The sequence below is a fragment of the Mastigoproctus giganteus genome, chromosome 6 (genome assembly GCF_048544385.1).
Source record: "Mastigoproctus giganteus isolate SK-2022 chromosome 6, ASM4854438v1, whole genome shotgun sequence".
NCBI classification, from domain to species: Eukaryota; Metazoa; Arthropoda; class Arachnida; order Uropygi; family Thelyphonidae; genus Mastigoproctus; species Mastigoproctus giganteus.
Window position 1 is genome coordinate 23,147,113 of NC_143580.1, and position 235,381 is coordinate 23,382,493.

Here is a 235,381-nt window from a genome sequence, read left to right on the forward strand (position 1 = left end):
GAAATATAGGTGCTGTTAGGTAAACTTAAAATAATATAGATAGGTAGTGCAGATTTAGAAAAGGCAGGCACTATAATATAGTTTCAAAATACTTAATGTAGGTACGTGACATTGTGTCCAAAATAGGTGTTTAAGGTACATCCAAAATACAGGTACTGTAATCTAAGGTTCAATAAATACCTAGTTCATTCATTGGAGATGCAACGAGATATTTTTAGAGCGGTGGCAGAAGATAATTTCATTGTGACAGCAGCGGTATTGGAGAAGCAGTACTGCATTTATTAGTGCGGTGCGTAATATGGGTTTTATTCGAAAATGATGTGCCATTGCATGGTAACGCCATCTGTCGGGTGCATGTCACACTAAGCTTTATCCGTGCTACGAATTTTTAATTATGCCAAAATCAGTAGTGTCGATGTGTTTCAAAGTATATTTGTTGGAATGGTCCAGAGCAGTGATGATGAACTCGTAGAAGAGGATGGATCTCATTAATATTTTACCAGTATTCTAAGAACTACAAATTAGATGAAAGGGGTAGACGAATCAGCGCAGAAGGCGGCTAATAAGTGTAAACTTAGGGAAGCAGATATCTGGTACATATCTCTCGTTCCTACCTTGCCGCTCGAAATGATGTAGCGGATGTACTTACGGCCGTGTTTACTGTCACATCGGAGATGCGTTGCTATAGCAACGAGATCGTTTAATTCATTACTGTTGATTTAGGAAGGCTGCTTTATTTATCAGCATCCTTGTGAGTGTAACTCGCTAGGAGTGTCTCCATTTAAGGCGATCGTGTGGTTTAGAGTAGTCTTCAGTCCGATTAATGGAAGCAGAACTTGAAGGGAAGATGGAGAGCAAAAGATGCTCTACATCTTCCTTCTTAATGGAGAAATTAAAATGTGTTGGGAGAGTGAAAAGAGAGACTGAAACATTTATTGCTTTCAGTTTTCGGTCAGGAATCCTTCTGAGGGGAAGAGGGCACCCTCTGTGAGAATTTCAATTTTATTATTTTTTACAAAACCTTGAGGGATGATTTAAAAAGCGCAGCACGTTGGACTTCCGACTGGAGTAGCCTCCAATGGCGACATTAATAAATTTTATATTTACGATGTTTTTCAACACTTATTGAACGTGACGTGATCTCTTACTATCATACCTCGATGTAAGTTCACGTGTGAGAAAAGCCTTTCAGATGACAGCTAGAAGGCGGTAGTATCGCAGCGTTTATCGATGCGTTTGTCAAGGAGGAAGAAATGAAACTTTCTATCACCAAAACCGGGGCCCCGATGAACTTATTCTTACCTCCGTACAAGACAAACGATATTTGACAATTTTACCAATTTTCTTTTGTGCGTGTGTGCGTATTCTCTGATCATCTGATAAAAGCTACTCCTCACTCCATGACAGCATCCGAAGTCCCTTCCGTGCACTTTTCCCCGTTTATCGATTTTCCGGAGGTTTATCGGAATATCAAAGAAAAGAGCCGGGATTTTTAGACTTCGTACACACTCCGTAATGGATAAAGTATTTGATCTTCAAAATACTTAGGTTAACGGGCCAAGCTAGTATTTGCTTCTGTCTTGCCAAAAATGATTGATATTAGTGGGCATTCCATCTTGTTTTCCAGATACATCGCTCTAATAGTAGGAAAAGATCAAATCTGCAAAGAAAGAGGGCAAAAAAAAGGGGCGGGAACCTTTCCCTGGGGATAGACAACTCAAAAAATTATGTACATCACCCTGGGAGAAATAGATACAATTTTTTTTTAAAAGTTAAAAAGTCTAAAAAAATTAAGAATTTATTTTATGAAATTAAATCCAAGTTAAAAAGTAAAATAAAATTTATTTTAGTTTATTTTAAACGCTGTTTATGAAAATAATTTCAATATCTGCGAAACGAAAATATAAAATTGTTGTTTAATCTACGTTTGTCTTATGACGATGAAATTTTTACTTTGTTCTGTCCGTCCATCCGGTTTTCGGTATGCTTAATAGTGTACTGTTGGGGTTTTTCATATAATGCGTGGAAAAATCTCTACGAATTAATTCTAACGTTCGGTAAATCGGAGAGGGGCGTAATAATTGAATCTAGGGTTGACAAAGCCCTGTAATTCCCTGCTAATGCAATCATGGAGAGAGAGAGAGAGAGAGGTGTAGGGTGTAATTTGGTTAGTTTATTTCCTTTCGTCTTTCACAGAGGCAGTTAATCATCTTTCATTTGAGGGCGGCCAGAATGATCGAACGCGGAAAGGACGTGACGCAAGAGACACGTGACTTTGTACCAAACGATGTTAGCGTTAACAGAAGACAGCAGACTACCTCTTTGTAAAAACATTGATCAGATAAGAGGAGAAAGCTACGCACAATAACCACACTTCCCGTAAGATCCGTCTTGCATGTCTTCAGACAGAACCACGCATTTGCCAACTTCCTTAATCCATTGGACAGAGCACTTAGAAGTTTCGGAGTTGTCAGACTCTGTCAGAAGATTGGCGAACGCAACCGGAAGATGCGACTGGGTGAAGAGAAAAGAGGAAGGGTGGTGCCCCCAAGTGTCATGCATCGATGCAGACTACTGTCACTGGGTGTTGTCATACACCCTCCACCGCGCGCCCAACTTACACCCCTTGAACACCAAACCTTTGCCAGCACCACCTAACAGTAGACCGTGAGACGAATTTGATGAGACACACTCCGAAGCCGACCCTTTTTTTTTTGCGACACGTGGCGCCATCTGTCGCCCATAGTCAGCCTCTATATTCGTAATATCTGGCAGAATATGAAGAAAGTCTAGAAAATATTTACCCAGGACTGCAAAACTGATTTGTCATTTAAAATAATTGTTGATTTGGTAACCATGGTTACAGCAGCGTCACTCATCTTTCCAATTAACGAGTCACATTATGGATGGCGCCAGTTGAAATAAACAAAGTCCGCTTTCCTAGTGTTTTGTTTTTGCCGGCACTTTTTACGCCCCCTTCCCCCTTCCTCCCAATATATATTTTGTTAGGGAAAGTCTCGGATATAACGAAGTTCATTACGTCATTGGACCGATGCCAAAAACTCCCTTTTACTCGCTATCACTTTTAATAAGTAGGCTTAAGAGGGAGAAGACATTTTATGTGCAGTATGCACTTTTTCTTTTTTTCCTTTTTTTTTTCCACTTACACGTGTCCTGGAACATTATTAAAACTTTCTCCTACAAACAGCCTAACTCTAATTTTTTTTTATGAGCGTAAAATGGTTTCACCATTGACGTGAGCGCATTTCTTCCCTATTTCAACTCCACCTACACCACCCCCAACAAATGATTCCGAAACAAAGTCTGCGTGATGTATATAGACGATTAATTAATGGGCATCAATGAGCAAAAACATCTTTGGACAATGTTGTAGTAATGAGACGTGCTTGGTGGATAACCAACCACAGCCACGCCTTCAGTTTCATTGTCATACCCCCTTGTTAAGTAAAAAAAAAAAGAAAAAAAGTGGTTGTCTGTCTGTCTGTCTCGCGACCACTATATCTGCTGCTTTTCAGGACGGAGGGGCTTTAAAGAGGTCACGCTACTGATAGACACTTCTACTAAGCCTAATTCAAGTAATGATGGACGAATAAATTTTAAAATTTGAATAAATTCAAGTCTCGAGACACATGGAGGGTGGTTAGTAGACCGAATCTTATCCACTGATAAGAATGGTTGGATCATTTAACACATCAATTAACAGAGATCCAGGAAGTCATAAAGATCGAAACCATGATTAAGATCGAGGTTAGCAGGGGCGCTGTTTATGTAGAACTAGATCACTAGACCTAGTAAAAAAAAAGAAACAATCCCTGTTAATGAAAACAACCCTATTAGAGAAGGTAAACTCTAATAGGGTTGTTTTCATTCAGTATATACATACCGCAAAAAAGTATAGGTGTACCACCAATGTAAAATAAAATTTAACCTCAAACCGTATTGTCCATTCCTCTTTAAATCTGACTGGTTAATTTTTTACAACCTAAAATACTTCTTTCTTTCTTTTCTACTTTTTTTGCGTTTATTCTGTCGATTTTGCTGACTATCCAGAAATTTGGTAAAGGTCGGTCGAAAGAAAATGAAAAGATGAATTAATGATGTACGCAGTCTCCACAAAGAACCGATAGATGGCAGTGCTGCGCTATAATCTCATCTCTTCCCCCATCCCTCCTCCTCCTCCTCCTCCTTGGAAGTAAGAGGATTTAGAAATCGGCAGCAACCCCGCGAGAATTCATTAGCTATGGATCTCTGATGACGCCATGATTTTAATAGCCAGGATAAAGAAATCTGTCCCTATCGGTTTTAATGAGTTTATGGAGATTAAAATAAGGGATTTTTCAACAATTTTTTTTTTTTTTAATCAGCACAGGAAAACACGCTAGATGGCGCTGCTATAGTAAGACGATAACGAACAGTTAGAGTTCGCTAATCTCTCTTTAACAATCTTCCAGCGCGTTAATCTTGATGTGCGCTGTCAAGGATAAAGGGCACGGACGCCCCCTGGCGGATGCTGGGACAATCGGCATTAAAGGCGTGATAACTACCATTATTACTTAATAAAGGCGACTATAGATGGCCCCCTTCTTTCGTAATGGGGAGGGTGGGGGATTTATCTGCTACCAGATGTTGCGTTACTGTAAAGAATTATTGAACGTCTCCATGGTTACGCACACGTGGCTAATGTAAGAAAGGGCAGGGGGTAAGAGAGGGTGCAAAAGTAGGAGGAAAGAAAAAAAAAAAAAAAGAAGGCAACACGTGCCAAGTCGGTTCACTGAACATCCTTCTTCTATTCACGGTGGGATGTATGTGAATGCTGCACGCGACCAGCAGTTCGTCTGTTCTCCATTCTCCGGATGTGAGCTCCATGGAGACAGCTGGGATTTGGCAGCGATCTGGCAAAAAAATAAACCTCTCTTTCTCCCCCTATCTTTAAAGTAGAACCACGTGGGTCTTGAGTGTCCGGAGAGGGTTGAATGTCGTCGGCTCAGCGTTTGAAACCCAAGGGCCACTTGCAGAGTTAACGGATTCAATAAAATCCCACATGCATGGATGAGAGATAAACTTACTCATTGGAGAAATCATGCCAAGTCAATTATCAGTTAAATACAGATTAAAAAAATGTAAAAGGCGTTCCTTGGGGGATACAAGCTTAGGGGATGGCTGAGAATTCTGAATTCACTCTCAGAAAAGCGAAGATCCAGCCGTATTTTCAGTAAATAACTATTTTAGTGAAAGAGAGATGTGAGCTGGAGCATTGTCGTAGTGCAGAATCCATTCAGGTATACAGTATAATGGTTTGACCACTCACTCATTTAGGTTCGATTTTCGTATCGAATATGGTTAATTTAACATCTAAATTGATTGATATGCAATAATAATAATAATAAAATATTCACTAATCCAGTTCTTATGAGAAACTAATGCAGACGGAACATGTTTCTAGAGGTGACATGCCCAATACCCTTAGAAGTTATGAGATTATTATCACGACTGGTAAACATCATAATTAATTTAAAACATAAACGTGACGTCACTGATGGTTGCTAGGAAACAGCTTATACCACATCAATACAACAATAGAATACAGTAACTAATTATTAAGATTTCAATCCTACCAATAACGGCTTTCAGGCAGTTAAAGAGATTTTTGTTAAATATTTCTCAGGTACATTCTAGGCACACATTCTCTTGGGGATTTAGAAGGGAGATAGAGGGATGCTATTTACGAACAAGATAAGAGAGTACGATCTCTTAAGGTTAGGCAAACAGAGACTAATCGTGCGGCTTACCTGTTCAGCAAACAGATCTCAGGAGATGCGTTTCCATCACTATTGACCATCACTCTTCGCCAATTTGGCGCGCGTTTCTGCTACTCTTGCCTCGAGACAGACCCACTGCCATCATCCACCTCCTCCCTGACAACCAGCGCGTCTGCTACCAAGGCGGACATCTGCACACGACCGCTGATAAAGTCAGAACCTCCATAGCGTCCCTAGTCAACCTCCCTCCCCCAGTGGGTCGCCTCCCTCCCGCGGTCTCCTCCTCCCCTTTGCATCCTTCACAGCCCAGCTGTACTCAGAGCATTCAGCGCGTCTCCAAAAACCCCCAGCTGGCAAACCGTACAAAACAACCTTCTACTTCTCCATACTCACTTAACGGTTTTGACGGACAATAGACCACGCGGAGGCGGAGATCAGGGAGCTAACAAATCCCCCCCGTGTGCTTCCCCCATCCTCGAGTTCCTGCAGCTGACAGTTTTAAGGGTATCGACTTTCACGTCTTCAAACACTTTCGCCTTTGGTGAAGAAGACAAGAGTTGGATAGGCCTAGTTATTAAACATGTTATGATAAGAATCGGATAATGGCAATTTACATCTGTAATTTATCTCCTAGCAACCGAAATACACACATATAAGTTGTCAATTTCCATGTATTTCCATACATCCTCTATAAGGTCCATTGCCCATTTCCACCTGGCTGTCTCCTAAAAACAAATATACTTCTATAAGTTACTAATTTCTGTAGGTGTTAGGTGTTCCAGCTAGTCTCCTAGCAACCGAAATGTACACCTTCATAAGTTGTCAATTTTCATTGAGCTTGTCTCCTACCAACAAAAGTATACATCTTCCATAGGTTTTCAATTTCCAAACAACTCCATAAGTTGCTAATTTCTATAGGTGTCAATTTCCATCTGGCTGGTCTCCTAGTAACACAAATATATATCTACTATAAGTTGCCATTTTCTGTGGTGACAATTTTCGTGGAGTTGTCTCCTAGCAACCCAAATATATAATAATGTTGTCAATTTCAATTAAGATTCTCTCCAAGCCAGCAAAAATACATCTTCCTTAAGTTGTCAATTTCCATACATCCTCTATAAGTTGTCAATTTCCATCAGGCTGGTCGCCTAGCAACAAAATACATCTTCTATAAGTTGTCAATTTCCATCGAGCTTGTCTCCTATCAACTAAAGTTGGTAGGAGAGAAGCATCTTCCATAAGTTGTCAATTTTCATACATCTTGTATAAGTTGTCAATTTCCATCTGGATTTTTCTCCTAGCAACACAAATTACATCTTCTATAAGTTGCCAGTTTCTGAAGGTGTTAATTTCCCTCGGGCTGGCCTCCTAGCAACCGAAATATACACCTACATAAGTTGACAATTTTCATCAAGATCTTATCAACGCAAAAATATGCATATTTTTATAAATTCTCAATTTCTGTCAACTAGCAACCAAAATTACATTTTTATATAAGTTGCCAATTTCTGAAGGTGTTAATTTCCGTCTAGCTGGTCTCCTAGCAACCGAAATATAAATTTTCTGTAAATTGTCAATTTCCATTGAGCTTGTCTCCAAGCAAGCAACGGATGCATCTTCCATGAGTTGTCAATTTTCATACATCCTCTATAACTTGTCAATTTCCATCTGGCTGGTCTCCTAGTAACACAAATACACATCTTTAATAAGTTGTCAATATCCATTGAGCTTGTCTCCTACCAATCAAAGCATACATCTTCTATAAGTTGCCAATTTCTGAAGGTGTTAGTTTCCGTCGATCTAGTCTCCTAGCAACCGAAATATACAACTCCATGAGTTGTCAATTTTCATGAGATTATCTCCTAGCAACACAAAAATATACATCTTTTATAAGTTGTCAATTTCCATTGAGCTTGTCTCCTACCAACCAAAGTATACATCTTCCATAAGTTGTCAATTTTCATACATCCTCTATAAGTTGCCAATTTCTGTAGGTATCAATTTCCGTTGAGCTTGTTTCCTAGCAACCCAAACATAAATTTTCTGTAAGTTGTAAATTTCCATTAAGCTTGTTTCTAAGCAACAAAAGTATACATCTTCCATAGGTTGTCAATTTCAATACATCCTCTACAAAGTTGTCAATTTCCATGCAATTTTTCTCCTAGCAACCAAAATATACATCTTCCACAGTTGCCAATTCCCAACGAGCTTGCCCCCTACCAACCCGAATCGACACCACGTGTTTGTCTCCTACCAACCCGAATTGACACCTCAATCTCGTCTCCTAGCAACCGAAATATAGATAATTTGTGTAAAACTTATAAGAACCTTCTTCCTCATGCTCGCATCAAATATTTTTAAAGCGACTGTAATTAACCGAGAAACTCATTAAGCATCTAATTAGAATGAATCATGATATCTGCAGCTATTGGGTCGCACCCGGCCCTGCGCTCATCCATAATTAGCTTGAGCGTGCCCAGGTAACTGCCACAGGCCCACTATAGGCAATCGAAGACAGTTCGTAGTGTAGATTAATATCATCAGAAGGGTGGACAAGGGTTTGGTTACAGCACGCGCTTCACAACTGCTATCTCATTACATGACCAGTCTCGCGGGACATGACGTAAGCCACAGTACAAACTACTTTAATTAGAGAAACCAGTTTTTGTCACGTTCCAGGCTTCGTATAGGCCGTGGGGATTTATCTTCTTAGGGGAAGGGGGTGGGGGACTTGATCAGACATGAAAAACACGTGTTTATAAATGCAGGTACCTTTCGGTGATTTCTAACAAAAAAGAAAGTCTATATTCGAATAAAACGAACTTATCGCATGCGATTAGCAGCGCCATCTACCAGATGACTTTTAATTTAATGCGGGGTGACATTTATTAATTTGACAAGTGGTGATTAACGCTTTCCAATGAAAACCAGACGTAATTTCCATGGGAAAAGCGCCTGCAAAAAGAACGCTACTTATCAGCGTCTCTGCATTTGCCCTTTGCCCTATAACCACGACAGCGCATTAAGCTCGTTTTAAACAGACCAGGCAATTATCATATTTCAAGAAAGTCACAATAATGGTGTCCCAAAGACCCTATATTTGGACAACTAGTTCGAATTCGGGATCGAACATACCGAATTATAAGGACTATCGGTATCCCGGGTTCGAACGAGTTATCCTGTTTTCGTACCCATTCAAAATAAATATTTGAAAACTACTTCGAACCCGGGACACTGATAGTCATAATTTTATGAATTTATTTTATTATTATTTTTTTTTAATTAACGCTGAGGATGATGGGATGCTACAAATGAAATGTTATTGTTCGTGCACGTCCCTATAATTATCTTTTATTTAAAAATTTTTCTGGCGTGCGCATGCGCACACAGTAAGTGCGTTGTTTCGTGTTAAGGAAAAATTTTAATAAATCCTTAATCGTATTAAGAGCATTAAAAATGTAGCCAGCATCGCCTTCTACTAAATTACCCGGAACAAAACTTTACAAAACCCACGCACGTGCTTACACTGCTTCGGTAATTCCATGCAAAATACGGACAAGTAGCGCCATCTACGAAATAAAGAGATTCAATGAGAGATGACGTTTATTAATGCCGCGGTGGTGGTGATTAGCACGTTTAATGAAAGCCAGGAATAATTTTCCCCGCACTAATAACCAGCATGTTTGAAGTCCTCCTTTGTGAAAGGCGAATGATGATCCCAAAGTTCAGATAGGAGCCAAAAAGATTGTCCAAAGGGCTTCGAGAAATAAATTAATTACAATCGGATTTTCCTGTAACTCTTTATGAGTGAAATTACTAATGAAAGGCCTATTGTTCCGTGCTATTAACCACACTTTTGTCGATACCGGTCCTATTAAGAGAGGCAGAGGGGCGAAGAATTTAACTAGCGTTCGTTTTTGCGTAGGAGTAATCATATTTTGCAACTAACTTTGAGTTTCTCTTTCTGCCCTGGAAAATATCTTCAAAAATAGGATGAACTTCAGAGAGAGGCTTCAAGGAGACCAATTTTCGCGAAATATATACCAGAAGTAGCAAACAACCAAGCGAAATTCGGAGTCAGGCTAATAATACCCTCAGAAAAACCCATAAAAGTATAAACCTTAGGGTTCTAAAACTTAGCCTGGTATATTAGCAGATCCATAAAACTTTATAGGCTCCTTTGGGAAAAGATTTGAACATAAAAAGGAGCTTTATTTTACCACTAAAATATATTCTTATTAATGTACAAAAATATATAAATAAATGAACTAAAAAGTCTGCAAAAGTTCGAGAAAAAGGCGCGGAAATAAAATGAAAATATCAATAATTGAAAATATTCGCTCAAAAAAAAGCATTTAAATTCCTCAACTTTTTTTCCCTTTCAAAAAATGCTGAGCATAAAAAGAAGAAAAAAAAAACTTTCATATTGCATCAGTCACTCTTTGGTCGTCTGCTATCTTCAAACCACGTGATTCGACTTGGTCGCATTGTTGTGTACATTTCGCACGCAACAATAGATGATAAACTAATTCTTTTGGCCGGTAATGGTTGCTATGGGGAATCACTAAGGTGATTTCTCATAGCAACCATTGTTGCTTTACTGCGTGCTATGAAATGTCAATTTCTTGCTTTCGGCTGATTTGCATATTTTGTTTGTTGCCCGCGTTCTTATTTTACTAATGTCATTCCATCGTCTGCCACTAGGGGCATACGGAAATGCGTTCCTTCATTAGCCGAAAGGGTAAAAAAAATCGAATTTAATCTATTTTCCTCTTCCCGCTTTTATGCGCAAAGAACAAAGTGTGTAATGAGAAAAGGGGGGGGGGGACTTAACCACGTGATTTTTAATATGGCCGTGGCCTTCGTCGAGGGTCATTGACCTCCACCAGCCACCATTTGGGCGTCTTCCCAATGGCCAGACGTGCGCTATAGCATGACTGATAGGAAACATGTTACAAGCTGTAGAGGACCCTGTTATTCCAGTTTTGAGCATCTCAATAGGCCAGTTTTCTCTATTGGCATTCCACACGAGATATGGAGTTTGGGACAGATTAAACAGTAAGGCGTGATGCCTCAGGGTGGGATGCAAATTGAAGATGAGAGTGATCTCACTGAAGATAGATCCATCCGGAGTATCATCACATATTGTACAAATGACTCTCTATTGCAGGCTGATACTATCGCCACCTTGTGCCGGAGATAAGAACCTCTTCGGAGTTGCTCATAAAGGTAAACTCCTGTCTGTTGCATCGTTCGCTGTCTTCGGGTGTCCCAGTACTTTTGAGAGGGTAGTGTATACGCTAATCCTAATATATAATTTTATCGTATCTTTTCTGATTGGTACCATCCCAATTGTTTATCTTTTTTTTTTATAGCCTTCTAAGATATTGTTTTATCGCCGTGTATAACATTTGCCATACAGCAATGCATCAAATTTTTGTAAATCTTTCCAATGGTTTAAAGATGGATTTTTCTTTATAACAGCATAGGTCCACCCTTACCGGCAATAAATGTCTCTCTATTATAGGTGGGCACTACCCTCACGTGGTGGCACTATATGTGGGATGAAAATTCGGAATTGCCCAGAGAAAACACAAAACCCCTCCCCATCAGATCAAAAAATTCCTGCACTCTACGATGGAATTCGAACTCGGACCTCTCCAAATGAGAGAGAACTGGCTAACTCACAGAAGGAAATACGACTTCTATAATTGGTTGAAATCAATGGTTACTTCCTCCACCTAGTGGCAGGATTCCGAACTACGCCAAATTTCTGTCTTCGCATATTCAAGCGCACATAAAAACTACTGTCCGCTATTTTCAGGTACTCAAACTACTTAGACGTTTGATACGTTTCTATTTCAGCCACCTGGTGTGTAAATTGCGAACTATTCTATATCGTATTTCTCTCAGACGTTTAGAAATTTAATCCAGGTGAACGCATGAAACACGAGATTGTTTCCCTCCCTACTGAACTCGCAGATTATCATCGGATGAGCAATGAGAGATCTTACTGAGTCACTCCACGTGCCCGATACTGTACTCACTTCGCAGTGAGTTGATGTCACGCGAAATGGTCGTTTTATATCACTTTAGCGGCGTTCGTGGGAGTTTCATTGATTGTTTGGATGTGGTGACAAAGATCCGGTGAACTTTTTTTTTATCAACTACTGTAGTTGAAAAACAAAAATATTCGACGAAAATAATATAAAAAAAAAAAAAAACATCCGCACGCGCATTGCAGAAGAAAGCGTCGATTTCTTCGTCACCCAAACCATTGTTGCGTATTCCAAAAATTGTGTCCTGTTTAATTTTAAGTTAAATTTCACTCTGTAAAATCACCATAGCAACGATTAATTTGTGAAATTAATTTTAAAGTCAATTTCACTGAGTTAATTTTCCAGAGTGAAATTAACCTAAAACACCATAACAATCACTAACTTTTTAAATTAACTTAAAAGTTAATTGCACTCTGGGAAATCACCATAGGAACCATTAACTTTTTAAAACGTTAATTTCACTCTGGAAAATGACCATAGCAACCAATAACTTTCTAAAAGTTAATTTCACTCTGGAAAATCACCATAGCAACCATTAGCTTTTTAAATTAACTTAAAAGTTAATTTCACTCTGGGAAATCATCATAGCAACCAATAACTTTTGAAATTAACTTTTAAAAAGTTAATTTCATACTAGAAAATCGCCATAGCAACTAATAACTTTCCAAATTAACTGAAAAAAGTTAATTTCACTCTGGGCCACTAACTTTTAGGTTAATCACCATGGCAACCATTGTCGATCTTGAAAGTTACATTTTTTTTTTTTTTCGTTATTTAATTAAGCACAAGAATGTGGTCATAAAACAGACTGTGGTTAGAGTAGGGGGTACAGGGTTAGAAAGACTTACCTGTGCGTCTTCTCTCTTTTGTGTACTGGATTTTTCACACTTTCGTTCACGTACATTGTCTGTACAGCGTTTTGAAAGGTGTGCTGTCTCATTGCAAAGAGGAAACTAATGCTGAATGACTTGGAGGTCACAAAATCAAATTACAAGTGCTTGTGAAATGGCACCAGTACATTGTTGCCATCTCATTGTGCCTTGAGAGTCATCAGACCGAACCCGAGATCTACAAGAGAATTAACCTTTTCCTCCATATTTCTCAGTTAATGTATATTTGCTTGTTCAACGATTTTAACTTTATTAGCCAATTCTTCGATGAGTCAGCTCAATCTTTTCCATACGACTTTCTGAATGCGTTGTGAGCGCCATCTATGCGCGGTTAGGAGCAATTTTTGCACAACACCCGCATGAACTTATCAGTGCACAAACTGAATAGCATTTTTTGGTAATCTTCAAAGGGTACGTGAAAACTTGGGGGGTTTAAAGGTTCCCCCAACCCACATAAAAAATGTATGTAGAAGACTAGAAACTTCAATAGAACTCGCGTTTGTTGGATAACAAAAGCGATCAAATTACGAACGCATAATATAGAAGCTGCCTTCTATCGCTACCCACCCTCAGACATCTTTAAAATCGTTTTTTTTCTTTTTTATGCGCCTTCTTAAGAATGAATAGCGAATACTGCAGTCAGGAGAGTGGCCTCTGGAATACAGTTTATGCTTTAAAACTTAGTTCTCCCCCATTTAAAACGATTTCTTACTTTTAGCTGTTTCGCCTTGTTGATCGTCGTCAGGTGGATGTATTATTGCCGACAATAATAAATGTATTTGTCAGACGCTAATTATCGTAAACAATGAGGCGAGAAGAATAAATCACGATTTTATTATCGATAAGAAAAAATTTAAAATGGTACAAAAGGAGTACGTCATTTAGTGACGTAACAATAGAAAGAAATGAAATGTGGAGAATGCATTGTTGCGATAACAATGATATAGTCTGAAACCGTTACAGGTAACAATGACCTGAGGCAAGTAATGGGCATAAATGAATCATTTCCATAATCGAATGAAATAGTCGATATGTGAATTCATTTGAAGATTAATCTAATGAAATTATCGAATACTATTATTTCATTCGAATGATACAGTATAATCGAAATAATACTTATCATTCGAATTAATCGAATGAAATGAGCATAATCAAAATAATCGAATGATTTTCTATAATCGAAAGAATCATTAGAACGATACGAGTACAATCGAAATAATTGAATCGTATAAGTATAATCGAAATAATCGAATGATTTTCTATAATCGAAAGAATCATTAGAACGATACGAGTACAATCGAAATAATTGAATCGTATAAGTATAATCGAAATAATCGAATGATATGAGTATAAAATGTGTTCCAAATAGTGGAATGATTTGTCAGAATCGAATGAATCATTCTAATGATATGAGTATAATCGATTGATTTTCATAATTGTTATAACCGAACCGAATGATTTTCTATAATCGAAGGAATCATTCGAATGACATGAGGACAATCGAAATGATTTGAAAAAAACCGAATGATTTCCATAATCGGATGAATCATTCTAATGATATGAGTACAATCATAATGATCGAATGATATAAGTATAATCGAAATAGTCGACTGATTTTCCATAATCGAATGATATGAGTATAAAATGTGTTCCAAATAGTGGAATGATTTGTCAGAATTGAATGAATCATTCTAATGATATGAGTATAATCAAAATAATCGAATGATTTTCGTAATTGTCTTAATGATTGTCATAGCGGAAAGATTTTCTATAATTGAAGGAAACATTCGGATGACACGAGGACAATGGAAATCATTTGACAAAACCGAATGATTTCCATAATCGAAAGAATCATTCTTATGATATGAGTATAATCGATTGATTTTCTTAATTGTTATAACCGAACCGAATGATTTTCTATAATCGAAGGAATCATTCGAATGACATGAGGACAATCGAAATGATTTGAAAAAAACCGAATGATTTCCATAATCGGATGAATCATTCTAATGATATGAGTACAATCATAATGATCGAATGATATAAGTATAATCGAAATAGTCGACTGATTTTCCATAATCGAATGATATGAGTATAAAATGTGTTCCAAATAGTGGAATGATTTGTCAGAATCGAATGAATCATTCTAATGATATGAGTATAATCAAAATAATCGAATGATTTTCGTAATTGTCTTAATGATTGTCATAGCGGAAAGATTTTCTATAATTGAAGGAAACATTCGGATGACACGAGGACAATGGAAATCATTTGACAAAACCGAATGATTTCCATAATCGAAAGAATCATTCTTATGATATGAGTATAATCGATTGATTTTCATAATTGTTATAACCGAACCGAATAATCGAAGGAATCATTCGAATGACATGAGGACAATTGAAATGATTTGACAAAACCGATTCATACGATGATTTCCATACGATTCATTTCAAATGATTCATACGATTATGATTTCCATAATCGTATGAATCATTCTAATGATATGAGTACAATCATAATAATCGAATGATATAAGTATAATCGAAATAGTCGACTGATTTTCCATAATCGAATGATATCAGTATAAAATGTGTTCCAAATAATGGAATGATTTGTCAGAATCGAATGATTTTCCATAATCGAACGAATCATTTTAATGATGTGAGTATAATCAAATGATTTGCCGAAAGCGAATGATTTTCCATAATCGTATGAATCATTCTAATGATATGAGTACAATCATAATAATCGAATGATATAAGTATAATCGAAATAGTCGAATGATTTTCCATAATCGAATGAATCATTCAAATGATATGCGTATAATTGAAATAAGAGAATGATTTGCTAAAACCGAATGATTTTACATAATGGAACAAATCATTCGCGTGATATGATCGAATAAAATAATCAAATTATTTACTATGATCGACTGAAATAATCGATTATGATGTCTAGAGTATGCCCATCAGTACCTGTGACATCAGAAGGTGAAGAACAATAAGAGAGAAAGTATATATTGTTTCTGATGGCGTATGAATGAAAGCGACAGACGTAAATAAATAATTCTATTGTTTCAATGAATAGATCAGTGAAGTAACAACAGAACACGGATAATTGAGGACAGTGCCTCACCAAAATATTATGATAACAATGATGTGTTTGGGAACTTAAAAATGTATGGAGGGTTCAATTATAACAATAATCTCTGCCGTCATCTTGTGATGCAACAATAGAATGAAGAGGAGAAATGTACAGAATTGGGGTAACAATATTAGGAATTTGTCACTAAGGAAATAAATCAGGGATAACCATAATGACGTAACAATGACTCAAAAAGGGGAGGAAATGCAACCGATACATCGATCGGAATAACAATGGAATTTTCCCCATTTAAGAACGCAGCTAAAGAAAAATACACGAATAAATTAGCGTTCGCGATAAGAACATCGCGTGACGTCATCGGATGACGTCACAATAGGACGAAAACGACAATAAAAAGAGCCGAGATAACGGTTAGTGCATTGTTGTAATTTTCATCTTTTGGGAGGAAACCATCTTCTTTTAAACCTTTTAGGCATTCAACTAGTTAATATTCGTTTAAAACCCCATTAGGGGGCAGAACGAAAAGGGGGGAACCTCATTAAATGGATTTATTCTGTTTAATAATGTCCCCGGCGATGCAGCTAAATCGGAGGTCCTTTATTAAAAGAGAATACAATTACTGGCGATTAGAAATGAAGCCAAAGGGGGAATGAGCGAGATGGAATCTTTGCTACCCCCCCCATCCTTGATGAAAGGGGGCCTTTATTAAATCTATGCGTATTACAAACTGGGGACTGGGTGTTAATGAGAAATTTATAAGGGCATGTTCGAGAGAGAGTTATCGGCAAGTTTGGGAAGTCGTCTGATAGGGTGGCGAAACTCATTATTGGAGGAGACGCAACTGGCTACAATTAGCCAGGAGCATTGTTGCGCCATGCGTCGGGAGGAAACGCAATAATACCGATAGGAAGATACCACTAGAGCCGAAGTCGGTTCGGAGCTGAAGACGGAAGTAGGGAGGTTACTATTCGGAAATACATCGTTAGCTCGCGGAAGAAAACTAAGTTTTAATTAAGATTTTTCAGATTTGAAAAATACATAAAAAAATAGCTGATGCTTTCGCGTCTCCTGTGGATGCTATATGACATCTAGAGCGCGACTTTTCTGCAACCCTTCTGGTATCTCTCCAGTCGAACGGAATTGATCTCTATGTACACTGACGCCACCTGGTGGTCTGCGTGAATTCTAATTCATAAGATAATTAACCTGCCCACATTAAGGTTTGATGCTAGAAATGCATTCCCGTACCTGTGGGTGTACTAACAACTTTTTCATACGGGAACCAACTTTTGTAACACCCTGTACATATTGAGAAAAATTACAAATCTTTGAACGTTCATAAATACAAAATTTTTATGCATGAGACTACACAACCTAAAAATCTACGTAAGATATATTTAAATCATCCCACTAGGTGGCACTGGTGTGCTAATTAGGATGAGGTACTTAGTGGATGGTTGATGCCGAAACCCGAAGATGAACAGACAAAATGGGAGATGAGAGCAAGGAAAAAACAGAAGAAACTCTCACTGACCTACAGGGAGAAGTGATCCCAGTCACCGCGTCTACAGTAGGCATTTCGAGAGCAGTTCCCATTGGCTGGCGCATCATTAGATCTTTAACCCAAGCAGAGTTGCACAGCTGGTGTCAAGTTAGGTCAACCCTCCAACAGTTTCCTGTGGCCTCTATTTAAAAGTCATTTCTCGATCTGTCTCACTGCGTTCACTGCAATTTATTTTGAATTTTTGAAAACTAATTTTGTAAATTGAGCATTGAAAAATTAGAACTGCAGAAGCAGACAGGCCTTTACCACGAGTTGCCTCAGTATTGCACGCTATGTCCTTTAAATAAAAAACACTACTCCAATGGACAAATATATTGTCATTTATTCATTCACTTACAGCGTCTACTGCCCGATGAGACCTGAAAAACGATCGAAACCCGGCTATTGATTCGCCTCTATTTTGGGTCTCATCGGTGGAGAAGTATTTAAAATGTACGCTTTTTGGATGTACATTTTAAACTGTGAAACCGAACACGAAATTTAAACACACAACTGCCCCTCGTATCCTTAGCTGCCTTGACACTGATTTAAGACGACCATGATCGTTACTCAGTTGAATTCCATCAACCTGCCTAATATCTCTTCATGTGATTGGATATCCGTTTTTTTTTTTTTTTTTCATTTTCTTGAAAGTGCCCAACTTCCTCGCAATCATCAGGAGGAGGAGGGTGGAGGGAGGGGGGGAATGGGAAGATATTTTGTAGTAAAGAGAGGGCCCTTGCAATGTTTTTTGATGAATGGAAATAAAAAAAAAAAAAAAGCGTGGTGTAGGTAAATACAGAGACGAATCTACTTTTGTTGTAATGTCGTATAAGTTTGATTACTACAATTTTTCAGAGAGAGAGAGAGAGAGAAGAGAAAAGCGTTATAGGGGATCGATTTTGCCCTAGTAAATTGTTCTGTTACCAGCAAAAATGAGTTGCAACGAATTACTATCGAGAGAAGGAACGTTCACAACCAGCTCATTTTATTCCAATAATGCACGTTGTGCGCATGCGCAAAAAACCCCCCTTTCCATTTCATCCTGAGGGATAAAAAACTTACAATACAGACATCGAAATAATTGTAGATTTTTAATAACTCAGAAAAGCAGCTTCTGGGCATGCGCAATGGGCAGCAGAAAGATTTAACTCATTTAGGATACGTTAATAGGCTTAAGGTGCGAATGTAGGTGCCGCCCTCTGTTGTCAATGAAAGAAAACAAAGGGGAAAGCGATTTTTTTTTAGCAATCGAAGGATAATTTAGATGATTTGGTTTTTTAGGCGGGGGGGGGGGTAGAGAAAAATGAGCATTTTCTAAAAATTAATTCCATTTCTTAGTGTAGTTGAGACCCACGCTTGCAGGGTGATTCAAAGTTGTTATACAAATATTGAAAGACTGAAAACGAACTTTTCCTCGTTTTTTTTTTTTTTTTTCTTTCCGTGGATGGAATCTAAAATGAAGATCGATCAACGTGCACTTTCGCTCTCCTAAATACGTGCCAAGCCTACAAGTTAGCGAAAGAAGCATCTACTTCCCCATTTTTTTTTTTTTTTTCTCTTCAAGTGCGCATTTTTTTTATTTTGTTATAAATTACTTTTTGATGGGTTGGTTGTTTCTCCGAGGTCCTGATTTCCTTTCAAATATTGTAGAAATGGGGATTGATTGCCATTTCCTTTCATCGAAAAATGAAGAAAGTTGTGTAGAATACTCGGGCTCTTTCGTCTTCCCCCTTCTCCAAACCACCCCCACTTGAAAACTGCGGTAAATTCGTCCCATGAAAACTGTTAAAATGACACTTTTATAGATCTCCAGACAAAAGGGAATGTTACATCTTTAAAAAGATTCTTTGTATTCTTAGGAATATAAAAGTGTTTAATTTCTTATGATAAATCCACTTCTCAATTATTAACAGCAAAGGAACATTACGTACCACTAGAGGACGCTCGGTTTCCTCATCAAAATTAGTCAATTTCAAAAAAACAGCAAAAACATAATAATAAATAATAACACTAATTTGTTCACCACTAGAGGTCGCTCGGTTTCCTCGTCAAAATTAGTCAATTTCAAAAAAACAGCAAAAATAAATAATAACACTAATTTGTTCACCACTAGAGGTCGCTCGGTTTTCTCATCAAAATTAGTCAATTTCAAAAAAACAGCAAAGAGATAATAAAAAATAAGAAGACTAATATGTTCACCACTAGAGGTCGTGGGTTTCATCATCAAAATTAGTCAATTTCAAAAAAACAGCAAAAACATAATAAATAATAACACTAATTTGTTCACCACTAGAGGTCGCTCGGTTTCCTCATCCATAGTGAATTTCTAAAAAAACATTAAAAAAATTATTTGTTCAACTCTAGAGGATTCTCGGTTTCCTCATCAAAATTAGTCAATTTCAAAAAACAGCAAAGAGATAATAAATAAAAAGACTAATTTGTTCACCACTAGAGGTCGCTCGGTTTCATTAAAATTAGTTGGCTTCAAAATTAGTCAAAATATAATAAATAATAACAGTAATGATTTGTTCAACACTAGAGGTCGCTCAGTTTCCTCATCAAAATTAGTGAATTTCTATAAAAACATTAAAAAAATTATTTGTTCAACTCTAGAGGATGCTCGGTTTCCTCATCAAAATTAGTCAATTTCAAAAAAACAGCAAAGAGAATAATAAATAAGAAGACTAATTTGTTCGCCACTAGAGGTCGCTCGGTTTCCTCATTAAAATTAGTCGGTTTCAAAATTAGTCAAAATGTAATAAATAATAACAGTAATGATTTGTTCAGCACTAGAGGTCGCTCGGTTTCCTCATTAGTGTGTTTCTGAAAAAACAATAATAACAGTAATGATTTGTTCAACACTAGAGGTCGCTCAGTCTCCTTATCAAAATTAGTCAATTTCTAAAAAACAGCAAAAGCATAATAAATAATAACACAAATTATTTGTTCACCACTAGGGGTCGTTCGGTTTTCTCATTAGTCTGTTTCTGAAAAAACAAAAAAAACAATAACAACACTAATTTGTTCGACACTAGAGGTCGCTCGGTTTCCTCATCAAAATTAGTGAATTTCTGATAAACATCAAAATTAGTGAATTTCTAAAAAAACATTAAAAAAAATTATTTGTTCAATTATTTGGTCGCTCGGTTTCCCCATCAAAATTAGTCAGCTTCTAAAAAACATCAAAAACATAATAAATAATTACAGTAATGATTTGTTCACCACTAGAGGTCGCTCGGTTTTCTCATCAAAATTAGTCAGTTTCTAAAAAAACAATAAATAATAATGCTAATGAACTAATGATTTGTTGGCCACTAGAGGTCGTTCAGTTTCCTCATGAGTCTGTTTTTGAAAACATAATAAATAATCGCACTAATGATTTGTTCAACACTAGAGGTCTCTCAGTTTCCTTATCAAAATTAGTCAATTTCTAAAAAACAGCAAAAACCTAATAAATAATAACACTAATTATTTGTTCACGACTAGAGGTCGTTCGGTTTCCTCATTACTCTGTTTCTGAAAAAAACAATAATAATACTAATTTGTTCGCCACTAGAGATCTCTCGGTTTCTTCATTAGTCTGTTTCTGAAAAAACAATAACACTAATTTGTTCACCACTAGAGGTCGCTCGGTTTCCCTCAAAATTAGTCAGTTTCTAAAAACATCAAAAACAAAATAATGAATAATAACATTACTTAATTGTTCACCACTAGAGGACGTTCGGTTTCCTCATTAAAATTAGTCTACTTCTAAAAAACAGCAAAATCAAAATAAATAATAACACTAATTTGTTCACCACTAGGGATCGGTTTCCTCATCAAAATTAGTCTGAAAAACAGCAAAAGCGTAATAATAATAAATTGTTCATCACTAGGGGTCGCTCGATTCCTTCTTAAAAATTAGTCAATATCTAAAACATGGCAAAAGCATAATTAAAAATAACGACACTAATTATTTAGTGTCGCACAAATTTACAAACCAAAAGATGATTAGAAGTTATCAAGGAAAATTTATCAAATTTTCCTCGATAAATTTTCCTTGATAATTAGAGAAGGCTGTTGTAAATTAAGAATTAATTAATACGTTTCTGATTATATTATTTAAATTTTCTTAGACGTGCTCTTCATCTAGGATACTACATTTGCAATGTTAAAATAAACTGAATAATTTCTTAAAAATTTAAAGTAAAAGATCTGCTAGAGGTCGCGCTGATTGCTCATCAAAACTGGTCAATTTCAAAACAGCAGATTAAAAAAAAAAAATGCATTAATTAGTTCGCCGCTAGAGGTCGCACAACTTTCCTAACCAAAGTCACATCTTCGATGGTTCTTTATTTCATGCTATGCTATTTTTTCTATAAAAAATAACTTTTATGCAAAAATTTGTATAAAAAAATTTTAACCATTAATATATTTATAATTGAGTAAATACAAATCGGGTTCCATCGGTCTAAACTATAGATGACGTAAACTAATCAGAATTCAGAGACTTTTTCTTACGTTTCGAGTTCCCCTCGATCCCATTTTCTTTGGCAATAACGGTTGTAAGGGGAAAAGAAGCATAGGGCCGATTGGATCTAAATTTGTCAAAAATTCTCGTTAATTTTTGCAACCTGAAATCTAAATTTAAAATCCCTGTTTGCCAGATCCAGAGAAACAGAAGAGAATAAAAGAGTGAGCAGACCGAGTTGATTGGTCAGAGGTCAAAAGTTAAGGTCATAGAAAGAATATAAGAGTGTCCGAATTTTCTAAAATAAATCATAAAAAAAAAGCTTCTTTATTTCAAAATTAATAACCCAGACTAAAATCAAAAAACAAAAGAACTTACTGTTCTTCCTGATTGAACTCCTGAATGGGAAACGGGGCTTTGGGACATGAGGGTATTCCTGTGAACCGCAGTTTGGATGTACGGGAACCGATTGAAAGATATCGTCACTGAAAACAGCTGGACAGGACCGTGGCACACTGTCAAATAACGGGTAATGCACGTGTGTGGATGGTTCAGCCCCCCTGTTCTGCCCGGTACCATCTCGCCGGGTCCCGCGGCTGGACTTCGTCGTCTGTGGGTGCCGATTGGATGGTGAACACCCTCCCCCCCTTTCTCCCCAGCGTCACTTCGGTGTTCTGCTGTCAAACAAAGTCGGCGTTCATGACGTCGCGATATGTAACGGGAGTATTGGAAGCGTCGACAGATCTTCCTCGGTGACCTTTGACCCGCCGCTGATTGATGCGTGTCTGACAGAGGAAAGTGTTTGTGGGTGCGTGTGACCTCATTTCCGCTGTCAACAATTTACCTTGTGAGAATCAAGATGACACACTGAGGCTTAATTCGGAGAGTGAGAACACGACGCGCTCTTGCAATTAACAGCACATGGCCATGGTGAGAATTATCGACACGTACCCTCAACATATCGGAGCGGACACTAAGTAACTCGAACTATTCTCGTCCGCTTAATCTGTAATAGATCACATATCGGTAGTCATGGCAACAACGTTCGCGCGCATTTAGCTGAAATTTACAATTAGCCCCGGTTTTTCTGTTTTTGTTATCGCTTAATTAACAAATCAAACAATCGAAATTGATCACATCTGGGTAGTCACAACAATATTCACGCGCTTTTATTCGAAATTTACAATTAATCCCCCGAATCTTCTGTTTTCACTGAATTAGTAATAGATCACGTTTCAATAGAAATAGATCACCTATCGATTGCTATGGCAACAACATTCCCGCGCTTAAGCTGAAATTTACAATCAGGCCTCGATTTTTCTGTCTTTGTTATCCCTTAATTAACAATCAAATAATAATAAATAGATCACATTTCAGTAGTGATGACAACAATATTCACGCGCTTTTAGTCGAAATTTGCAATTTCAACTAAAAGCGCACGATTCTTCTGTTTTTTTTCCCTTCCCACTTAATTAGTAACAGATCATGTGTCATCAGAAATAGATCACCTATCTGTTGCTATGGCAACAACATTCCCGCACTTTTAGCTGAAATTTACAATTACATGTATTTCTCTCTTTTTCTGTTTTTTTATCGCTTAATTAACAAATCAAATAATCGAAATTGGTCACATCTCGGTAGTCATGGCAACAATATTCGCGTGCTTTCGGTCGAAATTTACAATTAATTCCGCGATTTTTCTGGGGGATTTTTTTTCACTTAATTAGTAATAGATCACGTGTCATGAGAAATAAATCACCTATCGGTTGCCATGGCAACAACATACCTGCGCGTTTAGCTGATTATTTACAATTATTTCTTGGTTTTTCTGTTTTTATTATCGCTTAATTAACAAATCTAATAACAACGGAAATTGGTCGCATCTCGGTAGTCATAACAACAATATCCACGCACTTTTAGTCGAAATTATAAATTTCGACTAAAAGCGTTCGATTTTTCTGTTTTTTTCTTTTCACTTAATTAGTAATAGATCACGTGTCATCAGAAATAGATCACCTATCGGTTGCCATGGCAGTAACATTCCCGCGCTTTTAGCTGAAATTTAAAATTAGTCCTAGATTTTTCTGTTTTTGTTTTGGCTTAATTAACAAATCAAATAACAATCGAAATTGATTACATCTCTGTAGTCATGGCAACAATATTCATGCACTTTTAGTCGAAATTTCCAATTATTCCCGCTATTCTTGTTTCTTTTGTTTTCACTTAATTAGTAATAGATTACGTGTCATCAGAAATAAATCACCAATCGGTTGCCATGGCAGCAACATACCTGCACTTTTAGCCAAATTTACAAATATTTCTCAGTTTCTCTGTTTTTATTATGGCTTAATTAACAGAGAGAGAGAAAGGGAAAAAAATTTATTGCAGCTAAATGAATACAATGTACATAGATGTAAGTTAAGTTGCAATTGTCCCGTCATGACCAAAGGGGCTATGCAATCAAAATTGGTCACATCTCAGTAGTCATGACAACAACATTCGCGTGCTTTTAGTCGAAATTTACAATTTAGACTAAAAGCGCGCGATTCTTCCTTTTTTTTTCTTTTCACTTAATTAGTAATCGTCACGTGTCATCAGAAATAGATCACCTATCGGTTGCTATGGAAATAACGTTCCCGCGCTTTTAGCTGAAATTTAAAATTAGCTCTACTTTTTTTGTTTTCATTATCGCAACAACAAATAACAACAAATAGATCACATTTCGGTAGTCATGACAACAATAATCACGCGCTTTTAGTCGAAATTTACAATTATTCCCGCTATTTCTTCTGTTTTTTATTTTCACTTAATTAATAATAGATCACGTGTCATCAGAAATAGATCACCTATCGGTTGTCATGACAGCAACATTCCCGCGCTTTTAGCCTAAATTTACGATTAATCTCCTGGTTCTTCTGCTTTTTTTTTTTAAATTCTTCTTTTCGCTTAATTAGTAACAAATAACTTAACGCTAGAAAGAGATCACTTATCGGTAGCCATGACAACAACATTCACTCGTTTTTTAGCTGATTTTTCTGTTCGCTCTGTTTACGTTTATGAGAAATTACATTTTACTTAAAAATAATGGGTGCATTAAAAATAGGGGAACATATTGGGGATATGTGAGCTGAAACTCTGTGACATACAGGGGTTTACCCACCCCCCTCCAGTCCCTTATTAGCGGTAAGACTTTTGTAGTTTTGTCTGTAAAATCACGTTTGGTGGGAAAGGATAGCAGAAGTCATAAACCTATCAATAGATTTAGTTTTAATATGGTTCATGTCACGTGTCTCGTTCTACATTGTTACGCCAGCTGTTTGGTGCTGCGGACCGTAGCTTGGGGGGGCTTTTAGTATTGTGAACAGCTATTAACACTAATAGCCTCTCTCCCCTCTATTTTTGGCAAACATATGCGAACTTCGCCCTTGTGGGTTTGGTTGCTAATAGCAGAAGAAAAGTATTACGGCAACCCCTAATGGCTCTTTTCGGTATTAACATAACAGGCTGAAGGAATAGACACGTTAATGCCACCCTCCCTTAAGACCCCCAGAATTCAGAGTTCCCCGAACTTACTATTTATAGCAACTGGAATTAACGATGTTGTGAAAGAAATAGATTTGAAATTTAAAAAAAAATAATAATATCAACATATTCGTTGTATTTGTCAGGGCCGGCGCTAGAGAATCGAGGAGAGACACTTGCCACAGGCGCTGTCTAAAATAGGTACCTATCCCATTGTATATATGCATGGTAAGATACGATATGAATTAGGCGCTGTTACAAAGTTTTGTCTCAGGCACCACAAACGCTAGTGTCGCCCCCTAGCATCTGTCTCCTGAAATTAGTGGCCAATTCGCAGTTCCCCCAAAGTTCTTTGAGGGGAAACTAGAAAATAATCTTCTTGGAAGGGAAACACCAGAAAGAATTCTGATTTTTTTCCTAACAGACGAAATCGGAATTGTGTTTTCAAACAAAAATCAGAATTCTTTGTTTTTTTTCCTTCCCAAGCAGTTTCAAACGAGGACGTCGATTATCCGAATACTAGATGATTGACCGATTATCCGAACTCACTGATGATTGCCCGATTATCCGAACTCACTGATGATAGACCGATTATCCGAACTAACCGGTGAGTGATGATTTTGATCCCTCATTTTTTTTTTTAAATGATTGGTTTTGAAACTGCTGGAAATGTTCAAAATGTATGATATTCCTGACAAGGTCTTAAGTCGTCTAATACAATCTGCCATACGCATTCTTTTCCCTAAGATGTAACAATAAAGAGATAATCATTAGAAGTGTTTCTTAAACCGAAAAAATCTTTTAAGGCACTGTATGAGATTAAAATAACAATAAATACCGAATGTAGAACGATTTATCTCGGGCCGGGATCCGTGCCAAGTGTTCTGCTCCTTGCATTCTATATATCGATAAATGCCAAAACCTCGAGCGCCGTCTGACAAATGATATCCATCTGGGGGACAGACAGCGTCACCTGGTAGTTGATGGCGGAAGTTGTCACAACAATGTCACTTCTGTTCATCAACAATAGAAAACATCAGCGAGTGGCTGATCGAAGAGCCAAACGAAATGACTGCAGTTTCATTAAAGGGGACGCTGTAAAGTCAATCGCTTGTAAAGATAATACACTCGGCGCGGGAACTTGTGAGAATAAGAAACAGCTCTTCTGATAAATACAGAGGGCGTGGTTGGTGCAGTGCGCATAAAGGAAAACCTTTAATCTCATCTTCTATCATTTACGAGTGCGCATCGAGTGATGGTGTGCGGATGGCAGGTGGAAGGGGCACGTTGTCTCGAGCTTTGATTCGGATACAATGCCAAGATAATACTCCGTAATTGTAAACACCAAACAGAACTCGAAATGGCGTCGGTAACTGAATCAACTTTTGTGTGTGTGAGAGAGAGCGGACAGGGTGGCTCCCAAAATCAGAGATTCTCTTGAATTAAAGACAAAATTCTGTTGAATTAACGCCAAAATCAAATTTGTGTGCTTTTCAACCTATGACCTTTGACTAATGACCCTTTGCGTTCCCTTTGACCTTTCCTGATGTGGCAGGAAAGGTCAAAGTAAAAAGAATTTTTGTTTTTTTTATAAATCTCAATTTCTTTCAAGATGCAGGTTAAGCCTAGAGACATTTAATGTGCTCTTACATTAAGTTGTAGTAAACTAATAAATTATTGAAAAAACTGAAGCCAAATTATTCCATCAAGGAAATGAAAAAATAATACATATTTATTCTTATATCATTCCTATATTAAAATGGTGTTTACTATTCATACTGTGAACTCCACACACATATAAGGGTTGCCTCGGTATTGCACAACTTCAGATAAACAACCAAGATTTGCGCAATATTAAAAAAATATAAAACCTTAATGGCAAAAAAGTATTTGTTTCTTCTTCAGACATCCATTTCAGTGTTTGCAATACATGTTTTGTAATGTTACTGAGTCTAAATTACAAATACGGTGCTGTTTGTCACATTCTCTGTATCTTGTAAACTCCTGTGACTGTGTTTGTGTGGTTGTCTGGGAGTATAAACAGAACATTTATTTATGGATGTTATCATATTAATTACGATAAATTAAACAGTAACTCAGGTTGGCTCGTTGGTCTAGGGGTATGATTCTCGCTTTGGGTGCGAGAGGTCCCGGGTTCAAATCCCGGACGAGCTCTTTTTTTTCTTTCATCAAAGATGACTTTTATAGAAGTTTTCAGGTGTCAGATCTGTTCACCAAATACTTAGTCCTTTAGGCACATAATTTAAGATATCCAGGAAAGATCTAGATTAAGCTATTGAGATGAATTAATAACAAATACACTGGTGCGTTTATTGATTAAAGGGCCGAATGAGGAACCTTGCGAGGCAACTTTGATAAAGGAAATGATTCTTGATGAGGCCATTGAATACGATGTGATAAGAACAAATAACTACACCGGTGATCGAAAGCTAAGTTGCAACCACAAATCTTCTCTTTTTGGGCCACTTTTTTTCCCCATTTTCTCGTGATATTTCAGACTTTAATGTTGTAAGTTAACTTTTGTACATTAGTGTATATAGTTATGTTTCCAATCCAAGAGTTAAGATTGAATCCCATCAGTTTTAAAGTCGATAATTTTTGTTATTTTGTTTGATTATTATTCAAAATAAGGCGTTCTTTAATAGGGGAAAAATTATAAAGAGGAAAAACCAGTAGACCTGCAGTAACTGAGTTGTCAACGCCATAATAGGAGAGTAGTACTGGTGTTTGATTTAACCATGGTTAGATATTAAAATTTAGATTTTTTTTTAATCTTGTTTTTGCTAATTTCAATGAAAATTATAACTGCAAATTATCTGGAGAGCCAATTAAGGGAAAGAAAGAAATCTTACCATCGCTGCTTCACAACTTCTCTTTGATTATCGAAATTCTATCTGCGCATGATCTTACATTAAAAACAAATCGAAAAATGGGCTCGTCCGGGATTTGAACCCGGGACCTCTCGCACCCTAAGCGAGAATCATACCCCTAGACCAACGATGAGTAGGTTCCAAACTTATCATAGTTAATGTAAATGACGTCATCAATATTTCGGCCAAATTTGCGCACAATCTGAAAAGTTTAAAATGGACCAATAAACTCACACCATTCATTATTCTCGTCACAGAAAAAAAAAAAAAAAAAATTAAATGAGCGTCATACACTGACACCTTCACTTTCTCTGGATGAAATACATATGAACAGTACAGTCATTGTTTGAAGGGCCTATCCAGGAATCCTCGAAAGCCGATAAGTACACTAGTGTCCAAAAGTTAAGTTACAATTATGATTTTAATTTATTTTTTAATCATTTTAATTAATTGCTTTTGTCTAATTATGAAACGCAAAATTTAATACAATAAATGCGAATGTGACTCAAGGATGATCATACTCCTTATTGAACTGCTGAATTACTTAGAACTTACTTACTCTTAGGCTTAGATTAAGTCCTAGCGACATCTACAGCACTCTTACATTAAGCTATTGAGATGAATTAATAACTGATCAGTGAACGAATATTTTAAAGAGGGGAAAAACTTTAAAATCAGTTGTATAGAGTGGTCGAGAAATTAAAGTGACTTCATTGGTGCGCTTTTTGATTAAAAGGCCGAATGAGGAACCTTGTGGGGCAAATTTGGAAAAGGAAATAATTATAGATGAGACCATTGGAACGATGTGATAAGAACAGATCAGTACACTGATGACGAAAAGCTAAGTTCCAACCACAAATCCTCTCTGTTTGGGGTTGTTTAATGGAGGTATATTTCTATTAGAGAGTTGTATAACTGAGTCTCCCATCAAGGTTTTTTAGTGCGGGATCTGTTAGAACTTAAGGAATAATCAAACGCCAGACCAAATAAAGATAATCAACTTCCATAAACATTTTGAAAATGATAATCTTTTAACACAGATTTAAAAAATTGTTTTAAATTTTGATTTTTTTTCTCTGGCTAATTTCAAACAAAATTGTAACTGCAAATTATCTTGAGATTAAGCAAATTAAGTGAAAGAATGAAATGTTACTATTATTGCTGCAAGACTTCCAGTTCAGTAAACTTCAATTATAGAAATTCTGTCTGCGCATGATCTAACATTTAAAAAATAAAAAAAAAAAAGAGAGAAAGAATTGCAAACGGGTTCGTCCGGGATTTGAACCCGGGACCTCTCGCACCCTAAGCGAGAATCATACCCCTAGACCAACGAACCATGCTATGATTTTCGTTGTATTTACTAAAATACATGTAAATGTAATATAGAATTAAAATCATGTTTATTTATATGAAGTGGCACATAAATATGGTCCGTCAAGACAAAAATAGCGCAGACTGGTTCGAAACGAAAATAGAGAAAAAAACATCTTCAGGAACCAATAGAGACAAACAATTTATCACCAAAAGACTAACCAACTTCTCCCAAGTTAGCATCAAAATTCTGATGACACCTTGTGGCGTAAGCCTACAAATATCCAATGCGCTCTTGCATTAAGCTATAATAAACTAATAAATTCTTGAAAAAACTGAAGCCAAATTATTCCATTGTAAAAATGAAAAAATAATACATATTTCATCTTGAATCATTTCTGTATTGAAATGGTCTTTACTATTCATACTGTGAGATCTACACGCATTCATGAGTTGCCTAGGTATTGCACAACTTCAGAAACACAACTAAGATTTATGCAATATTAATTCATTTATTTATGAATGTTATCATTTTAATTATGATAAATTAAAGACTAAAGCAGTGTGATTCGTTGGTCTAGAGCTATGATTCTCGCTTTGGGTACGCGAGGTCACCGGTTCAAATCCCGAACAAGCCTTTTTTTTTTTTTTTTTTTTTTTTTCTTTCATAGAAGTTTTCAGGTGTCAGATCTGTTCACCAAATACTTAGTCCTTAGGCACATAATTTAAAATATCCAGGAAAGATGTAGATCCTAATCCAAATCTTTAAAAGATCTAGATTAAGCTATTGAGATGAATTAATAACAAATACATTGGTGCGTTTATTGATTAAAGGGCCGAATGAGGAACCTTGCGGGGCAACTTTGATAAAGGAAATGATTCTTGATGAGGCCATTGAATACGATGCGATAAGAACAAATAACCACACTGGTGACCGAAAACTAAGTTGCAACCACAAATCTTCTCTTTTTGGGCCACTTTTTTTCCCCATTTTCTCATGATATTTCAGACTTTAATGTTGTAAGTTAACTTTTGTACATTAGTGTATATAGTCATGTTTCCAATCGAAGAGTTAAGATTGAATCCCATCAGTTTTAAAGTCGATAATTTTTGTTATTTTGTTTGATTATTATTCAAAATAAAGCGTTCTTAGGGGAAAAATTATAAAGAGGAAAAACCAGTAGACCTGCAGTAACTGAGTTGTCAACGCCATAATAGGAGAGTAGGGGGAGATGTACTGCTTCGCCGACTACACTCACTCCTCAAAACCATCTGGTGCACTGAACAAATTCCGCTAACATGGAGGAAAGTCATTATCGTACCGATCTACAAGAAAGGTGATAACCGGGATTGCAAGAACTACCGTGGCATCAGCCTCCTTTCCATCATCGGAAAGGTCTTTATGAAGATCATCCAGTCAAGGCTGCAAAAACATCGCGAGCAAACCAGTCGAGAAGAACAGGCGGGATTTAGACCCGGGCGAGGATGGATGCTGTGATCAAATCTTTGCCATCCGTCACTTGATGGAGGAGAGGATCCGGTGTGGACAGCGAACCGTCATTGTTTTCATTGACTTTAAGTCTGCTTTCGACTGTGTCCATCGGCCTGCCTTATGGAAACTACTAGAGGTCAAACATGTACCTCGAAAAGTCATCATACTCCTCCAAACTGCATACAACGGTTTAACCAGCCAGGTGCGCATCCAGAACGATTTATCTGAGGAATTTACCATCCAAACTGGACTTAATAACAAATACATTGGTGCGTTTATTGATTAAAGGGCCTCCCCGTTGCTTTTCAACATCGTGGTCGACGCCATTATGAGGCAAGCATTCAGAAACAGACGGGGCATACAATATGACAAGGATCACTACGTGACTGACCTGATGTTTGCGGGTGATAGTGCTATCTTTGCTGGTAACGACTCTGAAGCCACGGACATCCTCTACGACATTGCCCGGCCATACGGTTTGAAGATCAATGCTGATAAGACAAAGGCCCTGACAACAGATGGGTCGCAAGCCACCATCTATCTCGAAGGCGTCGAGATCGAGCAAGTGCAGGACTTTAAATACCTTGGGTCGCTGGTCCAGGAGAAGAAAGTTGCATCCACCATGGAAATCCACAGCAGAATTGGACAGGCGGCCACTGCGTTCGCCTCGCTCAAATGGTGTCTGTGGAAGAGGACCGACGTAGCCTAGTGGTCAGGCGCGCGGGTGCATAAGTACACGTGCCTTGAGTGACCGGGGTTCAAGCCCGTGACTGCTGAATACGGTGCTGTTTCTTGTATTCTGTCTATCTTGTTAACTCCTCTGACCGTTTGGTCGTCCCGGAGTATAAACAGAAAATTTATTTTATTTTATTTATTTCCTCAAAGTCTAAAATCCGACTCTTCCGGACTTTGATCCTGCCCATTCTCCTTTACGGATCAGAAACATGGATTTGTCTCAAGCTAGATTTAAACAAACTTGAGGTATTCCAAATGCGATGCCTGCGGCAGATTTTGGTCATCTCACTTCGTGACCGCATCACTAATGATACCATCCGCGCCAGATGCCAACAGCAACCAACCATTGCCGACCAAATCCAGAAGCGAAGGCTTAGATGGTTTGGCCACGTATGTAGAATGGGCACGATCAGAATACCATCCACACTCCTTTGGAGACAACGACCCACCCAATGGAGCATCCAACGGACCGCGCCTAGGAAAACGTGGGCCAAGCAAGTGGAAGATGACTTGAAGAGCCGACGCCTCGACCTTAACCAGGCCAGGACTGAAGCCATGGATCGTAAGGTATGGAAGAACATCACAGAGCAAGTCCGAAACCCTGGGGCACCTACAGCAGCATACTGGTTGCGTGGCCAACCGCCTCCTCCAGCTGCCAGCTAAGGACCAAGAAGAAGGAGAGTAGGACTGGTGTTTGATTTAACCAAGGTTAGATATTAAAATTTCGATTTTTTTTATCTTGTTTTTGCTAATTTCAATGAAAATTATAACTGCAAATTATCTGCAGAGCCAACTAAGGGAAAGAAAGAAATCTTACCATCGCTGCTTCACAACTTCTCTTTGATTATCGAAATTCTATCTGCGCATGATCTAACATTAAAAACAAAAAAAAAAAAAATGGGCTCGTCCGGGATTTGAACCCGGGACCTCTCGCACCCTAAGCGAAAATCATACCCCTAGACCAACGAGCCACGATGAGTAGGTTCCAAACTTATCATAGTTAATTTGAATGATTTCATCAATATTTAGACCAAATTTAGGCCAAATTATCGGCCTTCCAGGATTACAAATCCAGGAACCCTGGAAAGCCGATAAGTACACTAGTGTCCAAAAGTTAATTTACAATTATAATTTTAATTTGTTTTTTAATCATTTTAATTAATTACTTTTAACTATTGTCTAATTATGAAACGCGAAATTTAATACGATAAATACTCAAGCATGATCATACTCCTTATTGATCTGCTGAATTACTTAGAATCCTCTTAGGCTTAGATTAAGTCCTAGCGACATCTACAGCACTCTTACATTAAGCTATTGAGATGAATTAATAACTGATCAGTGAACGAATATTTTAAAGAGGAAAAAACTTTAAAATCAGCTGCATAGAGTGGTCGAGAAATTAAGGTGACTTCATTGGTGCGCTTTTTGATTAAAGGGCCGAATGAGGAACCTTGTGGGGCAAATTTGGCAAAGGAAATAATTATAGATGAGACCACTGAATACGATGTGATAAGAATAGATAAGTACACTGGTGACCAAAAGCTAAGTTCCAACCACAAATCCTCTCTGTTTGGGGTTGTTTAATGGAGGTATATTTCTTTTAGAAAGTTGTATAACTGAATCTCCCATCAAGGTTTTTTAGTGCGGAATCTGTTAGAACTTAAGGAATAATCAAACGCCAGACCAAATAAAGATAATCAATTCCATAAACATTTTGAAAATGATAATCGTTTAACATAGATAAATTGACTGTTTTTTTAAAATTTTAAAATTTCGATTTTTTTTTTCTCTGGCTAATTTCAAACAAAATTGTAACTGCAAATTATCTGGAGAGCCAATTAAGTGAAAGGAAGAAATCTTATTATCGTTGCTGCAAGACTTCCAGTTGAGTAAACTTTGATTATAGAAATTCTATCTGCGCATGATCTAACATAAAAAAAAAAAGAGAGAAAAAAGAAACTACGAACGGGCTCGTCCGGGATTTGAACCCGGGACCTCTCGCACCCTAAGCGAGAATCATACCCCTAGACCAACGAGCCACACTGTCATGTGTCTACTATTTCCTAAAACGTAATATTGAATGAAAATCATGTTTATTTATGTGAAGTGGCAAGTAAATATGGCCCATCAACACAAAAATAGCGCAGACTGGTTCGAAACGGAAATGTGGCCCTGGAATAATGAATCATAGATGCGGCCTCCAAAAAACATCTTCGGAAACCAATAGAGATAAACAATTTATCTCTTAAAGACCAGCCAACTTCTCCCATGTTACCAGCAAAATTCTGATGAAACTTTGCGATGTAGTGTAAGCCTACAGATATCCAATGCGCTCTTGCATTAAGCTGTAATAAACTAATAAATTCTTGAAAAAACTGAAGCCAAATTATTCCATTGTAAAAATGAAAAAATAATACATGTATGTCATCTTAAATCATTCCTATATTAAAATGGTGTTGACTCTTCATACTGTGAGCTCTACACCCATGCATGAGTTGCCTAGGTATTGCACAATTTCAGATAAACAACTAAGATTTGAGCAATATTGTCGTTTATGGATGTTAGAATATTAACTATGATAAATTAAACACTAACCCAGTGTGGCTTGTTGGTCTAGAGGTATGATTCTCGCTTGGGGTGCGAGAGGTCCAGGGTTCAAATTTCGCAAGACCTCGTTCTTTTTTTTTTTTTTTTTATTTCATCAAAGATGACTTTCATAGAAGTATTTTAAAGAGCAAAAATTTTAAAATCAGCAGCGAACAGTGGTCGAGAAATTAAGGTGACTTCATTTGTACGTTTACTGATTAAAGGGCCGAATGAGGAACCTTGCGGGGCGACTTTGGTAAAGGAAATGATTCTTGATGATACCATTGAGTACGATGTGATAAGGACAGATAACTACACTGGTGACCGAAAGCTAAGTTGCAACCACAAACCTTCTCTGTTTGGGGTAGTTTTTTTTTTGGGCCATTTTTTTTTTTTTTTTTTAATTTTTTCGTGATATTTCAGACTAATGTTGTAAGTTAACTTTTGTACATTAGTGTATATAGTCATGTTTACAATCCAAGAGTTAAGATTGAATCCCATCAGTTTTAAAGCGGATAATTTTTGTTATTTTGTTTGATTATTATTCAAAACAAGGCGTTCTTTAATAGGAGAAAATTATAAAGAGGCAAAACTAGCAGATCTGCAGTAACTGAGTTGTCAACGCCATAATAGGAGAGTAGTACTGGTATTTGATTTAACCATGGTTAGATTTTAAAATTTCGATTTTTTTTTCTTCTAGTTTTTGCTAATTCAAATGAAAATTATCTGGAGATCCAATTAAGGGAAAGAAAGAAATCTTACCATCGCTGCTTCACAACTTCTCTTTGATTATCGAAATTCCATCTGCGCATGATCTTGCAGTAAAAACAAATAGAAAAATGGGCTCGTCCGGGATTTGAACCCGGGACCTCTCGCACCCTAAGCGAGAATCATACCCCTAGACCAACGAGCCACGTTATCTTATTCTTTCTATTTCCCAAAATACATTTGAATATAATATTCTTTCTAGCACTTTCACGTTTAAAATCATGTTAAAATCTCACGTTAATATATATCAAAATCATGTTAAAGCATGATCAAAATCATGATTTAACGTTAATATATATCAAAATCATGATCCTACAGTTAAACTATATGAAGTAGAGCGTAAATATGGCCCGCAGACATGGGGAAAAAATGGTTTGACTGGTTCTAAACGAAAAATGCGGCCCGAGAAAATCAAATCATTGACTAATCGTAGAAATCAGAAAGTAAAAAAAAAATAGGGCTCGTCCGGGATTTGAACCCGGGACCTCTCGCACCCTAAGCGAGAATCATACCCCTAGACCAACGAGCCACCTGCTTTTAAAATTGAACAGAACCTACAAATTATTATTAATGTAGGGATGCTGGACAGTTTCTTCCTCGTTCGTACTCTTCACTCTTTCCATTAAACTGAGCAGATTTTTACCTTGTTGACTGAGACTTTACGACTGCTTCACTTATCTCCACCACACACACACACACACACACACAAGATAAGCAGCCACTTCATTTCTCCTACGTGCTGATATTCTTATCACTTCCGTGTGGGCCGTGCTTAGCCAGTTTCTATAAACTGTACACAAATTCCGGTTGCGTCCCCTTTAGGATGCAGGGGCTGATCTCGTTAAGCCTAAAGGCAAAATGCAGAACGAAGTTTACAAAACGTAAACGTGCGTTGTTAATAGAAATATACTAATGAATTATTTTCGGCCCGCAGAAAACAATGGTTGTACTACTTTCGTTTTTGAGATTATTTGGGCCTCAAAGGTGGATTCTTAAAATGAAAGCTTAATAGAAAATTTAAGTGATTAGAGGTAGAGGGTTGTACTATAGGAAGACAACACGAAAATATAATTAAAATAAATATGGCCTGCAGATATCGTGCAGAAAAATGACTCCGACTGCTTCGAAACAGGCAATGTGGCTCAAGAATAATATATCATAGATGTGGCAGAAGCCGAAACAACAAACCAGAAATGCGACCTAGGGATAATAAATCATAGATATGGCCCCAGGGATAAAGAACGTAGATATGGCCCGGATAATAATAATGGATACAATATCATAGATGTGACTCTAGGATAATAAATCGTAGATGAACCCATGGATAAAAATCATAGATGTGGCCTCGGGAATAATAAGTCATAGATGTGCACTATACATCGCTGGTGTTACCCCAGGGATAAAAATGATAGATATGACTCGATGAAATAAATCATAGATGAAATCATGGATAAATATCATAGATAGAAAAAATCAGTATAACCCACAGATTAAAAAATCATAGATTTGGCTGGATATAACAATTCATAGATGTGCCCCATAGATGTAACTTGAGGATAATATATCATACATGTTGCCCCAGGGATAAAAATTGTAGATAGATGTGACTCGAAAATAATCATAGATGTGCTTTATGGATAATCATAAATGTGGCATTAGAGATAATCATAGATACGGCTTTAGGGATAAACATAGATGTGGCTGGCCTTAGGGATAATCATAGATGTTGCCGTAGGGATAATAAATCATAGTTGTGGTTTGGAGATAACAAATCATAGATATGATTTGGAGATAACAAATCATAGATGTGCTCCATATATGAAATAAATCATATATGTTGCCTCAAGGATAAAAATTGGGAGATGTGACTCTAGGATAAAAATTGGCAGATGTGACTCTAGGATAAAAAATCATAGATGTGACACCATGATAATAAATCATAACTGTGACTCCAGAATAATAGTCGATAATGAATCATAGATGTAACTTGGGGATAATAAATCATAGATGTTGCCACACGAATTAAAATCGTAGATGTTACTCGAGAATAATAAATCATAGATATGGCTTAGGGATAATAAATCATAGATATGGCTTAGGGATAATAAATCATGCAGGAACTCATGGATAAAAAATCATAGTGTGACCCACTATGATTTTTTAACAAATCAAACATGGGATAACAAATCAAACATGTGTTCTCTGGGGATAAAAATTGTTGATGTGTCTCAGAGATAATAAATCATAGATATGGCTTAGGGATAATAAATCATAGATGTAGCTAGGTGATAATAAATCATAGATGATCCATGGAATAAAAATCATATGTGGTGCAGAGATAACAAATCATAGATGGTACCTCATACATGTAACTTGGGGATAATAAATCATAGATGTCACTCGAGGATAATAATCATAGTGTAACACACGAATTAAAAAATCATAGATGTGGCTTGGAGATAACAAATCATAGATGTGCTTCATAGATGAAATAAATCATATATGTTGCCCCAGGGATAAAAATGATAGATGTGACTCTAGGATAATAAATCGTAGATCTGATTCCAGGATAATAAATCATAGATGTGATTTATCTATGATTTATTAGGAGGACTAATTAGGACTCCAGGATAATAAATCATAGGCGATAATGAATCATAGATGTAGCCACATAGACGTAACTTGGGGATAATAAATCATAGATGTTGCCACAAGAATTAAAATCGTAGATGCCACTCGAGGATAATAAATCATACAGGAACTCATGGATAATAAATCATAGATATGGCTTAGGGGTAATAAATCATAGATGAAGCTAAGTGATAATAAATCATGGATGTAGCTAGGTGATAATAAATCATAAATTAAGCTAGGTGATAATAAATCATAGATGATCCACGGAATAAAAATAATATATGTGGCTCAGAGATAACAAATCATAGATGGGGGCCCATACATGAAACTTGGAGATAATAAATCAGAGATGTTGGCCCAAAGATAAAAATCGTAGATGTGATTTGAGGATACTAAATCATAAGTGAACTCATGGATAAAAAATCATCATCACTGGAGATAAAAATTTTAGATGTTTCAGAGATAAAAAATAATAGATATGGACTAGGGATAAGAAATCGTAAATGTGGCTCTGTGGATAAAAAATCATATATGTAGCGAGGTGATAATAAATCATAGATGTAACTTGAGAATAATCTTATTATCAATTAGTAACATCTTGATAGATGTAGCTAATTGATAATAAATCATAGATGTAGATAGGTGATACTAAATCATAGCTGTAGGTAAAAAAAAAAAAAAAAAGGTAAGCAGCAGCAGCCATTATCAATCCACTGCAGTATGGAAGCCTCAACAATTCATGTTGAGGGAAATGGACCATAATCTGCCACGCTGGTCCAGTGCGGGTTGGCAGATCGACCGTATTTAGCAGTCAGGGGCTTGAATCCCAGTCTATCCAAGAACGGTGTTACTGCACTCCCGGCCCTGACCACTCGACTAAGAATGCCTAGGTAGGTAATACTAAATCATAGATGTAGCTTGATGATAGAAAATCATAGATGTGTCAACGAGGATAAAAATCAGAGTGACTCGATAATAATAAATAATGGACATGACTCGAGGATAATAAATAATAGATTAACTCATGAATAAAAAATCATAGATATGGCCCAGGGATAATAAATCATACATGTGTTACCCGGGTATAAAAATTGTAGATGTGTCTCGGACATAACAAATCATAGGTATGGCCTAGGGATAATAAATCATACATGTGGCCCCAGGGATGAAAAACACGAATGTAGCTAGGTGATAATAAATCCTAGATGTTCAAGGAACAAAAGTCATGGATGTGGCCCGTTTACTTATAAAAACGGCCCTGCTGACTGGCATGAGTTTGATGTCTCCCATATAAAACAATTTGAAATTGTTTCACCGACTCAGATGGGCATTTGGAATCCACAACAGACAAATCAGTTCCAGGCGCGTTTTCAAACTGTTTGCAGCCGGCAATAAAATTATGAAATTCCACTTCAGTCGGTATCTCTTTGGATGCCGCTTGTACAGCTTAGACACGCTACTCTCCTTCTTACTCTTGGGAGGCGTTACCATGACTACCAACAATCTAGCCCGATGTAACGCGAAATAGAATAATTTGTCAATATTTATACTAGCCCCGAGGAGCTGATGCTGTCTGCGCGCCTGACGACAAGAAAACTTGTTGATTGAGGCACTATATCACGCTTAACTAGAAGGGAAGGGGGGGGCCTTTGAGCATGTTCCTAACGCTGTACATTTATTAAACGAACAATTTTTCTTCTTTTATTATTTATCTGTTTCTTTCAAAGCTTATTGGGGTGGTTATTGTTTTTCAGACGATGTGCTTTGTTTTCTTTTTTTAAATCCCAGTTCTTGTATACAAACATAATTGTTGGAGGCTAACGCGGTAAATGAGATTATGCACAAAAAAAAAAAATAAATAAATAAAAATAGAGGCTACTTTTGTTCGAAAACACAAAAAACGAATGCATTACTTAGGCCTAACAAAAGACACAAAACAAGCCAAAGCTTGTCTGCCTGTAGATTTCACTGTCATGTCGTATGCAGTCATTAATGGCTGGTTGCTAGGAGATCACGCGCGCTATTGTTGGCCACTGTACATTGCAGATGTTCCCGGATCATATAACTCCCGCTGTTACTATTGTCTTGCTCGTGACTCATTTGAAGTTAACAAACCGCGCCATGTTTCTGGAGATATAAATTAGGAGAGAGAGAACGTAGATCAGTGACGCAAGGAGGGCGCGAGGTTCTAGGAGCTCGCTTCTGTGAAGGCAGTTAAAAGCATTTTTTAATTAGGTCAGTCACTCTGAAGAAGACATATTAAAAATCACTTCGAAACGTTTCAAGCCGATTATTTTTTCTAATCCCTCCAGCAAATACATATCATAGTTAATAAATAATCTGAAGAAAGATAATCTTAAAAGACGACACGTTTCTAAACATTTACAGCAAAATCGATGAGGTGGTGGAAAAAAGTAGGCTTAAAAAGGAAGTGACATCGTGAGAAAGGTTTTTGCACAAATCTGACAGTATCGTTTGGTAATTACGTGCTGTGTAGTAGATAGTATCCGTCCACCTTTACTGCATCATTCTGTCATCTCCCGCTGCCATGGCAATCATCACTGATGCCGACACGCTTACATATGGCTGTTTAAAAATAGGCCCGACATGCCTGTCGCGCGGTGGTAATGTAAAACCACCGTCTGAATATAAGATTCGGTCATCAGTCAGCTTCGCCTCTTGATTAGCCGGGATTGCTTTCTCCTCTCCTTCTCGGAAGTTGAAAATTGCATCATCCCCCCCCCTCTCCCCCTACAACGACATCTTTATAGTGGCATTCTGAAGCCCGTGATTTTTTATTATGGCATACTCATCTTTCCGCGTCTGCCACCAGGCCAGTGTTCTAATAAAGAGGCAAAAAAAAAAAAAAAAAAAAATCAGTTACTAGTTTCTTTTCTCTTTCCTTGGTACAGTATAAGATTCCTAGAAAGCGATAATAATAGGCACATTAGTTCGCTTTTCTTTCTTTTTCTTTTATTTATTTTTAAAATTTAATAGTTTTGATGAACAGCAGAAGATTACATAAAAAAAAAAGCAGACGATCTAATTACTTATGCGCGGTATTACGTGTCTATTTCAAAGAAATATCATTGCACGCGCAGACACGTGACAACCATCGGTGTCTATTTCGCGAGAATATGCAGTCGATCTTCATTGTTGTCAGCAAAGTTGATTCAGCGTGGTCGCGTGAAGCAGCTGATGTACATTTCATACACGTTTTGAATGTTAGCCTATTAACGTCACCAAGTGCTTGTGACGTCATTTAATTCTTGTACAGTTCGTCTGATTATACATAGCTGTTGACTGTGAATAAAAGTTTGTTTTTTTTCTTTTCTTTTTTTTTTTTTTGCCAACTTAATACATGCCACAAAGCATCTTTGTTACTCGTTTTTTTTTTTCCAACGTGATGATCAGACTTTAAGTTTAGCTCGCACGATTAAGAGCTCTTAAGCAGACGAGTGTCACGTTGTTAAATATATATAAGGAGCTTTTAAAACCCTATTTTTTATTCACAGTCGAATCCTTCTGTAAGTTGTGTGAATAGGATTTCCTCTTTTTTTTTTTTCCTTCGCTTTTTGCCAATACAAATCCATGTCATTCCGGTTAAGTAGAAGAATAGTTCTTCACTCCTGTGCAGAAAAGCTTTTAAATACAGAGCCCCCATATTTCCCCTAGCAGTACGTCACTCTACCCATCTACGACGTCTCGTTAATGGCCTCTTCAAGAAAGATGCTGCGTTTTCTCCTTGTGAATAGCCTCATTGTGAACTACTTCACTTTCTCTGCATTGAATGTGAGGTACGGGTGGGTGGGTGGATGGATGAGAATGCTGACTGGATTTTTTTTTTCTTTACGAGTGTCCAGACGGCAAGAAAGAAGGAGCCTCCAGTATTGGGATGCACAACAAATTACGCTTCAGACACCAAACATCCGCTCATGACCTCTGAGAGGTCGACCGCTGATCCTTGTCGGCCGGAAGATGGCACGACAGGCATTGATGTATAGAAGTCGCTTGTTTCTGAGAAAGTACGGAGATCGGGGGTCCGTGAAAGAAGTGCTCAAATTTGTCACCAGTAATATGCGGTGGTGTCACCAGAAATGAATGACATTCTGTCAGGGGTTTGGGGCGGCGAGAAATCGTTCTGGGGGTAATGTTCAGGAAAAAATGAATTACGACGGTGTCAATTTATACTCTTGATTGACTGTTTCAGTCAATCATCATTTTGTTTTTAAGGACATTTAAGAATAAAAAAGTGCGGCGTCAGCGATCAACCCCACATCCTTCCCCCACCCTCCGAACAAGAGTAACCTCTTTAAGAGTGAACAGATGGATCTGTAACTGTCAAAAACCTAAATTTATTGTTACGCTTATGGAATTATTTTATGGCTACCAGGGGGCGATAAAATGGGCACTTTGTAAGCCACTGTAGGCTTGGCAGTCGATAAAGTCCACTTCGTGTGGATGCAATATGTTTACCATATTGCGACCAGCGCCATCTGTATCACCTGTTGTTCACATTTCAACCATCTGTCAGAGTTGAGCGAAAAGTGGTGCCAAGTGTTAGATAATTATATCTAGCCCAGCCTGCCTCTCCCTCCCCACCCCAAATACTCCAACCAACCAACTTTCATGTTCCCGTAAGTGGAATTCCCTCCCTAGCCTTCTTCATTATGCTCATATTAACGCGCCATAGTGTCCCACTACTAAATAAAAAGCTCTTTGTGTTCTCCCCCTTTGGACGGCTGTGTAAACAGACGCGTAAATTGCATGCAGATGGTATTCGGTAGACATATGGTTGCGGAAAATTTTGGCTAATTCTGTCTCGGGGTTAATTTCAGGGTTAAGAAATCAATAACAAGATTAGTTCGGGTTAGGCCTAGTTCGAGTTACTGTGATTTAGACAGGAAGTATTTCTAGCAGTCGAAAACAACAATGCTTTGTGAAATAAACTCAAAATCAGCACGTGAGCATACGTCATACAAACAGTAAACAAAAACAACAGAGCACGTGGAAATGCCATTTATTTCAACCAATAACAAACACTAGTTTTATCTGTAAAACGCGAAATTATTGAAATCGACACATGTTGGCACGTGATTTAAATAATGGAACATTGCAACCGATAATAATAATCTTCAAATATTTAGCTAAATGCCTAAGAGCAGGAAGAAGTTAATTTATGTATGGTTACTGCATAAACCAACTCTCATATTGTGGAGTTATACTTCATAACTGGTTTGTCCCTATTGCAACAACAGGGTACCTGCCCACCTAACGCTGAGTAAGCCAACAAGCTTCGAAACGGTATCCGCCGAGAATAAGTAATATTAGTCTTCTCCACTTGTAAAGCGTTACTTATTTAAATCAGTGCAATACCTCGGCCATTCGTTGTGAAGGTATTTACAATATGAGATATAATTAAACTATGCATTCACCTTGGTAGTAGAAATGACGTATGTGCAGTAACCATGCATAAACCAACTCCTTCAATAATAATAGACTACGAGTTTTATCTACAGATAAAAATGTTTTGCAGATAAAACTGAGTTTATTATTATTATTATCGGTTGCAATGTTAGATTGTTTATATCACGCGCCAACACGTGTCGATTTCAATAATTTTGTTTTGTAGATAAATACGAGTTTTATCTACAAAACGCGAAATTATTGAAATCGACACGTGTTGGCGCGTGATATAAACAACCTAACAACCTAAACAACCAACCGATAATAAAAAATAATTAAAAACAATTTTTATCTGCAAAACTCGAAATTATTGAAATCGACATGCATTGGCTCGTGTTATAAAATGAAATCAATCGAGCACGTGCTTACCTGGAAATTGACATTTATTTCAACCAATAAAAAATACAGTTTTTAGCACGTGAGCACACGTCATACAAACAATGAACAACAACAACAACGACAGAGCACGTGGAAATGTCATTTATATCAATCAATAAAAAAAATACTAGTTTTATCCATAAAACTCGAAATTATTGAAATCCACACATGGTACCACGTGATATAAACAAGGAGCCATTGCTACCGATAAAAAAATAATAATTAAATAATAATATTTTTATCTCTAGATAAAACTCGTAGTTTTATAAAAACATTTTGTAGATAAAAACACGTCGTTTTTTTATTATTATTATTGTTGCCATGTTTCATTGTTTATATCACGCGCCAACACTTGTCCATTTCGATAATTTCCAGTTTCGTAATAAAACGAGCTTATCTACAAAACTCGAAATTATTGAAATTGACACGTGTTGGCGCGTGATATTAACAATGAAACATTGCAACCGATAAAAAAAAAAATAATTTTTATCTACAAAACCGGAAATTATTGAAATCGACATGCTTTGGCTCTGTTTATAAAACGAAAACAACCGGGTACGTGCTTTACTTGGAAATTGACATTTATTTCAGCGTCATACAAACAATGAACAAAAACAATAGATCACGTGAAATTAAAACTTATTTCGACCAATAAAAAAAAAATACTAGTTTTATTCATAAAACTAGAAATTATTGAAATCGATATGCAGTGGCTCGTCTTATAAACAATGATTGCAGCCGATAATAATAATAATATTATTATTAAAAAAAAACTATTTTTATCTACAAAACTGGAAATTATTGAAACCGACACGTGTTAGCGCCTGATATAAACAATCGAACATTACAATCGATAATTAAAAAAAAACAATTTTATCTGCAAAACTCGAAATTATTGAAATTGACATGCATTGGCTCGTGTTGTAACCGAAAACAACCGAGCACGTGCTTACCTGGAAATGGACATTTATTTCAACCAATAAAAAATACGGTTTTTAGCACACGTCATGCAAACAAACAATGAACAAAAACAACAGAGCACGCGAAATTGACATTTATTTCGACCAATAAAAAATTACTAGTTTTATCCATAAAACTCGAAATTATTGAAATCGACGATATTGTCACGTGATATAAACAAGGAAACATTGCTATCGATAAAAAAATAAAATAAAATAATATTTTTATCTGTAGATAAAACTACGGTTGCCATGTTTCATTGTTTATATCACGCGCCAACACTTGTCCATTTCAATAATTTTCAGTTTCGTAGGTAAAACGAGTTTATCTACAAAACTCGAAATTATTGAAATTGACACGTGTTGGCGCGTGATATGAACAATGAAATGCTTTGGCTCGTGTTATAAACGAAAACAACCGAGCACATGTTTACTTGGAAATTGACATTTATAAAAAATATGGCTTTTAGCACGTGAGGATACGTCATACAAACAATGAACAAAACAATAGAGCACGTGAAATTGACATTTATTTCGACCAATAAAGAAATACTGTTTTTATCTGTAAAACGCGAAGTTATTAAATAAATAAATAAATAAATTTTCTGTTTATACTCCGGGACGACCAAACGGTCAGAGGAGTTAACAAGATAGACAGAATACAAGAAACAGCACCGTATTTAGCAGTCACGGGCTTGAACCTCGGTCACTCAAGGCACGTGTACTTATGCACCCGCGCGCCTGACCACTAGGCTACGGCGGCCTGAAATCGACAGGTGTTGGCGCGTATATCTAAACAATGAAAACAACAAAGCAAGTGCTCACTTAGAAACTAACAATTTCATCCAGCTATTTAGCACAGCAGCCATATTTTTTTCCCTGATAAAATGATAAAAAGCGTGATTAAAACCATTTCTTCTTATGATTTAAAGTACGAAACATCTCTTAACGAAGTGAAGGCTTCAAGTACCATCGTTAGATTAAACAAAGTTTAATTAACGTCGACAATAAGAGAAAAAAATAAAAAATTACTCTTTTGCACGGACCTTCATTTCCTACAGAGAAATTACTTTTTTAAAATGTTATCACCACGATAAGAAACGCTCAGTCTGGAGAGGTCGGCTGGGGCATATTCATCCATTATTTGCGTCCGAAGCGTGAGACTCTTGTAAACACTACGCGTTAAAGGAGCGTATCCCCACGAAAGTGTGTACTTAATTTCCGACGAGCGACCCTCACCCAGTGGTTAATTGTGTACTTCAGTTAATTACTTCTTTGTGTATATCATTCACCCAATTTGGGGCAAAATTTAGTTAACGCTGTACCGGAAGTGACGTTTTGAATGAAGATATTTAAATTACATCTGTGCAACGCCTCTCGAAGAACCACAGAAGCGATTTAGCGGATAATTCTATGCGATAAGATTAATTATAGTTCCGGATCCGGGTTCGATACTGGTTTTGTATGAGGAGTGATATTATGTTTCAAAATAGTGTTTGGAAGAAATAAAATTTGAATTAATTACTTCCGTAGTATAAGATCCATCCAGTTTGGATCAAATTTAGTACAATACCGGAAGTGATGTATTGAAGAGGTTTGAAATCAAGGTATTTGAGTGCTACTGGTGCGGTGGATCTGAGACAACGCGAATTGCTGTGAAAATGATAACCTAGTGCGGATTCAATACCGATTCTACACCGGAAGTGATTAAACGTCTCAACAGTGATCCAGAAAAATTCGTTTCAGATGCTTAGATAATTGTAAAATACGAGACTAGGGGTACAATAAATAAAAACAATTTTATATATCATTTAAGGGGATATTTGACCCGGAAACTCTCCCATTGGAGAAATAAGGATCACGAATCCGAGGTATCTGCCAAGTATCCAAGTCACTATGTAATTGGAGTGATTATTTCGATTTTCTTGGATGTTCAGTAATGGTTTGTGTAGAACGTACCACAGCGAGTCCAATATCGTTTATCTTCAGCGATCAGTGACGAACTAATTGAAACATTATCTGTTTCTCTTTCTCTAGACATTCTCGAAAGAGAGAGAGAGAGAGAGAGAGAGAGAGAGAGAGAGAGAAAAAAGAACTATAACAAATGTGTTTGTTGATAGACGATCGGGCTTGTTTCGATAGCAGAGTAATCAGTTATCAAGGATCAGATCATCAGTTACCAGAACTAGCGCTTTCTCTTCAAAATAAACCATAAATAGTAGTTTACATTCTTCATTCTATCCTTTCTTAAGTGCTTTGCTTTCAAGAAATGGATGAAAAAACAACTACAACTCGATTATAATTATAGAGCCTTTTCAAAGATCGAATTTTCTTTTTTTTTTTTACAGTTTCTTTATATCTGTATAAGACAGCCTATCTCATATTAATTTTGTATATTTTAATTTCGAATAAAACCTGAATTTATTTTTGCATATATTAAATAAATTTTTACGAATATTAAACATAAATTTTAAAATATAATTTACGAATTGGAATAAGGATGAGACTAGTGCTGCCATCTAACTTTGACCTAATAAATTATAAATTATAAGCTAAATTTATGTTTAGGTATATTAAATTAATTTTTATGAACATTAAACAATTTTCACATATAATTTCGAATAACGGTGAGACTAGTGCTGCCATCTAACTTTGATCATAGGAATTATACGTGCAGTAATGTTAATCAAAAGAAAATCTTTATTTTCAAATTTATTTTTAATTTTTAAGGAGTCTTTTGGTAGTTTTGTTGAGCAGCAGACGATGCCGTAGTGGATGTTCTATAAGCTAAATTAGTCAGACGAGTACCTGCCAAGTGACTGTAATTTGATCTCTAGAACACCCGGGACTTAGCAGAGGGGTGTCGCTTATGTCAAAGTATCAGTTCCTGCCAGACGGTGCCACGAAAATTTCATTATGCAGTCTGTTTAGAAAACATTTCGTTTGGTTCAAATGTTTTCCTGTTTACCGTACTGAAATCGACATGTCGCAGACGTGATATAAATAATGAAAACAACTGGGTCACGTGCTTACTTGAGATTGACAGCTTTTACCGCCAATCAAAAAAAAAAAAAAAAATCAGAAAAAATCAGAAAAAAATCAGAAAAAATAGAACAGTTAGTCCATTCTTAAAAAAAAACTTTCCGCTAATTTAATAATAATAAACAAAAACAACAGCAGTTGTATTAGAAATTGCATTCAAAGTTTTAACTCCAAGAGAAACTATTGGGGCCCTTGAAGACAACCATGTAGGGTGACAATAATGAAGATTAATTGACTGGCAGAGAGATATTACAGTTGGATCCAATTCTTGGGTTTCTTCAAGGAGACGTGGCGAGTGAGTGAATCTTATCTCGCGCAGCTGCAGTATCTGATGCAACCAATCGGAAATGTTAATTACCGTAATTGTCTCGATGATTGCAATTGCAGTAACTTAATGATGAACATAATTGTTGGTCAGGGTCGGTAGAAGTTGCTAATAATATGGCATCGAATAGATGCTGAGAAACAAGATAATAATATCATACACTCAGTGAGCAGTGAATTATGGCTACCTCATTCGTAATGGACCGTGCGACATAGTTGGTAGTATAAAAAGCCAAACAGCTTCTTAGTAAAGGAGTTTCAAAAGGGCATGATTGTGGGAGCTCGTGCGTCGGGTGCTTCCATATTGGAAACGGCACGTCTTGTCAGTTGTTCATGGCCCATTGTGGTTAAAGTGTGACAATGAATGTGTCAAACGGATCAAACTACCTCCCGCCGACAGAACTGTAAAGGATTACGCAAAGTGGATGTTTATGGTGAGCGAAGGATGCAGCGTGTTGTATGGGATAAACGGCAGGTCACTGTGCGGCAGTTGACAAAACAATATGGGAGAACAATATCCCCATTGACATTGGCTACACACTCAGACATATGTGTGCCCATGTCATGGGTGGCTCCCAGGCACCCATGACGCCTATCTCCACCTGTATATAGTGTATTTGGGTAAAACCTCCAGAAAAATAAAGCGGAAAGGGCCTGAAAGTGTATCTTATCTTACTGTGCTAAAGCACAAAATCCTGCAACCACTAGAGGAAGTGCTATACTGGTGGGTGCCAACAGTCCCGCCCCAGGATATACAACCTGGGAGCCCGCAAAACAAAAAAATAAAATAAAATAAAAATATAATAATATAAAATAGAAATAGAAATAAATAAATAATCCCGCACCCACTGGAGAAAACACCATACCAGTGGGTGCAGCAAAAACATTCAGACGTATGGAGTTTCACAGCAGACAACCCAAGACACTCTCTCCTCACGGCTGATCATCGTGGTGTCAACAACTCGATAGTTGGACACTGGAGGATTGGAAACGAGGGTGCTCGAATGAGTTCAAATACCTAGGTGGAAAACACCCACGGACGTTTTCGTGTGTGGCGCAAGCAACAGGAGTCCATGGACCCATCGTGGATGGTGCCCAATGTCCAGGCAGGCGGCGGTGGTTGCTAAATATGGGGCATGTTTTGGTGGCAAGAACTAGGACCACTGGTGTGTATGAACCAACGTTTCACTGATGAGGTCTACTGGCAGCTCTGAACAACGGCAATCTTTGTACAACGTTATCCGGAGCTACCTCACTGACAGAACGATTATCGTCAATACCCCCTACAAGGCAACACAGAGACAAATCCACAGAGGCTGCCCACGAGGATCAGTGCTGGGACCAACTATGTGGAACTTACTGATAGACAATTTCCTGAACGAGTACCTGGAGGAAGTTCGTTCGCAGGCTTTCGTGGACGACCTTGTCTTGACAATTGCAGCCAACTCCAGACTACAGCTGGAGACCCAGGCAAACTGTGCCATACAAACCCTCCAAAACTGGGTTGGACTTCAATTGCACCAAATCTCACACACTAAAACTAACTCCACACTCCTCAAGGGAACTCTGGATATACGCAGACCTCCCACAGATAAAAATAAGCAATACAACCATCCGATTCAGCAAAGAACTGAAATATCTAGTCATACTCGACACGCAACTGTCGTTCAAACCACGCCTCAACCACCTGAGAAGAAAGATACGCTTTTGCACTGCCCTGGTTAAAAGAATCGCTCTGCGAGACTGGGGGATTAAACCAACGCACAATGAAGCTGTACTCTAAGGCAGCACTTCTGCCAATAGCAACATATGCAGCGGGTGCATGGTATAAAAAAGCCGGCACTGCTGTCAACCTAAGGATCCTGGATTCCACTCACAGAACTATGCTATTGTCCGTTACCCGTGCCTGCAGCACGGTGAGCACGCACACACTATAGGTTATCGCAGGAGCCCTCCTCCTCGATCTTGAGGTGGTCAAAAGAGGCATGATCTATGAGCTCACCACGGGTACAGCCTGCACACACCAGGATTTCAATGCAAACCCCGCAAACAACCACGCTGAAGAAAAAAGAAGGCTCCAGACTCACCTGCTGCAGGTGTGCCAGGCGCGCTGGGATGCCTCCTCTAAGGTACAAATCACCAAAAAATTCCTCCCCAAAGTTGACAGATTTCAGCCGAATACGCCGACCTGGTATTCACCAGGCTTATTCACGACCTACCTATTAACAGGACATGGTGCCATCAAGGCCAAGTTGACCTCACTCGGAATTACAAACGATCCGAACTGTACCTGCGGCGAGCAAGAAACTTGGCAGCACCTTATGTATGACTGCCACCAAAATGACGACCTCCGCTGCCAAATGGTCACAAGAATACAATGCTGTCCCAAAGATCAAGGACGTCTCTTAGAAGGCAAGGAGACATACATCGCCTTTTCTGAATATTCACAGGAACTATTCGCGAGACGCCGAACCTGCAACCCCAACAAGCGAACCAAACAACCTAACCAAGAGGAATAGGAGAAACCCGACACGGGGATCTGGATAACAACAACAAATCTGAGGCAAGGAACAACCACAAACAAAAGGCTCAACTGATTTAAGTACAAAATATAGCAGGTGGACTTAAGACTCACCCTTCCGGAGAACAGAATCCCAGCCACAACAAGAGACTGACTAACTGGACACTCTAAAACGACCCACAACTCTATACTTAACTGAAGACAACATGGACATGGAACCATGCCACATGAATGACCATAATCCTAGGACCGGACTGCTACGCACCAAGCCCGGACTACGCAGCTTGCTGCCAATAGCTTTATTGGCGACCTGAATCGAGCACTCTAGCCCGTTTCACTTTAAACGACACTCCCGGCGGAGAGGGGGAAGACAGCCTCCTGGCTCCCCTTCCCCCGCCGATCCTCTCTTCTCTTGGTGGGGCATGAGTATGCCACACTGATCATCTGGGGACATCTTCTCTATCGTCCCCATTCTTCTGCCTTTACCCCCAGTCTTCCGCCTCCCCCACTCAATCGATATTAAGTATTTGTTAATGCAGAAGGTAAATTTAAATAACTTCTTTTTTTTAATATCAATTATTTTTTCAGACGCTTTGGTTGGCATTCAGTTCTTTATTGATGAAAAACTACTTTAAAAGAAATAAGAACCAAAAGATGAACTGTCGTCTAGGATTTGAACGCGGGACCTCTCGCACCCAAAGCGAGAATCAGACCCCTACACCAACGAGCCACGTTTTGCTCGTTCTCTGATTTCAATTACATCTGAGCATTTAAAAAGATTAATATGGAAGAAAACAAAAGATTTCCAAATTTTTTTTTCAATTTTTCATCTGTCTAGGACTTGATTGTTATTGAGGTACACAGGTGTACCTTAATAACATTCTAGCCCATATCACACGGAGGAATGCCGTTCCTCTGTGTTACCAGGCAATACTAGGTGGTAGATGACTCTCATCAACCGGTGAAATACCACCACTTTGCTTATTGGAGGCTTGAAGTGATGGAACCCAAGTTTAGTCTCCAGAGCTAAGTTCCGATTAACCCTTCTCCATCTCTTCCATCATGTAGTATGACTGATGACTTTTGAAGTTATGATGGTCATCATGGCGAAATCCAAACTTCCTTATATTTCGAACAATCTTGATGCTACGAAAGCTCCAGTCCTGATGGATGGTATTTTTCCACTTATTCTCAAAACCTGTGCTCTTAAACTTACTCGAGTACTGTGTCGCCTTTCTTATTCCAAAGGTGTTTTCTCTTCTGCTTGGAAATTTGCTCCCAGCTTGTTCCTAAAAAGGGAGACAAGTCCCACCCATCCAATCATCGTCCCATTGCAATTACTTATACTCTTGCTAAAGTAATGGAGAAATCAATTAACCATCAACTCTCAAACTATCTAGAATCCTTCCATGTGATCAACGATTGCCAGTATGGATTCTGTCAGCATCGATCCACTGGTGATATTCTGGCTTATGTTATCCATTTAGGGACAAATGCAATGGAAAGGTTTGGCGAAACTCAAGCAGTTGCTCTTGACATCTCAAAGGCTTTCGATAGTGTTTGGCATAAAGGTCTTCTAAATAAGCTTCCATCTAATGGTTTGCCAACTGTTTTTTGTAATTGGTTATCCAGTTTCTCTCTGATTTCTCACTGATAGTGATGGTAGATGGTTTCAGGAACATGCAATGACTAACAGCTCCCTGATCTCAACTCAATTCAGCATGTTTGGGACTTGCTGGAAAAGAACATTCGATGCTACAATCACCTAATAATTTCGAGCATTACTGGAACACATTGTCCAGAATCTGTGGAATCCATGATAAAATGTATTTTATGGGTCCATTGTTCTGGATCAAGTCTTTCCATACATGGTGACCGTGTATGCAGATGGCATTGGATTCTTTCAACAAGACAATGTCACGTGTCACAAGGCCTGCATTGAGCAGCAATGGGTCGAGGATCATGTCTAAGCATTTTGTGTGCTCCTCTAATCTGCAAGGTTTTTCAGATATCAGTCCTATCGAACATTTGTGGGATGCAGTGTAATGCATCATTCCCTCAGCTGCTGAACTTCGGGAGGACCTTGTGTTCAGCTGGTCCAGGATACCTGGGGGACACCTTCCCGGGTCTCGTGGAAATGATGCCACGCTGGATGCAAGCAGTTTTCATGGCACAAAGAAACCCAACACGCTGTTAGCTAGGTGGTCATAATGTTTTGGTTCATGAGTGTATATATTGGATTATTTAATTGTTAAAAATGTATCTCAGTTTATATTCAAAGGATTTTCATAAAATTTTAGAAATTTATGTATTTAGAATGTGTATTAAAATAATTATAAAAAGTTATTTAATTAAGAAAAAAAAAAAACAACCAAAGGCATTATTTTGATTTGAACTTTTCTATTTTTTATTTAAGAAATGGAATATCGAAAAAAAAATCATAAAAATTGGCAAATTATCAGATATGAAAAATGATGCTATTTGTAATTGATAAATTAAATGAATTTTATTTCCTCTTATATTTTTTTGGTGGAAATTGTTCAGTACCTAGACCTTGTTCAGGACCTTGTTCAGTACATGTTTTTTGTTTTTTTTTCAAATAAAATATAGTGGGCTCGTCCGGGATTTGAATCCGTCCTGGGTTCAAATCCCACACTAAAAGTTAATTAGATTGGCTCGTCAGATAAAAAATGACAGAAAAAGAAAGTAATCAGAGGAAAAATCACAGAAAAAAGAAATTAGAGAAAAAATTAAATGGCGAGAAAAAAAAAATTAAATTAAAATGGCAGAGGAAAAAAATCATAGAAAAAATAATAAAATTGAGAAAAAAATCACAGAAAAACGAAAGAAATCAGAGAAAAAATTAAAAAGGCAGAGGGAAAAAACCATAGAAAAAAAATAAATTTGAGAAAAAGTCATAGAAAAACATCATATAAAAAAAGAAAAAAATCACAGGAAAATTCATAAAAAAAGAAATCAGATAAAAAATGACAAAAAAGAAAGAAATTAGAGAAAAAATGACAGAAAAAGAAAGAAATCAGAGGAAAAATGGCAGAAAAAAAGAAATCCAAGAAAATTCACAGAAAAAGAAAGAAATCAGAGAAAAAACAAAAATAGTCAGAGGAAAAAAACCATAGAAAAAATAAGAAATCAGATAAAATATCATAGAAAAAAAGAAAGAAATTAGAGAAAAAAATCATAGAAAAAAGTCAGTTTGTGGTACCACGAACAAGCATACGCGCCATACAAGGGTGCCGTAGCACCTAGGTTGCAAAGTCTTCATGAATGGCACGCAGACTATGGCCTATGAACACCGAGAGGGCTCCGCGGAAAGGTAGAGTTAATAATTAAATACTGATTTTATTTTCCGTATAACTATATACAGGGCTGCTGGTCTTACTTTGATAGTAATCTGATTTTGCTGAATGAAAAGCTGACGTTAAAGCAGTTTAAAAAAAAAATAAAGAAATCGGGCTCATCGGGGATTTGAACCCGGGACCTCTCGCACCCAAAGCGAGAATCATACCCCTAGACCAACGAGCCACGTTTAAGATGTGTTCGATATCTCTTAAAGTTGATTAGGTAAAACTTTATTTATACTAAACCATACGAAATGTTTTGCATACAGCATGAGTTAAAATCATAGAAATCATCGATGCGTAATAAGCTTCTGCGCATTCTTCACATGGCGAATAGTTCTTCGAATTTTGGACGGAATTGGCTGTCTTGTTGAAAGAGTCCAATGCCATCAGCATGCAGGGTCACCATTTAGGGCAAAACGTAGTCCGAAACAATTACGAAGTAGGATCTGGCGGTGAGGGTGTTCAATGAGGATGAGAGAACCCATTGATGTCCATGAAAATATCCCCAAAACCATAATACCACCATCACCACCGCCTGTGTTTGTCCAACTGCAGATTTTTCACCTGTTCGTTGTCGAATATGCACCTGTCAATGGCATGACGGAGCAGAACCTTGATTCATCAGACCACGTGACTCTTTTCCAGTCACCAAATGTCCAGGAAAGGTGTTCCCAAGCCCACTGCTGGCAAAGGCCTTGATCAGTTGTACTACATGCATACATGAACAGGTCACTTATCAGTAGGCCTATCTGCAAAAGTGTCCTTTGGATGGTGAGCCTGGAAAAGTTTTTGTCCACTCCAGTTGTGGTCTGTCATTAATTTATGGTGGATTGTAAGCCATCTGTTGTCCCAGACAGCACGTGGCAACCACTCCTCATCTCGGCCGTTAATCAGGTTGTGGACAGCTGGTGTCATTCGGGCGGTTGTATTCTTCTTCGGACCATTCCCACCACAGCTTCACTATGGCGGCCCTCGAACAGCCGACAATGCCTGCGGTTCATGAGATGCTGATCCTGCCTTCCTGGAGCCGCAAATCATTCTCCCATACAAACTCGTCCCATCGGGTCTTTCCCTTTCCCGATTGCATGGGCTTTGTACTGACGAAAAGACAACACTACCCATGCCGCCACTATATATGCTGCGCTGTCAGTGACATCACTCTTAGGTGCTGTGGGATGCGTACACTCGTGGAGACAGGGAGTGGTCATAATGGTTTGGCTCGTGTGTAAATTAAATACAGTATTTCTAATCTTTATTATCTAATCACATCTAAGCCTAGATGTGATTAGATTGGACTATTTTTTAAAATAAATTGATGCTATAGTGATTGGACTATTTTCTAAATAAAAATTGGATTGAAATTAGTGTTTTGAGAATCATTATATGAAAAATACTCCTCGGTTCCTTCTATAAGGGTCTATGTGTGGATATGTCTTAGCCCCAAAATTTATACACGCTATATGAGTTCCAAAGCTATTAAATCCCCAAAGTAATTAATATCAGTGCTGGAAAGGAAAATTGCATTATATTTTATGCAGATACCAAAATAGATGTTATCTTCTTCCTGTTGTTTTCGAAGTATCAATCATTAATGGATGTTTTTATCCTGTATTCGTAGATCAATGAATGAACAGTGAAATTGTAAACATTTCGTAAATAGTGAAACAGAGTTTATCTTGTAAACATTTACCAAACTTATTTTGAAGCAATGTCGCCTATGTGCGACATTTCAGCGGTGCTGTTGGCCCAGATTTTCTTTTCATGCACGACAACGTCCCAGCACATAGAGCACAATTGGCAGAGGAATATTTTGAAACTGAAGATATCCAACGACTGCCATGGCCAGTACGACCATCAGACTTAAATCCGATCGAACATGTGTGAGACACCCTTGGGCCTCAACATTGTACGCCGACAGCCAACTCCTCGATCACTTGCTGAGCTAAGGTCTGCCCTGGGGGAAGAATGGAATTTTGTAACAGAATCTTATAGATACCCTTATGTCGAGCATGATTCACCTCATCCTCAGGCCAGTATAGCCGTGGGAGGTTGGATTATTCATACAATTCACCGTACTGATTCATGGAACCATATTGTATCGACATCTGTAATGTGATCTTTTTTGTAATTTCTATACATCCTCTATAAATGTCCTTCATACCTGTCTGAAGTTTCTTGCTGTCTACTCATTTCATCATTATTCTATGATACACCACCATACCAAATTTTTTCCGCTTCATCGCAAGCTGCATGAGTTACACCACGTAGTAGTAGTAGTAGTAGTGGCATATGATGCAAGAAAGGAAGCTTGTGTAACTGACGCTATGCTGCTGCAACAGGATCTGGAAAGGTTGAGCAGATGGGCTGACAGGTGGCAAATGAAGTTTAACATTGACAAATGTAAAGTACTACATATGGGAAACAGCAACCCCAGAGCAACGTATCAACTCTGTGGTATTACACTGACAGTGGTAGAGAATGAAAGGGACTTGGGGGTGGTTGTGCAGGCAGATATGAAGTTCTCTGAGCAGTGCAGACGGGCTGCAAGAGTAGCTCATGGAGTATTGTCAATGATATACAGGAATTTTTCCAGCAGGGATAAGGAGGTGATTATTCCATTGTATAAGGCAATGGTCAGGCCACACCTAGAGTACTGTATACAGGTCTCGAGGCCTCATTTCAAGAAGGATGTAGGGATGCTGGAACGAGTACAGAGAAGGGCAACAAGATTAGTGAATGGAACAAAGGGTTGCTCTTAAGAAGAAAGGCTTAAGTTTTGCAAATTACAGTGTCTGGAGACTAGGCATCAGCGAGGTGATCTGATAGAGGTGTATAAAGCCTTGAATGGTTTGAGCATGCTCAATGCTGATGGGATTCTTCCTCTTGCTCAGAATAATCATCTGAGAGAGCATAAATTCAAATTGAGAAAAGACAGTTGTAGGATACATGTGCGGAAATTTGCCTTTAGCCAGACTTCCATCCCTTGTTGTGGAAGTTGATAGCCTAAATAAATTTAAGGCTCAGCTGGACAGGTATTTTTCGAACGAACAGAGGGGTGAAGTGGAAGTTTTTTTTTTTTGGTTGATACTTCATTAGCTTGCTTTCTTACATCATATGCCTCTACTAATGCTAATGCTAATGCTAATGCTAATGCTAATGCTAACAGCAGCCAAAAAAAAAAAAAAAAAAAAAAAAAACATTTCGCACATTCATACACCCTTTAAACGTTTGTCCAGTTCCTCCTTGAATTTTTTTAAGCTATTAACTTCCACAACGACAGATGGAAGTTTGTTCCAGCATTCAACTACCTGCTGGCTAAAGACAAATTTCCACATATCTGTTTTTTAACTGTCTTTCCTCAATTTGAATTTATGCCCGCTGAGATTCGTAATGTGAGCAAGAGAAAGAATCCCATTAAAATTGATCCTACTCAACCCATTCAAGGTATTATACACCTCAAACAGATCACCTCATAGGTGCCTAGTCTCCAGCCGCTGCAATTTGCAGAACTTAAGCCTTTCTTGGTAAGAGTACCCCTTCGTTCCCCTCACCTCTTGTTGCCCTTCTCTGTACTCGCTCAAGAAACTCTACATCCTTGCTAAAATCAGGCCTTCAGACCTGTACGCAGTACTCAAGGCGTGGCTCGACCATTGCCTTATACAAAGGGAAAATCACCTCCTTTTCTCTACTAGCAAAATTCCTGTATGTCATTGACAATACGCCATGACCTGCTCTGGCAGCCTGGCTGCACTGTTAGAAAAATTCATATCTGACTGTACAATTACTCTCAGGTTTTTTTCATTTTCTACCACCCTAAGTGTTGTATCACACAGTTCTGGTACGTTTCTCTGGGGTTACTTCTACCCATATGCAGTACTTTGCATTTGTCAATGTTAAATTTCAGTTGCCACGTCTCAGCCGATTTGCCCAAATTTTCTAGATCCTGTTGCAGTAGCATTAACAGCCCTGCCTACTTTTGTATCATCTGAAAATTTTGATATTAAGCCTAAAATACCTTCATCAATATCATTGATAAATATACAAAACAAGGTATATCAGGCTTGATATCGATGGTTCGACTGTTGATGATCCTGCTCAGATAGCAAATAAACTGAATGAGTATTTTGCATCTACATTCACACATGAGGCAGAAAGGTTATCAAATTGTAGCAGGGTGCTTAATGATTTTGTCATAACTGAGAGCAATGTGGAGGAGAAATTGTAGAAGTCAAACATAAGAAAGGCACCTGGGGTGGATGGGATCTATCCAGTTATATTAAAGGAGGCGGCAAAGCAACTAAGCAAACCCTTCGCCATAATTATGAGAGCATCCTTGGACTCAGGGGAGGTTCCCACGGACTGGAGATGTGCAAATGTATCCCCAATTCACAAAGGGTGATCGGAAGGTGACACAAGTAATTACAGACCAGTTAGTTTAACTTCTGTTCCGGGTAAAATAATGGAGTCACTGGCTAAAGATGCATTGCAGAATCATCTAGACAAGATTGCAACAATAATTTAGACACAGCATGGGTTTGTTAAGGGAACGTCTTGTCTGACAAATTTGATAGGATATTATGATGCGGTTACAAAGGAACTGGATGCGAAAAATAATTTTGATATCATATATTTGGATTTCAGGACAGCTTTTGACACTGTTGCGCATGGAAGACTATTGTACAAATTGGAGCAGAATGGTATTAAGGATAAGTTGCTACAATGGATAAAAGGATGGTTAAGTGAGAGAAGACAGAGGGTGGTAATCAATGGGTGCTGCTCTTCGTGGACTAATGTTATCAGTGGAGTCCCACAGGTTTCGTTGTTGGGTCCATTGTTGTTTTGTATATTTATAAATGATATTGATGAAGATATATCAGGCTTTGTGTCGAAGTTTGCAGATGATACAAAGGTTGTAAGGGTTGTTAATAACAGTAATGGCAGTGTGCTACTGCAACAGGATCTAGATAATTTGGGCAGATGGGCTAAGAAGTGGCAACTGAAGTTTAACCTTGATAAATGCAAAGTACTACATATGGGTAGAAGTAACCCCAGAGAAACGTACCAACTGTGTGGTACTACACTTAAGGTGGTAGAAAATGACAAAGACCCGGGAGTAATTGTGCAGTCAGATATGAAGTTTTCTGAGCAATGCAGACAGGCTGCCAGGGCAAGTCATGGGATTTTGTCAATGATATCCAAAATAATATCCAATGATCACTAATGATACCAAAAAGCATCCCTTGCCAAAAATTTCTCGTAATCTGCCTTCGCCTGCCTAACTTCCTTTGTAACTTGGTTACAGATTAGCTTGTATCTATCATAGGCTTCTGTGTCACGTGTTAATTTGTATGTGTCCCATGCATTTTTCTTCTCTGCCATATGTCTCATTAGTTCATCTGACATCCACTTAGGCCTAAACCTTGAACAATATTTCTTAGTTGGTATGTAAAGCCTAGTAGCTTCCAAGATAAGTTCTTTGAATGCTTCCCATTTTGAATTTGCTGTTGGTAACATCATCAGTTGATCCCACTGTATAGAATTTAAATACTGTCTCAATCCATCGTAGTCGCCTTTACGAAAGCAATAACCCTTCCCTTTACCCCTAATGGTAGTTACCTCTTTGAGTAAATCCCACTTCAGCACACTGAGATCACTGCCACCTAGTGGTTCATTTACCTGCAGATTCTTAATGCATGAAGAATCACTACTGATAATCAAATCAAGAGTATTACTCCCTCTAATTGCCTCCTGAACATGCTGATGTAGAAAACAATCATCCAATAAATCCACAAAAGCCTTGATAGTGTGTGAGTGACCAGCCCCCAAATTCCAGTCAATATCTGGGAAATTAAAATCCCCCATTATAAGACTCTCTGATTTACTGGCCCACTTTATTTCCCTATACAGTTTCTTATTATACTCATCAGAGTCATTAGGCCTATAGCACGCTCCTACTCTCAATTTTGATCTCCCAATGCTTATGTCACACCAAACTGACTCGACACTGCACTGTCCAGCGATGTCGACTGGCTTCACTCCTTGGATTTTATGTATTTCTTAACTAATAGCATAACCCCTCCTCCCTTACTATCCTGTCTATCCTTTCTGTAGACATTGTACTCCCCAAATTCCAGTTCTGCATTCCTTATATCTGTGTGACACCACGTCTCTGAAATCTCCACAATATCTACCTTTGATGTTTTGAGCAATACCTCAAATTCATGAAATTTATTTATTAAACTCCTACCATTGGTGTACATGCAAGTACACATGCACCTGTTCTTTTTCTTAGCTACCCTAACACAACCCATGTGTTTACTTGTACCCCAATGATTCCCAGTAGTCTCTGAAATATCCTGCATCTTATTTTCCAGGCTGCGTCTCATTCCAATAGAAGCAGTGCAAGAATCACTTTCACCTCTGCCAGGTACGTTTCTCTGGGGTTATTTCTACCCATATGCAGTACTTTGCATTTGTTAAGGTTAAACTTCAGTTGCCACTTCTTAGCCCATCTGCCCAAATTTTCTAGATCCTATTGCAGTAACACACTGCCATTACTGTCATTAACAACCCTTACAACCTTTGTATCATCTGCAAACTTCGACACTAAGTCTGACATTCCTTCATCAATACCATTGATAAATATACAAAACAACAGTGGACCCAAAACCAAACCCTGTGGGACTCCACTAATAACATCAGTCCACGAAGAGCAGCACCCATTGATTACCACCCTCTGTCTTATCCCACTCAACCAACCTTTTATCCATTGTAGCAACTTATCCTTAATACCATTCTGCTCCAATTTGTACAATAGTCTTCCATACGCAACAGTGTCAAAAGCTTTCCTGAAATTCAAATATATGATTTTAAAATTATTTTTTGCCTCCAGTTCCTTTGTAACCACATAATATCCTATCAAATTTGTGAGACAAGACTTTCCCTTAACAAACCCATGCTGTGTCTGAATTATTGCTGCAGTCTTGTCTAGATGATCCTGCAATGCAACTTGAACCAGAGACTCCATTATTTTACCCGGAACAGAAGTTAAAGAAACTGGTATGTAATTACTCGTTTCACTCTTCGATCAACTTTGTGAATTGCGGATACATTTGCACATCTCGAGTCCGTGGGGACCTCCCCTGAGTCCAAGGATGTTCTCATAATTATGGCTAAGGGTTTGCTTAGTTGCTTAGCCGCCTCCTTTAATATAACTGGATAGATCCCATCCACCCCAGGAGCCTTTCTTATGTTTGACTTCAACAATTTCTCCTCCACTTTGCTCTCAGTTATTACAAAACCATTAAGTACCCTGCTACAATTTGATAACCTTCTGCCATTTTCTAATTAATTTTAAGGAAAACGGAGTAATTCCCGTTTTTCTTAAAAATAGTTTCGTTCAAAATAATACATTTTAGTCGTTTGTATTTTAGTATTTCTTCACACTCTTGAACTCATTTCAAATTTATAAGTCGATAATAATGTTTCAATAATACCGGAGTAAACGAAAATTTACAAAAAAAAGTGTTTTTAAAATTTTTTAAGATGAATAAAAAGACATATTTACGTTATTTGAAATAATATTTCGTCGCCAGGTGGCTTAGTGTGCTCTCAAACTGCAGTTACATTGTGTATTGGTTTACGAGTGGATGTAGCAGTGTGACATGTGTAGGACGTTAATTTTTGTTGCAGCCCTTTTTAATGCAATCTGTGGTCTTCTAGATATATAGCATGTATGAAGGCATATATCCACTTTTGTATTTACTTTATGTGGTGCAATATTCATTGTCATTTCGCTGTTGAAAGTACAATACCGATTAGTTCTCTTTAAGGTAAAATATTGCAGTTTTACTCCTAAAGATTACATTACTAGATTTTTCTGTTGTTCATGTTAGCTTTCTTGTCTGTTTTTCTGTGTAATATTGGGTATAAATGAGTGCTGCCTAGCCAAAATTAGCTCACTATCATTTTACGAAGTTACATATGCTAACTATAATCCTGTGAAAATTATTAAATCTTTATAAAGTTGGTTCAGAATATGAGTGATGTCAATTTTTGTACGTATATTTATTAATTAAACTGTGAAAGATAGATATCAGAGGAATGCACTTTACATTAAAGTTTCTTTTGTAGTGTGCACTTATATGTATATTTAATATTTTGGCACGATACTACACACGTATATACGAGGTGTGGCACTAAAGTTCTGGACTCGTGCTGTAAAAAGAACAAAAAGTGAAGGAGCTCAAAAATGGTTTTATTTTTATTCAAAGTAATCATCAACTGATTGGCTGCACTTATTACACAATTCTAAAGTAGTAAGTGAAGGCAGGCATCCAAAGAGGTGATGTTCAGTTCTTCGGTTACATTTTTCGTTATGTCCACAACATCCTAAAATAAATTTCCTTTGAGGGTAGCTTTCCTCTTGGGAAAGAGAAAGTATACTGGTTCTAGACTGAGTAGGGTGAATGGTTGATCTGCACAATGCTGTTTCACTGGAAATGTCTTCAAATGCTGAATGGGGGGCATTTTGCAACAAGAACCAACCACCTCTCTCCCAAAATTGCAGCCTCGCTTGAGAAATGTTTCAATGGTCGTAGAAACACCTGTGCAAAGAATGCAGCATTGACTCTCTCTCCTTCAGGTAAAGATTCTTTGTAAATCATATCTGTTTGTCAAAAAACATGATTTTGAATTCTACTGCATGCTCTGATGCTTTGTCTCTGTGTCTTACTGAAACATGCAACAGCGATAATACAGTCAGTGATATTACGATGCAAGTCTGGATGAAGTCTTTGCATGATGACATTTGTCATTTCAAAAAAAAAAAAAAAAAACCGGTTATGATAGCTGTGTGGTAACGCTAAAGGGAGTTGTTTTTTCCTTCCTCAGTTCAAAGAGGCTGCCCTAGCCGAGTGGTTAGGCGCACGGGTGCATAAGTACACATGCCTTGAGTGACCAGGGTTCAAGCCCATGACTTCTGAATACGGTGCTGTTTCTTGTATTCTCTCTACTTGTGAACTCCTCTAACGGAGTGGTTGTCCCAGAGTATAAACAGAATATTTATTTATTTATTGCCTCTGCTCATTCATGAGGCTGTGTGGCACACAGACCTTCCTTTCCCCTAAATCATGCAAAATTTGACAAATCATCTTATTCATATCCACTCATCAGCCATTATTCTGAGGGCCATGACGATCTCTTGCCATAATTTTCTGAAATTTTGCGACTCTTCTCATTTTGAGAGGTCGAGGAACACCCACTTCTTGGGTAACCACGAACATCCCATCTTTTAACTTCTTATACCATTATGACTTAGCATTTCATCAGCATAAACAGTTTTTAACATCTCATATGTTTCTGTTACAGATTTTCCCAGTTTACAGCAAAATTTGATATCCGTTCATTGCTCCATTGCAAAAATCGTAACATGAAACGTCAAAGCTGTTTGTTACTTGCAACCTGTCAGCTTACTGGTTGCACAATCTCTGTACTACAGTGTGTCAGAGGAAGTTTGAACTACAACATACCACTTCTGCTTTACTTTCAAATTCATCAAACATGACTGCAACAGCATCAGTCCGGGAACTTTATTGGCACACCTCACACATGTGAATATTTAAATCAACAACAGTTCTGTCTCACCCTTACAGCACCATGAAATTTTTGATACTCTCTGAAATATTTGTACTGATAAATACATTTTTCATCTGACCTTTTCTGCTCCTATAGTATCCTTTTTTATATTAAATTAGTATCCTTTTGGACAGTGCTGCAGTCGTAAAATGAACAGGTGTATTCTATGAATGTTAAAAGCAGAGTATACTGTGCATTTTAATCGAATTCCAGAGGGTATATCCATGTGTGTGTGTGTGTGTGTGTGTGTGTGTGTACACACACACACGTGCGGCATATTTACCCACATATATATATATATAAAAAAAAAAGAGGAGCCTCCGTAGCCGAATGGTCAGGAGCGGGAGTGCAGTAGCATACGCTCTTTGAGTATACCGGGGTATACATAGAACATATATACTAAAAATAATAAAACTATAAAGATTGCCTAAGAATAAAATTCTAATAAATTTATTTTTTAATTTTCAATAAATATTTTAATAATATTTGTTTTTTAAAGTCTTTCAAAAACCAACACATATACGCTATTCACCTAAAAAAAAAAAAAATCCGGAGGGTATACAGTGTATACCCATGTATGCCCTTCACTATGGTCCTACCTTTGGAATGCTAATTTAATAATGTTAGTGTTTTGTAGGGATATATTAACTTAGTTTTGTATAGTACAACACCGATTTAGATTTTGTGGTTCTTATTTATTAATTTTTTTGTAATGGTTATTCATTTTAGGTTACTGCTGAAATTTTAGCTCTCTGAATTATTATTAATCAATGCCACAATGAGTACAAATCTGACCGTGGCAGAAACAGTAGAAAAAGCTAGAGAATACCATTTGGAATTGCAGAATCTCCTCTCAAAGCTGGATGAAGCAGAATCTCAAGTAGGACTGGTTCTTTGGATTTCTCATAAATAAAATGAATATTATTAGCAATTCATAAACTAGTTACCATTTAATTTTAATAAATATTGTAAATTTATAATAGTTATAAATGTATAAGTAGTGAACATGTATTTTTAAAATTACAGTGGATATTTATAGATTTTCCAAATAAGTCTTAAAAATTATGCAATAATGAATAAAATATATTAAATTAAATAGACAATATTGAATGAAACTTACTCTTTATTTGAATGACTTTATTTAAAAGTTTTTTCCCTCTAATTAGTTAATAGAAAAAAAAAGTCTATAATAAATCAATAATAGTAGATTGATATGTTTTTGAAAGTTGACTATTTTTTTATTTAGATCCAGCAGACTTCTGAGAAAGCTGAAGAGATGATTCGGGACCATTTTACTAGTCTGATCAAAATAATTGTCACAACCCTTGAGCACAGAAAGAACAAACTGCTAATGGATGTTGCTAATATACGTAGTTCATCAATGAACCCGCTAGCTGAGTGTAGACAGCTAGTGGAGGAGAAGCTATTAAATGCCATGTCTCTGCTTGAAGAAGGTTTGTTGCAATTCCACTAAACTGATCATTGAATTGTATCTTGTGCGAGTCTGTAACAGAATAGTAGTGTATTGCTTCCACCAGTATGTAGAGGTTCACAATTTTAATCCTATCAATAATACAAATATTTTTCAGGTTTAAACGCAGTTATCAGTTTTGAAATAGATTTTTACTTACTTTTACTTTCACTTTCACTTTTATGAAGTTTGTGTTTATTTTAAAAGAGAGTTTAACAACTCCCTCCCCCCCCCCCTGGAAAAAACTTGCTGTTATGGTATTGATTTTTTTTTTTTTTTTTGCCATTTTAGTGAAAAAATATAATACAGTACCAGAAAAATTGATTCATTACATTTTGATTGTAGGACTCGAGATATGATTTTTGTTTTTTAGGTTAGGTGCATGTAAAGGCTATGGAGCATCGGTACAAGGGTCGGTCCATAATGGCTCTTTGGCCATAAAAGTATAAAGACAACAGATACAAAGTTTAAATTTATATAATTTATTAAATAAATGGATTTTTGCACCAAGATGCATATATATATATTATTGATTGTATCCATTTGGTTTTATCAATAAATTTTTTCCATTGTTCTTTCAAACTCAGGCACTGTAGTAAAAGGAATGGACTATGCTGCTGTAGCCAGCCTGTCACTGTCTTTTTCCGGTCCTCGTCACTCAGCATTTTCCACGATGACATCAGATGTGGCCAAGTCCAGTCCATGTGCAGGATGAAGTAAATCCCCTCCATCCTAGGTCTGCACTTTACATCCGAGTCATATGGTCATTGTGTGATCTGAGGTTATCATGGTGTAATGTAATTTGGCGTTAGCACCTCCCTTTTTGTTTTATAGCCCTTTTAAACTTGTCAAGTGCTTGGCAATATCTTTCTTTATTTGTAGTGTAAACTTCCTATAAAAAATCAACCAAATTGGGCCTTCTCTGCCCCTAAACACTGCAGCCATAATTTTAATTTTTTTGAATGATCTGCCAATTTCAGTTTTTTTTCCCACTGGAGATGATGGATGTGACAATTCCATACACAGGCATTTAGGATAAGAGTCTTAATGGAAGATTTACATCTTATCACCTGTTATCAGACCTTTAAAAATCTCCTTGAAAGTTATTGTACTCCTGCAACAGGTCTTGGCCAATCTCCTGCCTAGAGAATTTCAGTTTTCTTGTTAACATCTTGGGTATCAGTTTGTAGGATATTTTCTTATTAATAATGTGTCTGAAATGGTTAATACTCTTCTCTTTGAACATCCTAGTGCTTGCATCATTGCATATGTGGTTATCATCCTGTATTTTTGAATCATTTCATCCAGAATCTTGCTTTCTGCAATGGACACAGACTATGATCTACTTCTTGGCCGATTACAGTGTCAGTGACTCCTCTTTGAAAATGTGCAAGCCTTCTACGAATATTGCTTATATCAGTAGAGTCTTGTTGGTATACTTCCATCAATTTTCGTGAATCCAGACAGCTGAGTTTTCTCCTGACTTGAAAAAGAACTCCATAACCAACCATTGGTGGAAACGGACGTCAGTTTGACTGGTCATAACTTCAGATCTGTAATAGACAGAAACTTTTACTTTAGTATGGCTATCATAATACCTGCACTTGCAATATATACCTTCATGATGTTAACTCAATTACAAAAATTTGTCACCAAAGTGACATTGTTTATGGGCCAAAAGTGGTATATTGTCTCTATAATTGCATGTAGTCTTTGGTTGGCTTGCTGGATGAAGAAACCCAAGCTTCCGGGAGAAAACCTTATAACCCTTATCTGAGACATTAACTAAGCCATGTCACGAACAGTCAATAAAATTCCTTTGCATCATAGGCAGGATTCAAACTCTGGACTTTTCTACCTGCTGCAGGATGGCGATTATAACCACTACTATCCATTGAGAGCGTTTAGTTTGTAATAAAATCACCACAGGTAACGTCTTAGTGCAGAAGATCTTGTGTATGCTTTTCAGTATTCATTGACTAGTATAAAAGGTACATTTGTGTGCCCTCTTTACTGCCGAATCTCCTTTGATCAGAATCCACAATGGATTTTTGCAATTTAAAGAGAGTGGTACTGAAAATAATATGAGCATGAAAATTCCAAGAATTGGAATAACTTCTTTATCTATCTGAACACGGCAATTGTACTTTCAATTTGGATAAATTTTCAAATGATTATGGCACTTCTGAGGATCTCCCAATTTAGGGAATGATCAGACTATCTGTAAAATTGTTTCATTTGTCCCCAAAGTAAAAATTATATAGGATAAATCCAGAGATAGTAATGTCTTGGAAAAGCTTTTATTCAACTTTTCTTTGTCTTCAAAGATTTGGTGGTCTCGAGGGGTGAAAAAATTTTATGCACACAAGCAATAAAATAAAATTTCTAAAAACATTAATTTTTACCGTGATAAAAGCCAGGAAAACACAAACTGAAAACATTAAAAATATACAGAATAAAATATACTATGATCAACTTTTGCTGTGTTGCAAGATTATTGTTGATAAAGGAGGCCACTGCTTCAAAAGCTCCACTGAATATTTACTATATTTTATTCAGTGTATTTTTAGTGCTTTTAATTTTTTGTGTTTTCCTGGTTTTTAATGTGGCATTTTTCCATTGTTAATTTTAATTAAAAACCTATATTTTAAAGAATTTAATTTAATCAAGAATCAGCATAAAAAATTTAAAAATTGTAAATTCTTGATTTTAATAAATCTGTCAATTGTTGAGTTTGTGTGTAAATTTTAAATTATGGGTGATTAGTTCCCCACCCATGTGGTTCTTCATTATCTTTATAAATAAAAAAAAGTAGTGTAATGAACTGTTGCTTGTAGCACTGACTGTTCACTGCTGCTGCAGAAGATTAGCAGGATTGTCTCAGAGTTGTTATGCTTCAAATAATCCACAAACAACTTTGCCCAAGGTCCTGATTCATGATGAGTCATGATTGCTTAAGTCATGTTTTTATGATAATATTACAAACATATATTGCAACTATGGTAGATGACAGAAGAGGAAACAATTTAGGGTAAATTCCCAGGCTGCTTTCAAGGTCACCTTGAAATATAGCATTCAACTTCGTGGTGATTTTTTACTGCAAATGAAAATATGTCTGAATTCTAGGTGGTATATTCCTAGATTTGTTTGGAATCCTCTCATTTCAGAATAATAACATGTATTGTTATAGTAGATTGGCTGATACGATGTTCTTTACACCAAAAACAAGCTTTGCTAAATATTTAATTCAGCCTCTTGTTCTTTTTAATTCAGCCTCTAAATTCAGAATTAAATATTTAATTCAGCCTCTGCTATCTCTGGTAAAAAAAAAAAAAAAAAAATCCTTTTGAAGTATATAATATTTTATATAACAATACAAAATTAATTTCTATTCTAAAATTATCTATTTATACACAGTATAATCATTTTATAAGAAATATAAATAAAAAATTATTTATAAAAAATTTAAATAAAATACTTTTTTTTAATAACTTTCTATTTCTTTTTCAGGAGATGGTATTCTGAAGAATAACTTCAGCAGCGAAGAAGACAAGGTTTGTTCCTTACTGGAAAAGACTTCTGTATTAGGAAGGTGAGGAAAATACAAAAATGTATTATAGTTTATCAGTTATTTGGCATCCTCACCATGATCCAGGTTTTATTTATGCAGTTAATTGATAATATTTTGATTGGTTTAATAAATTAAATTAATAAAATGTTTAATTTTTTTTTTTTTTAATTAGTGTGCCAGAAGTTCCAGATGTGACGCAGGTTCCAAACATCTCTGTGTACTTTGGTGGTAACCTGCTTTCTCATATAAATGTCTCGGCAGAATCACATGGCAAGGTTTCAGCTTATAGTCATGTACAAATTCTAGGGGCTGAAGAAAGGCCTGGAGGGCTTGTAGTCTCCTGGACAGAGGTAAGTAACTGTTTAATGTGAAATTAATGCAAATAATGTTTATTTTAACATTTCATTATTTTGTAATGTGTTCAGTAAACTTTATTGTATTAGGCTGAAGAAGATGATGGATGTCAGGAGGTTCAGCTATACAGACTCCAGGGTTGCCATGGTGATATCAAAAAAAATCCACACCTTGCTGCTTCCTTTGATGACATATATAAAGGACCTGAATGTAGTTTTCACATGCGTGACTTACGAGCAGATGCAGCTTATTCACTTCGTGTTTCGTGTTGCAATAGTGAGGATAGTGAATGGAAGCCATGGTCATTGCCTTATGTTGCTACAACGACCCTGCCTCACTATGGTGAGTGATGCTTAACCATTCCCAGTTTTAGTAGTATAAACGTTAGTCAATATTTAAACTAATGTGGCATGCAAATTTTGAAAATATAAAAATGCATATCACTTTTTAATCATAAATTTAAACTCAATTATGTGACTTAAACCATATTTATGTTTATATTATTTTTAGACAAGGTTATATTTTATGGATTATATAAAGTAGAATTCCAGTTGTATGAAGTTTCAATTATCTGATTTTTTCTTTAATTTTTTACCTTTATTTTACTCAAATAATACTTAATATTTAACTGTAGGAAACAGAGCTATTACAGGGATGTAATAAAATCACGATTCTACTTTTATAAAGCATTAGGAATGAAGCAAAGGATATTTCTCAGGGTTAGCGTAAGAGTATTTGGTACCCTATGTGAGCCCTCAGATGAGCACCTCTAATAAGTTTAGATAAGCTCATATACAGGGTGATTCACTACCAGTGCGACAAACTTGCAGGAGGTGTAGAGGGCACAAAGACGAATTGGAATCACATAGCATTGCAGGATCCGAAATGCCTTCGTCATGCGGTAGAAGACGTTGAACGGGAGGTCGCGTGAACAGCGATCCCGCCGGAAGTCAGCATTTGCGAACCAGTTCCCGAGGCAGTAGAATGGACGAGTATTCAAGCGTTGAACTGGCTGACATGTACCTCGCGTATGGAGCTGCGGACTGTAATGGGCGCGCTGCTCTGCGCTTGTACCAGGAACGTTTCCTTTTCACAGGCATGCTCCTCATCATATGATTTTCGCACGTGTGCACAGAATGTTACGTGAGACTGGTTGTTTCACGAGAGGTACCATGAATCGAGAGTGAACGACGAGGACGCCAGACAATGAGGAGAATGTCCTATGTCTTGCAGAAGGCAATCCGAGTACGAGTACTCGAGCGATAGGCGAGCGATTAGGTATTTCCCAATCCACTGTATGGAGAATACTGTCAACAAACCAAATGAGTTCATACCATCTGCAACACGTCCAATCATTGGAGCCTGTGGATTATCCACTCCGGAGGACTTTTGCTACTTGGTTTTTTCAACAGAGTGTGGCAGACAGTGCATTTGCTGCGTCCGTATTGTTCACGGATGAGGCAAGTTTCACAAGAGAGGGAACCTTCAATCAACATAACGCCCATTTGTGGGCTTTGGAGAACCCCCATGGTACACGAACACGTGCAACTCAACGCCGTTTCTCTGTCAATGTTTCAGCCGGCATTGTTGGAGACCACCTCATTGGACCGTACCTTCTGCCCCCTCGTCTGGACAGTAGGGCATACTTGATCTTTCTACAGCAAGTCCTGCCCGAACTTATTGAAGAAGCACATGTTCCTCAGTCGTTGTGCCGCTCAATGTAGTTCCAGTATGATGGGGCTCCCCCACATTACACCAATGATGTCTGCCAACACCTAAACGTTACATTTGGACAGCATTGGATAGGTCGTGGTGGTCCGGTTCATTGGCCTGCTAGATCGCCGGACCTATCATGCCTGGACTTCTTCTGCTGGGGTCAAATGAAGACATTGGTGTACGAGACCCCCGTTGATTCAGTTGAAGACCTTGTCGCTCGCATCTCTGTAGCTGCCGGGGAGATTCGAGACACGCCAGGAATCTACCAGAATGTTAGGGATTCCATGCGGCGGCGCTGTGAAGCGTGTGTGACTGCTTCTGGTCGAACTTTCGAACACCTTCTGTAGCATGGCTTTTTGCCAATGTAAAACTTGTCATTAAAATGATTTCTGTTACACTAACGAGTTGCTGTTTGTTCTTTTTCTTTGCTTCTTTGTTCATGCGACCTCCCGCATGACGAAGGCATTTCGGACCCTGCAATGCTATGTGATTCCTATTCGTCTTTGTGTCCCCTACACCTCCTGCAAGTTTGTCGCACTGGTAGTGAATCACTCTGTATATAGGAACACAATGTTGTTTTACTAAAACACTTCATATATCCCTTTACTAGGCACATTGGGGGCAAATGCCCACCAAAGCAACTTAAAAATGAAAATAAGAATATCTGTTAAAGTGATGTAAGTCTGAATTTTAGTATTCCTTCATTACTAGTTTGACTTTCAATCTGTATCATTTGTGCTTTTGTTATAGAAGTTTTGCCATAAAAAATAATAAAAGGAAAGTTTTTGTTAAGCTTTTTGGAGCCAGCTCTTGCATATAATCAGTTGCATATAATCATCAAGCACTCAAGAGCAAGAATCTAGAATTAGTAGCATCTGTAGGTCCAATTAAATGTGGGTGCAATTGTAACCTTGCTGAAGAAAGTGAACAGAAACACTTGCTAGCTTTGGAGGTTGTGTATGTCTGCAATAAGGTGCCAATCAGTGCAAATCAGTTTTTCAGTATTTGTTTCTTTCAAGTTTCACTCGCCAACAATGAAGATAATGGCCAAATGCAAGCATTAAAAGGACATGCTATGGAAAAGTGCATGTGTGAAGCCTATAGAGGAGAGTTTATTTTAAAAAATTAATTAAAAATATAAAGTTTCAATATAAAAAATGGATTTTTCATAGTTGTGTTCATTAAAAGATTGAAAATTAAAATGCCAACATAGAAGTGAACAATTATGAATTATTTCTTGCCTTTATTCCAAGCACAATAATGGTGGAAAAAGTCTGCCATGTGCCCAGTAAAAGTTAAATTAAGTTTTTGTATTTTTACTTATTATATTATTTGCTCCCACATTTTGGTGCCCTTGGCAACCTCCTAGTTTGCCTAGTATCAGGGTAGTTTTGGCACTGCTGCTTCTGTATATTACTAGCTACACTTTTGATAATTTAGAATTTTTGTCCCAGATCTTCAACTTGGAAGTCCTGCATCATTTCAAGGTCTATAACCAGGAGATATGATTTGAAAAAAAACTTTAAATGTAAATAATAGGCTACCAAATCATCATTACATAAATTACTGCAAATAAAAATATATGTAACAGTAGTTTGTAGATATTTTATTTAAGCAGAATGTTTGTGTCACATCATTGTGGTTGGTGTTTTATGGAGATGGTATGGATAGTCTACCAAGCTTGTTTGGTTTTTTTCACAGACATATCAGACTTCTTGGTTTATTTGCATAGTTCCTTGTAGTTTTCCACAAATATGGGTTTTCTTTGTGGTCCAACTGTATTAAGTAAAGTAATAAATACTTTGGACATTTTAACAGTGATGCACAAAATTAGAAAAAAAAAAGCATATAACTGTGCATTAGCTGTAGGCTGTTTTCATAATAATACAGGTTAAAATGGTTTTGTTTTGACAGTTAAGGAAACAGTTTTGTCATTAAATACTAATACAAATGAAACATTTAAAATGAAGATACATACCATGGAAACCAACAAAGTATATATCCTATCAATGATTTATTGAATGCTATCGTATAGGGATAGGGAGGTCATATTCCCACTGTATAGGGCGATTGTAAGACCACATTTGAAATATTATGCTGTGTTCAGTATGGAGACCTCATCTGAAAAAAGATATTGAGCTATGCCTTTTGTACAGATATTTTGTTGGGAACTGTTCATTTGAATTAGCATCTGTAATTCCACCTTCAGCATCAATAAATATCTTCTGTCTTCTCACCTTTTGTATTATACAGACCTGTTAGTTTAATTTCTGTTCTGGGAAAAATAATGGAGTCACTGGTTAAAGAAGCATTGCAGGATCATCTAGACAAGACTGCAGTAATAATAAAGTATGAAGTTTTCTGAGCAGTGCAGACAGGCCATGGAGTATTGTCAATGATATACAGGAATTTTGCTAGTAGGGAAAAGAAGGTGATTATCCCTTTGTATAAGGCAATGGTAAGGCCACACCTTGAGTACTGCATACAGGTCTGGAGGCCTCATTTTAGCAAGGATGTAGAGTTTCTTGAGTGAGTACAGAGAAGGGCAACAAGATTGGTGAGGGGAATGAAGGGGTACTCTTACCAAGAAAGGCTTAAGTTCTGCAAATTGCAGTGGCTGGAGACTAGGCACCTATGAGGTGATCTGATTTAGGTGTATAATGCCTTGAATGGGTTGAGCAGGATCAATTCTAATGGGATTCTTCCTCTTGCTCAGATTACGAACCTTAGGGGGCATAAATTCAAATTGAGGAAAGACAGTTGTAGAATAGATGTTCGGAAATTTGCCTTTAGCCAGCAAATAGTTGATTGCCAGAACAAACTTCCATCTGTTGTTGTGGAAGTTGATAGCTTAAATAAATTCAAGGAGGAACTGGACAAACTTTCCGAGGGAATGGATGTGTGAAATTGTGGGTTTTTTTTTTTTTGCTGATGCTACATAAGCTCATACACTTGCTTGCTTGCATCATATGTCTCCATTACTACTACATAGAGAGCCTATACAATCTGTATTAGAGAACTGATTTAAAAAATTATTGTAATGGTGCTGGTGTATGTCACTTATATCCATATTAGTATTAGTATTAGTATTAGTAACGGCCGTATGGTGCAAGAAAGCCTATGGCTTATGCTGCACCAGCCAGGGAAAAAAAAATCCGAACAAAACAATGATAAAAACAAAAATTAAATAATAATAATAATTAATAAATAAATAAAAATAATAAAATGAAATTAAAAATTAAATAAAAAGGAAATTAATCCTATCATCCTATGCGCTTCCCTTACCCGAAAGTACTATCCAGATGACCTTTGAATTTCCCCAAACTGTCGGCCTCTACTACCCATGAAGGCAACTTATTCCAGTAATTTATAACTCGCTGGCTAAAATAAAACTTCCTGCAGTCCAATCTAAACATTTCCCCGCGTAACTTGAATTTATGTCCCCTAGTTCTAGCATCATTTATAATCTTAAATTTTGTCCTCATTCATTTTACTGATGCCTCTCAGAGCCTTAAACACCTCAATCAAATCTCCTCTAAGGTGTCTAGTTTCCAAACTCTGCAACCCACATATTCGAAGTCTTTCTTCATAAGGACGCCCTTTTGCCGATCTCACCAGGCGAGTTACCCTTCTTTGCACCCTTTCAAGAAGCTCGATGTCTTTCTTTAGGTGTGGTCTCCATACTTTAACACAGTATTCCAAGTGTGGTCTAACATAGGCCTTATATAATGGGATTATCACGTCCCTATCTCTACTTGCAAAAGTTCGATAGATCATCGATAGGACACCATGGGCCTTCCTTGCAACCTGTTTACAATGCTCAGAGAATTTCATGTCTGACCGTATCGTAACACCCAAGTCCCTTTCCTCCAGTACTGGGTTTAGTTGAACTCCACCAAGTGAATAAGTTATTTTGGGATTACTGTTTCCCAGGTGTAATACCTTACACTTTGTTGGATTAAAGCACAGCTGCCATTTTTCTGACCATTCTTGAAGTCTATCTAGGTCTCTCTGAAGAAGCTCAGCTTGACAGTGATCATTAACTACTCTACCAATTTTAACATCATCTGCAAATTTAGACATCACGCCCTCTATCCCTTCATCAATGTCGTTTATGAAAATTAAAAACAACAGTGGTCCTAATACTGATCCTTGGGGAACCCCACTTCTTACATCAACCCAATCTGAGGAATAGCCATTTATCACAACCCTCTGCCTCCTGCCCTGAAGCCATCCTTCTATCCATCTAAGGATTTTCCCAGTGATTCCAACCTGTTCCAGCTTATAAAGCAACCGCTCATGTGGGACTGAGTCAAAAGCTTTGCTGAAATCTAAATAAACAATGTCGAAATTATTCCCTAAATCCAGCTCGTGAGTGACCCTTTCGAAATAGCGAACCAGATTTGTTAAACATGATTTTCCCTTTACAAAACCATGCTGAGTATCCTTGAGAATTTCAATTCGATCCAAATGATCCTGAATTCCACCCTTGATCAATGCCTCCATGATTTTCCCTACTACTGAAGTCAGACTGACAGGTCGATAATTTCCCACTTCACTTTTAGAGCCACCCTTATGTATGGGAGATACATTTGCACTTTTCCAATCCAAGGGAATCTCCCCAGAGTCTAGTGATGCTCGCATAACCAGCCTCAGTGGTTCAATGCACTCGCTTGCCGCCTCTCTCAAGATTATAGGGTATATTCCATCAACTCCAGGAGCCTTACTAGTCTGTAGGCTTGAAAGTTTTTTCATTAAATAATCTTGCGAAATTTCAATATCATTAATTACATATTTTTTAACTTCGCTCCCACAATTTCCCTTTGCCACAAAAGGCTTTTCATTTGTAAATATCGATGCAAAATAACTGTTGAGTTCATCTGCAATGGCAGCTGGTGTATTTATTACTATCCCCTTTCCCTTACGTAAAGGTCCGATCTGGTTTGTCCTATTGTGTAGTTGTTTGTAGAACTGTGTATTTGCATGTTGTGTGGAAAGAAAACATTGGAATAACTTGCAAGAAGAGAGGGTACCCTACTTCCTCCACCCGAGACCAGCTAACTACAGCTGGAACAATTTCTAAAGAGGACTTTAGAAATTTTTCCAGTTCTTGAGAGAAATTGAATCCAGACCTCTTCATATGTTACATCAGTAATGTATCATGTTGACCAAGCTGCCACAAAGGACAGTAGTAGAGAACTATAGGTTTCAGTAACCTTTTGTTTTTGAGGTTACCATAAAAAAAAAACAAGTCTTGTAAGTATTAAGGGATATCCCTATAACTTATAAAACAGTAATGACAGAGTTAAGAATTTTATTATTTTATCCCAGATACAAGCAGGCATTTGGGAGAAAATAAAATAAAAAGAGTATCGATTTCCAAACAGTTTGTTATTGGTATTAGCCATATAGTGCAAGGAAGTCGCAAGTTTTTGCTGCAACAGCTAAATAAAAAAAAATAATAGGAAAACTATCCATGTGTTTCTCTCTTCATATAGGCAGCTGTCCAGCTAACCTGGGATTTCTCCAAGCTGTCAGCCTCAAGCAAGTGAAGTTTTCTTTCACTCACTGGTTGAAAGAAAACTCCCTAGAATCTAAAGTCTAAACCTCTTTCCCTGTAATTTATGGATTTATAACAGCAAAAATTTTGCCCTTATTTTACCATCCTCCTCTCAGATCCTTCAAGTCCTAGATCAGGTCCCCTCTTAGTTGCCTGGTTGCCAAGCTCTGTGCCTGTCTTTGGACCCTTTCAAGAAGGTTGATGTCCTTTTTTGTTTTTGGTGTGTTCTCCATATAGCAGTCCAAGTAGTCCTACAATTGCCTTATACAGTGGGATTATGACCTCCCTAACTCTACAAGCAAATGCTTGTTAAATCATGAATAAATCATCAACAGGGAAGGAACCATGGACCTTTCCTGTTGCCTGTTAACATTTCTCAGAGAACTTCCTATCTGATCATATTATAACTTCATAAATCCTTTTTTCTTTTTTTAATTCAACCCCACTAAATATATAAGTTATTTTTGAGTTGCCATTTCCCAAATGTAAGACCATACATTTTGGTCTTACATTTGGGAAATGTAAGACCCAAAAAAAAAAAAAAAAAAATTTATATTTCTTAAAACTTCATTAATTCTTTCATTGATAGTTTGTGATATTGCTGTTTATCTTAATTGAGAAGAAGAAGAAACTCTTGGTGGCTACCTTGGGCAGTGTCTCTAAAATAATAAACAACTAATTTGCACTTGGAGCCAATAATGCCATGGATTACAGCATCAAATAAGATACAATGTGATATTTTATGTTACATAGCATTGGCTACAACAGTGTTAGTAAATGACAAAACATTTGAAACTTAAGAATTAAACAATCTTCATTGACCCATAACTGGCAGTGATTTTCTGTTCCCAACATGAACACTCGGTTAATGGGATAAAAAGTTGCCCCATTTATAAACTTAAAGATCGGCAAGAAATAATTCAGAATTAATGAAATTAACAATTCTGAAATAATTCAGAATTGTTAATTTCTTGATGACACCTTTATTTTTAATCTTTTAGAAACACAACTGTATCCTCTCTTATTCAGGAGATTTGAATATTTTCTCCCTTGTAATCTTTGACTGATAGTGAGTGAAATGTCAGTCAAAAAAAAACCTGCACACTTCAACTGCATGCCAGCCAGACTCTTCCACAATATGAAGAGAGGCATAGTGACTGGATATGCCACTGCAAAGTATAAAGAGCATGTACTCCAATAACTGGATACAAGAGGCATGTGCATATAATTACTGAGAATAGACTTAACTAATATAATAGGCTTAACTGAACTTTTTTGTGTGAAGATAACTTACAAAGATTTCTGGAACTTAAAATGCCAGAATTAAAGAAAACACTTATTGAAAGGTATTGAGAGTTTCAGCTGTTTGGATTGAATAGACAAAGAGTAGGACATTTTTGAAGGTCCTGGAGTCTCGACCCTCGTGGTTAGCAAAGTTGGTCGGATTACGATCCTCCCCACACTGGTGGAAAAGACCCGAGTTCAAGTTCCATCAGTGACATGAATGTTTACGGGCCTTTTTTCATAACATGGCTGAGTTATGGAGTTACTAGTCATTCTAAGGCAAGCGTAGTGGTTTTTTTCTCTAAACTCAGGTTTTTCATCCAGCAAACAGAAAATTGAACTCGGAACACATGCAATTTACTGACAGTATACATGAAGCAATATGGCCTTAGTCGCCAACAATTCTAAAATCCAACAACGACAACCTGGAGTCCCAAGACCCTGCTTGTATGTCTTGTGGTTAAAGTTTGAATTATTGTACTAGGAGTATTTTCATACAAATTTATCAGTATTTTATAATGAATCAGTGTTTAGTTTATCAATATTTTATAGTGAATTAGTTTTTAGTTTATTAATATTTTTATTGATTAGAATTTTTGAAATTTTGGTTGAACGTTTATCGGTCTATCAAATTGCAAAATATCACAGTAGCAAACAAATTACTATTTGGAATTTATATTTCCTAAAACATTTGAAGTATCATCAAAAGATATTCGATCAAATGGTGAAGTGCTTTTTAAGATCTAATACGATCTCTATGATATCATGGACTTTGATTTAAAGTTAGCGTGAAAGAGATATGACAATTGATTTTTAAAAATTTTCTGTTTATGTAATCTTTCTTTAATTATGTGTCATTTGATATAGAGGCAGTAACTAAAACACTATAAAAGCACGAATATCTTCTGATTTTCATTCATTCAGGAAGAATTAATATTTATCAGAAAATATTAATCATTTATATCATAAACCTGACTTATAAAATTGTTAAGTTTTGTTAAAGGATAATGTTTTCTTTTTACTTCCCAGAATGGGATTCTGCTAATCTGTGTTATATGCTAACCAATGAAGCAAAGATTGCTACAAGAAATAACAGACAGCCAGCTCTTGTGCTTTATTCCAAACTACCTCTACAAAGGTAATTAAAACAAAAAACATATGCACTATATACCAAAAAAATCTCCGATACCTTGGATGTTTTAGAAAATGGTCAGTTATTTTCAATCTCAGTAATGTGTATGTATGGTTATCTTTGATCTTAATTTAAGTGTTGCTCCTTCTGGCCTTACTTTCTACAAGTTTTCAGTAGCAGGGTGTAAGGATGGTGCAGCCAGGTACCACTCCTGCAAAGCCAACAGCAGCTGCATGGTGGAAATGAAAAAAAAAAAAAAAAAAAAAAAATTGGTGTACCTTGATCTGACATTTCATTTAATCCTAAAGAGTAGAGTAAAGGTCAAGTTGGCCAGTTTACTGTGTTGGAAGCTGCAAGAGCCATTTTTATAAATAGTGCATAATTGTCCAGAATGTCTAATTAAGTAGTGGTAGTGACAGTTCCAGACACAGTGATCAGTAGACAGAGTCAAAACCATGTTGAGCAACTACACCAAAACCTTGTCTTCTCCAAATTTCAGATTATGTTACTGGGACAATGTAGAATGGTGGATGTCACTCTCCTGGTATTTGCCACACCTACACCCAAACATCAAATATGAACATTCTGCAACATGATCCATCACTCCATAGAACCCGTTTCCATTGTTTCAGATCTTAGGAATGAACTTTGCACTATGTTAAGTAACAACTGGCATTCCATGGTGATGTCTGGCTTATGGGCCATGAAAACTAAGGCCATGCATTTCTCTATGAATAGTGAAGTACTTACTGTCGCACCTATGAATGTTGGCATGTCCAGTTGCAGTTTTTTTTTTTTTTTCATCTAAATGAGTGCTAATAGGCCATAACTGCTTTTGTCAGAGATGAACATCGCTCACACAACTTTTGCCTACTGGCGCATTTAGATACATTTCTATCACCAACATTCTTTCAGCAGTTCGCCACATAGCTCACAGTTGACTTTGAAATATTTTGAAGAACTGCTGTAGACCACACAGACAAGTGATAAGACATCTGGTTATATATGTTTCAAACTCTGTCTGCAATTACAACTCATGTTAGTTGTTAATGTATATATCAATGACAGCTGCTTAACACTTTTGCTGCCGGATTTTCCCACCTGGGATTGAGTCAATCTGGACTGCCTCGGTCCTGTGGTTTGAAACATTTTTGGGCTTTTTCTTTCTATGACTGAATTAATCAGCCTTCTGGTGAAGGTTGTGTGACAGAAACATCTGGTTTTCCTTCTGTTAAATTGTAAGAAAAAGTTCTAAAAGTAAGGTGGTTTTACCTCTAAGCAGATTAAAATCCGAAGCTGCATATTTGAGTTCAAGAAGCAGTGAATGCCTTAATACCTTTGCCATTTTATACCTGCTTTGAATTGGTATAAAATGGGACAGTCATTCTTACATCTAAAGGGGATATCTTGTGAATTTTGGTAATGTAGTGTATTATATGCATAATTCTGTCATGTCAATTGGAAAAAAAATATTATATACTAAGCTGAAATCATTATATATTCTCATATGTAGACACTTCCAGTTTCAGGATAGTAACTAGCAATTGAAAAAACATTTAATACCATGTATAATCATAAGAATTTATTGTACTAATCTCATACTGATCTCTCTTCTGACATATGACCATCCTGAATGATTTATGGTATAATCAAACTAAAACAAATGACTACTTTAATAATTTGCAACAAATTATTACAAACACTACTGTGATTTCAATTATTAGCTAATATCATTAGCCAATACCAGATAATACGCAGATTTTTAAAAAAATCTGGTACTTAAATTGTTAGAAGTTTAAAAAGTTTCAAATGAGGTGGAAAATGCCAAAAACATAAATTACTCATTACAATCATGCTTTAGCACCCAGCATTTTAAGTGAAAGGAAACTTTTATTTTGCCACATCCTTTACACATTTAAAGGTTTTAGAAATTCTTCTGGTATTGTTGCATTTATTTCTCTATAAATTATTAACCTTGGTGGGATAAATATTGATCTTTATTAGAAAGATGACACTTTACTGCATGGGATGCAACTGAAAATAAAATCTATAACAATTAGTTTAATTGCTCTGCCGAGCTTATAGTTTTACATGGAACCTGGAATTAACCAAGGTAAACATAAAATTTGGAATTTAGAACTAAGAACTGGACATATAGCCTGCTCTTCCATGTCCTCATGGCTTAAATAAAGAATATAAGGAAGTGACCCACTGATGTCCGTAAAAAATGCCTAGTACCACAGTATACTGGACCCATAATTCATAAGAATTAAGGAGAGGTGATAGTATTTCAGATGGCATGTATACACAGCTGATGTTGTATTTGTGAAAGTCAGAGGTACAAGAGGAAAACTGTTGATTACATGAAGTTTTGAACCCCACACCACCAGAAATTACCATTTACAGTAAGAAAAAAAGTTTATTTTATCCATATTGCAAAGAACAGTAATGCTCCTCAAAAAAGGAAGTATTGCTGTGTTTTATTTGTAATGTGGTGCCAACATCTGATAGCTGTTTCAATATTACTAATACCAAATACGGAGGATGCGGAAAGGTCAGGGAATGACCACCGCATATCCCCGGAGCAGTATGGCCTTAGTTGCTAATGCTCCTAAAAAAAACAAAAAAAAAACCCAACAATGATATTACTGTTATCAGAGGAAGCATTCTGTTATAAATACAATGTGTATTCTCATAACCATGTGTATTATGTTTGTAGGAGTATGTGTAGACTGAAAAACCTGGAATAACTTACAGGGAAAACCCAACTCCTCTGCCTGAGGTTGGCTAACTAGAGCCTTGATTGAAAAGGACTTGAGAAATTCCTTTAGTCATTGACATGAATCAAACCCAGACCTCTCCAAATGAGTGGCAGGCAATGATGTATTATAATGACTTAAGCTGCTGTGGAGAATACATTCTGTAGTTAAGTGGTTTTGGCACCCATAACAGATTTGGATTTGAATCCTGTTAAATAAAGTGCCTCACCAGTGTTCTAAAATTCAATACAGGAGTGTACATATTACTCCTGTGGATGGGTATGTGCTTCAGCCAGTTTGCTTGTGTCTGGGGTGATTATGGACATGATCAGACCTCAACACATTTGAGTTCTAGTTGCTGTTGCTGAAAATTATTTGGCAGCTGGGAAAGGAATGGCATACTAGGAGGGAAACTTCTGGACCAGCCATTGAATGCAAGTCATGTCATGAGGCAAAAATACCAATGTTTAACTTGCTTTTTTAGTGAATTTATATAACATCTTACAAAAACAGTAAGTCATGACATTGACTAATATCATCATATCAGCATGATATTAGTCAATGTATGCTCATATGGGATGGTTCGTTGTTAATTATTAAAAACCTTTGGGATTAACTTTATGTTAAATTAATTATAGATATTACTAGGTACTGAAGAAACATTTGATAAATTACCAGCTCACTCTGACTTATGACCATTGTGCAATCAAATGAGGCTCCAATAAGATAAAGGTGTATAATGTTTTTGTGAATGAAGAGTCTTCTAATTTTTTTTCTCCTCTGATCAGTCAAACAGAGATAAATCTTGTTCTAACAATGTCAAATACTACGAGACTAATTATGAAATGCTGTCTAGGTAACTTTAATATTCTAACAAAAGCTGGATGTGATTGGTTGTCTATATCACCTTCTTTAAAATAGACAAGTGTTTAGTGCTGATAGATAGTTTAGTTTGGCAGCCGGTGCCTCCGTAGCCAGGTGGGAAGGAGCAGCAGTGCGTAGCACATGCTTCTTGATTAGACCAGGGTTCGAGCCCGTCACCACCAAATATGGAGGATGTGGAAAGGTCAGGGAATGACTACCGCATATTCTCGGAGCAATATGGCCTTAGTTGCTAATGCTCCTAAAAACCAAATAACAACAGCAGCAGTTTGGCAGCCATACTAAAAGTATGGTTACTATATCTTTGTGAACAGTCATGTCAATCCTTGAAAGGTACAGATAATAGTGATTGTAAAACAAAGAACCAGCTCAATCTCACAGCTGGACTGTAAAATATTAGTTGCCAAATCAGATTTATTAGTTGCCATGTCTTTGCTGAGCCTGGATGGCACTCAGTGGCTCATGGCCAGCTCAACAGAGGGGGGGGGGCAATATTTCAATGGGGAGTTATTTTTATGCATACTCTCTAAATTGATCATTTATGAAGCTAAAAACTTAGAAACAGTTAAAGAATATTAATAATAGCAGGATACTTATGTCCTGCTATTATTAAACTGATTTTAGTAGCAAATTTTATTTAAAATTTTTTAGATCTGACGTTTTTTTATATTATAGATGTAAATCACTGCTCTTTTCCAAATATGCAGTATCACATTCCCCCCACCAATTTTTTTTTTTTTTTTTGGGTAGTTGTTGGCGTATAGGCTTCTGTGGCCATAATGCACCTCCCAAGGTTTTTGCACTACATTGATCCAAGCCCAAGGCGGGAATCAAACCCCCCGACCTTTGGGTTACCAGGCAGGCACTTTACCCACCCGGCTCCCACCAATATAATAATCAATTTCATTTGCAATATTGCAATATCATAAAAAAATAATTTTAAAAATAGTGACCCCCTATAATAAAAATAAGAGGAATTCTTATGATTACATAAAAATGTTTTTAGTCATGAGATGTTCAAGCTGGAAAGTTGTCTACTTATCCTTTTACTTACTCCTCCAGGTGTAATCATTCATTGATGTTTCATATCCTAGAAATTGGAAGGGAGCGAAGACAAGATGAAGGTCTGGCTGTGCTCGACAGACAAAGTATGGGAGAAGGAGATGGAGAATATATGCAGCCAGGGGTCATCTTTATTAATTTAGAAGGTAACAAGCATGCTGATAATAAATCTACATTTTATAGTGGAAAAGATTAATACAGGAGAGAATACCGAATCAGCCATAAAATTTCTAATGATTAATTTCAATATCTTATGAGATTTGACTTTTTTACTTAATTTTTAACTTTGATTTTAATTTCTTCCTGTCAGGTGTGGTATTTGTAGATGGAAAAGAAATGACCACAAGGCTTCCGCCCCTCCGCAGAGGCACTACTGTGGTTTTTGGTGTGGAGCCTCTACCATCTTTAGGTAAAATAAGAGTCACCATAGAAAGAGGAGACAAGCAGGTCACTTATGACTGGAAGGAACTCAACACAGAGAACTCAAATCTAGGTTTATTTTTTGCTCTGTTCTGCTGGCAAGAGGGATGGAAAGTCAGTGTTGAATAAGGTCTCTAGAAATATTTCCTATGTATTATACAATACAGGGTCCACAAGGTATTCATAAAAATCACAAAATTGCCATTTTAAGTGCTTTAACATGATTGTAGTTAATATTTTGGCTAAGCATAGGAATTTTAATTAAACCATGGTCAGTTTGTATCTGTGGCAATTTGAAGACTTCTATTTTCTCTCAGAATTTCCCGCTAATGAATATTCTTGCAGAAATTTTTGGGATTATCCTATAGGATATGAAAATCCTCTGGGATGGGATATTGTAGAGAAGTTTCAAAATAGGATACAGTGGATTGTGTGTAGTAGCAAACTTTTCCGTTGTCTGGTTCTAAATTTATTGCAAATCCTAAGTTCTAGCATGAAACGGTTTCAGTATTGTTGAAACTGTGAGGTGCCTGGCTATGATAATAGATGACTGACTCAATTATGCAAGTTCCAAAGTAGCAGTTGGAGATTTGCAAATGGATTGCCTTGGGCAGTAAACACTTTATTCCTTCATAAGGTGTTTGTATTTTTCTGAGGAGTCATGTATTTTTTTCTCCTTCCTAGACTTAAAATGCTTTCAGATTCTTCTTGTTTTTACTGTGAATGTTCTTAGGTATATTTTTTTTGGCTTGATTACTTTGCAAGCAATTGTGGTAACACTCAGTAGGTCTAGTGTCACTTTATTTGAGAGTAGGTAAATTTTATAAAAGTTGCTGATAATAGTGTTGCTAATATACTGCATTTTTTCAACATTTATAATTAGTTTTGTGGTTATTACTTTCCTTAAAAGAGGATATGGGGACTTCTAAACCAGATATAAGTACATTGGTAAGCAAAACTTAAGGACCAGTCAGGTTTTCACAGGAGTGGCCTGGATATGAGAAAAGCACCAAAGGAACCTCATGAGGTGCAGAAATGAAGGAAACAACACCGACACAACAGAAACAAAACTGTACAGAGGGACTTTATTCAAAAATGGCAACATAGCACTGGCTGCCACGATACAGATGCATCACTGCCAAAGATGGAACAAAGAGAAGAGATGGTCCTCAGTAGGAGATATGGCCACCCCTAATGTCGATGCAGGCTTTGCACTCTAAATCCGTGCTCAATGGGATTTAGATCGGTGGAAATGGGCAGGCCAATCCATATGAACAATGTCCTCACATTCCAAAAGCATATCAACAGCTGCAGTGCGATGGGGTGTGGCGTTATCATCCATAAACACAAACTCAGGGCCAATGGCACCTCGGAACAGATGCACGTGGAGGATTGCCTCAGTACAGTAGCGTGCACCGTTTACAGTACTGCCTTCTAGTATCTGGAGTTGTGTATGTCCATCCAAGATAACGCCTCACCAGACGAGAACACCTCAACCGCCATATCGATCCCTTCCAGTGATGTTTGTGGGGTGATACCGTGTGCCAACCTCTTGCCAGATTAGTTGACATCCAGAATTGCTGCTGAGACTGAATCTACTTTCATCAGTAAATCTCATCAGTACCTTACCCCATTGCACTGCTGTTCAGTCCTTGCGTTCAATGCACCACTGTAAATGGTGTCTCAGATGGGCAGGTGTTAAAGGCCCAGCATACTGGCCGTCGGGCAAACAGTTCACCTTTGTGGAGTCACCTGGCCACAGTAAACCGCAATATCCTGCATCCTGTGCAGCTGGTTTGCAGACGACCTTTTTTGTGGACGACCACCACTGGTCCTTCGAACAGCTGTACCTGCTGCTCTGAAGGCCGATATCGAACTCTGCAACTACACACCTTGCACTTCGACCTTCCCAATTATTCGGCTTCGGTAATGTCATCCAGATGTTGTCTACTGGCCATTTTGTTGTCTGTAGCACTGTATGAAACCAATCAAACATCTGTAACAATCGTGCTCACCATTCGGTAATTGGCACATAACTGCTGCTTTTATCTGTTTATGTGAGCCCTCTCATCATAATTCAAATTTTTGCATGTGCACCAGCTTTCTACTGAACGGCCACAGTTATGCTAATCGCCACAGGCTGTTTCGTTTGATTTTTGTAGTTGTAACCTTTAGAAATAGTGTTGGTCCTTAAGTTACACCAGTGTGTAACCTAATAAGTCCAACATGCTTGGAATCTAGCATATGCAGGTTTTTTTTAAAAAAAAAAAAAATCAGCCAAGGTTTTGGCTGATTTTTTTTTTTTTTTTGATTTTTTCTTGTGGGAAAGGTGCTCGTGGGATAGAAAGTATCCCACAAGCCCATGGAATGGTTACTTAAAAAAAAAAAAAAATCAAAAATCAATGGGTTAAGAAATTATTGGAATAAGAAAAAGTTTTAATGGCAGTTACAGTTGGCCATGCAGACATTGCTTTATGATGTTATTTATAGACCTTGTTAATAAACAAGTCAATCAATAACATTAATGTTATTGATTGACATGATTATTGATTTGAACATAAATGATTATTGTGCACAATCCAGCCATACACTCAGATCTTGCCTTTTTCACAAGGCGAAAAATGTATAACAAAGCTATGCCAGCATTCTGTGCATATACGTGATAATAAAATCATGCCCATTTTTTTTTTTTCTTTCATGAATTAAAAACAGAAATACTACACGTTAGTTTTCATGTAAGGCACTTAGGGTGCATGACATTCTATCCCAAATATCCAGGGTTTTTTTTTAATTCAGACAGTTCTATTCACAGTTGTATTTGGCCTTAACTGGCAGACTCTCAAACTTTATTATTTGCCTTAATCCTCATTCAACTGATTATGCCCATCACTAGCTTCAAGACGTTTGTCTGATAACAATATCCAAGCAGCAAGACAATGCTGCTTGCATATTGTTACTGGAGTCTTTGAAGTCCACAAGTAGATATAAAAAATTCTTAATAAAGAACTTTGCATTCTTTGAAAGTGGCTTTAATAATACTGAACCAATGATTCCCAACTTTTTTGCTGAGGACCTCCTTATTATTGCTTTTTGACCCTGTGCATCCTGTCTTTTTTCAAAAATTCTGTCTGACCAACAAACTGCTTTTAGTAAGTAATAATTAATTCATTTTTCACTATTGAAGTTCTGAATTTCAAGTAACTAAAATTAAAAGAATTTTAAAAATAATGCATAGATAATTGGCAAACTATATAATATACTTTTATTGAAAATAGCTTGGAGATTCCAAGTAGGGAATTGCTGTACTAGATGTCACATTTGTAGTTTATGCAATCCTGCTTTGTTGTGTTAGTGCCACCTATCTGAAACATTGATGTGATTAGGAGCCTGTTTCGATCCACATCTGTAATAGTTGAGGCACTTGCCATCGTGGCTGCTGATTTCTTTCTTTCGGCATAGAAATGATTTTCTACTTGAAGCATGAAAGGAGGAGATAATTTTCCTGTTGTTTTGGGAGATTAAAAATAAGTGAAGGAATCCTTGTAATAAATTTAGAACCTCAACAACAAAAATAGTATTTAAAAGAAAACGTGGGTGTAGACCTCATATTTTGTGCTTGCATTTTCTTAAGTATCTTATTGTGCTTCCAGATAATTCGCAGAATTTGAATTTGTAAATATTAGTACTTGAGCTGTGTCAAGCACAGTGTTAGAGGATTGCCTTTAATTTATAGTTAGCATTGAACAATATTTTTATAAGTTTTAATACAGATTACATTTTCAATATTTTTTAAGCTAATTTTTGGTTTGCTGGCCATCTAGTCCAGATATTTCTTTGTACATATAATGTAGACTTTTTATTTAGTAATTAAGTATTATGTAGCATTTTATTTTGTTTGTATATTTATATGCTTTGCTGAATATTTTTACAATTCAGGCATACAGCATGGGCAGTTCATGGTTTGATTTTCAAGAGGGAAACGAATTATTTCTTCATCAGGGTTGTATTGAATCGGTCTGAGATAGTGGTTTGCTTCTAATCGAATTTGTTATCAAATCCAACCAAAACAAATTTGTGCTCTGATTTCTGCAGTCACACCTTTTTTATCATTAACTAATGGGTATACACCTTTATTTAAATGGGTGCTCGGATGGTAAATATCTCTTAATATTCTGAACTAAATATCTCTTAAATTTTTTATTATTGTTTTATTTAGGAAGGATAGGGTAGATAGAAGGGGTGGTGGGGTAATGCTACTTATCAGAAGCAGCCTGAGTGCGACAATAGCTTTCCCGGATTCAGACGTTTCACATGCTAGTATAGAATCTGTATGGTGTGAGATAGTTGACCAGTTGATTGTGAAGATTATGACGAAAGCCTCTACATGCAAATGGAATGGGCAAGTAAGCGTCAATGTCTTATTATGGGTGATTTCAATTTGCCTCTAATTGATTGGAATAAATGGGAAGGAAACTCGACATGGGGAACAAAATTTTTAAATCAACTAGATGACTTATTTGTATCAACATGTTAGGGAAAGTACTAGAGAAAAGAATATCCTAGACCTCATCATCACCCATGAATCAGATGACATAACAGGGCTGACAGTAGAGGAACCGGTAGTAGGAAGTGATCACGGAGTTCTACGGTGGATGATGATGAGAGAGGTAGCAGCAGTAAAAGGCAAAGGAATGGGTTTTAATTTCAGAAAAGGAAATTACGATGCCTTGAGGTACTACATGGCCTCTATTAACTGAGTAGATATCGTGCATAGAATGAATACATTTGAACTGTGGTATGCTTTTAAAACATTAATCACAGATGCCTTAAATGCGTATTTACCATTAAAAAAATACTCCACAAGGAGGGTTCGAATAGTGAAGTTTCCACATTACTTGAGCAGAAAAAGGTGGCATGGAAAGGTTACAGAGCAATAAGAAATACTGAAGCCTATAACAGCTACAAGATGATCTATAATAGAGCCACAGAAAAGGTTCTACAGGCAAAGGCAGTTTATGAGAAATCACTAGCAAACAGAGCAAAGAGGGAGGATAAGGAATTCTTCACATATATAAATGCCAAGAAGAGCAGAACAAACCAGATCGGACCTTTATGTAAGGGAAAGGGGATAGTATTAAATACACCAGCTGCCGTTGCAGATGAACTCAACAGTTATTTTGCATCGATATTTACAAATGAAAAACCTTTTGTGGCAATGGGAAATTGTGGGAGCGAAGTTGAAAAATATGTAATTAATGATATTGAAATTTTGCAAGATTATTTAATGAAAAAACTTTCAAGCCTACAGGCCAGTAAGGCTCCTGGAGTTGATGGAATATACCCTAAAATCTTAAGGGGCAAGTGAGTGCATTGAACCATTGAGGCTAATTATGCGAGCATCACCAGACTCTGGGGAGATTCTGTTGGATTGGAAAAGTGCCAATGTATCTCCCATACATAAGGGTGGCTCTAAGAGTGAAGTGGGAAATTATTGACTTCAGTGGTAGGGAAAATCATGGAGGCAATGATCAAGGGTGGAATTCAGGATCATTTGGATCGAACTGAAATTCTCAAGGATACTCAGCATGGTTTTGTAAAGGGAAAATCATGTTTAACAAATCTGGTTCACTATTTTGAAAGGGTCACTCACGAGCTGGATTTAGGGAATAATTTCAATATTGTTTATTTAGATTTCAGCAAAGCTTTTGACCCAGTCCCACATGAGTGGTTGCTTTATAAGCTGGAACAGGTTGGAATCACTGGGAAAATCCTTAGATGGATAGCAGGATAGCTTCAGGGCAGGAGGCAGATGGTTGTGATAAATGGCTATTCCTCAGATTGGGTTGATGTAAGATGTGGGGTTCCCCAAGGATCAGTATTAGGACCACTGTTGTTTTTAATTTTCATAAACGATATCGATGAAGAGATAGAGGGTGTGATGTCTAAATTTGCAGATGATGTTAAAATTGGTAGAGTAGTTAATGATCACTGTCAAGCTGAGCTTCTTCAGAGAGACCTAGATAGACTTCAGGAATGGTCAGAAAAATGGCAGCTGTGCTCTAATCCGACAAAGTGTAAGGTATTACACCTGGGAAACAGTAATCCCAAAATAACTTATTCACTTGGGTGGAGTAAACTAAACCCAGTACTGCAGGAAAGGGACTTGGGTGTTATGATACGGTCAGACATGAAATTCTCTGAGCATTGTAAACAGGTTGCGAGGAAGGCCTATGGTGTCCTATCGAACTTTTGCAAGTAGAGATAGGGACATGATAATCCCATTACATCAGGCTTTTGTTAGACCACACTTGGAATACTATGTTCACCGCACCTAAAGAAAGACATCAAGCTTCTTGAAAGGGTGAAGATGGGTAACTCGCCTGGTGAGATCGGCAAAAGGGCGTCCTTAAGAAGAAAGACTTCGAATATGTGGGTTGCAGAGTTTGGAAACTAGACACCTTAGAGGAGATTTGATTGAGGTGTTTAAGGCTCTGAGAGGCATCAGTAAAATGAATGAGGACGAAATTTTCAAGATTATAAATGATGCCAGAACTAGGGGACATAAATTCAAGTTACAGGGGGGAAATGTTTAGATTGGACTGCAGGAAGTTTTATTTTAGCCAGCGAGTTATAAATTACTGGTATAAGTTGCCTACATGGGTGGTAGAGGCTGACAGTTTGGGGAAATTCAAAGGTCATCTGGATAGTACCTTCGGGTGAGGGAAGTGCATAGTATGATAGGTTTAATTTCCTTTTCTTTTATTAATTATTTATTATTTTATTCGTTTTTTTTTTGGCTGGTGCAGCATAAGCCATAGGCTTTCTTGCACCATGCGACTAATACTAATACTTTAATTTTTTTTTTTTTTTTTTTGCTTGCTAGTTCCTGGATGTATGTGGCTCATAGTAGCAAGTTTCTTTGTGGAATTGAAGTTTTGCAAATATGTACACTTTGTGTGTATTAACATGTTTTAATTTTTTCTTATTTTGGCTTGACTGTCCAACGTCGGAGTGGAATTACTATCAAAAATTGTAAAAAAAATTCACGAAAAAACTATCTTTGTTTATTCAGTAATATCTTTTACATCTATTTGTCACCTGATTCTGGTTTATAAACTTCTTGATCAGAAATCTAGAAATTTACTAAATATTGCTTTTTTGTAAACCCAAATCTGACAAGCTAACAGGTGCTAATTTCTCTTTTGATTTTCAAACTGCCATCTATTATCAATTGTTTACAATTACTCGAAAATTCACATATGGTAACACCTTGAATATTTCTAGACAATTTGCATGTAAAAGGACATTGAAATGACTTTCAATTTGAGCACACTTTTCTTTTTATTGGGTAGTGCAGCAAAAGCCCATAGCTTCCTTGCACTATATGGCTAATACTAAATGTATTTATCTGTGAATACTTATCAGTGCCTACGCACGAAAAACATGTATAAATCTGTACATGTGAAAGGAATGTGTAAAGGAGCTCTACAATTTACTTTCATAATTGGCACAGAAGGATTAAGAATTGGTGCCTTTCTTAACAATATATAGGGTACATATATAGGTATAGTGCAAAAGTAGTATTTCCAAAGTTTATTGTATTTATATTATTTTATTAGTAGCATTCCTAAATTATTATTATTTTTATAACAAACACAAAATGAAGTGGACCCAGAATTAATTTTGATTTCACCCATATTGGCATTTAAAGGATCTGGATATCACACGGCATTTTTTTTTTTTTTTTTTTTTTTTACCCCTGTTTCATTAATTTAGCAGTAACAATGAAGAGTTATTTGAATAAAATGAGAAAAATTTTTTTTTTACACAAAACCCGTCATTATTGAAAACAGCATCTGGCAATAAAACAGACACCTTTATGACTTCATTTTAAACTGTTCGTGTTCTCTGTGGATCGTTTATTGCATATTTAAAATGCAGTAGCAGAGGATAGAATAAGTAATACTCGCTTATGCTAATGATATTGTAAAGTATGTGTTATTAGAAATTAATAGTTATTTTGGATACCATAATATTGAATACCAAATAAATAAATATATATATATATGCATCAAAAGAGATGCTATAATAAAATCATTTACTTAGTATTATTAAATCCCTTTTCAATATCAACTGAAAATTAATCTTGTTTCAGTGAGAAAAGTAACCCTCTTGTGTGTTGTTGAGCCAAAAATATAAAAGCTTTCCCCTGAAGCATTCTTGTTAACCTGGCTGCATTGGCATTGCACATCATAGGCATTGCTCCAAAATATCGATTGCATATTAATTGTTGGTTCAGGATTAAAGGCTTTTTCTTAAGGAATTTCCTAGAGTTATTGTGCGAAAATACCTGACAGGTGCTGAACTACCATTCTTGCCAAATGAAGGTGCAGCACTTTACAGGTGTCAGGGTATATATATATATATATATATATATATAAAAATAATAGGATGTATTGATAAAACTGAACGTCTAAAAAAGAATGAAAAAGTTATTAATTTATTTAATCGGATTATGGACCTGGGACACTACTAGTTATAGCTGAAATATAGACAAATGTATTTGTTCAGTGTATTGAGTATGGTTGCTGACCTGTCAAGTGTAATTACAATGGAATAAATTGAGAATGCCTGCAAAGTAAAAGCAGGGTTACCTGAAATAAGATTAACTTAAAAATAACATAAAAATGGTGCCTAATGCTGTAGGTCCTAAGATTTTACATCTTCCAAGGGTCGGCAGCAAAAACCGTAGGAGCAATAGGCAAGGTCTCTGTTACGATGTATACGTACGAAACATATACATCATAGCCAACCCAACAGAGATCAAAAAGGAACAAATAAAAATATAATTCAAAAATAAATAAATAAAAGTAAAATGCTAAATTCTGTCAAAGGAAAAAAAAAAAAAGAAAGTATAAGAGAAGGCAAAATGCCCAGTTTGAAATTTAAACAAAGTAAACTTAAGATGAAAGAATAAAGTCAGGTTTTTTGACAACTTACTGTAGGATCAGACTGGAGATGGGGAAATAGTCCTAGGACCTACAGCACTAGGAACCATTTTTATTATTTTTAAGTTAATCTTAATTTCAGGTAACCTGCTTTTACCTTGTAAGCATTCTCAATTTATTCCATTGTAATTACACTTGACAGGTCAGCAACCCTACTCAATACACTGATCAAATACATTTGTCTATATATATACATTGAAAACTTTAACTAATTATAATAAAAAGAAAATTAGTATCGCAAACTTCAGTGGCAACATCAATGCATAATCCACTGCATGTTGCTTATAATAAATTAAGATAAAAATAAATGAAACAGATGCCAGTAGCATGGCAAATTAGTTGCACAAAAATAAAAATAAACCAGACATAATAAAACAAAAGGGGGTGAAAGGAAGGTCAAGATAAAGGGTGTTGCAGAAGAAATGCTCCTAAAATAAATTAGAAAAAGCCAAAATATACAATAACAAAAATATTTTAGAATATGCCAACTGATTAAAATTTAGCAGTGCTCCCTGAAGATAGCACTAGGTCCAAATTATGTGAAATATTACTAAAAATGGAGACAAAAACTAACTGCAACACCAGACCAACAAAGCTGAAAATAAAATAGACTGAGCATTATGCCCCATCTTGACAAAAAATATTTTTGTTATTTGGTATCGTATATTTTAGCAATTTCTAAATTATTTTAGGAACGTTCCTTCTGCAATACCGTTTATCTTGATCTTCCTTCCCCCACTCTTTTGTTTTATTATGTATGGTTTATAAGTACTCCAATCTGTTAGTCATTGGTCAGGCATTGGTATAATTCAGGGAAAGAATTTGAAAAAATAGATTGGCCTAAAAATACATTTTCCAGGAATAAAAGAGACAGTTAGGCACCTGTCAGGTACTCCATCACTGTTCTTATGAATCAGAGCACCACTACCACTATAGGAAGGAAGGGAGGGAGTGTAAAAAGGTGCAGGTCTCAATAAAGGCCCACTAAATAGTCTTTCAGTATACAGACATGGATCTAATGTAAATTTCAACATTTTGATTTAAGTCTAATCTAATTTGTATTGCAGTTAACAGTTAAATTATACTTAGATTCAATATAGTGAACAGTGTGCCACTTTATTATAAAAATTTGTTGCTTTTTAAAATGTGATAGTCCTATTCAGTAAGAACATTTTATATATAATGTGCAAAATAATTTTGCAATTTCTAGTTTAGCCTCTTTTGAGAAATGAAAGAAGTTTACTGGTATGATAATGTTTTAAATCAATCATTTTATTTCCCTCCTCTTCCAGGGTGTGGGGGAGTTGCGCCAATATCAAATCCTAAAATAATTTGAAAACATTGCATGAAAGCTCTATTACAGTAAATTATACAATTTAAGGAATTAAAAAAGGAGCTATAAGCAGTTCTTAATACTTAATAGTGTAGTAAACTTGCTGATAGTCATCTAATAACGGCTGGCATCAAAGGGTGGGTGTAGGTCTAGTTCTTGATGGAATTCTTTCCTAAGATTAGTGATCTCCGAATGAAGTTTGATCTCTTATTTGTGGCCGGTATCAGGATAATAGTTTGGTTGTAAAGCTCAATTCCAATCATTGTTATTAAATTCTGTTTATATTGATATCAGAATTTTTAATTTCCACAGTGAGACATTTGTCTTTCTATAGTTAAGCAAATTTTTAGGAAGAGGGCCTAAATCCCAGACTTGTTTTGATGACCCTTTCTTCTTTTGTGTGTGCGTGAAGTGGAATCAGTTCCCTACTTCCATGGAGGTTCCCTCATTTATTCCAGTCATGGTATGCTTTTCTATTGATATCTTTGTGCTGGCTTGTTTTGGTGAGTATTAATCTGCTATTTGCAGAGATGGACAAGAAAACAAAATTTTCTTTCAAACTGGACAAAGGTGCCACAAGAAGCTTATGGTGATGAAAACTGATCATGCTCTTGTGTTTTCAGGTGCTATGGTCATTTTCACAGTGGGTTCTGAAAGCGATTATAGGTCGGGCCATTGTCCATTCAGGTGAAAACAAAACATTGCTGAGTAGCAGTTGAATGTAAGTAAAAACTGTCGTCACTGAATTTTGGGAAAAAGAAAATTGCATGCAAGGTTGGTTGTTGTTATTGTAGGGTTTTAGGAGCATCAGCATCTAAGGTCATATTGCTCCGTATATACGGTCTGTAAATTGCACATGTTCTATGGTGCACATGTTCTATCCAGCAAAATAACACTTTAAAAAAAAGTTTTAAAGTGTTATTTTGCTGGATGAAAAATGCATTTTTCATCCAGCAAATTTGCATATTTCATGCAAATATCCATTTTTTTTTTAGACCCCTAAATTTAACTCTAAAGCCAAGCTACAGGACCAAAAGAAATAATCGTTCCATATTTATTAAGCAGTTTAGACCTTCAAAAATCTAATTTCATGTCAATCCACGTAATGATTTCCTTGCTGCCAGAGGTATGGTGTTTAAAGACAGAAGTCTTGAACGCTCATTGTTGAGCCCATACGGTCTGAACAATACAGTTCTGCAGTGGGGAAGATGTCCCACATGTTTTGCAAAATTGATATCGCCTTCCCCAAGAATTATTAGCGAGTTGGACTAGGAGAGTTAGTTGGAAAAGAAGCTTCTTCCTATATCTAAAATAAAGGTAATCCCTGTTGATTCATAATATAATAGAATATAAGGATTATCGAGCACTTAATAGCTCTCTATTATCAAATAAAAACTACCAATACTAAACTACCCATCGATCACAAAAACAAAAAAAAAAAGTTTTAAAGTGTTAACTGCTAATAATTTTTCTTAAAAATCAAAATTCCTCAGGGCATGGTCTCGGATGGCATGAAATAGAATTGTCAGTGGTACTGAAACTGACTGACAAAATGAGCAAGGCCATATGGCCTGAGATCTATGGACAAAGAAGAGAATTGATAAAAATAAACTAGAATGCATATTATTTTAATTTAAATAAAATTAAAATGATCTACACATAGTTTGATTGTAAAGTTTTGAGGCAATGGCTGTTAGCATTTGATGGTTGTGACACAAGTTGGGCTGTTTATGTTTATATCCAAGTGCGACACTGAAGAAGAGGCAGAGAACATAGTTCTCAATTAAACTTTTTTCCGGGGAGGATGGGGATAGAATTCTAATACAGTTAGTCCCCGACTTGCGTAAATTTTTTTCGTAAAATCATAAAGATACTTTCTGTATAATTTTTAAGAGTGAAGTCGAATGAAAGAACAATAAGTTTTTATTTTTGTTTCCATACAAACTACGTTGGATAATAACCTGCGGCATAACTAGAGTTAACATTTCGTTTACTGCTTTAAGAATTCTGAAGAAATATTCAACATGTGTTTGAGACGGGGGAACTACATCAAAGTGCTTCAGAGAAACCCCCACAAAGTTTAAGCCACATGGACTGTGTCCCATAAGCTATTTTTTAGGAGAATTACATGCTAGCCCTTTGTCTCTCCATACTTTCCTTTCTTTCTTGATTGTAGAGTCAATTCAGTTTTGTTTGAGAACAAAGTGAGAGCCTTTGTTTGCATTTTGTATGTAATATTTGTTACACATGGAGGATTATTGTGGTGAAGTTGAAATTCACGTTGTCCTACCATTTTCAATGACTTCACATCAAACTATCATCAAGTAGTGCGTGCTTCATTTGCATGTCGTAAAGTGTGTCTTGTAACTTAACCTTATGAAGTTCTTTACAGATAGTTATGTATATAACTATTTTTCTTCATTCTTTTGAGAATATTATGTAATTTTTGTAATTTTGGCATGTGAGGGATATAGTAATATCCCTCACATGACTAATAAAGTAGTAATATTTTATTAGTCATTCCCGAGTTACATAAAAATCGACTTACGTAAGAAGTCCTGGAATGTACCTATTACATATGTCGGGGACAGACTGTAAATTAGAAGAGAATATTTAGGATGAGAAATTATATCTTAGTGAAGAAAAAATATAAAGATTTATATATTCTTTCATAAAGTTCCCCAGTCAATTTTTCTTTCATATAAGTAATTCAGGTAACTCTTCTCTTTACTTAAAAATAATCTGGATTTATACTCAAATGTAATTTATATCCAATCAAATGCCTAAATCAAACTTAATATTTCAGTTTAAACAATAAAAGATGTGAATAACAGTTTTTCTAATTAGTTAAATTATAGGTTGAGAGAGAGAGAGAGAGAAAATTATGATTATCTTAGCTAAAATAGAATTTTGTATTCTTGTATTGTCAATGATTTCATCAAGGTGCTAAAATATATCTTTGCTATAGCTTGTTATTTCAGCTAACTGGAGTTGAATATTGAATGCACTTTGTGCAGCCCTTATTGGGGTTTAAGATAGCACATCCACAAGTTTTTTGGCATTAGCACACTAAATAGTGTTTCATATGAATGTTTTTTGCATTTCCTAACTTTTCTTCATCTAGGAAGTTTTGAGATATCTTAGTTTATATCACTCTATTGAGTTTAAAATTTCTTCTGGGAATTCTTCTTACAAATTTATGACCACAAGATTTGTCATCAGAGTGTAAGTGAATTCGGATGCCACTTTTGGTTTTTGTCTCTGATGTAGGAAAATGGTTTAACAGTGGATAAAATTAATTGCCTTGACCTTGTTGCCTCTTCATTATTTTGGAGACGAAGATTGTTGTCTTGTAATTAAAATTACAGACATATGACCTTTATACAAGCACTTTTATATAACTAAATGAATCCTCGAATGCACTTGGATTTACTACTGAATATTTTCTAATGCTAATTCACTTATTACCACATTTTGGCTTCTGCTGTGACAGAGTTATTTCTATACAAATAAAGATAAACAACACAACTGGTTCTCATTCATAAGTAGATGTTTACATTTAGCTTCAGCTTTACTACCAAATTAGATTTTTAGTGGAATAATTAAATGAGTGCCAACAGTAATTTTAGTTGATATTAATATAATCACTGAAAAACTGTTAATCATTCATAGTTCAAATGAGTATATTTGCATACAAAACTAGTCTTACGCAAATCTGTACAAATTTCATTTAAGAAATGTGTGGTAATTTTGTTTCTCCTTTCTCTAGATCAAATTTATCCTGTTGTAATAGTTGAACAATATTATTGATATATATATATATATATATATTAAATATTGGAAATAACTGTTTTATTGTTACTCTTTATTAAAGAATAATAAAAGAAAATTTGTCTGTGAGTTATTGCTCAGCTTGCTCACTATACTAAAAGTCCACAATTATTTTTTTTTAAACACTAGCATTTTGGGGATGGACAATAGAAACTACCATGACAGAATATCAGTACTGCCATAAATATTGTTGCAAAGTTTAAGTAGTGAAATAAACAAACAAATTAAAGTCCAAATAGCAAGAATCAAAATATTCATTATGTAACACATACAAAAATAATTAGTTATGTAGCCTTTTAGCAAGTTCACATGGAATGGAGTGACCAAACTGATTTTAATATTCAAGCATTTAATGTTCCTACAACAAGCACATTGAACACTGAAAGTTGATATCACAAGGAAGGTGCCCCCCTCCCCCAATGAGTTATCACAAATTTTTAAGTTCTCTCAAGATGTAAACTGGTCTATAAATATACACACTTGTTCATTGATAATATACAACAAACTGCCTGAACTATAAGAATTGTACACTATAGTGTAAGAATTGTTGCATTATGGACCAAGTAGCCAATATGCCAAAAATACCATATGAAAAGCAGATCCATATCAGATTAAAGGTGCTTGTTTTAGTATTAATAGTGACACATTCAAGGAAGCAAAACATATATGCTCATGCAGAGAAAAACAAAAACTATCTACATCATTCATTGAATCCTTCCTTAAATTTATTCCAACTGCCCACTTTTACAAGACCAGATGCAAGTTTGTTCTTACAATCAATTACTCCGGCTGAAAGAAAAATTTCCCCTTTAAATTTATTTTCCCTTACATTGTGTTATCCGAGAAAGTATGGATACCATAAATTTAGTTTACTCAATCCATATAAAGCCTTGAATGTTTCAATCAGGTTTCCTTCCTCACAGGTGTCTAGTTTTCAGATGCTGCAATTTACAGAACTCAAGTCTTCCTTGGTAAGAGTATTCATTTCTGCCCGACTAATCTTGTTACCATTGAACTTTATATCACCGAGAACCACACGTGCTGTTCTAGCAGCTTGTCTGCACTGCTCAGAGAACTTCATGTTGGTCATTACTGCTAAATCTTTTTCATGATGAAGTGGAAGGCTGAATTGGGGCAAGGTTTATAAACTCTCTAAAAGGAAGAGGATGAATCAGATTGATCCACTTGATATCAATGGTTTCAATATAGATGATCATTCTGAGATAGTTGCCGAACTAAATGAGTATTTTGCATCTACATTCACATATGAGTTATTCAAGGAGGAAAGGGCCAAATGTTTATCAAACTCTAACAGGGAGTTAAATGATTTTGTAATAACTGAAAGCAAAGTGGAGAAGAAATTGTTGAAGTTAAATATAAGGACATCTGCAGTAGATGGGATCTATCCAGTTATATTAAAGGAGGTGGCAAAGGAAGTAAGCAAACCCTTAGCCATAATTATCAGTGCATCCTTGGACTCGGGGGAAGTCCCCACAGACTGGAAAAGTGCAAATGTATCTCATTTCACAAAGGGGAATCAAAGGGTGACATGACTAATTACAGATCTGTTAGTTTGACTTCTGTTCCAGGGAAAATAATGGAGTCACTGGTTAAAGAAGCATTGTAGGATCATCTAGACAAGACAGCAGTAATAATTCAGACACAGCATGGATTTGTTAAGGGGAAGTCTAGTGTGACCAATCTGATTGGATACTATGATGTGGTCACAAAGGAACTGGATGCAAAAAATAATTTTGATATCATATACTTGGATTTTAGGAAAGCTTTTAATACTATGGCACATAGAAGAAGACTACTGTACAAATTAGAGCAGTATGGCATTAAGGGCAAGTTGTTTGTTATTTGGATTTTAGGAGCATTAGCAACTAAGGCCATATTGCTCCGGGGGATATGCCGTGGTCATTCCATTAAGGGCAAGTTGCTACAATGGATAAAAGGATAGTTGAGCGGGAGAAAGCAGAGAGTGGTAATCAATGGACACTGCTTTTCGTAGACTAATGTTATTAGTGGAGTCCCCCAAGGGTTCGGCCCATTGTTCTTTTGTATATTTATCAATGATATTGATGAAGGTATATCATCACTCTTAATGTCAAAGTTTGCAGATGATACAAAGGTCGGCAGGGTTGTTATTAACAGTAATGACACTATGCTGCTGCAACAGGATCTGGAAAAATTGGGCAGATGGGCTCAGAAGTAGCAATTGAAGTTTAACATTGACAAATGCAAAGTACTGCATATGGATAGCAGTAACCCCAGAGAAATGTACCAACTGGGTGGTGTTACACTCAGGGTAGTGGAGAATTGTGCAGTCAGATATGAAGTTTTCTGAGCAGTGCAGACAGGCTGCCAGAGTAGGTCATGGGGTTATGTTAATGATATACAGGAATTTTGCGAGCAGGGCCGAGAAGGTGATTATCCCCTTGTATAAGGCAATGGTCAGGTCACACCTTGAGTACTGCATACAAGTCTGGAAGGATGTAGAGTTACTAGAACAAGCACAGAAAAGGGCAACAAGACTGGTGAAGGGAACAAAGGCGTGCTCTTACGAAGGAAGGCTAAAGTTCTGCAAATTGCAGCTTCTGGAACTAGATACCCATGAGGCAATCTGATTGAGGTGTATAAGGCCTTGAATGGATTGAGCAGGCTCAATGCTGATGGGATTCTTCCTCTTGCTCAGATTACAAACCTGGGGGCATAGATTCAAACTGAGGAAAGACAGTTGTAGAATAGATGTGTGGAAATTTGCCTTTAGCCAGCAGATAGTTGACTGCTGGAACAAACTTATATCTGTCATTCTGGAAGTTGATAGCTTAAATAAATTCAAGGCAGAACTAGACAAAATTTGGAATGAATGGGTCAGTGAAATGGGAAAGGTTTTTTTTTTCTTTTTGGCTGATGCCATATAAGCTTGCTTTCTTGCATTATATGCCTCTACTAATGCTAATGTCAACACTCTCCCCTCCAGCACAGAGCCATTGTGGAAAGTATTCCACATTGGATCTAGGTCATTATTTGAACAAAATGTGGATCTGTGGGTTCACATTTTGTTACAATAACGGCATAAAATTTCTGTTTTTCCAACCTTTAATGTATTTTATCGGTAAATTTTTAACTACATTAGAGACCAACAAATTACATCATCATCATCATGGAGTATTTCTGTTCAAATTATGCTATTTATTTTTACGTAAAAAAATGGGTAGATAATATTTATTCGAACAACTCCCACCATTTCCTTTCTTTTAACCAATATTAATTAATTTTGTAAATGTACTGTTTTTCTTTTGTTGTTTTTAAAACCACATTTAAAGTATGTTTTAATTCAATCACTTAGTGTACCTTGATGAAGGCAAGATGATCATTGGATAAAAAATTTCTTTAAAAGTGGTTCCTGAGAGAATGAAACAAAAGCAAGCTTATCACTTATTTGAACTTGGGTCCACTCACACTAAGTTAGAATCATACCATGGGCCCAGTGTTATCCACTCTTTTTAAGCCACTTTACTCCTCATTTATAGCTTTACTGGCAGACCCCTAGAATTTAAACATAGTGTGTTATAAAATTTTACAACCTGCCTTCAAAATTTACTCATCCACATTTCAAATTATGCAAAATTTAAAATAGAATGTTCAATCCACTGAATGTCCAATCCAATAAGTCTTTAAACCCTTGAATACTTCAAGTAGATCTCCTTGAAGGTGGGCGCCTCCATAGCCAGGTGGGAAGTGCAGCAGTGCATAGCACACGCTTCTTGATTAGACCGGGGTTCGAGCCCGTCACCACCAAATACGGAGGATGCGGAAAGGTCAGGGAATGACCACCGCATATCCGGGAGCAATATGGCCTTAGTTGCTAATGCTCCTAAAAAACCCAAATAAACAAACCTTGAAGGTGCCTAGTTTCCAGACACTGAAATTTATAGAACTGGAGTCTTTCTTGATCACCAACAAGTGTTTTGTGCTCCTGACTAATCTTGCTTTAGTCTGCACCCATTTCAACAGATCCACATCTTTCCAATGAGAAGTCTAGACTTATATGCTCAATATGTGTCTTAAACATTACCTTATAATGGCTAAGCCACATATTGACTGGCAAAGTAGGGCAAACAGACAACACAAAGTTGTCTATTTTCAAGGGAGCCAAATCAACAGAACCCTAGCAGCCTGTACGCAGTGCAAAGAGAATTTCGGGTTGGACTGTACAATTACCCCTAGACCTTTTTTGTTCGCCACCATCAGTGTGGTACTAACTAATTTGTGTTATTCTGAGATCACTACTACTCCAATGCAGTACCTTGAATTTACCAATGTTAAATCTCAATTACCTCTTTTCAGGCCACTTGCCTAGTTTTTCTGCAGTACCATACCCTAGTTGCTGTCACTGACCACCCTGCCAACCTTTGTATCATTAGAAAACTTATACATTAAACTTGATAAGTCTTTAAAAATTACTATTAATAAATATTGAAAACAGAAAGTGCTGAACCTTGAGTGGCTCCACTAACAACCATAGTCCATGAAGAGCTGCGACTATAACTAACCACTGTCTCCTACCACTTAATAAACCCTTTATCCAACACAGTAACTTGCCACCACTGCTCCAATATGTACAGCAGTCTTTGTTGAATAATCATACTACCTATTTAGATTTTAACATCGGATACTTTATAATCAATACTTAGAGTTTAACATTGGATACTTAGATTTCAGTAAATCTTTTGATTTACTGAAATCTAAGTATCCAATTTTAAACTGTTGTTTGCATCCAGAAATCATGCAAGGTCCCCCTTAACAAATCCACGCCGACTTGCCATATAACTCCATTTCAGTCAAGACGATCCAGCATTACTTCTTTAATGATTAACTCCCTTGTTTTTCTCGGAACAGAAGTCAAGCTTACAGGTCTGAGATCACCCTTCGATCCTCCTTTTTCAACAAGATAGACATTTGCACGGCACATCTTCAGTCCATAGGGGTCTCCCCTGAATCCAAGGATGCTTAACTTAGCTATCCAATTATAATAAAAGAAGCAGCAAGAGATGCTGCTTCTTTTATTATAATTGGATAGATTCCATCAGCCTACCATATGCATAACCTTAGCAGTTCATTATCCAGTTTCTTTTAATATAACTAGATAAATTCCAGGTGCCTTATTTGCTTTTAGTTTCAATTTCTATTTTTCTTCAACTTGCCTCGCAAAATCATTTATCTACCTGTAAACTTCTAGTACCCATATCCCTAAAAACTTCTTTGCATGCAAATTTAATGCAAAATATCTATACAGTTTGTCAACTACTTGAAAAACAGGCCTCCCAATAGTTATGCCTTCGTATTTAGTGAATCAATGTGGTTCCTCTAGTGTTAACATAAGCAGAGAATTCTTTGCTACTTTTCCTTTGCATTCTTAGCTAAAGACCTTGTAATTTGCCTTAGCTTTCCTAATCTCCTTGGTGACTTGACCACATCCTAGTTTATGCTTACTGTAGGTTTCTGCCCTGATAATTTGTAACCATCCCATGCAATTTTCTTCTCTACTGCTAGTCTCATCAGTTCATCTGAAATCCATTTAGGTCTAAGTCTTGAATAATGCCACTGCTAATAACTGTTAGTTGGCATAAGAATCTTAGTAGCTTCTATGATTACTTCTCGTTTAGAATTTGCAGTTTTTAACATCAATAATTAGTTCCACTGAAAAGAGGACAAGGTTGACTTTTGCTCTAAAGGAAATTAGGAGGATGGTCCTTGTGCAGCAATTTATGAAAATGCAGACAAGAAAAATCTTCATCATTGAAATAAAATTTAATTAACAGAACTCATACCAGCAGCCCTAGAGAAATTGCTATGGTTATGAATATGGCAGAGAGAGAGAGAAAATTCATTCTGCATTACTGATGGTTTGGTAAGGAGAACTGCATTTTCATGGAGACCACTCGATTTTTCAGCAGGATCAAGCTCCTCTTTCTTCAAGCTTTGAGCCACATTCCAGATTTCATATCTTTGGAATGGCCCTTTTGGGAACATCTTGACCTGAACCCTGAACTTGGAGAAATTATCCCAGTGGTGTACAGATTTATGGACAGAGTTGGAAGTCATGTCATAAAAGCTTCAATAATATTGAGTCTACAGCAACTGATAGCAGCCAGTGTGTCATAGTGATAGATGATGAGTGTGAATCAGTTAAATGTGAATAGCACTAACTTTCCACTTTTTAAACATGCTGAGAAGCACAATAAGTAACAAATTCAGGTCTATACAAGATTACCACAAATGGATACTCCTTTCCTTAATTTAGTAGAAATTACTTTAAATTATATTTAATCCTAATTTACACTAATTGGAGAAATTTTATTATATTATTTTATTCCTTAGAAGCATGCTGAAGGATAAATTTTTAGCAGAATCATTTTTTGTAAAAAAAATTATTTTACAAAAATGCAAAGGGTATTTTTAACCCCAAAGTTTTTTTAATGAGAAATATTCATTCATGCTCCGAGTCTGGATGGGATTTCTGAACTGGTGCTGCATTGTTATAAAACAGTGTGCACATATAGAAGGGTTTAAAAGAGTAATTCCCCCCCCCCATTTATCACCAAAACATTTGAATTAAAAAAAAAACAAAAAACCCCGAGTTAAGGTTTGGAATGGCTTTTTTTGGAGCCCCCCCCCCATGCTTCAGACTACCTGACTTGAACCTGATGGAGTTCAGATTTGTGGACAGGGTTGGAACATCTATGTCACAAAACCTGCCATAATATTTGGTAGTCTGAAGCAAATGGTCATAAATTATCTCAAGATTTAAAACAAAAACAATAATTTCTGAATAGTTATATATTTAAGTAGTCTTGTCATTAAACCATAATATGCAATTTTAAAATATACCTATTTGTTCCTGAAAATATAAGAATTATTTTCTAATGGTATTTCAGGTTCTTAATCATATAGAACCTGTAACTACTTCATAAAAAGTCAAATACTGAATCAGAAATTCAAGAAAAAAAACTTTTACTTTTATTAAGTAAGTGAAATCTTTAATTTTTATTTTGTGTAAACACTGTCAAGATCATATTTTGATTTAATGACTCAATGTAAGATTTGATTCAATTCAATTCAAATTTGGTTGGCATTCAGAATGTCATTATTATGGTATGCAATAGGTAAAAAAAACTGTAAAACTCTTAAAACATATTGGGTATTATTATAATAAAAACAGAGAAACTACAGTTATAGATAAAAATGTACAAAATTTATCTAATGATAAAACTTCCATGCTGTGGATTTGTGAAATCTAAGAGTGGAGTGATATAATTAATACAAATGTACATGTCCATTTTACATGGATATTTGAAATCATGCAAAACTTGCATTGTCCCACACTTTCTAAATATACAGTATGTACAAATTTAATGATGTCTTCATTATAAAGTAAAAAACACTGGTATCCTCAATTTACATCACACATATTACATTACGTCACTGAAAAAAATGCATACTAATCACCTATTAATTGGACAGCTCTTCCTGTTGTGGCCTAAAATAAAAAATAGTATTTCATTACAAATATCAATTATTTACACTCAATTAGTAATATTTATTTTAAAAAAGATGTATAAAAAATAATTTAATTTTAAATTTTTGAAATATTATTTTGTTCACATTACTTACATTACGCATCTATATTAGTTTTTTAAAAATATTATCTGGTTCATATTCCATTTGTCTGTTTTAATGAGAAAGGAAAAAAATTAAAATTGTTACATAGGCCACAATTATTTGTAACTGGTCAAAACAATGACTTGCAGTCAAACTAAATCCGAGAGAAATGACTGTAGTTTAAGATAAGTTTTAATAACCTTTTATTAAAATTCTTACCTTCTTCTCCACATACTCCACATTTTCTTTTCCGAGATGGTCCTTGTGTGGTATCAGAACTCTTCTTCCGCACCTTGGCTGTTTGGTTCCCTTGAAAATAAAACAAACAAAAAGATGTTTGCTTTTCTTTTTTTGTCTGTGTGTGTGTGTGGGGAGGGGGAAGTATATGAAATGAATATGCTATTATGAGATCTGTGAATTAACGTATTCAAATCAGCAACATATTTTTTATGATTTTACAATGTGATCAACTAATAGCGTACAACTGATAAAATTTACTTATTACCAGTATTTATCTATCTATCACCAGATGTAAATGGCCAGGAAACACCTGAGTAGATTGTGGGAGTTGACAGAGATTGGAGGATACTCAAAAGTGTGGCACATAAATCCTATCAGTCCCTGATAAATACTGCCAACCAGAAGTTCACATAGAGCACAGGAACTGATTATACAAGAAGCTTTGGTGCACAAATCAAATGCCACAGTGTGCTCTGCACAATGTCATTTTGCCTGATATACAATGCATTGTAATTGGTCTCTGGAACACTGAAAAGCTGTGTTTTGGAGTGATGAGTCATGGTACAGTTTTCTGATCCAAACATGGGCTAATGATCTTTAGAATTCTTTCAATTTATTATTTTTTTTTTACAAACTTTTACTCCTGGGCAATAAATGATCTAGCAGACATTCCCCCCCCCTCCAGATAAAGATGCAGAAAAACAAAACCTATTTGAAAATTTTTTTACGTAGTGTTATTTACGTAAAATGGTTTTATTGTCTTCTTTATTTATTTAATTGATTATTATTGCATGTTTATTATTTTTTTTCAGCAGGAGCAAAAAAAATTGTTGGAAGCAAACAAGAGTAAAAACATTTTTAAATTTGAAATTTTCATTTAAAAATGGCAAAAAAATAATTTAATAAATATTGCAAACCATTAGTAAAAGATCTAGCATTAGTATACAAGTAAATTTATTATTGGTACAGTGGATTCCGGTTATTTGGGCCACCAGTTAATCGGGGCAGCCATTTATTTGGGACAAATATTAAAGAACAGAACCCAATCGAAAAAATAGCCAGGGTTTACTTCGCTAAATTGGGACAACATGCGGAGCAGGAGACCGCAGCACTCAAGATTATGGTCGGAGACTATGACTTTCTCTGATCATACCACGTGGTTCGGTAGGATTTCTGGAGGTCACAACCATATAACAATAAAAACAATTAGCAGTCCCCTGTTTATTGGGCTTTTCTGTTAGGGCTTCAATCATATAAAAAAATTAATTTTCAGAGTTTTCTCTTCATTCCTATTTTTTAAGCTTCGTAACTTGTTACTCCATTCTCACTTGTGAGTATCATGTTACTTGATATTTGTGTGTGTGTGTCTGTGTCTGTGTGTGTGTGTGTGCCATGTTCTTAGTTATTGATTGCTTGTCTTTTTTTTTTACTGTTTTAAATTTTAACCCCCACCCACAAATACCAGAGAACAGAAATGTCAAGTATGTACATATTACAGTATGTATTAATTAAGCTATGCACATAAGAGTAAATTTATTTTTATTTTGCTAACTTGTGAAAAATATTCTTCCAATTTTCATGTATCATTTGATTTTTTAATTGGTAACGTAATAAAATCTAAATTTGTATTTAATACAGTATATCTTTACTTTTATAGCCTGTGGATAATATTCCTCTTATTTTTTTTTTGCTAATTAGAATCACTGTTTAATAGAATTAAACTTTAATTTACAATGACCGGCACTAACTACATATTGTATAGTGAATGGTACTTACCATGGTGAGTCCATTTTAACGTGATTTGATCGTACAGAAAATCAATCGTAAAGCTGTATTTTAAACTATTTACGTGAAACTTCGCATAATTGGGGCAGACGCTTAATTGGGCCAAAATGCACTAGTCCCAAATAACTGGAATCGACTGTAGTTCCATTACTGCCAGGTTAATTAGGAAACAGTGTCTGGGGACCAAGTTTAATTTCTGCATCCCCTTTCCTTATTTTATTTTTCAGTAAAAATCTGATGTTTAAAGTTAATTTTTTGCCCCCATACCGATGTGTCCAGTGAGAACCACTTCTCCCTGCTTTCCCAGCTATGGACATTATTTTCTAGTTTTAGGTTTCATAAGCATTTTTATTCTTTATTTCTACCTCTTAATCTTTTATCTGTCAGCAGCTGACAATTTAATTGTTCATCACACTCTAAAGTTGCACACACTTTACCTTAGCTATACAGATAATATTTATTCTTATTAAAAAATTTGGCAGGCTCCTAAGGACTACTCAGTAGACCCCAAAGAACACAGGTTGAGAACTGTTGCATTGTACTTATAATAATTACTTATCGATTTACCTGACCGTGCCGAGTCTGAAAATGTAGTTGATGGAGACGGTTCTTCATCGGCCCACTTAAAAAATCCACAACTCTGTTCACGAGATTTAGGACACCCATAAAACTGTCGCCCTTGGTTAGGACCTTCCTTTCGGACTGTTAATCTAAAAAAATTAAGTGCAGAGGAATAAAATTTATGGTAAATTTAAAATAGAACACATAAGACAATCAATAAATCTTTAAGAGTGAGATTTGAAAAAAAAAAAAAAAAACTTAGTTTTATTAACATTTAATGAGTATAAAACAAATAAAGTTATATAAATACTTGAATGTTGTATTATTTTTCTAGTGACCATTCTGTAAATTTCAAAAGTAAATATTTAATTATCAATGTAAAGAAATAATTCTTTAATTATTAATTTTCCTTTATAAGTAAAACTAACTGCTTTCTTAATTATATTAAATTAAATTTATAATCACTGTTAAACTTACAACTTTGCTGGAAAAGGACAATAACACGTTACTGAGGCATCTGTACTGTTACTTCTGAAGGAGCCTCCACTGTCACTTCTGAAGGAGCCTCCATTGTCACTTCTGAAAGACACTCCACTGTCAAAGGACCTAATAAAGAAGCATACTATTATGTGGGGTAATTCAAATAGAAGTAAATGTTTTGAAAATTTCGTGAAACAATACCTTTGCTTATGATGGTAAATTCTTGATTAACAAATGATACAAAAATCAATTTTTTCAGAATCTTCAGAAATGCAATTTCTGAAGATTCTGAAATGCAATTTCTTCAGAAATGCAATTTCTGCCATATCTTCCAAACACAACATGGCTTCTCCTTAGGAAAAAGAATTTTGTCTCATTCAGTTTGCAAAAACGAATTCAGCAGCTAGTGCCTAATGTGACATTTGCTATAAAGGATCCACCACAACATAGTAAATTAGCAACCAATATGAAATTGGTGAGCAGTTTGAAAGAATGTTTGCATCTGCAAGAGAGTGAGTTGCTTCATATCACTAATGAAGTAGTGCAGGTGTAAGATAAATCTTTCAGCATAACTTGCAAACATTCACATACATAAGTAGCTGTGAGTTGAATATGCCTCAAACAGTGATGTATTGCCCAGAAACATTTACTTTTGAAAGCCTATAAAACTGCAGTAGTGTGAAAATTAAAACCAAATGACAAAAGTGAGTGAAGTAGAAGAGGACGGAGTGGCAGAATGCTTGTTTTAAGTGGTAAAGCCACTTCACTTGGGTGAAAAGCCAAATTGCCACACAGCATTCAGGCATTGGGACACTGAAAGTTTTTTTACCAAGGTCATCGAGCACAAATGGGTATTTCTCCAGAAATAAACAAATTGTGTGCCATTTCACATCAAAAAATTTATGCCTCGACATATTGAATGACTGGCTTGTCCCTCACCTTCACAAAGATTCCAGTGATTTTATCTTCAAGCATGGCAGCCTCCTTTCTTTCATGTGGATGTACATGAATATTTGTATATTTATATTTGTTATCTGATCCAGTACCAGAGAAGGTGACAATTGGTGCTTCCAAGCTCTTGGACCTAACATCACATTATGTGTCTTTGCGACATCTATGTAAAAGATGTCGCATTTGTGCCACCATTACCAACAGACATTGCTATACTGAAATGTGGCTCATCGCAGATGCTCAGGCTCCGCATCTGGAGCCTGGGCACCTGGAGATGATCAATACTGTTTAAGGCTTTGAATGGATTGAGCAAGCACAATGCTGATGGGATTCTTCCTCTTGCTTAGACTACACACATAAAGGAAGGGACACAAATTCAAATTGAGAAAGGATGGTTGCAGAATAGATGTGTGGAAGTTTGCCTTTAGCCAGTGGGTGGTTGATTTCTGGAACTTACTTCCATCTGTTTTGGAAGTTGATAGCTTAAATAAATTCAGGGAAGAAATAGACAAACTACTGGAGGGAATGAATAGGTGAAATGGGAAGTGGTTTTTTTTTTTTTTTTTTTTTTGGCTGAAGTTGTATAAGCTTGCTTTTCATTTGTCACTGCTAATGCTAATACCATAAAAAAAGAATTCCACACCATAACCCCTACCTTCTCTGAACTTCATTGTTTGCACAATGCAGAAACATTATTCTGCAAGCATCCATCCACACATACCCATCTGATCAGATTAGGCTGTAGTGAGATTCATCATTCCACAGAAATAATTTCTACTATTGAAGCTATGGAATGCCATACATAGTATGTTCATACAGGTCTCGACACATGTTGAGGCCTTAATCTCCTGGGTGATGTTTTGCACTGGTTTCTGACAAGATTTTCATATTACTCTTGTGTGTGTGTGTGTGTGTGCGCGTGCCCTCTGGTCATGTGGAGAGAGAGTTTCTGTGGTCTTTCTGCACATTGATAGATGGTGTATGCTCTTTACAATTGCATAAATTGACAAGCCAGAAGTGTGACACCAAACAATAACACCCTTCTTGAAATCAACCTCAGCTCCAAGATTCATGAGAATAACTAACTTCTGTGGCTTGTAACGCCTTCTTATATACTGGTCTTGTATATCCAGGAAGGTCCAATGGACCACAAAAACATGGTGTCTATATACTTTTTGAGGATAGTGTACATAAACCTAATTTGCGGTGCAGCTGTTTTTTTATAATATTTCTGGATGGATCCAATCCATGAAGAAAATTACTTGTTTAAAGACAATGATTTTAAATGAGCAAGAAGTCAATTTTTCATTATTATAGGAATTTCCTCCTACATAAGAATATCACTAGTTTTTCATAGAGCATTTGTAGCCTTTACTTTCTGAAAGCAGACGATGAGATATATAGTGCGACAGATGCCTTCTTGAAACAAGATGGATGCCACTCCAATTATAAGCACTATCCTTTTAGAACTGTTGTGTTTACAGTATATGTGAAGTTGGGGAGATTGTCACGGGTATTCTAATGGGGAAGTGTCATTTTGATCAGCTGCCTTAAAACAAGATAACATCCACTCAAATTCAGAACTTGATATGTTCCAATATACACAAAATCTACATGAGAGGAAGTCCAGGTTATATGGACGGGGCATTTTTATTTTAATTAGCTTGAAGCAAGATTAAAATAAACTCCATTATTCACCATGTAGGCAAGAATGATAAGTAGCTGGTCTTAAAATGGATCTTCAGAACAATTATCAGTCATTGCAACATTTCACATAAAGAGTAAATTTTTAAATTATTTATTAAGCAATTAGCTAATTAATGTAATTAACAGTTATTCATATACTTAAAAATTCCTGCTTAATAATAAACTATTCATTTTTTTTTAAAATACAGACACTGTTCAGAGGTTACAGTTCTTGCTATTTGATGAAAGACAATATATTTTCAATTAAGATGGGCATAAAACTTTTATAGGCTCACTTTATTATGATAAAAGAATAAGAAAGTGATTAATTTATCATCAATTCTTTTGTTTTTTACTTTAACTTAATTAAATTGATAAGTTTACATGCTTTAGGAAGGCAGAATTTCCCAATCCAAAAAAATGAACTATTTTAAGAAAATAACACTATATATATTACATTACGTTTTTCTGTCATTACTGCCTGGGGACCACAGTGTCCCTTCTATGACATAGCTTGGATTCTTTAGAAATAACTTGTTTATCCGTGAGTCTGCCTAAGGTACCTAATGTTGTTTTTAACTGAATAACACATCACCCAACAGGCGAATCCATTATTTGTTAAAAACTATGTAGCACAATAGCAGACAATGGGCAGCCTCAATTAATGCCTTGTGTTGAGCAGTGAATAAGCATATTGAATCTGAATGATAAAAGCAGTGTTCAGAAGAAAAAATTCCAATCAATGACTTTTGTTACATGCATAATAAAACCCCTATTTTTAAAACTTCTGATTTGACATTTGAAATAACTTCATTCTAATACTGGACAACCAAGTTAAAATAAGAACAAAGTTTTTATTTTAAAAATTTTCAAAATTTCATGAAGAAACTCACTCCACAATCACTGCTAGTAAAAAAACACTACTCAAGGCTCAATTCAAACATGCAAAAATTCTCACTCCGCAAAAGGTTAAAATTACAAACACAAATTGGGGATATTTCACAATATAATGGATGCTTTAAATTCAATTTATTAATGAATGATACAAGCTATAATCAAAAAGTTCCTAAATTGTATTAAAAAAAATCTGATCTGAGATGTCAATTACCAGATATTCCATGCTGCCAGCATTTAAGCAGTTCCTTCAGATGCAATACAGTGAGTTTAGTGATTCTGTTTGTTGGGAGTATTTCTGGAGCTCTTATTTTATAATCTCTTTCACTACACCCTGGTTTTTATTGGGTCTCAGAAACATCATGAAATCAACCTTTTTGAGTGCAAAACTTTAGTTTTGGAAATAAGAGCCCATAGCAATGGCAAGAAATCATTACATATTCAAGCTGATGTGAGGAATTATGGCAATGTCCCATTCAATTGCCAACTTGATAATTTTCAGATTTTTGTTTAACATTTTCCTCACACAAGCTGTACAACTTTTGTAGAAATGTTGATTGACAATGTGATCCGGTGGAACAAATTCTTGATGCAGTGAACCCACCAATATCAAAAACACAACCAATTTGCTCATGACATTCAAGAGAAAATGTTCATGCCAGTCCGAATGACAATTTCTGGCCAAGAATAATATGACTGCTTGTCCCAACCATTGTATTCTTAATTCTAACTAGCTCTGATTTTGTTTTAGGGATCCAGAAATGTTTTCCAATAATAACAGAATCACTGGACTTGCAGTGTTATCTGATGACTTCAATAGCACATTGAGCAACTTTTGAACTTAGAATAAGTTCCAAGCTTTAATAAATTATTCTTACCTCCCTGTTGCAGAGGAGTGTGAAGGAGTGTTATCATCAGCCCACAAGAAAAAATCACACTTAACACCAGGTGGATGAGGACATTTATAAAACTGTCTTCCTGCAAAACGAGATTCATCAAATATTTACACGTAAAAAAAAAATATATATATATATAGTTAACAATTTTTTTATATGCATATTGTTCTCTTTCATTCTGGTCACATATAGAAAGATATAATACTAGTAAGCCAGTATTAATATTAGTAGTACCAAATGAAGCATCGGCAAAAAAAAAAAAAAAAAACACATCCCATCCCACCTGTTCGTACTCTCAAATAATTTGCCTAATCCTTCCTTAAGTTTATTCAAACTATCCGCTTCCACAACATCAGATGGAAGTTTGTTGGTTGAAAGCAAATTTTCACACATGTATCCTGTAACCATACTTTTTTTCAGTTTATGTCCCCTTATGCGTGTTCATGAAAGAGTAAGGATGCAATCAGCATTTAATTTATTCAATCCATTTAAAGCCTTAGAGACTCCAATGAGGTCTCCTCAGCTGCCTAGTTTCCAAGTGCTGCAATCTGTAGAACTGAAATCTTTCAAAGTAAGAATATCCTTTTGTGCTGACTAATCTTGTTGCACTTCTTTGCAACTGTTCCAACAGTTCTACATCCTTCTTAAAGTGTGGCTTCCAGACCTGTATGCAATATTCATGTTGCTTGAGCAGCATAGTATGTAGGTAATGTAAATTTATTAAAAGAAGAAAAAAGCACTTTTAAACTGTGTGAGTTCTAAATGCCTGTTTATATCTAGTTGGAAATTAGATATAGACAAAAAATCAGATGTTTTGTGAAGTAGCAAAGATAACAGCAATCACTGGTAAGACATACAATGAAAAATCAATTGATTTCTATCTGTATATAATTTCACTGGAAATACACAGATATTTATATCTCACATATGTTAAAAGTGCTTCATTGCGCTTTTAATATAATGTCATTCTAATAATAACATCAATGCTTAAAATTAAGATTTAGGTGTTATTCAAAGTTTATAAACGGGTGAATCCTGCATTCATCCACCATTTAGACTAACTATATTTTTATCTTCAACAAGAAATGAAACAAATTAAAGAAGAAACAAGTTTTAAGCTCTACCTAGTGCTTTTTAATCTTTCAGCAGGTGCAAGGGTAACAAATTATCCTAGTATTTCTTACCCAAAAAATTCCTGTCTGAGTTCATTAAAACCTGATTATCTATCCTGCAGGGAAAGTATAAAGTTTACATCAGCGGCAATAAAATCCTTACATGTGTAATGGACTGCAAACCTAGGAATAAAGGCTCAAAACAAAAACCAAGTTAGTTATAAAAATAGAATTTTTACAACAATTCTGGTTTCAACTTTCAGAGAGAGCCATCTTTCACTCTGATGGATAACCAATCATGCAGAAAATTTTAGAGAGTCATACATTGTAATTTATTTATTCATAAACTGTACAATCAACAAGGGTAACCACAGAGTAATATGCTTGGGATGTCATCTGTCCCATTGTTTTGTTTCCATTACTGACCAAAGCAATTTTATTCAGAAACAATAAAACCACGATCTGTGATTGCTTGGGAAGTCAAACCTTGGCACAGATCCTTGAACCTGCTTTCATATACACAGGGCAATTGTTTAATTTGTGGAATTGCAGTATGCCTCAAGAATTACTGATACATTCTGCTTGCATCATAAAGAATGACCAATCACCTTAAATACAAGTTTTTGAAAATAACATTATTCAAAAATCTTTTGCCAACATGTATTTCATCGGGGGGGGGGGGAAAGCTAGGTTTTTTTCTATACCTTGTAACTACTTGCATTATCAAAGTTTAACATTAAAAAAAAAAAAAAATCTACAGCTGTTACAAAAATATTTTATTTTTGTAGTTAGCATTAGCAGAGGCATATGATGCCAGAAAGCAAGCTTATGCAGCATCAGCCAAGAAAAAAAAAAAAAAAAACTCTCCCATTTCACCCCTCCATTCGTTCAAAATGCATGTCCAGCTCAGCCTTAAATTTATTTAGGCTATCAACTTCCACAACAAAAGATGGAAATCTGTTCCACCCATCAACTACCTGCTGGCTAAAGGCAAATTTCCACACATCTATTCTACAACTGTCTTTCCTCAATTTAAATCTGTGCCCCCTCAGGTTCTTAATCTGAGCAAGAGGAAGAATCCCATCAGCATTCAGGTTGCTTAACACACCTCAATCAGATCACCTCGCAGGTGCCTACTCTCGAGACGCTGCAATTTGCAGAACTTAAGCCTTTCTTGGTAAGAGCATCCCTTTATTCCCCTGACCAATCTTGTTGCCCTTCTTTGTACTCGTTCTAGCAACTCTACATCATTCCTAAAATGAGGCCTCCAGACCTGTACACAGTACTCTAGGCGTGGCCTGACCATTGCCTTGTATAATGGGATAATCATCTCCCTGTTCCTGCTAGCAAAATTCCTATATATCATTGACAAGGCTCCATGACCTGCCCTGGCAGCCCATCTGCACTGCTCAGCGAACTTCATATTTGACTGCACAATTACCCCCAGGTCTTTTTCACTTTCCACTTCCCTGAGTGTTGTACCACACAGTTGGTATATTTCTCTTTGGTTACTGTTACCCATATGCAGTACTTTGCATTTGTCAATGTTAAACTGCAGTTGCCACTTCTCAGCCCATTTTCCCAACATATCTAGATCCAGTTGGAGTAGCATATACTGTCTTTACTGTCGTTAACAACCCTGCCAATCTCTGTATCATCTGCAAACTTGGACATTAAACCTGATATACCTTCATCAATATCATTGATAAATATACAAAATAACAATGGGCCCAACACTGAACCCTGGGGAACTCCACTAATAATATTAGTCCATGAAGAGCAGTGTCCACTGATTACCACTCTCTGTCGTCTCCCACTCAACCATCCCTTTATCCATTGTAGCACTTACCCTTAATCAATTTATACCTCTTCAATTTGTACAGCAGTCTTCCATGTGCAACAGTATCAAAAGCTTTCCTGAAATCCAAGTTTGTATACAATATGACATTACATGACTACTGACCAGAAAAAAAAAAAAAAAAGAAGCAAAAAATATCTACTGGAGTTTATATTACAAAATAAAAGTTGAGGTGTGAAAAACAGTTTAGTATGACCAGTTTGGTTATGAAAGAATTCTTTAAAGAAGAAGTCTTTCATAACCTAACTGGTCATACTTGTTATTATCAATATGATATTATATTTAAAGTGCACTTAATGGTATTAATGGTCAGGAAAAATATTAATTAGAAATAATTATAAGTAGTTAAAATTTGGGATAAAAATCAAACTCGTGCTCACTTATATACTAGGTATACAGTAGCTAAGATTTTTAGGGGAAAAAAATAAAGAATAGATACTGTATGCTAAAGTGAATTCGGAGAGGTCTCACCTGAGTTTGGCCCTTCTTTTCGAACAGTAAAAATGGCTGCAGTGTCACCACAGTTGCAAACGACCTCTTGGTTTCTGTCTTCACTGTTGCAAGAAGAAGGTGGTGTACGATTAAAAGGCCTAAGCAGAATATATCAAAAACAAGAGAAACTAACTGAAATCAAAACTGCTACTTATCAATTTAAAATAACTAGTACTGAAAGTGAGTTTAAGTAAACTACAGCAGTAAAAACAATACAGTAACATATAAGTTAAATAATTACTTTGAAAATATTCATTGAAATTACTTTGAAAATATTCATTGTAATTTACACTTAAATTTAACCATTTGGCTGGCATACAATAAATGATAACAGTAGGTGTATTTTCAATCAGTTTAAGCACCTGTAGATTGAGGTGGAACAAACTCTTAGGAGCAGAAATCCACAGCCATCTAATTTGCAACAAATGTGGGAAATACAGCTGGGTCAACATGGATCAACCTTCCTGTGGCACACTTTCAATATGTCACAGAGTCCATGCCAAGATGAATAGAGGCTATTCTGGGGGGGGGGGAGGGCTACTTACTATTAGTTAGATGTATCTAATGGGTGTATATAATTATGAGTAATATATAAGAATTAAGAGAACAGTGAAAATTCGACTGTGACTGTAGCACACTTTGATTCCTGTTATTAACTACCCTGAAAACTTTTGTATATCATTAAACCTAAGAACAATTTTGTCTAATCCCCACACAATTTATAGGGGAAGACTAAATCTTTTCTAAGGGAAGACTGAAGCTGTCTGCATTTTCCACCAGAAACCAAAATTCTGGTCTGGTATATATGGACGATATCCTAGTTATTTGGGGACATGAATTCCAAGCGGCTTTAACTTTAACTATAGTTTTTACCTTAATAACTTAAAGTTGAAGTAGAGAATAAATGATCATTCTTAGACATTTTTATTTCTCGATTTTTTTAAATTCATTCCTATGCATCTCAATAACATGCAACCCAATAGCTCCTTCAAGCTGGTTTTAGGAAAAAAATTACTGTTCTTGGATATTTTGATCTACAGACATCTTATGCACTAAATTATTTAATTTACAGAAAGCCTGCAGACATGAAAATTTGCATCTGCAGGTTTTCCAGATCTAACTACCCCAAGTACCAAGAGATGAATAAAGTCATCCATGACCAGGGTCCTCAGAGTTTGTAAAGGCTTTGAATTAGTACAGAGCTATGTTCCACAGAAGTCATGCAACAGCATTTTGCTTTCTAGGCCTCTCAACTATCCCATCCTAATATGTCAGATCTTTTAGAATAAAGCTTCCTTTTCAAACACCAGACAATTAAAATAAATCATGCTATGTCCCTCCCCTTCCTCAGAAAGATATCTGTAAACACAAGCAGACTCTCCATATATAGCTTGTGGTGCTAAGGTAACAAAATTTGAGTTGATATATATAGCTCTTTATTGTTGTAATAAAAACAGGGAGCACATGAAATATTGCAGGATTAACAAATCTGAGCCTACTATGCAAGTCTCAGAGCAAAGCTTATTTTATTTTGGAGTGTATCTGCATATTTTCCACTGACTACTATCAACAGCATCCTCAATTACAGTACAGTGGGTTTACCATTTGTCAACTGGAGAGGACAGAGTTCAAATTCTGTCAGAGACCAGAGGGAAGTCTTAAAGGACGCTAATCAGGATTATAATCAGTTGATTGTAAAAGGGAATAAGGTCTTCCTCCAGCAGTTATAACAGTTTTATCAAAAGTCACAACATCAAAATTGGCTCGATTAATACACAAACACATACAATAAAAGATTCTACGAACTTGTGTGCAAATGATGTAAACACAGAAGCTCAGCAATGAATCTATTGTGTACAACAGTATTTCTCAAACCTTTATGGTCTGTAAATCACTTCAGATCACAAAAGAACCTGTGGACAATCTATCCTCATCTGATAAGTTATCCTCACCCTCACAACTGTCATTAATCTACATTTGGACTAGTCTGCAGGCCATTATTAACAAACTTTTGGGGACCATCAGCAACTGTGGAACTGTAGACCCAATCTGGAAATCACCAGTTTGCAACAACAGCCACAATTAAATTCTACAGATATGTAAGATTAACAGTTAAATGCTATCAACAGCATTTCACTACTTAAATCTACACTCTGCAGCATATAACTCTAACCTGGACTCATCATTCCATTTAAAATAAAATTTAAATGGCAGAAGTCATCTGACTATACATTTAACATTGGTCTTGTTGTTTTGTATCTGTTCTTAACCACTCCCTGACAATTTTGATTCCCAATAAAACAGAGAACTATCTGTTTCTATCAGAGTCCCCCTCCCCACTACTATCACCTTTTTAGTGTGTGATTTAGAGTACTTTCCTCTAAATTTTGATTTTTTATAATAGTATGATCACCTAATAAAACTGGAAAGTGTATTCCTGGTCCAATACAACTTGCTTTTACTTCTCTTTCAGTATTTCCGCAAATACATTTTTCGTTTCAGATATACTGCCTCTTTTGGAAAATGTAATCCAGTACGGTACGGTACAGTACATCCAGATTGCAGATTAAGCAGAAGTCCAAATCTGTTACAGGTGTTGTTTTTTACATTTTGTAATGTGCTTTAGACAAAACCATTGTGTTAGAAATCTCATCCCCACTCTTTTTTTTTCTGCCTACCAGCTCATTCTAGTCACACTTCAGTGATCTATCAATTTTACAGTTAACATTCTCGGTTTTTTAAAAATTTTCTACTGTACTGAATTATGCCATATAGCAATTTTAATACCACAAAGTGCAACATTCATCTCCCTTGATAACAAGAATTTTATTAACTATAAAAGAAAATTTTTATTACCTGAGAGGGGTTTTGGGAGCTGTCTGAGATGGTGGGGCAGAAAATGACCTGTAACCATTATCTGAAGAATTAGGGGTGACAGGCTTTGGAGAAGATGATGCACCACTGATGCTTGTAAACTGTGGCATGATCCATCTTACTAGAAGATATGGGGAAAAAGAAATAAGAACTAAAATGAAATTAAATTCATATGCTTTATTGCATTTGATTTTGATCATGGGAGGATATCTTTGTTCGTACTGAAGAAGCCTGAGGGCTGAGTATTTGACCATAAAGCTTGGGCTTATGTTCAACTTAGAGGAAATTACTCTTATCTATATGCTGTAATGTTCTGCCTATGTTACTAATAACTTTTAAAAATTGTATAGCATTACCAAAGAAGGCAAATTAACTATACACATAAAAATCTGAAACATTGCCAAGCCAGTTGTTTTTGAGCCTACTGACTTCTCATCAGCTGGTGGGTGGTCTCTATTAGCAAAAAAGTGACGTTATATAATCTGAAGACCATGTGAAATGCAGTCTTCAGCAAGAGCAAAGAGCTCCCTGTGATTGCAACTGAACACAATAAAGTTACAAATTTTATTTAATTCCAACTGATGTATTGAAGTTTACTTCTGCAGTATAAAAGTAAAGAAATAAAATTAGAATTTAACAGTGAAAGAATTTAGTAGTTTTCAGAGGGATTTAAAATCATTTAAAATAAAATTAACTATATACAGGTGACCCCCGATTCATGCTGATAATTCGTTCCGGAAAAACAGAGCGCTAAGTGAATCCACGTTAAGCGAGCACTGCATTCCCATAAGGTAACATATGTATGTGTGAGTTGCGGTCGGTGCCATAGGATATTTCCTAATCAATAATAAACGGTAGTGAAAAGATGCACAAATGTTGGTCAAAATATTTAATATTCAAATATTTGTACATATAAAATATTCTGCATTACATACGTATATAATTGTGGTAACTACTTACGTATCAAAATTAAACTTAAAATTCCAATTAAAATCATGAATTTAATTGATCTAAATTGATTTCAATTGATGAATTTAATCATGAAAAATGTGTCTATTTTGGCCCTCTTCCTGGTAAACTAAAAGGGGTTTTAATTTTAAATCCCCACAGCATTACCATCCAACAACATCAAACGATCCTTCGCCGCTTTGAAACCTGACATGTTTTATCTTCTTGTAGGCAATCGTTTCCACAAAAGTCCTGCTTCATCTATGTTAAAAACTTGTTGAGAAGTATAACACATAATACCCCTCTTCAATAATTTTAACAAGTTCTTTTTTGAAAGTTTCGGCTCCTTGATCTGCACTTGCGGCATGGCTTCTCCCTGTATTTTAAATCTATTCAACCAGTCCTTACTAGTTTTAAATGGTTCCACATTTTTTTTTTTTAAGATGAGTTTTCTTCAGATCATCATATAGGCTAATCTCTCTCTCTCTCTCTCTCTCTCTTTTTATATAATATTTAACTTAACTGAATTCTGCATGGATAATATCTTCAATAAAATTAGTTAGTCTCTCCATTTCAATCCTAATAGCCTGCCTAGACCTAGTTACTTGCAGTGGAACAGCTGTCTTTCCCACTGCTAAAATTAATTATTTATTTTTTATAATTGTTCTTACTTAACTTGCCAGTCCTAAATTATGGCACACATCTGCTTGTCATTGACTGGAATCGATTTGCTTCAAAACGTCTAATTTAATTTTCAAATTGAGTCTTTTTCTTACATTTATAGTCTTCGTACTGCATCCAGATGTTGTTGCTTTTTCATTCTTATCCGCCATTATTAACTCTTCAAAATTTTACTGCACACTGGTTGCATTAATTATGATACAATGTTTGAGTGAACTGTACGTTACGCACGATGTCTAATACTGTACTGATGACTAGACTTCGGATAAATGCACACAACGCAAATATTACAAAAAATATACTTGATCATTTTTTAAAATGTTGATCTCGGAACTATGTAACAAGTCACTGTACTGCAATTAAATTAGCATGCGAGAAAATTTCACCAAGCGTGGGAAAATTTCTCAAATCGGCGTGGGAAATGTTTTAATGCTGTTTTGCTATTCATTTTCAAGCTATCGACTCCATCAAATGAAACGATTTCATTAAATATGCCAAAAATGCAATCTGTAAAAGAGCATTATAGTGATTTGTAACAGTGTTATAGTCAGATACAGGTTATAATATAAGAACAGCGTTATAGCGAATCAGCGTAAAGCAAACCACGTTATAATGAGGGCCTGCTGTAATCAGTTTCTACAAATTCATTTTATGTTTAGCCATTTTGTGCATATTTAAGTATTAAATGTACACAAAATTTCATATGATTAGTGGTATACAGTCTCGGTGTACATGTGCAAAAACTCCATAGTTCCATTTCAGACCATCTCAAACACTGGTAGGCCATATATAAGGTGATGAGAGAGAGTTGTCTGAATGCATTTAAGAACAGGGAAAGGCTGTTGGGATTTCTGCAGGCAGAAGATATAAAAGTAGCCATAATTCACAGCATAATGCACAGTATTTATAGAATACATAGTTTTTTCCTTAGTAATTGAAACTTGTGCAGCCAACATTTTTTTTTTTTCGTGTTTTTCTCTAACATAAATTTATTTTTAATAAACTATAAAATATTTTTTATAGTTTATTAAAAATTTCAATCTATATTCTGTTAAAATTATGAAGGAGGCATTGGAAGATAGAGCAGAAGGAATTGTTTTAAATGGAATAGTCATCAATAATATTCACTATGCCAATGGTACAGTTATCACTGCAAGAAGTGATCCTGATTTTCAAACACTCGTGGAAATAGTTAATGCAGGATGTAATAAAATGGGTCTTCAGATAAATCCCAGTAATACTAAATGGATGGTAGTTGGCCCCAAGAATTATACAAATCTCACACTTATGGTTAATGGGAGCCTGATTGAAAAAGTTAACAGTTATGTCTATTTAGGAAGAGAAATTAATGACAAAGGGGAGAGTTGAAATAGCAAGATCAGCCTTTTGCAAAATGAAAGGTGTTTTATGTAATCTGCAATTGGATCTAAATCTTTGACTAAGAGTAATGGAGTGCTACATCTGGTCCACACTACTCTATGGCTGCAGGACTTGGACATTAAAGAAAGCAACAATTCAGAAATTGGAGGCATTCACAATGTACATGTATAGAAGGACAGCTAAAGTGACAAATGTGGACAGTATTCCATGGCCAGCTAAAGTTACAAATGTGGAAGTGTTGAGATCAGTCAGCAGAGAAAAGAAATTGCTGTCTCTAATGAGGAAACGAAAAACTTCTTTTTTTGGTAACATTATGAGACATCAAGAAGAATATGCAATGCCACAAATCATCCTGACTGGAAGAATTAATGGTAAGAGGAAGAAGAAGAATATCATGGCTGGATAATTTTAAGGAATGGACAGGCAAAACTGTGGAACAATTATTTCATGATGTTTACAACCGATGCTGATCGCCAACCCCAGATGGGAAGGCAACCGATGATGATGATTAAAAATGATAAATGTGATATTAAAGAACATTTTTGCTTTTTATCCAAATAAAAAAAAAATACATTTTTTTTTATTTGGAACATATTTTTTGTGCAATACATGTCATATGCAAGTCAATACATACTTAGATTGATCAGTCCCACTGTTTGTTGTTTCATCGTTTGCCATGGTTCTAAGGAATGTAACCATGATGAACACCAAGGGCTCGTTGTATATTATTACGAAAAAGTATTCATTTTTCACTTTAAGAAAACAATCCAAAATGAGAAGTGAGTTTCTTAGAAAGAAAAAATATATTTTCTTGCATTTTCACTTTAGAATCACAGAAATTCTAAATTTAGTTTTGAAATAATATAATATATGAAATATTTAAAATATGATATACTCACCAGGTGGAGTCGTTGGAGTAGATGATGTGATAGGCCTGACATTCAGAACTTCTAAAAATGTTTGATCACAGCCACCCAAACATCCTGTATATCTAAAATACCAAGATAATTATCTAAAATACCAACTAAATAGAACTAAATCATTAAGCTTTTTAATGTTTACTACAAGTAAATCATTCAATGCTTTTTTCAATTAAATTAACAAAAGCAAAAAAAAAAAGGATAACTATGTTATGCTTTTTTGATAGCTATGTTCTCTAACATTTTTAAAGATTTTTTCGTTTTGTCCGGTCTTTACAAAGCGTAATTACTAATACAGGACAACAAAAACACAAGATTTTATTCTGCAGTAATTATGAAGTTTACCAGATTTTAGTGCTTGAACAGCAGCAATGGCATCAGACTTGAAAGAAAAAAAGTCACTAGCACAGGATGATTAAAATTCCAATCTAGACAATATTTTTAAAGATCTTTTATTTGGTAACAATTTAAAAAATGCTTAGGGACTAGTACAGGATGTAACGCATAAGTACCATTAAATGGCATTTATGTTACCATAATTGCTGTTAACAACAGTTGCATGTGTATCCAAATTTTTAAGAGTCTTGTAAATTGCTTCTACAGGGATGGGATACACTTAAATAGAAAGGGTGCAAGAATGTTTGCTGATGCTATCGAGGCAATGTTAGGTGGGTCGGAAAACTGCTAGATTGGGGGGATACAAGGACTAATAGATTAACAGTAGCCACTGGCAGAGGTGAAAGTGATTCTTGCACTGCTTCTATTGGAATGAGCCGCAGCCTGGAAAATAAGATGCAGGATATTTCAGAGACTGCTGGGAATCATTGGGGTACAAGTAAACACATGGGTTGTGTTAGGGTAGCTAAGAAAAAGAACAGGTGCATGTATACTTGTGTGTACACCAATGCTAGGAGTTTAGTAAATAAATTTGATGAATTTGAGGTATTGCTCAAAACATCAAAGGCAGATATTGTGGGGATTTCAGAGACGTGGTGTCACACAGATATAAGAAATGCAGAACTGGAATTTGGGGAGTACAATGTCTACAGAAAGGATAGACAGGATAGGAAGGGAGGAGGGGTTATGCTATTAGTTAAAAAACACATAAAATCCAAGGAAGTGAAGCCAGTCGACATCGCTGGACAGTGCAGTGTCGAGTCAGTTTGGTGTGACATAAGCATTGGGAGATCAAAATTGAGAGTAGGAGTGTGCTATAGGCCTAATGACTCTGATGAGTATAATAAGAAACTGTTCGGAGAAATAGAGTGGGCCAGTAAATCAGAGAGTCTTATAATGGGGGATTTTAATTTCCCAGATATTGACTGGAATTTGGGGGCTGGTCACTCACACAGTAGCAAGGCTTTTGTGGATTTATTGGATGATTGTTTTCTACATCAGCATGTTCGGGAGGCAACTAGAGGGAGTAATACTCTTGATTTGATTATCAGTAGTGATTCTTCATGCATTAAGAATCTGCAGATAAATGAACCACTTGGTGGCAGTGATCACAGTGTGCTGAAGTGGGAGTTACTCAAAGAGGTAACTACCATTAGGGGTAAAGGGAAGGGGTATTGCTTTCGTAAAGGCGACTACAATGGACTGAGACAGTATTTAAATTCTATACAGTGGGATCAACTGATGATATTGCCAACAGCAAATTCAAAATGGGAAGCATTCAAAGAACTTATTGTGGAAGCTACTAGGCTTTACATACCAACTAAGAAATATTGTTCAAGGTTTAGGCCTAAATGGTTGTCAGATGAACTAATGAGGCATATGGCAGAGAAGAAAAATGCATGGGATACATACAAATTAACACGTGACACGGATGCCTATGATAGATACAAGTTGATCTGTAACCAAGTTACAAAGGAGGTTAGGCAGGCGAAGGCAGATTACGAGAGATCCTTGGCAAGGGATGCGAAGAAAAACAGCAAAGAGTTCTTTACTTATGTAAACTCTAGAAGGAAGGGGATGAATCAGATTGGTCCACTTGAGATCGATGGGTCAACTGTTGATGACCCTGCTCGGGTAGCTAACAAACTAAATGAATATTTTGCATCGACATTCACACATGAGGAGTTATTCAGCGAGGGGAATGCCAGAGGTGTATTCAACTCTAGCAGTAAGCTAGAGAATCTTGTAATAACTGAGAGCAAAGTGGAGGAGAAATTGTTGAAGATAAACACAAGAAAGGCACCTGGGGTGGATGGGATCTATCCAGTTATATTAAAGGAGGCAGCAAAGGAGGTAAGCAAACCCTTAGCCATAATTATGAGAGCTTCCTTGGACTCAGGGGAGGTACCCATTGACTGGAGATGTGCAAATGTGACCCCAATTCACAAAGGGGGATCAAAGGCTGACACAAGTAATTATAGACCTGTGAGTTTAACTTCTGTTCCCGGAAAATTAATGGAGGCACTGGTGAAAGAAGCACTGCAGGATCATCTAGACAAGACTTCAGTTATAGCTAGGACACAGCATGGTTTTGTTAAGGGGAAGTCTTGCCTGACCAATTTGATTGGATACTATGATGCAGTCACAAAAGAACTGGATGCAGGGAATAACTTTGATATTATATACTTGGATCTTAGAAAGGCTTTTGATACTGTTGCACATGGAAGACTGCTGCACAAATTGGAGCAGTGTGGCATTGGAGGCAAGTTGCTGCTATGGATAAAGGGGTGGTTGAGGGGGAGAAGACAGAGAGTGGTAATCAATGGACACTGCTCATCGTGGACTAATGTTATTAGTGGAGTCCCTCAGGGTTCAGTATTGGGGCCTTTATTGTTTTCTGTATTTATAAATGATATTGATGATGGTATATCAGGCTTAATGTCCAAGTTTGCAGACGATACGAAGGTTGGCAGGGTTGTCAAGGACACTACTGACACTATGCTGCTGCAACAGGATTTGGAAAGGTTGAGCAGATGGGCTTCGAGGTGGCAAATGAAGTTTAACATTGACAAATGTAAAGTACTACATATGGGAAACAGCAACCCCAGAGCAACGTATCAACTCTGTGGTACTACACTGACAGTGGTAGAGAATGAAAGAGACCTGGGGGTGGTGGTGCAGGCAGATATGAAGTTCTCTGAGCAGTGCAGACGAGCTGCAAGAGTAGCTCATGGTGTATTGTCAATGATATATAGGAATTTTTCTAGCAGGGATAAGGAGGTGATTATTCCCTTGTATAAGGCAATGGTCAGGCCACACCTAGAGTACTGTATACAGGCCTGGAGGCCTCATTTCAGGAAGGATGTAGAGCTGCTGGAACGAGTACAGAGAAGGGCAACTAGATTGGTGAATGGGACAAAGGGGTTCTCTTACGAAGAAAGGCTTAAGTTTTGCAAATTACAGTGTCTGGAAACTAGGTACCAGCGGGGTGATCTGATAGAGGTGTACAAAGCCTTGAATGGTTTGAGCATGCTCAATGCTGATGGGATTCTTCCTCTAGCTCAGAAAAATCACCTGAGAGGGCATAAATTCAAATTGAGGAAAGACAGATGTAGGATAGATGTGCGGAAATTTGCCTTTAGCCAGCGGGTGGTTGGTGGGTGGAACAGACTTCCATCCCTTGTCGTGGAAGTTGATAGCCTAAATAAGTTTAAGGCTCAGCTGGACAGGTATTTCGAACGACAGAGGGGTGAAGTGGAAGTGGTTATTTTTATTTATTTATGTTACTTTTTTTTTTTTTTTTTTTTTTTTTTTTTTTTGGCTGATGCTGCATAAGCTTGCTTTCTTGCATCAAATGCCTCTACTAATGCTAATGCTAATGCTAATTGCCAATAAAGTAAAAGATTGAGCATATATCTGTCACAAAGAATTGCAAAAACATTTTGCAGGAAAGAAGGGAAAAAAAAAAAAAAATTCTTGATGAGGTATAAATTGAGATTTCTTGTGCCAAGCCAATGGTAGTCTTTCACTTTTCAATCAACTAATTAATATTGAAAAAGTGAAGCCACAACACTAAGAGTGTTGTGGCTTCAGAAAGCGTCTCTGTCTGTCTGTCTGTCTGTCTGTCACTGGGCCAACAAATTTGCATGATTTGATGTTTTTATTTTAAGAGCTGGATATAAATTAGTTTTATTGATTATGAAAAAAGTTCAACACTCACCTGCTACCTTTATTAATATAAATTGTTACTGAAAAATTAAATTTTGATATATAACGTTGAAATAATTACCAGTTATTATATTGTTGAAAATTATGAGATAACTGGTTAAAATATTTTTTATCCTGAAATATGCACAGTAATTTCTATATTCATTTATTAAATTATAAATAATATGTAAAAAGGAAGGATTTATTATATTCTTCCTTTTTACATATTATTACCAGCAAGCTTACTGCTATATAAAATGCACCTTTTATATTGCAGTAATATGATAATGAAACATTGTTTAGGATTTCTTCCATTTTTTTAAAAAAATATTTTCACAAAGTTCCTGATATTATTTTTAAATACAATTACTTACTCATTAGGATAAAAAGGAGCTACAGATCCTCGTTTAAATTTAAACTTGAGCTTATGAATAGATCCTGGCTGGCACTGAAAGAAAATATATCAATATTTCCAAGATATTCATGTAAGAAATCTTCAATGATATAATATTTATCATCATTAACAACTATTATTATTATTATTATAAAATATTTAAAGGAATTCAAAATGTAGCTAGTAATATGTAAAAAGTTATGAACGAAAACATTTTTCTAAAACAAGCAATATAAATTTGCAATACTACATTTAACAACAACAAAAAATTCCTTTAATTACAGATGTATTTTCATAAAGTTAAATTTCACACAACTGGGTGCATTATATTAGACATCTAGGAAATTTTCCAAAAATATGCAAATATTTCATATACACAGTATATGAAATACTTCGTAGGTCCTCCTTTTGGCCTCAGTACAGCAGTTATCCGACGTGGCATTAATTCAACAAGATGTTGGAAGCGTTCAGGAGGAATGGCCAAGCAAGCTGTGTGTAATGCAGTCAGCAATGCAGGTATGGAGGTGATTGGTGTATCCAGACGCCTGATATGCCTTTCCATAGTGTCCCACAAGTGCTCTATGGGATTGATATCGGGGAAGTTTGGAGGCCAATCGATATGCTGGAAGGCAGAACTGCGTTCCTCAAACCATTCCTGCACAACAAGTGCCCGATGGCCCGGTGCATCTTGGAAGACACCACCACCACCATTCAGGAAAAAGTGTAACATAGAGGGGTGTACACAGTCAGCAAGCAGTTGACAAGTTCCTGCCAGTGAAACATGCCCCACACCATACAACCGCCTCCACCGACCTGCACTTTTGATACCATGCATGATGGATCAAGAGCATCATGTGGTGGCCAAATCCGTACACGACCATCCATGGTGTGGCGTAAATAACGTGACTCATCTGACCAGCACACCTTCTTCCAGTCTTCTAACATCCAACTTGCATGCTCTTTGCACCAGGCGAGTCTTTTACGCCAATGAACCTTGGTTAGGAGAGGATAGCCCATACGTGCGAGTGTGCGACACATGGTAATGCCAGATATTGTTCCAGGTTGGCCCATGTTGCATTGGGTAGTCAACTCTTCAACAGTGCTGCGCCTGTAGGAGTCATTGAACCCGGCGCTCTCCTCTAACATCAACCTTTTGCTGACCTTTGCAGTTTTGCCACTGTCGGGTCGTTGTTTGACCATTTTGATACCAGTCCTGGTACACTTTAACTATGGCGGCTCCCGAACACTCCACCAGTTCAGCCAATTGGGAAATCAAGGCACCAGCTCATTAAGCACCCACAATCTGTCCTTTATCATAAAGTCCGATAAATCCTTCCTTTTATCCATCACACTTGGAATTTTACTACCTACGAACCACTGACACCTTATCTATGCTATGCAGGTCGACTAACTCTGCACCCTTGTACCTCACGTGGTCAACGGGTCGCATTCAGTTTTCATAGGGATGGTCATAATTCAGTGATCACTCAGTGTATTTTGCTTATGCTAAACCACATTTGAAATAAATAAACCCAATGCTCTGGAAAGGAAACAAAGCACAGTTTATGGCTACAATATTTTGCCATTCATTGCACTTCATAATACAGGTGACCCCTGCTTAACACCGATAATTCGTTCCGAAAAAACAGAGCGCTATGTGAATCAGTGGTAAGCAAGCGCCATATTCCCATAATGTAACATATGTATATGTGAGTTGTGGTCTATACCACAGTGACTCACAAATAATAAACGGTAGTGAAAAGACACAAAATGTCAGTCAAAATATTTAATATTAAAAATCTGTACATAGAAAATATTCTCCGTTACATACGTATATAATTGTGGTAAGTAACTACATTACGTATAAAAATTAAACTTAAAATGCCAATTAAAATCTTGAATCTATTAATTCGATGTCCCCGGGCTGTCGAGTTTTCGTATCTTTGGTCGATTTTGGGTTGTACTTTGGCCCTCTACCTAGTAAACTAAAAAGGGTTTTACTTGAAAATCCCTCGCAGTGTTACCATTCAACAATCAAGTCAACCAATCCTTAACCACTTTGAAGCCTAGCATGTTTTTTTCTTCTTTCAATATGATACTTCTTTTAGGCATTCGTTTCCAAAAAAGTCCTGTTTCATCTATGTTAAAAACACCTTAAAATTATTTTCAATAATTTTAAGTTCTTTTTTGAAAGTTTCGGCTTCTTCTTGATCTGCACTTATGACTTCTCCCTAAATTTTAAATCTATTGAACCACCCTTACTAGCTTTAAATGGTTCCATTTTTTTAAAATTTTTTTTTAAGGTGAGCTTTCTTCAGATCATCATATAGCCTAATCACTTTTTATTTAATAATATTCAACTTAACGAAATTGTGAGTTGGATATTATCTTCAATAAAATTATTTAGAAGTCTCTCCATTTCAATTATAATAGCTAGCCTAGCCATAACCAATTTAGTTACTTGCAGGGAACAGCTGTCTTTCCTGCTGCTAAAATTAATTCTTTATTTTTTATAATTGTTCTTACAGTTGAATCTGCCAGTCCTAATTGATTGCAAACACACACTTGTCGTTAAACGGAACCGATTCACTTCAAAACGTATATTTTAATTTTCAAATTCAGTCTTTTTCTTACCTTAGTAGGGCTTGTACTGCGTCCAGACCTTGTTGCTTTTTAATTCTTATCCGCTATTATTCACCTTCGAAAATGTAACTGCATTGTATTAATTATTATACAATGTTCGAGTAAACTGTGCATTACCTAACACTGTACTGAGTGATGACTAGACTTCGGATAAATGCATATAACACGAATATTACAAGCAATATACTCGATCATTTTTTAAAATGTTGATCTCGGAACTACGTAACAAGCCACTGTATTGCAATTAAATTAGTACGGAAGAAAATTTCGCAAGTCAGTGTGGGAAACTTTTTAATGCTGTTTTGCTATTCATTTTCAAGCTATCGACTACATCACATGAAACGTTTTGGTTAAATATGCCAAAAATTTAATCTGTACGCTGGTAAAAGAGCATTATAGTGAGTTGTGACAGCATTAGAGTGAGATATGGGTTATAATATAAGAACAGTGTTATAGCGAATCAGCGTAGAGCAAACCACGTTATAACGAGGGCCTGCTGTATAAAAAGTTCAGCAAAATTCCACTGAATACTTTTAAAGTAAGAAAACATTTCAAAATTAAGTTACACAAATAAATTTAATTTCACTAAAGTTCTATAAAGACATTCAATCGACCATGTCACTCAATTCAGAATGAATTAGAAAAGCATGAGAAATATTATTTTAAGAGAACAGCAAATATGGGGATTCCCAAGAACTGTGCAAGTGGACCAGACTGATAATAAACTTTCTCACTTCAAAGGAAGAAAATGGAAGAAAATTCTTCCATTATACACAAAACTAAGACAAGCCTAAAACAAACAAATTAAAACAAGCCTACAAAAACTAAGAACGATTCCTTGTGTCTTCTTTAACAAATAAAAAGGAATAATGATTCCAGGAAGGATAAAAAAAATAAGGGTTTGTAATTTCAAAATATATAGCTGATTACAGTTCTGAAGCAACATGAAGTCCCTGTAGAAGCAGTCTCTCTGCTAACAGGAGAGACTGCTTCTACAGGGATGGGATACACTTAAATAGAAAGGGTGCAAGAATGTTTGCTGATGCTATCGAGGCAGTGTTAGGTGGGAAAACTGCTAGATTGGAGGGATACAAGGACTAATAGATTAACAGTAGCCACTGCTTCTATTGGAATGAGCAGCAGCCTGGAAAATAAGATGCAGGATATTTCAGAGACTGCTGGGAATCATTGGGGTACAAGTAAATACATGGGTTGTGTTAGGGTAGCTAAGAAAAAGAACAGGTGCATGTATACTTGAGTGCACACCGATGCTAGGAGTTTAGTAAATAAATTTGATGAATTTGAGGTATTGCTCAAACATCAAAGGCAGATATTGTTGGGATTTCAGAAACGTGGTGTCACACAGATATAAGGAATGCAGAACTGGAATTTGGGGAGTACAATGTCTACAGAAAGGATAGACAGGATAGGATGGGAGGAGGGGTTATGCTATTAGTTAAGAAATACATAAAATCCAAGGAAGTGAAGCCAGTCGACATCGCTGGACAGTGCAGTGTCGAGTCAGTTTGGTGTGACATAAGCATTGGGAGATCAAAATTGGTAGGAGTGTGCTATAGGCCTAATGACTCTGATGAGTATAATAAGAAACTGTACAGGGAAATAGAGTGGGCCAGTAAATCAGAGAGTCTTATAATGGAGGATTTTAATTTCCCAGATACTGACTGGAATTTGGGGGCTGGTCACTCACACACTAGCAAGGCTTTTGTGGATTTATTGGATGATTGTTTTCTACATCAGCATGTTCGGGAGGCAACTAGAGGGAGTAATACTCTTGATTTGATTATCAGTAGTGATTCTTCATGCATTAAGAATCTGCAGATAAATGAACGACTAGGTGGCAGAGATCACAGTGTGCTGAAGTGGGATTTACTCAAAGAGGTAACTACCATTAGGGGTAAAGGGAAGGGTTATTGTTTTCGTAAAGGTGACTACGATGGACTGAGACAGTATTTAAATTTTATACAGTGGGACCAACTGATGATGTTACCAACAGCAAATTCAAAATGGGAAGCATTCAAAGAACTTATCTTGGAAGCTACTAGGCTTTACATATCAACTAAGAAATATTGTTCAAGGTTTAGGCCTAAATGGATGTCAGATGAACTAATGAGACATATGGCAGAGAAGAAAAATGCATGCGATACATACAAATTAACATGTGACACAGAAGCCTATGATAGATACAAGTTGATCTGTAACCAAGTTACAAAGGAGGTTAGGCAGGCGAAGGCAGATTACGAGATATCTTTGGCAAGGGATGCAAAGAAAAACAGCAAAGAGTTCTTTACTTATGTAAACTCTAGAAGGAAGGGGATGAATCAGATTGGTCCACTTGATATCGATGGGTCAACTGTTGATGATACTGCTCAGGTAGCTAACAAACTAAATGAATATTTTGCATCGACATTCACACATGAGGAGTTATTCAGCGGGGGAAATGCCAGAGGTGTATTCAACTCTGGCACTAAGCTAGAGAATCTTGTAATCTCTGAGAGTAAAGTGGAGGAGAAATTGTTGAAGATAAACACAAGAAAGGCACCTGGGGTGGATGGGATCTATCCAGTTATATTAAAGGAGGCAGCAAAGGAAGTAAGCAAACCCTTAGCCATAATTATGAGAGCTTCCTTGGACTCAGGGGAGGTATCCATGGACTGGAGATGTGCAAATGTGACCCCAATTCACAAAGGAGGATCAAAGGCTGACACAAGTAATTATAGACCTGTGAGTTTAACTTCTGTTCCCGGAAAATTAATGGAGGCACTGGTTAAAGAAGCACTGCAGGATCATCTAGACAAGACTTCAGTTATAGCTCAGACACAGCATGGTTTTGTTAAGGGGAAGTCTTGCCTGACCAATCTGATTGGATACTATGATGCAGTCACAAAAGAACTGGATGCAGGGAATAACTTTGATCTTAGAAAGGCTTTTGATACTGTTGCACATGGAAGACTGCTGCACAAATTGGAGCAGTGTGGCATTGGAGGCATTTATCCATTGCTGCTATGGATAAAGGGGTGGTTGAAGGGGAGAAGACAGAGAGTCTTAATCAATGGACACTGCTCATTGTGGACTAATGTTATTAGTGGAGTCCCCCAGGGTTCAGTATTGGGTCCATTATTGTTTTCTGTTTTTATAAATTATATTGATGATGATATATCAAGCTTAATGTCCAAGTTTGCAGACGATACGAAGGTTGGCAGGGTTGTCAAGGACACTACTGACACTATGGTGCTGCATCAGGAGCTGGAAAGGTTGAGCAGATGGGCTGAGAGGTGGCAAATGAAGTTTAACATTGACAAATGTAAAGTACTACATATGGGAAACAGCAACCCCAGAGCAACATATCAACTCTGTGGTACTACACTGACAGTGGTAGAGAATGAAAAGGACCTGGGGGTTGTTGTGCAGGCAGATATGAAGTTCTCTGAGCAGTACAGATGGGCTGCAAGAGTAGCTCATGGTGTATTGTCAATGATATATAGGAATTTTTCCAGCAGGGATAAGGAGGTGATTATTCCCTTGTATAAGGCAATGGTCAGACCACACCTAGAGTACTGTATACAGGCCTAGAGGCCTCATTTCAAGAAGGATGTAGAGTTGCTGGAATGAGTACAGAGAAGGGCAACAAGAGTAGTGAATGGAACAAAGGGGTGCTCTTACGAAGAAAAGCTTAAGTTTTGCAAATTACAGTGTCTGGAGACTAGGCACCAGCGAGGTGATCTGATAGAGGTGTATAAAGCCTTGAATGGTTTAAGCATGCTCAATGCTGATGGGATTCTTCCTCTAGCTCAGAAAAATCACCTGAGAGAGCATAAATTCAAATTGAGGAAAGACAGATGTAGGATAGACGTGCGGAAATTTGCCTTTAGCCAGCGGGTGGTTGGTTGGTTGGTGGAACAGACTTCCATCCCTTGTCATGGAAGTTGATAGCGTAAATAAGTTTAAGGCTCAGCTCAGCTGGACAGGTATTTCGAACGAACAGAGGGGTGAAGTGGAAGTGGTTATTTTTTTATTTTATTTTATTTTATTTTTTTTTTTGGCTGATACTGCATAAGCTTGCTTTCTTGCATCAAATGCCTCTACTAATGCTAATGCTAATTAATGTATATAAATCTTAAAGGCTAATGTTAAAGTAGGAGTCTCCACTTTGTTTTACTTCTACATTATATGGCAATGCAAAGGTAAAAAAAAAAAAATCAGTAACATTGTGCTTAATGGGGTGGAGTTTTTGAATCTTCTACAGATTATATAAAATTTAAACTTGTTACAGAAGACTACTGAAAAAACTCCATGTTAAACACTATGTTACTGCTTGCTTACTTGGAAATAATTTTTTTTTAAAATCAAATTTCAAGATGTGATTAACTTAGTGGTAATGGCAGGTTATTTTCCAAAATAATGATTTCATGTTAAGTAAATTAGAGCTTAAAAATCTAAAAATTTTTCTAGCCTCTTAAATGTAGCTAAACCTTTACTGAAATAGTTTCTGAAGTGATTTTTTATAGTTTTTACAGAGTAATTGTGTACAAGTGTGTGAAGTGACCCATCATTACATTTGCGATTATTTTGCTTCAGGAGTGGGCTTTGACCTTACACTACCAACCATGAAATTTCGAATTTTGTATTTGTTTGCTGGTGCCACCAGGAGGCGCTGGTGGCACCAGCTGTATGCTAGCTAAATTAGTGCGCTCTTAAAAATTAATAAATAAAGAAGGTTTTCGGGAGTGTTGCTCAAAAAGAAGTTATATTTTAGATAAAATAAGTGTGGGTGAGTGATAGGTTAAGATTTGGGACCTAAACGTGGTTTTATTTTTTGGACTGAACTTTTTAAAATGGTTATCATTATTATGTTCGGACATAGGAAATTTCAAGGTCATTAAATTTTTAAGGAACTATAATCAGTCACTGGGAATTCTTAGTAGAATAGTTGTGCTACATGATAGCTTTGATGTAGAAGTTTTCAGGATACCAAATTGTATTTAAAAATACTCACGTTTTGCTGAGTTATACATTATTGGTATTTTCAAGGTCACAGTAATTTTACCGAGTCAGCCATTAGATGTTTCCAGGAGATAAAACTACAGCAGTGCCACCTGCTTGGTCAGTGGTGACTAGAAATTCGGCATAAATTGCGTAAAATTATGACATCACGAGGCAGCTTCATCACTGAATAAGAGCTACTCCATTTATATGGCTGCGGCAGGTTTAGTAGTTTAATTTGTTAAACTACTAAAGCACCGAAAGATATATGCTCCCAGAAGGGCCTCCCATGGCGGAAAGGTTTCAGTGGAGACGTCAGACGAAACCCGTTTCAAAAGGTCCACACACGACCTTTTCAACTAAATTGTGATCCAAGAAAGCAACGGGAAACTACTTGGATTATCCTTCCCTTGAAAACTTCAATGATAGATTACGCACATTGAAATGCTACATCTGGCCAATACTGCTCTACGGTGTAGAAACCTGGACTCTAACATCAGCCACTACAATAAAGCTCCAGGCCTTCGAAATGTGGCTCTACCGAAGAATGCTGAAAATTCCGTGGACAGCCAAGATAACCAACGCACAGGTCCTGCAGGACATGCACACGGAACGGGACCTGCTCAAAACCATCATCAGCAGGAAATGCAAATACCTAGGTCACATCGCTAGGAACCAACAAAAATATCACCTACTACCACTCATCCTGGAGGGAAAAATCGAAGGCAAGAAACGCCCAGGCAGACCGAAAATGGCATGGCTAGATAACATCAACACCTGGCTTCACATGACAACAGCACAAATTCTACACGCAGCGCTAGACAGAGAACAATATCAAAACGAAGTCGCAAACGCCATTCGGCAGCATTAAAGAAGAAGAAGAAGAAGTATTTGTTTGTAGTTCAAACAAATACAAAAGTCCTTGCACCTTATCTTTCTTGCACCATATAGCTAATAATAATAATGTGCTTGACATAACTGTAATTGAGATACAGTCAGTCCTCGTATAACACGTGTTTACACTACACGAATTCGATCATACACGATTTATAAATAGGGGACTGATATCTTATATAACACGAACCGAATTCGCTTATGCACGATTCGCCTTTGTGTTCACAAGAAATGGCAGTCAAACGCAGAATCACCCCAACCGAATGCAACACGATAGGAATGAAGAGAAGATTCTGAAAATGTATTTATGTTTTTTATATCAGTGAAGGGGAAACACATTTCACCATAATAACGTAAAAACCAACACAATTCCAGCTATCGGTATAATCGCAAATGCAATTAGATCGAGTTTACTACCAGTTTATTATAACAGATTCCACTAGCAGAAATGCAACTGGAAATTGTTTTTATTGTTTTATGGTAGTAACCCCTAGAAATGTGAGGTGTTAATAGTGTATCTCTGCCTTTACGGCGTTGTTTATTCAGTTGCTATATGCGCGCAACTTTCTTTATGTGTATCAAGCGTGCCCCCTCGTGTTTTAATTGTGCTTTATTCCCTAAAAATGAGTAAAATTCTTAAAAGGTGTGAAAAGGAAGCATCCTGGTGAAGACACTGCAGATTCAGAGAGAAAAAGAAAAGCAATATCAATAAACAGAGGCGGACTGAGTCAAAAATTCTTACCTGGGAAAATTTGTAGTGGCCTCATACTATGGTTTATGGCCAAAATCACACCGGCCTCTGGCCCACCGGGGTTTCCCTGGTAAGGCTTATGGCCAGTCCACCTCTGTCGATAGAGAAAAAATATGAAATTGTGAAATTCTTTGAGCAAAATGAAAGACCATGTGATATTGCACGTGTTACAGACCTAAATGAGGCAACGCCGAGAATTACAAAGAATGCAGAGAAAATAAAAACAACTTTCACAGCAGGAACAACTCAAAGTGTAATTAAAATCTATTAGATTAAGACAAAGAATTGGAAGAGATGGAACGGCTGTCATCTGTTTGGATAGAAAATCAAACAAAAAACAAGTTTTCTTACGATAGAAGCAAAAGTATTAGCAATATTTTATTACGTAATAGTCGTAATAAAATACATAAGTATTTTATTACGATTATTTATTGTGTTTGGTGATGTTTTGGCTACAAATGTGTGTTCAAATCTTGGGTGGTCGGCACCTAACCCTATTTTTCCCATAGGGTCTGTTGTTTATATTGCACGAGGGTTTCTAGGAACACAACTATCATGCTATACAAGGACTGACTGTATATACATATACATAGATATATACTTCACTCATCATCTAAAGAAGTCTAAATGAAAGGTGATGTTTCATTGATAATTCAGTTTTATTGCTGAACAGATTTGAACATTTGTTGTCAAGATCTAAACTATGATTTAAAATTGTAGCAATACCAATATTTTATCTTTTCTTAATAGATCATAATATTTATTCTATGTAACTTTTAATTTTTTAATAAAAAATTAAATATTTAAAAAATACTGTTTTTTGGAAAATTTTATTTAAAAAAAATATAATAATTCTGCAAAAAATCACAAAAAGAAATGTTTCACAGATAAAACATAGATCTGCATGTATTATTTTCAATTTTCCAGTTTAAAAGACGATTAGGTGAGCCAAATTTCAAACATGCATATGTGCATTATTTCTGCTTATTATGTATATAAATATATATAATATATCAAAAAGCATATATATATATATATATATATATATATACTTTCAATACTATTATTTACTTTATTTTTCTATTTTATTTTTTTATTTTTATTATTATTATTTTTTTTTCAGATTTATTTCAAATTTGGCATGATGCGAAGCACAAGAAATTTGAAAATTACATAAGTTGCTACCAAAGAGTAGCAGATATTTTGAGTAAATGTTCTGTTTCATATTCTCATCTTTATTATGAAAAAACAATAAAAAATGGGAATGGCTTTTTTTGATATAGCTCAAGAAAAGCTATTCCCCTAGAGTGTCATTAAATAGATATCTTATTGCATCTCTAATTTTACTTTAAATTTACTTAACTTGTCAAAATTACACACTGTTTAAATTTATAAAATTGTTAATCTACTCCAACTTATTCACTCTATAATTCTACTATACTACTTTTCTCTCTATTCTGCAGTATATGTACATGGTGCAAGAAATGCGCAGTGGTGTAGTGCCCACATGCGCAGTGGTGTAGTGCCCACAAGCTATTAACATCAAGTAATGCTTTAATAAGATTTTATGACTGATAATACATAGTGGGTATCTACGACTGATCATTTAATTCAAATGAAACTAAGATACAAAGTGAGAGAAATTATAATATTATGCATTTTAGATTCATATAAGTTTAAAAATTGGATTAATTTTACTTAATTCAAAAAACAACAAGGGGCAATTTATACACAAGCAATGGATAAGTAGATTAAATATCATTACTAAAGTATACCCAGATACCAAAGATCATTTTTCTTTCATCATTCATTCTGCTTATTTTTAGAAAAATTTACTTCTTACCTGATCACAAACTGACTGGTCTACAGACACAATCTCCACAAATTCTGGAAGCCACATAACAGCACTGCACTGAGGATAAGCGAGGCAAGATAAGTAAAATCTAAAAAATAAAATCATAAATGTCGAACCCAACTAATAATGTCTTGATTATATTTGATGAAATGTATAATAAAATATGGTTATCTTTGGCAATAATGACAGAGATGTCATTATTACCACAGATAAGCATATTTTCCAGTGCAAAACTCCAAAATGTGAATGGCAATGTGATGTGATCCCCATTTTTAAATCATTATAGCATAATTATATATAGATTTTTTAATTAAAATTTTTTTCTAGTCAATGGCAGCAGTTTTTTTTTTGTTTTTTTTTTAATTCAAGAGGTAATGCAGGCAAATTTCCCACTGTAACCTTCAAGAGGGTTATGATGTGTTACCATCTATATATACAAGGGGATCTACATGATCCAGTATGAGTACAATTTTAAAAATTTAACACTGCACTTGCATTTATGAAAATTAAAAGGATATTTATTAAAATATATCCTGCATAACCAGCACATTTCCAAAATATGAGATCTGTTTCTTTACCTACTGCTTTGATGAGGAAACACTTTAAAACAAAAAAGCAGCAGAAGCCATCTTTGCTTTTTTTTTTTTTCAAGGATGCTGCACTAAAGGTCTACTAATAGCAAGACCTAATTTTCATTTTAAAACCAAAATATGCTAACATCATATTTGACAACAATAATCCAAATTTCAAGTGATTTCATGCTCATTAACTACTCTGTCCACACAACTGAAACTCCCAAAATATTATTAAATGTTTTTCTTTCAAATTTAACCATAATCAGTTGTGCAAAGGTCTGTTACATCTATATGCATGGGGGAATCTACATGACCCAGCATCAGTGCAATTTTAAAAATTTAATAGCGCACTGACATTCATGAAAATTTCTTACGTTTTTTATTTTTTTTTATTTCTTAGAATGCAGTAAAGTAATCAACACATCAATTCTGTTACATTATCTTAACTACACAATGTAAGAATATACACATACATACATACATCTTTTTCATGAAAAGAAGTTGACGGCTACAAACAGCAAGTGTATAAGAATGCATGGTACAAAGGGTACTAGGAAAGTTTTGCAATATGACGCAACAATGAATCACAGGAAGCTGCTTGTTGCTGCATGTTGAGACATGTTCATACGTGCATAGTAGCCGCCGCGCCAAGTCGATGGGCTCAGTTATTCATTAGTAGTGAGAGTGTAAAGTGCTTGCGATGGCATCGTGGTCACGAAACGAGATAAGGACAGTTTTGCAGTATAATTTCGTGCGTGGTTTAACCATAGACCAGTGCTTAGAAGAAATGACTCTTGCACTAGATGATGATTGTCCACATCGTACAACGATATTCAGGTGGTATAGAGAATTCCAAAGGGGAAATTTCACTCTGGAGGATTCTGAGAGGCCGGGAAGGCCACGAACGTCAGTTACGGAGGAAAACGTTACTGCTGTGAGGAAAATGCTTGACGAGACGAAAACAGACGAGTGACCTACCAACAGATAGAGGATACTTTGGGCCTAAATGTACCAGCAATTTGTTCAATTCTGCAAGATCATTTGCACGTGAAGAAACTTTGTTCTCTCTGGGTGCCGCATCAACTGACTGAAGAGCAGATGACACGACGTGTGACTTGGTGCCGGGAGATTTTAAAAAAGTTTGATAAGGGACAATCTCAGTATGTGAACAACATCGTGACAGGTGACGAGACTTGGCTGTACTATTACGATCTGCCGACCAAGGCTCAAAACAAAGTTTGGGTCTTTGATGATGACAACACACCCGTAATTGTCAGAAAATCCCGATCTGTAAAGAAGAAAATGATAGCTGCATTTTTCAAATCGAGTGGAATTGTGGAACGTGTCGTTTTGGACACGCAGAAGACAGTCACAGCTAAGTGGTATACTGAACAATGCCTGCCTAAAGTCATTGGATCTATGAAGAACCTGCGGCCAAAGTCAAGAATGGACACCTGGTACTTCCATCACGATAATGCTTGAGCTCACCGTGCCAAAGCCTGCACCGAATATTTGACCACGACAGGACTGAAACTTCTCGAGCACCCTCCCTACAGTCCAGACCTTGCTCCCTGCGACTTTGCACTGTTCCCGCATGTGAAAATGAAGCTAAAAGGGAGGCGGTTTTCCAGTGATGAGGACCTTCTACGGGCTTGGGACAACGAGTGTGCTTTACTCCCTAGTGAAACTTGGCAGAACTGGTTTAAAGATTGGTTTCGGAGGATGGAGAGGTGTATTGAATGTAGAGGAAATTACTTTGAAAAAATTAAATAAACAAAGCTGTATTGCAAAACTTTCCTAGTACCCTTTGTATAAACCATACAATTATATCTGCAATCAACTTTTTATACAGAATGACACAGTTTATTATTTTTTTAAGGTGATTAATATTAGGTTAGATGAAATCATATGAAAATGAAACATACCCTTTACCATCTTTTTTAGTTCTAATAACAATTTCTCCAATTCCACACTTGGGACACTTCATTACAGGATGTGGCACATCTATCCAAAAAATATGTATATATAGTGAGGAAAATGCATGCTATAGTGAAATAAAAAAAACTGCCAAAATAAATAAATTTACCAATAATTATAAACCCTCAGTTTATAACATAATGTTGCAGACATTTCCAAACTCATCTTGGATGTATTTACTGAAATGTATCAACTGTCTGATGAGTATACAAAATCTTTCATTTAAAAAACCGTCAAACTGGTGCAAATCCAATGCCATCAAATATCTGATAAATAAATAAAACACCCGATATAGGTATTTTTCGACCAAGTCAAACTTGGTCAATCAAGACCTCAATTTATAATGAAAACTTGTCTATAATGTCACAATTAAGTTTGCAAAAAAAAAAAAATCCATATAACCTTGGCTACAATCAAAATTGCATACCTCTGCTACAGCATCAAACTTTCCACTGAACTTACCAGCAATATATATTTTAGAATGCACAAAACATTCATTTATTGTCAATCAGCATTGTATTTCTAATACAGTGAAACTTTTCCTAACGGACACCTCTCTTTAACGGACATCTCTCTCTCTACAACGGACATTTTCAAATTCCCCAACTCTCCTCTATTGGTTTTAACGTGTTTTCAGCTTCTGTCTAGCGGACATTCTCAGTAACGGACGCAGACAGGCAATCTGCATTGTTTCATTTAGATTAGCACTTAATTTGATCTCCCAATTACGGACAGCTGGCGCACTCGCTGCCCTTTTTCTAGGAAGGTTTCTTCCACATATTGCCTCAATTGTGTGTTTATTTTCTATTTCCGATTCTCTGAATTTTATCAAGGTTTACGTCGCAGTTCTAAACCCTTTTTCAAGAATTTTAAGGCACGTGTAAAACTTCTGATGAATTCGGTGTGTGCAGGGGGGGGGAGGATTTTGTCGGCCTTTTGTCTTTTTGAGTTTCAGTTTTCAGTTTTGTTCAGTGTCATGTGAAGTGCACAATGTCTTCTCGTAAACATTTAACTTTAAAAGATAAAGTCGAACTCATTAATGCGTATGATTGGCAAAAAAATAGTGTTCGCAATCTCGCTGCAAAATTCAAAATCGGGAAGACGCAGGTAAGTGACATCCTAAAGAAAAAAAATTAACTGCTCAAACAATTTTGGCAACACATTTACGATCAGGTCCGAAAATCATTCCCGAAAACTGTTGGACTTCAAATTTGTCGCGCACGTGCTAAAAAAATTCCCATTAATGGGCCTATTATAAGGGAAAAGGCTTTGGAGGTTGCGAAATCTATGGGAGTAAATGAGTTCAAAGCTTCTGTGGGATGGCTAGACAAGTTCAAAACTCGGCATAAAATTTCTTGGAAAACCGTAAGTGGTGAAGGTGGATCTGTTGATACTGGGGTTGTAACAGAGTGGACCATCAAATTGGAAGATTTATGTCGTGATTTTGAAGCTAAGGATATTTACAACTGTGACGAAACAGGGTTGTTTTTTAAAGCTCTAACTGAAAAAACAATGAGTCTAAAAAACGAAAAGTGCCAGGGCAGAAAAATTTCTAAGGAATGCTTGACTGTACTATTGTGTACAAATATACTGGGAGACTTTGAACAACCACTTGTTATAGGAAAACCACAAAATCCTCATTGTTTCAAGGGCATAAAGTTGAATCTTTTGAATGTTGACTGGAAGTCTAATAAAAAAGCGTGGATGACACGAGATATCATGAGCAAATGGATAAGTCACTTTAACCAAAACATGATTCGTCAAAACAGAAAAATTATTCTTTTCATGGATAATGCTGCATCTCATCCGCACACTGAATTGTCCAACATTTAAATCGTTTTTCTGCCACCAAACACATCTAAACACACCAAACACATCAGCCCGTGGATCAAGGGATAATAAAAAATTTTAAATTTCACTACAGAAAACGTGTTTTAAGACATCTCATTGCAAATATGAACAATGTAACATGTGCGAGTGACCTTGAAAAGAAACTCAGCATCCTAGATGCGATTCAATGGATTTCCTCTTCAGTAAACGCAATTAGAAAACAAACTGTCGTGAACTGTTTTGTAAAGTCTGGCTTCTCAAATGCAAAAATTGAAGTTGTGAACAGCAATGTGGAGCACCAAGAAGAACAAGAACTTCAACATCTATTGATAATGTACGATACTTCTGCTACAAGTGACCCTGGCTACAAAGATATAGACTCAAACCTCACTACAGAAGATGGTGCTCTAGATATCAACGACATTATCATCGATGTTTTTCAAGAAGTTCCTGATGAGGATGAAGAAATGGAAGGAGGTCATTCTGTCGAAGAACATATTAACGACGAACCACCAATGAAAATATAAGAAGCGCTCATACAAATCAATTGTTTAAAAATGTTTTTCGCCGCTGAAGAAGATACTGAAGGACTTTCGATGGTTTCTTCACTCCAAACAAATGTTGAAAACAAAATTATCAGCCGGAAGGAGGTGCAGAAGAAAATAAGTGATTATGTATGTATTTTTCTTAAGATAAAGTCATAATATGCATAGCACAATTGTATGTATATTATTTACAAAAATATTGTGCAAAGTCTGTATATAATTTAATTTAATTTTACATTAAACATTTAACGATTTTTCTTTATCTCTTGTGTATGTAATTGTATATTATTTACAAAAATATTGTTCAAAATCTGTATATATTTTAATTTAATTTTACATTAAACGTTTAACGATTTTTCTTTCTTTCTTTTTTTTTTTTTCTCCCCCAGACTTCTTGTTAGCGGACACTTCTCTCTAACGGACAGATTTTCGTTCCCCATGGCTGTCCGTTAAAGGGAAGTTTCACTGTATTAATTTACCATATAGCATGACTGAAAATTGTATTCATGCAAAGTTGAGATCACACAGTAAATGAGTTTCCTATAATACTGCTTGCAATAACATAGGTAACACACTGTTGTCATCAGCAAGCAATTTATGCTATGTTATTAAGAAAAAGTAGGCATGGACATTTCTACATATCACAGATTTTGTAAAGTCATACAGTACCTTGTTAGCTGATCAGTAATGCCAGTTCTTTTTTTTGCAGCACCCTCAGTGGTGTTAACAATTTGCCTTCTCTTTTGAGTTTTTTTCTCATTCTGTACACACTGAAGTTCTTGAGATGCCAGTAATTCGACCGAAGAACTGACTTCTCAGAGTAGAGTTCTACTAATCTGCTGTAAACATTCACTGCAATTTTCTTTGACTATGCAGCTGCTTCCCTGGTATGCTTTTATTTAGTAAGAATTGGGCATGATTACAGTAATCTCCATTCTGAACTAAAAATAACTGCATTAATAGAAACATAGAATGTTGAGATTAGCAGTTATAATCAAGAATATCAAGGTTCCTCTCAGTGACACTAATCAAGTTTTGACTATTATACAAATTTTTAGTTTTTTTATATTCATATATAGCTAAACCAAAATGTTTATATCAATTTAAATAAATTTATTATAATTTTTCTATTATAATATATATTTATTTTTAAAAATATTTACCTTCAGGGGTGTATGGTTCGGCATTTCCTAAATACTGAGATAGAGCACTATCAATTTTATTTGCCTAAATGAACAAAAAAAAAAAAAAAAAAACTTTCTTGCATTATCTAATTAGTTTCCAATTTACAGAGTATATTTTCATTTCAAGTCCATGTTTCAAAAACTACTTAGTCTGTGATTTCAAATGTAAGCAGGGAAATTTTACCTATTTTTTTTTTAATGAAACCCTTAGAACACAAAAAGTATCAAAGCCTATAGTACTCAGTACTATGTATGGATTAATTTGATATAAATTAACATAAGTCCAAATGTGACATCTGAATATGATTTAAAGCACCAAAACATCCAAATCAGTAGGATACAAATGCACGCACTACAACAGTACCATTCATTTCTAAATTAATGCATCTGATCAAGTTCTTCTGGAAAATTTGGAAAGGCTGGTGGCAGGACAATGGCAAACATAAGCAAGCAGGTGTCTAATGCTCTAAATATGCAAGGATGGTAATTTCAAGGTTATGGCAACAATCAGGAGAAAGGAGAGATGTCTTGAAGCCAAATTCTAAGCAAGCCAAGAAGTACAGAAGGCTTCAGATGGGGACTATGTGAAACAGTCCATGGTTTATGCTGTCTCGACCCCCCATCTCATATTGAAGAGTTAGTCTGGGGAGAATGGGACACGATCCCATACCTTTAATGTCAGGAAAAGGAATTATTGTGGCAGTGGTTTGAAGGTCAGGGGAGGTATCATGATGAATGGCTATACCAATATTCACATCTTTGAAGATCATACTGACTATTCAATTGTGTAGGGATAAGAACCTTGAGCCTTATATGAGACATTTCAGGGAGAGATGCAAACCGGAATTCACTTTTAAGGTAGAATATTCTTTGGATGGCCAACTAGATCTGATCTGAATACAACTGAGCATGTCTGGGAATATGCTCAGGGAAGTGAAGAATGAAAAAGATCTGGGGGTAATCATGCAGTTAGATATGAATTTCTCTGAGAAGGGCAGATGGGCTGCAAGAGCAGGTGATGGAGTCTTGTCAATGATATATAGGAATTTTGCTAGCAGAGACAAGGAGGTGGTAATCTCTTTGTATAAGGCAATGGTCAGGCCACACCTCGAGTACTGCGTACAGGTCTGGAGGCCTTATTTTAGGAAGGATGTAGAGTTGCTAGAATGAGTACAAAGAAGGGCAACAAGATTGGTGAGAGGAACAAAAGGGGGGGGGGGTGCTCTTATCAAGAAAGGCTTAAGTTCTGCAAGACGCAGCATCTGGAGACTAGGCACCTGCAAGGTGATCTGACTGAGGTGTATAAGGCCTTGAATGGTTTGAGCAGGCTCAAGGGCACCTCCATAGCCAGATGGGCAGGAGCAGCAGTGCGTAGCACATGCTTCTTGATTAGACCAGGGTTCGAGCCTGTGACCACCAAATACGGAGGATGCAGAAAGGTCAGGGAATGACCACCGCATATCCCCGGAGCAATATGGCCTTAGTTGCTAATGCTCCTAAAAAACAAACAAACAACAGCAGGCTCAAGGCTGATGGGATTCATCCACTTGCTCAGATTATGAACCTGATGGAGCATAGATTCAAAATGAGGAAAGACAAGTTGCAGAATAGATGTGCGGAAGTTTGCCTTTAGCCAGCGGGTAGTTGATTGCTGGAACAGACTTTCATTTGTTGTTGTGGAGGTTGATAGCTTAAATAAATTTAAGGTTGAACTAGACAAACATTTGGAGTGACTGGATGGGTGAAATGGGAAGGTTTTGTTGTTTTTTTTTGAGCTTGCTTTCTTGCATCATATGCCTCAACTAATGCTAATATTTAGGAAGGCTGATCTCTTCCTAGAACCTTTTATGCATTATGATCTGCCCTTGTAGAGAAATAGGATTTATTATCGTAAGGCAATCTCATCAAACAAACATATTCTGGTCCACTGTACTAGATGAATTTCTAGTGGGACATAATGTGGATGGAATTACCATGCTAGCTTATGCAGATGATCTCGTGTTCCTTGTGTGTGTGTGTGGGGGGGGGTGAATTGCATAAGAAGCAGGAGGACCAGGCAGCTGCTAGTCTAACCCAACTGACATCTTGGGTGAGCTGTACAAGCTTAGCGCTTTCAAGCAGAAGTCACTCCCTTTGCTCTTAAAAGGGGCATCTGTGTGGCAAGGCCACTTGGTTGTAGAGTTGTGGGGCCTCTCTTTGAGAAACGTCCAACGTGATGTACCTGGGTGTTTATCAAAGAGAGGTCCTAAACTCTACAACCAGGTATCCCTGCAAGCCTGCTGATGTCGAGGTCTGCCCTGACTTATGCTCTGAAACAAGGGATTCTAAGAGAAATTTTGAATATTAAAAGGCTATATGCCAAGCTCTAGAGAGTAACCTGCATTGCATGGTGCACCAAGGGGAGAACCCTCCACCTCTTTTATGACATCTTTTTCCCAATCACGACTTATGGGGCTTGGGGCGGGTGTGTTTGTCAAGCTACATAAGAAGAGTTCTCCTCATAGTACAATGTTTTGCTCTTCTAGACACTACCAGGACTTCACGAACAAGTTTCCACTGAAGCACTCTGTGTTCTTATGGGGAAGATCCCTGAAACCTGCTAGTGTCAAGGTCTGCCCTGACTTATGCTCTGAAACGAGGGATTCCAAGAGAATTTTGAATGTCGGTTGTGCCCAGTTGGTCGATGGCCTGAGTTTACCACCCGAATGGAGAGTTGATGAATTAGAAACCATATGGCAGAGCCAATGGACTAATTCTGAGAAGGGAAGACAGACTTGTGCTTTCCTACCCTCTGTTCTAACTGCTGTCCAGAGGCTTCAGCCATGGCTGAAGTTTAGCCTATGCTGTCGTTACTAGACATGGCTTGTCCAGGCTTTGCTAAATGGGCCTAGCTGACTCTGATCTCTGTCAGTGCAGAGTGCCAGAGACAGGCCTCCACATTACGTTGAGTTGTCCAAATTATGAGGAATTATGTTATTGGCTGGAGCGAGGGATTCTTGCTATCACTAAAGAAAATTTGTATGCTCTTTTTAAGGACAGACTATTTCTCACAGTTTTGTGAGTTTATCAAATTAGTGTTTCAGAGAAAAGCACCTCTCAGTAGATAGTAGTGACCTACCTCCTCGTGGTGGGGACAGTAACTCATGGAGGAGGTGTGATTGCCTGTCCCCACCACGAGGCTAAATGATCGTTAGTTAATCTCTTTTATTTTCTTTTGTTGTTTGCATTGATCTTGGAGTCTTGGTTTTATTGTGTTTAAAATCTAACCAACAAATCCAACCAATCCATAAACAGATGAGGATCTGTTGCTTATGGGCAAGAGCCTGGGAAATGATAGAGCTACGAACTCACTTTAATGACAAATGACCCTTCATGCATTGCGATCTGCCCTTGTAGAGGAATAGGATTTATTCCCATAAGGCAATCTCATAAATCATATAAAACAGCATGAAAGTTTGTTGTGAGAGTTGATCATACTCCCTATTAAATGTCTGAATTATGTAGAACTGGCCCCTCTATTTGGTTAGTCATGACCTTATGATTATGATTCATGAAAACAGAGATACTTCTTTTTACATTCAATATGGCAGTACCTTGTAATACTCTTCCACAAAACATGTAACAGAATTTCATCAAGTACATATTTTTCTTGATATCTCACATTTTATGGTTTGTAACTTAGCTTTTGTACGTCAGTGTACTAATATTAACACTTCTCATCCAGTGTTTCGAAAACAAAGGAATGTAACTTATTTTAAGACAGCTTAGCCCATGTTTCAGAAATCCAGAAATAAAACTATTCAGCCAGTGATTCAAAAACATGGGTAGGATTAAAATAAATCTCTTTATAAACTCAATTCATAGTATAAGCACCATTATTTTTTCTTAAAATTCCCCTAACATGTGCATCATACATTTTGTAATTGGATTATGTTAATCAAATTATGAAACATTCACCTTTTTTGGAACTATCCAGAGAAGCACATTTCACAATGTCCTCCTGATGGTTTGGTAATACACTGAACTGGAGAATAAAAACCAAGAGTAATTTTTTCTGAGGTTGCATACACTAACAGTTAATCAGACAAACCAAAAAATATAAAAAGAAAGTAATTTAAAAAAATGGCTTTCTTTGCATGAAGTAAACCTGCAAAACAAAGATGTAATGAGAAATGAAGTTACACTGAGTGGGGGGTAATGCACAACTGCAATTTTATTTACACCCCACAATTCCTTTAGTAATATATTCACACTATATTATCCTCAAGGATGAGCAGTTTATTTTTAGGGGAAAATGAATTAGTAGGTCTTCAAACAGAAGTTTCAGGGGTTTTTATTAAACTTATAAACTCAAATTTTCTACTGGCAAGCAGGTAAATTTACTTGATAACACAAAAAAATTATACATGCAGGTATGCCAAATTTCAGATATGTCTGGCTTCCCCCCCCCCCACCCTGTAAGCTATGTAACTCTGTACATAACACTTCACCAATGCAAACGCAGTGTGATGCACAGGTATTCTGAAATATAAATAGAAATAACAAATCTTGCTAATCTCTTTCTGGGGTTTATTTCTTTCTGAAAGTGTTTCAGCTGTAGCTGCAACATGAATATCATTTTTTATTCCCTTTCATACACGTTGCATCCAAATTAAAATTCCTCAAGAAATAAAAAAAAAACTTGCTTGATTATTCCATTACAGCAGGCGTGACAATAAATTTCCCAGACTGATGCAATAAAAAGAACACAAAGTGAAGGAGTTCAAAAATGGCTTTATTTTTATTCAAGGTAATAACCACCTGATTGAATGCACTTATTACATCATTCTAAAAATTTCTGAAAAGAGTCAGTGAAGACATCCAAAGAGATGGTGTTCATTTCAGCAGTTATGTTTTTCTCTGTCCTCAATGTTGTGAAATCTCTTCATTTGAGAGCATTTTCATCTTGTGAAAGAGGAAGATGTCCTCTGGTGCTGGAGAGGGTAGATGGTCAAGCTGTACAAATCTATGTTTCGTTAGAAATGTCTTCACAACAAATGCGGGGGCCACATTGTGTAACAAGAACTAGCTGCCTTTCTCTTGAAAGGCGGCTTCACCTAGGAAACATTATTCAAAAGTCTTTGAAGCACCTGTATGCAGAAAACAGCATTAACTCTTTCCTCTTCATGTTCAAATTCCTTGTGAACTGCACTGTTTGTCAAAAAACATGACCAGTATCATCTTGATCCTTGATTTCTGTAAATGAAAATTTTTTGGTGTTGGTGATGATTTCAAAGTCCACTGCATGCTCTGATGTTTTGTCTCTGGGTCATACTGTAATAACCAACACATCTCACTTTTTGGGTCATTGCACACATTCTCACTGGTACAACCCTAACTTTTCATCACCATAAACAGATTTTACCATTTCAACATTTCTATTGCAGATTTTCCCAGTTTAAAGCAAAATTTGATATTTGTTTGGTGCTCCACTGCAAAATCGTGACACAGAACATTAACGCTACTACTAAAGAAATTGGTTGTTACTTGTGACATGTCAACCTACTGGACAATCTCTGTACCACCTTCTGTCGGAGGCAGTTTGAACGACAACATTCCATTTACTTTCAAATTCATTGAACATGACTGCAATGATGCCAGTCTAGGAACTTTATTGCCACACCTCATATAAAGCAGTGGTTGGGATATATCTTGAATATTGCAAACAGGCCTGGAGACACCATTTTAAGGTACATGTGTATCTGCTGGACAGGATATAGAGAAGTGACAAAACTGGTTAAGATGTCAAAGGGATATTTTTATCAGGGAATTTTAGTTCTGTAAATTACAGCATTTGAGAAACAGGCATGTGCAAGTGACTTGACTGAGATCTTTAAATACTTTAAGAGGGTCTGCAATCGACATACAAAGCTGACATAAATATAAATTGAGAGGGGGATAATTGTAAAATAATGTTCAAAAAGTAAAACAGTGGTTGACTGTCAGAATACTCCCATCTACTCTTCTGGAGAGACCTCCATGACAGTATAGTGGTTTTGTCAATTGTTTGGAGAGGTGTAGGTTTGAGACCTATCATAGACCAGAGGAACTCTAAAAGTCCATACAATCAGGACTACAGTTGGCCATCTTAGAAATAAAGAGTAACCCCCTCCCGAATTATTTCAGGATTTTCAGCCTACACAACTTGCAAATCAGCCTGTGAATGTGCTTCTATAGACATAATACACAACGATGCAATATGGTCTAACTTCAGTTAAATTTAAGGGGCGGTTTATATAAATATTTGAAAAAAAAATGGACAAACAAAAGTCAGAGATTATGGCACTGATTGCCTCCTTTTTTTTGCTGTTTCTACATAAGCTTACTGTATAATTTTCCCCAATAGTAATACAAACACTAGCACTAAAGTAATGTTGGCTAAAAGTTTTTATTTATTTTTATTGCTAAAAAAATTTATAGTTAAATTCAAATTTACATTCATTATACAATGGGAAGATGATTATTCTGAAATCAGTTGTTGTCATGCTAAAAAAAAAAGGGCTGTAATCCTTGCAATTCATTTTCTTTTTTATAAGAAAAATTAATGAATTTTTGGAAATTGGCACTTCAAAAATCTTGAAGAAGTATTTACACTTTTGAAGATAACTGCCTTTTATTATTTAAAAATATAAAACGTGCTTACCTGGCATTTACCTGGCTCAATTTGTTATTCTAAATGTGAATACATTTTCATTTTTAATGGATTTGTGTGAAGTACAAATCAATCATCAAATTTCAAAAAATTAAAACACTGACCTCTCCTCAATGATCATTGTGTTTTTCTATAACAAGTATAGTGACTTGTCCTTAAAATATTCCAATTCTTTTAAAAAAAACATTTTAAAAAACATTTCATTTACAAGAATAAGTTTTTGTTTAATTATTTTAATTCCTTTTAACCTATACTATTAGTGTTATTTCAAGAAATGCAAGGTACTCTACCTGATTAACAGCTTCAATAAATAATTCTTTATACTTTTTTATCTGCTCTTCAAGAACAGCTGAAAGGAGGGGAAAAAAAACAAAAAAAAACCCACTTTAGAATGAAGTGAAATCTGAAAACTTTCTAAACATAATATACACAGCATCCACTGAAACAGTACCATCCACTTAACACATTTTTAGATTCTTTGTGGGTGTGGATAACAGCTTCACCATGCCATAGTAAAGATTTCGTAAGATATATTTTCGGCAAATATATTTACCACAGAAACTCAACAGAGTCCAGACCTGGAGATTTTGCATTAAGTAAGTTGCTGTTATTGGTAATAAACAATTAGTTGGGAGTGTCCTGAATGTCTACTTTTATTTCCCAACTGGTAAAGTAAAGGATAAATCACATTATTCTGCAAGAAATGGATCTAAATTGCTTGGTGATCCAATTTTTGATCCAATTAGTGATCCAATCTAATTTACTCCATTTAAAATTAATACAATAAACACTGTTGTAGACATACAAAAAATTTAATTCTTTAAACATAAATGCATCATGTTTTATGTGTATAAACATGTTGTCTATTGTATTAATTCTAAGTTTAGTTTAGGTCTTTTATCGTGTAATTAAGAACTTATATCAGAGAGAGAGAGAGAGAGAGAGAGAGAGAGAGAGAGAGAGAGAGAGAGAGAGAGAGAGAGTCTGCTGTTATTGGTTCAATGACATCATGCCACATTCATCAAATGTACTCATGCCATATATCGATTTTATTTTTCCATCACACTGCTAATGGTGGTTAGTTGTCTTTTACCGACCATCATAAGATCTATGTGAGGAAAAAACTATCTGTAAAATGCATTGGAAATGTAATTTATTATAGTATGTATTTATAAACGTATTTATTATATTTATTATACATATATATGCACAGAAATAATTACTTAATTTACTCTAATTTTGTTTTTAATTTTTGCAGATAATCTACCCTACAAGACAGTGGTTTTCAAACTACTGAGGTCTATGGATCCCTTCAAAAATCTAAAGAAGTTTGCAAACCCACTATATATATGCATATATTTGTGTGTGTGTGTGTGTGTGTGTGTGTGTGTGTGTGTGTGTGTGTGTGAGTGAGTGAGTGAGTGAGTGAGTGAGTGAGTGAGAACACTGGGTTTTCTGAAAATAAAATTCAAAGTTTTATGTTTAAAACAACTCAACTCAGCTTTATTCTTATTTTTACATAATTATATAATAGTAACTTTATTTATCATCAATTTGCTATACATAGAACGAATAATTTGACAAGTTCCAAACAGTCCATTTTGTGGACCACCTGGGACTGGTCTACAGACTTCTGGAGATCTGCGGACCCCAGTTTGGGAAACGCTGCTACAAGAGATGACTTCAATAGAAGAGAAAGTGAACTGTGTCTCCTAGATAGCAGAGCTTAAGACCATACTAGTGGTTAGAAGAAAATTTATGACACATTATTCATTTCATAGAAATTCAATTTCAAACTGGATGAAAAAGTTTAAAGAGTGATTCCATTAATGATAAGCCATTAGTGATGATTAAATGAGGAGACTGGAAGTGTTGAGGAAGCTTTTCAGCAAAGCCCACAAAAATCATTAAGATAGGCATCTCTGGAACTTGGTGTTCCTAAAGAAATTGTACACAAAATTCTTAGAATGAAATTGCACAAGTTACTTTACAAGATTCAAGTGCATCAAATGCTGCTTGAATACAAGATTAGCTTTCTGTCATGAGTGTAATGAAAACTGCATCTTATCCCTTGACAATCTAATGTTTAGGGATAAAGCAATGTTTCACATTAGTGGCAAGGTTAATCACCACAACTGCCATGTCTGGGGGACAGAGAAACCACAAGAAGTCTGGGAACATAAAAAAGGGATTCCCCTAAAATCAATTTCTGGTGTGTTCTGGGAAAACAAGCGTAACTGGTCCTTTCTTTTTTGAAGAAACAGTGATTAATAGTGATAGTTAACTTTCAATGATGCAGGAGTTTAATTCCTGAAGTAGGACAATTAAGACCACAACTACCATGTCTGGGGGACAGAGAAACCACAAGAAGTCTGGGAACATAAAAAAGGGATTCCCCTAAAATCAATTTCTGGTGTGTTCTGGGAAAATAAGCATAACTGGTCCTTTCTTTTTTGAAGAAATAGTGATTAATAGTGATAGTTAACTTTCAATGATGTAGGAGTTTAATTCTTGAAGTAGGACAATTAAGAGTTGAAATAATAAATTTTTTTTAGCAAGATGGAACACATCGCCACTTTGCTTGGAATATTCAACAATTTTTAAACTAAATCTTCCCAAGATGAATTGGCAAGAGGTGGGTCAGCTGCTTGGCCAGCTTGCTCACCCATCTGATTTTTCCACACTGGACTTTTTTATATGGGGCCACATCAAAAGGCCTCAAATCCCTCAAATCCTCACTCTTTAAATGATCTTCTCACCCAGATCACAAATGCAATTAATGTAACTGAAACCTAACTAGAGAATGCATGTATGGAATTGCAAAATTGTACTACACTTTGTATCAATAATTATAAACATCTACCTCTGAGAGATAGATGTTTATAGATTTTCCTCTTTAACCCCAGAGTCTCACATCTGGTGAGTATGGGCTTGGCTACCCAGGGTCCTGAGCTGGATACCATCATTCTTCTCTTTCTTGGTGATTCCCTTCTACTTCTCTCTCTCTCTCTCTCTCTCTCTCTCTCTCTCTCTCTCTCTCTCTCTCTCAGGGTAACTTGGAAAAATTTTTTTTGGCTGTTACAGCATAAGCCTCAGGCTTCCTTGCACCAGTGGCTAATAGTAATAAATAATAATAACAATAAAGAAAAGGATAACCATAAATTTTGCAATAATATGTGGAGTAAAGTGTTTTATTTTTAATTTAAAATAGTTTAACCCTCACATAATGTCCTTCTCACAATTTTTAAAAAGCAATAAACTCTTTTCAAATAGCATGGAGAATTGTACTTGTGTTGGTTTTTTTTAAATGAAAGCATTTAGATTGTGACTGTTATTTTACCCACCACTGCATTCTACAACTTTTAAAAAGAGATTTCAATAAGCATGCACCCAACTCAGCTTAATATTAATATGCCACAATTTGTCAAAAGAGTAGATATAACAATTATCTTTCTGAAAAGAATAACAGCATCACATATTGATACATTTTATTCTTATTAAGCTTTGTTAGTTTTCAGCATGAAGCAAAAATTGGAAAGTAAGATAAGCTTCACTGGTGTTGCACTACACTAAAAGCATAAACAAATCACTGCAGTGTACTTTTAGAATCTCTCTCTCAACTTTATATTTACATTGCAACTTTTTTAACAGGTTGTACAACAGTTTAGGTATGTGTTAAGTGCTAAAGCAACTAAGGCTATGAGGCATCAATATATGCCCATAACTGCATTCACTCTTATTCACGATATTACATTAATACACCAACTGTTGAGTTAAAATAATTTAATACTGTATATATGCCAACAATACAGAGGACACTGTAACATAATCTATTTACAATAACTGATTGTGAATAAAGCCTGAAAATAAAATAAAATATATAACTTGTTAAAACTGTACAATTATACAATACAATAAAATATATAAGGTTAAAAGCGTTAAAACTATACAATTGTAGCTTTCGGGGGCGTCCGCCTCCTTTCTCAACAAGAAACAATGCTTACACAGCACATCCTTAAGTATCAGGTTCACGGCACACATGGTTGATCAGGCCCATGAACAAAAGTTCCTATGCGTGCCCCAGAACCGGAAGCAGCTCGGGAACGTAGTAAACAGAAATGCTCATCTTTTGAGAGGACTATAGTCTCAAAAAGGGGGTGAAGCCACACACTCCTATCCCTATTCATAGTATTGGTATTGGATGAGCAAATCCACAAGCTCTCGAGCCACTTGCGGTCCCAGAACCTATGCGCCCGATAAACGGTTGGTGTATTAATGTAATATCGTGAATATGAATTTTCCCAACCTCAGAGGCCTTTTTGAAGATACTGCATTCACTCTTTGGTTGGTTTTCCTAGATGAAAACTCAAGTTTCTGGGAGAAAAAACCACGCAGCCCTTGCTTGAGACTAATTAACTCAGCCACATTCTGAAAAAAGTCCAATAAAAATTCCTTATGTCATTGATGGAGTTCAATTTTGGGCATAGTGTGCCCAGTGAAAGAGGATGGTGATTAATAATCATGATGCTACCTACGAGGGTGCATTTTTAATAGTACTGCAGAATAAACTGTAAAGAAAGTGGTACATACATTGAATTTACTGTATTACTTAATGCATAAGCTCATGAAAAACAAAACCAAAAGAACACTATCATGTAATGTTGATTCTAATGATGTTACATGTGGAAGGATATGATAATAGCACTGAGCCAGTCCTCATTGCCTGTTCACAGCACTGTTTTTTAATTGGTTTATATGTTAACAATGGCTCATTTGAAAGTGTGGAATTGCTACAAGAAATTGACAATTTCAAAAGTTATTTTTTAAGAATTATGTATAACAAAATGCTGTTGTCAGCTCCACAACTATAAATTATCTACTTCAGAAAGGACACACAAAGTGTAAGTACATCACAGAAATGTGTATTAGTAGAATCAATAAAATTTAAGCACAATATGCACCTTTAATGCACAGTTGATGTCTTTAATCATTGTGTACTCATACAAAAAAAAAAAAGGAAATAATAATAAATAAAAAATTAAAGATTTATATTTATTTAAAAATAAAAATAAGTAAATTTTAGTTTCACTTATAAACATGCAGGATTTTCACTTATAAATGTGTGATACTAATGTTGTTCCCCAATGTCAAGATCACACTGCATTAAAATACTTTTAAGAAAATCTTAAATTGTTAATTATTCTTAACATTCTTAATTTCTTTCACAGTCAGTAGGCTGAGAAATAATGTTCTAAACAATGGTCTGCAATACTGAAATTGTGATGAAGATAACAGGAAACACCCACTGTATGATATAAAAAAAAAAACCACAGAACAATATTTTAGTTGATTAAAGATAAATAATATAAAAAGTAGCAATAATATACAGTAGTAATAAAAAAACAATACATATAGTAGTTTTCATTAAAATAACAAAAGCATGAATTAATACAAGCAGATTACCTTTTGGATCTTTAGCCCCTTCACATATCCTAAATAAAAGCAAGACAAAAAAAGTTGGCTTCATAAAGAGTATATATTTCTGTTTTCTTTAAACGAATTGATCCATAACTCTTAAAACTAGATAGAAAGCACAGATTTTTAAAAAATTTTATATGTTTAACTCAAAATTTCAACAAGCAGGAAAGTTTAACAGAAAACTATAATCATGCTTATGATAGGATCATTTGTGGCATATCTCAACTTTGAATACAATGAATCAGACCCATTGGCTCTGCCATGCCACCTAGATCACCAGACATCTTTTCTTTGGAGCTACATGAAATCCAGGATGGATGCCACACATCTGAAAACTGCATTTGCCACTGCATCTGAAAAACCTTGAAACACAAATACAAACCAGGGACGTGTCCTCTGGGTAGGCAAGGTAAGTAGTGCCTAGCTAGACTAAAATTATAAATATTAATTATTAATTATAAAACCAACACCGGAACTGAAACAACTTCAACAGCGTAAAGGAACAAAAATAATATTCAAGATACCTTAGTGAGGAGTAATGGATTTTATAATTGGTTAATGCAAGATTCAATATACTTTCTTCTTATAGTTTATGATAAAATTTTCATTAAAACTGACACACACTTCAATATCTTACAGACTAAAATTATAGATATTCCATATTGCATTGAAAGAATCAATGAAACAATAAATTCACTCGAAGATCTGCATAGACATTTTGATGATATATATATGAGAACTGTGAAGAATGTTGCAAAGAAAATAACTTGATTGAATAAAAATGTAGTACAAAACAACTTCAACAGCGTAAAGGAACAAAAATAATATTCAAGATACCTTAGTGAGGAGTAATGGATTTTATAATTGGTTAATGCAAGATTCAATATACTTTCTTCTTATGGTTTATGATAAAATTTTCATTAAAACTGACACACACTTCAATATCTTACAGACTAAAATTATAGATATTCCATATTGCATTGAAAGAATCAATGAAACAATAAATTCACTCGAAGATCTGCATAGACATTTTGATGATATATATGAGAAATGTGAAGAATGTTGCAAAGAAAATAACTTGATTGAATCAAAATGTAGTACAAAACGTCCAATTAAAGAAGAAAGAGAAAGAATATTCTGTCTAATATTGAATGATATCCTGAAGCATATGGAAGCAAGATACAGTGAGTTTAAAAATTTACAATTTATTTCATTAGTCAATAGTAAAAAGTTTCAAAAACTAGCTAAGCAAATTGAAAAGGATGCATTAAAAAGTTTAGAAAAGAATTATGGTGACACCTTCGATGTCATAAGACTCAAAACTGATCTAGCTGGAATTTATAATGCACAAGTATTCTAGGATAAATCAATTCAAAATTTGCTCTTTCGTGTTTCAAAATGGACTCGAACAAACGTTCTCTGAAGTGGTGAAGATGCTGCAATTGATTTTAACAATTCCAGCTACAACAGTTTCTGTTGAGAGGTCATTATCATGTTTGAAAAGAATCAAAAGCTTCACCAGAAATAGAATGAAAAATGAAAGGCTTTCATCACTTGCTTTAATTTCCATTGAAAAGGAAAGATTAATTAAAATGGAGCAAAGTCCAACTTACAGTTTCTATGAAAAAGTGACCAATATTTTAGTACTAGCAAAGAGAGAAGAATGGAGTTCATTTACAAATAAAACTGTAAATAAATATTTTTTGTTTAAAATACATTTACATATTGTTTTATAGCAACAAGGCCTTTTGCTTACAATTTACTCTATAAATGCCTACTGCCTACCCTGAGTAGGCAGTAGGCATTTATAAATTTACTCACGGCACGTGCCTGATACAAACCACCTGCAGTACTGAACTAATGATGCATATAGTCCACCATGATACATAACAGTTCGAGCCTATATTGTGGCAGATGGTGGTCATTTTGAGTTTACCTTTTATTTGCACATCTATCAAACAACAAGTACATTCTTATTTTTGCAGTAAATGTTATTCTCTGCACATGCATTGTTCTGACATTATGTTACACACTAATGGTATTAGCATTTGGACAACTGCCAAGAATAACGCAAGTTTGTCCTTTGAAAAAGGACAAACTGCCTTTACATACTAGTCTTTGGGTCTGGTGTGTCTAGGATTTCAGTTGGTATTCAAATCATTTTTGTGTGGCCATGTATGATCCTACTGTACAGTAGTGACTGTGGATTTCCCCTAAACCAGCATTTCACAAACTGGGATCCACGAACCTCTGGAGGCCCATAGACCAGTTCCAGAGGGTCTACAAAAGGTTCAGAAGGGGTATCAAGTAAAATGCGTTTATTTTCCTAAACATATATACTGATAGAATCACAATGAGTTTTATAAACATTACTTATTTTCGATAAGAGTATACAAGTCACTTCCCTAACAGAGTGCGTTCAACCCCCACCACTAGTGCATATTTACATTTATGTGCCCATGAATCGTTGACGTGGTCAGCTAATAGAAAACAGCTTGCAGAGTTGTTCTCTGACCTGCAGATGTTACAGACTGAAGCAAACCTCTGATATATATTTTTATATATGTAATTTATTATATATATTTTTTTATTATTTTTTTTTAACTTTTAATTGTATACATATTCGTTCTATGTATAGCAAATTGATGATAAATAAAGTTATTATTATATGTCTATTTAAAAATAAGAATAAAGTTGAGTTGTTTCACACATAAAACTTTGAATTTTATTTTCAAAAAAGCCAGTGTGTGCGCTCGCTCTCTCTCTCTCTCTCTCTCTCTCTCTCTCTCTCTCTCTCTCTCACACACACACACACACACACACACTATGTAGGGGTCTGCAAACTTTTTTTGATTTTTGAAGGGGTCTGTAGATCTCAATAGTTTGGGAGCCACTGCACTAGACCATTGAAGCTCTCCAATTCCTAAAATGAATTTTTTATGTTCAATCACAGTTATGGGGCCTGTGCTACTAACTTCCAATATGTACTACCAGGAACACTGCAACTAGATTATCAAACTACTTTTTCCTATATATCTATCACTCCTAAACTTGTAGCATCATAAATTCCTGGAACTTTCCTTCAGAGAGGAATTTTGTGTACTTATAAGTATGGAGCACTGATAAATATTTTAATAATTTTAATTTAATTAAATTGCCTTTGAAAACAGATTACACGATTAAAAAAAAAAAAAAAAAACAATCTCTACTGAAAATCATACGACTAAAAACTAATCTGAAAACCAAAACAAATTTTTAACCATTTTTTGGGCAGCAGAAGCCTTTTTGTGAACTCAGTTTTTTTTTGTGGAATGTCGGTATATTAAAAAAACATTTTTAAAAATATATTGAGGTTTTTTAATCATATTTTTTAATATATTTTATATAATACATATTCAAATTTAAAAAAAAAATCAATAACAAAAAATTTGCAAATTACTTTGGGGAATCCTTGATATTACTTTGGGGAATCCTAAGGTTCTGTGGAACATACTTTGAAAAACACTGTACTAGAGGGTTGGCCACTACCTAGTCAAAGCAAAACAACTGGAAGGAGGTAAATAACTTTGACTGGCACAAGTCAGTCAAAGTTAGTTTTTAAGAGGTTGATATTCAGATCTAACTCATGATTGTGAAGTGATATCATAATGTGCTATGTAGCTAAAAGTGTAATACTGGAGAAAATCTGGTTTCTCCCATTTAAATATACAGTAGAGCATCAGTTATCCGGAATAATTAATGTCGGACCTCTTCAGTTAGCAAAATTTTCCGGATAATCGAACGTAAGGTAAAATTAAACTAATTCTGTTATAATGTATTAGGGTAAAAGAAAAACTTTACATACCGTGAAAAAACCAAATTTATTTAATTTTAAAAAATAAAAACTTATACATAAAAATTTGCACATTTACATATGTATTATTTGGATTGGCATTTTACTGCAAATTTTATGTGGAAAAAAAATTTCGAGTAATTTTTTAAAATAACGTTCAATCATTTTTTGTTTTGTTTGTTGCGAACTTTTTTTTTTTTGCTGCAAAATCTCTCAAGTTCCTTAATAATATTAATTTGATTATATCGCATTCTTCCTGGTTTTCTACCCATTTCAGTGATGTTTCTTTTCATTGACAGTTTCGGGGCTGATATTATTCTTATTAAATCTGGAGCTAAACTAAACGTAATATGAAATGAAGAGAACAAAACATGTCATGGAAGCAAATGACTAAACTATCACTCAGGGTTTTCCAAGAAAACCCATTAGTCCTAATCTAACATTTCACCAGATATATGAAGTAAAAAAAAAAAAAAAAAAAAAGAAGACAGAAATACTCTTGGAGCATAATAAACATGTCTCAAGTAATAATAATAAAAAAAGAAGAAAAATCAGACTTTCAAATTATTATACTACCATTAATAGTAATAGTAACCGACATTTTACTGTATTACAAATTCTTATAGTTCAAATTAGTTGTGAAAGGATTCTTAGGAAAGAGGAAAGCAGAGAACTTCAAGACACTGGTGGTAAAGCTTTTGAATGGTTAGTTGAGTACAGGTTTCCAAATATTTTTAAAGATTCATATTTTGAATGTATGATATTTTTTTTTTTTTTTTTTTTTAATATTTGAATTTTGCCCTAGAAAATTTAGGTGCTTTCAGGTGATGAAAAAGAAGACAGATTTTCCTTGGTACCAAGGAATAATAGGATGTTGGTGTATCTCGAGAGAAAGCAAAATGGTATACAAAAGGAAATCAAGCAACATAAAAGTTTTTCAAAAGAAATAAATTTAGTATTACTACATATATTTTCATATAGTTCTAATATAGCTATATAATACACATCGTTTATGATTTGCATTGATCTGGCTTCAAAAATATAGAACTGCTGATAAATTTGTTCATAACTTATTCCATGTACTATGTTTACACTTGCTAAAAATACTTTATTCTGATGGAAGACATAGAAAAGTTACATTATTTCACATTATTCCAATACAAGGTACAGAAATGTCTATGCATTACTAAAATGATCTCAAGCTATTCTTCAATGCTGATTGCACTAAACCTGATATTTATCATAGTAATAAATATTTCTGAACAGTTTGAGAAAGTGCTTATTAATTTGTAATATTTACAGTTATATTATTTTTGCTTTTTATAAGTTACATTAAATTACATAACAGTGTCACAAGCTGCATTTCTAAAATCAGCATCAATTGGCCGTAACCATATATTTCTAAGTCAGATATAGAAAAAAAATTGAAATTAGTTGAATAGTGTAATCAAGAATAACAATAAAAGCTATCCATCTATATGATAAAACAATTACCTTTTTAAGTCTGCTTCCAGTTCAGCTCTTAAATAAGGCTTAGACATTTCAAATCCCATTGCGTCATAGCCTAGACAAAACAAAACAATAAAAAATAATAGTAGTAATAATTAATACAATTTTTTTTAAATAAAAGTTTCTGAAAAAGGACAATTCATAAAAGAGAATGGATGCAAATTTTTGACACTCATGACAACTATCTTCTCTGTTCAAAATCTTGTAACAGTTTGGATTATTTGTCTCTCATGTATCCAAGCCCATCCCAATTTTTTTTTGTCTCTGAAATCTTGTGTGCATATGCTGCTAACATACAGCAGAGCAACAAGTCATTTTCAGCAGTGCCACAGGCTGCTAACAGCGATGAAGAAAATATAAAACTATGTACTTAATCGATTTTCGAAGCAGTGAAATGATATACTTTGCTATTAACAAAGTACAGTTTTCAATATCGTTGTAAAAGACTGCCTGTGTGTATGCACACTGCTCATTTTATTTGAAAATTATTGTTTTAGGAAAGTAATCAAAATGGTCAGAAAATGATACATTAAGTTATCAAAACAATATGTTTAAGTTTTTCACAAAATTAGCCTATCATAACTATAAACATGATTATTTTTAAAGTAGTACTATATTAATATGAAGTAAAACAGATAAATAATTCTGAAATATTCTCAGTTGGTAGCATTATAAATTAGGTGAAGGTTGTGAAAACTGGCACTTAGGTTACAAAAAAAAAGTCAATATTCTTATATTTTAATGTTATTACAGAAGCATTTCATAAGCATTTCAAAATGTATGTTCACTCTGACACTGGCCAGTTAAAAGGAGATCAACATACACTTTTTCAGTCAACATTTAGCTTTCAATTTGTATTGAATACACTATAGTATTTATTACACATAAAAGATAAGAACTGGCAAGATATTAATGATTCAAACTGATATGATATAAGTGACAGGAAAGCAAAGCAAAAAAAAAAAAAAAAAATTGCAAATGTGCACAGACCAAATGAATATGATGACAATTTATTCAAACAAATGGAGTGAATAAAAAGGTATGAATGCATGTGGAACTTGTGGAATATGAAGGTATCATGTGGAACTTGTGGAATATGAAGGTATCATGTGGAACTTGTGAGCGAGTTGCTCCCAGAGCAGCAGTATATTTCTGGATTTATTATATGACAACTTCTTGTATCAAGGTGTTAGAGAAACAACACAGGAGAACAATATTGTTAATCTCTTTTTACCAAGATTACATTGGCAACTTTTATATTAAGGAATCATTGGTAGGTAGTGATCATAATGTATTGACATACGATATATGTAAAAAGATAACTGTTGTCAAGAGTAAAGGGATATATTTTAATTTTCCCTTTTATGATGGCTTAAGCATTAATTGATAGCTTAAATCAATTCAAGGAAGAACTAGACAAACTACTGGAGGGAATGAATAGGTAAAATGAGAAGTGTCTCTTTTTTTATTATTATTATTTTCTTTTTTTTGCTGATGCTGTATAAGCTAGCTTTCTTGAATCACTTGCCACTGCAAATGTTATTGGCTCAGACAACAGGCTGTGGAAACTAAACAATTGTGATCACTGAAAATGGATTAAAACAGAAATTATCACACTTGAATGTGGAAAAGGCATAAAGAGATGAGATATATCCAGTGATAGCAGCAAGATAAGCTGTTTAACCAAGCTATTATAACAAGTGCATCCCAGGGTTCAAGTAAAGTTACAGCAGCCGAAAGTGAAAATGTCTCTCCAATTTACAAAAGCAGTTTCATGGGTGATTAAAGTCCTGTAAGTTTAACTTCTTAAACAAGGAAAATTAAGGAATCCATGATTCAGGATGAACGAGGTGTGGCATTAAAGTTACCAGACTGGTGGTGTTGCAGTGTGGTTTGAACATAAACAGAAGTGGTGGTGTGTTGTAGCTCAAACTTCCTCAAACAGACAGTAGTACAGAGATTGTCCAGTAGGCTGACAGGTTACAAGGAACAATGAGTTTCATTAGTAGTGTTAACATTCCTTTTCACGATTTTGCAATGGAGCAATGAACAAATATCAAATTTTGCTTTAAACTGCAAAAGAAACATGAAATGTTAAAAACTGTTTATGGTGATGAAACATTGTCATACCAGTGTGTTAGTAATAGTAGTAGCCATAGTGCAAGGAAGCCACAGATTTTTGCTGCACAGGCTAGGAGGGGGGGGGGGGGAACCCTGAATAGATAAGAAAATACAAATTATCATTTGCTTCCCTCCTCAACGTAGGTAGCTATCCAGTTGACCTTTGAATTTATTCAAACTGTCAGCCTATCTGTGAAGGCAACCTGTTTCAGCAATCGACAACCTGGTGGCTAAAAGAAAACTTCCTACAATCTAGTGTTTAAACCTCTTTCCCTGTAATTTGAATTTATGCCCCCAAGTTCTGGAATTTTCTATAACGGTGAAAATTCCATCTTCATTTATTTTATTAATCCCTCTCAGAGCCTTATAAACCTCAATCAAGTCACCTCTGAGGTGCCTGGTTGCCAAGCTCTGTAGCCCACATTATTCAGAGTCTTTCCTCATATGGTTGCCCTGTTGCCAACCTCATCATGTGAGTTCGGCAAAAGGGCCATCTTTGGACCCTTTCAAGAAGCTCAATGTCTTTTTTTCTGATGAGGTCCTCATACATCTATGGTGTGCAGGAATTTTACACAAAGTCAGGCTATGCCTTGAGGCTTTCATTTCAGGAAGTATGTGAATTTACTGAAATATGTGTAACAAAGAGCAAATAATTTGGTTAATGATATCAAGAAGTATTTCTATAGAGATTTAAGGCTTTGAAAAGTTTGTGTATATTAAATAATGGGAATGGAAATTTTTTTCTTCTTTTGATTCAGCTTAAGCAGGGATGACTGTAGACTGGATATAAAAAAAATTCTCTTTTAGCTGAAGGATGAATAACTGTTGGAACAAATTAACTAATTTTGTGGAACTAGAGAGCTTATGTCAGTTTAAGAACTTACATAAGCTCTCTAGTTCTACAAAATTAGGTTCCAACAGAACCTCATTTTTTTAAACCAGGATTGGAAAGATACCTGGATAAAACCTGGTGTTTTTTTATTTCTTTTTTTAGATGATGGTGTTGGCTTCTTGCACTGTTTATTAATGCTAATACTATATTACTAAAATAAAGAATAATATTCCAAGTGCACGATTTTAGACTATTTCTCTACATAATTTTAACAATATTGAATGGTACAAAATGTGCACTGGGCACCCAATCATATTCGACATGTACTTGAGAGTTAAGTAAGTAGGTGTGTCTTTCAAAGAGTGCAACAGTGAGAACTTTCATTTAAAAAAAAATTTTAAATATACATTTGAACTTTTAAAAATGCACTATTCATAGTTGTGTTCATTATATGTATAATGTTAAATCACTTCCATTCAAATGCTTTTTTCAAGTGTCTCAAAAGGATGACATTACAAAGTACACAATTTTAAATTCTGTGATAGGAATGTGGAACAAATGAATTTGTTTTAATAAATTTTTATGCAGTTTTATGTTTCTTTTTAAGATATATCTTATCCTACGCATCAAACATCATGCCCTTCATACATTATATATTCAACTGAGTGTAATTTCCTACACAAAGGAAATTGCACTCATTTAACTAAATAAAACTGTAACTGATGTCACCATTTTGGATCTGCTCTGAGTTTCCACTCTCAAGACATGTTGCTACATCATAGAGACAAACAGGCTTTTCTGAGACAGGCTGTAAACTGAGGCCATATTTGTAGTGAATTTATGTTTTTTCACCTTTTGAAAGTGAACAATTTTAAACCATTTCTTGTCTATTCCAAGGATATTAAATGGCACACTACATATATAGATGTGTCCATTAGAGGGCTAAGTTACTTGGTTTAGTCTCTAATACTGAAATGGCTAATTGAGTAACTCAAAATATATATATATTACCTTCAACTAATCCCATACCAAGTTCACCAGGTACAAATTTACCATCATTATTAACTCCAACATACATTCTAGCTTTGATTTTTTCTATATGCTCAGCATGAGTGGCATCAGTCCCTACGAATTGAAAAATGGCATAAAAGAAAAATAAATATGTGGATCATGTTCTGAATTTTAAAATACTGTAAATAAATTACCTAAACAACTGATGTAAAGCAGAAATAGCACTAAGGGATAAGATAATAGTAATAATAATTTGCAACATATATAATGAAAAGTAATAAAATAAATACATTTTTTAAATTTATTTGTTTTATAATTCATGATAATGCTAAATATATGGAAAAAATATATTCTGCACTAGGAACACATCATGAATATTAGGTGGGAAATGTCATAACTGCTCAAAAAAAGGCATATAAATTAAAGATATAGAACAGACTCTTTTTAATATATTACTATTAAAAATATATAATATTTTAATTATATTATATAATTAAATAATGCATAACTATTTTAATCAGAAATTTAGAACACACTACATTTCTCCCGTTTTTTTATAGAACAGGCAAAATGAAAGACAAAATTATTTTAAAAGGCATGATTAAAATAGTTAGTCTACTACCATCAAAAACTGCCTCAGTATTACACTACAAATAAACAATACTTCACTCAAAAGGGAAGTATAATGCTGCTTATTTTCAATGTGATGCCACCCCTAACTAGATGGTTATTTCAGTGCTATTTGGCACTTTACTGACAGGAGGCCAGTGCCACTCCCTCCTCAGTGTAACACCGGAACAACTCAGTAACATCTCAGAAACAGTACCTGAGTAACACCTCAGGTCCTCTTATAGATATAAGGAGAAATCTCTTATAATGGAGAAATCAATTAACCGCCAACTCTTAAACTACCTAGAAACCTTCCGTCTGATCAACGATCGCCAGTATGGATTCCGTCAGTATCGATCCACTGGTGATATTCTGGCTTATGTTACCCATTTATGGACTAATTCAATGGAAAGGTTCGGCGAAACACAAGTAGTTGCTCTTGACATCTCAAAGGCTTTTGATCGTGTTTGGCATAAAGGTCTTCTAAACAAGCTTCCATCTTATGGGTTGCCAACTGTTTTTAGTAATTGGTTATCCAGTTTTCTCTCTCTGATTGCTCACTGAGGGTGATGGTAGATGGCTCTCTGTCTTCTAACTTCTCCACTAATGCCGGTGTCCCCCAAGGTTCAGTTATTTCTCCCATTCTTTTCCTCTTGTATATTAATGACCTTCTTCCATTGACTGGAAATCCTATCCATAGTTTTGCCGATGATAGCACATGGCATTCCACTTTCCATTTTGAGAAACCTTGTCCTGCTCAATCAGCTTCAACTTCTCGAAAATCTGCTACCAATTCCTTAAATGCCAATCTCCAGGTAAATCTCCAGTGGGGCAAAGACAACTTAGTTGATTTCAGTCCTTCTAAAACTCAGTCTTGTCTTATATCTCCCAAAAAGGATTCTTCTGCTCCTATGCTTATCTTTAGTGACACTCCGATTTCTAGCAAAATGATATATCTCTTTTGGGGATCACCCTGACTTCTAATCTCTCTTGGCACAAGCACATTACAAATATTGCTTCCTCTGCATCTAAAAAACTTGGTTTTCTCTTTCACTCTCGGCGTTACTTTTCTTCCAAACAGCTGCTCACTCTGTATAAATCGCAAATCCGCCCTGCCATGGAATATTGTTCCCACATCTGGGGTGGTGCCCCCAAAACCTCTCTCAAGCTTCTTGATTCCATTCAGAAGAGGGCAGTTAGGTTAATTAATGATTCATCTCTAACAGAGTCTCTCCACTCGCTTTCTCATAGACGTACTGTTTCTGCTGCATGCCTCTTCTACAGATACTTCCATGGGCACTGTTCTTCTGAATTGGCTTCTATAATTCCCGCTCTCGCTTTCAAAACAGTCCAAACACGTGCCGCCACCAGCCAACTTCCATTTACTGTCCAACTTCAAACCCACAGAACCAACTTTTCATCTTCCTCATTTATTCATTCAACTGCCGTTTTCTGGAACAACCTTCCTTCATACGTATTTCCAGAAAATTACAATCTACAGAAGTTCAAGTCCATGTCAACCAATATCTTCTTTCGACTTCTCAACCTCCAACCAAAGCACGGTACTAAGTACTATAGGTTCTAATACCTTTCGTGTTTGGGGTTCACATAAAAAAAAAAAAAAAGATAAAGAGCCTTTGTCTGCAAAATTTTTGAAACTTTGACTTTTGCACCTTTTGACAACTCTCATTTTGTGAATTAAATGCCAGGTTGTGAGGTGTATTGATAAGATGCCTGGCCTTGCAAAAATCAGGTGTCAAATGATACTCTTAGTGCTGTTGTTGAATAGGAATATTAAAAGAAGTAAATACAAGCTGTGGCATAGCATCGGTTTTCACTGATGCTATGCCACAGCTAATAACGGTTTTCTTAAATTCTGTAATGGGATTTTATAATACATAAAATGGTTTGTACATTTATATTTATATTACAATATATATATATATATATAAATGTACAAATAGTATATCAGGACCTCCAATTTGTTCTGACACTTTCTTTTATTTCAGATTTACAATTCACTAAAGTTATAGAACTAGCCAAACAACACTCTAAATAAGACAGTAGAGATGGGGAAAAAATCACCTCTTACCAATGCCATGTTTTTCCATAAGGGCAATGAGATCAGCTTCTGTAAGCAAAGAAGGAGGGCTGGTTTCACCATCAACCATCTAAAAAGTACATTTAAAACTTAACACTCATAAAAGAAAATTAGCAAAATGACTGAAAACAGCAATGCTATGAAAAATAAGCTTGACTGAAACAAGGAATGTTAAAATAGGTCTTTCCAATTTGTTCTGAAGTAGCTTAGCAAACCTGTATTTTTCCTTTATTAACGAAGCACTGTTATGATATGTTTTCTTTAAATCAAGTTTTTAACTTCTTTAAAGTTGAAGAACATGTTAACAATGTTCTACAGGTAAATTCAAATTCATGCAATCCAAATTGTAAGTTAAAATTGTAAATTGTTAATTTATCATTGAAAACTTTATCAAATTTGATTCTAACTAGTACAGTAGCAGCACTAGTCACCCCCAGATGTCCACCAGTTGTTATTTAAAATGAAAGTAACTTGTTTTCATAGGGGTGCAACACAACTTCAACAATAACTTTCACACACTATGTCAAGGTCTTGTCAGACATGGTCAAAACAGTTCATGCTTACATTCGAAAAGGGCACTTTCAAATGTAAGCATGAATTTTGGAAAGAAATTGCAATAAATACATTTCCAAATGTATTTATTGCAATTTCTTATAATTAAAGTCATAAAAATAACTGAAATATCACATTTGCTCAGATATAAGTCACATTTCCCCCCCCCCCCCTCAAGTCAGAATTTTTTAAAGTTGGACACACCTTATAAGTGGTTCTTTAGGTGGGTGGGTGGGGGTCATTGTCTAGCTCTAGTACAAGTATCATTTTTGCTGTTATGACAAAACAATGATGCTTTAGCTTCTTCAATATTATATTGAATACAAGCTCAAATTCAATCATTACCAACTGTCAGAGTCCTAATGTAAACATCACATACCTAATTATTTTATATTATTAGAGCCTCTCATTAATCCAAAAATTTAAAGGGAAACATATTTCAAGTAATGTATGTAATGCGGGGCAACATGAAACTTGCCTACTCTGAGTGGTTCTGATCATTGTGTCTAGAATTTCTAACACAACAATTTTGGTAATACTGTGCCATGGGAGGTTTGTGTTTTGACATTCCCAGGATTGGTAGTCAAAAGCATATGGCATTCATAGTTCATTCCCTCTGAATTTATATACTATATTTTTCAAGTATTCAGTATTCTACATTTATGGGTTCACAATGAGTTTGATATTGAAGTAAAAGTGGGATTAGCATCGTGTGCGGACTTTTATTTATTACCAGAGTCAGACCCAACAATATGTTTTTAAGAAGTCTCTAAATAAATTATAATGGTGTTTTTTGTACAAATTTTGAATAGACTGCAACAAGACAGGTAAAAACTGAAGGATTGTGACATCCTTATAATGCCTATTTCAGAACAGCTGACATGCAGAAAAGACTACTAAGAGAGAAGCTCCTAGGAAGTAAATTAAATGCGTGCTATTGGTTTCTTACGAAAGATAAACTGCAATAGCAGTTTCCACATACAGGACTTTCAGAAGACCTAAACACAGGACATTCAGAAGCTGATGAACTCATGCTTTCTTTCGTGCAAGAAAAAAATAAATGATGTTAACATATGTTAATAAATGATATTCCTATCAGTATGGAAATTATTCAGTTAAAGGCATTAGATATTGTCAACTGTTTGGGTTTACTTTGCAGAGAGTTCAGAGCCAATATTAGCTAGTGCAGAAGATTTATGTAGTGAAGCAGCCTTGCAATTTGAAAAAAAAAAAAAATAACGTTAGCATAAAGGCTGCCGGCAGCTTTCTTCAAAAATGTTTTCTTTTCTACCAGCACCATAGTATTATGCTACATAAGAAGAACAACTAAGTATAATTTGCTTAATTTTATTATTTTTTCAAGACCATATAAATTTGGAGAAGCAGCATATATACTGAGCAAATATAGTAAAACCTATTGCAACCTCTCTTATAATAATAATAACTTAAATAAAACTGAAAATATAGTATGGATTTAAACAACTTGCAGAATTTTTCTGCAAGTTGTTTAAACCATCCTGTATATGAAATTTCCTCTTTATAGTTCTTAACAATGGAGAAAGAATACGTGCCCACATAGAGTTATTTAACTTTCCATCAAACAGAAACAAGCACTGTTTCTGTTTGATGGAAAGTTACTCAGTGCTTGTTTTTTAACATTATTTCTTTCACTTCCACTCGGCAAGTGAAGAAAGACATCACATTTTACAGTGTGATAAACCATTTTTCAGATGCATGCCAATGTCTTTGGCCATAACAACTAGTGTTTCATGTTTCGCTGAGAGATGTTTTTAATTACAGAGATTTCTTTATTATGAAAACAATAAACTTATAATAATAAAAATTTTAAATATAATAATTTTACAGAATACTGAAAAAATTATTCTTTTTTAGAAATATACAACGAAATCCTTAGAATATGTATATATATATATATATTTCTCTGTTTTATTTTTTATTAGTCATATAACTAGAAAAGTATAAAGTGGATTGAGAAAATAACTTCTGGCACAGCTGCAGAATAAAAGTAGAGAGCTCACTATAAATTGCGATATGAAGAAAACACTACCCTATAGTGACAATGAAAACAAATCACTTATTTTAAAATATAAACAATAAATGATACTAAACGTTTCAAGTTCAAATCATATGTTTTGAATCTTTTTCAATAGAAGAAATATATATAAAATAAAATAATGGCACAAGACATCAAGAACACATTTTCAGCTGCAAGAAAGAGTCCACGGAGACATAACCAAGAAAGAACTGGATATGGTAAATATAAACAGAGAGAGACTTCGATTCAGGAATGCCAAAATTAGCACTACATAAGCAAATTAAATCAGAGTTTGAAAATGAAACTATCATATCTATGAGTAAATTTCTCATACAGTTTATTTAACATTATTAATTTTTTAAAATAATGTATCTGATTCTGATTGATTTTTATTACTTTATTAAGAATAGTTTTTATTATACTAATATGATTATATATATGCAGAAGTTAGTAAAATAATAAGAGGAGTTTACCTCAATATAGTGCGTAGAACACTTCCGTATGATACCCTCCAGAAATTAAAACGGAGAAAACGAAAAAATCGACAACTTACCAGTCGTCTTATCAGGGTTCGACCCGATTTTCTCTTAATATTCGTGTAAATCAACATGAAGCCTCAGTTCGTGCTTCTCGTTCAGCAGCGTCAGAATTAGCCTTTCATGCCATTAACGAAAAACATACTTTTTTATTTAACGAGGCCAAAATACTTAACGTTCAACGTAATTATACGCGACTATTAATTGCAGAAACCGTTGAAATTAAATTACACGAGAATTCGGTTAATGTTCGGCGGCCATATTTGATCTCCGATGCGTGGACCTTTACACGCATGCGCGAAGACAAATAATCTCTATTTAAGTATCAGGTTTAACCCGATTCGGTAATTTTCATTCCTGTGATCATGACATACGGTCGAAAAGCATTGTCAGCTTCAGGAAGGAAAATCGTTTTGAATATTTTCGTTGGATTCTTTTAATTGCGTTAATTTGATTTTTAATTGTTTTATACTGATTTGAATTGTGTTAAATTGTTTATTTAATTATTTATATTTTACTCTAATGTACCAGTAAGTTGTCGATTTTTTCATTTTCTCCGTTTTAATTTCTGGAGGGTATCATACGGAAGTGTTCTCAATATAGAGTTTACCTCTATATTGAGGTAAACTCCTCTTATTATTTTACTAATATTATTATCAACGTAGAACATATTGAGTAGTACAGCTCTGATTCATACTATATATGCAGAAGGAACAAAAAACCATAACACAACATAACCTCCTTTTAAATAAACATATTTTAAATAAAAATGTTTATTTAAAAGTCTATAATGCTGACAATTCTAATATAATATAATTTTGAATGTCAGAAGGGTAATTATAACACAGTGAAAAAATAAACATTTCTTACAGAATAGATTTCCTTTTGGATATTATACTGCCTAAGAAGTTCAAACTTGGTCATGAGAAATATAAAAAAATAAATTACACACAAAAGTTTAAACTTTTTGCTTACTTCTAAAACACCTTAAGAGGATGGTTTCTCTAAAAGAAGACATCTCAAGTTCCAGGTGGCAGATGACTCTCATCAACCGGTGCAATACCACCACTTTGCTTATTGAAAGCTTGAAGTGGCAGAACCCATGTTTCCAGAGCTAAGTTCAGGTCAACCCTTCCCCATCTCTTCCATCATGCAGTATGATTGATGTCTTCTGAGATTATGATGATCACCATGGTGAGATCCAAACTTCCTTACATTTCGAGGGTACAGCTCTAAAACGGTGTTCGAAGGCTGGCTGCTAGTTAGTACACATATTGGTAATTCTCTAGGAGCTTCCGGATCAGCTAGTGTATAAGCTAGCTACCTCTACTCTGCCAGACAGTGACTGGAGGAAGTCCGAGTGGTGTGTATGCAGGAGGCATTGTCGAGGCCACACTACGTCAAGGGATCTGGTTATATTCTTACCATGTGTACGCCATATCGAAAAATTTCGTTACTTCATACAGCATGTTCCCCCCCCACACACACTTTTTCTTACTATTGAATACACCACGAATTGTCAAACTAATAGAGCAAACTTATCTGAAAAAAAGATCCAAACCTCCCAAATACTTCCTAGTTCATTTCACAAATATACATGGTCTCAGTTCTAATCTCAATGATGTCCATTTCCACTTACAGTCTGCCAAACCCCCATGTACTTTTTCTGACAGAATCCCAGTTATCGGTTGATTCAACCACTGCTCATCTCAGTTGCCCAAATTATTCACTGTATGATTCCTTTCATCTAAAAGGTGGTACTTGTGCATATGTCCATTCCGATATTCCCTGTCAGAGGCTTGGTGATTTGGAATCTCCTCTGGCTTAAAATCTCTCTACCTCATTCTGTCAAATTCATCTGTTGTCTCTACCGTTCTCCAAACTCCACTAATCATTTGGAACTCTTTGACTTATTCTCTTTGCAACTTGACTTTCTCCAGTCCAACTTTCCTAAGAGTGAGGTAATTTTCCTTGGTGATTTTAATGTTGACAACTCCAGCTGGCTTACATTTTATAGTCATACAGACCCAGCTGGTTGAGATGCTGAGGCTTCTGCAATTACTACAATTTGAGCAATGACCTTGCTCAAATTGTTCATTTACCTACCAGAATACTGGACAATCCTAGCCATACAGCCAATGCACTTGATCTTTTTCTCACAAACAACCCTTCTAAGTACACAGTCGAAGTGAGTGGTCCTTTCGGCACCTCAGATCACAACTTGGTGACTGTCTCTTCTCCAATGGAGCCTTTATCTCATGGTTATTCCCCAACTCTTGTTGTTGACATTAAAAGAATGCAAAATGGGATGACCTGCGAGATTTCTTTTCTTCTTTTCCTTGGTTGGATTACCATTTCAAAACTTCCGATGTCAACGTTTGCTCAGATTGTGTCAGTAAAATTATTCTTGTAGAAATGGAATTTCTTGGTTTTCCAATAAATGTGCTAAAGCTGTTCAAGAGAAGAATGTTGCATATCATAATTGGCTTGTTTCCAACTCTTCAGTTTCATTTTCTGCCTACACCAAAGCTTGTAACAATTGTAAAGCAGTTGTTAATCAGTTCAAACTTGATTTTGAACATGTTAAGAGTAGAAAACTTGATTCTTGCCCTAATGGTAGCCAGGCATTCTGGTTCACTTGCCTAAGCTACTGGCTGCAACTTTTGCCCATCTCTGCTCCTATCTCTGTCAAAACCAGATGGTTGTATTGTCACTTCACCCAAGGATAAAGCTGACCTGCTAGCATCCCATTTTTCTTCCAACTCATGTATTAATGATCTTGGTAAAACACCTCCCACCATTCCCAACACACTCCATTCAATGCCTCCTGTGGTCTTCCGTCAAAAGGAACGGATGTCAGAAGGATTTTGACGAATCTCGATGCTAAGAAAGCTCCAGGTCCAGATGGTATTTCTCCACTTGTTCTCAAAACCTTGGTCCTGAACTTACTCCTGTTCTTTGCCGCCTTTGTTCACTCTTTCCAAAGATGTTTTTCCTTCTGCTTGGAAATTTGCTCAAATCCAGCCAGTTCCAAAAAGGAGTGAAAAATCCCTCCCATCCAATTATCGTCCAATTGCAATTACTTCTACTCTTTCTAAAGTAATGGAGAAATAAATTAACCACCAACCATCAACAATCTAGAAACCTTCCATCTGATCAACAATAGCCAGTATGGATTCCGTCAGTGTCAATTCACTGGTGATATTCTGGATTATGTTAGCCATTTATGGAATAATTCAATTGAAAGGTTTGGTGAAACACAAGTAGTTGCTCTTGACATCTCTAAGGCTTTTGATCGTGTTTGGCATATTGGTCTTCTAAACAAGCTTCCATCTTATGGTTTGCCAACTGTGGTAGATAGCTCTCTGTGGTGTCTTAATGACCTTCTTCGAATGACTGGAAATCCCATCCATAGTTTTCCTGATGATAGCACATTGCATTCCACTTTCCAGTTTGAGAAACCTTGCCCAATCAGCTTCAACTTCTCGAATATATACTACCAATTTCTTAAATGCCGATATCCAGTGGGGCAAAGACAACTTAGTTGATTTCAAACCTTCTAAAACTCAGTCTTGTCTTATATTTCGCAAAAAGGATTCATCTGCTCCTATGCTTATCTTTGGTGACCCTCCAATTTCTAGGCAAAATGATATATTTCTTTTGGGGATTACCCTGACTTCTAATTTCTCATAGCATAAGCACATTACAAATATTGCTCCCTTTGCATCTAAAAAACTTGGTTTTCTCTTTCACTCTCGGCGTTACTTTTCTTCTAAACAGCTGTTCACTCTGTACAAATCACAAATCAACCCTACCATGGAATATTGTTCTCACAACTGGGGCGGTGACCCCAAAAACCCCTCTCAGGCTTCTAGATTCCATTCAGAAGAGGGCAGTTAGGTTAATTAATGACACATATCTAACAGAGTCTCTCCACTCTCTGTCTCATAGAAGTACTGTGTCTGCTGCATGCCTTTTCTACAAATACTTTCATGGGCACTGTTCCTCTGAATTGGCTTCTATAATTCCCACTCTCTCTTTCAAAACAGTCCAAACATGTGCCGCCACCAGCCAACATCCATTTACTGTCCAACTTCAAACTCACAGAACCAACTTTCATCTTCCTTATTTATTCATTCAACTGCCATTTTCTGGAACAACTTTCCTTCATACATATTTCCTGAAAATTACGGTCTACAGAAGTTCAAGTCTAATGTCAACAAATATCTCCTTTCGTCTTCTCAACCTCCAACCCATGCACAGTACTAAGTACTATAGGTTTTAATACCTCTCGTGTTTGGGGTTTTCATAAAAAAAAACAAATAAGAAACAACCATCTTAACCACTTGTTTTAACTGTTTATTGAGTTAATGATCTCCATGTGGTCTTATAAAAACTTAATTTACAGGTGATAATAAAGTGAACAGAATTTTCAAATGTACAAGCACTAAGAATATTGTATTATAATATTTTAAAAAACTAAAGGATGAATGCAAATAAAAATTAAACATTAGTACCACAAATATGAAGGAAGTTGAATGTTTAAGGGAAGGGAATTCATAGAGTTGAATATGCATAGGTATCTCTAAAGTTCTTTTCATTCCTCAGATAAGAATTTTACTTAATCTAAAACAACAGAGACATGAAGAACTGAATGCTTTATCACTGAAGAGGAAAGGACAGGAAACAGACAGATAACTGCCTGTTAAGCAAATGTTTTTCTTTATAACTAGTAATATTAAAATGGATAAAGGAGAAAATAAAGTAAAATAAACTATTAATACAAAAAAATTTAAGAGGCAAGACAAAATTTCAGCTTTGAGAAAGCTGAAATTTCGTCAAGTTAAAAAGAATTAAAAATAAATCTCATAAATAAATTACACTTTAAAAAAACAGAATTCAAAATATAAACTGTGAAGTGTTTAACAACTTTTGACACTGTTTAAATTTTAAACAATGAAAAATTGATTAGCTTTGGAATAACATACCTCAATAGCATCTGGTTGAAATACCTCTCCAACTGCATATTCAGGAATAATCTATAGAATGGTAGTTAATAAAAGCAGCTTCAAATAACTGAAACTTAATATAAATAACTTTGCTTACAATTAATACAGAGAAATACTATTAAATTTATTTAAGAATATTTAAAGATTAAGAGTTTTAAATTTTCATAAGCTCATATGAAAAGAAAAAAACTACTACTGAAGTTACAATTTTCTTGATACAAAAAAGTAATGAATAGCCCCATGTATCATCTTCAACTCTTAAAAATGATAAAAATGTATGATGTAACATTTCATATGATACAACAAACTTTGCAATCTTTTATTATTTATATAGTAAGATCAGTAATATTAATGAGTTTCAGAGGGGTATTATGATCATGCATGTAAATCAAGTGAAATACTTAAGGAAATTGCTATATTAATGGTGTTTCAGCAAAAACTATGTCACGTGTCTATCCAAATGACACTGGCAGAGATAAGCTTGCAACAGTAAGAAAAATTCACATTGATACTGTGTGCTGGACATACCTTTGTTTGTACTGCATCAAACTAATGGAATAGAAAGAATTCATTTCACCAGATATGCATGATGGGAACTGTACTGTCAAAAGCAGTTCAGCCATGAACCTATAAACTCCATGTGCTATCCTACAACTAAAAAATGACATGATTGATAGTGCCAGGAACCTAAACAGTGGAGAGGATGAGAAGAAATGCTAGAAAAGAATCTGGTTGGATGATTACAAGTTCACGTTGTTTCGCAATAATGGTAGAACCAGAGCATGAATTATTTCCCATCGATGCTGCAAGTACCGAGGTATTTTGCTTGGCTTGACAGTCACTGTACCTATTTATTCACTTGGAGGGAAGGGAGAGTGAATGAGAAGTAACTGCATATTTTAGAATGGGTTATAGTTCATGATCTATCCAGCAGATAACACCACCAATCCAGTGAGTCAGGAGGACCTACAAATCTTCAGATTTTAATCATACTTAGTGCAGCTTTGATATATGATAAAGCAGCAAAATCAGAACTAAAGACAGCACATTACTCACCTCTTAACAAAGTTATCCATCTAGCCCATAATATGTAGACCTTGTTAAATCCATGAGAACATATGGTGACAGTGCTGAGGAAAACGGAGTGAGGTAGACCCACATGTTTCTGATACTCATTCTCTATTTTTTTTTTTTTTGTCTAGATAGCATATATCATTGAATAAAACTTTTTCTTAACAGAGATAAAAACAATATTTACTTCATTACTTGATACAGCTTAAGAAAAGAGCCTGAGTCAAGTTAATATCAAATATTCTAGTTTATTTGTTATTAATCAATAGCATAAATTATTAACTATAGTTGATACTCATTTTTTTTTCAAAATCTTTATAATTATTTTCACCTAAGATCATACACAAACAGATAGAAAGAAAAAACACTTTAATGTACCTTTGCATTCCATTTGTCATATGGATAAACTTCTAGGTAGTTCCTTTCTAAAATCATAAGCCCAGTTAATCCAAACTAAAAATAAAACAAGTAACAAATATTAGAAAAGAATGCAAATAATACAGAATCATTTAGAAACAGATACGAAACTGCTCCAAAATTTAGTCTTATGAAGTGGTTATCACAATCATAAGCATTGATTGTGATATGGTAAGTAAAAAAAAAAAAAAAAAAGCAAGTTCTATAATAATTTATTTTTTCTCCCCCCCCCCTTTGGGCTGATACTGTATAAGCTTGTTTTCCTGCATCATATGCCTCTGCTAATGCTAATAAGGTGTCAACCATAACACGTACAAACGCCTCCGTAGCCAGGTGGGCAGGAGCAGCCATGCGTAGCACGCGCTTCTTGATCAGACTGGGGTTCGAGCCTGTGACAACCAAATACGGAGGATGCGGAAAGGTCAGGAAATGACCACCGCATATATCTCCGGAGCAATATGGCCTTAGTTGCTAATGCTCCTAAAAAAAAAAAAAAAAAAAAACCAAACCAAAACCAATAACACGTACATTATATGCTATCCAAAAAAAAAAGTTACCTAACACCTGTAAAGATGTCAGTTGTTGCTGTACAGTAACCATGTTACTACACAGCAACATCTCGCTCGAACGCACTGATCTGTACATCTCACAACAGATGGCTAAGTTTTTGAAAACTCAAAATATGATTCCATGCCTCATTATCAAGTTTGATGCCTACTGATCTCTCCTGTGATTAATGTTTTTTTTACAAGTGTCAAATAATTTCTTTTTTGAGCAACATATATATCTGTATTTATTTCTCATATGAATTATGTAGCCAACAAGTGAAGGGCTAAATTTTGAATCCAAAAAATATATTTCCCAAAGGAACTAGTAGTTGTTGGTGACTCTATTGTCAGGGAAACGGGAAACATGCTTTGTAAAAAGGATAGGTGGAATAGGACCAGGGTATGTCTGCCAGGGGCAAAAGTTGATGACGTTGTAGAGCGGATATCATCTTTTAAGGGCACAAAAGGTGATATAGTTGTACACGTTGGCACTAATGACATTAAGAGTAGGAGACCGGCGGAATTACTTGACAAGTACAGGTCACTGATGAAAAAAAGCCGTGAATTAGGGTTGAAATTGAAAGTGTCTGCAATTCTGCCCAGACACGATAGGAGGGAGTATATGATGAGAGCCCTGTCAATCAATTCGGCCCTGGAAAGATTGTGCAGGGCTCAAGGGGTAGAATTTTTTTCAGCCTGGTCTGTACTTGTTAACAGGAGAGACTGCTTCTACAGGGATGGGATACACTTAAATAGAAAGGGTGCAAGAATGTTTGCTGATGCTATCGAGGCAATGTTAGGTGGGTCGGAAAACTGCTAGATTGGGGGGATACAAGGACTAATAGATTAACAGTAGCCACTGGCAGAGGTGAAAGTGATTCTTGCACTGCTTCTATTGGAATGAGCCGCAGCCTGGAAAATAAGATGCAGGATATTTCAGAGACTGCTGGGAATCATTGGGGTACAAGTAAACACATGGGTTGTGTTAGGGTAGCTAAGAAAAAGAACAGGTGCATGTATACTTGTGTGTACACCAATGCTAGGAGTTTAGTAAATAAATTTGATGAATTTGAGGTATTGCTCAAAACATCAAAGGCAGATATTGTGGGGATTTCAGAGACGTGGTGTCACACAGATATAAGAAATGCAGAACTGGAATTTGGGGAGTACAATGTCTACAGAAAGGATAGACAGGATAGGAAGGGAGGAGGGGTTATGCTATTAGTTAAAAAACACATAAAATCCAAGGAAGTGAAGCCAGTCGACATCGCTGGACAGTGCAGTGTCGAGTCAGTTTGGTGTGACATAAGCATTGGGAGATCAAAATTGAGAGTAGGAGTGTGCTATAGGCCTAATGACTCTGATGAGTATAATAAGAAACTGTTCGGAGAAATAGAGTGGGCCAGTAAATCAGAGAGTCTTATAATGGGGGATTTTAATTTCCCAGATATTGACTGGAATTTGGGGGCTGGTCACTCACACAGTAGCAAGGCTTTTGTGGATTTATTGGATGATTGTTTTCTACATCAGCATGTTCGGGAGGCAACTAGAGGGAGTAATACTCTTGATTTGATTATCAGTAGTGATTCTTCATGCATTAAGAATCTGCAGATAAATGAACCACTTGGTGGCAGTGATCACAGTGTGCTGAAGTGGGAGTTACTCAAAGAGGTAACTACCATTAGGGGTAAAGGGAAGGGGTATTGCTTTCGTAAAGGCGACTACAATGGACTGAGACAGTATTTAAATTCTATACAGTGGGATCAACTGATGATATTGCCAACAGCAAATTCAAAATGGGAAGCATTCAAAGAACTTATTGTGGAAGCTACTAGGCTTTACATACCAACTAAGAAATATTGTTCAAGGTTTAGGCCTAAATGGTTGTCAGATGAACTAATGAGGCATATGGCAGAGAAGAAAAATGCATGGGATACATACAAATTAACACGTGACACGGATGCCTATGATAGATACAAGTTGATCTGTAACCAAGTTACAAAGGAGGTTAGGCAGGCGAAGGCAGATTACGAGAGATCCTTGGCAAGGGATACGAAGAAAAACAGCAAAGAGTTCTTTACTTATGTAAACTCTAGAAGGAAGGGGATGAATCAGATTGGTCCACTTGAGATCGATGGGTCAACTGTTGATGACCCTGCTCGGGTAGCTAACAAACTAAATGAATATTTTGCATCGACATTCACACATGAGGAGTTATTCAGCGAGGGGAATGCCAGAGGTGTATTCAACTCTAGCAGTAAGCTAGAGAATCTTGTAATAACTGAGAGCAAAGTGGAGGAGAAATTGTTGAAGATAAACACAAGAAAGGCACCTGGGGTGGATGGGATCTATCCAGTTATATTAAAGGAGGCAGCAAAGGAGGTAAGCAAACCCTTAGCCATAATTATGAGAGCTTCCTTGGACTCAGGGGAGGTACCCATTGACTGGAGATGTGCAAATGTGACCCCAATTCACAAAGGGGGATCAAAGGCTGACACAAGTAATTATAGACCTGTGAGTTTAACTTCTGTTCCCGGAAAATTAATGGAGGCACTGGTGAAAGAAGCACTGCAGGATCATCTAGACAAGACTTCAGTTATAGCTAGGACACAGCATGGTTTTGTTAAGGGGAAGTCTTGCCTGACCAATTTGATTGGATACTATGATGCAGTCACAAAAGAACTGGATGCAGGGAATAACTTTGATATTATATACTTGGATCTTAGAAAGGCTTTTGATACTGTTGCACATGGAAGACTGCTGCACAAATTGGAGCAATGTGGCATTGGAGGCAAGTTGCTGCTATGGATAAAGGGGTGGTTGAGGGGGAGAAGACAGAGAGTGGTAATCAATGGACACTGCTCATCGTGGACTAATGTTATTAGTGGAGTCCCTCAGGGTTCAGTATTGGGGCCTTTATTGTTTTCTGTATTTATAAATGATATTGATGATGGTATATCAGGCTTAATGTCCAAGTTTGCAGACGATACGAAGGTTGGCAGGGTTGTCAAGGACACTACTGACACTATGCTGCTGCAACAGGATTTGGAAAGGTTGAGCAGATGGGCTTCGAGGTGGCAAATGAAGTTTAACATTGACAAATGTAAAGTACTACATATGGGAAACAGCAACCCCAGAGCAACGTATCAACTCTGTGGTACTACACTGACAGTGGTAGAGAATGAAAGGGACCTGGGGGTGGTGGTGCAGGCAGATATGAAGTTCTCTGAGCAGTGCAGACGGGCTGCAAGAGTAGCTCATGGAGTATTGTCAATGATATATAGGAATTTTTCTAGCAGGGATAAGGAGGTGATTATTCCCTTGTATAAGGCAATGGTCAGGCCACACCTAGAGTACTGTATACAGGCCTGGAGGCCTCATTTCAGGAAGGATGTAGAGCTGCTGGAACGAGTACAGAGAAGGGCAACTAGATTGGTGAATGGGACAAAGGGGTTCTCTTACGAAGAAAGGCTTAAGTTTTGCAAATTACAGTGTCTGGAAACTAGGCACCAGCGGGGTGATCTGATAGAGGTGTACAAAGCCTTGAATGGTTTGAGCATGCTCAATGCTGATGGGATTCTTCCTCTAGCTCAGAAAAATCACCTGAGAGGGCATAAATTCAAATTGAGGAAAGAAAGATGTAGGATAGATGTGCGGAAATTTGCCTTTAGCCAGCGGGTGGTTGGTGGGTGGAACAGACTTCCATCCCTTGTCGTGGAAGTTGATAGCCTAAATAAGTTTAAGGCTCAGCTGGACAGGTATTTCGAACGAACAGAGGGGTGAAGTGGAAGTGGTTATTTTTATTTATTTATGTTACTTTTTTTTTTTTTTTTTTGGCTGATGCTGCATAAGCTTGCTTTCTTGCATCAAATGCCTCTACTAATGCTAATGCTAAATGCTAATATATCTGTATTTATTTCTCATATGAATTATGTAGCCAACAAGTGAAGGGCTAAATTTTGAATCCAAAAAATATATGCAAGATGTTAACAATCAACTGTCTGTTTCAGTTAAAGTCCTTTATCCTCCTAATCTGACCTATCATAAGAACTTCTCAAAAACCACCCACAGATTAAAACTCCATTCATATGGATTAGTTCTCTCCACTTGTTGAAAGAACCAGATAATGATAAATGGCTCACTTATTCCCAATGTTTTAAGTTTCACATTGCAGGGATTGGTTGACGAGAAGTCTTTAGGCATATTGATTGAAACGGTCATTGTGCACAAGTTTTTATGGTGGTAGTAGCAGACAATATCACAGAAATTAGCTCAACATAATCTAAGTACTATACAGACTGAAAAAGCCAAAAACAACTCATGTGGATCTGTCTAAGATCAGCTAACTACAAACCAAAACTGAAGAGCCTTTGAGAATTCCTCCAGTCACTAAAAGAATTAGAATCAGAACTCTCCAAATAAGAGGTAAATTTTATTTTGTTTTGTGCTTGTAAAGTTTTGGCGCATCAGCTATTCTGGCCATACTGCACCAATTCTTATTCCATTCCATTGTGTACTCTAATTCATATGGTTTTTCGATTGTGTATGAGGTTTGGTTTGGTTTGGATTTTATTGGTGTATTAGCAACTAAGGCTATAATGCACCAAGACCAGGTAATGTGTATGAGGAATTGTATACTTTCCCATGAGGGACTCATGGGAAAGTCCCTACTCCTTTTCCCCCAAGATTGACTAATCACACCTCCGAATAAAAAGAGGCTAAAGTTGTTGGTGATGGGTTTATGTCACATCGGCATGTCAGGTCATACTGCACTAGAATAACACATATTTACAAGTGTGTGTTGACTTTTGGCATGTTTCAGGCCAGAAAACATGCAGATCATATCAGTCCATGTGTGCTCAAGGGTTGATATACGTGTTGCGTGGGCTGAAAAACCACAGATAGCTCATGAGAGAAACTCTTTTCCCTCTGTGCAAGATCAGCTAACTATCGCTCCAGCTGAAGAGGCCTTTAATGAACTCTTCTAACCCAGGCCTATCTAAATGAGTAAGAAGTAGCAAAACTATACTGAAGACTATCACAGGAAATATGAAAATGTTAACTTGCATATTTTACATTGATATAGCTTGGTTTCATCTCTCAGTCAAACTAAGAGGAGAAATAAACAGTTGAAACAGATAGATTTGGGATAGTCCCCATGCATCCACAAGACACCTCTGCACACTTTCAAACTAATCTATTGCATGTGCCATCTCAGTCACGAATGATTACATAAATTTTATTTGAAAGCATGCTTTTTTTTATATACAACTTTTGTATATAATCAACTTGATTAAACAGAATGTAAATAATGTTATTTCCAACAAGATGGTGCAACATGTTGGAATGTATGAAACTGCCTTAATGTCTGGAGATTGTGCTATCTCAAAAGACTTGCTGTCTCCACAGTTTTCTGCTCTGAATTTTCTAGATTATTTTCTATGGGATTATTTCAAGGGTGCTACTGAAAACAATTCAAAGTCACTTGAGGAGTTTAAAGAGAATGTTACTAATATTACTGAAAGCATTTCCCGTGACACCTTATAATTTGTCATTAGACATTTTCGTTGTTAATATATGTTGTTAATTTATTTTTGTTAGTTTTCTTCTCAAGTTCAAAAAAAATTTCAATATCTTATGTGACATGGGTAATGCATAATAGTTTGAGTTCTCTGACTTTTGGTTCATTCCAAATTTCAAAAGTGACAGTAGTGTGTGGAGAGGAGAAAAATCTTTTTTTATTTTGATAATACTAGGAGGGGTGGATAAAAAAAAACACTTGGTTTTTTTTTTTTTTTTTTTTTTTTTTACTACCAATACCATGTTAATTTTCTGTTATTCTGCATATAGATGCAAAAAGATATTTGACCTATATTTTACTTTAAGGTAATCAAATAAAACAATTTTGTTTAACACAAATCTGAATGCTACTTTACAAGAATGCACCTTACCTTTTCATTATTAATTATTATTTCCACAATAGTTTCACTGCCTTCAGCATCCTTGGATAAGCAAGCCAAAAAGTGCCTTGTTATGAACTCATATACTCGTTGATCATTACCCTAAAACATGAACCCATTTAAAGGATAATTTTTTTTTAACAGACTAAAAATTAGGTAAAAATTTCATCAGTTGAATATAGCACATGATAAAGGACTATATACAATCACACAAACCCAAAACAAATGAAAACAAACTTCTGTAATTGTAATAAGACTTTTAAAATCAAAATCAGAAAAACTAGCTACTATTAAAAGTAAAGTATCTAAGTAGTAAATGAATAAAACAAATACAATTTTTCATTCAAAGCTAAAATATGTATTAACTCATGCCAACATGATTGTGGAACTTCTGTTTTGTTAACTCTAAAGCATATAATGGCCTCAGTTTTTTCCCATATTCTATTGTGTATATATCTTCTGATTAAGATTTTATTTCAGAAGAATTATTCCTTAATTTAAATCTCATTTAATTCATATAAGAAAATTTACAGGAAATGTTATATTTAATCACTTAAAAAAGTTAGACAGAAAGACATAATTTTCTCTTCTAAATTTAATAACCAAATGTCAAATTTATCCTTTTGCATGGCAAAATAACAAAGCTGTTGAACAGTAATTGTTTTAAACTTGCAGTATGGTTACTAAGGCCACAGGCATTAATATACTGTGTCTGTAATCAAATGTTTCTATGGCTAGTTTGCCTGTTTTGTAGGATGGAAACCAAAGATTTCTTGAAGGGGGGGGGGGGGGAAAGCCAGCAACAACATACAACCTTTAAGACATGACCAAGCGAGACATGATGTGTGTGGGGGGGAGACACAAAAGTTCCTCTTACTGGGATCGAATTCGAATGAAAGTATTGTGGTGTTTTATTATTTTTTTTTTAATGGGAGAACAATGATTATAACCACTACACTAGCTACAAACACCAAGGGGTAACAAAGCTTATTGCTGAATAATATCAAATCACCAGAATTTTGAGATAAAATGCCATAATATAAGTAAATATATATTTTTGCTGCCCTGAGAAAGTGAACCTCTAACATTTTCACATATAATTATTTTTATACTTATTAAACTGTTCAAATAAAGATTTTTATTATTTTAAAGTAGATTATTTTAAAGAGACAAATCTCTGACAGAATATGGAAGAAATTGCCATGACACCAAATATATTTGGTTCAATGCTGAATGATTTAAAGTGGCTTGTGATCAAATAATGAAATACAAAAATTTCAGTTTTATTTGTTTCTATAAGTTTTCATCACAAAATAATATATTATTCTACATTTATCCAAATAAATTAAAATATGGCATTACAACTTAAGAGAGTTTAAATTAAATGTCACTTACTTGAAGGGTATTAGTATATTTAATTGGATGTATGGGAGGATGAGCATTGTCACTCTTCTTTCCTTGTCGAGGATTTGGACCATGCTCTAGTACCCTATTTGCAAATCCTATGACATACAAAAAATTAAAAGCTCATAAAAATAAGAAATGTGTCTAAGATAAAAAAAACAGGTACATAATCTAATCTTATTTGTCCTTAAACTGCCTCGTTTTGAGCAAATAATCTAAATAAACTTATGTTCCTTGATCACATGTTATTGGACACTGCACTGAAAGCTGAAAAAAATTAATTTCTGTATCTATATTAATCTATAGTTTGTAAAATTACTACAAAGGACACTAAACAGCAGAAGAACTGTGAAGTTAGCATTAGCATTAGTAGAAACATATGATGCAAGAAAGCAAGCTTATGCAGCATCAGCCAAAAAAAAAAAAAAAAAAAACCCACTTCCACTTCACCCCTCTGTTCGTTCAAAATACCTGTCCAGCTGAGCCTTAAATTTATTTAGGCTATCAACTTCTACGACAAGGGATGGAAGTCTGTTCCACCAACCAACTACCCGCTGGCTAAAGGCAAATTTCCGCACGTCTATCCTACATCTGTCTTTCCTCAATTTGAATTTATGCCCTCTCAGGTGATTATTCTGCGCAAGAGGAAGAATCCCATCAGCATTGAGCATGCTCAAACCATTCAAGGCTTTATACACCTCTATCAGATCACCTCGCCAGTGCCTAGTCTCCAGACACTGTAATTTGCAAAACTTAAGCCTTTCTTCGTAAGAGCAACCCTTTGTTCCATTCACTAATCTTGTTGCCCTTCTCTGTACTCGTTCCAGCAGCTCTACATCCTTCTTGAAATGAGGCCTCCAGATCTGTATACAGTACTCAAGGTGTGGCCAGACCATTGCCTTAGACAAGGGAATAATCACTTCCTTGTCCCTGCTAGAAAAATTCCTGCATATAACATTGACAAGACACCATGAGCTACTCTTGCAGCCCGTCTGCACTACTCCGAGAACTTCATATCGCGTGCACAACCACCACCAGGTCCCTTTCATTCTCTACCACTGTCAGTGTAGTACCACAAAGTTGATACGTTGCTCTGGGGCTGCTGTTTCCCATATGTAGTACTTTACATTTTTCAATGTTAAACTTCATTTGCCACCTCTCAGCCCATCTGCTCAACCTTTCCAGATCCTGTTGCAGCAGCATAGCGTCAGTAGTGTCCTTAACAACCCTGCCAACCTTTGTATCGTCTGCAAACTTTGACATTAAGCTTGATATACCATCATCAATATTATTTATAAATACAGAAAACAATAATGGACCCAATAATGGACTCAGGGACTCCACTAATAACATTACTCCACGATGAGCAGTGTCCATTGATTACCACTCTGTCTTCTCCCGCTCAACCACCCCTTTATCCATAGCAGCAATTTGCCTCCAATGCCACACTGCTCCAATTTGTGCAGCAGTCTTCCATGTGCAACAGTATCAAAAGCCTTTCTAAGATCCAAGTATATAATATCAAAGTTATTCCCTGAATCCAGCTCTTTTGTGACTGCATCATAGTATCCAATCAAATTGGTCAGGCAAGACTTCCCGTTAAAAAAAAAACCACGCTGTGTCCGAGCTATAACTGAAGTCTTGTCTAGATGATCCTGCAGTGCTTCTTTAACCAGTGCCTCCATTAATTTTCCTGGAACAGAAGTTAAACTCACAGGTCTATAATTACTTGTATCAGCCTTTGATCCTCCTCTGTGGATTGGGGTCATATTTGCACATCTCCAGTCTATGGGTACCTCCCCTGAGTCCAAGGAAGCTCTCATAATTATGGCTAAGGGTTTGCTTACTTCCTGTGCTGCCCTGAATAGATTCCATCTATCCAGTTATAGGTGCCTTTCTTATATTTATCTTCAACTATTTTTCCTCCACTTTACTCTCAGTTATTACAAGATTATCTAGCTTACTGCCAGAGTTGAATACACCTCTGGCATTCCCCTCGCTGAATAACTCCTCATGTGTGAATGTCGATGCAAAATATTCATTTAGTTTGTTAGCTACCTGAGCAGGATCATCAACAGTTGAACCATCGATATCAAGTGGACAAATCTGATTCATCCCCTTCCTTCTAGAGTTTACATAAGTAAAGAACTCTTTGCTGTTTTTCTTTGCATCCTTTGCCAAAGATTTCTCATAATCTGCATTTGTGCCTGAGGCAAAGTAAACTATTGCTCTCCTTGGGGATTTTGTGTCCTTTCATATTCACTTCACAACTACAGATTAATGAGATGTTTATTTAGTATTAAAATTTTGAGATATAAAGTGTCGCATTTCCTCACATTATTTACCTATTTCTTTCATATATTTGCTCAATCCTGCTTTAAATTTAAATAAACTTGCAACGTCTACAAAAAGTTTATTTAAGTGCAAAAAAGTTTATTCCAACAGTTAACCACTTTGCTGACAAAATGAAAAATTTCAAATATCTATTCTAAAATTATTCACTCTCAATTTAATAGTGTGTCATGTGACTAAGTCTAAAAACACCCTCAGCATTTATTTTATTAAGCCTTTTAAAGCTAAATCCCCTCAATAAGGTCACCACTAGCTTCCAAACACTGCTACCTACACAACTTAAGTTTATACTGATAAAAAATACTCTTTTGTGGACTTGACTTACACTGACATCCTTCTTTGCACCCCTTCTAATGGGTCCATATCTTTCATAAAATGGGATTTCAAAGCCTGTAAAGCAACATTCAAAATTTAGCCTAATTATTGCTTTATGTAATGGAATAACTGCCATTTTTTTTTCTACTGGCAAAAATTTCCGGTAATTATTAACAGAACCCCTGTCTACATTGTTCACTACACTGACTGTATTAGCAACTCCACATCATCCACTGGAAGTGCAGATGATGCAGAGCAGTTGCTAACCTACCAATTTGAGTGCATTACCAATGGCCGACCGGACTAGCCGAGTGGGTAAAGTACCTGCCCGGCAACCCAAAGGTCGCGGGTTCGATTCCCGCCTCAGGCTTGGATCAAAGTACTGCAAAAACCTTGGGAGGTGCAATATGGCCACAGAAGCCGATGCGCCAACAACTACCAAATCAAAAAAAAAAAAAGCATTACCGATGAAATGCAAGGGTTAGATTTCCACATTTCTTTGAAGAAAACATAAACTGGGCCTGCTCTCTTGAGGATTTTGACTATTAAAGCCCTTGAAGAAGCACATTCACTGCACAAGCAACACATGAATTTGCAAAGGAGCATGATGACTTTTCATAAGTACTATGAAGTAAGCCTGTGACTGCTCATTTGAGTATTGTAGATACATTTTTTGTAATATGGAAAAAAAAAAAAAAAAAAGAAAAAAGAAAGCAAGCTAAATGGTCAATCCACTCTGGATTGACATTATAACAGATGGATCCACAGTGCCCTGTAAGTGTATATTTCTTATATATTTCTAATGTATATAAAACATTTTTTTAAATTTTTCGATTTTATTATTTCTTTAATAGTAAATAAAAAATAAAAATTGAAATATGATGATAATATATTTTTACTTTAAAATTTTGTACCAAAATAGCATTTAAAAAAATATATACCACTTATTGCCTTTACATTTGGGCACATCTTTCTTGTTTTTCTTTGCTCAAGGGGTATGCTTAAGACTGATGCTGAGTCATAAGCATAATTCTAAATGACATTATTTGTAATAGTGCCAGATTGGTTAGTTGTTTTAGCACACTGAATACTTTGGTCATAGTGTGCTAGTTTATGTGGTATATTGGTTCATATGGTCACAGAGCAGGAGCATGGAGCAATATCACAAATGTTTGGCTATCTTAAAACTTTTGAGTAAACCAAAGAAATGTTTCTAAATGATCAAGAGCATGACAATCACAGCTATATAAAGGTTTTCAAAAGCATTTCCCAGATTCTTATAGCTGTCTTTATGAGTTTCATACAAAATTTGATGCAAAACATGTTATTTTACCATATCAGGTATTTTACAATGAAGAACAATAATAGACATGTTTGCACAAAAACAGTATGTTGGTATGTTGCCCATCACCAAGATAAGATGATGGCTTCTCATAAGGAGCATGATATCAGAACATACTGCCAACTATATCCCATGTATAACATCTTTATAGCATATGTCATTTGTTCATAACAAATTTAATTCAAGAACAGCATTATCATACCTTATGTATAATATGGTCAGTGCATCTATCAGCCTTACTACTAAAAACAGGACAAACTGTTGCAGAAAAATAGGATGCAGTGTCCAAGAGATATATAGGAAAATGACATTGTGCACACAAATCAAAATCAAAACTGATATTATATTGCAATGATTAAGATCAAAATTTATATATGAAATGAGCATACACACATTATATACAGAAAATAAGATGGTGGAAGCACTACAATAAATTACAATGTAGCAACCATACAATTCTTATTCATTTAGAAAGATACTTATAGAAGAACAAAGTTCATAAAAACAACAGCCCTAAAGTTGAATATTAAACAAAATTTGTTAAGCTGTCAATACCAACACAAGCAGAAATAATGGTTTTATTACAATCATGTTTTCTTTAATGCTTTATTAAAATTCTTAAAGAATTAATTAATTCTTAATTAAAAATTCTTCATTCTTCTCAAACACTGAAGCAGCTAAAATTTTAATTTAGTTAAATTAAAATTTAATTAAATTTTCCTCTTATTTTAATGTTAACAGGAAGAAAAAAATTACATTAATCTTACCTCCCCACTGTGGATCTTGCATCTGAATCTCAACCAGAGAAACAAGATCAAAGTCTTTGGGAAAAATGTTAGTTTCAGTTCGAGGGTAACTAATGAATCCTTTGGTATATAATTTCTCAGCTATGGTCATTACTTCCTTGGCGCTGATGTGTAATTTTCTTGAAGCTATTTTTTCCAATTCCTATAAAAATAATAATTTATTTATTTAAATTAAGTATTCTTTAAAAAAATCATCATATTAACATGCGGTATCCAACTGAAACTTATTATCAGAAAATCCAATTTCAGTGCAACTCCTTAAATATTTGTCGTGCCAATATATGGATGACATCTAATCAGATATACACATCTCAATAGTGATCTCTCCTACAAAATCAGGTAACTAATTATCAGCTTCAGACATCTTTTTTCTTTTGAAAAAGCAACACCCATTATGATGCCCAACCATTATAATCTGCCCTAAGAGGCTGCCACTAATAATCACGACCAAAGCAGAATTCAGAGTCAAGGCCTTTTGGTAAAACAGTGCCTACTCCAACAATGCCACTACGGACAACATTCTGTAACCTGACAAATCAGATGAGACCAAATTAAAAGTTAAGTAGTGTATTTATTTGTAATCCCATTCTAAGTAATTTACAGATGATATTATAAGCCACTCCAGTAAGGTAATTTTGTACAGTGATTACTTTTAGTTCTTGTAAAATAAAATCAACATAATAATAGATTTTGCAAATTCTTCATGTATTTACAGAGCTTGCCTCTAAAACTGAAATGATGGGAATGGAAGACAACAAAGTGAAATGAAAAACAAAATTTTAGTTTTCAGCTTTTGAGGTACACCACGCATATGCAAAGATATTATTATTATTATTAGCCATATGGTGCAAGGAAGCCTGAGGCTTATTCTGCACCAGCCAAAATAAAATTCCCGAGTTACCCTGAGAGAGAGAGAGAGAGAGAGAGAGAGAGAGAGAGAGAGAGAGAGAGAGAGAGAGAGAGAGAGAGAGAGAGAGGGAGAGAGAGAGAGAGAGAGAGAGAGAGAGAGAGAGAGAGAGAGAGAGAGAAAGTAGAAAGGAATCACCAAGAAAGAGAAGAATGATGATATCCAGCTCAGGACCCTGGGTTTGCCAAGCCCATACTCATCAGATGTGAGTCCCTGGGGTATTATTATACTGAAGGCATTATGGCTTCTAGACAAACTTATTTGATAGTTATGCAAGGTGAAAGTATTCTAGGTCAAAATCCCAATGAAGATTGGAGGAATTCTTAAAAGACTTCAAATCAGAGCTGTAGTTAGCCAATTCAGGAAGAGGAATATATACACTTTTCCCAGTAAATCAAAAGCTTTTTTAGCCTGCACAACATGCAAATTGGTATGCATTTGTATAATATGGCCTAAGGTATTGTAAAATGTAATAAAACCAACAACTATGGTTTCCTATTTAGTAGAAATCTGAATACTATTCATATGACTTACAATTATTCTAGGTATAAATTTTCCATATATGAATGGTATTTATCCCTGAGATTTAAGTATGGTCAAGAGATATAAGATTTCAATTATGTGTGACAGTGACCAGGATGACTTATTTTTCCCACCAAGTGGCTATGGATTAGATCTGGATTAATTATTTAAATCCTAAAACTAAAGATATTGTTGTTGTTTGGTTTTTAGGAGCATTAGCAACTAAGGCCATATTGCTCCGGGGATGTGCGGTGGTCATTCTCTAACCTTTCCGCATCCTCCGTATTTGGTGGTCACGGGCTCGAATCCTGGTCTAATCAAGAAGCGTGTGCTACGCACTGCTGCTCCTGCCCATGGAGGCTAAAACTAAAGAACATTACAAACAGTAGAAAAAGCTTCTTTCTAGAACATGTTCTAGAATGCTGTGCTTGTTCTCTTATATGCAGCTACCAAGAGAGAAATAAAAAAAATAAAAATAAAAAAAGCAAGGAATGCAAAACATATGCTACCGCTCCATGACAATACCACCCTGGACACAATACATACACTGCCACACACAACAAGCTAATGTGAATTTGAAATGTTGCTGCATCCTCCCTATTCTCCTGACCTCACCACATAATTTGCATCACTGGCACTTCACAACATTAGCAGTAAATGCACTAAAAATTAATCAATTAAACAACCAACCTCGTCTGCCTTCAAATTTTTTCACTCATATCCTTGAAAGTGCAAAAAATTTGAAGTCACTGCATTACCTCAGAAATCACTGCATCTTCATCAGGAAAAAGCATATTCCTCATGATGATGCAGTGACTTCTGTGAGAGTGAGAGAAGAGAGAGAGAGAGAGAGAGAGAGAGAGAGAGAGAGACACAGGCTTTGTTTCAAGGGCAACCAGAGGTAATTTACAATGTGGCCTCTGGAGGTGTATCCACTGGTGGCACAAATCTTCCAGGCAGGCAGCTATGTAAAATTGATATGCCCAATTTCAAACTTTTGTCACCAGGGATTCTTTATTAATTATGAATCTACCATACTCATATGCAATGCCCCTTATTATTACAAATGTTAATGCATAGTATACTCATCGCCCATTCAGAGAGAAATACCCAATAAGCTGTTGGGCCTATCCACAACCAGCACAGACTTCATGTGATAATGAACATTGCCCAAAGTATGGACTGCCTGAAACGCATCCATAACTATGAAACTGTGTAAAGTGTGTTAGTTGTCTGACGGCACCAGGGGTTCCCCCATCTCCACGTTGTGTTCTTTGTAAGTGACACAGAACTCTGTGGAGGCCAGAGATTTAAAAAGTGTGTGGGGAGTGGTTTGTTCTGTAGTGTTAGCTGTTGGGCCCCTATTGGGACCCACCATTGCCCACACTTTGCCACAAGGAGGCAGGTCAGGCACCCAGTATTAGTATTAGCCGCATGGTGCAAGAAAGCCTATGGTTTATGCTGCACCAGCCAAAAAAAATAAAAAATAAAAAAATTAAAAAAAAATAAATAATAATAATTAATAAAAAAAAAGGAAAGTAATCCTATCATCCTATGCGCTTCCCTTACCCGAAAGTAGTATCCAGATGACCTTTGAATTTCCCCAAACTGTCGACCTCTACCACCCATGAAGGCAACTTATTCCAGTAATTTATAACTCACTGGCTAAAATAAAACTTCCTGCAGGTCCAATCTAAACATTTTCCCCCCCCCGTAACTTGAATTTATATCCCATAGTTCTAGCATCATTTATAATCTTGAAAATTTCTTCCTCATTCATTTTACTGATGCCTCTCAGAGCCTTAAACACATTAATCAAATCTCCTCTAAGGTGTCTAGTTTCCAAACTCTGCAACCCGCATATTCGAAGTCTTTCTTCATAAGGACACCCTTTTGCCGATCTCACCAGGCCAGTTACCCGTCTTTGCACCTTTTCAAGAAGCTCGATGTCTTTCTTTAGGTGCGGTCTCCATACTTGAACATAGTATTCCAAGTGTGGTCTAACATATAATGGGATTATCACGTCCCTATCTCTACTTGCAAAAGTTCGACAGATCATCGTTAGGACACCACGGGCCATCCTTGCAACCTGGTTACAATGCTCAGAGAATTTCATGTCTGACCGTATCGTAACACCCAAGTCCCTTTCCTCCAGTACTGGGTTTAGTTGAACTCCACCAAGTGAATAAGTTATTTTGGGATTACTGTTTCCCAGGTGTAATACCTTACACTTTGTTGGATTACAGCATAGCTGCCATTTTTCTGACCATTCCTGAAGTCTAGGTCTCTCTGAAGAAGCTCAGCTTGACAGTGATCATTAACTACTCTACCAATTTTGACATCATCTGCAAATTTAGACATCACGCCCTCTATCCCTTCATCGATGTCGTTTATGAAAATTAAAAACAACAGTGGTCCTAATACTGATCCTTGGGAAACCCGAGGAACTCGATGCAAAATAACTGTTGAGTTCATCTGCAATGGCAGCTGGTGTATTTAATACTATCCCCTTTCCCTTACGTAAAGGTCCGATCTGGTTTGTCCTGCTCTTCTTGGCATTTATATATGTGAAGAATTCTTTATCCCCCCTCTTTGCTCTGTTTGCTAGTGATTGCTCACTAGCAAACAAAACTATGATAATGCAATCATAGTTTTGCTGCATAAGAAAGGAGATAAATCAGAAATTGGAAATTATAGACCAATTAGCTTGTTATCCCACATCTACAAGTTGTTCACAAGGGTCATTACTAACAGATTAGAAAGAATACTTGATGAGAATCAACCGAAAGAGCAAGCTGGCTTTAGGACAGGATTCTCAACTATGGATCACCTTCACGTAATATCACAGCTAATGGAGAAAGCAAATGAATATAAAACACCATTATGCCTGGCATTTGTGGATTATGAAAAGGCATTTGACTCCATACAGCATAAGGCAATGTTTCGGGCACTGGAAAGACAAGGCATAGATACCCCATATATTATGATTTTGAAGAAAATATATGAGAGTGCTACCTCCTTTATTAGACTAGACAAAGACAGTAGCAAACTTAAAATCGAGAAAGGAGTTTGACAAGGAGACACAATATCTCCGAAGCTGTTTACTGCTGCCCTTGAGGAAGCTTTCAGAAGATTAGACTGTTGTTGTTATTTGTTTTTTAGGAGCATTAGCAACTAAAGCCATATTGCTCCGTGGATATGCGATGGTCATTCCCTGACCTTTCCGCATCCTCCGTATTTGGTGATGATGGGTTCGAACCCCGGTCTAATCAAGAATCGTGTGCTACGCACTGCTGCTCCTTCCCACCTGGCTACGGAGGCGCTAAGAAGATTAGACTGGTCGCAGAAAGGAGTCAATGTGAATGGAGAGTACCTAAACCATTTACGATTTGCAGACGACATTGTGGTCATAAGCCACGATCCCAAAGAATTAGAGGAAAATCTTAATCAGTTATGCACAGTTAGTAAGGATTTTGGACTAAAGATGAATATGGCTAAAACAAAAGTAATGATGAACAAGTATGCCACAGAAAGGGAAATAATGATTGAAGGAGCAGTAATTGAAAAGGTGGAGTCATATACTTATCTGGGACAAGTTATTAGCTGTAATAATGATAAATGGCTGGAAGTCAAGAGAAGAATAAATTTTGGATGGATAGCACTCAGGAAATATAGTCACATACTGAAGAACAATATCCCAGTTTTGTCTGAAACGTAAAATAATGAACCAATGTATACTCCCCACCATGACTTATGGAAGTGAAACTTGGGCACTCACCAAAAGAATGGAAGAGAAGCTGAGAACTACACAGCGAAGAATGGAACGAATTATATTGGGAATCAGACTGTTAGATAAGAAGAGAAACATGGATTAGGCAGCAAGGATCGGTCGACTTTATTGTTGGGTGGTAACGCTGCGGGAGATTTAAAATTAATACCTCTTTTAGTTTATTTGGAAGAGGGCCAAAGTACAACCCAAAATCGACCCATTTTTCATGATTAAATTCATCAATTAAATGAAATCAATTTAGATTAATTAAATTCATGATTTTAATTGGAATTTTAAGTTTAATTTTGATACGCAAGTAGTTACTACATAATTATATATGTATGTAATGCAGAATATTTTATATGTACAAATATTTGAATATTAAATATTTTGACCGACATTTGTACATCTTTTCACTACCGTTTATTATTGATTAGGAAATATCCTATGTTACCTTATGGGAATGCGGTGCTCGCTTAGCGCGGATTCACTTAGCGCTCTGTTTTTCCGGAACGAATTATCAGCGTTAAGCGGGAGTCACTTGTACTTTCAAAATTAACTGGAAAGGTACATATACTGGTATATTACTTCATTTGAGCACTAATAATCCCTTCACATATCGAGGGTTTAGCATCAGACAATGTTAACTACAAAATCATTTTGTAGTAAACGTTTTTGTAATTTCTAACAAAACAAGAAAAGTTCATTTGACATTTTCTTGGTTTACCAGAAATTTGCTTATAGCCCAAGCTAACTTCTAAACTAATAGAGAAATACATTTCTATGACATGATATGCATCGTTATTTGTATAAAGTTAAACTAAAGTTGTCTCAAAACAAAAATGCAATTTCGTAATTAACGTTGTCTGACTTTAAGCCCTCAATTATAAGAAGTACATTTCATTTAACCAATTCTTGAAAGCAAACAAATACTGTACCACCAAGACTGCTTTGGATGAAGAAATTAATACTTTTAACAAAGAGGTTCAAAAGCCAAAATTATCCAACAGGCCTAATTTCAACCATGCAAGAACAAGTTAAAATCCAAATTATTGCAGTTACAAACCAGCAAAATTTGCTTCAATCAAAATGTTTAATTTATATACCTCATACTAACCAATAGTATAAAGCACTCATCCAATTATTTCAGAATACTGAATATGAAATTGTTATCGCACCTATAAGTTACAGTCTGCTTTCATATTACAATCCTTTCACAGACTGGATAATGCTTTCCAAAAACGTAGTCTATTATTCCCTGTATTCCTCATACCATGGTTCCACCAGATGTACATGGGACCAGAGGTTACAACAATGTGTAAATTTAGTTCCTTCAAATCATACCAGAGCTTGAGATTTAGAATATCATGCCATTACTGTGAACCATGAATTCAGTTTCACCAGTATTTGTACAATGAATAAACAACACAATTACCCAAAATTATTAATTTCTTAAACTCTACAGATGTCACTACATAGTGATCAGACAAACATAAGAGCAAGGATACTCTTTCACCTACAAGGAAGCAAGCTATTTAAACTTCCTGCATGTTCCAGTTGTTGTCCAGTCCCTGACAACCTACTCTTCTTTCTTCTTATTATTATCATCATCATCATCATCATCTATATTTATCTTTGTTTTGGATGACAAAACAATCTGTTTAAATGTTACAATGAAGAAATGCGATTTAAAAAAAAAAAAAAAAACAACACTGCTTATGCCTTTATTTCATAACTCCCATAATTAGCAAGAAGTCAATGATGCAAAAAATTGAAGCTATGTACCAAAAAAGCAATATCCTTACTCAGCACTGTGCTGCAATTATGGAAATTTGAACTTCTGCTCTATGCTCCACATGGAGAGTGTATACTCAAAGTAAACAAGTTAACAGAAATTATTTTCTATTTATTTGTTTATGCTAACAGTCCAGCCTTAGGAAGGAGTTTCATTAAAAGAGTACTATATATATTTTTCTAAAAAAACTAAATAAAATAAATTTTATCATTATTTTTTAAATTACCTTCAGTTTTGAACATGAAATTCACACAGAGCAGCATTATAACTATATGAAAGTTACATTTTAAAAATTTAAAATTAATTCTCAGAGGTTAGACAAACATTATATTCTTTCAAAAATTAAATAGTTTATTGAATCTAGTGTGGAAAAGAATACTTCTCACACCAGGGCATGGAAGAAGCCAGTCACATCTAATTAAAAGAACATAGTTATATTAATAAATCATTCAACTGTACAAATACAGGGTGTCTCAAAAATATTGGTACAAACATTTAAGGGAGGTAGGTAACATCTAAAGGAATGTGAATCGCATAGGAACCCATAACAGGAAACGTCACCATAAGTCAGTACACGGCGCTGTTCATCAGTTCACGAGAGGGGAAAATTTCTGGTTTACTCATTCAAGCAGTAGTCGCTGCACAAAGAGCATGCATCGATATACGAACTGTGAGCTGGCAGACATGCACCTAGTGTATGGATTAGCAGAGGGCCCACACAGTGTGCGCCCCCGTGCGGCACAACATCGCTTCGCAATGAATTTGTGGGCAGGTATGGTCGGTGACTGCTTAGTTGGCCCATACATGTTACCATCCCGCATGAACTCCGCTAAATATTGGATCTTTCTTGAAAAAAGTTCTATCAGGGTTACTTGACAATGTTCCAGAAAATGTGAGACACAACATTTGGTTTCAACATGACGGGGCGCCTGCCCATTTGAACAGACGTTTTGGGCGTCGATGTACTGGCCGCGGTGGACCCGTTGCCTGGCCCCACACGCTCACCCGATTTATCAAGCCTTGATTTCTTTCTGTGGGGGGGGGCCCTCAACTCTATCGTGTATGAATCGCCTACGGATCTTGTGCCGCTGCTACTGCCAAAGAAACTCCAGGTGTGTTCAACCATGTCGGCCAATCCATGCTGCGTCGGTGTCACGCATGCATCACGTCTCATGGTGGAACCTTCGAGCATCTGTTGTAACATCATGAAATGTATCCATCTCTTACTCCATTGTTAATATTATGTCAAATAAATGTTTACCACTAATTACTGTCTTGTGTCATTTCTGCTTCTTGTGCCTCTGCTACTACTTTCCCGAGACATTTCCGGTTATGGGTTCCTATGTGATTTACTTTCCTTTAGATGTTACCTACCTCCCCTAAACATTTGTACCAATATTTTTGAGACACCCTGTTTACATGGGGCTTAGTATTTTTTTTTTTTTTTTTTTACCAGTGAATTTAATTATTAATTCTCATATAATGCGTTTCATACAATATATAAAATTTATAGTATTACTGACCAGAGGGGGGAAAAAACAATTATAAATACCAACCAGCCATGCTACAATGCATCAAAAAGAGCTCCAAAACAGCCATTTAGGTTCGTAACCTCTTTTTTTAAAAAATACAGTAATGATATACAGTAATACCCCGACTTACGCTACCCCGACTTACGCGAACTCGGAGTTACGCGGTTCTTGATTTTTTCGTTTGGCAACGCTGCCGCCCACTATCTTCAAGGTCGTTTTTCATATGTTATCGATATACGGTGCGACGGCGGAGAATGAGAGCGAAAGATGAACAAAATTCAACTTTGCTGCTTTTATGTTTTTTATATCAGTGAAGGGGAAACACACTTTCACCATAATAACGTAAAAACCAACACAATTCCAGCTATCGGTATAATCGCAAATGCAATTAGATCGAGTTTACTACCAGTTTATAACAGATTTCACTAGCAGAAACACAACTGGATTTTTATTGTTTTATGGTAGTAACCCCTAGAAATGTGAGGTGTTAATAGCGTATCTCCGCCTTTATGGTGTTGTTTATTCAGTTGCTACATGCGCGCAGCTTTGTTTATGCGTATCAAGCGTGCCTCCTCGTTTTGTAATTGTGCTTTATTCCCTAAAAATGAGTAAAATACTTAATTAAAAGGTGTGAAAAGGAAGCGTACTGGTTAAGACTGCAGATTCAGAGAGAAAAAGAAAAGCACTTATCGATAAACAGAGGCGGACTGGGTCAAAAATTCTTACCCGGGAAAATTTATAGTGGCCTCATACTATGGTTTATGGCCAAAATCACACTGGCCCACCGGGGTTTCCCCGGTAAGGCTTATGGCCAGTCCGCCTCTGTCGATAGAGAAAAAATATGAAATTGTGAAACGCTTTGAGCGAAATGAAAGACCATGTGATATTGCACGTGCTACAGGCCTAAATGAAGCAACGGCGAAAAGCACATGACAATTGCAAACTTGACAGGTTGAAAATTGAAAAGGGCTCAATTGTAAAGGGCTTAAAATTTTTAGAAAACATAGACTCCAACGAAGAACGCGTTATAGCTACAAAGCAAGGAATAAAAAAATTATTAGCTTGCTACGAAGAAATTCTGCGTGAAAAAAAGAACGCGCTGTGTCGTCAGACGAATTTGTTAGATTTTATGAAGCCATCGACATCGAAATAACTTTTTAACGTAAGTCATTTGTTTTTTTAATACATATTTTGTATTAATATGTATAAAGAACTGCAATTTTATTAATATTTTTCTTCTAAACTAGTGTTTTTGTTAGTCCTTGGTCCCAATTAAGCAAAATTTATATGTATTTATATGCAAAGTTGTACCCCGACTTACGCGAATTCGACTTACGCGATTTTCGTCGGACCCGCCTATCGTGTAACTTCGGGGTATTACTGTACTGTATTCTCTCAGCCATTAGCTAAATTCCATAGAACTACAATTTTTTTTTCTTGAAAGAGTAATAAAACACACCCTTAATGGGGATGGGATGGATATCAGTAATAAAAACTAACCACGGTGTCTAAAGGCTGTGGCCGCCACTTACTCTTCTGTTTGCTCTTCACATCTGAGACAGTTGCCAAAGGATTCTAAATAGAAGGAAGTAAACATAATATAAATATTCTAAACAGAGTGAAAATATAAATATCACTGAAATAAATGAGATCAGAATATGCAATCAAAGAACAAATAGAAAGCTGTATATTTCAATTAACAAAGAAAAAAATTAAATTAAAATTAAAAAAAAGCATGGCTAATAAAATGATTTCAAAAATTTATAAAGTTTAATTTATTCTCAATAAGGCCATGGCTAGAACAGCATTGTGACTAAATCAATAAAGATATACTAAAAAAAAAGTTACAATGTGGATAGACAAAATTCAAAATTTTTTTAAAACTAATAAATTATGTTGAGCCACTTTCTTCTGTGTGGTTCAGCTGTATCCAGTTTGTGGATGGCAGCTGAATAATTTTTTTTTTTTATTTTTAGATGAAATTTGTATATTTTTAGTGAAAATTATCATGGATAAAAAAAAACCCACCACATATCTACCACAGACTAGTTAACTCAATCCCATTTGGAAAGATCTCTATATGCTACTGAAACTATTCTGTGATGGCAGTATTTTTTTAAGCTAAGGCAAATTAAAGTTTCTGCAAAGTGAAGCAAAAGTTTCAGTTACTTTTCATTCACAATATTTCACTACATCACTTTTGTGTGCCTTTCTTAAAGACACAGAACTGGTTTAAGAAGAAAGGCAAAAATTCCAATCTTTGACAAGTGAGAGCAGAACTTCATGAGAACTTCATAAACAATTTGTAAAAAAAGTAGTACAGCAACGCTGCTTCACAATTTTTCATATTGTGAATGCAAAATTTATTTACTCTAAATGTGGAAACTGGTCTAATTTTACATGCAATCTTTTTTCTGAGTTTTATCTGATATTTTTATTTTAATTTTGGTTTGTTTTAGCTTAGAAACAAGATAAAGGATTTTATTCACCCATCTATAAGTAAATAACATTCATCCACATGCTACTATGATTTTAATGGCAGAAACTTATAACTATGTTTTGTTCTACTGAACAAGATGCCTATATTAAAAATTTCTATTAGTTTTGTAGAACAAGTTGAAGGCTTGATCTGCGGAAAGTGTATTCAATTACACAAATGGAAACTTAATATTAAAGAATACCAACAGTTTATCTGCAGATGTCAACTTCAAATATGTGAATTTAATATGTAACAAGAAATCTGGAAGAAAACCAAATAGTCTCCTGAAAAAAAGCTATCCTATGTCAAAGAACTGGAATAAGTTCTTAAAAGACCATAAAACTGTTTGGTTTTTGCAGTATTTTAAAAACTGGTTCCATTTTTTTTTTTTTTTTTTTTTTTTTTTGGTTAAAAAAAAAGAAAGAACTTACTTCTAAGCATAACTGATAGAGCACCAGACATACAGTGTGCTCAAACAAACGACCTCTTTTCCAGCTAAATTCTGCAGTAGCATCTTCTTTTTGATGAGTTACTGAGAGGAAATAACAGAAAAGAAATTACTGCATATTAAAATATGACAAGCAAGAATACAAACTTCAAGCCTACTGCTGCTTTTAGTTTTATTACTAGTGCATTATTTCCCATAACCTAGCACTCTCAGCCAAAAACATTTGGATAGATATATAATCCACTTAATATTGCTATTCACAATAATAAAAGAAAAAACTGAAAAATCTTATTTAAGAAATCTACTATACATTGTCAACACTTTTTGAATATGTTTGCTCAAGTGGTGTCCAACTGGCATCCAGTTTTGCACCCACAAAGATAAATTTCATATCATTCACAAAATAGGTCTCGGCCAGGTATTGAGTTCATGACATTAACCACTATTTGATGAGTTAATTTTTAAATAAGAAATTAAGCAAGTGATGTTTTTGTGAAAGTGAAACAAATTACAATGTGCAACTGTCATTATAAATCAGAGATAAATAAAATAACATGTTACCAGAAAGGGAATTTATTGATTAAATAAACCACTGAAATAAACTAACCACTGAAACTGGAACCATAACTTTTGACCATTATATTACTCATATTTTTTTACTTGGTAATGAATATTTTTTAAAATTTAACTTTAATGAAAAATATTTGAGAATGTGTACCGGTTTGTTTGTTTGTTATTTGGTTTTTAGGAGCATATTGCTCTGGGGATATGCGGTGGTCATGGGCTCGAACCCCGGTCTAATCAAGAAGCGTGTGCTATGCACTGAATGTGTACTGATAAATGTTACAAGTTAGCATTATAATTATAAATTTACCATTCTTTTTTTAAAAAAATCTATATGCAAAGGCAATACTTTAAACCTTACCAGGCAGTACACTGGGTGAGGTAAATTGGTTCATTCATAATTATGTTTCTCATGCAAATGTGACAAGTTCTGAAGAATTTGATGTTAATGGAACTGCAGAGAAAAGTTAAACAATTTAACCCATCTATCATTATGATCCCAATTTTACACTCATTTGAATTGGCATTTAGGAAAATTACTTACTGAATTTTTTTCCCCTGATTAGGAATACTATACAGTTTGCAGCACCAAAATATATTATTTGTAATCATTGCAGTTAATTTAAAAAAAACAAACAAACAAAAAAAACCACATTTATTCCATTTAACTTTAATTTGAAACCAGTCTGGAAGATTATAACACATTGCCAATAGACATTTCTCCTTTAAAATTTACTATGAATTACTAAGATTTACTATGAAAGATGCTATAACAATATGGTTTACTAAAAGCCAATCTATTGTCAACAGCATGCCATTTTTTCTGTTTCACAAAATTTAAGGTAAACTCAAAGATTTTTTTAATTGATTCCAATTTCTATCAGGCTAACACATAGCTGCCAATAGAAAATTTTTTCTTGAAGTTTTGTTACTGGATCAAGTATATAAAAATTGAATAATAATATACTTTAAAAAAAAAAACCAGTTTGTTATGAGTGGTGCAAAATTTTCCTTATGAAAACTGAAAGTGGTCTGACAATTTCTATTTAACACTAATTTTTATAAGTTTATAAAAATCAGTGTTAAACATGTAATTCAGTTGCCAAGAGTTAATTTTGCATTAGAAAAATGCTAAAAATAATTCAGGAATACTAAAAATAACTAAAATTTCGTGATCCTTTGAGCAGCACACCCTTCCTTTCCTTTTATGCATGCCATAAGGTGGGTATGAAGTTTTCTATTTGACATATTTTAAAATTCACATCATACTGCCAATATAAAATTTCCCCAGAGATCTATTATAAAATCAAATATGGATTCAAGAAGACAGGGAAATATGCTATACTATGCTAATGAATAAATATGCTAAGCTCTAGTTTCTACAGAAAGCATTTTTGACCTCAGAGACCTCGAAGCAGCACAAAGGAGGTGATTGTCCCTCTGTATAAGGCAATGGTCAGGCCACGCCTTGAGTACTGCATACAGGTCTGGAGGCCTCATTTTAGGAAGGATGTAGATTTGCTTGAGCGTGTACAGAGAAGGGCAACAAGATTGGTGAGGGGAATGAAGGGACTCTCTTACCAAGAGAGGCTTAAGTTCTGAAAATTGCAGTGGCTGGAGACTAGGCACCTGTGTGGTGATCTGATTGAGGTATATAAGGCCTTGAATGGGTTGAGCATGCTGAATTCTGATGGGATCCTTCCACTTGTTCAGATTAGGAACCTAAGGGGGCATAAATTCAAATTAAGAAAGGACAGATGTAGAATAGATGTGCAGAAATTTGCCTTTAGCCAGTGGGTGGTTAATTGCTGGAACAACCTTCCATCTGTCGTTGTGGAAGTTGATAGGTTAAATAAATTTAAGGAGGAACTGGACAGGCATTTGGAGAGGGAATGGTGTGATTTTTTTTTTTTTTGGCTGATGCTGCATAAGCTCATACACTTGCTTTCTTGCATCACATGCCACTACTACTACTATTCATATTTTAATTTTCAGGGGCAATTTTACTTTTAAAAGTGCCTTACTGTGGGAAACTCAAGACCTTACCCATGATGGGAGTTTTAACATTGAATCCACGACTGCCACGATCTGTTGACATTTTCATATCTCAAGCTACAATCTTTGGAGGAATTTCACTCCTTTCTCAACACTCAAAGCAGCAATATAGCTTTTAAACTAGAAATGGAATAAGTTTTTTTTTTTTTTTTTTATGTTCTTATTTATAAGTTCATAAATAAGAACTTATTTATTAAGTTCATAAATAAGTTCTTATTTATGAACTTATTTATGTTCTTATCTCATCATATCAATGATGAGATATCATTGAGATGATATCTCATCATTGAGCATGTACATCTCAATGATGAGATATACATGCTCATCCATGTATATATATTACAAAACCACATACAAAAAAGAGTATCCCACACATGATAGGATGGAGTACATGTTGAGAGAACCTTGTATTAATAAGTGAATAACCTTGCTAATAATCAAAAGCAGTAATAGTAATATTTTAAATCAGCATTTATTTGAGGAACAATTATTTCCCTTGCATAATTAATCTAATTGCATCAATCCTTAACCCAAGAATCTTCTTAACATAAACTTCTGTTTTTACTACGTACAATTTGCAACAAGATTTCAGGAGTGGCAAGAATCTCTATATTTAACCACTTTACCCCATGAAAGCCCAGAAAAGTGCTGTAATAATGGAAGAACCTAGAAGAAATGAAACTTCTCTTTATTCACTAGCACTAGTAAAGACACATGATGCAAGAAAGCAAGCTTATATATGGTGAAAATATCAGCCAAGAAAGCAAGCTTTTTTGGCTGATATTTTGTCAGCCAAAAAAAAAAAAAAAAATAACCCTTCTCATTTCACCCATCTACTCACTCAAAATGTTTGTCTAGTTCTGCCTTGAATCTATTTAAGCTATCAACTTCGACAACAACAGATGGAAGTTTGTTCCAGCAATCAACCACCTGCTGGCTAAAGACAAACTTCCGCACATCTATCCTACAACTGTCTTTCCTCAATTTGAATTTATGCCTTCTCAGGCGATTATTTTGAGCAAGAGGAAGAATTCCATCAGCATTGAGCATGCTCAAACCATTCAAACCTTTATACACCTCAATCAGATCACCTCGCAGGTGCCTAGTCTCCAGAAACCGTAATTTGTAAAACTTAAGCCTTTCTTCATAAGAGCAACCCTTTATTCCATTCACAAATCTTGTTGCCCTTCTCTGTACTCATTCCAACAGCTCTACATCCTTCTTAAAATGAGGCCTACAGACCTATATACAGTACTCAAGGTGTGGCCTGACCGCTGCCTTATACAAGGGGATAATCACCTCCTTATCCCTGCTAGAAAAATTCCTGTATATCATTGACACCATGAGCTACTCTAGCAGACCGTCTGCACTGCTCAGAACTACTTCATATCTGCCTGCACAATTACACCCAAGTCCTTTTCATTCTCTACCACTGTCAGTGTTGTACCACACAGTTGATATGTTACTCTGGGGTTACTGCTTCCCGTTTGGTTTTGGTTTTTTTTTTTTTTTTTTTAAGGAGCATTAGCAACTAAGGCCATATTGCTCCGGGATATGCAGTGGTCATTCCCTGACCTTTCCGCGTCCTCCGTATTTGGTGGTGACGACTGCTTCCTGTATGCAGTACTTTACATATGTCAATGTTAAACTTCAGTTGCCACCTCTCAGCCCACCTCAAGTTTTCTAGATCCTGTTGCAGCAGCGTACTGTCATTAACAACCTTTGTATCATCTGTAAACTTGGACATTAAGGCTGATATCCCATCATCAATATCATTAATAAATACAGAAAACAACAACGGACCCAACACTGAACCCTGGGGGTCTCCACTAATAACATTAGTCCACAAAGAACAGTGTCCATTGATTACCACTCTCTGTCTTCTCCCACCCAACCATCCCTTTATCCATAGCAGCAATTTGTATCCAATGCCACACTGCTCCAATTTGTGCAGCAGTCTTCCATGTGCAACAGTATCAAAAGCCTTTCTAAGATCCAAATATATGATATCAAAATTATTCTTTGCATCCAATTCCTTTGTGACCACGCCACAGTATCCAATCAAATTGGTCAGACAAGACTTCCCCCTTAACAAACCCATGCTGTGTCCAAACTATATTTGAAGTCTTGTCTAGATTTTCCTGCAATGCTCCTTTAACCAGTGCCTCCATTAATTTCCCAGGAACAGAAGTTAAACTAACAGGTCGGTAATTACCTGTGTCGCCCTTTGATCCTCCTTTGTGAATTTGGGTCACATTTGCACATCTCCAGTCCAAGAGTACCTCCCCTGAGTCCAAGAAAGCTCTCATAATTATGGATAAGGGTTTGCTTACTTTCTTTACTGCCTCATTTAATATAACTGGATAGATTCCATCCACCCCAGTGCCTTTCTTATGTTTAACTTCAACTATTTCTCCTCCACTTTACTTTCAGTTATTACAAGATCATCTAGCTTACTGCCATAGTTTAATACACCTCTGACATTCTCCTCTCTGAATAACTCCTCATGTGTGAATGTACATGAAAAATATTCATTTAGTTTGTTAGCTACCTGAGCAGGATTATCAACATATGAACCATCGATATCAAGTGGACCAAGCTGATTCATCCCCTTCCTTCTAGAGTTTACATAAGTAAAGAACTCTTTGCTGTTTTTCTTTGCACCCTTTGCCAAAGATTTCTCATAAACCTTACCAGGCAGTACACTGGGGGAGGTAAATTTGTTCATTCATAATTATGTTTCTCATGCAAATGTGACAAGTTCTGCAGAATTTAAACCTTATGCAAATTTAAACCTTTGCCTGCCTAACGTTCTTTGTGACTTGGTTACAGACCAGCTTATATCTATCATAGGTTTCCGTGTCACCTCTTAATTTATATGTATCCCATGCATTTTGTTTCTCTTCCACATGTCTAATTAGTTCACCTGACATCCATTTCGGCCAAAATCTTGAACAATATTTCTTAGTTGGTATGAAAAGCCTAGTAGCTTCTAGAGAATTAATTCTTTGAATGCTTCCCATTTTGAATTTGCTGTTGGTAACATCATCAGTCGGTCCCACCGTATTGAATTTAAATACTCTCTCAGACTACCCTAGTCACCTTCATGAAAGCAAAAACCCTTCCCTTTACCCCTGATGGTAGTTATCTCTTTGAGTAAATCCCACTTCAGCACACTGTGATCACTGCCCCCTAGTGGTTTCTTTATCTGCAGATTCTTAATGCATGAAGAATCACTACTGATAATCAGATCAAGAGTATTACTCCCTCTAGTTGCCTCCCGAACATGCTGCTGTAGAAAACAATCATCCAATAAATCCACAAAAGTCTTGCTAGTGTGTGAGTGACCAACCCACAAATTCCAGTCAATATCTGGGAAATTAAAATCCCCCATTATAAGACTCTCTGATTTACTAGCCACTATTTCTCAGTACAACTATTTATTATACTCATCAGAGTCATTAGGGCTATAACACACTCTTACTCTCAATTTTGGTTTCCCAATGCTTATGTCACACCAAACTGACTCGACACTGCACTGTCCAGGCATGTAAACTGGTTGCACTTCCTTGTATTTTGCGTGTTTCATAACTAATAGCATAACCCCTCCTTCCTATCCTTCCTGTACACATTGTATTCCCCAAATTCCATTTCTGAATTCCTTATATCTGTGTGACACCACATCTCTGATATCCCAATAACATCTGCCTTTGATATTTTTACCAACATCTCAAATTCATCAAATTTGTTTACCAAACTCCTAGCATTGGTGTACACGCAAGTATACATGCACCTGTTCCTATTCTTGCCTACCCTAACACAGCCCATGTATTTACTTGTCTTGCAATGAATCCTAGCAATCTCTGGAATACCCTGCACCTTGTTTTCCAGGCTGATGCTCATTCCAATAGAAGCAGTGCAAGAATCACTTTCACTTCTGCCAGCAGCTAATGTTAATCTATTAGTCCGTTTATCCCCCCAAGATAGCAGTTTTCCAATCCACCTAACACTGCCCTGATAGCATCAGCAAATATTCTTGCACCCTTTCTATTTAAGTGTATCCCATCCCTGTAGAAGCAGTCTCTCCTGTTAACAAGCACAGACCAGGCTGAGAAAAATTCTACCCCTTGATCCTTGCACAATCTCTCTCTCTCCAGGGCCGAATTGATTGACAAGGCTCTCATCGTATACTCCCTCCTATCATGTCTGGGCAGAATTGCACACACTTTCAAATTCAACCCTAACTCACAGCTTTTTTTCAACATTGACCTGTACTTGTTAAGTAATTCTGCCCATCTCTTACTCTTAATATCATTAGTGCCAACGTGTACAAAAATATCACCTTTTGTTCACTTAAAAGATGATATCTGCTCTACAATGTCATCAACCTTTGCCCCTGGTCCTGTTCCACCTAACCTTTTTGCACAATATGTTCCCCGTTTCCCTGACAATAGAGTCACCGACAACTAGTTCCTTTGGGACCAGCGCATTCTGCCTTGGGAGTTGCTGCTGTGTTGCGTGATGTTCAAGCACAAGCTCTGGCATTGATGTGGGCAGCTGAGAGCTTGATGGGCCCAGCAATTTAAATCCTACAAGGGTATCCACCCTGTCCTTCAAGCTCTCATATAGGCTCATAACAACGCTGAGTTGCTGCCTGATTTCCTCACACTCCTTACATCGCGCAGACACAAAGACATTCCCCTTGGCAATATCATGTCCCGTTCCTGATTGCTCCACAAACATCAAACAAGCAGTGCATATCAAAAGTTTGTGATTCAGAGGACAACCAGTTCCCTCCCTCAGTTCTCCTCTGAGCCACAGCACTCCCATTAGTTTGAGCCTTTTGCTTTGCTGCTCTGGTCTGAGTCATGATTTCGATTCAATTTCAATCAAAAAATATAACCCTAAACTTATATCCCAATGCAGTTCTAACACTATAATATATATATTTCAGTATCAAGTATTATCTCCAAGTTACGTTATATGACTTTCTTATCTCCTGTCAATTTATGTTATGTTTGTAAAATCTAGGTTGTTATATGTATTTAGTTAAAAAAGTACAATTTAACTGACAATGAAATTTAATAAGATTAGTAAATTTTACTAATTAATTGCTAGTACTATACTATACTAAGCTACAGATTTCTAGTACAGTGATACGTGTTTCGCTATCTAATTTTACGTTAAACCTTACACTATCTAGTTCGAAATATACGTTGTATCGTATAACAATGGCGGCAAGTTACAAACGGTAAATCTACAGACACTAAGTATTAATTAACTTTCGAAATCGCACTATCTAAATTCAAAATAAACCATGGAGCTTGGCTACGTCTATAAGCTACTTATAGAAAATAAATTAATATGCCAATTTAAGTCAATAAAAAAGCAAAAATTTAAGTTTTGTTTGTTTGGTTTAGTTTTATTGGCGCATCAGCAACTAAGGCTATAATGCGCCAAAACCTTGTCATGAAAGTGATAAAAATCTTTCAGTGACCTAACGAATTAGGTCACTAAGTCAGGGTATAAAAACCACGTACATATTTTAAAAGACGAATAGCAGTAAACAAGGTAAAAATAAAAAGATTTTTTAAATATGGTTAAAAAGGTTTACTGATTTCAGGAAACTAAAAATAGCAGACACGTGGTCATTGTCGGATAAAATCTGACTGAGTGTATAAGGCTCAGTCAGATGGTTAAAAGCGATAAAACGAGCATTACTAAAACTGGGACAGTCATATAAAATATGTTTAACGGATAAAATGGTGTCGCATTGCTCGCACATAGGAGGATCATCCGCCCTCAGCAGAAACGAATGTGTCAGATGACTGTGTCCTATGCGGAGTCGGGCAAGAACAACTTCCTCGCTCCGATTCCTGCGCAGACTGGACCGCCATGTTTGTATTAGAGGCTTTATTTGGTATAATTTATTTGTTCTCTCTCTATGCCATAGTTCTTGCCATTGGGAATATATATATTCTCGTATTATTTGCCTGTAGTCTGTATAGGGGACTGACAGGCAACGATTGTTAGTGGGAGCTGCTGATTTGGCTGCAGTGTCAGCCAAATCATTTCCCTTTATCCCAATATGGCTAGGAATCCAGCAGAAGCGAATATCAAATTTATATTTATGAAGAGAATATATCTTCTGCTGAACCCGAGAGAGAACTGGATGACAGCTGCGTCTCAAAGATAATAAAGCCTGTAATACACTCAAAGAATCAGAGTATATTATTGACCTTTGGCATTGAGAAATTCGAATGTGATCCAAGGCTAACTCTATAGCATGCAGCTCTGCAGTGTATATGCTGGATTCGGGAAGAATCTGCTGAGATATTATAGTGTCCGGGAACACAACAGCAGATCCAACGAACGATTCAGACTTCGAGCCGTCTGTGTAGACGGGCAGGAAGTCGGAGTTCTCAGCTCGATGTGCAGAAAAGAGCTGCTGGTAGACAGATGATGAGGTCTCAGACTTTACCCATTTCTTAAGGGAAAAGTCGCACGATGGAGTATGAGCATGCCAGGGTGGAAGAGTTTCTTTTGGTGTTTGTGCAACCTTGTCTACCATGATGTTAAACTCTCTGAGTAGCTCTTGGACACGAATGCCAAAAGGTCGGTTGGCAGTCTGACGGGTATTATATAAGTTTTCCCAACGTGGCTCAAAAACGGATGTCCACGTAGGATGGTCTGGCAGGGATTTCAACTTTAGAGCATAGTTTAAAGACAACTGCTTACGTCGAAGCGATAACGGTGGTTCGTTTGCTTCGACGTATAAACTCTGGACAGGAGATGTGCGATATGCTCCAGTAGCGATACGAAGAGCCTGGTGATGGACAGGATCCAGCCATCGAAGGGCACTGTCTCTGGCTGAAGAATATACCTGGGACCCATAATCAAGTTTGGATCGCACAAGTGCACGGTAAAGCCGAAGAAGCGTGCAACGGTCTGCTCCCCAAGATGTAGAGGAGAGCGAGCGGAGAATATTAAGCCCGCGTGTGCACTTTGTGCGAAGTTGACGGATGTGGTGCAGAAAGGTCAGCTTTTGATCAAATACGAGTCCCAAGAATTTTGTGTCCGCTGCTACTGGAATAGCATTTTGTCCGAGCCTTAATTCAGGTTCAGGATGAAGATTACGCTTGCGACAAAAGTGTACGCAAACGGTCTTCTCCGGCGAGAACCTAAAGCCATTTGCAAGTGCCCAGGAGTTGAGGCGATCAATAGATTTTTGCAGTTGTCTTTCAATAACCCTCATGTTGCATGACTGACAAAATATGCTAAAGTCATCAACATAGAGGGCACTGTTTACGGTAGGAGGAAGTTGTCCTGTGATGGAATTTATTTTGATGGCGAAAAGCGTGACACTTAAAACTGATCCCTGTGGTACTCCCTCCTCTTGACTAAAGGAACGAGAGAGTGAGGATCCCACACGAACTTGGAAAGATCGGTTGGCCAAAAAGTTTTTAATAAAAATGGGGAGTTGTCCCCTGAGACCCAGGCTATGCAGATCTTTTAAGATGCCAAATCTCCAAGTTGTGTCATACGCTTTCTCCATGTCAAAAAACACTGACACCAAGTGTTCGCGTTTTAGGAAAGCATCCCGGATGGATGTTTCCAGTCTAATAAGATGGTCCAGAGTGGACCAGTTCCTTCGGAAGCCGCACTGGATATTGGAGAGAAGGTCATTTGATTCTAAATACCATATTAAACGAGAATTGACCATTCTCTCCAGGACTTTGCACAGACAGTTAGTCAGAGCAATAGGACGATAATTGGTGGTGATTTTTGGATCCTTTCCTGGCTTAGGAAAGGCAAGAACGATTGCCTTGCACCAGGAATCCGGAAACTGCCCTTCAATAAAGATTCTGTTATATAGAAGGAGCAGATTATCCATAGATTTTGATGAAAGATGTTTAATCATTTCATAATGGATGCCATCTGGTCCAACAGCACTTGCTTTGGAAAGAGTGAGAGCTCTTTTCAGTTCCTCTCTAGTGAATTCCCCGTTGTAGGGATAGAGGCCCTTGGACTTGAAGTCAAGTGCCTGTTTTTGGATTTTATGTTTCAGGACCAGGAACTCTGGGGAATAGGAAGATGCTGCGGAGATGTTAGAGAATGTTTCCCCAAGAGCATTGGCTATTGCAGTTGGATCTGCAATAGTGCATCCATTATAATCTACGATTGAAGAAGGGTGGGATGTATATTTTCCCTTCATTTTCCGGATTTTATCCCAGACTACCTTGGAGTTGGTAGACTGGTTAATGGATGATGTAAAACGGATCCATGATTCCTTTTGACTCTGACGGCGGGTATAGCGTGCTTTAGCTCGTGCGCGTTTAAAGGCCATAAGGTTCGTCGTGGTAGGATATCGGCGGAATATCCCCCACGCTTTGTTTTGGGCCCTTTTTGCTGTTGTGCATTGGGAATTCCACCAAGGTTTGGGAAATGGTGGAAACCGGGCAGATGTTTTTGGAACTGCATTCGCAGCTGCTTGGACGATAGCTTCTGTGATGTACGTTACTGCTTCATTGATAGGCTCTTGGCTGACGGTACTGAGATCAAAATTTGCCTGATTTTGGAAGGCAAACCAGTCAGCCTGATCAATCTTCCACCGTGGTAACCTGAAAGGAAGACATGGTCTCCCACTGTGTAACAAGGTTATCACAGGGAAGTGATCGCTTCCGTATGGATTCTCCTCCACTTCCCAAGTGAGTGAAGGGAGTAGAGAAGGGGAGCAGATAGAGAGATCAATGGCAGAAAAAGTACGGGTAGGCATGTGGAAGAAGGTGTTTTTTCCAGTATTCAGAAGGGAAAGGTCATTGTCATTGAGCATACGCTCTATGACTCGTCCCCTTCCGTTGATGTTAACACTACCCCACAGGGTGTTATGTCCATTAAAATCCCCAAGAAGTAAGAAAGGGGGAGGCAACTGCGTTACAAGATCATCAAGGTCTTCCTGGGAGATGTCAGTCCCAGGTGGCAAATAAATAGAGCAGACCGTTAATAGGAATCCCACTGTAAGGCGAATTGCAACAGCCTCTATGCTGGTTGTAATTAGCAAGGGCTGAACTGCGGTCTGATTATTCACAAGGATAGCCACTCCTCCATGGGCAGGACCATCCGCAATTCTATCCTTACGAAAGATTGTGATGTTATGCATGGTGGGATCATCATTTGCCTTTAAATAAGTCTCCTGCAAGCAAAAGCAAACTGGCTCATGCTTTTGCAGGAGAGCCTTGATGTCATCTGTATTTCGCCGGAATCCACGACAATTCCATTGTAGGAATTTAGCCATTATTTTGGCTTGGTGGGTCCATCAGGCGGCTTCCGAGGTGCTGAGGGCTTACTTTTATCAGTCTTGGATTTGTCTTTTTTGGGGAAGAATGGACGCTGTCCCGTGTCCATTTCCTCCTCCGCAAAGAGTTCCAAGACTGATTCATCCTGTACCTCCTTGTTCTCTACATCCATTCTTTCTGTTGTTACTTGAGGCTCTTTACCACTTGGTTTTGGTAGTGGTGGAGCACTAGGAGGTACGGATATAGGAGTGGCAACTGACTGTGTTTTTTTGGTGGGCTTTTGAGAACTCAATAAATAGCGTGCAATCGGGGTGAATGACTCTCTTGGTGGTATAGTCATCTCAGTTTGTGTCCCGATAGTGCTCTTAGCACAAACCTTCTGGGCATATGAAGGTTTCCCGCTATTTACTGGTTGGATACGTTTTCTGGCCTCTGGGTAGGAAATATTCAGCTCTGTTTTCAATTTTTGGATTTCTTTTTCGTCCTTCCACCGCTGGCATGCTCTTGAGTAGGCGGGGTGCTCACCTTGGCAGTTGACACAGGTGGGTTTTGGAGCTGTACATTCCTTGCTCTCGTGGTCTTTCACACCACATCGAGCACAGGCAGGGTTACCACGACAAGATGTTTGTGAGTGGCCATATTTTTGGCATCTAAAACACCGAAGTGGGTTTGGGATATAAATCCTCACTGGGCAGTTTAGATAGCCTGCTTTGATGGAACTTGGAGGCCGTGGGGTGTTAAACGTTAGGATGAGAACTCGGGTAGGGACGAGATTCCCATCCTTTCTCATTGATATTCTTTTGACAGCTGTCACTCCTTGTTCTTTTAATTCAGAGCAGATCTCTTCTTCAGAAACATGAAGAAGGTCCCACTCTGATATGACACCACGTGAAGAATTTAAAGTTTTGTGAGGGGTTACGACGATAGGTATTCCCCCTATGGATGTAGACTTTATGATTTTTTCCGCTTGCTTGGTGGTAGAAGCTTCGACCAAAAGGTCGCCAGAACGCAGTCTTTTTACAGTTTTAGGTGAACCTGCCAACCCTTCTAATCCTTTCTGGATAAAGAAGGGTGACATCTTCCCAATGGACTGCTCTCCGGTGGAATGGAGAATGAGGAAAAGCGGTGTCACTGATGATGGTGTATCCTCAGTCCTGGCTCTTTTTGCAGAGGTGTTTTCTGCGTCATCATTTCGATTAGGTAGGGGCCTTGTTGGGGCCCCAGAAGAAAGATTTAAATTACTCATATGAGTAAAGAGAAAATGTCTGATGCCTAAGTACCTCACCCACCACGGAGCCCTACGAGGGGACGCCCACTCGTGAACTAGCAGGTACTGCGTACACGAATGGGACGCCGAGTTCGCTTAGAGCACCATACCCACGTTACCAATAAGTCTTTATCCCGTCCCAGGACCATAGGGAGGGAGACTTATTGGAACGCAGTTGACCCTAGCAGTATAATACCACCCTCCGATTGATCCCAGTCGAGCCGGTCCGGGACCACCCGTCTCGTCGAAGCAGGGGCCAAAGTGGTGTATTGAAGCTGGGCCCCTCAACCACCAGGATCCCCCTTTCCGCTTCCACGGGTCGCGGCGCACGGCTGCACACACCGGATTTCAAAGATGTAACCCTGAAACCAAGGTATGGGCGTTAGATCCCAGTGATGCTAATCTGGAAACCCAGCAGCGTCACTGGGAGGTCCCCTCACCACGTACAGGTGCCCACGTCGAGGGGAAAAATTTAAGAAAAACTTCTCTATTAGCTGGAGCCATAAAAACTTCGCCTCAATCCTACTTCAGCCAAGCAAACTTAACCAATTTCATAAAAACAATTTCCTGAAATTGCAAATTTCTCAAACTTCAGATGATTATTAGCATTAGCATTAGTAGAGGCATACGATTCAAGAAAGCAAACTTATGCAGCATCAGCCAAAAAAAAAAAAAAAACTCCCATTTTACCCCCCCCCCCCCATTCATTCCAAATGCCTGTCCAGCTCAGTCTTAAATTTATTTAGGCTCTCAACTTCTACAACAAGAGATGAAAGTCTGTTCCACCAATTCCAACTACCCACTGGCTAAAGAAAAATTTGCACACATCTATTCTATAACTGTCTTTCCTCAATTTGAATCTATGCCCCCTCAGGTTCTTAATCTAAGCAAGAGCAAGAATCCTATCATGGACTAATTGCATTTTTTTAAAATTCTTATGTATTATTTGCAAACTTCTATTTAATTTGAATTATTTCATACATATTAGAGTGTTATATCTTTCTTAACTATTGTTATAAAACTAAAAAGCAATATGATTTTATTTGGAACTTGAAAAAAGTACTTTTAAGTTAAATTGTGTTGACCTTAAGTATAAATTTGATCATATGCAGTAATAAATTTTTTAACAGGAATAGTCCCTTAAATGGAAATATTTTTGCAGGTATATTTCTTTTCTGTTCATACATTCAAAATTTAAATTTGCTTTATTCTCAAAATTGTGAAAGAAATTAGAGTGCTAATAAAAAAACATTATTATTAACAACCTTATACATTCTTTATTAATAAAAACACAATTTACAAAGCTAATCCTTTTAAATATTACCTTTAATTTTCCAGAAAGATTCAGCAATAAAAGCCTGAACCTGTTTGTACCTTTCTACAACAAAACCAAGAGTAGGAAATTGACAACTTCCATAACTAACTAACTGGTCTTGAAGGGCCTGTGGGAAAACCTTCTGTAATCGTAATGTCTGAAATCTTGTAAATGCAGCACCTAATAAAAGGAGAGGGAAAAGTGCACAGATAAGCCTTAATTCTATTTGGGAAAATGCTCATAAAAAAATTATAGTTATAAGTTATTTAGAAATATGCTATTAAAAGAAGCAAAAAAAGTAAAATACAATTTATTTAAGAATTATAATTTTATAAAACGTAGCAAAAACAATTAGAAATAGAATTACTTTAGAATTAAAATTTTGTAATATTTTAAGGAAGGAGAACTGGAACTGAACAATACTGTTATCTGTGATGCTATCAGCATCCCATGGTTTTTCACAACAATTTTTAATATTATTGTTGGTCATGAGTTCCAGAAATGTGCTTTAGAAAAATATCACAAAGGCGTTTAAAATTTGTTCTTATAAGGGAACACACGATATGATGAAAGTGTAGTGCATTTTAATGATTTGAATTGGTAACTAATACAATTTACAAACCACACTCATGACCTTTTATATGGCCTTAAGGTCATGCTCGTGACCTTAAAAATTACATTTTTGAGTGATAAATAGCTTAGCTATACAGAGAAAATTTCAACTTCCAAGATCTTGAAACAAATTATCAAAAAACAATGTGTTACTGGGTTCACATTACGATATTTTAACGATACGATGGTGTCTCTGGTATTGATTATTATCGTAAAGCGGGGTACACCGTATTGTATTGCTATGCACATGGCTTGGAATGCGGTATTTATGAATGTTTAACATTCATTTTTTGCAATAATGTTCATATTTTCGATTTTTTTGATACTTGATACCTGGGGGAAAAACTCGTAAACCCGGGAACTCATAAAGCAAAAACTCATAAAGTGAGAACTGTCTGTATACATCTCCACAGCACAGAGAACATATGGATTTTGCAGTGACTGTATCTTCAAATGAATTCAATGTTGCCTCTTTCACTATCTTCTTTGTTTAGTAAAGTCTTCTATTATATCACTCTATAGAGAAATTCCAGAAGGCATCAATTAACACGATAAAAATTGTTAAAGTCATTTAAATGATCAAAATTTGTAATTCTGTTTTGTTTCAACTTTTCTGATAGAGGTAGTAGATTGTCTTCATTAATGTTTTGATCACTACCAGAAAATTTTCCAATTTATAAACAGATTTCCAGAAACAATTATTTCAAATATAGTCTTACAATTGCGTTATACAGTGGAACTATGACTTCCACATCTCTACAATATAATTTTTGATAAATCATCGATAGAACGTGCCTCCATAGCCAGGTGGGCAGGAGCAGCAGTGTGTAGCACACGCTTCTTGATCAGACCGGGGTTCGAGCCCGTGACCACCAAATACAGAGGATGCGGAAAGCTCAGGGAATGACCACCGCATATCCCCGGAGCAATATGGCCTTAGTTGCTAATGTTCCTAAAAACCCAACAACAACAACATCGAGAGAACACCATAGGCTTTCCTGGCTACCAGTTTACACTGCTCAGAAAACTTCATATCTGCTTGCATTATAATTCCCAGATCCTTTTCTTTCTGTACTGTTTTTAATTCAACCCACCAAGTGAGTAATTTATTTTGGATTTGCTATTCCCCAGGTGTAAGACCTTGCATTTTACTGCATTAATACATAGCTGCAACTTTTCTGACCATTCTTGCAGCCTGTTTAAGTCATTCCAAAGGAGTGCTGCTTGATATTAATCATTAGGTACTCTACCAATCTTTATGTGTTTGCAAATTTTGACATCAAGCCTTCTCATTGATGATCCCATTGATAATCTAAACAAGAGAGACAGGGGAGAAACTGAACATCTACAGCAATTGCTCTCATATAAGTATTGTTTTTATAAAATTTGATGGTCTAAATTGAGGGAATATACTGCAGAAAGAGAACACAGTGGATTTGGAGATGAGTGGACTAACTTTGCTCGATACATCTGCAAAGCATACCGCAATCAGTTCATATTATTATATACATGAAATTTTTGTATGTAAATGTTTGTAAACTTAACTTTAAGATAGCATTTACTCACTGTGGCCATAGTCTTGTTATATCCATACCAATTACAACCATGTTCAACTGTACTAATATTATGAAAATTATACTTTATTTTTTGAGTTCACATACAGCACTGTCAATTAATAAAGGAAAAATGACAAGAATTCTAAAATACTATAAGGATTTAAATTGGGGGGGGGGTCACATGATTGTTAACATATGTAATCATGTAACAATCATGTAATCAAAGTCACATTTTAAACATGCAACCATAACCAGGATAAATAAATATAAACAATGAACGACCCCAATATCAAACAAAATAAATAATCTAAATCTAGAAATTCTGGGTTCATTTAAGTGTAATTTATACATCATGCTTTGCATCCAATAGAAACAGAATCAAATTATCAAAGTGCTATTGTGATAATTTTATTACTCATATTATATTATAATACCATTATAATATAATATAATGCTGGCCATTCAATCTGACTGGAAAATGTTATCAATCCATACACAGTTTTAAATAGCTATTTTAATTAAAATGTCACTAATATGAAATCAGCCTACCAATTCTCAAATCCAATTCCCTCCTTACAGTGACGGCTTCATTCTGCTTTGAGTCAGGAGGAACGAGATTCTGACAAGCACGAGTTACTGCTTGAGGAGTTATTTCAGAAAATTTAGCCCTCAAAATTTTGACGTTGGATCTTACTGCAATTAGAAAAATAAATTCATCACTAAATTACTATTTCAGTTATTTCATGATACATTCTTAAAAATAAGTTAGCAACTGTTTTTTGCTAGTAACTGTTCCATTGGTAAAAATCTCACTATTCCCTCAACATAAAATTTTGCAGCATTTCTGACTACTGACAGATTCGAAAAATTTATCATAATTAAAATAATTTTTTTTGGTGGCAACACTTATTCTAACAACTTATTCTATACAGCAGGCCCCCGTTATAACGCGGTTCGCTTTACGCTGATTCGCTATAACGCTGTTCTTATATTATAACCCGTATCTGACTATAACGCTGTCACAGATCACTATAACGCTCTTTTACAGATTACATTTTTGACATATTTAACGAAATCGTTTCATTTGATGGAGTCGATAGCTTGAAAATGAATAGCAAAACAGCACTAAAACGTTTCCCACGCCGACTTGAGCAATTTTCCCACGCTCAGTGAAATTTTCTCTCACGCTAATTTAAGTACAGTCACTTGTTACGTAGTTCCGAGATCAACATTTTAAAAAATGATCAAATATATTGCTTGTAATATTTGCGTTATATGCATTTATCCGAAGTCTAGTTAGTCATCACTCAGTACAATATTAGACATCGTGCGTAACGGACACTTTACTTGAACATTGTATCATAATTAATTCAACCAACGCAGTTATATTTTCGAAGAGCTAATAATGACCGACAGGAATGAAAATGCAACAACGTCTGGGCGCAGTACGAAGACTATAAATGTAAGAAAAAGACTGAATTTGAAAATTAAATTAGACGTTTTGAAGCGAATCGATTCCGGTCAACGACAAGCGGATGTGTGCCATAATTTAGGACTCGCAAATTTAACTGTAAGAACAATTATGAAAAAATAAAGAATTAATTTTAGCAGCGGGAAAGATAGCTGTTCCACTGCAAGCAACTAGGACTAGACCGGCTATTAGGATTGAAATGGAAAGACTAATTTTTTTGAAGATAATATTCCAATGCAGAATTCAGTTAAGTTAAATATTAAAAAGAGAGAGAGAGACAGAAAGAGATTAGCCAATATGATGATCTGAAGAAAACTCGCCTAAAAAAAAAAAAAATGTGGAACCATTTAAAACTAGTAGAATAGATTTAAAATCCCGGGAGAAGCCGCTAGTGCAGATTAAGGAGCCGAAACTTTCAAAAAAGAACTTGTTAAAATTATTGAAGAGGGGTATTATGTGTTATACTTCTCAACAAGTTTTTAACATAGATGAAGCAGGACTTTTGTGGAAACAAATGCCTAAAAGAAGTTTCATATTGAAAGAACAAAAAACATGCCAAGTTTCAAAGCGGCGAAGGATCGGTTGACTTTATTGTTGGGTAGTAACGCTGCGGGCCATTTAAAATTAATACCCCTTTTAGTTTATTTGGAAGAGGGCCAAAGTTCAACTCAAAATCCACACATTTTTCATGATTAAATTCATCCATTAAATTAAATCAATTAGTTAATCAATTAAATTAAATCAATCATCCATTAAATCAAAATCAATTTAATTGGAATTTTGTTTACTTTTGAGACGCAAGTAGTTACCACATAATTATACGTATGTAATGCAGAATATTTTATATGTGCAAATATTTGAATATTAAATATTTTGACCGACATTTGTGCATCTTTTCATTACCGTTTATTATTGATTAGGAAATATCCTATGGCACCGACCGCAGCTCACAAATACATATGTTACCTTATGGGAAAGCGGCGCTCGCTTAGCGCGGATTCACTTAGCGCTCTGTTTTTCCGGAACGAATGATCAGCGTTAAGCGGGGGTCACCTGTACACTTATTATAACAACTTCAATGTTCAAACTCAAGTTAATTCCTGTAAAATACTACCATAACAGAATTACAGTGCCAGAAATTCAAAAAATGAGTGCTCAAAAAGGTACAATTTTCCTTTAACAAAAAAGGGAATTCAACTCATGTTACAAGTGCTGTTAAATGCCTATTTTGCATTTCTTTTCATATTTAATTTTCTTACAGGAAAAATAATAAAAAATAGAAAATTTCACTTGAATAATTGCAAAATGTTAAAAATTTAGCAAAAGAACTAAAAAACTGTTAGAGCAAAGCAAATTAAATCAGGATTTTGATATGAGGGTCTGGAAATAACAAAAGAAATAATATAGTTATCCATGAGGCATTACATTACTGTTAAGAATAAGTTATTTTAGGACTGCACAGTGACAATATTTTGACTTTAAAAACCATATATTAAATCAGAGTATTGATGATGAATGTAATATGAGTAAACCAATTGCTTTGCTATTGATTTTCAGTTAATGCAGTATCTCCCATGTCTATCAGAGGATTCAATTTAATCTAATACTATGGATAGAAACAAAGATGAATGCAATATGGAAAGATGAAACAGAAGAACAAAGTAAAAAATAAAATAATGATAAAAAATATTGATATTTCTATGTCACATATTAAGGCCAAAAGAATACAACTGATCATAGCAATTCATTAAAATTCTAACTGAAAATTTCCCATATAACCAAAGTACAATATAATTTGCTACTGTTAAAATGTATTATCTAAAATTAATCAAAATAAATAACCTACCTTTTGTGCATACATCAATAATTTCAAATCCAATACTTTCTCCTTCTCTATCACAATCAGTCCATATTATTAAGTATCCACAGGTCCTTATTTCTCTTTCTAATGTTTGCTGCAAAAACATACAAAAATATATTTAATATTCTGTCAAAATATAAATAAATACAAAAATACAATATTTAATAATCATCTAAAGAGTACTGCACTAAGCAAAATATATACACTTCAGATACATTTATTTTAAAACTTACAAAAGTTCTTTCTTGGCAATTTTTGCTCTTAAACCTATCTAGAAAAAAAAAATTCCTTTTCAAAGGAATTTTTTCTAGATAGATTTTTTAATTTTTTTCTTTCATCAGTGGCAGATTACACAAGTGGATAGCTGCCCCACCATAGTGGCTGTCCATATACTGAAATATGGGATACACAAAAGTTGGAAAAGAGCAGCTGTCCACATGCTTAAAAGCAGCCAGGGGTATAAATCCCACCTGTCACTAACTTAATCTAAACAGCAAAGAATACACATCAGAATATGTTGTGCACTGAAAAAGTTACTGAAATCACTTTTTTTTTCTTTTTTTTTACCAAATTGCTTTTTTTTTAGGAAAATAAGTGAATTTGCATACTATCAAATGGCATTTCTTTCAAGTGGTTTTCTTGAGCAGTAGCACATTTTTTACCAGTAACTATAAAGTTATTGAAAACAATCTGGAGCAAAAAAGCTGTGAATGTCAAGGTTTAGGTATACTATCATCAGCAAAATTGCAGATGGGATTTCCAGTCAATAGGTCACTAATATACAGAAGGAAATGAATCCTAAGATATTTCAGGACAAGTTGAAAAGGCTGAAGTTGAGGAGTTATTTGTTATCACAATCAGTGAGTAATCAGAGAAGAAAATTGTGCACTCAATTAAAAATGGCAAATGATAGACCATAGGACAAAAGCCCTCATGCCAAACCCTGTAACAACAAAGGTGAATTAAAAAACAGAGAAAAATAATTTTCATATGAAAATAATGTATTTTTACACGAACAGTTTCTGCTGCACCTCTCACTCCAAATTTCTGGTTGCACCACTGGCCAGTCACATATCAATACAATATTAGGAGCAACTACAAACTTTTCTTTAGAACTGGTCCATAGGCAAGCCAATATAATAGAGGAGATTTCTTTTGGATTGATAATAATAGAACTCTCAATGACAATCATTAATCAAAGTGAGAGGGCTGAAGGTAATATAAAAGGTAGATGCTGAGGGACTTCTTTTAAAATTCTGGACAAATTCCCAGAGAGAAATTTTATAAAATTATTCTCTGGGAATTATGGTTTTCTGGTACTGCTACTAATCAACTTCCATATCCCTCCGAGGCCAACAAGAAACCAACAGACTTCTTACATCCACCCATCAGTACTATTAAGAAATACAATCCTAAGAAGAAACTATTACAGATTCATTAAGAGTCTCCTGTAATGAAACTAGATTTTCTGCTCCCCCCCCCCCACTTTTCAGATATAAAAATTAAACCGAGAAAAATCTGTTCTATTATTTTTGGTAATTTACAACACCAAACCACATAGCAGTGAGATCCTTATTTCTTGAGGATGACAAAATATTATTCTTACTTGCATATAAAACAGTTAATTTCTATGTGAGATATTTTCATATATCAATAATTAGATTTCAGAACTACAAGCAGTTCACAATTCTATGAAATATGAAGGATTTCATTTTTTAATGAATAGATAGGAGAGTGAACAGCTGTAGGAAGATAATCCAAATATAAATTCAAGAAATTGCCTAAAGCAATGAGGGGGTTCACTGAGAAAAGAGGGCTATGAAAATGCAAGCATGGATTGGGGAAATTGCTATCCCTTGAGATTGTGCTTGGTTATGATAAACCTTGTAATGTTTATAATTGCACACAATACAAGTTTAGTATCTTTGACTTATTAAAGATAAATTCTCTAGGATATACAAATGTCTAAAAGTCATAAAATGCATGCAATCAAAGTTCAAATGCAGTTTCGAGATGAAGTTCTACAGTTCAAACACAAAGATATCTTCATTATGTATCCCTCATTAATATAGTGCACGTGCATAGATACACAAAATAAAACAAATGTCAATTATAAGACAAATGACAGTTAGGTTATTTGACTTTAATTTGTAATTTTGAAAGAATTAGATTAAACTCTTTCAGATTGATTCCTTAGGAATGCTAATTACTGCTACCAGTTATCCTTGTTTATATGTACAAATATATTTTGTTGCATTGCTTAAATTATATATTTCTTAGATATGCAAAGCATATTTAATTCTTAAAAATATATACATCTGTAGATGCAAAACTGATTATCACAGTTTTTATTCAATTTATGATCATACCCGACAACTTTTAGAAATTGAAAATCGGAAGAAGAATTTTCACAGAGATCCTCCAGAATGGCTTTCTGGTACTGTTCAAACATGTTTCTACTTTTCTTCCAAATTAATGGAACTAATTAATTCATATATGCTGCAGCAAGTGAATTAAAATGTGTGTGTTGCCTTGAAATGCCATAAACTATATTTTAAAATTCTTTGCTTCATTTATTTATTTAAATTTTTTTTTTTGGTTTGGTTCAACAACATAAGACAGGTGCAATATCCAAAAGCTGAGAATGAATAAATGCAGAGCCCACAGACAACTTACTTCGTTATCACAGTGGCATCAGCCAGCCATGTCTGAAAATATGAGATTCACAATAGCTGATGTTTCCCTGATGAGGGGTTTACTGTATTTCTTCAACCCTTTCATTCTTTCTTTATGTCATCTTTTATATTTTTTCATTTTCTCCTTGAAGTGAGAGTTGAAGTCTGCTTTTAGGTTTGCACATATATGGACATCTTGCCTTATTCTGGGTGCATTTGCACCACCTTGTGGAAGGTTATATATTGTTCTACTTCCCAGAATGGTAATGGCTTTCAATTTCCTTCTTTTTCTCTCTCTCTCTCTCTTCAGCATTTTCCTTTGTTTGTGTAGGCTATTTAATCACAACCTGACTGCAGATAGGAATAGCACCTCATAAGCATTATCCTGTTGCAGTTTGCAGCAAAATTCCCAAGTGGTATGAAGTGTTAGTTGTCACTGTTCACCTTTACTCAATTACACCATGTTTTTCTTCATGTTTCAAATATTTATAACAAGTCCTTTGTTTTTGTGTTGCAAGAAAATAAATCGTAAAGAATTTTGGTTTGGCACTCTCAGATAGTTAAATAAAAATTGATGCGTTTTATATAAAAATACCTGTGGATAACAAAATAAATTTCAGCAACTTGACATTTTTACCTTGATATTAACATAATTTTCTTCACAGTTCCAAGTAACAGGTGCATGAAATAAAGTTACTGGATTACATGACTGCCTATAAATAAAAAAAAATTAAAAATTAGAAGTTTTATTACATTAAATCTAACATTACAAACGTAAGTCATTATATCATTATAATGAGTCAACATTATTAAGTATTAGATAATATATTTTAAATGATTAAGATATCCTAAAATTACATAATTATGAAAGTAACTGACTATTTCATAAATAATTATGCAAGTAGAAGTTACATAATATGCTATTGGTGGGAAGAAGATAGTTGCATGAGTGCAACTTAAACAGATTTTTTCATTAATAAATATCTTTATTTGTCTACTGAAATTCAACAACAGAATTTCAAAATATAAGCAAATTGCAGAAGCCATAGACATTACAACATTTATTATTCAAATAAATATTCAAGCTGACTGCTATTAATAATTTTGATTTCCTTTAGAAATAGTTAAACATTTTACCAGATGACATGGGAGGGATGGGGTTGGGGAGAGAGCCCTCACATCCTTCAATGCACAAATATTTCATTTAAAATGTGAAAAACTTAGAAAACTAAGGGATGCCAAAGTACTATCTTATTCAGATCTATCCTTATCCATGTCCTTTATTGCTAAAAGTTTATTTCTACAAAAGTAAATTTTTCTGCACACAAGGCTTGCCACCTATGTGTTGATCACACAGTCCCTGCTCATTTCAATGGCCATTATCACCATATGAACAGAGGCACTATAATTAATCTTCTTCTTCTTTAAATTTCATTTTTGGGAGTTTGCTGGTTAACAAATACAAAGTTTCTTTGTCCCTAGCATCAAAAGCTATATTGGATATATCCAAAGTATAAGAGGTGCTAATCATTACAGGAACACAAACTAGGCTGCTGAAAGTTGCCTATTACACAACCATATGAAAAAACAAAAAAGTCAATCTCCAACACAGCTGTTTTGGAAATTCTTGTTACCTCATCAGCGAAGAGCTAGGTACGAACATAAAAACCCAAAGTGAATACAATCATACACAACATCTTTTTATTCAGACTGGGTACAACCATTATGACACAGGATAAACTAAAAATCCCTAATATACAAAAAAAAAAAATAATAATAAATAAAATAAAAAAGGGGAAGCATGACTCTCTAAAATACATGAACTGGAAATCCCTACTAATATGTACATTAGTTCAGATTTAGAATGGTTAGCTTCACTTTAAAGTCTTTCTGTTCACGCCTAATTCTTCGCTGATGAGGCAACAAGAATTGCAAAAACAGCTTTATCGAAAGTGGCATTTGTTTTCATATGATGGTTAATAGTAATCTTTCAACAGCCTGTTTAATTGTGTTTACATAATGATTAACAGTCATGTGCTTGAGGTATATACAATATGTTTCAAGCTAATATCATATTGTGCATACCTCCTATGGTGTCCCTAGCATCATGAATTATTTTTCTCAGCATTCAATTCAATCCACTCCAGTCTCTTAGATCATCCATTCATCCTCTGGATCCTAATATCTTACTCTCCAGTGCAACTTCATATTTCTTTCCTCTGAGGATGTGCCTGCAGTATGCTGATTTTCTCCTCTGTATCATCTTTATTAGGTATCTGTCTTTGCCATTTGTAGAACTTTTTCATTACTAACTCTGCTTGTTTATTTAAATTTCATGATTCTCCATAAGCATTGCATCTCAAGTGTCTCCAATCTTTTTTTATTTATAAAGGTTTCTCATCTATATAGGCCAATAAAGAATTCCAAAGTCCTGATTCTTAATCCCATTGTGGATTTTTCTCATTTGATCGAATCTGTGTTTTGATTGTCCTATACATAATGTGATTTCTTTAGTTTGATTGTTGTTTGAGTAGAATGACTTTCCTAGGTAGAAGTTGCTGACCTATTCTATATTTCACTTCTGCAGAGGATGAATAAAGCTATTTTTTGTTTATTGATGCACATAATTTTTAACTGTAAGGTTTTGGCTCCACTTTTAATTCCCTTTGAAAGGTAGCCATGATAACTGTGTTGTCTTCACATCTCAGGTTTTTTACTGTGGTTCCATTTATTTTGATGCCTCCATCTATTTCATTCAGAGCTTATAGTATTATTTTTTTCTGCATATAAGTTGTACAAAACTGGTGTTACGGTGCAGTTAGGGCCTACAATACTGATATTCCGGGATCCCAGTCATTTTTTTTCAGGATTTTAAATACCGGTATTGATACAGAAATACCGGTTTCTCGGTACTAATTTAAAAAATAATTGTTTATGATTTATTCACATAAAGGTTATAAAATCGACAACAATAAATCATCAATATCACAGAATTTGTAACAGAAGGATTGTTATACATAATACAAATGCAATGGAAACCTGAAAACATGAAACTGTAAGACACTGTAATGCTAATAACACAAAATCTTACAAATATATTTCTCTTAGTAAGTACAGCGTGTGTGTGTGTGGAAGTAAAGAACTTAAGGAATAATGAAAATATCATTACGAAAACATTTCCATTAATGGAAGTAGGCCTGGTGGGGCACTTAAGGAATATGGTAAACAATGGCATGGCAGGTGCGGAAAGGTTAAAATTAAAAGCTCCTGAACAATAGTTTATTCCCTCTATTACACCGCTACTTGAGGATGCGACACTTAGTGCATTTTGGGAAAGGGCATCGGTATGGAGAAGTTCAAATGTATTGTCAGCAAGTGACCTAGAGGCAAAAGATGAAAAAGTTTCGTCCTTTGTTGGGAAAAACATTGTTTTTTCTGACAATTTCCTTCAGACTGGAAGAGCTATACAGCAGAATTCAACCAAAAAGAAAGACTTCACCGCACTCCATGGAAGGAATCCCACCGTGAAAGAGAAGAAAGGTAAGTCCTCTGAACTGTGTTGTATTGAAAAGGGTGCTTAGATAAAACTGTAATTATTTTAAAGTAAGGATTAAGTTCAAGAAATTTCGAGAAATTTATAGAAATGTTTAGTATGGGTTGATTTATTGGTTGAAGTTGTAAAGAAAATTGATATTGCTAAATTAAGAGAGAGAGATATATATGGAATTAGTATTAAGTCAGCTTATGGATTGCTGTTGTGAAGAGAATTGATATTGCTAATTAAGAGAAATATGAGGAAATTATTAAGATTGAATTAGTTGTTCGCAGCTGTAGAGAGAGTTGATATTGTTAATTGAGAGAAATTTTATAGAAATGATAGCATGTATTAACAGATTAAATGAGAAAAATGAATAAATTAGTTGTAAATGAAAAACAGTTATGTATATACTTGTAAATAGTTTTGTATGATTGTGTGTGTGTTATATGGGAATATCCCTCAGCTCCTGGAAATTCTCATTTATTAATGCAGTCGAGTATCTTGTGGGCCTTAGTGCTTGAGGGGAGCTGCTGTATGAAAATCATAACAATGGCCACTGACAGCAATACTAAGGTACAGGGAAATAAAAACTAATAAATAAATTGTTTGTTGTTTGGTTTTTAGGAGCATTAGCAACTAAGGCCATATTGCTCCGGGGATATGCGGTGGTCATTCCCTGACCTTTCCGCATCCACCGTATTTAGTGGTGATGGGCTCGAACCCCGGTCTAATCAAGAAGCGTGTGCTACGCACTGCTGCTCCTTTCCACCTAGCTACAGAGGCACCTAATAAATAAATAAATAACCCCAACATCTTAGATTTGGTTTCCTTATCAAGCTTAGACGTCAGCCCCTTTCTTTCATTAATACGGATATAGTGCCATAAAAAGTCAAAAAGAAAATAAGATTTTTTGAAGATGAAGGAATGGGGGGGTTAAACTGCAACTCGTCTATGACTATCTCAGTACAATAGAACCAACCAGATTAATGCAGTCAAGTATTTTGTGAATCCAAGAGGATGTTTTCTGCCGCTAATTAAATATGTACCAAAATTAGATCCAGTTTTTAGAATAACTGTATATTAAATAATTTTTTGTTATAATATTTATTATTGTAATAAAAGTTTTATTTAAAACATGAATTCAAGTAATTACTTGTTTTTTTTTCTTACTTTATTGCACCTAACTGTCATCAAAATTTATTGAGAAAAATGTTGGGTTTTTTCTTGGAATACCAGCATCCTGGTTTCATAAATTAAAAATACCGAAATACCAGTATTAAGATTTTGGCCGGTACTGCAAGTTCTAGGTGCAGTCTTGTCTCACACCTTTCCCAAACATAATCCAGTCCATTTCCACCTTTCCCATCCTAACCTTGGTCTTCCAATTCCAGTAGGCATCTTTCATGATTTTTAAATCCCTAGAGTCCAGTCCTATGTTATATAAAATTTCAATTAGTTTGTCATATCTGATTTTGTCATGTGCCTTCTTGTAGTCTATAAATCACAGTAAAAAAAGGGAAATTCATTTCATGTGCCTTTTTTGCAATTTGGCAAAGTGTGAAAATAGCTTCTCTCATTCCAATCCCTCTCCAAGATCCAAATTAGGTATTTCCAATTAAATCATTCACTTTTCCATAAACTGTGCTGTCTATTATTTTAAGTTGGATTTTGCTCACTTTGATCAATAATCTGATTGTGCTGTGTTCTGCATGGTTGTATATTTGGGTTTCTTAGGTATGGGGATGATTGTTGATTCATTCATCTGTAAATATCACTATAGATGAATAATTATCTATAATACTTACAGATGAATGAACTATAATTAATATGTACACTAAAAATGTTACATATACTGTTGCCATGACTTATGACCAATGAACAAAAGCTCACCCGGCTGCTGTAACTGTGATATATCACCATACAGTTCTTGCATCAACAGACCTATATGAGGATCAATATCTTCCATTCTCAATGTCCATATCTCCTGCTCCATAAAATGCCACACTCTGATCAGACATTGTACCAAGCTTTTCTTTAAATCAATTCCTACTCTCACATAACATTTTCCATTGCTTCTCAAAAGCTTTTTTTTTTTGTCCAATGCAGTTGTGATATCTGTGGGAGACACATTTCAAATATATACAAAATACAGGAGAAAACCAGAGTGAAGCAGATTGAGTAGACAGGATTTTTGCACTCACAAAAATATATATACAAAATATAGGAAATATTTTGTATATATATTTTTGGTCTGTATGTTTGCACTCGCAGACATACCTGAAAATTAGAACTTAACACTGCATACAGTCACATTATATATAAAGTGCTATCTATGATGTAAAGTTTTCAAGTTACACAGCTATCTGTACCAGAGCATAAAATGAAATAAATTTTAAAAAAATCTTTCAGCTCAGCATAATCCCCCTCAAAAATAAATGAACTTTGTTGGGGGGGGGGGGGGGTCAATTGTACGAAACCATTCTGTTATTACCATCCTTACCTCACTATTCTTCCCAAGACAAGTATTCTAGGCAAGCAGATTGAAGCAAATCATAAATGGCAGGCACTACACCATAGGGTTATTAAATAGAACAGTGCAATGTTCTGATGGAATAACGTATGGTGACACAACTTTTTCCAACTTTTCATTTTTATTGCAATGCACAACTCGTGAATTGAAGTTACATAAATTTCTTGTATAATTTGCCCTACACCAAATATTCAATCAAATAAAACACACTAAACATGCAAAAAAAAAAAAAAAAAAAAAACCCCTAACATTATAAACTTTGTCACCAACTGATTGAAACAGGAATTTTAGACGAGGAGATCCTCAATGCTTATGCCACAATAAAAACATACATGCAATATGTCTCAAGATCCTACAAAAGTTGTCAAATATCACTTTGATCTAATCAGCTTTCAACATTTATGTAGTTCATCTTAGTAATATTTTCATATCCTATTTGTCAGTCAATATAAACTTTACTATACCAAAACTAAATCCCATGATTTAAATTGTTCAGATTGTGACTAATCAGCTTGCCATCACCCTATCATATACTGATGTCAGTCTACCAATATGAGGGCTTCATATTGGTAGACTGACTTCATATTATCTTCAGAAGAATGTATAGAAAACTACAAGCATGGGAAAACTGCCAGAAACTTACCTGTATCTTTCATACAATAGGTCAATAGCTTGACAATCTCACTATATGATATTCATCTCGCATTGGTTTTTATTAATAATGATTGACAACTATTATCAATAAAAGCGTCATAAATGACAACTATCATAAATCAAACTTTACGTAACAAATTCCAAGTTTTCATTCAACCCTTATTAAATGTCATTGTTTCTTAAATGCTTAATTAAAAACTAACCATTAAATATTCTATTTTAGTAACCAACATTATCTAATAGTTATATTAAGATTGGGTATTTAATAGGTCTTAGCCTCCATATGATAATCTCTTTAAGTCATGGTGATGTCCATGTGACATTGTTTCCTAAATGCTTAATTTAAAACTAACCACTTAATTATTATATTTTACATAACCTAACCTTATTACATAAGGTCAGGTTACCTAAAATAAAATAAGGTTTTTTTTTTTTTTTTTTTGATTTGGTAGTTGTTGGCGCATCGGCTTCAGTGGCCATATTGCACCTCCCAAGGTTTTTTTGCAGTACTTTGATCCAAGCCCGAGGCGGGAATCGAACCCGCGACCTTTGGGTTGCCGGGCAGGTACTTTACCCACTCGGCTAGCCCGGTCGGCCTATAAAATAAGGTAATTAGTAGTTTGTTTACAAAATGCTTAATTAAAAGCCTATGTTATTAAGTAAGGTTCTTATTAGGTTTTAAGAAAACAACTTACAATTTTGTCACAAAGCTTGATTTTAGATATCAGTGATAATGTTTTGACAATAGTTGTCAGTCATGATCAGCAGAAACCAATGACAGACAAAGAATATACAACAAGACTGTCAAGCTACTGACCATCGTATGAAAGTTATTGATAGTTTCCTCTTTTCCATACTTGTATTTTGTCCTTATATTAAATCTAATTATGTTAAATTCACATGAACATTCATGTGTTCAATGGGGCATGTTCCCACATCTCCCAGATTTTCAGATTTTCTTTGTTGGCAGGATCTGCAAAATAATAAAATCAGACTTATTTGGTTCAAATTAAATAAAACCTGATTCAGATCAAATAAACAAAGTATGTGTTTGATGGATGGTGAATCAAATCATCTGGAGATAAGATTCAAAAATACAGTCAACTGGTATGTTGACACAACAATTATAACAGATTAGTCATTGATATCAAGAAGTATTTCTATATGGAAAGGCTTCAGTTTTCTGGTTGCAAAATCTCAAGAACAGATGTCTGTGGGCACTTCATTGAGATATTTAAGACAGAAAGGCTTAAGTGAAATAAAGGGAATCTAAACTCTTTCCCCATGTGGCATATAACTAGAGGATATACACTTAAATTAACCCATTAGTTGTTACCCCCCCACACACACACACACACACACAAAAAGCTGTATTCATCAGTGCTTGCTGATGAACTTGAATTTGACACTTTGGCTAGTGGGCTAAAGAAGGATGGCTGTACACCAAATAAGAGAAAGTTTTCTTTTAGTAAAAGGGTTTCAACTACTGGAATAAATTACCACCTGATCTTGTGGGGTAGAGATCATATGGAAATTTAAGGAATAGTTGGCCAGATACCTGGATGTCAGCAAGCAAGTTCCAATATACAGTGCAGGCCATGTCAGTTTACCAAGAAATAATTTGTACAATTTAAATCTTAAAGACAGTTTTGTGCCCATATTACTTCATTAATATCATATATTTACATGATGATATTCATTACAAAAAATGAACTGTTCAAATTGTTTTTAGTAATTTATTTATTCATAAATTGCATCTCAACTCAGTAAACTGACAACATATGACTCATCCTGTACTTATTCTTATCCTGAAGAGCTGTAGCACATTTGTTAGGAAAATAATGTTTAAGTAAAGAATATAAGTTCAAGGAATGAATGAAGTAAACCACACAAAAACCAACAATGGTTCAGGGCTCTACAGAGGGCTTTACCTTCAGCCCAAGTGCATAAAAAAAAAAAAAAAAAATCTTTATTAGAGAAATCTGCTAGTCTATAATGGGAAATGAACCTCGGGCCTTTTCCAAATAAATGACATACCAAAGGCATCACCATAGAGGACTGTACTCTAATAGTCAGAACTACTGCTGCTTAGTGATACAAATTTATTTCTATTCAGGGTGATATACAAGATAAAATATATATATATTTAATTATCATTTAAATACCTGTTAACTAATGCAAAATGTTTAAATAAAATAATTTTCTTCAATTATTTCTTACAATTTTGCTTAAATACACAAGTATTTTCATATTTAAAAACTTACCACTTCCTATAAGAACTCATAAATTCCAGATTTAAAAGATGACCTGACACTGATGTCATTAACATTAGGCATCTTTGATTAAATAAATAATAATCAAATTCATAGATATAATTAAACCTCGAGAGTCCCTCTTTTCTTCTATATCTTCCACCCGACATGATATCAGCCAGATGTTTTGCAGCATCATTTTTTTCTGCTACATTTAGAATACGAAGCATCTCTTTATTTTCACAACTATCTGCTTTTGTTGCCTCTTCCTCCCCTTTAAAAGTACAAAAATTTGCTTTTTGCTCCAACGACCATGGCAATTTGTGTTTATTGGGAGTAAACAAAATATCTTTTCTTAGCTGTCCATGAACATCACCAAGAATAAAAAAATCACGTTTTACCCTGAACTTAATGCAGTATAACAAAGAATAGCTGCGGAGTTTTTCTGAATATTTCTGAACAGTTGACCTATAGGCATATTTTCCCTCAATATCGGTAATACAGATAAATACACATCTCTTACACAAAATTAGCTTTCGCTTTTCAGGTAAAGTAAAAAAAGACAACAGTAACTTGCTTTTACAAAGACAATATGCCGACCTGCATATAGTAATCATAAAAGCAACTTGCTATTTTTTATATTATTTATAATTTTTGTAATGATGAACATTCTACCACTTTGTATATCTACCGATTTCTCAAC

General features: G+C 35.8%; 2 protein-coding genes and 5 non-coding genes across 7 annotated transcripts; 1 reads left to right on the plus strand and 6 right to left on the minus strand.

Annotated features, from left to right (window-relative positions):
* Window positions 1–29,510: 29,510 nt before the first annotated feature.
* On the minus strand, window positions 29,511–29,582 carry TRNAP-AGG (transfer RNA proline (anticodon AGG)). Its single transcript has one exon. It is a non-coding gene; the product is annotated as a tRNA-Pro (tRNA).
* Window positions 29,583–32,683: 3,101 nt separating this feature from the next.
* On the minus strand, window positions 32,684–32,755 carry TRNAP-AGG (transfer RNA proline (anticodon AGG)). Its single transcript has one exon. It is a non-coding gene; the product is annotated as a tRNA-Pro (tRNA).
* Window positions 32,756–33,754: 999 nt separating this feature from the next.
* On the minus strand, window positions 33,755–33,826 carry TRNAP-AGG (transfer RNA proline (anticodon AGG)). The gene has a single exon. It is a non-coding gene; the product is annotated as a tRNA-Pro (tRNA).
* A 1,388-nt stretch (window positions 33,827–35,214) lies between these two features.
* TRNAP-AGG (transfer RNA proline (anticodon AGG)) lies at window positions 35,215–35,286 on the minus strand. Its single transcript has one exon. It is a non-coding gene; the product is annotated as a tRNA-Pro (tRNA).
* A 312-nt stretch (window positions 35,287–35,598) lies between these two features.
* TRNAP-AGG (transfer RNA proline (anticodon AGG)) lies at window positions 35,599–35,670 on the minus strand. Its single transcript has one exon. It is a non-coding gene; the product is annotated as a tRNA-Pro (tRNA).
* A 25,912-nt stretch (window positions 35,671–61,582) lies between these two features.
* On the plus strand, window positions 61,583–83,915 carry LOC150084092 (cytokine receptor-like factor 3). The gene is made up of 9 exons (XM_090375030.1): window positions 61,583–61,659; window positions 64,193–64,343; window positions 64,710–64,917; window positions 68,445–68,526; window positions 68,678–68,855; window positions 68,949–69,201; window positions 78,449–78,557; window positions 83,255–83,400; window positions 83,565–83,915. Exons 2-9 carry the CDS (start codon window positions 64,242–64,244, stop codon window positions 83,801–83,803), a joined length of 1,317 nt encoding a protein of 438 aa, XP_090231156.1. The 5' UTR covers window positions 61,583–61,659; window positions 64,193–64,241; the 3' UTR covers window positions 83,804–83,915.
* Window positions 83,916–105,242: 21,327 nt separating this feature from the next.
* Window positions 105,243–234,940, minus strand: Top3alpha (topoisomerase 3-alpha). The gene is made up of 29 exons (XM_090375031.1): window positions 234,691–234,940; window positions 226,342–226,417; window positions 223,015–223,123; window positions 220,247–220,390; window positions 217,539–217,709; window positions 203,016–203,116; window positions 201,606–201,680; window positions 191,542–191,722; window positions 186,757–186,863; window positions 185,353–185,463; window positions 178,815–178,889; window positions 177,345–177,395; window positions 169,204–169,282; window positions 166,503–166,616; window positions 162,524–162,593; window positions 157,183–157,211; window positions 152,010–152,068; window positions 145,008–145,071; window positions 141,418–141,496; window positions 138,906–139,005; window positions 127,754–127,827; window positions 123,255–123,346; window positions 119,329–119,467; window positions 116,452–116,570; window positions 112,993–113,092; window positions 108,581–108,709; window positions 108,110–108,252; window positions 105,737–105,826; window positions 105,243–105,395 (listed from the first exon to the last, which is right to left on the minus strand). The coding sequence occupies exons 1-29, from the start codon at window positions 234,906–234,908 to the stop codon at window positions 105,361–105,363; spliced, it is 2,934 nt and encodes a 977-aa protein (XP_090231157.1). The 5' UTR covers window positions 234,909–234,940; the 3' UTR covers window positions 105,243–105,360.
* Window positions 234,941–235,381: the final 441 nt, after the last annotated feature.

What these genes read in the sequence shown, in the direction of transcription:
- LOC150084092 (XM_090375030.1), top strand. Translation starts at nt 64,242, where the DNA reads ATGAGTACAAATCTGACCGTGGCAGAAACAGTAGAAAAAGCTAGAGAA. An exon ending in CATGTCTCTGCTTGAAGAAG is followed by an intron (nt 64,918 to 68,444) that starts GTTTGTTGCAAT and finishes TTTCTTTTTCAG; the next exon opens with GAGATGGTATTCTGAAGAAT. An exon ending in TTGTAGTCTCCTGGACAGAG is followed by an intron (nt 68,856 to 68,948) that starts GTAAGTAACTGT and finishes TTATTGTATTAG; the next exon opens with GCTGAAGAAGATGATGGATG.
- Top3alpha (XM_090375031.1), bottom strand. Translation starts at nt 234,908, where the DNA reads ATGCTTCGTATTCTAAATGTAGCAGAAAAAAATGATGCTGCAAAACAT. An exon ending in GCTCCCAAAACCCCTCTCAG is followed by an intron (nt 116,571 to 119,328) that starts GTAATAAAAATT and finishes TATTCTGCTTAG; the next exon opens with GCCTTTTAATCGTACACCAC. An exon ending in TGGAGTATGTGGAGAAGAAG is followed by an intron (nt 105,396 to 105,736) that starts GTAAGAATTTTA and finishes TTTTTATTTTAG; the next exon opens with GCCACAACAGGAAGAGCTGT.